Here is a 284,470-nt window from a genome sequence, read left to right as displayed (position 1 = left end):
TGTTCACACAGAGCCTTCCTCAGTCACCACTACCTTGAATAATGTTTATGGTGTAACTTTATGAAAAGTTATTGCCTGAACGTATTTGTTTCATTCCATCCCTGCATTTGTTTAATCTTTGGAAAGCACTTAGGCACTGTTAACGATTAAACTGTTAAAAGTTTAACAGATTTGAACAATGAAGTTAATTAACTGTTGAGAGATTCCAAGTCTGTGGACATATAGTGTAAAATTTAACACAGAATTGTGGAGTAAGGGGATTTTAATTTTGCCCATCATTGCTAGAAAGAAGTTGGCCACACAAAACTTGTCAGCCCAGCCCAACCATACAGCCCAGTGCAACAAGATACATTCTGAATTCAGTTTCTGAACTCAAATTTTCTCCCAAAGACCAATCAACCTCTCTCTCCCCCATATGACCCTAAACCTCAAACAACTGCCTATTCAGAGGGCACTGAGGATTTTTGAGCAGTCCACCCAGATGTGGTAACTCATATCCTCTTGAGGTGCAGGAGTGTACTCTTTTTCACCAAAGCCTTTAAGAGGGATGGCTGCTGAAGCACGGAATTAAGCCAACTCAGCCCCTTACCATCAGCCAAGATGGGTTTGTATCTGCTCCGTGCAAGGCTCCGCAGGTAGCTGCCTCTGCCACTCCAGACTGGGCTTCCATGACGGTGTTTGTAAGGGAGGGACGGTGTGGAGGAAAAGATCAAGATGGGAACTGAAGGGCATGAGAAGGGGGGGTCTGACCAAGGAAAGGCTGTCACTGCTAGGGAGTGATCAGCACCACAGACACATTGCAGCAACAGTTGAAAAATTGCACAGAAATGAAATATTAAAAATTAAAAATAAAAAAATAAAAAAACTGTAGAACTTCCTGGGATGTCCAAACAAGTTCTGGAGAGAAATTGGGTTCCGTTCTTAGCAGCCAGGTGATCAGGGAGGGAGGGAAAAAAAGAGTTAACGTGATCAATCCACTTTTTTTTAAAAAAATGTGTTTTAAAAACCTTGTTGCAGTTTTCCCCCCCAAGGGGTTAAAAACCCAAAGTCAGTTAGGACCACTCAGAAAAACTCCATTTTCATCCGGTTAAAAATCAGCAGTCATTTTTTTTAAATCACCACCATCAGCAACACATCATCATAGTCACAGTCACCACCATCATAGTAGCAATAATATCAATAAGTAACTAGCAACAACGATAAAAAGGAAATCAGTGGAAAGGCAGGAAAAAATTGGAAAAAATGGAATAACTTACTGTAGCTGAAGATCAAAAAAATCTCGCTGTAAAAAAACAAAAATAAAAATAGCCCAGATTAGAAAAACGGGAGGTGTAAAAAGGTCAAAGTCAGTAACGATTTTTTTTCTCTTTCATTTTTCTGTCCTTTTCCCCCCCTCTCATACTCTCATTCTAGCCATGGTTACTGCAGAACCAGGCAGGGAAGAGCTCCTGGAAGGAAACAATCCAAGCCCTTTGAACACCATTTCTAAAAATGCCTGAGAGAGGCGAGCTCATGCGAGGCTGAAAGACTCCTCCTCTAACCCAGCTGCTGCAGGAAAAAAAAAAGATGATTTTTTTTCCAAAATTACATCTTTCAATCCAGCTTTGGCTTGCTTGCAAGGCCAACGCTGGGCCGCCAAGGCACCGTTTTGATAAAACGGCTCGTTCTAAGACATTGGGAGGGGTGTGTGCGTGCAGTGGGGTGGGTAGGGATTTTTTTAAAAAAACAGAACACGAAGCTGAGCTCCAGTGAAGGAAGGGTTGGGGGTTTTCGCCTTGCTGCCCTGTGAAAGGAGAAGGGACAGGATGAGTCAGGGTACCCAAGAAACGTTGCCCACATCTCCCAGTTTCTCCCCCTGTTCAGAGAAAGCCAGCTGCCAGTCCCACGTGGCTACTCCAAGCTCACAGCTGCCTGACAGGCACGATAGAAGATGCCGCCTTTGATCTTGCCATTTCTGCTTGTTGCCAAGGAGGCAAGCTGGATGACGTCAGAGGCACCTGCAAGCTTGTGGTAGGTGGTGGCCTGTGCCGAATCTCATACACAAGATAGCCTGAAACAAAGATGCAGGAGGAAAACTACACACAGACAGAGATTCTGATGTATGGGGCTGTGGGAGAAGTCAGGCTGACAAGCCTCACAAGCAGAGCTTTAAAAGCATGAAGGCACTAAAGCCTGATGCTCTATCCATCACTCCCCTGAAGTGCAAGGTGTGCATACACCCACTTGCTTTTTAGCATCATATTTAAAACTGAAAGTATTCCTAGTCCTAGATACTGGTATGGTACTCATTTTAAGGAGCCATGAATTAAAATTCCAGCCCATATCTCCCTTCCCACCCAGCATTTAAATGCCAGAAAAGTACAGCAGATAAATCAACCAAATTTACATTTTTTTAAATAAATTCCTTCGTTACTTGAGTTTATCAGAAAGGAAAGCATAGCTAGAACACTCCTTATCTCCACTGTGCTATGTTACCCCTGAAAAGATACAGGATAGCTTTAATGTGGTCTGTATAGGCAGGGAAAATAGCAAAGGGCGAGGTGCACGACATTTTGGAATGCCTAGGCACGAACAGCACAATAATATGCAAAACAGACACAAGACTGGCACAAAACACATTTTCACGCCAGCTTCAAGCAAACTGAAATGCCCTTTCAGACCAGGTCTATCAACATTCTTGGACAGAATATGAGTATGGTGTGTGTGTGAGATTTCTACCCAAGTATCATCAACACGGGGGGGGGGGGGAGAGAGGGCCAAGGTATGGTCCATACAGGGCTGTGGAGTCGGTACGCCAGACCTTCGACTCCGACTCCTCTATTTTTCTACTGTCCGACTCCGACATAAATGGCAAATATATATTAACTAGTAATAACAAATTTACTGTATTAATTAAAATGATAGCACAAAGCATTTCATCACCACCACGTGAATCCAGAGCTTGGAAAAGTTACTTTTTTGAACTACAACTCCCAGGGATTGGGCTCGTGGGAGTTGTAGTTCAAAAAAGTAACTTTTCCAAGCTCTGGATTCACGTGGTGGTGATGAAATGCCTTGTGCTACCATTTTACTACAGTAAATTTGTTATTACTAGTTAATATACATTTGCCATTTATGAAAGAGTCCGAGTCGGAATCGGAGTCGGTACATTTCTACCGACTCCAACTCCACCCAAAATTGCTCCCGACTCAGACTCCACAGCCCTGGGTCCATAGCTGAACAATTCCAACATCTTCTCTCTCCCCTTTGTACAAGTTCTCTTTAAATAGAGGAGAGTATATTGAGACAGAGACAGACAAGGCTAATGTAGTCAGAGATTATTCTACCAAGCATGGTCCAGCATGACCACAGGCCTGGAAGACTTGGATTGTCTAGTACAGATCCTGAGGCGTCACCTTACATACCAGCTAATGTATTCTCGCAAGCACATTCGTGGGCTTCAGCTTTCAACAGATGATGTAACCTACAGCCTATGAAGTTCATAGCCTTCAAGGTACCATGGGACCTGTGCCTTTTTTTTCCTCCTGTGGACTAACACTAGTACCATGATGGGATTTTTAAGTAAATTGATTATTTAAAAGCCCAGTGCTACTGGTGCTGTAAGCTAGTGAGTACTGAGGTCCTCAACAGTTCCTATGGGCTTTCGCATTCCAGTTTGAGTTAATTGTTTTGTAATTTATATATTTGGACCTGTGCAATGAGTTATCACTGGTCCTGTTGACAGTGACAGAACCCTGCGCTCATGATTCTCCCATCCTTATATGGCTCATATTTGCACTGTAAAGCATCACAACTTATGGCAAGGCATCAATGCAGGACCCTCTCTCTTGATGCTATCCACCCTCTGCCTTGCACAAGAACACACTGTTCTGCCTTAGAGTAGGACAGTAGCTCCTGAACATGATTGTCATTAATAACCATTGCAGTACAAATTAATTTGAAAATCACAACACAATTAGCAGCCACTTGATTCTGAAGGGTTCCAAATGAAATATAAGATAGCAGGGCCTAGCGGGCCTCCCCAGGAGCAGATCAACTAGGTTTCCGTATATTCTTAACCCAGAGTTGGGGCTAATATTATTTATTATTTATTAAATATGAGCTGAGCCTAACTCTCTTTCCTTACAAATTTATTGTTGTTATAATTAAAAAAGCAAAATCCAAATTCAAAACAGGCAGTGCAACTGTATTAAATCAACTTTAATTGGCAAAGCCAATACATAAAAGCATTCAACTCTGGAACTTTCCCCATTAGGTAGATGCCACATCAAAACTTCTGTATAACTGAGGTTGCAAAGCATGCAAAACTGGCCCGAATAAACAGGTCATTTGAATTTATACATAATCAAGAAAACAGCACGACAACAATCCACGTGAGGCTATGGAACTGGTCATACTTTTTTTTCACACTCACAAAAAAGAGTGGGATGGTCCCTTTCAAGATGAACAAATGAACAGAGCCACAGGCTTTTGTGGGTCATCTTGCTACAATCTTATCCATGCTTACTTGACAGTAGGCCATACTGAGCTCAGTGGCACTTACTTCCAAGTAAACCTGCTAAGGATTGTACTAGTCTGTGAAGGTGCCACCAGACGTTTTGTTTTTGCAAAGTCTATTTATTTAAGGAATTTATACCCTGCTTTTCACTAAGTGCCTTACAGCAACTAAGACGACACTCCCCCAGGAACAGTGTTTTTTTTAAAAGTACATCAGCACCTGTACGATACCAAACTTTTGCAGTGCCCAGCAGCTTTGGACACTTTAACTGCACAAATGCTAGTGAGGACCAGGAGGCCTGAACATAACAACTTTGCTCCAGTCGTCCTGGTTACTAGAGAATCGCCAAGCTCAATTCAATGTGCTGGGGTAAACTTTTAAAACCCTAAATGATTTACAGCATGTTTATCTAAAGCACCATCCTTAACTCTTATAATCTTAGTTTTTGTTTTGCTTTAAGATCAACAACAGAGACCCTACTTGAGTCAGACCCACTGGTCCATCTAAGCTCAGAATTGACCACACTTAACTGGCAAGAGCTCTGCAGGGTTTCAGGCAGACAACCTTTCCCAGCCCAACCTACAGGTCTGAGGATTGAACCTGGGACCTTCTGTATGCAAACCATGTGCTCAACCACTTAACCTCTTTCCCAATTACACTGGAGGGCCTAAATGTGGTGGCCCCAGGGCTATGGAACTCCCTCCCTCCAGAGCTACAGTACAGGCCTTCAAGCGTGTCTTGGGACTGGGCTTGCTACAATCTGCTTCTCTTTTTTACAGTGGTTTATATGCAGCTCATTCCCAAGAGTTGGTGGCTCCTTAGTATTCTTATTTTTAGTTTATTTTTTAAAGCCATTCAAATGCATTTCAGTTGGATCTTCTTCAATTCTGAATTGCCTTGTGAGGTCCAAAGTCTAAGAAACAGACTGTATGGTTTTAAAAGTCTAAAAAACAGGATGGAAATACCTGAGATAGCCATATACATTTTTTAAAAATGTCACCGCCCCATTTCCTCATAAAGCAGTCCCAATGAGCTCAGAGAAGCATGCCTAGGAGCGCGGCCTACATTAGCGCTCGAATCCTGATTAGGCTAGGAGGGGGGGGGGAGAAGAAGTGAGAACGCCTTGCCATCTACCCAGGAAAGAGACACAGGAGCAGGAATGTCACTTCCTCCAAATACAATAGCCTCACGTGTTTTTACATCCAACGGTTCCCCCCCCAACTATCCAACTCTTTTCAAGGGGAAGGAAATTATCTACTTCCCGCCTCCCCTACAACATGGTCTCTCCCACAGAAAGCGAAATGAATTGGTTCGGAATGTACCATTTGGAGTGAGCGGGGGGGAAGAGAGAAAACTCTCGAATCTTCCCATTTTCCTGCAAAGGCCAAGAAAGAAAATACCAACGTGGTAAGGGACGAGAACAGGACAGAAAGGGCAATACCATTATTAACCCTCCCCGCCCCGGCCGAAGCGGGAAAAGGAAAGAAGCGTCGCCGCTCCTTCCTTCGCTAACTCCGGCGTTATTCTCCAGGCAACGAACTCACCACGAGGCCCCAGCTCCGAAATGACGACGTTTTTCTTATCTATTGATTTCCCTCTCTCTCTTTCACAAATATCTTCACCTCATCCACGCTCCAGATTCTCCACAAAATGGCGCCCTCGCCGCCCTCTGTCTGTGCGCCGCGCAACCCAGACCTATTGGGGTACCGCCCCTTTTCACGCCACGCCCCCTCTCATTGGAAGAGGTTTTCCATGTTAGCGCATCTCATTGGCTATAACTTTTGTCGATCAAACGAATGGCCAATACGCTCGCTCCGAGATTGGGAAGGTAAAGACGAAGGAATAATTGAGAGGGACGGGGGGGGGGGACAGATTTGCGACGTAGAAGGCGGGACTAGAATTCCCATAGGCTACATGGCCTGCAGCTCTCAGCGCCTTTGTTCGCTTTGTGATTTGATGACTGAGCCGTCACTTCAACCTTCTTGCAATGATTACCAGCAGTGATTTCGTCCATATGCCGCTCATTTATTCCCCACCCATTTCACAAATATCTATTTTTAATGGTTTCAATCCCTTTCACTCATCTCATTCTGGATTGTGATAGGTCACTATCTCAGAGCTGGAAGCCAATAGTGCCTGAAGGAGGGTTTTAAATAAATAAATAAATTAGGGAGTTTTACGTACATCCGGCTCCCTTGAGGACATGTCTCTATATCGTATAGGTCCTTTTCAAATGACGCAGGCCGAGCTTCGAATAATGATTGGACTGTTCGCTCTGCTAGAGAGAATCAGGAGCCCAATTGGGTCAAGCATAAAAAAATAAGGAGCAACTTCGGCGTTGCTCCACCAATTAGTGTTTGACCTTATGATTGCTGTTCCTGATCTCATATTCTGATTGGATTATTTAAAAATGAACCCTCCGCCAGTTTACACCCCCACTTGCCCTTTTATTTTGTTATTAAAAGAGCAATGTATTATAATAGGAGACTTTGTTGTTATGTGCCTTAAAGTCCACTACAACTTATGGCGACCCTATGAATCAGCGACCTCCAATAGCATCTGTCGTGAACCACCCTATTCAAATTATAAGTTCAGGCCTGTGGCTTCCTTTATGGCATCAATCCATCCCTTGTTTGGCTTTCCTCTTTTTCTACTCCCTTCTGTTTCTCCCAGCATTATTGTCTTTTCTAGTGAATCATGTTGTTAGGTCCAAACCCAACACGCAAGTCGTCCTGTCAACCCCAACTCGCTTATTACACCCGGGAAGAGTGCGGAGTTGAGTGCAAATGAACCCACTATCAGAGATCAAGTAACACAAGACAAAAACCTTTGCAAAGGGGACCCAATACTTACAAGCCGAAGCAGGTCAGCATGGGAACCTCGTCTGTGGGGCAGCGGAACAACTTATAACATTTCTATGCAAGGCACAATAAACAAGGTCATAGGCATGGATGTGATATGAGAAACACATAATAGTGAAGTTTCCAGCTCAAACCGGCTTTTATTATTTGAGCCACTGGAATGTAGGTAAGGGTCAGGTCACCAGGAAATAAACCGACATTTTATATCAAAAGTCAAATAAAGGCCACTTTGGTTCTATTTCCCGTAAAGCCCAAGCTGGTTTAGATAGGACAAGTGAACTGTAGTTTTACAAGCACTGGGGGTTTCAATTTAACAATGTCTTCTCATTATGTGTCCAAAGTATGATAACCTCATTTTCATCACTTTAGCTTCTAGTGATAGTTCTGGTTTAATTGGTTTTAACACCCAATTATTTGTCTTTTTTGCAGTCCATAGTATCCGCAAAGCTTTCCTCCAACACCACATTTCAAATGAATTGATTTTTCTCCTATCTGCCTTTTTCACTGCCCAACTTTGGGGGGGGGAGACTGAGGGGGGGGAATTAAGGCTGTAGTTTCCTGCATATTGAAAAATTAAGAAGAAACAAATAAGAAATTAAGAAGAAACAAGGTTGCTTTAATAGTGAGAAGTGATGTAGCAAAAGTAACTCAAGGTCTGAGCGAGTTATGAGATTAAACAGGAAACCTGTTAACATAACCATTCAAGTTTACGCTCCATGGGCACATGCAGAAGAACTGGAGAGATTTTATGCAGAAGTACAGGAAGAAATTGATGACGCATCAAAACAAGATGTGCTGATAATCATGGGGGACTGGAACACAAAAGTAGGGAACAGAGAAGAACTAGGAATTGTGGGGAAATGGGGCTTAGGAAATGAAGCGGGAGAAAGACTTACAGTATTGAATTCTCAGAATTTGTTTCTTACAAACACATTTTTTGAGCAACCGAAAAGACAACTGTACACGTGGACATCACCAAATGGTCAATACAGGAATCAAATTGATTATATAATTGGTAGCAGAAGATGGAGAAGTTCCATACTTTCTGTGAAAACAAGACCAGGAGCAGACTGTGGTACAGATCATGAACTGGTCATATTGAAAATCAGAGTAAAGCTTGTTGGGTAAGGAAATATTACTGACTTGATATAAGTAGATATCGGTTTATTTCCCGATGACCTGACCCCACACATTCCAGTGGCTAAGCTAATAAAAGCCTGATTGAACTGGAAATGCACTCCCCTCCCATTTCCTTGTGCATATCTATACTCAATGTCTTATATGATGTTACCAACTGTATCACAAAAGAATGCCTATGCTTCATTTACATGGTTGTAGACCTTGACACACATACCCTTACAAATGTAGAAAATGTAACCTGAGTGTATTCTTAGTTTAATGATCCCACTTGTAACCGAACCTCCCCTGCTCCTATCTACCCTTTGTTCCTCTGACTCTGAGTGCTTATCTCAAGGTCATATAAACTATGCAAGCCTATGTCTGAAAGAAGGCAAGATGTTCCTAGCTTTTGTTATCCTAAGCACCCCTTTTTCCATGTCTAAGATGTTACTATGTCTAGCAATGTTTTTCTATTCTTTATGACGTCTGCTCCCCATTTTTGTAACCACTGGGGAATCTATATAATCTACTGTATTTCAATAAACGGGGTTCCCACTTCTGAAAGGCAACTTGCTGGCAGGTCTTGGGACCCCTTTGCAAAGGTAATATTGTGTGTTATTTCCTGGCCTCTGGCAATAGGTTCTTGCTCTCAACTCCGCACCTTCCCGGGTGTATGTGAGCTGAGTAGACAGTGACAGCTTGCGTGTTGGGTTTGGACCTAACAAGCTAAAGAAGAAGAACAAAGCAATCATAATGCTAAAATACAATTTAAATAACATCCCAGACGAATATGACATCCCAGAAGACTATTGCCTTAATATCCCATGCAAGTAAAGTAATGGTCAAGATTCTACAACAAAGGCTCTTACCATATATGGAGCGAGAAATGTCAGGTGTCCAAGCTGGATTTAGAAAGGGAAGAGGTACCAGAGATCATATTGCAAACATATGTTGGGTAATGGAATGGACCAAGGAATTTCAGAAGGAAATCACTCTGTGCTTTATAGATTACAGCAAAGCATTTGTCATGAAAAACTATGGAATGCTTTAAAAGAAATTAGAGTGCCACAGCATCTGATTGTCCTGATGCACAATTTATACCCTGGACAAGAGGCTGCTGTAAGGATAGAATATGGAGAAACCGATTAGTTCCCCATCGGAAATGGTGTGAGACAGGGGTGTATTTTATCACCCTATTTGTTCCATCTACATGCAGAACATATATGAAAGTGGGATTGGACCAAAATGAAGGAGGTGTGAAAACTGGAAGGAGAAATATCAATAATTTAAAATATGCAGACGATATCATACTACCAGCAGAAACCAGTAATGATTTGAAACCAATGCTGATGAAAGTTAAAGAGGAAAGCACAAAAGCAGGACTACAGTTGAATGCCAAGAAGACTAAAGTAAGATTTATGTAACTTTAAAGTTGACAACGAGGACGTTGAACTTGTCAAGGATTATCAATACCTCGGCACAGTCATAAACCAAAATAGAGACAATAGTCAAGAAATCAGAAGAAGGCTAGAACTGGAGAGGTCAGCTATGAGAGAACAGCCAAGGTCCTCAAATGCAAATGTAGGGTACCACAGGGTTCGATCCTGGGCCCAGTTCTCTTCAACATTTTTATTAATGACTTGGATGAGGAGGTACAGAGCATGGTTATCAGATTTGCAGATGATACAAAATTGGGGGGCACAGCTAATACCACAGAAGACAGAAACAAAATTCAAAGGGACCTTGATAGGCTGGAGCATTGGGCTGAAAACAACAGAATGAAATTCAACACGGATAAATGCAAAGTTCTACACTTAGGAAAAAGAAACCAAATGCACAGTTGTAAGATGGGGGATACTTGTTTCAGCAATACAACGTGACAAGAATCTTGGAATTGTCGTTGATCACAAGCTGAATATGAGCCAACAGTGTGATGTGGCTGCAAAAAAGGCGAATGCTATATTAGGCTGCATTAACAGAAGTATAATTTCCAAACCACGTGACGTATTAGTTCCCCCCTATTTGGCAGTGGTTAGGCCTCATCTTGAATACTGCGTCCAGTTCTGGTCTCCGCACTTCAAGAAGGATGCAGACAATCTGGAAGAAGTTCAAAGGAGGGCAACAAGGATGATCAGGGGACTGGAAACAAAGCCCTGTGAGGAGAGACTGAAAGAACTGGGCATGTTTAGCCTGGAGAAGACTGAGGGGAGATATGATAGCACTCTTCAAGTACATGAAAGGTTGTCACACAGAGGAGGGCCAGGATCTCTTCTCGATCGTCCCAGAGTGCAGGACACAGAATAATGGACTCAAGTTGCAGGAAGCCAGATTTCGACTGGACATCAGGAAAAACGTCCTAACTGTTAGAGCCATACGACAATGGAACCAATGACCTAGAGAGGTAGCAGGCTCTCCAATACTGGAAGCATTCAAAGGGCAGCTGGACAGCCATCTGTCATGAATGCTTTGATTTGGATTCCTGCATTGAGCATGGGGTTGGACTTGATGGCCTTATAAGCTCCTTCCAACTCTACTATTCTATGATTCTATGAAAGATGTATTGATGAACACTAAAGTCAGGATCATTCAGACCAGGATATTTCCTCTCTGTATGGATGTGAAAGTTGGACAGTGAAAAAAGTGGATAAAAATCAACTCATCTGAAATGTGGTGTTGGAGGAGAGCTTTATGCATACCATGGACTGCGAAAAAGACAAATACTTTGGTGTTGAAATGGACTGCCTTCAAGTTGATCCCTACTTATGGCAACTCTATGAATAGGGTTTTCATGGTAAGCGATATTCAGGGGTGGTTTAGCATTGCCTTTTTCTGAGGCTGAGAAGCAGTGACTGGCCCAAGGTCACCCAGTGAGCTTCATGGCTGTGGGTGGATTCAAACCCTGGTCTCCCAGATCATATTCCAACATTCTAACCAGTACGCCACACTGGCTCCCATAATTGGGTGTTAGAACAAATTGAACCAGAACTATCACTAGAAGCTTAGATGATGAAACTGAGGTTATCATACTTTGAACATATAATGAGAAGACAGGATTCACTAGATAAGACAATAATGCTGGGAAAAACAGAAGCGAGTAGAAAAAGAGGCAGGGCAAACAAGAGATGGATTGATTCCCTAAAGGAAGCCACAGACCTGAACTTACAAGATCTGAACAGGGTGGTTCATGACAGATGCTATTGGAGGTCACTGATTCATAGGGTCGCCATAAGTCATAATCGACTTGAAGGCGCAAAACAACAACAAAGCCATATTATTTTTAGTGGAAAATACCACACAGGCTAAGGATCCAGAGAACTGCAGGTGCTAATTGTGCGATGGAACATTAGCAGGAGATGCATATTTGCCTTGGCCTTCTACAGCTGAGATGTATATTTCTAGGCTCCATCCTATTTTCTGTGATGGTGTTTAGGTTGTTTTTAACTGTTTTAATTATGTGTTTAAAAATTGTTGCAACCCACCCTGGGACTATGGGTGAAGGGCAGGAAATAATAATAATAGCTAATGGCCAGCAGCACAATCCTATGCATGCATACTTAGAAATAAATCCCATTAAGTTCAATAGGGCTTACTCCCTGGCAGGTATGTATCAGTTTTATTCTCTGCAATAACCAAGTACTAGATAAAACTAGTAATATGAGGGAAGCAACCATTTGTATGTTTTTTCATCCCTACAGTCCAAGGTGCAACCTGAAACCTACACAGCTCCTAGTAGAGGCTCATGTGGTTGTCTGCTACTTTCTCCCATGTTTCATCTTAAAGCTGGCTAAATGCAGACTCCATGGCTTCAACATCAGCCAGCTTTTTCTACTTCTACCAGGGGTGGAGAACCTTTGGCCCTCCAGATGTTGCTGAACTATTACTCTCCTCAGCTCCAGCAAGCATGGCCAATGATCAGGCGTGATGGGAGTTGTAGTCCATCAATATCTGGAGGTCCAAAGGATTCCCACCTGATCTAAGCCAATTAAGAGTTTTAGAGAACTCAGTTTGTTTCGTTTAGTCTAGTACAGTAAAGGTATTGCCCTAATGTGGAATTTTAAATCATGTGTTTTTTTACCTCCAGGTAAATGTCCATAGGACTCCAACTGTACAGTGCTATGCTGTAAATACTAACTTGGAAATAAGTTCTGCTGAAGTCAATGAGAGCGGGTTACTGATGGGGAATTAAACTACTGGGAATCTTAGCCAAAGCACAGGAGTGACATACATAATTTTGCCCCACCAGAGTAGCCAATCCTACTGCAACTTGGTGAACATCAGTTCTTCTAAATTCCTCGTCCTAATGCCGATCACTCTTTATAACCACATCATGGAATATATTTCAGGAAAGGGAGAAGCTCTGGAAGGGGATCTGCTTTCAAAACCCTACTATTTTCCTCTTTTACCATCCCAATGCAAAGTAAGCTTTCTTGCTGCCAGCATACCACAGTATCAAGAAGTGACCTAAATATTTATTACATATCCTTTAATCCTGTTTGAGTGGCTTATAAGCCCCTCTCCCAGATCAAATCCTCACAACAACCCTGTGAGGTAGGTTGGATTGTAAGAATGTGATGTGCCCAAGGTCACCCAGTGAGCTTCATAGATGAATGGAGATTTGAACCTGGGTCTTCCTGCTCTTAGCCTTGACACCTTTCACCAGTTTGATGTCATTATAGCTTGTAGATTGCTGCAGCGAACCTACTTTCAAATGAATCCATGTTCACAGACTGCCAAGCAGTGGCAGGAACAGGATAATAGGTAGCTTACACAACATATCAATGTAATGCAAAGAACAAAATTAAGATACAATTATATGAAACTAAGCAACTTTATTATTATTATTATTTATTAGACTTATATACCGCCCGACTAGCAATAGCTCTCTGGGCGGTGAACACAAAGAATACAATAAAATACACAATATAATACAATAAGAACATATAAAATAAGAACAATCTAAAATCAATACAACAAATATGAAAATCAGGTTAATTTAAATTAAAATGCTTTGGAAAAGAGGAAGGTTTTAACCTGGCGCCGAAAGGATATCAGTGTCGGCGCCAGGCACACCTCCTCGGGGAGACTGTTCCACAGTTCGGGGGCCACCACTGAGAAGGCCCTAGATCTTGTCACCACCCTCCGGGCCTCTTTATGAGTCAGAACCCGGAGGAGGGCCTTCGTAGCAGAACGTAGTGTACGGGCCGGTTCGTATCGGGAGAGGCGTTCCAACAGGTTTATCTGGCGTAGTGCTCTTTCCCTCTTTCATATATGCATTTCAGGTGTTATTAAATACTTTCCTCATCAACATTCTGTAATCACTATTCGTTTGGCATTTTCTACACACCATAAACATTTTTCCATATATTTTATTTAGAACCATTTCTACACCACTTATTATATCTCTAAGTGGTTTACAGAAAACTAACACAAGAATAGACAACTTAAACAAATATGACAAAAATACACAAGGTTACATATACAATTACATGAATACAAATTACTAATAAATATAAACCAATATCAATTCTTTCTCCTTCTGACACCCCTCCCCAGCCTCCTGGCCCTCACCCAAGACTCCATGCATCCACCCTGAGTCTCACCCAGGACCCAAAACCAGCTCACCCCAAAAATTGCACAACAAAGAGGGTACCTGGGAACTATTTTTATGGATAGGCACAAAGGTAGATGGAATTTGCTCAGGCTGCCCACTGCTGTGTCCTATTCAGGAGTCAGTTGCACTGCCCAAACCCAGTTCCAGGCTACAGCAGGTTTCATTTGAAAGAACAAAAATATTTAAGGCTTATTACCACAAAGAACCCCCTCTAGGATGCACACCTAAATGTGGTGAGGGGGTGTGAGGTGGAAGCTGCTCTTAAAATACTTGGAAGAAACAAATCACCAGGGACAGATGGCATACCAATAGAGTTGCTACAAGCTACTGAGACTGAATTGGTCCAAAATTTGACAAAAACAATAAATATGGAAAAGAAAACAACGGCCCACAGACTGGAAGTGTTCAATATACATCCCAATTCCAAAGAAAGAGGATCCCAGGGAATGCAGTAATCATCAATTGCCTTAATATCCCATGCAAGTAAAATAATGCTCAAGATTGTTGATAATGCTCAACAAAGGCTCTTACCATATATGGAACGAAAAGTGCCAGATGTCCAAGCTGGATTTAGAAAGAGAAGAGGTACCAGAGATCATACGTTGGATAATGGAATGGACCAAGGAATTTCAGAAAGGTATCACCCTGTGCTTTATAGATTACAGCAAAGCCTTTGACTGTGTAGATCATGAAAAACTATGGAAAGCTTTAAAAGAAATGGGGGTGCCCAATGGTGGTTCCCCATTGGAAAGGGATGGACCGCGAAAAAGACAAATAACTTACAAGATCTGAACAGGGTGGTTTATAACAGATGCTATTGGTGGTCGCTGATTCATAGGGTCGCCATAAGTCATAATCAACTTGAAGGCACATAACAACAACCACAAAGAAGAAAAACCATTCGTGCAGAAGCAGCCATGCAGCCTACACTCAGGGAGCCATTACTAACTGAGAACAAAGACACAAAGAGAAGGGCAAAGCCTGCAAAAGCAACAAACACTTTAGAGGAGGAATCAGCAGAAGGGAGAATAGATTGCCTTTTTGTCAATTGGCCCCAACTGGTTCAGGTCATAACATGTGTTGGTGCTTTACTCCCAACAACCAGGGGGTCCCAAAGATAACAAATATGACACCTTTCCACTTACAGTTCTTTTTCTGGCCTCTGTATGCCTTGCTCCTCCTCGTCCAGCTGTTAATATGTGTATAATCCCAGTCCAAATTCTTCTCTAGGGAGTGGAGTCACATGTAACCATTGTATGGACAGGGATAACCAACATGGTACCCTCCAAATGTTGCTGGACTACAACTCTCATCATCTCTGTTCATTAGCCACACTGGCAGGGGCTGGTGGGAGATGGAGCTCAACAACATCTGGATGGCCCCAGGTTAGCTACCCCTAGTAAAGGATTTTTGGTATATAGCCCCTAAACCAGATTCAATAACAAATCCCACTGACAGCATAAAATCAGTAGCCAACATCAATGAAATGACAAGTCACGTTGCTGCCAATGGATAACTATTATATTTAGAATTACCCATAACTGAGTTAGGATCCACATTTCTCCAGTTAAGGTCAACACTTTGATCTCAGTTCCAGAGGATCAGAAATCAAAGTAATGTTTTGAAGATCTGGGACAAGAATGCTTTCAGCCATTAGGTTCTGCATGTGGACGTTTAGTGGTTACTTCCTATATCCCATGGGTTCTCAACAAGGGGGGGAATTCCCCCCTGGGGGGAATTTTAGGATTCCAGGGGGGGAATTGGGACCATTATTCAGCAAAGTGTGATGTCCTGTAGATTATGTACAATCTGTAAAATTGTAGTTTGTTTTTAATTTAATCTGCGACATTCAATAAAGTTTATTGAATGTCACAGATTAAAATCAATTCTTGAACATGCAGCATTATTTTCATTTGCAAAATTAAATTATTATTTAAAGACCAGAAAGTGCTCCAAGAAATTCTGTTATAATATAAACTAAGAATTTTTTCTCTCACGAGAAACACCACCGTCACTCGCGAAACGTCAACACGCTATGAGAGACTATCTTGGGAAGGGGGGAATTATATTCTGAACAATGGTGAAAGGGGGGAATGGAGCAAAAAAAGTTGAGAACCACTGCTATATCCCAACCTGGTCTTGTGTCTGGTCACCACCAGTAACACACGGTGGAACCCCTTGCTGTTCTGACTTGTATAAGACTCCTGTCCTGTGAGCCTTGAAGCTGAAGACATGCTTGAACTCTGCCCGGACATCTTTGAGAAGCAGGATGTAAAGGAGAGGGTCAAGGATGTTGCCCAGGGTTGTTAAACACAAAGTTGTGTGTTCATAGATGAAGATGCCCCTTACCATGTCACAGCTTCTGGTTGCATCCCTTCTGAGCCTTGCTTCCATTACATATCTGTAAAATGAAATCACCTGGAAAGGCATGAAGAGGAGGAAGAAAGTGACAATGATGAGGGAGACGAAGCCGTAGATTTGCCTCTTTGCTCTCTGCTCCAGAGAGGCCACCTTCCTCAATTCAAGCAGGACCCTGAAGTAGAAGAACCCCATGAGAAGGCAAGGTATGAAGAAAGACAAGCTTGTGATGGACAATCTAAACTGACTATAGTCATAGTTCACCTCAGAGCCATCTAGGCAGTGCTCCTGCGTCAGCCCTGAACCCTGCATCTGTAAGCCAATGCCAACAGCACAGAGAGTTGCCACAAGGAGCCAACAAGCAATGCTCACCCTGGTGGCACCTTGCATGGTCTGCAGCCTGTGGAATCTGAGAGGATGGACCAGGCCAAAGTAGCGCTCCATGGCAATGAGGCACAGGAAGTTGTTTTTGGCGTAGAAGTTTGTGCGGAAAGCAAAGCCGGCTAGCACACATGCCCCTTTCCCCAGGCCCCATTTGTGATTGTGGTAGCTGTAGTACATCCAGAAAGGGAGGGTCAGGGTCTGCAAGATGTTGGCCAACACCAGGTTCATGATGTAAACAGAGAGGATGATGGATCTCTTCATCTGGTAGATCAAGGCCCAAAGTGCCAGGCTGTTCAGGGGCAGCCCAACTGCCAACACCACAGAATAGACAGGGAGTGTGAAGTACTTGGTGGTGTTAAAAGGCAAAGAGTGGCATATGGTAGCATTCATGACACCAATTGAGTTTTGACACATTTCCTCCCCACAGTGCCCTGTTCTTCCTGAACATCATCTCATGGCTACTGCAAACAGCACATATCTTGCTCGAACTTGGTGAGCTTTTCAAGACCTGAGGGGAAAGATTGCAAAAATAGATCAGGCAGTGCTCAGACTTAGAAATACGCGATATGCTGTGGGTTGTATCCAGCGTTAGTCCCAGGCCCCATCTGCCCTATACATTCAAAGCAGCAGCATACTACTTTAAATAGTAATGGCTTTCTCCAAAGAATCCTGGGAATTGTAGTTTGTAAAAGGTGTTGAGAGTTTTTAGGAGATTCCTATTCCCGTCACAGAGCTACAATTCCCAGAGTTCCCTGGTAGTTAAACTACTCTGAGAATTATAGCTCTGTGAGGGGAACAGTTTAGAGAAGGGCAGAGAGAAAATAAATATTAACTTCTTCTTGAGGGTCCCTCCTTCTAGTCTCATTTCTGACCTTTAGATTTCCCTTCCTGTTTGGCAATCAGTGGAAAACCTTTTAACTGGTTGCTATATAACGGACTAAGTAAGCAATTAGAAACTAATTGTGGAAAGCAATTGGGCTTTTTTTCCCTGGTTGCTGGGTTTGATTTTTCTGCCCAGAAACCTTTAAAAGGCCTCATGCTGAGTAACTATGATTGTATAGTAAGTGCTTTAAAAGAGTAAAGGATAAGTTAAGGTAGATATTGATTTGATTTTTTTTTTTTGTAAATTGTTTTGGGTTTTATTGTATTTTGTATTTGTATTTGTATTTGTGTGTAAGCTGTCTTGGGGGCCTATTTGGCCGAAAGGCGACCTAGAAATAAAACATAACATTTTTTTTTCAGATTACTTTAAGTTACCTCTTTATTTCACCCTTCAGTAATAGGCACCCACTCCTACTCTACTCAACATAATAACTGCAGAATAAACAAACTCTTACTTCTTCTTGCAGACAAACAAACATTGCTGCTTGGATATAGAACACAAATGAAACGGAAACAGAAAAGCAGAGCAAAGGAAAGTCCAAGAAATAGAGTTTAACTTCCCCTTAAGTTCTACTATTTAACTCTTCAAGGGTCATGTTACTACACAGCCTTTTCCCCCCAAGGATCCCTCAAGTTATTGTGGGGGAGGAGGGTTGTGCCTGGTTCACGGATGTCCTGAAATCCATAGAGGTCCATGGACTACAGGTTAAGAACCCCTGCTATAGGGTGATTGTGATAGTGAAACCTAATCCACCTTCAGTCAGGGAAAATCTTGATTGAGCAGACTTTTGGGTAGTCTTCCAGATGTGGGTTTTGTTGTGTACTCACCTTGCCTTATTCACTGAATTTTTCAGAAGGACCTATTCTTAAATTGCTGCTGTTCTTAAAACAAATTGTCCTTTCAATGGAGAGACTGTCATTGTCTGTCATGTCACAAAGTAAAAAGACAATCCCCCCAAAAAATATCCAGAGTGTGTGTGTGTGTGTGTGCGCGCGCGCGCGTAAAAGCATAGCTTTAGGGAGGGGCATTGCACCCATTTGCTTCACCCTGGCAAGGTTCCAAAACGTTTTTCACTATGGACCACTTGAAAATTGCCGAGGGTTCTGGCAGACGATGTTTTTGTGCCTGTAATGCACTGTACTAGATGCTGTATGATTTTCAGCTGTATTTTTACAGACAGTCCATGGACAACCTGAATGAAGCATGTGGACCACCAGTGGTCCACGGATCACAGTGCGAACCTCTGATATAGAAAATTGACAACAGTTGTAATAAAATGAAAAACAACAAGTACACTTCCAGGTTTGACGTAGACTCCGTTAGTGAATATTCATGGATTATTTTTAAGAGGTCTAAACTTGTTGCTGATTCTGGAACTAGGAGAACTGACAGTGTCTGGTGCTTAAAGCTTTCAGTTTCTGATGAAATTTCTGCAGGGTTTAAATCGCTCTCGTACTTTAATGCTAAATGCAATAATCCCACCTATAACATTAGTTATGATTTTGGCATCCCCTTGAATCAGGCACCTGGGCAAAGGGCCTGCTCACCCCATCCCAGCCCTGGCCTGGGAGACCAGGGTTCGAATCCCCACATAGCCATGAAGCTCACTGGGTGACCTTGGGCCAGTCACTGCCTCTCAGCCTCATGAAAACCCTATTCATAGGGTCGCCATAAGTCGGAATCGACTTGAAGGCAGCACATTTACATTTTAGATAGATCATAGGCCTGACTCAGTATAAAAGCAGCTTCCTCTTGTTCCTAAAAGCTGGACATCACCACCTTAACTGCCAAACAAAGGCTATCCCAGGGCAGCTGGTGGCTCGATGTCAGTGGGGCAGTGAAATCAGCTCTGAATTTTAGTCCAAATTGTCAAGAAAGTTCAGACTAAAACTCGGAGCGGATTTCACTGCCCCACTGTCATGGAGCCACTAGCCGCCATTGGGCTGTCCCAAATAGCAGTTGGAAGCTCAGCAGAGCTCCATAGAAGTGGCTGCCCTCACAAAAACTGGCAAGTTCCAGTTTCTGGTCTCTCACCCTTCCTGTGATCTGAGTCTTGATAGGAGAGGTCACCGGTACCTTCATGCTATAAACTTCTAATCTGAATAAGTTCTATGTCGCTTCTTGAAAGCATGCTCTTTGCAGCCTGTACTCGACTTGAAAGCCAGCCTGTGAAAGGGGAATTTCCATGAGATTTCACTGTGGTTGGAACTTTCCTGTGGTGCTGACACACTTTGCATGCCATGTCTGTCAAAATTCTTGTCCTCATCTGTGCCAACGATCAACTAGAAGCCTGTGCTCGCATGCAAGGCACTTTACACATGTTCAGAGGCATCCTCCCCAGTGTGCAGGCGACACCACTTGCAGGTGGGAGGTTCTGGATTTTTAGTTTTCAGGAACAGGTTCTGATATCAGCAGTCTGCAGTTCAACAGGTGGGGTGAGGCAGAAACTGGGGAAGGAGAAGACTCTTTCCAGCCAGTGGAGACCTTTTCCTGCCCTCCCTAAGAGTTGCAGCTTTTCTGGTAGAAGTGAAGACTTTCCAGGCCAAGGGCAGGGAACCAGTGGCTCTACAGATGTTGCTGGACTCCAACTCCCATGAGCCCCAACCAGCATGGCCCATGTTCAACCACATCTGGAGGGCCACAATTTCCGAACTCCTGATCTAGGCAGAACATCAGAGCTCTCTGATTTTTCCATTGCCTTGCTTCCTATGAGCTGCCTATTACCAGCTCAAGAGGTTCTCTGAAGCTGATTCCTGACAGAAGATTGCTACTGTGTGTCAAGTGCTCTTACCTGCAAATGGGTACTTATGCAGTTTGCCACTCCATCAGAGCAGACAGAAACCACAAGATCTAGTTCTTCTCACTGAAGTCCCTGACCTATGTCTCATCTGTACCACATCAGACTGCAGAGTGGGGACTGGCAAGGCTGAAGGCTCTTCCATGCAGTTCTCTGCACAGAGAAAACTAGCTGGGAGGTTCTTGCATAGTCTCTTCCCTGATATGCTAGATTTCTATGTGCAGGAGCCTTTTGTTTTTTGTGGGAGGGCATGTGAGCCTTTTTGGTCTGACCTAGCAAGGCTCTTCATATATTCTTAAAATAAACTGGGGACCCTAAGGCCAGGGGAATATGACCTCTATTTATTTACCAGTTAACATACTGTATTTCATATCATGTCTTTCAGCCTCACCAAGTCAGCTTACAAAACATCAGTTAAAAACCATATACACAATTAATAAAACAAACAATTGTATCCTGCATGTCAGGAATGGACAGAGAAGGGAGGCTGGTATCTACTGGTAGATCTCTGGGAGATTTGCAGTAGATTGACAAGAGTCTCTAACTCCCAATAACAATTGCTAAGAAGTCTACCCCCCCCAAAAAAAACATAGGTTGCTGAAAAAGATAGTGGAGGGAAAACTAGAGACTGTCTAACTCAGTTCTACTCGAAGTAAACCCATCTAAAATTAATGAAGCTATGTTAGTCATGTTCATTAACTTCAATAGGTCTACTCTGAGTAAGACTAGAACTGGATAAACCCTAGGAGTCAATTTTATCCAAACCCACATGTGAGTTTGTTTAGGGTGCTGATCACAAAATTCTGTAGGTCTAGGCATAGACGAATCTGCCCATTTTGTGGTTTCTCATTTTTTGCGTCTTAAATTCTGTTCTCCACACTTCTGGATCAGTTTGCAATTGTTTTATTTTTCTCAAACTCCCCATGAAAATTAATCAGCATGTTCGTCCACAATTCTCCTAACATACACCTTTTTTTGTATGTTTGCCATATGCTCATTTTTGCAAACAATTTCCCTAAAACGTAATACATTTTTCTATGTTATTTTCACTAATATATACATTTTATGCATATTTTTCTCCTAATATACAAATTTGTACGTAGTATTTGGTTGAAGAACTGCATTACAACATTTAGAGAAGTATGACTTTTGGAAGGATAGCTGTGTTTCAGTTGGCATATTTCAGAAAGTGTGAATTAGGTAGGTTTGCGTCAAGATTCTAACTAAACCCACTTTCTTCCCCAGCCATACTGGATGTGTTCACAGAGGCATCCCGTTCCTTAATTCTTAGTGAATGTCCACACAGTTCCCACCAATATTTTTCACCTGGATCTCAGGTGGTGGATCTCAGAGTTCAAGCACGAAACAAAGTAGATCCCACAACCCCTGATGTATGTGGCGGACAGCACAATACTAAACAACTTTACTCAGAAGTAAGTTCCATTGAGTACAATGGGACTTACTCAATGGAGGCTGGTGCCTCCGATATCAGCAGGGAATCTGCTCTGGGTTTTAGTCCGAACTTGATATTGCACCTTAGACAGCTCCCTGAAAGTTTGTACTAAAACCTGCTGTGGATTGACTGCCCCACTGATATTGAAGCCACCAGTCTGCATTGGACTTACTACCTAGTAAGTGTACCCAGGGTTGCAATCAGGATGAATGAGCAGATTCCATCCTGCAATTCTTTGTTAGGCTGCATACACACTATAATTCAAAGCAGATCTTGGGAACTGTAGTTTACTCCTCACAGAGCTATAATTCCCAGCACCTTTAGCAGACTACAGTTCCCAGGATTCTTTGAGGACACAATGTGCTTTAAGTATGCTTTAAATGTGTGGTGTGTACACAGCCTATGTAGTGTAAAAACAGGACTACTGTTATCCAAGAAACGGTACCAGCAAATGTTTGTCATTAGAGCTTTCACAAACCAAACACCTGAGATTGGTCTCTAAGATTAAGATTTATTTTGCAACTTGTAGCCAAAGGCCACAAGAGAAAGAGGTATAATGATATACTTGGAACTAAGAAGAGAGCATCCACATGTGGGCATTAAGAAAAAGAATTATTTTAAAAAACAGTAACAATAAATGAATGACTTACCCCATTGCTGTCTCAAGAGATGATTCTCCCTCCTGCCGGCCTGTGAATGCTTCATTCTTCGGAGTTGCATGCATCTTCCTGTCGTCATTGTAGCAGTGGTTTTTGTGACTCAAATAGCATGCAAACAGCACTAGCCTCAGTTAAGCTATAACTACCAAGCTCTACATCAGAGGAGGCAGCGACCTGGGAGCTCAGTAAAACTGCCTTGGGTTTTACATATCACTATGACTTTGCTGTGTGATCCCTGTTCTTTTTCCTAAAGCTTTGACTGATACAACACCTGCTGCTGTTCCTGGACCAGGAGAGTTTAACCACAGTAGTCCAGGCACCTGTGACTGCAAGTGGATTAGTGTAATACAATCTATGTAGAGCTTCCCTTGTGCTCCGTCCAGAAACTACAGTTACTGCAGAATGCAGCAGCATGATTGCTAACAGGAGTGAAACCCTGTCAGCATATAACATCCCTGCTCCAAGATCTGCACTGGCTGCCAATTTGTTATCGGGCAAGCTCAAAGTATATATGGTCAGTATATAAAGCTCAAATCATTGTTTTAAATCCCTTAACAGCAGAAGGATCACTCTACTCCCTATCTACCCACTTGACCACTTTGATCTGTGGAACAAGCATTTTTACAATTGCGACACAATCTCTGTTCTGCACTTGTAAGGAATCAGTCTTGCAGGGTGGCAGTTCCTATTCTCTGGAATTTAGGGTTGCCAGGTCAGAAGTATCCCAAACCCTGAGATTTCAGGGGTGGGCCCTAGTGATGTCATTAAGCATGATACATTAAGCATCAGCCACACTTGCTTGGAGCATACCACTCAAACAAAAACATTATCTGTTTGGAATAGGGTTGCCAGGTTCAGGGCCTGAGACTGATCCTGTATCTTTAGGAGAAGAGAAAGTCAGCCAAGTGCAGGTGTTCTTGCAACCCTGTAACGGGAAAAACCACAAAGTAGAATTCTCCCTCCCCCCTGCACAACTTTTAAAGATACAGAAGACCTCTTGGTTGCCAGGCCCAGCTGTCTTTTAACATGGCTGCTCCAAACTTCCTTACAAACTTGACGGTTCACTGCAGAGAGAAAAATGAGTAGAAGTTAAAAAGATTCTCTACCCTTTTCTGCCTACCCTATGGGCTACTATATATTCACTGGCAGCCAACCCATTTCCAGTGAGTAATAACTGACAGAGAGAAACCACACATGGTTTGTTCTACCTTCACAGGCAGCAGCTTAAGAACAACAACAATTGCAGTCATAGTTCCCAGTACGTGAATTCTCTTTGGCCACTATTGGGCCTATTGGGCCAGAAACAAACCATCATGCAACCCACAAGGCGCATCATCAGTGGGTGTATGGAGGTTTAGCTGAGTGCATAGAACCACTGTTGTTGCTTCTATGGATGTAAGCGAATGATGTCAGAGGTAAATGAAATGCCAAGAAAAAGACAGCCATTATTGCCTAAATGCAATACCATACCAACCACAACAAGATTCCTATGAGTAAGGCAAAAAACTCAGCATCCCACAACCAGTCAGGTTTCCTAATCAAAACTAAGAACATCCTGGCAGCCAGTCGGCCAAGGTCAGAGAAATCCCCAATACCTCTGCTCTGAAACCTATAGTGGTTGCAGATTTGCTACTAGACCAAGTTCAAGGTGTGGTTTCCATGTTACAGGTTCCACATAGTACTTGTTCTGCTCTTGTAAGAAATCAATCCTTTAGAGTAGCAGCACCTATTCTTTGGAACTCCCTGCCTATTGACATTAGGCAGATGCCTTCATTGTACTTCTTTTGACAGCTGCTAAAAACATTTTTGTTTAGGCAAGCCTACCCAGGCATGAAAAAGCTATTACAGAATCATAGAGTTGGAAGGGGCCTATAAGCCCATCAAGCCCAACCCCCTGCTCAATGCAGGAATCCAACTTAAAGCATACCCGACAGGTGGCTTTCCAGCTGCCTCTTGAATGCTTCCAGTGTTGGACAGCCCACCATCTCCTGAGGTAATTGCTTCCATTGTTGTAGTTTTTCATCTGTTTTTAACTTATTGTTGGTTTTATTATTTTGAATTATTTTAAATATGTCTTTAACTGATTTTGCCAATAATTTCATTGTTTTGATCTCTTCTATAAATCGCTTTGAAGGTTTGTTTTTTTTTACAATAAAGCGGTATATAAATATTGTAAATAAAATACATAAATAAATTTGGAAGTGACTGTGGTCCTTGGGCCTCTTTCCACTTTTAGGAACAAAGGAATCTGCCTTATACTGACTCAGGCCATTTGGTACCATCTAGCTCAGTACTGATGACATGGACTAGCATTGGCTCTCCAGGATTCCAGGCAATAGTCTTTTCCAGATATCAAATCTTGGACCTTTACATGCAAACCATGTGCCCTCCCACTGAGATATAGCCCTTCCCCTGTTTTAAAAAAGTATATTTTAAATTTGTTTTTTTCAATTCACTCTTGAATGCACAGCACACCAAGGGCAGGTCCACACCATTCATTTAAAGTACATGCAACACACAATGGAAGCATACGAATCTCACCACAGAATCATGGGAACTGTTGTAGTATGTTAAGGGTGGTGGAAACTCTGACTATGAAGGGGAAACTACACTTCCCAGGATTCTTTGGGGGAAGTCATGCATTTTAAATGCAAGTTGAACATGCTTTAAATATATTGTGTGGATCTACTTAATAAACTTTGCCTGCATGTAAATCATTGTAATTAATTTTTTAAAATGAAAATCAGCTACAAAGTTTACTTGGTGACCATGGGCCATCTCTCAGCCTAATCTACCCCTCAGAGTGAAAACAACAAAGGGAGTCCGTGACCACCCCAAGGAAGAAGGGCACGTTTAAAATGTAGAGGAAATAATAATGTACAACCATACTGTAAAATCAGATACTTATTGTGAAGTAGTATGAAGAAATATTTATATAAGCACGACTGTCAAAGAAGTTTATTATTTACACAACCTGTAAATATATTTTAGTGAAATCCTATGCATATTTACTCAGAAGCAAGTCCCAATGTATTCAATGGGGCCTACTCAAACAGGGAAATTTGCACAGGACTGCAACCTCAAGTGATAAGGAACTTCTCTCACCCAGCCCAAAATTCAGAATCATGCCACTTTAAGCTGTTTTGCAACTGCTTCATACTTGTTTTATGGATATTGGATTTTAAATGAATTTAGTTCTTGTTGTGAGCTGCCTTGGTTTCCAACCCTACTTCACAGGGTTGTTGGAAAGATTCCATATACACACACACTGGAGATGTAAAAATACATCACTCCATATAATAGTTTATTATCAAAACCAGTTGATTATTGCAGAACATTTAAAAAATAAAATAAAATCAATATTAGTTTCGTACAAAAAAAAGCAGTGACACCTAGGTAAGCCCTGCCTAATTGCTTTAAAAATAGGATTGGAGAGGAAGAGAAGGATTTACAACACAAGCACAATCCTTTGCTATGTTCCCTCAAAAGTTCCATTGATTTTTAGCACAATCCTAACCATGTCTACTCAAAAGTAAGTCCTATTGAATTCAATGGGCGTTTACCCCCAGTGTGTTGGATTAGCTTTGCAGCTTTACTCCCAGAAAAGCAAGGACAGAATTAAAGCTCCATATTGGGAAGGTTTTCAAAGCAGGCTATGAATTAGACAAACTGCCCTCCAACAGCCCAGGAAATTTTAAACAAGTTGGATGCACATTTCTTTTAAATTTCTGTTCAAAAATTATTTGAAATATAAAATTTATAATATGCTATTTTTACAAATAATTTCAGAAACCCTGAGTGTACACTTTTACTATAACTGAAATTGTTTACAGTAAACAATTGCCCACCAAGATCCTGTTGTGATTTTTTTTGTTCTATATCTCCTGACCTGCACACACAGAGAAAGCTATAAACCAGGAAAAGACAACAGTTTTCCGGTCTTGCAATGGGTTCTAGCTGTTGGCTGGAGGTCAACAAATCTCTTGTCAATCACAATCCTGACTTCACTTATTCGCTACAAACATGAAACTGCAGGGTTACAGCAGCCAGTTATGAACTCATTTAACAGAAATTGGGGTGTGTGTGACATTTTGGTGTATACCTCTTGAACCAGCCCACCTAGAAAAAAAAATCTTTTAGTAAATCAAAGCTGAGAGTCCAGAGATTGGGATGACTCACCCGGAGAGGACCCCTAAAATCTGGAGTCTGTGGGTGAAAACCAGAGACCTGGCAACCCACATGTAGACCATTGAAGTTAATGGACATGAATAACTTAGGTTCATTAATGTCAGTGGGTCACTTTGCTACCGCCCTTCCTTGGACTGTGGGGCCTGCTCAGATTTTCCTTTCTCGCCTCTTTGTGCCTTAATGCTGCGCCTGGCTCACTGAAAAAGGGGGTGTTATGGCAGATAGAGGAAGCTGTGACGCAGGCTTCTTTCCCCCTCGCACTCCCTGAGCAACTCTGGTTTCACAGGCCACTTCCCTGGTTGAGGTTTAGACCTCTGGCTCTTTACAGCTGCCTATTGCTCTGTTTTGGGGAAGAGGGAGGGTCAGCTGTACAGGAAGAAAGCAAAATACCAGTCTGTTCAAACCTACAACTCCTCTGAAAGCCTAAAGAAGAGCTAAATATATGAGAAGACCCTGCTTCTCCACATCATTCCATGATACATGTTCAGCTACAGCAGGGGTGGGGAGATACAGGCCTCAGGGTCAAAAGTGGCCTTCTAAGCTTCTGTGTCTGCCTGGTTGGGACTCTCTTTCAGCCACATCCCCTACAGTGTCCCTTAACTTTTTTGTTTAGCTAGAATGCATCCTTGAGCTCTGTCTCTGTCTCTTGGTTACCTGGATGTGTATGTGTGTGTGTGCGTGTGTAAACTAGCCTACTGTACAAAGGGAGAATTTAGATTCATGGTTCCACCCACTGGGCTTGCCCACCACTGGTATGTGACCCTCAGGAGTGTAGTTGTTCAGGGTCTCAGGGGGTCTCAGACCCCTTGCCTTTTTAGGAGGAGAGTCCCAATGTCTCCAGCATCCTACAAGCCAATCAGCATGAAAGGGGAGAGTGTTCGCCACTGAGAAAAGAATGGTTTTAGATGAATTGATGTTATGACTTGTTGATTTGTATATTGATTTATGTACTTTGCATTGTTGTATGTCGCCTAGAGTGTCCGTTAACTTGGACAGATAGGCTACTAACAAATAAAATTTTATTATTATTATTATTTCTAATATGCTTCCTTGTCCTTTCCTGCTTATTGCAGCCTATCAGGGTGAATGGAGGTGAGTCAGCCACTGAGAAGACTCTTCTCAGTAGCTAACACACTTCTCTTTTATGCTCCTTGGCTCCTACGAACATCTGTTGTGGTGGGTGAAGGCATTAACAAGGATCTCATTCTCAGCCCAGCAGCAAAAAAAGAAAGGAGGGGGAGAGGGAGGGCATGGCCATGACTATCATGAAAGGACCCTGCACTTCTGAATCTGCCACTACACTACTGGTGGCCCTTGGAAGTTTGCCCAGAAGGGAAAACGGCCTTCAGACTGAAGCAGAAGCCATGGTAAGTCAGATGACAAATACGGATCACGCAGCTGGGACAAAGGTGGTCAAAGAGTTAGGACAGCAGCAAAAGGAGAAAGTGAGAACAAGATAGGAAATCTAAAGAAAAAGATCAGTTCCTATGACTAGTGAAAAATAGTTTTTCTGTAGAGCTATGTCATGGTCGTTCTAATGCCAAAACAACAACAAAACCCCTTGCCCTGACCTACCAAATGCATGGTAGAGTTGAGGTTCAAACTGGGAACGTCCTGATCTGTAATGTCTGTCTCCCTGACACAACATGGCACGTCAGACCAGGCGACCACCTTGCCGAAGCAAAGCAGGCATGGGTCTAGCAAGCTCCTGGCTGGGAAGCACAGGTGCATCATCCTGGGTTCTGTGATGGGAATACGGTGGGATATACATGCAAGAAAACAGAAATAAATAAAATCATAAATACATAAGCTCTCACTCCCCTTTGGAGATTTTGCTCTGACAGCCCTGATCTCAACGCCTTTACACACTGCCTGACTCTCCATATGGCTGCAAGCGAGGCATTAATTGTTGCCACTTAACTGTCTGCCCATCAGCTTATCCATCCCTCCACCCTTCTGTTGCCCAAGGTAGCCTTCTTTTTTCAGCCGCTAATAAGCTTACACAGGAGAGGATGACAAAAAGGATTTTGTCTTCCAGGCAGTCTCTAACTAATCTGACTCACCGAGGAATCAAAATATGGGACTGTCAAGCCAGCCTGTAAGGGACACGACAAAAAGCAACAGACTCAAGTGAACTGGGTGGAACGTTGGTGGGATTGCACATCGCACAAAGCCTCTTCTCTGTCTTGGCCATATATAAGTGTGAGTTGGAATCCATTTAATTTCAAGTTACTGAGTGAGCTATTGAGATCATAGCGTGATTTGGATGTGGGAGACAGAGGGAGATGACAAGCAACAGAAGAAATTCTGCTCTAAGGAAGGGCCATACCTCAGTGGTAGGGCATCTGCAGAAGGCCCCAGGTTCAATCCCCGGGCTCTCCAAGGTAGGGCTGGAAGAAAACCCTGTCTGAAACCTTGGAGAGCTGCTGCCAGTCAGTGTTGACAATACTGAGCTAGATGGATCAATGGTCTGACTCAGTATAAGGCAGCTTCCTGTACCTTTCAGAAGATACTTCTAAACGGGGTTGGATAGATTTCAATCTTCTGGAATCTTCTTTGATTTTCTTTCCCCCTTCAACAACTCTGAGGTCCGTCAACCAGCGCGAGGTGCAAAACAATGACTCAGCCAGACAGACATATGCTGGGAATTAAGAAACAGGACAACTGCTTTTATTGTGTAATGGACAAAAACTTTATTATTTTGTTCTGCTGATATAGTAAACATGTACCATCTTTTATTTCAGTGGTTCTTAACCTTTTTTGGGTCACAGACACCTTTGAGAATCTAATATGGACCCCCATAAGTAAATAAATACAATTTATTATATTGCATTGGAAATTTATTTCTTAAAAAATGTGCTTGGTTCACAGACCCTCTGTAGGCTATCCATGGACATCCTAGGGCTCACAGGTTAAGAATCCCTGGGGGGTGGATTGTGAGAGGGCTTTTTTTTTAGTTATTGCTATAGTTAGATAGTGGTGTTGGAGGAGAGCTTTGTGCATACCATGGACCGTGAAAAAGACAAATAATTGGGCATTAGAACAAATTAAACCAGAACTATCACTAGAAGCTAAAATGATGAAACTGATGTTATCATACTTTGGACACATCATGAGAAGACATGATTCACTAGAAAAGATAATAATGCTGGGGATAACAGAAGGGAGTAGAAAAAGAGGAAGGCAAAACAAGAGATGGATTGATTCCATAAAGGAAGCCACAGACCTGAACTTACAAGGTCTGAACAGGGTGGTTCATGACAGATGCTCTTGGAGGTCGCTGATTCATAGGGTCGCCATAAGTCGTAATCGACTTGAAGGCACATAACAAACACAAATAGTTAGATAACTGATTTTCTGCATATCACCCAGAGATCTACCAGTAGATCCTGATATATCTTCTGTCCACCCCGTTCTAAAAGATAATTTTTTTGTTCAGGAAACCACATTTTTTGCTCCAAGGCTGACTTCTTGTAAAGTACAGCAAGTGATCCTGTTGTACCTGCATAAGAATTCCCTGCCAGCTCCCCACCTCAAGCTTTGTCGCCCATCTAGTATTGTAGCAGTGTGAGAGGTTTTGCCAGAGAGGACTAGAAACAGAGAACCTGTTCTTGCAATCTCATACGGAATTGCACAAAATCAGGGCCGGTCCTACTATTAGGGAGAGATGAGCAACCTCTTCTTGCAGTCTCATATTGAACTGCACACTGCTGCTTCTCACGGGCTGCAAGGTGGTATGGTTGAAATCCAAAATCAGCAGTTTCTGGGTCATTGCGGTTGCATCAGCCAAATGCTTCAGTGTGTATTCAGTGCTAATCCTACTCAGAGCAGACTCATTGAAGCTAATGGACAGGACTGAATTAGATACATTCATTTCAGTGGGTCTTCTGTGAGTAGGACTTAGATACAACTCTCCATCTTCTTCTCTCTTGCCCCTTGGAAACTAGCTTTGTTATCTAGCTTTGCCAATAGCACATATGAATAATGCAAATACCTTTTGAGTTGTTCAGAGCCCTTTTGTCAGCAATGCAAATATTTTGTGTTGTAACTAAGCTAGCCCTTCCTATATGTAACATTTTGTGTCCTTTCCATTCTTCCTGATGAAGAGTCCTGCAAAAAGTGTGCATAGTATAGTGTCCCTAATGAAAGGGATTGTTTACCTAATTCCACACAGGGGAAGCTACGTTAGTCTGTTGCATCAAAAACAGACGAGAGTCTTGTGTCACACTTTAAAGACTCACAGGGCAATCCTATACACCAGGAATAGTAGGCCTCCTGGTATGGATGGAAAGGTCTGTCAATTTCAGTTCTCTTGTTTTGTCATTTTTCTGATCTTAAATTCAGTTCTCCACATTTCTGCAGCAATTTTTGGATTATTTTGTTTAAATCATCATGAAAATTCATCAGCAATTTGGTGTGAATTTCTCCTAATAAACACATTTTTGCATGCAGTTTTGTTCAGTGTACATATTTTTGCAGGCAATTTTCCCAATTATAAAGCTTTTGATATGCTATTTTCACGAATGTATTAATTTTTATGCACACTTTCCCTTAATAAATGCATTTTTGTAAACACTGATTAGAGAACTGCCTCGCAAAATTTGCAGAAGTGTGAACTTTGAAAGATGGATATGTTTCCATTCTCATATTGTTTCAGAAAGTGTGGATTTGACAGATTCACCTTTAAATGCAAACTGAATCCAATTCTTCCCCCATCCAGTCCTCTCGATTCAACTCTCAGTACTCTCTCCCAGTCACACAACCCTCCCCAGCCAATTCCCCTCATCATTCTGCTCCGCAAGGTCCTTGAGTCCTTTTGCCAGGCTGGGATTTGTGCTTGACCTGCAATGATGCCTTTCCTTTGCCCGGATGGCTAGTGGAGTGATGTGCAGGGGGGTGTAGAAACCTCTACTTTTCACATAGCTGGAATGTAAGGATTGTACATATGTAAAGAGTTGCATTGAGAGCCAATGTGGTTTAGCGGTTAGAGTGTTGGACTAGGAGGACCTGAGAGACCAGGTTCAATCCCCCCTCCCTAAAGCCCTGAAGCTTACTGTGGGACCTTGGGCCTCTATGTCTGAGCCTAGCCTACCTCACAGGGTTGTTGTGCAGATAAAATAGGGAGGGGGAGAATAATGTATGCCAACTTGAGTTCCTTGGAGAAGTGAAATATAAATGTAATAATAAGTCCACTGCACTGCATACTTTTCTATCTATACCCATTCACAGTTTGCCTCCAGCCTGACCCACTTCTGGTATGCCGCCCTCACAAGGTTGCCCTTGAGGGAATGTGGCCCTTGGATTGGAAAATGCTGCCCCTCCCGGCTGTACATGAATTACACCAATCAGGAACTGGCTAAGCAGCAGGAAGCAGAGAGTAGGAATAAATGGACAGTTCTCCCAACGGAGGGATGTAGAAATGGGAGGGCAACAGTGCTCTCCTAGTGACTCTTAACTCCTTTAGCTAACTACAGTTCCCAGGATTCCTTCGGAGCAGCCATGACTGTTGAAGTGGCTTGCTACTCCTTTAAATGCATAGTGCAGATGGGGCCTCTGATAATGTCTCTTGCATCCCCAGATGGAGGATAGAGAAAGGTGTGTGTAGAAACTGGCAGATTGCACAAAGGTAATGTTTGCTTTCATTGCTCCACCCGTTGCTTTTACCTCTCGCCTCAGCTGACTATTGGCATGTGACCTTTGGAACCTTCTCGGGAGAAGGGGTGTGGCTATGTGGAGTGGGCTTGGCCTAGGGACTTCTGATAGGGGCAGGGCTGTAGCTCACGGGCAGAGCATCTGCTTTGCATACAGAAGGTCTCAGGTTCTGGCTCCAGGTAGGGGTGGGAGAGAGCTGCTGCCAGTCAGTGTAGACAATATTGCACTAGATGGACTTCTGGTCTGACTCGGTATAAAGCAGTTTCATATCTTCCTCAAAGTTTCCTTTATTTTATTTATTATTTATTAAATGTATACCCCGCCCTTCCTCTCAGAAGGAGCCAATCAGTGCTGCTGCAGCCCTCCAAAGGCAGGGTTCGGTACCCTGCGATGCCTAGACCAAGTGTGGGGAACCTTTGGCCCTCCAGATGTTGCTGAACCACTAGTGCAGCCTTTCCCAACCAGTGTGCCTCCAGATGTTGTTGGACCACAACTCCCATCAGCCTCAGCCAGCATTGCCAATGGTCAGGAAGATGAGAATTGTGGTCCAACAACATCTGGAGGCACAGTGGTTGGGAAAGGCGGCACTAGCGGCTGGTGCCCATTGACGCTGGTGGGGTGGAAGGCAGTGAGACCAACAGTAGGCAGAGCGGTAGAGCCAAGCAGTGGTGTAGTCGTCCAGGGTCTCAGAGGGCCTTAGACCCCTTACTTTTTTGAGAGCAGGGTCCCAGCAGGGTCCCTATATCTCCAGCGTCCTACGAACCAATCAACATGAAAGGGGAGTGTGTTAGCTACTGAGAAGAGTCTTCTAACATGCTTCCTTGTCCTTTCCTGCTGATTGGAGCCAATCAGAGTGAAAGGTGGTGAGTCAGCTTTTCAGTAGTTAACACTCTCCTCTTTCCTGTTGATTGGTTCGTAGGATGCAAGGGCAACACTGAGAGGGAGTAGAAGGAGGAGAAATCTGGCTGGCAGCACCACCTCCTAGAGAGATAAGTAAGAAGGCAGGCAGGTGCAGGATGGCTGAGGGCAGATGGAAGTTGGTGCGGTGTTGCCCCACTAGCCTCTGCCGTGCTGAGCTACAACTCCCATCAGCCCAATCCAGTGGTCATGCTGGCTGGGACTGATGGGAATTGTAGTTCAAAAAAGTAACTTTGCCAAGCTCTACACCACACCAGGCAGACACACGCCGTTTGCCATGTGGCCCTTTGCCAGTTCCTCATTCCTATGCTGCTGGCCACAAGCAAACATAATAATAATAATAAAATTTTATTTCTAGGCCGCCTATCTGGCCGAATTAACGGCCACTCTAGGCGGCGTACATAGACTAAAATATAACATAGAGTAAAATATAACATATAATACTAAACAACCCCCCCGTAGTCTATAGACATCCCGAGCAGCAGGTTCATGCACACATACACACACACGGTCTCTGGCCCCTTCAGCAGTTGCTGCTTTTGTAGCTGGAGAGAGACAGGGCCCCACCCCTCCAGGCCAGGTGGAAATCAGCCAGAAATGCAGGGAGCAGGTCTTGTAGAAACTCACACAGGTAGATGGTCTCTGGCCTCTTCAGCAGTTGCTGCTTTTGTAGCTGGAGAGAGACAGGGCCCCACTCCTCCAGGCCAGGTGGAAATCAGCCAGAAATGCAGGGAGCAGGTCTTGCAGAAACTCACACAGGTAGATGGTCTCTGGCCCCTTCAGCAGTTGCTGCTTTTGTAGCTGGAGAGAGACAGGGCCCCACCCCTCCAGGCCAGGTGGAAATCAGCCAGAAATGCAGGGAGCAGGTCTTGCAGAAACTCACACAGGTAGATGGTCTCTGGCCTCTTCAGCAGTTGCTGCTTTTGTAGCTGGAGAGAGACAGGGCCCCACCCCTCCAGGCCAGGTGGAAATCAGCCAGAAATGCAGGGAGCAGGTCTTGCAGAAACTCACACAGGTAGATGGTCTCTGGCCCCTTTAGCAGTTGCTGCTTTTGTAGCTGGAGAGAGACAGGGCCCCACCCTTCCAGGCCAGGTGGAAATCAGCCAGAAATGCAGGGAGCAGGTCTTGCAGAAACTCACACAGGTAGATGGTCTCTGGCCTCTTCAGCAGTTGCTGCTTTTGTAGCTGGAGAGAGACAGGGCCCCACTCCTCCAGGCCAGGTGGAAATCAGCCAGAAATGCAGGGAGCAGGTCTTGCAGAAACTCACACAGGTAGATGGTCTCTGGCCCCTTTAGCAGTTGCTGCTTTTGTAGCTGGAGAGAGACAGGGCCCTGCCCTTCCAGGCCAGGTGGAAATCAGCCAGAAATGCAGGGAGCAGGTCTTGCAGAAACTCACACAGGTAGATGGTCTCTGGCCTCTTCAGCAGTTGCTGCTTTTGTAGCTGGAGAGAGACAGGGCCCCACCCCTCCAGGCCAGGTGGAAATCAGCCAGAAATGCAGGGAGCAGGTCTTGCAGAAACTCACACAGGTAGATGGTCTCTGGCCCCTTTAGCAGTTGCTGCTTTTGTAGCTGGAGAGAGACAGGGCCCCACCCCTCCAGGCCAGGTGGAAATCAGCCAGAAATGCAGGGAGCAGGTCTTGCAGAAACTCACACAGGTAGATGGTCTCTGGCCTCTTCAGCAGTTGCTGCTTTTGTAGCTGGAGAGAGACAGGGCCCCACTCCTCCAGGCCAGGTGGAAATCAGCCAGAAATGCAGGGAGCAGGTCTTGCAGAAACTCACACAGGTAGATGGTCTCTGGCCCCTTTAGCAGTTGCTGCTTTTGTAGCTGGAGAGAGACAGGGCCCTGCCCTTCCAGGCCAGGTGGAAATCAGCCAGAAATGCAGGGAGCAGGTCTTGCAGAAACTCACACAGGTAGATGGTCTCTGGCCTCTTCAGCAGTTGCTGCTTTTGTAGCTGGAGAGAGACAGGGCCCCACCCCTCCAGGCCAGGTGGAAATCAGCCAGAAATGCAGGGAGCAGGTCTTGCAGAAACTCACACAGGTAGATGGTCTCTGGCCCCTTTAGCAGTTGCTGCTTTTGTAGCTGGAGAGAGACAGGGCCCCACCCTTCCAGGCCAGGTGGAAATCAGCCAGAAATGCAGGGAGCAGGTCTTGCAGAAACTCACACAGGTAGATGGCCTCTGGCCTCTTCAGCAGTTGCTGCTTTTGCAGCTGGAGAGAGACAGGGCCCCACCCTTCCAGGCCAGGTGGAAATCAGCCAGAAATGCAGGGAGCGGGTCTTGCAGAAACTCACACAGGTAGATGGTCTCTGGCCCCTTCAGCAGTTGCTGCTTTTGTAGCTGGAGAGAGACAGGGCCCCGCCCTTCCAGGCCAGGTGGAAATCAGCCAGAAATGCAGGGAGCGGGTCTTGCAGAAACTCACACAGGTAGATGGTCTCTGGCCCCTTCAGCAGTTGCTGCTTTTGTAGCTGGAGAGAGACAGGGCCCCGCCCTTCCAGGCCAGGTGGAAATCAGCCAGAAATGCAGGGAGCAGGTCTTGCAGAAACTCACACAGGTAGATTACACACAGGTAGATTACTCAGCAGAGTAATAAAAGGAGTGACGAAAACAGGCCATGAAATCAAAACACAGCCAGACAATGAAGGCAGACATGCCCTGAAAGCTACCAGTGTGAACATCCCCCTTGGATGATCATTTCTGACAGATAGTGAGAGATTAGCAAGGAAGAAAATCTGCAGTGGCTCTTGCAGATCTGCGGGGGTGGGTAGATCAAGCGCTCCTCCAGGCCGTGATGGAGGGGGGTGTTGGGGGGGAGAGAGCGAGAGACAGGAAAGGCCAGACGAGGCAGGCGTGGGAGAAATGCAGCAACACAGAGAGTGCTGTGAATTCTGCTGCAAGCAAAAGTGGCTGCAGAGACAGCTTCAAAGCTTGTTGAGATGGAGGGAAGGGGGTGAGAGAGACTTTGATCTTCAGCTTGAGGACTGTCACTATTTGGGGGTGAGATTCAATCAAACAGGCAAATTCAGATTGCACAATTAAAGTTGTTTGGGACTTACAGCTCATGGGTAACAAACACACTTTCCCTCCCCAAATTGGACTTTTTTTGTGATTGGGGGGAAAATGCACAGGAAAGTGTGGGATAACAATTGCTTTTATACAACATCATGTAACCTCCCTGCAAACAGTTCGAGATGTTTTGTTGTTGTTGTTATGTGCCTTCAACTCGATTACGACTTATGGCGACCCTATGAATCGGCGACCCACAATAGCATCTGTCACCAATAGGGTTGCCAGGCTCAGGGCCTGAGAATGATGCTGTATCTTTAAGAGAAGGAAAAGTCAGCCAAGTGCAGGTGTTCTTGCAACACAGTAATGGGAAAAACCACAAGGTGGAATTCTCCCTTCCCCCTGCAGAACTTTTAAAGATACAGAAGATCTCTTGGAGGCCCGGCCTGGCACCCAAGAGGTCTTCTGTATCTTTAAAAGTTTTTCAGGGGGAAGGGAGAATTCCACCTTGTGGTTTTTCCCATTACAGTGTTGCAAGAACATCTGCACTTGGCTGACTTTCTCTTCTCCTAAAGATACAGGATCAGGATCAGGCCATGAACCTGGCAACCCTAGTCATGAACTTCCCTGTTCAGATATTGTAAGTTCAGGCCTGTGGCTTCTTGTATTGAATCAATCCATCTCTTGTTTGGCCTTCCTCTTTTTCTACTCCCTTCTGTTTTTCCCAGCATTATTGTCTTTTCTACTGAGTCATGTCTTCTCATTACGTGTCCAAAGTAAGATAACCATCTCTCTCTCTCTGTCACACAAACCCCAACCACTATCAAAGGTTGTTTCTTTCATTTCCACAGGGAAGGACTGTAGCTCAGTGGCAGAGCATCTGCCTTGCATGCAGAAGATCCCCAGTTCAATCCCTGGTATCTCCAGGTAGGACTGGGAGAGGATCCCTGCCTGAAACCCTGGAGAGCTGCTGCCAGTCAGTGTAGACATTACTGAGCAAGATGGACCAGTGATCTGACACAGTATAAGGCAGTACGTTCCCTTTGTAGTCATGGGGCACCACTCTCCTCTGAAGTATGTATGTATTTATTTACTTTTTAAAAAAATCTATCCTGCCTTGCTGCTGTAAAAGACCCCAAGGTGGCTGACATTATCTGATTTGCACACAGAAGGTCCCAAGATCAGGCCTTGGCATCTCCATGTATGGCTGGGAATGTTCCCTGCTTAAAACCCTGGACAACCGCTGCCAGTCAGTGTAGTCAATACTGAGGTGGGTGGACCAATGGTCTAATGTGGTATAAGGCAGCTTCCTTTGGCTGTGTGTATGCCATGCCTTTAAATCACATTTCTTCACTCACCCCCCCCAAGAATCTTGGGAATTGTAGTTTACTCCTCACAGAGCTACAATTCCCAGCCCCTTTAACAAACCACAGTTCCCAGGATTCTTGGGGGAGGGCGATGTTCCTTAAATGTGCTTTAAAGGGTCGTACGCAACCTAAGTTTCCTAAATGCAGCAGACCGAAAACATGCTGAAATGCAACAAAAACTGCAGGGCTGGTGCAATCAGCCAAACCAACAAAACACATACACATTGGTAGTGGTGAAAAGTTTGGGTGACTCTGTTGACAAGGAAGATGTCAAGTAAGTCATTATCTCTATGGAGGAACCCCAGAGATGGGATGCTATTTTACATAGTGTGGAGAAGGGGACTCCAGAGGCTTTTTTCTTCACTACTGCTAGAACTTGTGGTCATCCCGTGAAACTGATGGGATGGAGATTCAGAATGGACAATGGTTGCTTCCAGACTGTTGCTATTTTCAGATGGGATTGAGTCATACACTAGCAAATTCAGGTCGTGCAGCTACAGTCGATGGGGAGGTCTTGTGCAACAAACCTGCATCCCTAAAAGACTGGACTTTTTGCAGTAACGAAAGTGACAGATAAATGCACTGGGAAGTGTAGGACAACACTTGCTTTGACACAATGTCATCTAACCTCCCCACTAGCAAATCAGACCCTAATTATTTACAGCAGGGGTTCCCAAACTGTGGTCCACAGCACCTCATTCAGGTGGTCTAAAATACAATTAGAAACCATGCCGCATCAAGGACTATGCATTACAGTTGCTACACCAGGGAGAAAAATTAAGTGGGCTGCCAAGACTCTCGGCAGTTTTGAAGTGGTCTGTGGGAGGAAAGGTTGGGGAACCATTGATTTACAGACTGACCATGCAGCTTAGTGGGGCATGAACGAAAGCACACAGGTAATACAGGTACTGCAGAAGTGAAAATTAATTCACTCGCCCCCACCCACCTCCAAATGACTGGTACTCATCATAGGAAAAGCTGTTACAGAATTGAATTCATTGAGTCCCTTCCAGCCTGGTGATATTATAACTGTAAGATCTGAGTCTGCAGAAGAAAAGGATTGCAGAAACTGGTCAGACCAGTTTCTTCGTTAAATATATAGCCCAGCCAGGTCTCTTAAGTATCTGTTTTGTTATGTAAGCTTGGCCCAAATTGTCACCATAGAACACTTGCCATAGCTGAGGACACTTCTGGAAGATGAACTGAAGGGGGTGTTGTGATGTCCCTGTATTTTAATATCTTTAAATATGGCAAGTGCAGGTTTATTAAGCGATATATGGTAAGTGACTGAGTGAAAGGGGGGAATACATGGGCTAGAATGTTGGAGAATGTTGGATGATGATTGGCTGAGTGTTTGAATGGCTGAATGTATAAATGAGAGGATGACAGTTGAGTCGGGGGGGAGTTGTGAGAGTCGTGAGTGGAGAGTTATTTGGATGAGTTGGTTGGCAGAGTTCTGAGGGAGGGTTGGATTATATTTGGCTGGTATTTAGGCAGAATATATAAGACTGGAAACATAAAGAGTGACACTATATGAAACCATACGCTTGTTAAACATTCCTAAAGTAATCTTGTTATTACCTGGTGTTATCAAATAAATACTTTTATTGGTTTACCAAAAGCCTGATCCTTGGCTGGGGATACACAGACCAGAAGGTAGGGCAGGGTAATTACCAAGGCTGGAGGGAAACAGTATCGAATAAATGGTGGCAGCGGTGAAGAGAGATATTGTAACCGTCAAGTATCCAGAGCAACCCAGGATTGTATGCTTTATAGACAAAGATACAAGGGGGTTGTGGACAGCAAGGGCACCCAGACACAAAGTAACAAGCCATAGGGAGACTAAGGCGAAGTCTCTAGCAGTATTATTTACAGGGAGTGACTGGTGGTGACTGGTGGCCGGGACCCCCAGGGGGGCCGCGAAGTAATCCAGAGGGGACCGTGAACAGTAAAGAAATGAATTATTTATTAATGTTTTTAAAAAGTCTTCACTCCCTCTACACTCTGCTTTCCACTGCTGCTGCAGATGACACCTCCCCCTTGCTCCAAACAAGAGGGGAGGCCTTTTCTGAAGCTGCAGAGCGTCTTTCAGGCGCACTAAGGGCAGGCCTATAAAATACATGGCGGATGCCAAAGGAGGCTGAGGGTGGAGCTACCAGGAAGAAGAGGGAATTACTATCACTGATTCCCGTCTCCTTGCACTGCCGCTACTGGCAACACCCTTACTTAGAATGAGAGGAGAGGGCTTTTTGTGAACCAAAAAGAAGCAAGCCTGCAAAGAAAGGCTGCCTTCCCCCTTCCTTCCTGGCAGCCAGCCTGCCTCCTTGGCGGGAGGGGGTCACAATTTTTTTTCAGCTTATAAAGGGGGTCCCGTGCTCATAAAGGTTGGGAACCACTGCTTTAAATCACAGGAACAGCACCTGTCTCCCACGTGACCTTCATTCCAAGGAAACCAAACCCAAGGATCCCTGAAACTTCTCACTGCTTGGAGATTGGGGTGCACATAACAAAGCCACAATGTTCTGCCTGGAGCTCTCTTCTCAACATCTACCTTTATTATTCCAGGTTTGTTCCAGGTCATGTGCCCTCCTTGCTAACCATGTCGCTGCTTGTGTTGGATGAAACAGCCGGAGATCCGCCAGTCCGAGACACCAACCCAAAGCCCTCAGTGACAGCAGCCATACAAGGTCAAGATTCTGGTGGGGAGAGGCAGTTTGAGAGAGTTCAGTATTATAGCCTTCATCCAGACTTGGGAGGGAATCACACTAACAGTTTTTTGGGGTGTATTTTCTATCCCAATGAGATTTCTGATGTATGGTGGACAGATATCTTGGCCCCAGATAACATTTGTGTCTGTGGTGTCAGATGAAGTGTGCTTGACAAAGAGGAAGTGGCTCCTTCTCCTTCAGTCGTCAGCAGAGAAGAGAGAAAGCAGGAAGGTGAGTCAGAGGTGTGAATAGCTCCCTGAGACCTATCGGTTTACACAGAAAGAGGACAGACAGAAGACCACAGGTCAGTGGCCTCCTAGCCACCTGTGAGGACTATCTCTCTATCTCTCTCCCCATGCACAGAGGACCAAATGGGAGTTGCACTTGCCACATTTCTCACATGAATCAGGGCCAGTGGAGGTCCTATTTGGCCCTTAGGCCTAAGGTTCCCCATTCCTGATTTAATCAATATTTTTTCTAAACTAGTCTCTACATATATAAGATAATGTAAGGGCGGGAAACCTTTTTCAGCCCGAGGGCCACATTCCTTTCTAGGAAAGCTTCTGAGGGCCACATGCAAGTGGTGGGCGGGGTCAGTGGCAAAAGTGGGTGGAGCAAGGAATGTAAATATTACCACTGTACAGTAGGCTAGCTTCTACACATGCTCACACACCCCTCCCTGTTGTCCATCCAGACAAGCAAGAGGCCTTGTCAGAGTTCAAGGGCACGTTCCAGCTAGGCAAAAGCACACGGGGGGTGAAGCAGGGCCAGTGAGGGGTGTGGCCTGGGTCAAACCGAGAGGCCTGAAGGGCCACATTTGGCCCCCGGGCTGGAGGTGCATCATGCCTGAGCTAGTGTATAAAAACGTTATGAAAATCGGTGCCCTCTCTTCTTTTGAGGGGGTGGTGATGCATTTTTCCTTTTTTGGTGATGTGTAGCCCCCCCCCTTCGCCTCTTCCTGAAATCTCTTTCAGGTCCCTCAGTCACTGAATCATTATAGCCTTGAGCTACCCCAGGTTCATCTTGCTAGCTGTTTCTCCACACTTTTCAGCCGATTTCTACTGGAAGCCTTCTGGGCGAGAAGGCTTCTGTTTCTATATTATTTAAAAACAGGGCATATGCTTATGGGTATGAAATAGATGGCAGGTGCCGTGATCCTCACAGTCTAAGGCCACATTCACGCTATACATGTAAAGCCCTTTTATACCACTAACAATATTGACTTCCCCCAAAGAATAATGGAAAGTGTCATTTGTGAAAGGCACTGAGAGTTGTTTGGAGACTCCTATTCCCCTCACAGAGAAACAATTCCCAGAATTCCCTGGGGAAAAGGGATCAATTGTTCAACCACTCTGCAAGCGAGTGTGAGGGGAAGAGGGGTCTCCTAGCAACTCTCAGTACCCTTGAGAAACTACAGTTCCCAGGATCCTTTGGGGGAAAGCCATGACTGTTTTAAAGTGGTATAGTAGTGTTTTAAAGGTATAATGCAGATGGGGTCTATGTTTCTGGGTATAATATGACAGAAGAAGGGGAGAGAACTCGCCCATGCTTTTCAAGCAGCAACTTCCTTTTGTGTGTGTGTGATAATTAATTCCACAGCTTCCTGGAGAGAGCAGTAGCAGAACCAGTGAGGAAGATCATTCCCTTTTCTTCCACCCCTAATAATCCAGTACTTTGCTTTCTGTTCCTCCAGGCTTACAACACACAGCTCCTGCAGGTAACTTCCCCCAGTTCTGTTTGAGGATGGTGGTGTAGGGGAAATGGAACTTGGGTCTCCTAGATCACTCAAGGCTCTAGATCTCATGAGCTTTCCCCCCTTTCTTCGCTGCTCCAGAACCAAGAGGTGTTGAAGTCTGCCAGCTGAATGCTCACCTCGGGGAGGAGAGCCAGAAGTTAGCAGTGCTGTAGAGCCAACTGGAAAGCCTTTCTGCATTGCAGGGGATGCTGAAAGAGGTAAGTAGTGTTGGGAATTCTCCAGAAGAATAGGCTTCTCTAAAATCTCTCCCTTTTTCTACACTCACGTCACTTTCTGGGACCACCCCAACTGTTGTCCAAGCCCACCCGAAGCCAGTCCTGCAGTGCATGTTCTGCACTTCCCAAGCTCCCTACATCTTCTCCCTTCAGGAGTTGGAACCGTAGCAAAGGCTTGGTTGGGCTGGAGGCATTAGGCAGAATGCCCTAGTTTATTGCCTTGGCAGAGTCAGAAAGCTGTTTGCCTAGTATTTATACTAGGTCTGGCCAATCCAGAGCCTTCATCCTGCCAGCCAATCACAGAGACAGATATGTGCCTGATGTCATTCCTTTCAGTACCTGCAGAGGGCTCTGACGCTTGAGCCCACATAGCCCCAGATAGCTCACTAAGGCTGCCTGCAGACCATACATTTAAAGCGCATGGCTTCCCCCAAGGAAGTGTTGTTTGTTAAGGCTTTTGGGAATTGTAACTCTTTGAGGGGTAAACTACAGTTCCCAGAATTCTTTAAGGGAAGTCATGCGCTTTAAATGTGCTTTAAGTGTATGGCATGTACACAGCCTGAACTAGGCTTGAGCAAGCTTTGGGTTTGTGAGATGTGTGTGTGTTATTTGTTTGTTTGCTTGCTTGTTTTAGTGGAATCCTGAATGGTGATGGGGGGAGAAAAATCATCTTGGTTCTCATTTTTATCCAGAGTTCCCTAATTTGCACATTCTAAAAATACATGAACCACAATGCAGCTGTCCATTTGGGGAAGGACCATAGCTCAGTGGTAGAGCATCTGCTTTGTATGCAGAAGGTCCCAGGTTGAATGGGAGAGAACCCTGTCTGAAATCCAGGAGAGCTGCCGCCGATCAGTGTAGGTAATACTGAGCTAGATGGATTGATGGTTCAAGTCACCGGAAGGCAACTTCCTATCCTTCAAAATGTGACCCTAGTAAGGATGCGAGAGAAATTGGGTTCAATCTGAATTTTAATTTGAGCCAACCTAATTTGCGCTTCCCAAAATAGTATGGGAACTGAAACACAGCTGTCCTTAGTAATTCACAGTTCTCTGCATTTTGCGATGCAAACAATGTGTTCCAAAGCGTGTATATTTAGGGAAAGTGTGACATAAAAAGGCAGATATTAGTGAATTAAAATACAGGAAAAATTGCTTGAGAAAATTTACATATTAGGGGAAATTGCGTACAAAAATGGGTGTATCGGGAGAAATTCACCCTAAAATGCTGATGAATTTTTATGAGGGCTTTAAAAAGAAAATTGCAGAATTGTGGGAAACTGAACTTCAGATTAGAAAAATGAGAAACCAAAACAGACAGATTGCTCCACCCAGATCTTGGAAAAGTTACTTTTTTGAACTACAGCTCCCATCAGCCCCAGCCAGCATGGCCACTGGATTGGGCTGATGGGAGTTGTAGTTCAAAAAGTAACTTTTCCAAGCTCTGGGTCCACCCCTAACCCTGAAGCCCACTTATTGGAGCCAAAATGGTAGCTCAGGGTGGAGCCTATTACTTACCACACCTCATAAGCCAGAGATAACCTGCATATAGGAGTACAGGTACGTGCATGTTGAGCCTTTTTGTTGTTGCTCTTGTTAAATAATTGGGACTTGCAACCCCTTTTCTGTTCTAATGCAAATCACCCAATGATCTGCCAGTGGCACCTTCTTTCCACAACGAGCTTTTCATCTGTTATGTGCAGTCTGGCCATCAGTATGACGAATTCCTATTACAGCTGCCCCTTCGTGAGAACAGCAGAAGATCCCCGCTGGTTCAGACCAAAGGCCCATCTGGTCCAGCATCCTGTTCTCACAGCAGCCTTTCGTGGGAAGCCCAGAAGCTGGACATGAACACAACAGCACTTTCTTGCTCCTGTTCTCCAGCAACTGGTATTCAGAGACTTGCCACCTCTATTATCACCTATGAATTTGTATAACCCCCCCCCCGCCTTTTAAAGCCATCCAAGCTGTGGACCCTCCTCCCCCAAATAAAAAATGGAATCTTTGATCTACTTGTTTTTCATTCAATCTTCAGGCCAAGCTGGGATGTATTGGGAGTTTGGTATATATTGCAGTGTGCAGAAATAAATAGCCTGGTGAGACTGTTGGCTGAAAGAATAAAGAAACTTAAGTTTTTTTACTACTACTGGGAAATAAAGTCATTCAGAGTCCAGAATACACCATTATTCTGTACGCCATAATACACAATAGAATGGCCATTATAGAGTCATGAGGCATGCACTCAAAGACAGGGCCAGCACCTTAACACTGCAGGCCCCGTGGGCACCAGACTGTCGCAGCCCACCATCTGCATGGTTTAATACACCCAGTTGTGTTGCCTTTTACATTGCCATGTCAGTGTGCATGCCTGCCATCAGCACAGAGGGGTGACAGCAAGCATGCAACAATGCAACAGGGGGTGTGACCAGGTATATTTAAATATGTGCTAGCTACTCGCTAGCTGAAGAAAGTTAAAGAGGAAAGCACAAATGCAAGACTACAGCTGAACGTCAAGAAGACTAAAGTAATGACAACAGAAGATTTATGTAACTTTAAAGTTGACAATGAGAACATTGAACTTGACAAGGATTATCAATACCTCGGAACAGTCAACCAAAACTGAGACAATAGTCAAGAAATCAGAAGAAGGCTAGGACTGGGGAGGGCAGCTGTGAGAGAACTAGAAAAGGTCCTCAAATGCAAAGATGTATCACTGAATACCAAAGTCAGGATCATTCAGACCATGGTATTCTCCATCTCTATGTATGGATGTGAAAGCTGGACAGTGAAAAAAGCAGATAAGAGAAGAATCAACTCATTTGAAATGTTGTGTTGGAGTAGAGCTCTGCAGATACCATGGACCACGAAAAAGACAAATAATTGAGTGTTAGAAAAAATTAAACCAGTCCTGACATTAGAAGCTAAAATGATGAAACTGAGGTTATCATACTTCGGACGTCATACTTTGAAGACATGATTCACTAGAAAAGACAACAATGCTGGGAAAAACAAAAGGGAGTAGAAAAAGAGGAAGGCCAAACAAGAGATGGATTGATTCCATAAAGGAAGCCACAGACCTGAACTTACAAGATCTGAACAGGGTTGTTTACGATAGATGCTACTGGAGCTCACAGATTCATAGGGTCGCCATAAGTTGTAATCAACCTGAATGCACTTAACAACAGCAAAGCTGTGTGCATGCATGTGCACTGGTGGTGTCGCTTGGGAGAGTGGATATCCTGCTCTGTGACCCATGTCACTGTCGGGTCACACCCCACAACCTGATGTTGGATGGAGATTGGAGAGTGGGAGCTCCACAGCGGCCCTCAGTTAGCCACAGGGGCCCTCGGCCAGTGCCCAACCTGGACACCCTCCAGTGCTGGGCCTGCTCACAGATGCTATCTCTGACTTACTTGGAAGGGGGAGGGAGGAAGTAAAGCTTGAGGGGAAAAGAACAAGTAGTTATTTTTTTGTGTTTTTTTTACTAAAGAAAGAATTGGAGAGGGAAGAATAGGTTGCCTTTCTGTCTATCTCTCTTGCCCCCCCCTCCCCTGGCTCAGGTTACTTGTTTCAAGTGTTGGTGGCTTTACTCCCAACAGGATCTTGGACAGAAATAGGATTCCATCTGCATCCTTTTCAGTTTCAGGAGAGAGCCTGGGACCTGGAAAAGGAGCGAGATTTGCTGAAGGCAGATTATGACCAACTGCTGGAGAGGTGAGGATGGGCTGGTGGAAAAGGATAAGCGACTTGTTGGAATTTGTTTCCTCTCAAAGAAAACCAGGGATTGGCAACCTCTGGCCTGGGGGCCAAATGTGGCCTTCCAGGCCTCTCAGCGTAGGCTTCAGGACTCTCTCCTGGCCACACTCCCTCCTCAGCCACCCCCCCTCTCCCCAGGCCATCTCTCCCCCCATCCCTTCTTCATACCCTCTGTGAGTGTTTTTTGTCTGGCTGGAGTGTGTGCTGGAACTCTGATTTGTCTGGATGGAGGCCTGAGGTGCATGTGTAGAAACTAGCTTCCTCTGCAGCAGTAAAATGTACTTGTGTTCCTCTAACCATTTTGCCTCCGGCCCTGCGCGGCACTGGCATTTGGCCCCCAGAAGGCTGCCCGGATGGTAAGGTGCCCCTTGGTCTGAACAAAGGCTCCCCACCCCTGCAATAGTGCCTTAGAATTTCCATAAACACAGAAAAGAATCTTAGGGCGCATTTAAAGGTACGACCAGCAGAGACTTGTGGCTGTGATGTCCGTGGGGCAGCGAATCTGCTCCAGGTTTCAGTCCGAACTTTCAGGACCTTGGACAGCTCCTTGAAAGCCCACACTAAAACCCGGAGCAGTTTTACTGCTTGCTGACATTGGAGCCACCAGTCTCCACTGGGTATGTGTCAGCTCTACACTGCCATCAGCAGTGTCGGGGGGGGGGCTGGAAATTCCTGGGTCTTTGGCAGGGAAGGAAAGTCCTTAGCCAGCAGTCGGGTTGTAAATCTGCCAGGCCTATCCGAAGCGTACTTGCCGAGTCAGAAGTCCAGAAGCGAGGTCAGTGGAGGTCCGGGATCAATTGCCAAGGAGGTCAGTCAAAGAGATGCTGCAGGGAAACTAGGTCTACACAAAGCCACGCCTGATGTTGCAGTCAGCAACAAGCTGCAGCCAAGGTGTGCCTTATAAAGAGCAGGATGGACAGCAGGTGTGAGCCCTCAGCGTTTGGGCCTTAAGGAGACAGGCCTGCCTCTCTTCTGCCTGACCTTCTGCTGTCTACGTTCTGCAGGTGAGGGGGGAGTATCCTGTTCACTGTCTGTGTCTGGCTGCAGGGCCTGTGCTGTCCCTGGGGTGCTCTGCAGCTGAGGGGGAGAAGGAGCTGGATTCTCAGGAGGCTCCTCCGTGTCTCCTGCTGCTCCTGGGTCTGCTGCTGTTACTCCCGAGTTGTCCTCATCTGAGGAGTCCTCTGACGGGGCCATGACAGTATGAGTGATCCTTGTGTCTTTAGCTGCATCAACGCTGCCCAGCAAAACCTGGACTGGGTGCCCCACAGGGACAACACTCCTTCCTTGGAAGAGCAACTCAGCTCAGCCATGGCGGAGGAGCAAAAGCTGGAGGAGGAGCTAGAAAGGGAAACAGGTGAGGGGTCGACTGGAGGCTGGCAGAAGGATGAATGAATGGACTGGGTGAATCGAATAACCTGAACGTCCCCTTGCATCCGAAAGGGAAGCTCGTTCTGGTCCCTAACAATGGGGGAGTGCCACAATCACTGGGAATTCCAGTGTTCTCATGTAAGGTCCTAATTCAGCAGTCGGGAAACCACAATCCCGGGGGCTGAATGCAGCCCTCCAGGCCTTTTGAACTGGCCCTCGGGACTCTTCTGATGCTACACCGCTCCCCAGTCCGTGCTCCCCTATCCGCAGACTGTCCCCCTCAACGGCTTAGCTCTGCTCCCTCCTCGAGTGCTTTTTCCTGGCTGCAATCTGTGACAATACTTCTTGCTTGCCTAGATGGAGGGGTGTGCTTGGGATTGCATATAGAAACCTCTGGCTTTTGTGTAGCTGGACTGCAGCCTACTGTACAACGGTAGGAGTCACATCAGTTGCTGTACCCACTTTTGCCTCTCACTGCACCCATTTTAACTCTGGCCCTGCCAACCACTGGCATGCGCCCACAAAAGGTTGCCTATGAAGGAATGTGGCCCTGAAAAAGCAAGAAACCCTGTTCTTGCTGTTGTAGTTTCATCAGCTTTTTTATATACTTTCCCCACCAAGTGCACACATTTAATGGAACCAATGCCCTAGAGAGGTAGTGGGCTCTCTGACACTGGAGACATTCAAGGGGCAGCTGGACAGCGATCTGTCGGGAATGCTTTGATTTGGATTCCTGTATTGAGCAGGGGGTTGGACTTGATGGCCTTATAAGCCCCATCCAACTCTACAATTCTATGATTCTAAGGTTGGCTGCTATTAGCACTGAGACTGAGGTTAAAAATAATTGTCAAGTCACAGGAAGGGATCTGTCAGGGCCCCTTGAGAACACAGCAGGCAATCTCGTGATCCATCCCAAACCGTTGTCTCTTCCCAAAAGCTCGGAATGAGGAATTGAAGGAGGAAGTGAGCCGACTGCTGCCAGCATGCCCACAGGAAGTCGACTCCTTATGGGAGAAGGTGGCCATCTTGGAAAAGCGGACAAGAGAAGAATCTTTATCAAATCTAGACATACAGGTAAGCCCTGGGTGAAACCACACTTGTTCTGGGAGGTAATATGAACGAAGGGCTGGGCCCGGACTTGAGCGGGTGGAATCGCCACACACCTGACCTTGTATGCAGCACAGGTTATAAGGCAAAGAATATGGGAGCCGGAGAGGGTGAAGGATGGCAAGGAAAATGGAGAAGCAAAATTACGCAATTAATTACCTTATTATTACATTATTTCACACCATTTCAGTGCAAAGGAAACACATTGCAAATGGGGAAAAAAGGAATCAATTATGTATTGTTGGTGGACTGAAAACAACAACAGTGAATACTGATTGAATTCACTGGGTTGATTTCTCTTCTGGATAAACAAACATTAATCATTTCCATGCCTGTTATTGTCAGAATTCTCTAATATCCGTCTCTGTGTGTATTTATTTATTTATGTATTTATTAAATTTATAGCCTACCCTTCCTCCCAGCAGGAGCCCAGGGCAGCAAACAAAACACCAAAAACACTTCAAAACATCTTAAAAACAGACTTTAAAATATATTAAAAGAAAGCATCTTAAAAAACATATTTTAAAAAAAGCTTTAAAAACATCTTAAAAAGCAATTCCAACACAGATGCAGACTGGGATAAGGTCTCTACTAAATCATGACACCTGGGCAGTAGAAATGAGATATAACTGAGAGGTGGAAGATTATTTCTGTCCTTGACCTCACTACCCACGAATAAGCAAAATGAGCTGCCAATTGTATTTATTTAGATTGGAAATTTTCATTCCCTACCTTGCCAAGGGCAGAGACAGCCTTTGCATCTCCATCTTCTTAATGAACATTCACCAATCCTATTTTGCTATGCTTTCCTAATGGCTTTCTTAAGATGACAATAAATCTAATTTAAGAGTTGCGGAAAGGCAGTGTCAGTGAGTAAACATACATGACTATTAGACAAAATTAAATAATTAAAGTTCCAAACAGCAATTTCTTCATCCCTCCATTTCAATCGTATGTTCTAATCCCAATCCACTGCTGTAATCTGAATTGCTATGATCACAGCATTTTGGAAGTATAATTTTATTCCATTAAATGTATTTGGGGGGGGGACTGTGATGTTCCTATATTAATGTATATATGGTAAGTGTTGTTGTTTTAGAAGATACATGGTAAGTGGAGTGAAAGAGGAGGGGGAGTGAATGGGCAGTAGAATGCGAGATGATTGGCTGAGTGTTTAAAATGGCTGAATGTATAAAAGGAAGAGTGAGAGTGGAATCGGGGGGGGGAAAGAGAAAGAGTGGATTGCTTGGTGGGGTTTAGAGAGTTGTTTGCCAGGAGGGAGGTGGAGTTCGGATTAGTATTGAGTAAAACCATATGCTTATGTGCCTTAAGAAGAAATCTTGTTAATCTTGTTAGCTTTGTTATCTTTAATAAATACTTAATTTGGTTTACCAAAGGCCTGATCCTTGGCTGGGGTTTCACAGACCAGAAGGAAGGGTAAGGTAATGACCAAGGCTGAAGGGGAACTGTAACAAATGGTGGCAGTGGTGAAGAGAATAACAATACCAGTATTCAGAGTCTCTGGGAATACTAGTATTAGGACGTGACTGGTGGTTGCCTAGCAGGGGGATCTGTTGAGATCTGTGCTAGAGCGGATAGGTAAACCATAAGAGAGTGCGGTCCGGACTGGTGGAGCCCCTGGTGGTGCCTAGTGACAGGCAGTAGCCACGCGCAGGTAGGAACCTGACAGGGAGAGCCAGGGAAGGACGCATCACATGTGGTGGCAGTAGCGGTGGGATACGAACAACAGCGAATCCAGATACGAACCAAAGAGAGTCCCAAAGACACGTGGTGACAAAGGAGACTACGTCACAGGTGTTGGCTGTAGCAGTGAGATACGAATACTAGACAATCCCTAATAGTTGTGTGGCAAACAGAAATAACAAAACAAGATTACTTGTGAGAGTGACTGGCAAAGAGTGTATGGCAAAGAGTGAGTGAACTCAAACACCATGGCTGAATACATAAAAATGAAAAGAGAGGAGCTGGTGGAGAAGTGCATAACATTCAATTTACCTCATGAGGATAAAGGGGTAGATGAATTGAGGGTAGCACTTATAGGATTTGCAACTGCCCAGCAAAAGCAACCTGTCAGGGAAGAGACCCCAGAAGGATATTTAAGCAATCCTGCTTATATAGAGTACTTGAGAGAGAAGTTAAGATGGGAGGCTGAGGAAAAAGACAAGCAGAGGGAGTTGGAAGCTGAGAGATTGAGGAGGGAGGCTGATGAGAAAGAAAAGCAGCGGGTCTTTGAGGCTGAGGAAAAAGATAAACAGCGGGAGTTGGAAGCTGAGAGATTGAGGATGGAAGGTGCAGAGAAGGAAAAACAGAGGGAGTTGGAAATTGAGAGAATGAGATTGGGGTTTGAGGAGAGGGAGAAGCAACGAGCATTGGATGCTGAATTACAAGTAGAAAAGTTAAAATTTGATAGAGAGAAATTTCACTCTGAGGAGACAAGGAAAGAGAGAGATGGAGCAAAAATAAAAATTACTCCAAAGGACTTTGCTGTCTATGAGCCTGGTCAAGATCCTCAAATTTACCTCAGCATCTTTGAAAAAGCAGCTCAGTTGTGGGGGCTACCTGAAGATAAATACATGCAGTATTTATCAAACCTGATTAAAGGGGAATTGGCTGAGGTATACCAATATTTCCCCTCAGACAGGCCCGTCACCTATGCTGAATTCAAAGAAGCAGTGTTTAAAAGATTCAGACTGGGGCCTGATTATTTTAGAAAGCTTTTCAGAAACTGCCAGATACAGACAGGGAGGTCTTTTGTGGAACTGGGAGCAAAGTTGATGGATATATTTGGAAAGTGGATGAGTAGTGCCAAAGCTCAGTCAGTGGAAGAGGTGAAAAGCCTCATGATACTGGATCAATTATACCATCAGTTACCACCAGAAATAAGGCTCCTGGTCAAAGACCGTTCCCCTACATCTGTGCAGGAGGCCACAGAGATGGCGGATCACTTCGCCTCCAATAGAACTGGCTGGGTGGGGAAAACATCAAGAGAGTTTAAACCCAGACCATATAGTGCTGGCAGAAGGGATGTGGTACCACAGCGAGTGAGTCCTCCATTAAAATCTGAAGGGCACAGGACACCCCAGAGTGGATCTGTGTACCCTAAAAGTGAGGAGAAATTATGCTACAAATGTGGTAGACCGGGGCACCTACGTTTTCAATGTGAGGTTGCCAACCCCAGTAGTAATCCTGCTCAGACAAGGGCAGTGAAAACAGAGCCCAAGGCTTTAGAAACAGCGAAAAAGGTTCAGTTTTGCCAGATAAACTGGACAGAAGTAACAGACCTTGATTCAAGTCTGAGAGAGGAAGTGAGTGTACAAGGGGCAAATTATTGGGCATTGCTTGATACTGGTGCCGCTCAGACATTACTGAGGCCGGATTTAATAAAATCTGAGGTAATATTACCTCAGAAAACTGTGATTATCCAAGGAGTGAGGGGTCAACCAGAAAGTTTGCCTGTGGCCCTGGTAGATATGACTTGGAGAGGCCGAGAGGGCCGATATAAAGTAGGCATTAATGCCCAGCAACAAGAACCAGTAATACTGGGAAGGGATGTAATGGGCGCCCAAGGAAAGATCTATGTAGTGACCAGACAGCAAATTGGCAGAGAAAAAGAAGCCATATTAAGGGGGGCTGAAACAAACAGGGTGGAATCTGTTAGCCAGCCTCAGGTCACCATAGCAACCACTAGCAGGCCTGCTGAAGAAGACAAACTGTATCAAGTGGTCTCTGGGGAAGAAGCAGATCAATTCAGGGAAGAGCTGCATAAAGATATCAGTTTGAATCAAATAAAGGAACAAGCTCTGACCCAACAGATTCCTTTCACTGACAAACTGAGGAATCAAGTTGTGTGTGAGAATGGGATTTTATATAGACTGTGGATGCCTGCTGAGAGAAAGGATGAATGTGAACCAGTGAAGCAATTGACAGTACCTAGCAAATACAGAACCAGATTTAATGGAGTTTTGAAGGGCATGATAAGAAGCTATGTTCAAGATCACCCACAAGACTGGGATGAACGGTTGGGATGCTTCTTATTTGCATACAGAGAAGTCCCTCAGGAGTCAACAGGCTTCTCACCCTTTGAACTAATGTTTACTAGAAAAGTGAGGGGACCTTTGGAACTGCTAAAAAATTCATGGGAAGGAACTCTGGGAGAGTACAAAACTTCTGTAGTAGATTTTGTATTGGAATTCCGCAATAAATTAACATCAATGATGGAAGTAGTGAAAGAGAATTTGAGTCATGCACAGGAGAAGCAAAGTTACTGGTATGACAGAACAGCCAGAGAACGTGTGTATGATGTGGGAGATATGGTTATGTCGTTCATACCCAGGAAACATGACAAATTACAGGCTAACTGGGAAGGACCATATACCATCAGAGAAAGGCTTGACACAGTGACATATGTAATCACCACAGACCAATTAAACAAAAGCAAAGTGGTTCATGTAAATATGTTAAAGCCTTACCATACCAGGGATGCAAAGGTGTTGCAAGTTACCTTATTCCCTGAGGGAAGTGGGCCTGAACTTCCAGATTTGGTACAGGAAAGCAAAGACAAAGGAGGGGTAGATCAAGTGGAATGGTCAGAGGAGGTGAAGGAGGAAGTAAAAGAAGAGATTCTGAGAATTTTGAAAACCTATAGGAATCTCTTTAGCAACAAACCTGGCCGAACCAGTATAGTTATACATTCCATTGATACTGGAGATCATGCCCCAATCAGATCTGTTCCGTACCGTGTGAATGGGAAAGTTTTGAATGAGATCAAAAAGGAGGTGGAAGATATGCTGGAATTAGGAGTGATCAGGGAATCCATCAGTCCCTGGGCCTCAAGTATTGTCCTTGTTCTGAAAAAAGATGGAACGACCAGGTTTTGCATTGATTATCGGCTAATCAATAAAATTACTGTCCCAGATGCGTATCCTATGCCTAGGGTAGATGCTAGAGTTATTGGGGGCAGCAACCATTATCTCTACACTAGATCTCTGTAAAGGATTTTGGCAAATGGAACTAGACGAACAATCCAGAGCCAAAACTGCCTTCAGTACACCAGATGGGTTATATGAGTTTGTGACCTTACCCATGGGACTAAGGAACTCACCAAGTTCAGAGGCTAATCAATACTGTGTTGCGAGGCATGTCAGATTTTGCAGTGGCCTATATCGATGACGTGGCCATTTTTAGCAAGTCGGTGCCTGAGCATGTCCAACACCTGACAACAGTATTGGAGGCCTTAAGAAAAGCAGGCCTCACAATAAAAGCTAAGAAATGCCAGTTTGGACTAAAGGAAGTAATCTATTTAGGACATAAGGTGGGGAGTGGGAAAATCACCCCCTTATGGAGCAAGGTGGAGGCAATACAAGCGTGGCCGATCCCCTTAACCAAAAAACAAGTAAGGGCATTTCTGGGTGTGGCTGGATTTTATAGGAAGTTTGTGAGAAATTTTGGGGAAATAGCAACCCCCTTGCATGAATTAACAAAGAAAAAGTGTTCTGAGCGTGTGGTATGGACGGATGAATGTCAGAAGGCTTTTGATCTACTGAAGCAAGCCTTGTGCCAAGGACCCATATTAATAGCACCAGACTATGAGAAACCATTCATCGTGGCTACAGATGCGTCGGACCTCGCGCTGGGAGTCGTCTTGCTACAGGAGAGAGAAGGCACCAGACATCCAGTGGCGTACCTGAGTCGCAAGCTGACACCGAGGGAGAAAAACTATTCGTCGGTCCAGAAGGAGTGCCTAGCGGTCATGTGGGGACTGAACAAGTTGCGCCCATACGTGTGGGGACGAAGATTCACAGTGACTACGGATCATCGGGCCTTGTTATGGTTGCAGACTATGAAAAATCATAACACTATGCTGCAGAGGTGGTCCTGGGCCCTACAGGACTATCAAGTGGACTTCCAGTTCATCAAAGGCAAGGACAATGTACTGGCCGATGGACTTTCCAGGCAAGTGGCTGGGACAGCAGTGACGTGACCAGACAGAGGAACAAAGAAAGACATTTTCCCCATAGAGACTTTTATTTGTTAACGCGACGTAAAAATCCTGGAACAGGAATAATACTCTGCTGTTGTTTAAGGGGGGGGACTGTGATGTTCCTATATTAATGTATATATGGTAAGTGTTGTTGTTTTAGAAGATACATGGTAAGTGGAGTGAAAGAGGAGGGGGAGTGAATGGGCAGTAGAATGCTAGATGATTGGCTGAGTGTTTAAAATGGCTGAATGTATAAAAGGAAGAGTGAGAGTGGAATCGGGGGGGGGGGAGAAGAGAAAGAGTGGATTGCTTGGTGGGGTTTAGAGAATTGTTTGCCAGGAGGGAGGTGGAGTTCGGATTAGTATTGAGTAAAACCATATGCTTATGTGCCTTAAGAAGAAATCTTGTTAATCTTGTTAGCTTTGTTATCTTTAATAAATACTTAATTTGGTTTACCAAAGGCCTGATCCTTAGCTGGGGTTTCACAGACCAGAAGGGAGGGTAAGGTAATGACCAAGGCTGAAGGGGAACTGTAACAAATGGTGGCAGCGGTGAAGAGAATAACAATACCAGTATTCAGAGTCTCTGGGAATAATAGTATTAGGACGTGACTGGTGGTTGCCTAGCAGGGGGATCTGTTGAGATCTGTGCTAGAGCGGATAGGTAAACCATAAGAGAGTGCGGTCCGGACTGGTGGAGTCCCTGGTGGTGCCTAGTGACAGGCAGTAGCCACGCGCAGGTAGGAACCTGACAGGGAGAGCCAGGGAAGGACGCATCACAGGGACCAGTTAGTAAATTATTTCATACAATAGATAACTGAAAGTGGTTTTCCTGCTTTTTTTATGCACCTTGCTTTGTTGATTTGTACTGTGTAAGATTTCAAACAAACTGCTTGCTATTTCTCCAGTCTTTATCTGTGTAACTAGTGGCAATGTATTTAAGAACAGTTTCTGCGCAGGAAGAGTCCATATTTATCATTTAGAAGTTTTAGGCTGTGGTTTTCTGGTCCTTAATTAAATTGTAAGGAGTCCCAGTCTGAACAAGCAGCTGAGCTCTTGACAGGTTTATCCTTCCTGTGTTAATTGCCAGTCGTGCAGTTTAGGACATTTCAGACAGCCAGAGAAGTAAAAACACACACCTTGGCATTTTAGGGGAAATTGACCTGAGGTAAAGCAGGTACCAGCAGATCAAACTGAAAAGCAAAAGAGTGGATGGCATCAGTAATACTGACATAAGTACCCAGCCTTGAGAGATGGATTTGCTGTACCTCTGTTTGCTGATTTCTTATGATAGTCTGTCGCATGTTGAGCCCCACATGTTTTGCGTCTTCTCTCCCCCTCCCTGTCTTCTTTGCAGTCCCTCTACACAGAAGATCTTCAGAGACAGTCTGAGAAGGAAGAGATGTTTGCCCAAGAGAGTCTAAAGAGAAGGCTCCATGAGACGGAGGCAGCTCACTCTGAGACCGTGCTAGAGCTGGAGAAGACCCGGGACATGCTCATTTTGCAACACCGCATCAACCGGGATTACCAGGTGAACCTTGGAGACTGAGCTGTCCACCTGGGAGATGGAACAAAAGGGTCTTGGAGAATTCTGGTTGTGTACAAACAAGACACTTTTTAAGCAGCAGCCTGCTTTGGAAGCATATTCACTGCTTCCTCTCCTGGGTCAAGCTTGGTGAAAGTCAATTCTATAAGCTTGCATTAAGTTGAACAGCACAGCACTGATTGGCAAGTACCCATGCTGCCATCAAGAAAGCTGTCTTGAAATTTTGCATTTTTAAATTATTTATCTGGAAAGGAATTCAAGAGAACCCAAAGGTGCATGGGAATAATTCACTGGGGGTTCAAGACAAACAGAAGGGAAAGGGAGGAGATGCAGGTTCAAGGTGTACAGAACTCCACTTTTTTGGGCTTAGCATGTTCGAATTATGATCTTCTCCAGGGGCACAACAAACTTCAGTTTTTAATCTCCAGTAACTTCGTTGCTGGAATTCCTTTGCTCACAGAGTTACCTTCCTGCATTTCCTGCTGAGCAAAGAGGAACATAAGCCTGGGACCACCAGACAAGCAAAGTAGGGTTGCCACCTTATTTCCAACCCAGCAAGCCTCCTCTGCCTTTTAACAGCTGCATAGCAGATAGAAATTCAAGAGGTGATACCTTTCCCATCACTCCGTGTTAGGGAAAGCTCCGCCTGCTGGATTTCAGCATGCTATGCGCAGGCAAAGCACAAAAGAGCCCTGCCAACCTAAGAAAGGTGGTGACCCTTGACTGATCCAAGAAAGACACAATGTACATTTGAGAGGCTTTGAGGAGTTACCATTGAGCAACAGCAAGTGGAGGGAACTGAGTCTTGATTATATCTCGCCAAAGTAAGTCTGAGACTGACTATACTACACTCTCGGGGGGGCATATCTGGGTTCAAGGTGGAGCTTGATGGGGTGCTGCTGAGGACTGCAAGACAAAAGCAGGAGGAGGAGCAGATGGCCCGAATTCTGGACCTGCGTGGCGCCCGCATCCGCCAGCTTGAAGGGAGGGGCACAGGTATGGGGAAGCAAAAAACCTGCCATGCAATCTAGGGCCACATCCACATTTGACGCACTCCTATACCACTTTAACAGTCATGGCTTCTCCCCCCCCCAAGAATCCTGGGAACTGAATGATGCTGGGAATTGCACCTCTGTGAGGGGTCTACTGACAGGTCTTAGCAGCCTTAACAAACCACACTTCCTAGGATTCTTTGTAGGAAGGCATGACTTGTTAAAGTGCTATGAGAGAATTTTAACTGCATGCTGTGGATGTGACCTTTGCCTCTTAGATCCCAGCCTGTGGGTCAGGGGTGGGGAACCTGTCACCCTCCAGCTGCTGTTGGACTCCAGTTCCTGTCAGCTGCTGTAGCCAACATGGCCAATGATCAAGGATGATGGGAGTTATAGTCTGGAGGGTCACAGGTTCCCTATCCCTGACTGTAGGTATTCTACACCTTAGGAGGAAATTGCCACATACGAACATGCAGCGTCTCAAGCACAGAATTTGGTGTCCCTGAGGATCACGGCTTTAATTTAAGATGGAAACCAAGTTCCCAGTCCTTATGGAATTAAGAAACCTTTGGAAATGTATTTAGGAAGAGCCCTGTTGGATCAGGCCAATGGCCCATCTAGTCCAGCATTCGCACAGCGGACAACCAGTTGCCTATTATGGGAAGCCCACAAGCAAGACCTGAGTGCAACAGCACTCTTCACTCCTGTGGTTTCCAGCATCTGGTATTCAGAAGCACACTGCTTCCGACCATGGAGGCAGAACATAGCCATTGTGGCTAGTAGCCATTGATAGCCTCATCATCCATGAATCTGTCTAATCCTCTTTTAAAGCCATCCAAGTTGGTGGCCATCATGCCCTCCTGTGGAGGTGCATTTGTGTCTTTCCATATTACCAGGACAGAAATTTCCACCACCAGCGCCTATAATCTTGGGTCAGCTAATTTCTAAAGTGGGAGGTGCCATGGATCAAACCTGCCTGCCAGCTGGGCTTGTTTCAACAACTCTGTGTTGTGTCAGTATGCTGCTGATTTCCTCTCGAGTCAACCTCAGTAGGATCCCATTCACCTATAAGAGGCTTGGTGTAATGCAGGGGTGGGCAGGGGTGTCATCGTCCAGGGTCTTGGGGGGTCTTAGACCCTTTACTTTTTTGGGAGCAGGGTCCCAATGTCTTCAGCATCCTATGAGACAATCAGCATGAAAGGGGAGTGTGCTAGCCACTGAGAAGAGTCTTCTAACATGCTTCCTTGTCCTTTCCTGCTGGTTGGAGCCAATCAGAGTTGAAAGGAGGCGAGTCAGCCATTGAGAAGACTCTTCTCAGCAGCTAACACTCCCCTTTCATGCTTATTGGCTCCTAGGGATATCTGTTGTTGTGAGAGAAGGCGTTAATTAGGAGCTCATTCTCAACCCAGCAGTAAAAAGAAGGGGGAGGGCGTGACTGTGACTAACATAAAGGGACTTCTGAATTTGCCACTATACTACTGGGGGTGGGGAACATATTTTCAGCCTGAGGGCCACTTTCCCTTCTGGACAACCTTCCCGGGGCCACATGTCAGTGGCCTGCGGTGCCGGAGGCAAAACTGGGCAGTGCAACGAATGTGAATGTCACTTTTCTGCATTAAGCTAGTCTCTCTCCTGCATCTCCACAAGCGTAATGTGTGATGAATGAATTCAAAGACACATTCCAGCCTGTAGTAGGCCGGTAGGCAAATGTATAGCTCTTAGGCATGGAGGCCTGCATTATGCCCTCCAGGGCTTTGGTATCCTTTAGCTATTAGTTAGCATCTTGCCGGCAGCTTGCATGATGGGTCAAAGAACGGTCAATGGAAATAGTTAGCTCATAGTGCACCTGGTACCTTATCTAAGGGGCTAACGAGCTTACATTCCAAGGAGCAGTCTGATGCTATGCCAGCAAACTAGCTCTAAGTTGCCAGGACGCTTTGCTTATTAGCAGTATCGATTATTGCTATGCTGTGTCATCCTGAGAAGGTGCCTTATTAATAAGATAATCAATCAAGTGCTATGCTGAGAAAGCAATGACTTCACACTTTGTAGCAATTAATTACTTATATAAGATCATCACTGTGCCTGTAAACAAGTATACTATATAACCCATTCTGGTTGCCCAGTTCAGACTGGTCAACGGTTTGTGCAGGACCTTGCAGTCTGATCCACCTATTGGGTACGCCTGTGTGCTGTAAGTTTACTCAATAAAACTCTCCTTGTAAGCCAACCTGGATCTGGCTTATCGTTTCCTTGGTATCCCTAAAACCTGGAAGCCCACGGCCGGGGCATACACAGCCAGGCAAAAACACTTGGGGAGGGGGCAAGCAGGGCCAGTGGGGAGAGTTCAGAGGGCCAGACAGGGAGGCCTGAAGGGATGCATTTGGGTCTTGGGCCAGAGCATCCCCACCTGTGCTGCAAACCTAGGAACAGAAGAAGACCCCAGCTAGATCAGACCAAAGGCCCCATTGTTGCAAGGAATTCTGAGTGAGAATCATATACTTGAGAATTAGATGTCCAGCGCCAATGTCCTCAATATCTAGGTGTGTCTCAGTGGAGAGGCTCTGGGGAATGGGTCTTTATGGCTCCTCTCTCCTCCCCTTCCGCTCCAGCACAGTTGAAGGACATGGTGTATGGGACAAGGGCACTCCCGCTTCTTCCAAAAGAGGGCGATCCATCCTTGGAAACAGACCCTGACCAGGCCCCTCAGCTGCGGCATGGGGAGAACCTCCTGAGCTGCACACCTCCGGCACAGTGCTGTCAGCTGAGGCGCTGCACCTGCTGGGTGAACGGGAGCCCATCACCTTCTGCATGTACGGCTTCTAATTTTTGGCCTACAATTCTCATTAGCCCCAGCCAGCACAGCTAATGGTCTGGGAAGACCGATCTGTAATATCTGGAGGGCACCACATTGGGGAAGGCTGGTTTACAACTACACCAACCTGTTACGCTTGTTGTTCTAGATTCACAATTTCAAACCAGCCCTAATGGCTGCTATGACCATTCACTTTTGTTGCTTTTTTCCCTCAAATAACAGTGGATTGCACAATATTTAAACCTTTTCAAGTTCCTCTTATAGGTGTGGATGCTAGATCAGTAGTTCCCAAAATCCACCCCCATGGACCACTTGAAACCTGCAGTGTCTTGATGGATCACTTAAGCTGTTGTAATGAAATGTGCTAGATGCTGTATGATTTTTGAGTCAAGATGAAGCTGAATTTTTGCCTCCCGTTCACTTTACTGCTAATCCTCTCCACGCCTTTCAAGTACTGCCTCCTCCTCCCTGCTCACCTTCTAGGCAGACTGCCAGGCTCTAAGGACAGAGCAGCTGCTGCTTCTGCTGTTCTTCACAGACACGGCGTGGACCTACTGAATGAAGCTCGCCCTGGGGACCATAGCTTGGGAACCCTGGTGCTAGAAACCCAGTCCTTGTTAATGAAAACAGAGATTCTCCTGCTTTCTTCAGTACTGCTAGACTCTGTTCCACAGCAAAGTGGCACTGCTAATTTCTAGATCTCTTGCATTCATTCCTAAAGAATGAAAAACTATTAGATTTAAATCTGTCGTTTTAGTTATCAGTTCTTTTGATCCCGACACCAAGATTGGGACGTTGAAAATTTCCACTGAAGCAGCTTTTGCCCTGAGAGCCATTTACTGGGACAGCAAAAGGAAAATCAGCGAGGACAGATAAAGGGGGGGGGGGACCAGAACAAACAGGATTCAATGGCCAAAAAGATGCCTCAGAGTGTTTTGAGGAAAGACAAGGAAGAGGCTGACAAATAAACTTTCCAAATACTTAAAAAAACATTTTTATTGATCAGTTTTTCCAAAGTCAAAAATACAGAGAGTGCTAATGGCTACGGGGTGGAAAAAAGGAGTTTGAGAAAGCCTTTCCCTGCCCTCCCACACCTGGATCAATCACCCCGTTTTCCACACAGGTGGCAAAGGGCAGGCAATATATTCAACCCCAACCCACCCCCTCCCTAAAACATTTGTTTACTGGAGACCAAACTCTGCAACCAGGAAAACAGATAAAAATGGACAGTGCCTGGCAATTTTTCAAAAAAAGAAAAACAGAAAAAAACCCCCAAGAACTCTTTTCTCTCACTTGTGTTCCTCATCCCTGGTCTCCTGTACAAAAACTCTTGCCCACCTCTCTGTCACTGTTCCAAGGTGGGGCTTCCGGTGCTCTGCTTCAAAAAAGAGGAACTCAACCTCCATCTCCCCCAGCCCACCCCCACATCAGCACAAAACGCCAAGAAAGGTAGCACAAGCTTGCTTTGCTGAAGTACATGCTCTTACTCTGGAGTAAATCTCAGGGCAACCTGCACCTCCCTGCCCTCGATCTGTCTGACAATGAAGACTCTGGGAGTCAGGGAGGAGGGACAGCGGAACAGAGCTGAGAGTTAGCATGCCCCACAGGCGGAGAGGGCAGAAAATGGTAGGCGGGAACAGCAGAGAAGCGTATCATTGACACCAGATTCCTGGGCCTTCCCCAAGACAGCAGAATTTGCATCCATGGTTAGCACAACAGCAGGGTCTGGAACTCTCTCACAGCTGATTGGTCCGTACAAATGGTCAGGGAGGGGAAAAGAGACGCAAGGAACAAAAACAAAATACTCCCCAGAGAAAACAGAAAAAAGGGGTGTGGGTTCGTGTGGGAAAGAGGAAAAAGTTTGTGGGGAGGGGTTGGCTGCCCCTCATGCCCTAAATGTTGGCTGCTGGATGAGGCCTCAAAAGCCCCAACCCCCCAAAGACTGGTGGATGGGAAGGGCCGGCATTTGCCGCCTACTTCCTCTTCTTCTTGGGGGGGCCCGAGCTTCGCCCAGGGCTGCGACTGTGAGAGCTGCGATTGTGGGAAGAACTCTGGGATGACGGGCCCTTCCTCTTGCGGCTGATGCTGCGGGTTCGTTCCTCCTCCTCCTCGTATCGGCTCTCACGGTCAGCTACACGGAGAGACAGAGGACATAGGAATCAGTGGAGGAAAAAAGATATCTACACTTCTGCAGTCATCAATGTATCTCACGGCCAGGGTGGTGGTGGCCCTCTGGATGTTGCTGGATTACAACTCCCATCATCGCCGACCATTGGCTGGGGGCTGATATAAGTTTGAGTCGAACATCTGGAGAGCCACAGGTTCCCCATCCATGATATACTGTACCTCCCAAACATTGCCCCTATTTTTTTGAGAACACCAAGAGCAGCCCTGCTGGATCAGGCCAGAAGCCCATCACAGTCCAGCATCCTATTCTCACCATGGCCATCGGAACAGTAGCCTCGCCATTGGTGGATTCCCAGCAACCAGGAACGTATCCTGCCTTCCTTCCTTCCTGAATACATAATGCTTTCCAAGTAGTTAGCCATCCAGGCACTGCGCAGACCTACAGAAGCAGCTCTGCTTAACTACAGGCAGGTGGCAGCCTCATGTGCCTACACACCATATCCTGGGACCTGCTTCTTCTTCCCACGTCTTATGAAAGTACACCTGGAGCAGCAACACAAGCAGCAGCCCAGCAGCTCTTACCTTTCCGTGCTTCTTCCTCCAGCTCATCCCAGTCTTTCCCGCTCTCCTCTTCACTGCCCAGGGATTCCTTGGAATAATCTGCTGAGAGGAAAAAGCTCAGGATTAGTTGGCATGCATGTGAGGAAGTAGAGTGGGACTGGAGACCCTAACAGAAGAGCAATGTGTAGGCCTCCCAAGTTTTGCCAGGCCCTTTTTGGATTTAACATTTCCCCGTGATAAGAGGCTGGATACAGACTAGGTTAGTGGCAATTGGGCAATTAGGTTACCAAACTGGTCATGACTTAAGTTTAGCTAACTTAACAGTACAAGTCTATGCATATTTACACAGAAGTGTTGCTTTGTTCAATGGGATTTGCTCTGTGTATGTGTGGTTAGGTATTTAGCCTTAGAATGGATCCAGCTCTATGAGTCTCCAAGGATTCTGAGAGTGAGCGTACAGTGCACAAGAGGCAAACAGCAGGACTACTATTTTGAGAAGTTTCACAGGGGGAGAACTAAATAACTTTCTCCCATGGGATTTCTCTGGCTGGAACTGCAATAGGTTTCCCTGTTTCAACACATCTCTGATTGAATGTTTTTACACACTGAGGTCAGCTTTATGAGCAACATGCACACTTTTGTGCTGTTGCACCGGCACGAGTGAAGCAGGCAGGGCAGTAGGACTTTTTGTGTGTGTAGCACTAGGTCACAATTCAAGCGGCCTCCTTGAAGTTTCTGTTTGGGTCATGCTGGAAAAAAAACAACAGCACTCCTCGGCCAGATCCCACTAGTTCCCAGGGTCTTAAAAGGAGACAGTCAGGCCACTGTTTTTATAAATATGAAGAAAGCACACAGATGAGAGGCTTCCCTCAGAAAGGCCCACATAACTTGGCTTTGCAGAACAGGCTGCTGAATGCAAGCGGTTGAGCAACACGGGTTTAAACAGTAAGGTGAAGAGTGCAATGCACACAGGCAGGTAAAGGACAGGCATAGAGCCCATGTAGAAAGAAAAGAGTCCAGGAACGTCCCAGGTAGCAGTGGCAGCAGGGACCTTGCTGTCCAGCATGCAGCCTCAGCTCCTGGACTTCTGAGAAGCCAAGCCCCAAGGGAACAGGACCACTCTTCTCAGGGCTCCTGGGCTGGCCTTTTCCCCTCACCAGATTCCTCAGCCTCAGAAGAATAGTCCTCATCACTGTCTTCCTCCTCATCTTCGTACTCTTCCTCGGAAGGGTTGAACGTCTCGTCTTCTATCTCGGATTCAGACTCCCCAGCTTCGGCGTCGCTTCCCTGGAGGGGAAAGAAGAACCATGTTGTGGTAGGGAAGTCTAGACGGACAGGTTCAACTCTCGCCAGACTCTGCAGGACTTGGAACAGGGCAGACATTTTTTTATGTGTTTGAGAACTAAATTACATTACAGCAGAGTGGAACTGCCCAAATTGCTAAAAGAAAGTAAGTTTCCAATAGGAATATAAAAAGTTGCCTTATGCTGAGTCAGACCATTGGTCCATCTAGTTCAGTACACTGACTGGCAGTAAGTAGCTCTCTAGGTTTTCAGGTAGGAGACCTTCCCAGCCCTATCGAAGGGATCAAACCTGGGACCTTCTGCAAGCAAACCAGATGCTCTATTACTGAACGATGACCCCTGCATTAGATTTTTTGGGGGGTGAGGTGGGGAGGCGAGGCAAAATGTGGGTTAATGCAGGTTCTAGATACTTACACCCATTTTCTGGAGGAATGCTACACGAATGTCTGAGTTAGCATTTCCAAAATCCTCCAAAACTGCACAAACATTCCACTCTCTAGAAATGAAGTCATTCAGCCTTTCAACGAAAGGTAACAAGGTAATGGCCAAATGCCAAGTCTTGCTCCCAAATTCCTTCTCACCCTCCCCTGCAGGTGCCTGCTCAACATACCTCTCCCTCAGGCTCAAGGAAAGACCAGCCTCCTTGCTCAAAGAAGCCTTCTGGGTCATCCACAATAGTTTTCATGATTTTGGTCCAGTTGAGGGACTGTACCCCTTCTGTGTACTTAATGTCACAAGAGCTGATGTGGGTGGAGAGGAAAAGAAGAGATGAATGCATAGCACCAACGAGACAGCGGGCTCACAACCACCCTTCAAAATAGCACCAGCTCATTCCCATCGTAGTTTCTGCAGTAAAGTATATCATCACTTCCGTGCAGAATACAAGGCTACTTTGTACGGCTGTGGTGGTGGTGCAGTAAACGTCTACTATTCCCCACAGCTTTTCATTTATGACACAGGGGGAAAATAGTTGCTGTTCCATGTTGCATTGTTTAAAGGGAGGATGTTGCCTTCAAAGAGGACTCCTGACCCAACTACTTTTGCACAGGAGATCAGAAAGTGTCATGTTCTAATCTGCAGCTCCCATCACAGTCTCTTTCAAGCACTGGGGAGGGGGGAGCAGAAATCAATTCCTATAGGGCATTCCAGCAGTAATTTAAACACCCAAACTACCCTGAGTCACAGGAATAGTGCCAATGGCTGCCTGAAAGGTGACTAAGACCATCCCACGCCACTCACTTGAGCCACTCCTTGATGGGGTCAAGTGAGGCCACAGGAATGGCGTTGATCATTGTGACCTTTTTGCTGTAGTCTTTGTAGACGATGACCATGTCGAAGTTCTTCAGGTGGAACTGCACACGTTCAAAATGTATCAGCTCCACCTCATCCAGTGTCACCACGAATGGAGGCTGCAGGTCGGACAGAGAGGAAGAGTGAGCAGTCCGAAATCTCCAAACCGCTTAGGAGTGGGATGAGGTGACTCAATCAGCAACTAGTTCAGATTTTCTTTCCTAAACCTCTGAGTGCTTTTCTGATCTCGGAAAATATTGAAGAACAACAAGGAAGTACTGCTGCGAACAATACGCAAGTACTGATATCAAAAAGAGCACAAAACAGGGCAGCGCAAGAAATGTCTGGGTAGGAGAGGGATTTCTTTGCCCTACTTTAATTAGAAACCAACTTGAACTCTAATGGAGAACAATTCTTCAGGTTCATGGGTAGCACAGGTTTAAGGTTAGGCGTATGTATTGCTTCCCACTACAAAAAAGTTCCAAAGCAATTTACAACCAAAGTAAAAATAAAATAATAGAAATACATAAGCTTGTTAAAAACAGTCAGGATAGAAATGTCCAACTGTTGGCACTGCCCAAATGCCTGAAAAAACAAATCTGTCTTTGCCTGGCACTGAAACAATGACAAAGTTGGGCCCAAGCAGGCCTCCTTGGGAAAAGCATTCCATAGATAGGGAGCTACTACAGAAAAGGCCATTCTCTCACTGCCACCTTCTGGGCCTCTCTTGGGAGGGGCATAGCAAGAAGGGCCTCAAATGGCCATTTCAGGATCTCGGCAGATTCACAGGGAAAACAGTGTTTCAAATATATGGGCCTGAGCCACATTTATTTCTTTCCCAGGATTCGTATGCCACTTAATCATCAAAACTCCTAAATGGTCTACATAAAATATAAATTATGCATTAAAATCAAGTCTTGCTTATTTATTTATTAGATCTATATCCCACCCTTCCTCCCAGTAGGAGCCCAGGGCGGCAAAAAACAGTGTTAAAAAACAGGTTGATCTAATTTTTTCAAGCTATATGTGAAATCAGCAGCTTTTAAAAAAATATACATGATAAAATAAAACAACGTATTAACATACAAGCCTGGGTAGGCTTGCCTAAAGTTTTCAGCAGGTACCAAAAACAGTACAGTGAAGGTGCCTGCCTACTGTCAATGCTAAGCTATACGGTTTTTAAAGGTCGAAACCAATACTTTGAACTGGGCCCAGAAACAAATTGGCAGCTAGCGCAGTCAGGTCCAAAGCAGTACTATATGCTCACACTTTCTTGTTCCAATTAACTACCTAGCCACCTGCATTCTGCACTAGCTGTAGTTTCAAAACAGTGTTTAAAGGCAGCCCCAAGTATTGTGGAACTCCCTACCCTTAAATATAAGACAGGCACCATCTCTGTTTTCTTTTTGGTACCTATTGAAGACCTTCCTCTTTCAACAAGCCTTTTAAGTTGATACCTTATCCTAGTCTGCTTCTGTGTTGGAATTGCTTTTTAATATGCTTGTTAACCTTTTTTAAAAAAAAGTCTTCAAAGCTTTTTAAAAAAAGTTTTTAAAGTTGTTTTGTTTTAGTGTATTTTAATATCTGTTTTTATGATGTTTTAAAGTGTTTTTAGTGCTTTTGTTTGCTGCCCTGGGCTCCTGCTGGAAGGGTGGGATATAAATCAAATAATAAATAAATAAAAATAAATAAACTTGGAAGTTACCAGGGTATAGTCAGCTCAAGTCAGGCTACCCCCATCCAGATAGTGTCATATTTCGGCTATCAGCTATAGCTGTATCATTAAGGCCACTTGTGCTTCCAATGACAGCGCTGGATCCAAGAGTACCCTCAGGCTATGCACCTGCTCCTTCAAGGGGTGTGTAACCTCATCCAGAACAGGATGCACAGAGGAACCACTACCCAACAGTGCCTCAGCCTTCTCTGGATTGAGATTTAATTTGTTAGCTCTCATCCAAGTCCTGAAGGCCAGGCACAGATCCAGCACACCTACTGTCACAGCTGCTTGAGCTATAAAGGAGAAACAGTTGCATGTTGTCAGCATTCTGAGGACAACATACTCCCTAAAGTCTTGGTGATCCCACTCAGTGATTTCATGTACATGTTAAATAGCATGGGGGATAAAATTGAACCATGTGGAACTCCACATTGGAGGCTCTAGGGGCTCAACAACTCATCCCACCTTCTGGAGTTGACCATCCAAGTAAGATCAGAACCATTACAAGACAGTGAGCCCTACTCCAAAGCTGGACATCTTCCTCAGAAGGACACCATGGTTCATGGTACAGAAAGGTACTGAGAGACCAGGGAAAATCAACATGGACACACTCGCTCCATCTCTGTCCCAACATCGGTCTTCATACAGGGTGACCAAGGTAGCTTCAGTACCAAAACTGGGCCTGAAGCCACACTGATTCTCTAGAGTCATTTCAGTCTCATCCAAGAGTACCTTGAATTGGTCAGTGACTAACTTCTTGCCACATTTCTCGTAATTATAGCTTTTTGTTTTGAAAGAAAAAGCAAGTTCCTAGGCTCTGTGGTCAAGGCCCAGGCAAAGCTGAAGATACTCCTTTGCCATATGTTCACTTTAGCTCAACCCAATCCAGTCATGCTTTTATACTCACCCACTCAGTGCAATTCACCAGGGCACTGCTGGTTGGCTGGAGCAGACAGGTGCTTCTGTAGGGGGCGCCATTAAACCTGCCATGATGAAAGGGGGGATGAGAAGAAGAAAGAGGTGAAGCAGTTAGTGTAGGAGAAACAGCTGGTAACTTAGTATGTGCAGCTAAGCCGCCCATCCAAGGAGGAACGGGAAGCTCTCTGAAAAGTCACAGCATCATGCAGATAGCAGGGGTGAAAGCAGACACTATAGCTTGGTGGTAGAGCCTCTGTTCTGCATGCAAAAGGTCCCAGGTTCAATCCCAGCATCTCCAGGTAGGTCTGGGAAAGACTCCTGTCTGAAACCCTGAGAGCCAAAATATGCCCACAGCAGGTGGGCAAAATTAGGGAATTCATAAATGGGGGTTATTTGCTTCTAGTTCCTAATGTCTTCAAAGTTCCATGAGGCCAGGATAGGGTTACTGTGATAAACAGTATCTTGCCTGCACACATTAGTCCATTTATACAAGTTGGTCATTCCAACGGCACAATTCCTTGCCCCCTGTATGATTCACCTCCTGATCCCTATCCTAGAATGTTAGCTCAAATTATCCGCCCTTTATTGGACTACAAAACAGAAGCCACTTTTGTCAGAGGTCCTTACCCCAGTTCCCGGAAGGGCACCTCGAATTCCAGTTCCTCCTTGGTCAGTGACTCTACCTTCTCAATGAAATTCTTGAATGCAGTTTTCAGCTTGTGCCTCATCTCTCGCTCCATCTGTGCAGGACAGGATCAATCCGCTTCAGCAATGCAGTCTGGCATTTGGCCTGCACAAGCTGCGCTGCCTGTGCCCATGCCCTCCTGCTTCCAGGACAGGGCCACAAGTAGACCCTTCTCTCACCTGCTCAGCGTAGAGGTCATCACGGTCATGCATGTGCTGATGCTTGCCCAGGTCGGTGGTGATTTCGCCCACCTCAGTATAAAACTGCACATCTGTGTGTCGCTTCTTGCCAAACATGATGGCATTCTGGAGTTCAGGGATAGAGGACGGGGAGAGGGGAAAAGGGAGTTAAGCATGAGCAGGTGTCTGTGTGTATGCACGACAAGCAAATATCCAGAACGCTGTTCTAGGGCAATCAAAGTTTTGTACCAATTGAAAGCTAAGACCAGCGTAAAATGTCCTTCTGCTTCACTGCCTGGTAAGGGCATTACATACAACAAATGGAACCCGTTAGTTTTGCCAGGCCTGATTACCTGCTTGCGGTAACACCGAGGCAGACTTTTTCAACAGGGGGCACCAGTGTTGTGGAATGCTCTCCCTATTGAAATATGGGGTGCTCCATGTGTATTGGCATTCCACCAGCTTCCCTTGCATTTAAATTTCCAATGTTTCTTTGTTTTTAACTGTTTTTGTTTTTCACCTGGTTTGTTTTGTTGTCAATTTTAACTAAGGAAGTTTTAATATTTAAATTGTAATTTGGTATTTTAATTATGTATGTATTTTGTAATTGATTTTATGCTATAAACCACTTAGAAGCCACTTTGGTATAGAAGCAGTATATAAATCAATCAATAACAATAAAAAAAGTAAAATTACAGTAGGGAAAGTTCACACTTCTGGGATGATTACTTTGCGTGTTTTATTAGGCTTATGCTGGCTAAGGGCAAGGGATCAAAACAGTCCAACAGTAGCTGCCTTCCGCAAGCTTATTTCCAAGCTTCTTTTTACAATGATGCAAGATTTCTAGGGAAAGCTAATTATGCAGCTAGTACCAAATTCCATGCATAGAACACACATAGAGAGCACCCTAGGAGCAAGGAAAGACATCTGCACTTTTACTTCGAGCAAGACAATGAGAGGGGCTATTACTCTGGGGCCACACGACAGTAATGCCTTGCAACTTAATTTTGCTCGATGAAAGTGGATTCCTCCCCTGCCTCCGGTGGTCATAATGCCTTGTAACCAGGGCTGTGGAGTCGGTACGCCAAACCCTCGACTCCGACTCCTCTATTTTTCTACTGTCCGACTCCGACTCCACTCAAAATTGCTTCCAACTCCACAGCCCTGGAAAGCGCTGTAAATGTCTTTCTAAATTGAAAGCTCTCATAGGAGCATTTTTATCGCTGCCTGAATATGCCTGATCTTGGCATCACAGCATTTGTCTTCATGTGGGTCCTGTGTCATACACTGACACACAAAATGGTTTCCATCTTGAGTTATGGTGAAATGCTCAACTACAGCTGACTCCATGGGAAGCTTCTTTGACATTTTGAATTTATATTTCTAAAAAAATGTCAATCAAAATTTATTTTGAAGCCGGAGTCGGTACATTTCTTCCAACTCCAACTCCACAGCCCTGCTTGTAACTCCTCCTAACTCAAGCTGGGCAAGTACCTTGAGGTGAAAGTGTAGTACGATGATCATCTCCCCATCACAGGGCTGGAACACAGCGTGTTTGATGTTGTTGTATAGGATGTCCACTTTGTCTCCCCGCACGGAGGTGAAGCGGAAACCTGTAGAGGAGAAAGCCAGTCAGAAAAGGAAGCTGCCTGCTCCCAGCTGATGACTAGATCTAGAGTTACTGACACGCCAGCAGACTCACACAGCACAAGGAGATGACAAAGAAGCCAATAAAAAGAGCTGGAATAATCCTAGTTACATGATTGTTCAGGAGAGTTTGGCCATTTCCCCAGCAAAAATCCCTTTAAGAGATCCTCTCAATGAACTCCCCCTCAGCCTGAAGAGTAAGAACACTTGTCTGCCCCCAAGAGGCAGCTCTGTGCATCTCGCAGCCCTCTATACCATTGACGTGGGCCTCCAGAGACCCCTGCATCCTTTTCTGGGCAATGTTGGGGCGGATGTAAAGGTCCTTCAGCTTGGGGTTGCTGCGGTTCAAGTTGATCACTAGAGAGTCTTGTTTGACAATTCCCTGGGGAAATGGAAGAGGAACAACCACATTAGGCTGCAAAACATCTGCGATTCCTACGTAAGTGTCGCGTCAATTACCTTTTTCCTAGGCAGGATTCCCAGATTTTGGAATTATCCCAACATACTCCGCCTCCACTCTCCCCAAATGCAAGGGATCAGTCCCATCACTGCGATTTCCCCAGCTGCCCTCTGAGAATGAATACAAGGAAGCTCCTTGGTGTCTCACCTCCTTCTCTTTCTCTTCAGCCTCGCGGGTTTTGTAGCGCTTCTGCACCTCCTTGATGATACGGAAGGCGTTCTGGAGGTTGAGAGCTGGCACTGTCTGCTCCCCAGGCGTTTTTATATTGGATGCCCGATACGTTCTGGAAGGGGGGGAAGGAGAGCAGAGTTGTGTTGGCAGGTGCCTGACAATGCCACCCAAGTCTTGCTCCTTTGGCTACAGAACAAGGGGTGGCTTTTATAGAGCCTGAGAGTGGGATGATGGAAAAGAAGACTGTCTGAAAAACATGAAACTGAACTGGACCCTTTCAAGAACGGACCTATTCTGAGTGAGTCCATCTAGCTCAGTATTGTCTGCACTGACTGGCAGCAGCTCTCCAAGGTTTCAGGCACTGGTCTCTCCTACCTGGAGATGTCAGGGAGTGAATCTTTTGTAGGTTAATAATGTGCTCTACACTGAGCTATGGCCCACTGATCAGACAAAGGGAAAGGAAAAGGAAGCTCATTGACCTCTACCACACAAACAGAGTGAGGCACCAGGCATATTTCAAGACACAAGGAAATAAGGAAGCCCCACAGTAAGGAAAAGACATTAAACACCAAATCTCCAGCTCACAAAAAATGTAAAAGGCGACACAGAGAGGTGTGGGCTCCCCAAGGCAATGAAGCTTCCCGACTACATCCTGTGGCTCAGACTCTGCAAGGGCGACTCACATTTCTTTCACAAAGGTGGCTTCAGGGTTGGGGAAGATGTTGCCTTCGTTGCGGCCCAAAGCACTGCCTGGGCAGTAGAAGTTGATTCTCAGGTAGGTGTAGTCACCTTCCACTGACATACTGATGTTCTGTATGGAAGGAGCAATGGTTTTATTATTTCTTCATTTGTGAATTGCCTTCCACATGTATTTCCAACTTTCACGCAAAGCCCCTTCCTGTTCCTGCCCCAAAGCCCCTTTTCTGCACACAATCAGAGCTATGGCTGCAACTTTGTGAAGAAGAGACTCGTTATCTTGGGGAAGACTTGGCTGACTACTATGGTCAACACCAAGCTAATCGCCGTCCTAAAGCCATTTTTATTACCCAGCTCAAGCACTAAGCCAGCAAGCTACATCTATCCCAAGACCCAAATGGGAACGCCAGCCAGTCTCCGCAGCTGCTCTACCTTGATGGTGGCAATGTGGAAAGGAGTGGCAATGCCAAAGACAGGCATGATGACAGTCTCATACTTCTTGTCGATGTAGATTTTCATCTCCCGGATGTGAGGCTCCTTCGGCATCAGGGATGGATTTTTGTAGGAGACATTTGACTTGCGCGCCCTGCAAGGGACCAGGAAGGTGAGGAAATCCAACTTGAGCAGGGAGCTTCCAGTCAGCTGCTCCAGACCTTGCGAGAAGGCAGCCATCTGGAAGTAACACAAGCCCACCACACTACCTTCTCACGCAGGCCCTTTTCACTCACTTCTGGATCTGCTGCTCCCCCTTTTGTTCTGTTAGACGTCTCCGGGCTTCTTCATTGAGCTGGGTGGCTAGTTCCTTCTGGTGCGCCCGGCGCTTCTCCTCAGCTGTCATTTCGTTCTGGACAAGATGAAGATGGGGAGTCTGCTATTTGCCGACATACCATTGCCAGACACCCTGATTCCTCAAATTGAATCCTGGCAGCTTCCCACATGGAGGCACCCCAAAGGCCTTTTCACAGGCCTTAAATGCTACCCACAACTCTTCCACCCCGATTCCCCAAAGCCTTTTATACCCGAGTTCTTTCTGGTAGCAGGGCTGCCCGGGAACCACGGCCAAGCAGGATTCCCTCAGTATCATCTTCTTCCTCCTCCTCCTCTTCATCTTCTTTCTATGACAGAAAAGCAGAAATCAGAATGTACGCCATGCTCAATTGCTTTGCCTTCCTCAAGCTAAGCTTTGGTTCCCAAGCTTATTCTGCAATAAGAAAAGTCCTTCAAAATGTTTTTTGTAAGCATGTGTCATGTTACAGAATTACAAACTAAAAGAAATTGTAAGAGTGTGGAACCCCCCCCCCCAAATGTAGTCCTAATTGCCTCCTCCTTGGTTCAATGTTTGAAAATGCAACAAAACAAACCATGTCCTCAACAATGAGGGTTAGAACTTATTAGAATCCCAAAATGCTGTAAAGTTATCTATGGGTCACATGTCTGCTCCTGTTCTAACCCCCTTAAGTTTTTCAAAACCACAGCGCTTTTCCTGACCCAACCAAACTACTAGACAAACCTCATGTCAAGCATCTAAGACCCACCACAGGACTTACCTTGAGCAAAATACTGACGTTCTTGACTTTCTTCTTGACAGAAGTCAGGATAGTAGCTGGGCCATCCTGTGGAAGGGAAAAACAAACAAACCCACGCAGTTGTAAAGAAAGGAATGTGCTTAAGACTACACAGACAGCTGGTAAGTTGAATTACAGGTGATACTCAAAGGAAAGTCTTCAAACTTATTGTCCCTTCTGAGGACACCTCTGCCACATCAAGGCATAACACCAGCAGAACAGATTCAAAGAGTTGAAAAAACACTTTGAACCAGAACTGCCAACATAGTAAGGATGGAAAGTCGAGAGGACTAACCAACTAAGCTCTGAAACAGAACAGCAAGAGGATCCTAAGAAGACCAACAAATATTGAATTGCGGGATCCACACAATGTTAACTGAGCTTCACTCCCTGCCAGTCATAAGAACAGGAGAGCAGCCCAAAGGTCCATCTAGTCCGTATCCTAGTTCACAGTGGCCAACCAGATGTCCATTATGGGGTGAGATGTCCCAAGATAAAAATGTCAGTTAGGCCTCCAGAGTACCTTGCTTATTATTAGCTGGTGAAGCTGTGCCCAGTCCCCATGTAACTCCCTTTCCCAGCTAAGTAGGTGTGCAAGGAATTGGCAATGAGCAAAGGCAGGCATAAGAATGAAGGGAGAGGAGATGCTGGCAATTTCCCCCAATACAAGCCTGAGACCAGCAACCGCTCTCTGTCCAAAGGCAGAACCAGAACTGAATGTGGGAGGAGTGTCTTCTCCTTGGAAGGACACAGAAAGCTGCCTTATACCGAGGGAGACCATTAGGCCATCTAGCTTCATATTGTCCATACTGACTGGCAAGATTCTCTACCAGCCCTGTCTGGAGATGCTGGGAACTGAACCCGGGACCTTCTCCATGCAAAGGAGATGCTCTACCAGTGAGCTATGGTTCTTCCCCATCATAGTTTATGAAGTTCTTGCTCCTGCTTCCCATTGTGATCCCCACAATGATTCATGTCCCCCTCTCCACTTCATACCCACCTCTTCTACCAAGACTGTGTCCCCGATGAACAGTGCATACGTTTTCTCCTCTGTTTTCTTTCCCTCTTTGTTGGGCAGGTCTGAGAACCCCACATTGAGGCTGAAAACCATTCCTATGGCAGACAGAACACAACTTCAGAGGGAAGCCAGCCTCCCCAAATCTTTTCGCAAAGGACCCCTGACATGCCCACTTCCAAAACATACATGACCTTTGGACAGAATTTAAGGGTAGACTAAGAACCAGAACATCCTTGCCATTATTATTATTAAGTCAGGAGGGAGGGACGTTCTCACCTTTTTTGAGCCGATACTGGTTTTTGCTATTGATCACGAGTGATCCCTCTCTGAACTCGATGCCCATGGCAAACCTGGGAAAGAGAGTGGGGAAAACACCTGAGTCCTCCCAACTGTGCCATTCACGAGCCTGTAACCTTGCAGGAAAGATGCCTCTGTCCCAACAGGTGAGGATTTTTACCCCAAGTTCTTGGTGGTTTTGCTCAAGAGCTCTGGTTTTTGCTTCTTCACCATATCCATGACAGCAGCGTAGACCTCACACAGCTTTGTACCTAGTACAAAGGGGAGGGAGAAGAGTCAAAGGGGAAAAAAAAGAGTGGAAAAAGGGCTGCTCTTCAACAAGCTCCCTCCCATGTCCCATAGAATGCTGTCCTCCACCCCCCCAAACCAGCCATCACACACAAGTACTCCCCACCACCCCTCACCATGCCGCAGTTCTTTCAGCATCTCCTCCTGCAACTGCAGCAGGAAAGTGTAGTTGTCCTGTGTTTCCTGAGGTGGGTCCACCATGAGCGTGCGCACCAGGTTGGAGCAGTAGGATTTGTAGCGGATGCCCATGGCACAAGTGATAGTCCCAAAATGCATGTAGCTCTTCTCACTGGAGACACAAAGGCAGAGGTGGTAAGAGCTAGTGGCGATACGGTGGGATCGACTGGCAAGGCAAGCTTTGTGCACAGTCTACACAAGAGCTTCAAACAAACAAAACAAACAGGACTCCAGCACAGAGCTGTTGCCTCATATAAATCCCACCCTTCATTTAATTGAGAAAAAGATCCACATACGCTGTCAGATAAAAATGTTATAAATACGTACGGTTAAATAGGAAATCATTAATTTCACAGTTATCTGTTGTCCTGTCTTCTAAGCACACATAATTGCGCAAGGGCAATGCATGACCAGAGATTTTAGGTTACATTCCCACAAGTAGGTTATATGTAATTTAAATATATCTCAATTAGCAGCATGCTCGTTCAGGAGATGCATGAATTATAAACTGGGAAACTTGATTTAAACTTTTTCCCCCCCTCTCGTTGATTTGAAAACAGTTTATCCTATTCCCATGGAGATTTGCCTACCTGACGACACTAAACTTGAGGTTGTAATTTCCCCCGCTCTGGATAATGGGAGGGTAGCACATCTCCACGGTGGAGGGGTCTGCCCCGGACAGGTATTTCTTCTCCTCGATGGCCTTCTCTACAGACTCTGCCAGCTTGCTGTGCCGCACTTTCTGCCATAGGATGGAGAGGATTCAGTGATCAGTAGAGACATGGGGGGGGGAAGGAGGGGAGAGAGGCCCCTCCAGTGCCTAAAGGAGAATTACATCCCCAGAGGTTTTAACACACACATACACAGCCCTAGCAAGACTGAGGCTCTGATTTTCCCAATTCTTTTGCTGCCTGCATCTAGGGTGCTACAGCAATGTGGATTCTGCAGTAGATCTTTCTTCTCCAACCCTTAAAGAAGACTCCACTGCCTGTCAAGACAAAGAGAAGCATGCATACACAGCTCCCATATCTCAGCACTGCCGCTTCTCCCAGGGCACCATAGCTATCCTAGTAATGAGCGCCGGCATTAACAGACCAGGACAGACAGGGATAATATGCTGGAGTGATACGCTGCCCAGCGCCTGGTGGGGGAAAGCTGCAAAAAGACCTACTAGCCAATGGCCAAACTAACTGAAAAGCCACCAGAGCTAAAGGCAGATCCATGACAGAAGATGGGCTTAAGACAAGGATGGGGAACCTGTGGCCCTTCAGAAGTTATTGAAGTATAGCTCCCATCATCTTGACCAGGCTGGCTGTGGGCTGATGGGAGCTGGAGTCCAACAACCCCTTGAGAGCTACAGGTTCTCCATCCCCATGCTAGGCAATAGTCCACTGGCCCCATTTTACTCAAGGCCTATATATAATTCCCATCCGAGAGCATTCTCCTTACATCCCAGCAGATTTCAACCCCGCAGCCAGGTTCCCTCCTCACCTCGTCAGCATCTACTATCTCCATGACACGCTCCTTCAAGAACTTGGTGAAAACCTCCGAAGTGACGGTGGCCGCTTTACGCATCAGGGCGAGCTCCCCATCCTCTTTTACGGCAATGGTGTAGGCCACCACAGCACCGATGTCCACCTGGCACCAGGGTTAGAGGAAGGTGAGCCAGAGCAGCACTCATCCTGCCCCCCCCACTCCCATGCACTGGAGCCGGTTCCCCCCACCTTCTCAAAGCCTTCTTTGTTGAGAGCATCATTCCAGCTGTTCATGAACTCCCCAGGAAACTTGTCCTTGCTGAAGACCCCAATGCGTTTGCCATTCTTGCTAATTTTTAGGGCTTCGATCATCTTGTCAAAGTTTCCCTTATTGCTTTCATTCTGGAGTAGGGAAGGAGGAAGAGGAAAATGTGTGTGTGTTCGTAGTTTCTATACATGTCCGCAAATGGTCTGCCTTCCGTTTTACAAGCACTTCTGGACAGAGCTAAACACACCCACCTTCTCCCGTACAAGCAGCGTGATAGCCGGCACCCCATTGGTGCTCTCATTGTTTTTGCTGTTTGCAATCTGCTTCAGGAACTCCACCTTCTTTTTGCTAGCCATGAAGAGGATCTTGTCCTCACAGAAAACCATGATGGTGTCTGTGAGTTCGTAGCCAAACAGCCATGTCTGCAAAGGGAAGAGAATTCTGTGAGGAGCAAAGAGGCTTTTTTACCTTTCTGCCCAATAATTACATCATTTTCTATACGAGCCCTACAGTACGACTGAGGCAAAAGCATGCCTTCACCCACCACTCACCTGCAGGGCTGTGGACTTGGCATAGACAGTCTCTTCGTCGACTCCAACTGAAACCACGATAGCATCAATGGTGGCATATTCATCTTCTCCTTTCTGCAAGAGAACAAAACTCCATATAGTGTAGTGCATGAGAAAGTGCATTAAACCCTAAGGCAAGTAAATTTTGCCTCTCAGCAGTTGTTACATGATCTGGATCTGATACTCAACGAACAATCTCCTCATCCCCTGCCCCCCCACCAGTTTCTAGCCCTTGTCGATTACCAAAACAAAAAAGGGGGGGAAAATGGGGAACAGGAGGCCATTGTCTTCTGACAATGAAGCAGTTTCTAATGGCCATGGGGTCAAGCTTCAGTGCCTTGCTATTTCCCCAGATCCTTCTAATACTCAAACTCCTTGACCCACACAACCCCACCCCCATCCACACTGTCTTTTCTACCCCCACAGCTATTCTGGGGAAAACATCACCAATATATCTCCTTTTACCATTTTCTTATGTATGTGCGTCCCTAAATACAAAGTTATGCAAGCTAAAATGCATGCTTTATAGCTACAAAAACAAAGCTTCCGAAAGGAAATGATTTGAAATCAACAAATTATTATTATTATTATTATTATTAATTTATACCCTGCCCTTCCTCCTAAAGGAGCCCTGGACGGCAAATAGGACCTGCAGCAAAACGTTGGTGGAATGCTGCTGTCCAGGGTTCCAGCCACTCTGTTCCCTCCTCCTATCCCTGTTTCCCCCCCCTTTTTGATTCCCCCCCCATACTTGTGAAAACGTTATGGTTCCCCCAAGCCAGTGGACACCCCCCCCCCAGTCCTGGACATTGATAGTCCTTTTCTGGTATCCTGCACATATTATTGATTGCAACATCCACTGAGCCTCCATTCTGTCCAGAGAAAACCTCCTCCAGCATAATGAGGTGTCAAAGAACAACGGATTTAATTTGTGGTAGATTTCCATCCAGCATCTCCTAACTATCACGGAGCAATCCGGGAGAGCTACCCATTGCTAGCAAACTCTGAACTTCTTGCTAGAGCCATCAACAAGTTTCCTATTGTAGCATTTCGCCAGCCTCCTAATTTACGCAGACTGTTAGTGAATGCTGTACTGAAGCCACTTATCAGCAGTTCTGGGTCTCATCCTTGTCACGCCAAACGCTGTATCACCTGTGTGTATCTCAGGGAGACAGCTACTTTCAAAAGCACTAGGACAGGGAGAACATATTACATCAAACAGAACATCACCTGCAGGTCACACAATATAATTTATGTCATCAAATGCGAAAGACCAGGATGTTATATCCAGTACATAGGAAAAACTACAACTGTCCTACACACGTGTTTCAGAAACCATGAATTAGCAATCTTGACAAAAAAAGTGGAGCAACCAGTTGCAAAACATTTCAATACTGAGGGCCACAGTCTGTTGGACTTTTTTATAACAGCGATAGAGATGCCAACAGATCCAGCAGCATTGACTAAAAGGGAGAACTTTTGGATATACTTTCTGGACACATTGGCACCACATGGCCTGAACCTGGAGGACGGTACCAGCATCGCTTAGCTTCTGCAAAGGAGGCCCCTCTGAGCATTCCATCCTCAAAGCTCTAGAACTGCCACCTTGTAACAGCATTTGTATGTTAGCAGCTGATGAAGGCGGAAGCCGAAACGTTTTGGAAGAACAATAAAAACCTCTGTTTTGTTAATCAGTTACATACATATATTTTTAGGTGATTAACAGAATCCTTATAGGGATCCAGAGCAAGCTTGTGTGAAGTTCTGTTTGTTGCTTTCAAAACTGTCTTTCTCTCTCTATTATAGAGCAAGGTTCCCAACCTGTTGCTCTCCAGATATTCTGGACTACAAATCCCATCAGCCCCAGCCAGCATGGCCAAACCATGGGGGGGGAGGGCACTAGGCTCTGGAAGGCTGTTACTGTATAAGGAACAACAACATTTTGCTGTACTTCTGTTTGGGTCCTGAATGTACTTCTGGGAAAGGTAAGAAAATGCATTATGGACCAAGTTTCCTTGTTCCAGCTCCAAAAGGAGTAGTTTCAGAAGCTAGGAACACTGTCTTAGGAAGACCCTGGCACACTGAGTACAGTCAGAGGTGAGTGGTGGGAAATTCCTCTACCAAGATAGGACTCAGCATCCAAGAGAGAGGTAAAGGCAGGTGGTGAGTGAAGAAAGCTGTTAACAGTTTTCTTCCAAAAGCTTTGCAAGGAATCTGTCTATCAGATATATATCTCTGGAAGCAATTTACAATTTAAAGCTGGAGCATCCAACTCCTCCCAGGTCTCAAAGGAATTCCATGTTAACAGGCAAGCATGGAGTAGTGCTTTATGTCTAGGCTTTCTTCCCTCAGCTGGAAGGATTCCAACACTTTCTATAATTTGGCATCATACCAGGGCTAGTCCAACAAACTAAGCAGAAGAGCTGCATATAAAGATCTTCATACAGCTAAAAGCTACATCCAATGTCTGATCTGTTTCTTACACACATTCTTTCAGCAGTTTCTGCTTTCCCCCCCAAATGTCTCCTATGGTTGCTGACTAACCATCCCTACTTTGGGTCCTAAGTTTGATCTCTTCTACCTCAGTTGTCCCAATAGCAGCCTGAGAGGGCCAGCTCCTCCTCCCTTGAACCTCTTGGGCACCACAGTGGCTCACAATTCAGCTTTAGCCACCCTTATACTTCATGTGAACTTGCAAGGTATTTCTCCTGTGAAGTTTCTAATCTACTGTGTTTCAGTTCAGTGTCTCCGTCTGTACAAAGCAATACAAGGGGTGTGCCCAATGTACTATTATAAAGATGAAAAGCACAAAAAGAAGAGAAAGACAAAACTAACAAATAATGCACATACACAGTCTTTTCAAATGTTCAATAAAACATTTCATTTGTTGCTATCCTTACAATAACCTCATAAGGCAGATCATCATTATTATCCCCCCCCTACTGTTAGGACACTGAGGCTTAAAACAACCCTACTGAGAGTTCAGAGCAGAGGCGAGATTTGAACCACATGGGCACTGTGTTACAGCAGCTGAACTACCCCATATCTTTTAAAAATACTTAAATTCAGTTGTTAGTACTCAATGCTAGTCATACTCAGGCCCGTTGAAGGTAACAGCTATGACTAAGTTACGTTCATTAATTTTAACGGGTCTAATCTAAGTAGGCTTTAGTTGAATACCACCCATTATCAGTGACTCCCCACCAAAAAAAAGAAAAAACCCGCTAGGGAGACAATATTAAAGAGAAATGGAATTTGACAAGTCATAGCGAGGGAGAGGGGATGATGAGATGTCAACGAAGGAAGGGAACGGAAAAACAAAAATGCGTGTTTTAGAGTTTTCTTGATTGCGTTTTTGTGTGCGTATTAAAAAAACTTTACGTATTGAATTTCTTTATATTTAACAGGTACCTTGAAGATTTTTTTGGAAGAGTGGGGTACAAATGTTTTACTATTTTTTTCTTTAAAGGGTGTGTTACATAGAAATTAATCTCCCTTGTTTCCGGGGGGCAGGATCCCCCCCAATTTTCTCCCACCCACATCCCGCGCGACCGAGGAGCCGAGAAGGAACGCTGGGTCCCTCCCTCCCGCCCGCAGCGTCTGCCGCCTTCACCTGCCAGTTGCTGTAGAGACGCTTGACGCGGCGGTAGTAGGCCTCGCGGTCCAGACTCAGCGCCATAGAAGCGGCTCCTCGGCTCCCTCCGTTGCGCCGCAAGCGCCGCCTCCTCTCCCGCCTCGCACGCTCGCGCCGCAGCGACCTCCTCGACCCCGGAAGTGAAGATCTCCCTTGACCAACCGCCTCTCTCTCCTCCTCCTCCCTGTCCTCCTCGCGGGTCTTCCACTCTGAACGCAACTTCCTGTTGTTTCTATCTTATTTATTAATTAAAAAATAACTTATTTATTCATTTAAGGCGAGGCCTTTGAACGGCAAGCGCACGCCGTGAATAAATGTTAAGTGCTGTTTATCAAAAATATTAATTTGTTAATCGAAATATCAACTTGTTATCATTAATAATAATGATTACAATGATATATATAAATTTCCTAATATTTTGTTTATTACTCAGGCTTTTTTTTCAGCCTTCAAAAAAAAGTGAGGTATCCGCGCATGCGCTTCGCTTAACCCCATACTTTTCAGCCAACATCGCGCGCCTGTCGTATAAAACTGCGCGAGCTTAAGGGTCACGTGATCTCAACGGGGCATTTCTCCAGCTTTCGCGCCGTCCTGCCAAGCAGGCACGTGACCCATGAAGCAAGAACCTGTCGTCACTCTTGCGTAGAGACAGAGTCTGCACGAGCCACCCATGCCTCTCGTCTAGGATTCATAGAGCTAGATGATAGAGTGAAACACGGCGTAAGCTTCCGGTGGTAGTACGCCTCCCCCTTTATCCCTTCCAAGAAAGGCGCTTCTAGTTTTTTCAAGTCGACTCTTCCCCCCGCCCCGTATAATTCATATATGTAATTTTTAAAACAGTTCTTGAGGTTAAATGGAACTCAAAAGTTCCTACATTCGACTGAAGTGCTGGAGTTGAGGTCTGTTTAAACTAGATCGGTGTTTGGCTGCAATGTGAGGGATGTTAACGGGAAATATTTTGGCTAGAAATCCAAACCCGACCCACCTCGTCTGCAAGTATTAAAAATGGACTACAGCGTAGGGCTGCCGTATGCAAGCCGCTGCCAGTCAGTGTAGGCGGATCAAATGGGTCTGACTCGATATAAGGTACCTTGGTCTCCAACCACCACTACGGTTAAGTTCTGAATTTCTCCATCGATTCCTATAAGCGGGTACCACTTCCTCCCGTGGGGTGTGATTTAAAAATGGCTTTTTCAATGTAACCCCGAAAGTTGTATATCCCGACCATGAGATGTCTTTTTACATAGTTCTACAGCTTTCTTCACCTAATCAAATCAGCGCGCGGGTTTCCGCTACCTCCAGCTGGCCGTTTGGCCGAAGAAGCGCATGCGCTCAGCGCTCAGGTTTACTGACGATATTTGACCGGTTAACCCTGCTGTCCAGTGACGTCATCACCGCCTTCCTTATATTGTTACTCCATTGCAGCTACAGTACTTCCAAGAGCAAAGCAGAATAAGCGAGAAATTTGAATCGCTAAGGCCCCACAAAAACCCTTTGCAAGGGAACTACATCCAATAAGTACAAGCCATCGCAACTAGTTTGAGAAGTGAAGGCGATGGGAGATGAATAGTCTACCCACCCCCTCAACTATTCCCAAGGGAAATCTGGGCCAGAGTCTTCAATTTCCACCCTTGAATACTTTATCCTAAAATTTATCTTCAAGAAAAATATCTTCAAAAAGTAGGCAGGCCTAGCCCAGGTAAACCTCAGGCAGCTGGCCTAAAACAACAACTCAGGAGAGTTCTTCAAAACTGATTGTTCATAGTAGGCTGAAGAAAATAATATGCTGCAGTCTTGACAAAAACAAGGACACACATGATAAAAACAAGAGTAAACCTAAGGAAGAAGGTGGCTGTGTTGACATCTCAGTGGAAGACAACCAGGCCCTTTGCAAACAATCTGTTGTATCCAGTTTTGTCTAGGCCAATGATTCTCAAACAGTGCGCCTAGGCACACTGGTGCGCCCTAACAGGTGGCTAGGTGTGCCTCAAATATTATGAAAGTATATTTTAAAAATGAGAAGAAACCCATTTGTATAAGGTAAGTAATAGTTTTCTATAGTTTATTTTTATTCGTAGTTTAAAATATATTAATATATTTTTAATTTTGTACACGAAGTGCGCCAGAATTTTTTTATATGTTTTACAGTGTGCCACGAACCAAAAAAGTTTGAGAACCACTGGTCTAGGCTAAGGGAACAGAAAGACCAAAGACAGTAAAAAAAATACATAAACAAAAGGATTTGATATTTGAACAATGAAAGGCCACTGGGCTCTAACTCATTCTGTTAACTGAGACCTAGCAGACAACTGTTTAAGGGTAGGGCAGGGTTACAGGAAAAGAAAAATTACAAAGCACATACCTACATGCATTAGTAAGGCAGCTCCTCAGTACTGTCTGCACTGACTGGCAGCAGCTCTTCAGGAATTCACATGGAGTCTTTCTGTGTGCAACCAGGAGATGCCAGGGATTGAATTTGGGACCTTTTCATGCAAAGCATGTGGTCTTGGACTAACCTATGGGCCTTAATTTCTCACTCAATAACCAATTATATTTATTAATGGTAAGGATCAGTACCTAAATTAAGGCTTTAAGAAATCCCTAAGCACAGGGGTGGCAATGGCCACTTAATTCAGTCTTTAAAGAATAAGATGGGTAACAGCTATATATCAATGGCTGTCAGCCATGGACCTAAAATTTAACCTACAATATTTGGAGTCTGCATACCAGTTTCTACGGTCAAATTAGTTGTGCACAACCACCAACCTCTAGAACCGGCTTACTAAGACACGATTGGCTACTGGAGACAGCACAGCATTGGAACAGAAAGAGATTCAGTTTGAGCAAGGCAAACCTCATCCTTTCCTCAAATCACACAGTTCTCAAGCAATTTCCTAACAGGATCCTATTCCTCTGTTAATAGCCTATGGGACAGACATGCAACCTTGCTCTTGCATAAAGAACCACAACTGTACACAACACTCCCTTTGTGTCTGCCTCCATATCCCTCGCTGGCCTAGCAGCTCTCAGAAGTCTGTTGTCAGGCTATAGTTTGCAGTGCCATCTGTTACCTTTTTATTATATAGTAAGGGGAAAAAGTGGTTATGAACATAAGCTGCTTTATAAAAATCAGACCACTGGGATGTCTAGCTCTGTATTATACACTGACTGGCACAGCTCCCAAGTTTCAAACAGGACCTTTTCCCAGAGCTTGGAAAAGTTACTTTTTTGAACTACAACTCCCATCAGCCCCAGCCAGCGCTGGCTGGGGCTGATGGGAGTTGTAGTTCAAAAAAGTAACTTTTCCAAGCTCTGCCTTTTCCCAGCCTGGACTTGGGAGCTTCCATCCACAAAGCATGAACTCTGCTTTGGCCCTTCCACTCATATACAGGTATAAGATGTTGCATAAAAGCATGATAGTTCTCAGGAATGATGAAATCCTAAATATTTACATGGGCATTTTGCAACTCAGTTTGTTGGGATCAACAAAACTCAAGGACAAGTACTTCAGTTTCCCACTCCTGCTCCCATAAGAGAGAGAGAGAGACACACACACACTGGACACATATGCACGCCACACTTCTCGGGAAGATTTTTATGCAATTGATACAACAGCATGAAGGAGCAGGATTGGGGGGGATTTTTTTTGTGCATTTTGTTCCTTTTATTAAAAAAGAAAAAAAGGAGAATCCAGCTACAGGAAGCTCTACCTTCTCTTCCCCCACAGCCCCCTGCCACCCTCCCCCCCCAAAAAACCCCACCCTCTGCGACTTGACTCCCCAACAAATTCATTCCCACAGCCTCGGCCATATTACACAAGACATATTACATATTTATAAATATAAACCCCACCCACATGGAGACAGGGGGACGGAGAGAAAGGGAAGGCTCACCCCACACCCTCTCTTTTTGCACTTATGTTACAGCACATGAACCTAGGATGGGGGTGATGGTGAATGGAGTGGGGTGAGGTTGGGGAGAGAAACGGAACAGACTGTGGGGGAGAGCCAAAAGAGGAGCTGCTGACTATACCCAGATCGTCTCGGCTAAACGGGACACCTGTTGTGGTCTTGCTGCCCACAGAGCTCAAGTAGACAGCCATCCCTAGGACAGTTCCCAATTGATAATACCAAGTGCCAGGAGGAGAGGCAGGACTCGCCAACCAAACCAACAGCCATTTAAAGGAAAAAAATACCCAGTAAGCCACACAAGGACAGCAGTTGTCTAATCGACCCTCACTGGGGTGGAAGGATTCCCATTTTGTCCTCCCTGCAAGCCCCGCGTTGGAACGAGGAGAACCAGCCCAGCCCAAGCGGGCACCGAGTCTCTGGCCTGTCCAATTCAACATCAAGGAGATGGCGAGTCCCAGCAAGCTGGACCCTGTTTGCGTCCTTCCCGGTTCCCGGGACCAAAGCTCAGTCGTCCTCCTGCTCATCCCCTTCATCGCTGGAATCAGAGTTAGCCGGCATCATCGGGTCGTCGTCGAGCAAGGAGAAGTCCCGCTCCGAGCTGGCGTAGCCCTGAGACAAGTCATCCATCTCGTCTTCCTCCTCGTCCTCATCAACAGGCTGTGGGTGGCCCAGGTGCAAGGCACCGGTGGCATAGCCGGCGTGGCCGAGCCCGGGGTGGAGCAGGGTGCCGGAGGACGAGGCGGCGGCGGCGGCAGTGGCGGCAGCTGCAGTAGGAAAGGGCATGTATTGTAAAGGAGCGCCGTGGGCTGGGCTGGCTTGGAAGTGGGTGTGGTGCAAGGAGAGGGGGCCTGTGGCTCCCAGTTGGACCCGGCCAGCGCCCATCAGAGCCATCATGTTGGAAAACTCCATGGGGGTCTGGCGGCCTCGTTTCTGGGCATTCTCGGCCCCAACTGGTCCTGGGAGGAGACGGTTCATGGTGGGGTCTGGCAGAAAGCCCTATGGGAAAGAAAGATAACATCTGGAGTAAGGGACGAGAAAGAACAAGTGAAGGAAATCTAGCACAATATTCCCTTCTACCCCTTCTTTACTGCCTGGTGCAAACTGTCTTCATAATTGCAGCTTGTATGCTCCCATGTACAGATCACCACTGGCCTTCCCCTACAGGGGCAGAATGGAGCCTTCCTCTGAGCCCCCTCCTATGTCTATGGAACGCACCAAAATTTTTGTAACAGCATACATGAAAAAGGATGATGAGTGTGGTTTAATATTGGTCATTTTTAATAGTAATTTTTTTAAAAAATCAAGAGTCTCAGCTTGGAACTGGTTAAGCATGCAGAATGTTGAGTTTAAGTGACCATCAAGTTTCATGCTATCAGTCGTTATCTGTTGGGACTGTATGTTGGTCTAAAAAGCTCCTCACTGCTACTCTGTTAACTGCCCCGACTTAGATATTTTTTGTTTTTGGATTTTACACGCAAGTAAAAAACGTAATGCATCAACAACTTGTTTGTTCGCTTTACAAGCTAGCTGGGTGTTGTGAAGACTGAGAGGGAGGGTTTCTGTTGTGTAGTCACCTTCTTGCCGTTAGCAGAGATGCTGGCTGCCTGCATCCGCTCCAGCCCCATTAGGCAGCTCGGCTCTATGGGGACTGGCTTGGGAAACCGGGGCCACCGGTGCTTCCGGCGCTCCTCCATGTACTGGTGAAAGATGAAAAGGCACAAGAGTTAGTTGCTGTCCAGTGACAGGAAGATGGGCCATGTGCCTATTTGAATCCAAGGATTATTTCAGACGCTTATTCATGCTCTGTTCTAAAAAATGTTGAAAATTGTTCATGCCAACATAATTGGTACGAGGATCATTTATGCTGACTGGCAGGTAGAGAGAGCGAGAGCCTGGATGACTGGGAAGACGCGAATTCAAACTCTTGTTTAATAAATGGCCTTGGGACAGTCATAATAGCTCAACCTACCTAAAAAGGTTGGTGTGAGGAAAAAACGGGAGGGGGAGGAAAGAGCCATCTGCCACCCTGAGATTATTAGAGGATATAAATGTTAAGAAGCAGGTAAATATCCTAGTCAAGGCCACCAGAAATGGACAAGCCAGAGGGTGGAACAAAAAAAGGTTCATCAGTGTTGGCTGAGAGGGTTAAAACCCAAGGAGGCCCACTTAGAGGGCTTCAGTACTATCATTTAGACACCACATAAAAACTGTTTCCTGAGACTTTTAAGAACTGCTAGCATAAATATTCTTAAAACATGTAACCCGCCCTGGACCTCAGGGTGAAGGAAGGGTAATCAACAACAACAACGACGTCTGAAAAATCCAGAGGTAGGGTAGGAAGTGGGGGTCAAAAACACTCACGGCCAGGAAGCGAGGGTCCACAGCATACTCTGGGTGGGCCTGCAGCCAGACCTCGAGGTCAGCCCGCCGGGGAGCTGCATCCCCCACCAGCAACGTTCCGTCCGTCTTGTTCACCACCGGGATACGGGCCTCAAGGTCGATATCGGGGCCTCTCAGCGCCTCCAGGCACTGTAGCTCCAGCTGGGACCCAAGAGAGAGAGAAGGGCTAAGACAAAACAGAACAAAAGCCGAGAGGACCCCACCCAAACATGTGCCCCTCCCCCCCACTTGCAGCTCTGAGCTCTGCAGATACTCCTCTCCTTCCCCGTCTCTCACCTCCACCATCTTCTTGCTGCTCTTCTTCTGAGTGACAGCCGGGCGATCCCGCATGGTGCCATTCGGGACCAGTTTGTGCTTCTGGAAGGTCAGCTTGATTCCCTCTTCCTAGGAACAGCACGAGAGGTTAGGGCAGGGATGGGAACCTTGTCCAACCCCAGGGCCACATGCCCTTCCGGACAACCTTCCAAGGGCCACATCCCAGTGGTGGGCGGGGCCAGCAACAAAAGCAGAGAAAGCAACCAATGCGAATTATACCTTTGTAACCCTAAACTAGTTCTACACACACATCCCTCTCTCTGTCCTCCACCCAGGCAAGCAAGAGGCATCGTCGAGAGTTTAAAGACACATTTCAGCCAGGCAAAAACACTTGGGGCCAGTGAGGCCTGGGGAAACTTCTAAGGGTCAGACAGAGACGAGGGGAGGCTCTTTCCACCGGCCTTGCCCCACCCTCCAGCCCTGGAGGCCTTCAAACGCAGCTTTTTTCTAAGGGCTTTCTGGCCCTTTGGGTTGGGCTGTGGGGGTTTGGGGAGATTTTTGTATCAGCTTGGGGGTTAGTTTTCAAATATTTTTGCTTTGGCTTTGTTGTTGAGCTTTATGCTCATTTATGTTTTGATGTACTGTATATATGTGTATATATATATATATATATATATATATATATATATATTCTTTAGTGATTATACTCTTTATTATGTGTTGTGCTATTACATTTGGATTATTTGTGTGAACCGCTTTGAGCACATGTATATTTGTGGAAAATGCGGTACATAAATAAACTTTAACAACAACAACAATAATAATGTCTGGAGGTCACATTCAACCCCACACCTGAGGTTCCTTACCCCTTGGCTAGGAACTCACACTTGCAAAGGGGGGGGGGGAGATGGAATTACATCTGCTTTAAGGACAGAGCTTGGAAAAGTTACTTTTTTGAACCAGAACTCCCATCAGCCCAATCCAGTGGCAATGCTGGCTGCGGCTGATGGGAGTTGTAGTTTTAAAAAGTAACTTTTCCAAGCTCTGTTTAAGAAGGTAGGCAGGCAAAGATGACCTGAGTCTGCCCCTAGATGGACCGTCTCCCCCAGTCCCAAGGCCAATTGAGGGAAGACTATTGAAGCTTGTTACTTTTTGCTACTACGATTATGTGAATGTGTTTTGATTTTACCGGTAAGCCACCTTGGAAGGATTTGCATCCTGAAAAGCAGGATATAAAAAAGGACTATAATACGTAAACACTTTCCCCTCTAAATCCTATCTATGCTAAGCCTCAGTGCAAAGCTATTGTCCGCAGCATTCTCCACTAATGTTTCCCTAAAATGGAATCCTTTTGAGCATTATATGAGAGGTAATTGACAGACCTTCCAAAAACATTAAGAAAATGTTTGAACAAAAACAGCCACATATGTTATGTCAGCAACCAGAGATATCCTCATGAATTTGCTATATCTGGTATTCCCGATCTCTATGTATGGATGTGAAAGTTGGACAGTGAAAAAAGCGGATAAGAGAAAAATAAACTCATTTGAAATGTGATGTTGGAGGAGAGCGTTGCACATACCATGGACTGTGAAAAAGACAAATAATTGGGTGTTAGAACAAATTAAACCAGAACTATCACTAAAAGCTAAAATGATGAAACTGAAGTTATCAAACTTTGACACATCATGAGAAGACATGATTCACTAGAAAAGACAATAATGCTGGGAAAAACAGAAGGGAGTAGAAAAAGAGGAAGGCCAAACAAGAGACGAATGACTCCATAAAGGAAGCCATAGACCTGAACTTATAAGATGTGAACAGGGTGATTCATGACAGATGCTCTTGGAGGTCACTGATTCATAGAGTCGCCATAAGTGGGAATCGACTTGAAGGCATATAACAACAACGGCCTGTCACGGAGGATTTGGGTACATTTTGTGTCTCAACCTTGCACAATCTTTGGCAGAGATTGATCACCCTACTATTTCAAATTGTAAACTCAGGCTGAGAGAGGAACAGGTGCAAGGCAAAGACCAGAACAATCGCAAGGCCTGGTGCTCCCCCCTCGCAAAGATGTTCTTGGACTCCAACTCCCATCAGACCCAGCCACCAAGGCTCCTGAACAGGGATGACAGGTGTTGCAGCAGAGCAACATCTGCAGAGCACTAGTTGGGGGAAAGAGGTTTGCTGGAGAGTATTCTAGTTTCTTGTAATTTAAAAAAAAATCTGCTTTCAAGATTTCACTTCTCTTTAATTTGTTTTGTAATTGCAAAACTTAATTGTAATTGCATTGAGCCTTACCGACGGAGCTGGCTAACAGTTTTAAAATAACGCAGGTGCAGTGGAGGTGCCTCAGTGCAAGAAGCGAGATCGCTTCATCAAGCCCCAGCTTGCAGGCCTTGGCACTGCTTGGGGATCCGGAATTAGAATGGCAAATCGTCAAGGGCAACCCTCCCTGGCACACAAAACTGTCCCAACCATCAGCAGGCAGGCACTGACTGCTCTGCAACCCTTGCTCCGGCCTGCCACTCACATCTTTGATCTGCACGGTGAACTCCTTGTCTTGGCCGCCGTGCCGGAGGCGGGTGAAGGAGGTCACTCCTTCCTCCTGCGACGCCAGGGGGCAGATGTGGGGGATGGGAGAGCTGGTGTACTCCCCGTGCAAGCGGGGGAGGGCTTCCCCCTGGCCCCCGCAGGGCCCCAACTGGCCCTGCTGCGCTGTCGGCCACTTCCCAGAGAGCACGGCTTGACACACCAAGTCGATGCGGTTGATGAGCACTCGGTCCTGGCGGAAGGAAGAGAACAAGACGCGGTCAATACTGCCCACAGAGACCCAACTATGTGGAGCACATGCTCACGTTCACATAGGCATGTTCCCCTCTTGGAACTGGGTCTGTCCCGCACAGCGCTGCCCCGTATTCCTTACCTCTCATCTCCCCTTCTATGCAGAGAAATCAGTTTCTTATTACCGTACCTTATTTTCCTATCACACCTTATTACTGATCTTTGCAAGCTACTCTGGGACCAGGGCAAGAATCCTTCAGATAAACGCTTCTTTATTCGTTTCTTTTGCATTCTTAGAGCAGCTTCTGGATAATGGCAGGTTATTGGGAACTGGTGGACTCTTAGAGGGGTGGGTAGAAGCTGTCCCAAAAGGAACCCAAATCTGCCCACCCGTACTGCATATTTGCTTATTTTTCTGCCGTTTGTTTTATTTTTTAGTTTATCTGATATACCAAAGCGTCCTCCTTCAATATGAATTATTCCCAGGGCAGCTAAGAAAGAATAAAATACCACCACCTAATAGGGGAGAGAATTCTGGAACTTGGGGTGCCACCACTAAGGGGGCTCCCTCTCCTGTAACCAGTTGCCTTGTCTCAATCAGACGACGAGTGTGGTGCACGGGCAGGCTGTGGTGGAGGCACGTCTTCCTTCAAGTACCCTGACCCCAAGCTGTGGAAAGGGCTATATCTCAGTGGTAGAGCATCTGTCTTGCAAGCAGAAGGTCCCTGCATCTCCCACCTGAAACCCTGGAGAGCCGCTGCCTGTCTGTGTAGATAATACTGAGCTAGATGGATGACTGGTCTGACTTGGTATGAGACAACTTCCTATGTTCCTAGGGTTTTAAAAAGGCAAGTGCCGCAGCGTGGAATTGTATGTGGAAATGGATCAGTAATGAGTGAAGAAAATGGTTAAGCATTAAGTTAGATAATCTGTTAAATTAGATAATCAGGTCTACTTCCAACCAGTAGTGTAGTGGCAAATTCAGAAGTGCAGGGTCCCTTCATGATGGTAACAACTGCACCCCCTCTCCCTTTTTTTGTTCCTGGGCTGAGATCTTTGTTAATGCCTTCTCCCACAACAACAGAGGTCTCTAGGAGCCAATAAGTATGCAAAGGGAGAGTGTTCGCTACTGAAAAGAGTCTTCTCAGTGGGTGACTCGTCTCCTTTCACTCTGGTTGGCTTCGAACAGCACAAAAGGAAACATGTGAGTAGACTCTTCTCAATGGCTAACATATTCCTCTTTCATGGTTTATAGGATACTGGAGACATTGGGACTCTGCTGGGACCCTGCTCCCAAAAAAGTAAGGCGTCTGAGACCCCCTGAGACCTTGGACGACTACACCCCTGCTTCCAACAGCTGTGGGAAGAGCTACAGTACAATACAGGGATACTGACACTGTAGATCAGGGATGGCGAACCATTTTCAGCCAGAGGGTCACATTCCCTTCTGAGCAACCTGTGGGGGCCACAAGCCAGGAGTGAGCAGGGCCAGAGGCAAAAATGGGCAGAGAAGGAAATGTGAATTTGATCTTTGGTACAGCAGGCTATTTTCGACACAGCCCGCTGTATCCTCCGTCCAGGTAAGCAAAAGGTGTTATCGGAATTCAAGGACACATTCCAGACAGATGAAAGCACTCAAGGAGGGTGTGTGAACTCGGAAGAGACCCCAAGGACCAGATAAGAGAGATCTGGAGGGCCACATTTGGCCCCTGATCCTGAGAATTCCCCATCCATGCCCTAGACCACCTGTGGGGAACTGCTGGCCCTCCAGATGTTGCTGAATTACAACTCCCATCAGCCCCACCAAGCATGGCCAATGGGGAGGGAGTTCAGCAACATCTGGAGGGCCAAAGGTTCCCCCCATTTTCCCTAGACCACCGACAATCCTGTTTGGGATTCCGAGCTATGCAGCGATGACAGCAGATCCCTCCAGCGCCAACTTGTAGAGCCATGATCACGACCCTCCCTTCCTCCCCAAGCGATGTTACCTTTGGCCACTCGTGGGCACGCTGGCGCTCCTGCAACAGCAGGTCCGAGGCGCTGGGCTGTGGGGAGCTGCCCTCGTGGGAGGTGGGCAGGGATAAAAGCGATGACTCCTCTTCCTCAAACAGCTTCCCACCACAAGCAGCCTCTTCGCCTGGCAGGGAAAAGAAGGGGGGGAGAATGAGAGGGGGCTGCCACGGAGAAGCACATAGGAAAAAAGGGACACGAAAGTTTTCCTAAGCAAAGCCTGGATTTAAAAAACAGGGAGGGGAGAAAACGCCAGATCAGACAAGCTCTTTTTTGTTTCCTAAGCAAAGCCTGACCAACGGGCCTTTTCTCGTGCCGCTTGGAAGATGGAGCAGTCTTCAGGCGGAGAAATAGCAGGAGTGAAAATGCCTGGGGATTTTTTTTTTTTTTCAAGGCAGGCCTGCACACCCTAGAAAGGGCAAATCCATTTTCCCACAGGGGAGATTGTTGCATCCGCTGGTCCCTGGAAGGGCACGACCTGAACAAAAGCAATACAGCCACCTTGCTGAAGCTTAAATAGCTCTGGGTCAGCGCTTCAACAGGAGACCACCGAGGAACCTTCCGTAATACCATCTTGACTTCCATGATGGAAGAACAGGAGGCATATAGAACATGCTGTCAGGGGCGGGGAACATGTGACCTTTCAGATGCTGCTGCACGCCTAACTCCCATAATTCCTGGCCACTGGCCATCCTGGCTGGGGCTGATGGGAGCTGTGGTGCCTCTGCTTTGGGCACTGAAGGTCTCAGGCTCAAGTCCTGGCATCTCCAGGTAGGAGAGACTCCGTCTGAAATCCCGGACAGCCACTGCCGACTCCCTGGAGACAAGACCGAGCTCGATGGACCATTCGGTCTGACTCAGTATGAGGCAGTTCCCTATGTAAGATCCTACGGTCCAGAGAATGCTAGCATGCACAATTTACGGGGAAGGGGCCACAGCTCAGTGGCAGAACATCTGCTTCGCATGCAAAATTTCCCAGATTTACTCCCTGGCATCTCCAGGAAGGGCTTGGAGAGAACCCCTGCCTGAAACCCTGGAGAGCTGCTGCCAGCCAGTGTAGACAACACTGAGCTAGATGGAACAATGGTCTGACTCATTATATGGCAGGTTTCTGTGCTCGTAACATCAGAAAGGCTATAGGTTCCCTATTCCTATCCTAAATAAACACCTAGAAAAAGAGGCAAGCTCCGGTGCTATTTTTTGGCTGTCTGCACTTCAGAGATAACTTCTCCTTCTGTGGAGCCGTTTCATCTCTTAACTCTGCCAAATTCCAAAGCAGAGCAAAAAATATAAACAATCTTTTACCAAAGCACCACACAACACTTTTCTCAGGGTGTGAAACACTCACTCAGAGTAGAAAACGAGAGTTTCACACCTTGAGAATAGGGTTGTGTGGTGCTTCGATAAAAATTGCTTATTTTTATTTTTTTGGAATTTGGCAGAGTTAATCACCAGAGCTGCTTCTTCCCCCCCCCCCATCAGCTATCATTCAGTGCTTCCCCTCCCTTTGTTCCCGTGTAACTCTAATTGTAAGGTAAGCACTACAATTTTTAAAATAAATAAATAGCATAATTTAAAAAAATACTAGGGAATGGGCTTTCTTCTTTCAAGGTTGCAAGCTATTCTACTAAGTTTGCTCAGTATCTCAAGGAGCCACGTTTGGTAATATAGAGAGCTAGTGTGGCATAGTCAGAAGGTCTGGCTAGGACCAGAAAGACTTGGGTTCTAATCCCCACTCACCCATGAAGCTTATTGGGTGATCTTAGCTAGCTAGGTCAATCTCTCTCAGCCGAGCCCACCTCGCAGGGTTGCTATGAGGATAACAGTGAGGCTGGGAGAGAAGAACCTTGTGCTTGCTGCCCTGAACACCTAGGAGGGAGGGATTTAAATGTAACTAAATATAATTGTAAAAATAATTTAAATAAACAGGTTAAAAAAAAGACAAATCAGCAACTGACTAAATAAAAAATCATTTCGGCACCTGGCACCCGTTTTTTAAAAGAGGCAGGCAATGCATGTGCCTTATGAGCCAGCATTTTTATTTTCCAAGCACATTTAGGAGTCTGCTAGTTTGTGCTTATTAGTTCAACTGTGGAATTTGCCCCCGCAAGACGTAGCGTTGTCCACCGACTTGGACAGCTTGAAAAGAGGATTAGACGACTTTACGGAGGACAAGGCTATCCATGGCTACAAGTCAGGACACCTGTGTTCTACCTGCCTCTGAATGCCAGTTGTTAGGAATTACAAGTGGGGAGAACGCTACTGCACTTGGATCCTGCGCTTGAGGGCTTCCCACAGGCACTCGGAGGGCCACTGTGAAAACAGGATGCTGGCCTGTGATGTGCTTTTCTTGCATTCTTACGTTTTGGATCTTCCAATAAAGAGGTCTGAAGAGAGGTGGGAAGAGCGCGAGAGAGAAGAGATCCCTGGAAGTGGGGGAAGAAAAGCCCCTCGAAGGGCAGCTCACCCTCGCTATCGTCAGAGCAGCCTGAGGAGGAAGAGCAAGACGAGGAAGCAGAGATCTTGCTGAGGTCCAGCTCCGAGTCAGAGTCATCGGCCGATTCAGGTTTAACAGGGTGTGCCGGGAGCTGTGGCGGAACGGGGAGCTCATGCAAGGGTGGGGGGAGGAGCAGGGGGGCGGGAGCAGCAGCCACACTGGCCCCAGGAAGAGGAAGCCCCGAAGGCTGTGTCGGCGGGGGAAGCGGAGGCGTCCCCGTGCTCCCCGCCCGACTGTGCATGTGGTTGAGTCGAGCGGCTAGGAAGGAGAAGTCCGGGTCCTGCATGATGGTGGTGTCAGTCTGGCTGAGGCCGTGGCGTGCGACACCCCGCAGCAGCTCTCCGTCGTGGCGGCCACACTGCCACCAGGGTGGCATCTCGGGGCCCGGCGGCTGGCACAGGGCAAGACGCTCTTCCAAGAGGGGGTGGCACAGGACTTGTTCCCGCAGGCGCCGCAGGAGGTCAACGCGGTAGAGGGTGCGCGAGGCCCGCTCCTCTGTGATGGGCTCGATGAACAGCGTGGGGTCTGGAGACTCTGCGAGGGGGAACAGGGAAAGGGGGAGGGGCATGTTACTGGCGGCTTTATTTATTAATTTTTATTTATTTATTAGATGTATATACCACCTCATAGCCGAAGCGCTCTGGGCAGTTTACAGCAATTAAAAACATTAAAAACAAATATACAAATCTTAAAACACAAAAAACAATTTAAAAACACATGCTCAAATGCCTGGGAGAAGAGGAAAGTCTTGACCTGGCACTGAAAGGATAACAGTGTTGGCGCCAGGCGCACCTCGTCACAAAGATCATTCCATAACTTGGAACGTGGCTTCATTTGTATTTCTTGTTTGTGTGCATATACACACACCCCTGTTCCTGAGTTTTCCAAGTCACCTTGAGCTCCATATCGGAAGAAGGACAGGATATAAAAATCTAACTACTGAAAAAATATAAATATATGCTTCTGTGTTGCCTTCTACCATTCCTGCCCGGACAGGAAGGAGCAATACTGCACAAACAGGAACATACACAAAAGAAGAGATCTTTGGTGCGTGCGCGTAGCAAGCACACCCACACACCCACTTCTTTGTCTAATGAGCTGGAGGGCAGATGAGAAAAGACACACCAAGGAAAAAATTGAAGGCAGAAAAAATCTTTAGGTGAGGGAAGAAGCGTGAGCTGAAGTGAAGAACCTACTATCCCCGCAGAGGAAGGCAAAGGACCCGGGGGATGGACCTGCCTTTCCTTTCCTTGGTTATACAACTGGTCTGTCCCTGGCGGTGGGGACTAAACCCATCATTGTCCTGAAGTCCTCCCACATACGATCCAGAGATACAAAAGTACATTCCGTGTGCCCAAGAAACGTCAAGGAATGCAGTCCTTATGTGCCACCTCCAATGGGATCAGTCATTCTACAGTCTACATGCCAACCAGATATTGTTGGACTCCATCTCCCATCAGTCCCCAGCCAACATGGCCAATGGTCAGGGATGATGGGAGTTTTAGTCTAGCAGCTTCCAGACGGCACGCAGCTGGGGAAGACTAGACTCTCCCTGACCCACCTGGAGCCCAGTACTAACCATCGCTTGCGGCAGGAGGCAGCCGGCACACTTGCCGACACATGGCCACGAACCCATGGAAATACTTGGCGAGGCTCTCATCCGTCTTCTTCTCCAGCCGGGCCATGGCCCGGAAGCGGCCCCAGTGGAAGCGCATGGTGTCCGGGTCATACTCCACCCCAAACGTGGAGACCACACGATAGAAGTCAGATTGCTCTCGACGTGTCCACCTTTGGAAGCGAGACAAGAGATGAGGCCCACCCCACGGGAAACAGTCAAGCCCTAAGACGTTTCAGTGGAAGAATCAACAGCCTAGCTGATCCCAAGTTCCTCTCTGCAGCCTCCTATGTTTGCTGAGAGAGCCATTCTGTAGTGACCAACGGCTGGCTATTGTAGGGGGAGGGCTACGCAACTACTCTCTGGCTGGCAGGTATCAGGGACAGATTGTCTCCCCCCCCCAACTTTCAGTGGTAGTCCCCCTTTTGTGCAACTCTCTCCCATGGCAGCTCCATTCTGTTCTCCTTCCGTCCCCATTTTTAAAAAAGGCACTGAAGATTCTGCCTCCCCCCCCCCGTATTTCACTGAATAGTTTTTTTTGTGAATAATTAAAATGAATAATAATGAACAATCCATAGTCTTTTATGAATGTTTAATCCTGGTGTACGTGTAGGGTATTTAAAAAAACAAACGGTTGGAGGATTTTGAATTGTTTTAACTGCATTTGTCATTGTTTTATGTTTTGTTAGCTTGGAAGAATCTGTATCCTGAAGGTGGGATAGAAAATTATGGATTGTATGCCATGTTAGTAATTGAAACGAATGGACGTGGCTAACTTAGGGGCGCATTAAATTCAACAGGTCTACTCTGAGTAAAACTTACTTGGATACAACCTGATGAAAATTAATGAAATGGCAGTTTTGCCCTTAGAAGGCTGTCTATAACTATTAAATAAAAATTAAAGTAAATAAACAAGGAACTAATAAATGAAACAGGATTACAAGCAAAATACAATTCATATAAACAGCCCAAGAAAAGAATTGCAGGAAACACATTCTTGAAGATGGTATCTTAAAATCAGCGGCTTTCTTCTTTATTGGCAGAACAAAATGGCATGGAAATGAAACACTACCAAATCCCACAGAAGAACGTACCAGTTCCCATAAACCTCTTTTAAAAGCAGAAGTTATGCTCAAGTGCAAAGTTCCAAGAAAGAACCTTTCCTAGCACTATTTGGTTCTAATGCGCGTTAGTCGTGTGTGGGTTTTTAGTGTGACGCTTTTAACAGTGATTCTATAACAGGGGTGGGGAACAGGATCCAGCCGGTGGGCCAAAACCTGAGCTTCCCCACCTTCCTTGGGCCTCTCTGATAGGTGGACAGGGCCACACACCTGTCGAACACCTGGCAGCACCAGAGGTTGTTGCTGACTTGCTGACTGAGGCTGATGGGAGTTGTAGTCCACATCATCTGGAGAATTCCAGTTTGGGAAGGGCTGAATTAGATTAACAGATTTGGGAAATTGTTTATAAAAGTTGCCCTAATTAATCAGGAAGCTTAAAGAAGTTCTTCAATGGAAGTACTTAGAAGAAGCTTTATTTAAAGACATCTCTACAACATCCATGCACATCACCTAATAATGATGGTTGCATGCAGTGTTAATCCTACACAGACTAGACCAACTGAAATTAATAGAAATTACTATTTAGTGTGACCTTTACTGTTGTAACACCAACACTTTGGAATTCCGTCCCCTTAAATCTCTGTCCTTTCCAGCTAATACTTAAGACCTTCCTCTTTCAACAAGCCTTTTAAGTAGAGACCATATCCCACTCTGAATCTGCTTTGGAATTGCTTTTTAAGATGTTTTTAAAGCTGCTTAAAAGAAAGATATTTTTTAGAGATGTTTTGTTTTAATATTTTTGGAGTGTTTTTAGTGTTTTTGTTTGCTGCCCTGCGCTCCTTTTAGAAGGAAGGGCAGGATATAAATTTAATAAATAAATAAATAATTTAAGCCCATTAATTTTAATGCGTCTACTCTGAGCAGAACTTAGTTGGATACACCCTAAAGTAAGTTTCTTAATTCAGACTATTTTTTAGTTATATGTAAATCCATCCAGTCAATCAACTGAATAACAGGGTAATCCACCGAACTCCATGGAACTTACTTCCTAGTATACGTGTGCTTAGTGTTGAACCTTAGGTTTCATTTAACTGGGTAGTAGTCCTAATGAACAGCATTTCTTCCAACATCTCAATAAAGTAGCAGCACACTTGATTTGTATATGCCAGGCTAGAGGCCCTGGGCATTGTGGCCCCAGAATTTGGAATCTCCAGAGCCCAGACTACCGGGGAGAATGCAAAGATGTGCCTGTCTTGGGCCTCACAGCCAGACCAGAGCATTACCTCTGCTGTTTCTCCCGCCGCACCATCTCTTTCAGCTTGAAGGCGGCCTCACAACGCCGGCGACGCCGGTCCCCTCGTTCCGCAGCCTCCATCTTGAGCTGCTCACGCTTGTAGCTCCGCTGGAAGGCGGTGATTAGTCTCCGCAAACGTGCTGTGAGGGCCGAGGCTGGGGGCCAGAACAGGTTCCCTGGCTGACCTGCAGGAAAAGTGCAAGCGGTGTCACTATCATTTCTGTTCCCCTTGCACCACCATCATCACACAGCTTCCCCATGAGCACCACCACCCCGGGAAGAAAAAGACAAGGTTTTCACCACCTCTTTCGTCAAACACTTTCAATCAGCAAGTATTTACCTTCCTCACCATCCACCACAGATATTTCTTCATCCATCATTATCAATGGGTCACCCTGCAACAGTGAGATTCGTTTCAGGAATAAGGTGATATGAAACTGCTTTAAATCACTAGCTACTCTGACTAGCTACTCCAGCCACAGAGTGGTTTGGATTAACACTAGGGCCATTTCTGGAACATACCACCTAATACTAATAACAGTATGAAAAAGAAACGCAAAGACCCCCTTCATTCTGGCTCTTAGTATACCATTTTGGTGGCCTTCCACCAACAGGCAAGCCCTTTTTAAAAATGTCAATGGGCATTTGGCCTACTGTTTCGTTTTCCTCTGCTGCATTTTGATCAGTATTTCCAATTAAATTATGTTTTAACTAGTTGTCCGTTTTATCTGCTCCTACCTGGATTTAATTGTAATATCACTTTCTTGTTTGAGTAGTTTTTTATTACTCTCAATCTGGATTTTACTGTTGCTAGCTGTCTAGAGCATTTTTAATGGAATGCTGAGGTACAAAATGTGGCCAATATACAAATCTCGACAAAGGGCAAACATGAGAAAAATTTAATTTCTTTCCCCCCCTTTTTGCTCCTGAATTCTTAAGCAGCAAAAGAAAATGCTATGACCTGTATAAGCCCCCATCTGCACTATACATTTAAAGCAGCTTCATATCACTTTAAACAGTCAAGGCCTCCCCCAAAGAATCCTGGGAACTGTAGGCTGTTAAGGGTGCTGAGAGTTGTTAGGAAGCCCCTATTCCCCTCACACTCGCTCACAGAGTGGTTTAGCAGTCGATCCCTCTTCCCAGGGAACTCTGAGAATTGTAACTCTGTGAGTGAATTGTAGCTCTGTTAAAAACCTTCAGCATATTTAAATTACAGTTCCCAGACTCTTTGTGAGAAGCCATGAATATTTAAAGTGGTATAATACTGCTTTAAATGTATACCGCAGATGGGGCCTCAGTTATGGCAAGGTCATGAACCTGCAGGCATGTTTGGATTTTTGAGCACTGCTGCCTTTGATCATTCCCTCCCTGCCCCCACTCCCATGAGACAAAAAGAGAGAAAGCGACTCCATGTTGGCGACTCCTTCGTTATGCGATTGATTCAGGACCTCACCTCATCATCTGGCTCCTTGGTGGGGCCTCCCACTGGTTTGTATTCCGGGTCCTCGCAGTCCTTGTCAAAATCCACCCTGTCAGCAAAGGGTTGGGAGGAGGCAAGAAGAAAACAACTGGTTAGTTATCTCTGCTTTAATCTCTACTTATTCCCTCCCCCTCCATACAAACACACCTCAGGACTTCCCGTGAGAAGCAAGCTTAACTCACTGACACCCGGGTTCAGAGCCAACGGCTCCACTCCGTGCCTCGGTATTAGCATGGCAAGTCATCATGGGTGCATGGGTTCACCTCCCCCCCACTTTAATTTCCCTTCCTCTAGCAACTCCCCTACCTCTCCCATCCCTGGAACCCTCAGAAACAGCCCAGCCCGGCATCAGCCGCTCACCCTTCTCCCACATCCAGGCGGTGCTCGGCGGCAATGGCCTTGTCGTCTGGGCGGCCGGCCTTCTCCAGGAAGCAGAGCGCAGGGTCCGCTCGCATGGTGTTGTACTTTTCGTAGCCTGTAGGGGGTGCAAATGGATGTAAGTCCACCGATTCCAATGGATAGTCCCCCGAGCGTGACTCAGTTGGGTATCATCCATATATTTCAAGCCTAGCCAGCTCCTCAGCTCTCAGTTAATGCAGAATTTTCACCACACACCACCCTTCCAAGGGAAGGCCACTACCAAACGCATTGCATTTTACTGGCAGAGAGGAAAAAACACTGACAGGAGTAATTAACCTGCCATCAGGCCACCAAGCATGCGTCCATGGCTCAGGCAAGAATTTGCCTATTACCCCCTACCAAAAAAACACAACAACTTAGGCCAATCAACAGCACAGCTCGTAATGGGATAATCGCGAGTCCCTTCCCCAGAACAGTACTTCAGCACCACCTACCGTGTTTGAAGACGCCAAGGAGCAAGGACTTGTCAGCGTCCGTATCCCACCAGGCTGTGGGGACCTCTGCTTGATCCACCAGTGGGAACCAGATGTCAATTTCACTGCAGGAAGGAGCGAGAGTCGGAAAGGGAGAGAAAGGAATGAGGGAGCAGGAAAAAAGAACAGAAAAAAGAAGAAGTGTCAGCCGAGGGCAGGTGAGGTCGCTCGGAAGCGTGGCATCCTACAGAAATTCTCAGCCTAGTCACAAACCTCAGGAAAGGATGGCACACACATGTAGAAATCCACATGAAAACCGGAAGTGGGGTAGGTAAGACCTGTTTTCTGTCCCTGAAGTGCAAACTTAGGATCAGCTTTGGGAAAGAAATGACAACTTATGTCTTGAATAGACCAATTAATGGAGGTTATGGCTCTCAAAGCCTACTAGCCGCAATGGCTACGTTCTACCGCCACTGTTGGAGGCAGAGTGCCTCTGAATGCCAGCTGATGGGAATTGCAAGAGGGGAGAGCGCTCAGGTCCAGCCTGTGGGCTTCCCATAGGCATCTGGATGGTCACTGTAAGAACAGGATGCTGGACTAGGTGGTCCCATGGCTTGACCCTGCAAGTCTCTTTTTATGTTCTTACACGCACAGTCTCTCTCACACACATTTGATGCTCTTAATCAAGGAAAAAGTTTGAGTCATGAAACTCACAAGGGACCATTTCTCAGCCTGACCTACCTCATAGGGTTGCTGTGTGAGGGTTAAGTGGAAGTGGGAAGACACACACGTGCCACTTTTTAGGAGGAAAGGCAGGATAAAAACACAACAAATTTATAAATGAGTAAATAAAACATTACCTGGAAGCGGCTCCTGCCAAAACTTTCTCGGCTTGGTCCCCAATCACCTCCTGGCGCAGGTAATAGAGCATGCGCACCCGTAGGAGCACCCTAGGGAGAGAAGAATGGCTTTTCAGCTGGGAGAGGACGGGGAAGAGGGCAGTGCACCCTTTGCTTATCTACACTTGACAGCCCCCCAAGTCTGTGCCCGTATCATTCCCCCCCCCCCCAAGCAGTCTGGACATACATGGATTGCGGACTGGCAAAATGCATATGCTAAAGAAAGGAGAAATGATCAGCTGCCGTATTTGACATTTTCGTTTGCTGTGGTCAGCAAAACAGCAATGTGGGTGGCACTCTTTGTTACGTTCCACAAAAGTCTCAAAAATAATTTACACATTCATAAAAATGCACAGAATGTGCAAACGTTTAAAAACAAACAAAATAAATGAACAGAATGATTTACTAAAAGTGCTTATCCAACAATACTATCAAGAAAATGAACACTGCAAACAGGCCAGAAATCATGCTGCACTAGGATCCCAATTAACCACCCGAAACTTGAGTAAAAAGGAATGCCTTAGGCTGACACCTAAAAGCTGACAGCAATGGCAGCAGGGGTATATCCGCTGGCGGAAGCATTCCTCAAACAGCGCGTTATGGCTGAGAAAGCTTGTTCTTGCATTGCCATTCTCTGCACTTCTATAAATCTATCCACTTGTTTGATGGACTGCAGCTTGCCCCTAAATGAGAAAACCAAGCAATTCACGAGGCTATAACTTTTGAGATAGCAGCCACGTACCATCACAGTGCCGCTATGATGGGGAAGAGCCATAGCCCAGTGGTAGTGCATCACCTTTGCATGGAAAAGGCCCCAGGTTCAATCCCTGACATCTCCAGGTAGGGATGGGAGTATCCCTTGCCTGAAACTATGGAGAGCTGCTGCCAGCCAGATGCAAAGATATATCACTGGACACTAAACTCAGGATCATTCAGACCATAGTATTCCCTATTTCTATGTATGGATGTGAAAGTTGGACAGTGAAAAAAGCGGATAAGAGAAAAATCAACTCCTTTGAAATGTGGTGTTGGAGGAGAGCTTTGCGCATAGCATGGACTGTGAAAAGGACAAATAATTGGGTGTTAGAACAAATTAATCCACAACTGTCACTAGAAGCTAAAATGATGAAACTGAGATTATCATACTTTGGATACATAATGAGAAGACATGATTCACTAGAAAAGACAATAATGCTGGGAAAAACAGAAGGGAGTAGAAAAAGAGGAAGGCCAAACAAGAGATGGATTGATTCCATAAAGGAAGCCAGAGACCTGAACTTACAATATCTGAACAGGGAGGTTCATGACAGATGCTCTTGGAGGTCACTGATTCATACGGTCGCCACAAGTCATAATCGACTTGGAAGCACGTAACAACAAAACCTATGGGGCTTCTCTCTATTCCAAATGCACGGCTTTAATGGGGTCGGGACTGAAGAAGGAAGGGGGACCTGCCCTCGCTAGCCACACCGGTGTCTTGAACCGGGTTCCCTTTGCATCCCTTACTTGTTGCATTGGTGCTTGAGATGTTTCTTGTAGCCCTCATCCTGGAAGAGGGTGTCCGGGTTGTACTTGCGGATCCACTCGGCTTTCTGGACGTCAAAAGTGGTCTGGGACTTGACTTTCTTCCCCTTGCGGCCCCGCGGGACTGGGATGGACAGGCCTGTCCGAGGAACAGGAAGTGAGCTCAGAGCAGGGGCATGGCTCTCTAGGTATAACATGGAACCAGTGCAATAGGGATTAGGGTTACCCCAGGTTTTTTCCATCGCATCTCGAGCTCAGACATATAAAAAACAACAACACACATGCTGTCACCCGAGCAGGAGTTTAGGAGGCTGCAAAAACGGAACGAGGTGCCTCTTTCAGCCATCAGTGAAACTATCCATATCTCATTTCCCCAAGAGTTCCACCACCCTGAATTTCTCGCCATTGTGAATTTGCCCCCACCCCCCCAAAAAAAACCCCCAATCTGCGCTATGTAATATCCCAAGACACCAGCATCCCAAACAGGTCACCACAAAAGGGCAGCTCAAATTTGGCCAAGGCCTTCACAACTGTGAGAGGAAGGGCTCAGGGATATGGCATTATCCCAAACGGACAGCAATAAGGAGAAAAAATAATGGAGCTGCCCACTGCCCCTGCCCCTTACCAGAGTGGTTTTGAAGTTCTTTGGCTTTGCCGTTCTCAACTGGGCTGATGAGATCCCAGATGAACCCTTTGATGTTCTCATCGCCCCGGTAATGCATCAGGCAGTACACCAAGATGGCGCGGCAAATGGTCTCCACGTCCCGCTCTGACATCCGCCGCTTGAATCGTCCGTGCGACAGGATCTCTCGCCAGCGACCCCACCTGCCAGGCAAACCAGCAAGTCAGAGCTGTCAATTGGTGGGCGCAGGAAGAGACAGGGATCTCTTCCTCAGCCGTGACGGCAACCCTATGCACACTTAAATGGGAATAAGTCTTGTCGGAACACAGTGGGACTTACTTCTGAGTAAGCATGGAGAGGGTGGCCCTGCACTGCAGCTAAACTGAACGTTCCTTAAAATAAAAAAATCCACCCATTCCCCCCAAGTACATTGTTTACACGCTGGCAAGATTTCACACATGACCAGCAAATGAAGAAATCCCTTTTCAGGTTGTCCTTCCTTCCGCATCCCCAGATGACTTGTCCATTAGCCCCCCTGGGTGTGTTACTGTAACTGAGAAATCTCTCCCGTTCACAGGCTTGAATCGGTGAAGGGGCGTAGCTCAGGGGAAAGGCCATTTCCAAAGGACAGAGAATCTGCTTTGCATGCAGAAGGTCCCAGGTTCAACCCCTGGAGAGGTGCTGGCAGTCAGTGCAGACAGTATTGGGCTAAATGGGCCAATGGTATGACTCAGTAAAAAGCAGCTTCTGGTGTTGACCAATTAAGATATGAACAAGGGCTGCAACCTCCAATCCAGTAGGTCAATTAAAACTCCTCCGCAACAGGCTAAAAAGGCACCCCTGAATAATTGAAACCACCTTGGTTTTTCTTCTTGCAGGCAAAATATTGTTTCAGTTGCATGCAAATTCATGCAGATTTCATTTGTTTATACTTTAATTTGATTATTTATTTAGGTTTTTAAAATATATATATATATATACCGCATCCAGGGCCAAACAGCCCTTGCCAATGCACTTCACAATTAAAAACAGAACAATTTTGAACACAAAAACAGCTGCTATCCAACATAATACATAATAAAAACTGTGGCAGTTAAAATGATAAAAATCAGCAACCGTAACCACTTGAAAGCCGTTCGGAAGAGGCAAGTCTTTTAAGTCCATTTACAAGCAGCCAGAGGAAGCCAGAGGCAGGGAGGGAATTCCACAGAGAGTGGGGCTGCCACTGAAAAGCCCGCATTTCTTGTGCCAGCCAACCTGATATTAATAGCAGCGCTGGAAGCTTGGTCTCTGTGGCCGCTCTTAGAGCAGTGGTAGTTTTCTATGGGTATAGCAGCTGTACACTTATTAAGATCTCTTTATTGAATAAGAGTCCTATTAACAATGGCTTTCCCTCCAAGCAACTAGTAGTAGCTTTAGTTTAGTAAGTTGTAAATTCCCTCCCACTTCCTGAGGCTACACATATATGCGTAAATATTTAAAAAGGTACCCTTCCTGACATATTGCCGTCAGTAGAAAGATAATTGGTGGATTGATCCAGTGGCTTCTTCCCCTAATGGCATGTCTGACAAGGAACCTCTGAACGTCTGCCATGGAGTGCCTGGGTGCTGCAGAGGTTTCTGGGAAGTGTTTGAAGGAATGTAGCCAACTCGCCCCAAGCACTGGCCAAGGCCACTGGGCAGCACTTGTTGTCCTTCATGAACTCAGGGGTTGCTGTAGAATACATACCCACTTGCCCACTGGTAGTGGTGGGAAACCTGTCCTTCATTAGTCATCTTGGCCTCAGGGAGTTCCTGCTAAGCATCCAAGGATTCCCCCGTTGTAAAAACTCTGGATTAAATCTAAACGGAGATGGGTCCATCCCTCCCCCAACCACATTACTGTCCTTTCCCCACCAGCCCTCACACTGCCTGCCCCCAAGCACACCAAATACCCATAGACTAGCAGTTGCTTCTCCACTTGGAAGCAGTCCGTGCGCCCGTACGAGTGGTGGAGAGGATGATGGTGGTGGCGGTCATGGCGCCGGGAGCGCGGCCGGTCGTCATCATCGCTCTCCAAGTCGGAGAACTCCACCAGGTCGTCGTCCTTCAGGGTGCTGAAGTGGCGCGTCTGCTTGCGCACCCGGGGCGTGTCAATCACCAGGTTGTTCTGCAGGGAGGGGGGAGAGAGAGAGAGGCCCTTGTCGGACCCCTTCTATCAAAATGGCAACCCTTCCCGCAGGCACTTCTCAAATGGAAAATTCTCCCCTGCCTTTGTAAACTGCGGCAGATTCAAGAGCTGTGAAGCATGCCCCACCTCTTTGTCACAGAGGAGGCAGGAAGTATTCATTTGGGACTGGGGTGGATGTGTTGGAAACCACAACCCACAAGAAAAAGGATGTCATGAACCAGGATATTGGGATTACTGTGAAGTCTTCTGCTCTCTGATGTTACTAATGCGGCCAATCAAACATTGAATTAAGCATGTGGGGCACACACACCCTAATTCACCCCCTCCCCCCAAGCACACCTTGCTGTTGAGCATATCCAGGTCCAAGTCTGCCTTCTTGGCCCACTTTTGCCAGAAATTGGGATCATCCAAGGCAATGTCGGTCCTGTTCTCGGAGGCCACAAAGCTTGCCTGGGGGAGAGGAAGAGGCAGGGGGGAAAGGACTGATGGGGCAGGGTAGACGAATCCACGATAATGTCACACACACTCTTAGCTATTGTTCTGTAGAGTACACAACATAGCATCCTCGATAGAGAACACAGGAGACCATTTTAAAACAAAGCAAGCAAGTTTCTGGGCCTCATGGCTCTCTCTCTCTCCTTAGTCTTCTCAGAACAGGCACTGCATTGCTTCTGCATCCTATGTACCTATGTGGGAGTTCCGGATTGCCAAACCTAGAAAGGCCATAGCTCAGTGGTGGAACATCTGCTCTGCATGCAGAAGGTCCCAAGGATCAATCACTGGCATCTCCAGGGAGGGCTAGAAAAGAGCTCTCCCTAAAATCCTAGAGAGCTGCTGCCAGTCAGTGTAGACAATATTGAGCTAGATGGATAAACGGTCTTCCTGCATTCCTAAATTTGGAATTGACTGGCCACAGGCTTGGCAAAAAAGAAGAGGGGAAATAAGGTGGCTACCACTGGCCTAATCTTAGCCCACTTGCAACAGCGTTAAAGAGAACTGCTGGGGGATGAGCACTGCCAAGCGGCTCAAGGTTCAACGGCCTTCCCATCCCTAAACAAAAAAGTAAGGGACAGCGAAAGGGCAAGTGGGATACCTTGGCAAAGGTGGACCCCTTCCCCTCACTCTCAATGGTGATGGTGGTGGTGCGCCGAAGGAGAATCTGGTCAATATCCTCCTCGCAGAACTTGGAGCCCTCGTCGTCCTCTTCCATGATGGCAGCGTAGGCCCCCTTACGCAGCAGGTCTTCAATCTCCTTCTTTGAAAACTGCTGGATCTGAGAAGAAAACACAGTGACAACGGAGAGGGAACAATAAGAAGACCACCTTCTCCAATTTGTTTTGGGCTGGAATGGAAGCAGGGTCCGTTCTAACCAACTCTGCTGAAAAGGTCAGCTCCCTCAGGAGCCTCCTGCCCCCAAAATGTTTCCCTTCCAGCTGGTCATCATTAAGAGCTATAACGTAACTTTAAGAACTTTAAGTTTGCTTCCCCCCCCGCCGCCGCCTTTTCCCTCCCTGTCCCCTTTTCCTTGTATGTCATGTCTTTTTTATAGTAAGCTAGTAGACAGGGAGCGTCTGGCTTTATTTGATTGCATGTAAGCTGCTCTGAGAGCCTTTTTGGCTGAAGGGCAGAATACAAATGCTCTTAAAAAATACATGCTATTACGCCAAATCACCGGACCAGAAGAGTGGCAGTTTTGAAACTCTATTCTCTCTCTCATTCACGCACACACACACACAACTGTCCAATCTTTTTATAAGGTAGACTGAAATGCTTGGGGGGAGAGGGCAAGGTGGAGAATTTTAAAAAGCACCCCATAAAAGCATTGGGGACACCAGTCTCTAGCACTAGAGGACCTAGCAGAACACATTTGCAAGCCAGATGAATTCACAGACAGTTGCTTTTTCCCTCCCCACTGCCTCCACCCACAGCATCTGCCCACTGCCACCAATGCTTACCCCGGCAATGCTGCCTTCTCGCCCACTCATAGACTGCAGAACAGCCTTGTCCAGGCCCAGCTTGAGGCTGGCTTTGTCAAACATCTCACGCTCGTAAGAGTTGCGGGTGATGAGACGGTAGACCTTTACTGCCTTGCTCTGCCCGATACGGTGGCAGCGAGCCTGTGCCTGGGAGGAGGGCGAGAGAGAAACAAGTAGGAAAAACAGGAGCGTGCACGGGCGGCGGGGCCCACACAATTCAACATAAGAGGAGCCACTGCTCAGTCTGCCCTTGGATATAGAAACTGAGGTCTTCTTTTTTTAAAAAAGCTCCTCTTTAGTGGTCAGAGATGGGAGAAAGAAGAGTTAACTTTGGATCATAGGGAGGCAGTATGTAGGGGAAAGGCCTGGAAGAGAGACACCATGGGACTGACCCCTCCATTCATCCAGTAACAGAATGTGTGTCCTTTTACCTCTAAAATTAAGATGGGAGACAGCTGGGAACACTGCTATTACGCAATGCTCAGAAAAAGGGGAAGATCAATTCTTACACAAGAGGAGGCTGGGATTGGGGAGGAAAAAGGGGGAGGGAGATCAGTCCACCACATTTTAAGTCTACTCCCAAGGAAACAGTAGAATATGCAATAAGGACCCCTACGCGCCCAATGCAATAAGCACTGCAAATGATTAGTTACACAGGGGTTATAACCACATCAAGAATTGGTTGTATTCAATTAAGTCCTACCCGAGTAGGCCCACCGAAATGAATGAACCTAAGTTACTCATATCCCTTAACTTCAATAGGTCTATTCTAATGAGGACTAGCATTGAATACCACCCTATAAAGTTAAGATCTATGGAATCTATTGCTTGTTCTTGACTTTTCCTAGGAAGAAAGGGTGAACAATCAGTTTTTGTAAAATAATAACAAAAAATCCTGTCTGCATGTCAGGTAAGTGCTTTCGTGAATTTTGGAGAATAATACATAACACAAAATTAAGTTTTGAGAGAACAACCTCTCAACAAAAAGGCTTCTTATCGGCTGCTGATGCACAAGAGGAATCACGCGGACACATTCCCCAAATGAGATTGTTTAGAAAAACCTTTCCCAAGGACTTGGGACTAATTGGGACATAAGTGAAAAAGACTTAATTGTCAAAACAGATCTATAACCGGTTGTTCTGTGGCATTATTGCTCATTAACCTTTTGTATAATATGTTTGTTCTTTGGAGCACATTATTCCAGGGAAGTTAGGATCATATACAGGGTTATCCCATTTGATTCCCACAACAACCCTGTGAGGAAGGTTAGGTCGAGAGAGAAAGATACAGGCCCAAAGTTACTCAGTGGCCCTTAATGGGCAAAAGGAAGAATCCAAACGTGTGTTTTCATCCAGCAAACTCCAATGCTTTTTCCATGGGCAACACAAAGACTCCTAGTGGCAGAAGAGTGGCTCGCCCCCACTGAAGGCATGCCTGCTAGCCATACCTGCAGGTCATTCTGGGGATTCCAGTCCGAGTCAAAGATGATGCAAGTGTCGGCGGCCGTCAGATTGATCCCCAGCCCACCCGCCCGTGTGCAGAGCAGAAAGACAAAGCGGTCGGAGTCAGGCTTGCTGAAGCGATCGATGGCTGCCTGCCGCAGGTTCCCCCGCACTCTCCCGTCAATGCGTTCGTAAAGATACCTGTGTGGAAAACAGGAGGGCAAGGCAATTAGAGAACACAGAAACTGAACCAGGGATGGCCAACCTCACATGGGTGCACAAAGTATGAGGAACACCCTGGCAGGGAGAGGAGAGGCCAGCGGACCTGGCTACGGAATATCATAGGGCCAGGCTGGCACACCTGCCTCCCCTTCCTATCCACTGTAATTCTTGTTTGAAGGATACTGTCTAATGATTGGTCTACAAGGGCCAAAGAATGAAGTGGAAGAGTCCTGGGGTGGTAGATTGGACTATACCAATTCGGACGGAAGATGGGAGAAAAACCAATTTTGAACATTTCCATTCCATTGTGAACTCCCTGCAAGTAGACAGCTAGCACACCAAAGAGCAGGCTGAACTCAACATTCCCCCACCTCCCTCGGGAAGTGCTCACTGCTTAACTTTTCCAGAAAAGTTCTTCTTTTATTACATAGGGGCATTCAAAGCAGGCCATCTCTGAATGATAGTCACCTCTACTATCCTGGGAATCTATCTATTCACTCTATTGCATGGGTACAACAGTCTGGGGGGAAAAACAGACTCTAATCTGAAACCTTGGAGAACCACTACAAGTCAGTGGAGACAGTACTGAGCTAGGTGGATTAATGGTCCAATCCGGTATAAGGCAGCTTCCTAAGTTCCTAACTTTGGAATTGACTTGCCACTAGACTGGCCAAAATAGAAAAGCTACAACCTTATCTTAGCTTTCTCACAACAGTGTTAAACAGAACTGGGGGATGAGGAAGACGGCCAGCTGCTGGTGGATGAATGCCGCCAGGCAGCTGAAGGTTCAGCAGCCCTTCCCATCCCTCCCAACCATACGATTCTACTGATGATAAAGAAGCAGGGCATGAGAGAACTGGGATTAACAGTATTTCACTATTATTTGTATTTTGGACGTTGTTTGGTTCTTTTATTGTTTGTTTGTTTTTGTTTCTTGATTTATTGTATTTATTGTATTTATACACTGTGCTTGTTTTATCTTTTTGTACACTGCCCAGAGAGCCTTCGGGCTTAGGGCGGTATATAAATAAAATAAAATAAAAAAATAAATAAATAAAGGCTTCCAGGTCCAGGGCTAGTGCTATTAGAAGCCAGCCTTCCACGTAACCTATGGTAGGTCAGCACCGCTGTCAGTAAGCCAAGGCTTGCTTTAAAAAGTCATGATTCCTTCCAACACAGAATGGACACTCTGGTATGAATTGAGACTATATATACTACAATATATAGGGGAAGAAACGGTAGCTCAGCGATACAGCATCTGCTCTGCATGAAGAAGGTCCCAAGTTCAATCCTCAGCATCTCCAGGTAGGGCTGGAGAGACTCCCTGCCTGAAATCCTGGAGAGCTGCTGCCAGTCAGTGTAGACAACACTGAGCTTGATGGACCATTGATGGACTCAGTATAAGGCAGTTCCCTATGTTTCTATACTGAATTTTTGCATAAAATTGTTCTCATTTGCTTAACTTTGGATATCTCAAAAGTGAATATGCCGAATCTGGCTCTCAGAGGCCGCACAGTAACATTCTGGGTTCAAGGCAAGGAAGCTTTCACCTCTTCTGGATGAGGTAGTCCTCCAGGATGTCAAGGCAACGGACCATTTGGGAAAAGATCAGCACCTTGTGCCCGCCGGCCTTCAGCTTGGGGAGCAGCTTATCAATCAGCACCAGCTTCCCAGAGGAACGCACCATGGCCTGCAAGGGGAAGTCGTGGGGCACACGTTGATGGCACGAGTCCCGAAACTCAGTCAGGATCTTCTCCTCTGCACCTGATTTTGGGGAGGGGAGAAAGAGCATGTGAGAACAGACCCTAAAGCCAAAAGTTAGAAACTTGAGAAGTTTGAATGTTTTGAAGGATGCAGCCGCCACCACAATCATGAGAACTAGAAACCTGCTTTTTAAAACACCTTGCCCCCTAATTCTATATATCAGAAGTTCCATCTCTGAGCTGAGCTTCCTCAGGGCATATGAGACATCAAGATTTTTTTTTTTTTTTAAAGGACAGAGAATTTGCTGTAAGTATTTAAAAATGGACATCAGTCCTAAAGTTGGTTATATCCTCTGGAGCATAAACCGCATTTACACAGAAGTTGCTGGGAGATGGGAGTATATTTTTTTCAACCACTGTCGTGGGGGGGGGGGCTGCTTCACACATCTCCCCACCTTGGCAGACCATCTCCTCTAAGCCCTGCACCTTTAAAACAAACAGCACCTGACACCTTCTCTCCCACCCCTTGCCTGCAATTAACTGGGTTACTCTCCGGCTAACTTGCCATTGATGAGGTAGGGGTGGTTGCAGCACTTGCGCAGCTCCATCATGGTGTTGAGGAGGTTGGGCATGTTGCTATGCCCTGCCCCTTTGGACAGGAAGTTGAAGTTCTTCTCCAGGATGGCCCGGTAGTACTTCTTCTGGATGTTGGTGAGCTCCACCTCAATGATGGTTTCCTGCTTGGGGGCCAAGTTCTTCTCCACGTCCTCCTTCAGCCGGCGAAGCATCATAGGCTTCAGGATGGCCTGCAGTTTCTGCACCTGGGTGGTGGGTGGAGCAGAGAATTTTAAAAGCCTGGATCTGATCGGGGCGGGGGGAGGGCCAAGGTGGAATCCCCAGGCCAGCAGCTGAGAAGGATATAAGAGCATTCTTCGGTTGTTAGTTAGTTTTAGTTAGTTAGTTTTACTTAGTTAGTTATACCCCGCCTTTCTTTTCTTGACAGAAACCCAAGGCGGCTTACATATGGTTCCCAGGCGGTCTCCCATCCAGGCACTGACCAGATCTGATCCTGCTTAGTTTCAGCAGGGTGCTGGCCTCATGTGCCTTCAGACCATAGCCTGGTGTGTATATATATATATATGTGTGTGTGTGTATATATGTCACACATGCATACACACACACACACACTCTCTCTCTTAATTAGGGGGAGCAGCGCTGGCTGAAACCAAGTTGCGTTTATTGGGGCACAGCTAAGAAAGGCTGGTGAGATGATTAGGCCACTGGAATCAGGATTCCTGGGTTCTACTTCCACTGGGAAATGGGCAGGGAGATCCAAGGCATTGCAGAGAAAGGGAGGACCCCAACCTTGCAGAGGGGATTACAAAAAAAGGGGTGGACACAGCATGGTCAAGTGGGAGGGGAAAGCTTGAAAAACAAATGAAGGAAGGCACTAAGTTGGGATCAGTCTCAGTTGCGGCAGCCTGATGATGTGGACAGGACAGTCATGGCGGTGAGGCCGACTAGGGGCCCTCTCGATCCTTGCCCATCGTGGCTGATGAAAATCTAGCATTAGGGAATTGTGCGGATCAGTCCAGGGAGCGGCCAGCACCTCATTACGGGAGAAAGCTACGCACACTGCCCTGAAAGAGCTGGTGGCAAGGCCCCTCTTGAAGAGGTCCTCCCTGGACCCAGAGGTTTTAGAAAAACTATTGCCCAGTCTCTAATCTTCCACTGTTGGGCAAGCTCACTTGGTTACCTTTGGCCAGCCATGCTCTCCCAGCCTAACCTACCTCCCAGGGCTGCTGCACAGATAAAACAGAGAGGGCGAGGTGAGAAAAGGGGCGTATGTGAGAAAGATGCTGTGGAGTGAAGAGGGCAAGACACATGGGGTGGACGTGAGAAGGACAGTGAGGGGAGAGAAGAGGGGGAAGGCCAAGGGCTGAGCGTCACTGCCTACCTGCTCCTCAGTTTTGAGGTCACCAAAGTCCTTGAGGAACTCCGATTCTGAGGGGAACTGGGAGGGCTCGAGGAAATGCAGAAGGCTGAAGAGTTCTTCCACTGTGTTCTGGAGGGGGGTGCCAGTCAGTAACACTTTGTGCTCCTAAAAGAAGAGGGAGGGGGGAAGGTGAACTAAGACGCCAAGACAGATAGGCTCAGGCCAAGTCTCCGCGGCATTGCACAATACAAGGTGCTGTGTGCACACGTCAGCAATACATGAAAATCTGGCCTTCCAACAACCCCCCCTCCGGGTTTTAGCCAAGTGGAGCATGGAGAGGAACTAGCAGCAATGGCAAGGGGAAGGCCGAAACTCCATCTGCTCTGCATGTAGAAGGCTGAGGACAAATCCCCAGTATCTATAGGTAGGACTGGGAAGGGCTCCTTGTATAAAACCCTGGAGAGCAGCTGCCAGCCAGTGTAGACCATGTTAAGCTAAATGGGCCAATGGTCTGACTCAGTATAAGGCGGCTTCCTAGGTTCTTATGACTCATTAGCAGGCCAGTCTGACGGTGGATGAGGAGGCTGTGCCTGGCTTCCCAACCCCACCAAGTGGCAAATCAAGCAACTGTGCGCACATGCTCTAAAAAGGTTGTACATAATTTATTCTGCTAAGACACAGGGAGGAGGAGGGAAAGGCAAAGCTATATAGGGCTATACTAAAGCCTTTGAGACTGAAGGCATTGACTACGCGCTTCCAAGTCTCTCCTTACAGCAGAGGTGGGGAACCTCCAGCCCGCAGACCAATCCTGGCCCGCCACAGGCGGTTGTGTGTCAAACTTGGCCAATGAGGCCATTTCCCTCCAAACCACTTCTTTGTTTTAGCAGGGGTCTCCATGCAAACCCTTTCTTGATTGTCTGCTCTGAAGGACTTGAAAGCACTTTGCTGCTGGCGTCACTGTGAATACCAGGTGACTGACAGGTGGTTGGCCCTATCCACCTGCCAAATTTGGCCTGTGGAACCAAAGGTTTCCCCACTCCTGCTTTACGGCCTTAAGAGCTAGAAACTTATCCCAAAGTTGTGTACTTCATCCAATCCTTACATCAAGATTTGACCTGACCCTCCAGGGGAGGGAGGGAGGGAGGGGAAAAAGAGAGGCTCCCTCTCCTACCAGGTCCATGTGCTTAAGACTGTCCAGCAGTTTGCAATTGCGGTTCTTAAGGCGATGAGCTTCGTCAATTATGACACAACGCCACTCTATCTCCCTCAGCTCAGGGCAGTCTGACAGGATCATCTCAAAGGTGGTGATGAGGGCATCAAACTTGTATGCACCTGGGATCAGGCGGCCCTGTTGGGGACAGAAGAGGAAATGTATCCAGACAGTATATGAGCATTAAGCCATGCATTGTTCTGCTTTCTCTCCCCAGTATATGGACTTCTGTTTGTTAAGCTGCTAGTCCCTTTGGTTGTTAAAAGAGAGAGAGACACAAAGAGAAATCCAACTGCAAATTGTACAAAAGCTGTGAAGGGCAAGGTGGGATAGTGAAGTTGCAATCAAATCTCCCCTCCATCCCTCCAAACGTAGTGTGAGAACTGTAGTTTTGCCGTCAGAATGATGGGTTTATTCCCTAAGGTTGCACCGTAGAGAACTACAATTCCAAGAGATCTTTGGGGTGGGGATGACTGTGCATTTGGCACTCAGGTACAAAATTCTCCATCTCAAGATGAGCTCAAAAAAATGGTAAAGGTGTCACCGTGCTTATAGTGCGAGTCATTTCCGAATCTTAGGGTGACGTCTTGCGACGTTTACTAGGCAGACCGTGTATATGGGGTGGGATTGCCAGTTCTTTCCCCGGCCTTTCTTTACCCCCCAGCATATGCCGGGTACTCATTTTACCGACCACGGATGGATGGAAGGCTGAGTGGACCTCGACCCCTTTTACCGGAGATTCGACTTCCTCCTTCCGTTGGAATTGAACTCCGGCCGTGAGCACAGCTTCGGCTGCGTTACCGCCACATACCACTGTGCGCCACGGAGGATCTTTAAGATGAGCTAAAGCCCACTTTTATAACAACATTCTTCCCCAAACCTGCAAGAGGTACCAGTTAAACCTGCTTCCTCTGATAAAAGTGTCACAGCCCATTGCCAGTAACGCACATCCTATGGTGATTGTACAACAGGAAGGTGGGAACAAATGCCCCACCTAAATAAAAAGAAAGAATCCTTTCTCCCCCATCTTTGCATCACTGCAGAGCACCAAATTCCCACCAGAGGTTGTGCTTGAAAGACAGAACTTGCCCAATTAAAGCCTACTTGCCCAATCAAGACCTACTTTGCAGACATCTTGGTACGGACAAATATGGGACCACCTGGTCATGGACAAATTGAGATATCAAATGAGAGTACCCAGGATCACAGAGAAGCCAGTACCTCCACTGTCAGACCACCATGCTTCTGAATACCAGTTGCTGGGAATCCTAAATTGGGAGAGTGCTGTTGCACTCACATCTTGTGTGCGAGCTTCCCATAATGTGCATTTAGTTGGCCACTGTGAAAACATAATGCTGACGGGCATTTGGCCTCATCCAGCAGGACTTAGGTTCTCTTCTTGATAGCTGGCACATTCCTCTGGCTCATAAGCTCAAAGCCATCCCACGCAAGCATGAAATAGTTTTCAGTGAACAACCTAAGAGCAGCCCTGCTGAATCAGACCAGAAGGTCCATCTAATCCAGGTGTGTGGGGAAACTTTGGCCTTCCAGAAGTTGCTGAACTCCAACTCCCATCACCCCTGGCCACCAGCCGTGCTTGCTGGGGCTGATGGACGTTATCTGGAGGGCCAAAGGTTCCCCTACACCTGATCTAATCCAATCCAGAGTCCCATTTCCAGCAGTTCACAAGGGGAGCACGAAGGCAACAGCCCTCTCCACCCTGCACGTATGAGGCAGAAGCCTCCCTTGCCAGGGGTCAGAAAAACAGCGAGATCAACAAATGCTGAACAATTAAAAAAAAAAGATGGTGGTGATGGTCACACAGCCAAACTCTGCAGGAAAAGTCCTGTTGCCTTGAAGCAGGCAGGGTTGCAAGTGAGGAAGGCTCCTCCCACTGAAGGGTCAGAACAAGAGGCCAGTTGCATAGTCCTGTCTCTGAAGAAAGAGGAAGTGACCCACTCTTGGATAACCTGCACGCACTGAAGGGGAATGTACGGCAGGGGTTGGAAACCAGGTGACTATGTCTAATCCTACTTTGTAAAAGCCATCTAAGCCGGTGCCTGTCACCACATCTTGCAGGAAGGGCTATAGCTCAGTGAAAAAGAGTAAATGAACTGCATGCAAAAGATCTCAGGTTCAATCTCCGTGATGCCCAGGTAGGAGTAGGAGAGACTCCCTGCCTGAAACACTGGAGAGCCGCTGTCAAGTCAGTGTTGACAATACTGAGTTAGACGGGCCAATGGTCTGACTCAGGATAAGACACCTTCCTATGTTTCTATAATTTGGGTTATGCCAATCACCTTGCCATCTCCTGGAGAATAAAGGCAAATCCTACCGGCTTTTCGCAAGAGCTGACATTTTTTCATGTTTTTGTAGACAGCTTTTGGGAAGAATCATAGAACAGTAGAGTTGGAAGGGGCCTATAAGGCCATCGAGTCCAACCCCCTGCTCAATGCAGGAATCCAAATTAAAGCATTCCCGACAGATGGCTGTCCAGCTGCCTCTTGAAGGCCTCCAGTGTTGGGGAGCCCACCACCTCCCTAAGTCATTGGTTCCATTGTCGTATGGGTCTAACAGTTAGGAAGTTTTTCCTGATGTCCAGTCGAAATCTGGCTTCCTGCAACTTGAGCCCATTATTCTGTGTCCTGTGCTCTGGGACAATCGAGAAGAGATCCCGGCCCTTCTCTGTGTGACAATCTTTCAAGTACTTGAACAGTGCTATCATATTTTTTCTTCTCAAGGCTAAATTTGCCCAGTTCTTTCAGAAAACGGCAATGAACGTTGAGTGTTGTTTTTCTTTTTTAATTATGGTTCTCCTCCTCCCTCCATCCCAAACCTCCTTTCCTGGCATTGCCGCTACGACCCGACACTCTCCCGTACCCGAGAATCCTTGCAGTACATCTCATACTGTTGGATCATCTGGCGGGAGGCAAGGCTGCCATGGTAGACAATGGTGTTCATCTCGGTCCAGGTGTTAAACTCCCGCTCCCAGTTGGTGATGGTGGAGAGAGGGGCAATGACCAAGAAGGGCCCCCGGATCCCCACATTGTAAACCTCTTGCAGGAAGGCAATCGACTGGATGGTTTTACCCAGGCCCATTTCGTCTGCCAGGATGCAATTTTGCCTGAGTAGGAAGAACAGAAGGGCAGATCAGCAGCAATTCTTTGAAGGTTAATGGAGTTGGCCAGTCTATGAGAGTAGAGATATTAATGATATAAGGCTGCAATCTTAAACACATTTATTTAGTTAGTTTATATTTGTACTCCACCTTTCCTCCAAAGAGCTCAAGGTGGCATAAAATACAGTCCTTCCCCTCCCAATTGTATCCTCACAACCACCCTGCGAGGTAAGTTAGGCTGGGAGACAGTGATTGGCCCAATGTCACCCAGGGAGCTTCCTGCCCATGTAATAGAGAATAGAAGCCAACAAATAGCAGTGGGGTTTGCTTGCGAGTCAAATTGGATATGAGTGCCCTGTTAACAACAACTGTGGGCACTGTATCCTTGAAATGCAGCATTTGGTACTGGGCGCACAATTCACCGACCAAAGGATTTCAGGCTTTTTCTTGTTTTCGTTTTAAAGATCCTAGCCATCAAGGGTATGAAGAGACACTTGGAAGGCTGTGAAGAGACTCCCCCCGGGGGTGGGGGTAATGCCTGCTAAATTCTTAAAGGGAACTGCTAACAATGCCCAAATTGGGGGTGGGGAGGGGGCTTCACTGCTCTATCCAGCTCTATGACCCTGTATATAAACAGATGGGAACATCCACATAATTTTTAATTCCCTGAGTTAGCACCCAGGACACGAAGCCATGCCAATACCGATGACTGCATACCATTCTTCTCTCCTCCCCACCCCCAGGCTCACCTGTTGTACCAGTTGAATAACAACCAATTCACACCCTCCAGCTGATATTCTCGCAGCTGGTTTCCATTCTTGTATTCATGGGACAGCTCTAATTTCTTCCAGGAACCTGCCTGAGGACGGGCCTGAAAAGTTCAAAGAGAAGAGAGTCCTGCAACACAAGGTGCTCTGCATGCTCAGGAATAGGAAACCTGTTGCGCTCCAGGTGCTGTTGGACTCCAACTCCCTTCAGCCCTAGCCTGCATGGACAATGCACAGGAGTGACAGGAGTTGTAATCCAACAGTACCAGGAGGGCCAACAGTTCCCCATCCTTGCTGTCACCGGACAGAACAGTGTTTGAATATTTCCAGCTAAACTATTAGGATTGGACTTTTTTTTAATTAGGAATATTTTCATCTCGCCTTCCTTTCAAAAAAGAAATCAAAGGAGGTTAAGAAAAATTTTAATGAGCAGGAATACACAATGATAATTAAAACAACAAATTAAAACCAAATCGGAACCACGACCACTAACAAGAAGAAAAAAGCGCCCAAACCCTCAAGTAGCAGAGAAGGGACAAAAGGAAAGGCCCACTGAAATTGCCAAAAGGCCTTTCTTAAAAGAAAAAAAAACAGAGAAAGAGGAAAAGAGAAGAAGGTACATTAATGGATGTTCAAAGTTTAAAAGATTTTAAAAAATACTGCCTTGACTATAGGACATAACAAAAAAATCATATACCATAGAGGGAAAAGTCAGAGGGGTATAATGATTAAGAGTGGTTGGACTTAGCAGCTGCGGGATTCAGGTGTAAAACCTCAGACTGATGGCAAGCATCCTTGTTTGCCAATTTAGAAAGTGCCTGATTAATTTAACAAAAATTAAAAGGGGGTGGGGAAAACAAAAAATATTAACAAAATATACAAAAACAAAAAATATTATTTATTAGATTTATATCCCACTTTCCCCCCAAGCAGTCCAAGGTAGCATACAAGGTTCTGTCCCCCTCCTTACAACCCTATAAGGTACGTTAAAAGCAATGTTGGGGGAGATGTCTCCTGGGGCAAAGGAGATGTCCCAACATGACCTGGCACTAAAATTACAACACACACACACACGGAAGGCAATCAGCCTAGCACAGAAGTCCATGGATCAAGAATTCTGGGATAGAGGGAAACGTTGAGCTGTCACTCACCACCCGTTTGAGCTCAGGATGTCTCGACTGGATGCGTTTGAACTCCCGGACCTTCCCTTCATCCACGTCCTCTTTGAGTTCCCACGTGCTGTCCTCATAGGGGAGCGAACACCACTTCACCAGGTAATAGATCACCGGCTGCAGAGCATTCAAGAGACAAGCTTACTGCCACGTTTGTAAGGTACATACTCTTTTGATTTATTGAATAGATCTTCCTCCTGCTAATCTGTAAGACCATATTCAGAGCTGCTTACAAGAAAAGAGCAAACTTTTTTAAAAAGATGGCGTCACATCGAAACAAAAGGCTACAAAAACAGAAAATGCATCAGAGTAAACTGGGGGAAGGGGGTCATTTCAAAACAAGCAGCACAACATACTTCAGGATCACCAGCAGTCATCATTCAAAGGCCCGGCTAAACAGGTTAAGTCTTTTAATGCCTGGATAGGTATGGGATGGGAACTGGCTGTCCTTAAAGTATCCATAAGTTTCCCACAAGGGACCTAGTTACAATCCCCTCCAATAACAAAAATCAATGCCCTCCAAGACATCAGCACACCTCCCCATTGTCCTTGTCAATGCTGTGTGACTCATCTAGGATGCGGTCAACCTCCACGTAGTCTGGGTTGAAGGGCTCCTCATCCTATGGAGACAGAATACAGGAGGTGTGAGCATATATTCCATGTACCCCATGGAAGGAATCTGGGATCAAACATGGCACTGGGCTTGGTGAGGGCCCCTGCTCTCTCTCCCTTTTTTTTTTTTTTAAGTTTCTAGTCCCTCTGGTACCTCATGAAAGAAGTGCCTCATCTGAGCCATTTTGGTCTTAAAGCGTTTGAGTTTCTGGTGAATTCTCTTGTCCTTCTCCAGCTGAGCAATGGTGGCCCATTCGCAGTGCAAGTAAGAGCTTGGGAAGAAAAGAGAGAGAGAGAGTATATTAAAGAGTCCTCAGGATGACCAACAATAAGGTGAAATACTCTCAGTGTGGCACAAATGATCTACCAACGTCATCATCAAGGGCTGTATCCCCTTGTAGGCAACCTTCTAGGGGCTGCGTGGCAGTGGGTGGAGCCAGAAGCAGATGTGGGCAGAGCAATGGATATGATGCTTAACTTTGCACAGTAGGCTATGTCCCAGCCTACTCTACAAAAGCGAGAGGTTTCCACACACATCTGTCTCCAATCCAGGCCAGTAAGCGGCATCATCACAGTTCAAGGTCACATTAGTCAGGCAAAAACATCTGAGGGCATCTGAAAGGCACCCCCGGTTAGCACTATGTGCACAAGCCGGAAGGAGCCTGAGCAAAGCCCACCTCCAACTTCCTCCCACGCAGCTGGATTAAGGACTTGCCCACAGCTGAGCTTCACTTTCCACTAATCCCGGCTTCATATGTGAACTGGAGATCATGGTTTAAAACAACCTCTGCCCAGTTTCAGAGCAAGCAACAAGAATGGGTTATGAAGCCGGCTTGTGTGACCACCATGACCTCTGGTTCATGTATGAAGCCAGGATTAGTGGAAAGTGAAACTAAACCCTGGTCAAGTCAGAGCCTTCTCCCCTCTCTCGTAATAGAAGAACCTGGAAGCTGAAGATTGGAAGAATCAGGACAGACAAAAAAGAAAGCACTTCTTCCACACAGCACATAGGGAGAAACTATGGGATTTGCTCCCATAGAGATGTAGTGCTGGCCCCTAACTTACATGGCTTTAAAAGAGGATTAGACAAATTCAGGGAGGATAAGGCCATCAATGGCTACTAGCCATGATGGCTATGTTCTACCATCACTGTGGAAGGCAGTATTCCTCTGAACACCAGTTGATGATGATGATGGACTTCATGGCCCTTTGGCCTGATCCAGCACGGCTGTGCTTACTTTCAAGCGTTTCTCTTGGCTGTGCAGGAGGAAGTGAGGCTCACACAAACCTGTTGCTTTGCTCCGGTTCCTTCCAGCCAAACCATAGTTTAGTGTTACGTGACTGGCCTTAAGGTCACCCAGTGAGGTGAGTTCCATGGCTGAGTAGGGATCTGAACCTGAATCTGGCCAATTGCAACTGAACTGTTATAACCACTATACAATGCTGGCGCTTACTTTTCTGAGTTTAATTATAAAGCCATCCTGGGAGGCAATCTTGGGTTGAAAAAGCAGGGCATAAACATCATGAAAAATAATTCATTCTCAGCCTCCATTAGGAAGGAGAGCTATGGGTGTATTCATTTATTTATTCTTTAAATTTATATTCCAGCTTTCTTCCAAGGAAGGGAGAAACACTTCTCTCCACTTTATCCTCACAACAACCCTGTGAGGTAGGTTAGGCTGAGAGACAGTGGCTGGCCCAAAGTCACCCAGCAAGCTTCATGGCTGAGCGGGGGTTTGAGCTCTGGTGTCCCAGGTCCCAGTCCAGCACTCTAACCACTACACCACACTGGCTGTAACAGAAAGCCAAGTCATACTCACTAGTTCTTGTACTTCACAAAGAATTCTTCTGCCTCTGTGAACTGCCCATTGGGAAGCTGTAGATGGGAGAGAACAAAAAGTGGAATCAGAGAAAATGGCAAGCAGAGAAGATGTGCTGGTGGATGGGAGGAAATGTGCACTGAATGGACGTGTATCAAAGTGTTCCTTCTGGGCCTGAGCCTCTTATGCATCTGCAGTCACAAAGAACTGCAAAATGGTTGTTTAAAAATAAATGCAAAATTCTCTTCCCCTGCCACCCCAAGCTTTTGTCACCCGTGGAGATCAGGAGCATCATCATCATTATTATTTACTGAATTTATATCCCGCCTTTCCCCCCGAAGCAGCACAGGGCAGCAAACACCAAGGAAAGAATCAAACAAGACAAAGAAAAGCATTCTAAAAACAGTTAAAAACATTCTTTCATCAGTGATCTTTGGGTTGCCAGAAACAGTCCCCTTCAGCCATCAAATGCCTGAGTAAACAGGAAGGTATTCCAATTCCTCCTGAAAGTCATTAGTGATGGAGACACACACACCTCACTGGGAGGGCATTCCACAAGCAGGGAGCCACCAAGCAAAAGGCTCTGTCACGGGTCAGTGCCAACAGGGCAGCTCTCAGTGGAAGCAACACCAACACGGAACCACAAGCATGGAAGCCGTTTCAGCGCTCTTCCCCACCCCAACTGCTGTTCTTTAACACTAAATAGCTCCCTCTCGAAGAAGTGGCTTAGCTATTCACCAGGGATGAGCAAACCGCCACCCCTCTCCATGCTCACGGTCCCTAAATTTAGCCTGTGAGGCCATTTTCTCCCAGCCACACCTGCCTGCCCAACACCTGATGTCACAGGACATCAGATGAGAGGTAAGTTAAATTCTGGCTGCAAAGGAACAGTTGGGAGCCTTAAAAGTGCGCTCCCTATTGCTTCACGGCACACAAGCCTTGCACTTGTTGCATTTTAAATCTGGTGCCAAATGCAAGCCCTGCTGGGATCAGCTCTACTCAGGAGTTCCTGATTGGCACTCCCGAGTGGAATTGATCCCTGCAGAAAGGACTGACTCAACCAACTGCAAGCCCTGCTTTTGGCAGGAATCTTTAAGGCTATGGTTTGAATTCAAGACACGGCTGCAAAGGAAGAAGAGAAGAATTGGGAGGGCACTAAAGTGTGTGCTCCTGATTCTTCTTTTGAAATCTGAACCACCGGACCTCAAGCGTCAGGATGCCCTAGGGAGGGTGGCCAGATCCAGGTCCCCACCCCTGTTATAAAACAAACAGGATATAGATAAATAGCATTGGAGTACCCATTGGAGTATGCGATTATGCAGTTCATCTTCAAGGTGCATGGCAAATATGTTTCGAAAAGCTGTCAAAAGGTGGAGCTGTTACCTTCACTAGCTGTGTCATGTGCATGGCAGAAAAGCAAGTGCTCTCCTGTTCCCCCAGTATCAGATAAAAAATTCTCACCTCCTTCTTCACCACCCGCATGGATAGCACTTTGTCTACTATAGCAGCATCCTCCTCGCTGGGGTTTTCCTTTGGAGCAGGAAGGAGAAAGAGAGAATTAAGACAGGAGAAAGGGAGCTCATAGAGCCACCTTCCTGGATCAGACCAGAGGGCCATCCAGTCCACCATGTTATTCCTAATGGTGGCTAACCAGATGGCTCCAGGAAGTACACAGGCAAAGTAGGAACAACCCTCCCCCATTAACTTGCATGAATGCGAATTAGACTTTTGTAAAGTAGGCCAGTTTCTACACACTCCCTCTCTGTCCTCCATCTGGGTAAGCAAGAGGCATGATCAGAATCCAAGGACACATTCCAGCCAGGCAAGGTGTGTGCAGCAGAGCCGGTAAAGGTTGTGGCTGGTAAAAGGGTGTGACCCGGAGAGAGTCCCAAGGGCCAGACAGAAAAGCTTGGAGGGCCATATTTGACTTTCAGCCTGGAGGTCCCTAGCCTCTGCTTTAAATGGGGGGGGGAGGAACGGACCCAACCTGGAACATTGCAGAGATTTTGAGAGCTGGAGTCCAACACAGTGCTAGTAAGCCACTGTCAAGAATAGCTAACTTTGGTCAAGCTGAAATGGGCCACCAGAGAGGATTCTGGGAGCCCATGATTACCTAGGACTCCCCACGGGGGGGGGGGGGAGAGAGAGATCCGCAGCTCAGGGTTAGACAAGCAATTTGCAACCTGGGCAAGGGGATGTAACTGATCCCTAGCTATTATTCCTTATCAGCTTCCTGGGATTAGAAGTCAGGAAGAAGGGGTGTGTAGATCGGAACCCCTGGGGGGGCTGACTAGTTCCCTTATCTTCAGACGCTTCAAAGGAGTAGACCCCTGTGGAGGTGGGAGATGACTGTTTGCTTCCCCCCCCCTTTGGTGACTGTTAAACTCCATAAAAAAGGAAGGATAAACTTCCAAGAGAGCTCCCTAGTTTTCATCTACTGGACCTGCCTGAAATGCGACAGAGAATGCCGCTTGGGAACCCAGCTGTTCTACTGGAGGAATAGGGTCTACTCTATTGCAAGTATAGGATCTTAGCATAGAAAGACTTTTGTTGTATTCCTTTGTCTGTATTGAACCTCTCTCCTTTTGTCATGCCGTCTGCGGGTGATTATCTTTAAGAAAACAAACCTCTGCTCTCTTTTGTAAATACCAACTCATTTACATTTAAATAAAATATCCTTTTATAAACGGTGTGTATTGGATTGGAACTGAGGGTTAGGGTGACTCTGAGGTCCCTTCCCTCAGAGAAAGGAACCGGGAGAAGGGTGGTGGCAGTACTATCATGAGTAGTTACTCCTGAAAGAGGGTTTGCCTGGGAAGCAGCGGCCCAAAGGAGTGGGACTGTTCTCAGAAGCAAAAAACTAAGGACAAGGGACCCCAGGGGGACAAGTCTTTGACAGCCACCCTGAGAGAGACCGGTCTGGGAAGGAGGAGCACCCACAGGGAGGCCTTACCACAAAGAACTGCATGGAAGGGAGAGTCTCCCCCTCAGGGATCGGCTCTGGAGCAGGCGGCTCGGGGGCTGGCAACTGTTCAGCCTTGACGGGCCCTGTCACATCCAGCTCCTCGTCTTCCTCATCGTCTGTGATCTTGATGTCCAGATCCTCCGTGTATTTCTTCCGCTTCACCTGACGGTTCGAGCGCCGCTTCTGCAGGGGAGAAGAGGACAGATGGAGGATGAAGAAGGTTCAGTTTGCGCCACAGCGTTGCAGGTGGATGTGAAGGGCTAGGGCAAACAGGAAGGAAGGACCGGTAACCTCATTCCTACAAAAGGTGGAATTGACTTTAGGAATGTGAGAAAGATCAGTGCTGAGTATCCTTTTCACTATGAAAAATGAGGAGGCTGCCCTGAACTGACAAGGTGCTCAGTGCCGCCACCCTCCTGGTTGAGGTGACAGCCATCAGGAAAGCTGCCTTGAGAGCCAGGAGTCTTGGGGAGACTGAGGCCAGAGGCTGAAATGGGGCTGCAAGTAAGGGCACCTTCTGAAGGTTCCATAAAGAAAACCTGTAAATTTCAAGCAGAGAAAGCAATGCTGCCCCTTTAAAAAGCACTTAATATGAGTGCACAGCATGGCCTGTCCTCAGAGTTTGGAAAAGTTACTTTTCTGAACTACAACTCGCTTCATCCCAGCCAACATGGCCACTGGATTGGGCTGATGGGAGTTGTAGTTCAAAAAAGTAACTTTTCCAAGCTCTGCCTGTCCTGACCTGGAATCAGGGCTGGCACCACACTGTAGAAGGCCTTTGGGCACTAGACGGCAGTGGGCCCTCCGCAGCGGAGGCACAGCACACTGGCACACTAATACAGCAACACAGGAAGTGGTGTGCCAGGCCTATTTTAAGCCCATGCTGGCGAGGGAAGGGGGTTGCCTGGGAGGTGGCTCTCATTCCACAATCCATGCCAGCATCATATTGCGGGGTGCACTGTCCATGACCTGATGCTAGCAGGGATCGTGGAGCGGGAGCTACGTCTACCCATCCCCAGCAGCAGGGGCCCCTCTAAGCCACAGGGGCCCTTGGCCAGTGCCCAACCTGGCCGCCCTCTGGCGCCAGGCCTGCCTGGAATAGACTGAAGAAAGAGCCATGAGTTGGCACTTCCAGGTATTGGGTTTAAGACCTTGGTCCGAGCCATCCTGTAAAAAATGTAAAATATAAAAAAGCTGAAGGAAAAAACTATAGCAAGCAACAAAAGCCGGAGAAGGAACAAAGACATCTGCATCGGCTGGCAGGAAGTCGAAACTGAAACAAAGGAGATGCTGAGACGGAAAGGAGGAGGAGCACTCAAACTGACCATACAGACTTCCTGCCTGAGCTGCTAGAGCCTGATAACCCAACGTGGGGCTATGTGGATGAGTCCGCCAGGAAAAGTAAGCCTTCCCGTGACCCAACGCAAGCAGCGTCGGAGACTAAGAACTTGACCCAGGAAGACTCTCTGTTTGCAATTTGGGAACAATAACGCCAATCTACCTTGCAGGAGAGTTGTACGGATTACCAAACAGTAAAAAACAAAAAACGAAAACCACCACATAATAAGAACGCTGAGCTGTATTACCGCCAATTCTCAACAAACCAGAGTGCTTCAGCTGGTTTCTCATACATACACACGCATCACACAACACCCTTTCAAAACACGCTGTCCCTCCGGCCTCACCTGAACGCTGCTTTCCTCCTCCTCGCGTGGGGACTGTGCCGGCATTACCTCGGCATCCGAGTTGTCCGAGGAGGCGTTGCGTTTTCGCTTTTTCCCCACGACTGGCGTGATGGTGCTGGGAGGAAGGTGAGAGGGAGAGAAAATGAATGAGAAACAGATCCCCCTCTCAAGAGGGTTAGATGGGAATCCTGCCCTGTTGCCTCTCACCTGGGCTTCCCTCTTCCTTTACTCTTGCCGGACCCCCCTTGGCCCCTGCCCTTGCGTGGCCGCTCCTCCTTGGGGATGCGCTCGCCCCCGCCCTTCCGGCGCCGCTTGCGCTCCCCTGTCTCCTCGGGGCGCACGCTGGGCAGCTCGTCCTCGTTCAGCACGCGGGGGATGTTCTGCTCGCCCCGTGCTCGGGCACGAGCGATGGCTTCCGCCACAATCCGGTTGGCCTTCTCTTGCTTCTTCTGGTGCTCCAGCTTGCGGGATTCGTCCGAGCTGCTCCGCGTAGCCCCACTAGAGGAGGGAAGGGCTGCCACTTCGCTGCTGCTCAGCACCTTCACAACCGAGAGCCCCGAGGAGCTGCCTTGCGACGAGCTGGCCTGTGGGAGGGTTACAGAAACAGATGCGCTGCGTCAGACGACAAGGTCCTGGTCTGGTCGGGAGGTCATGCCGACATTTTAGAAAGCTAGCAAGGCGTACCAACACAGGACCAATGTGTCTTGCAACCAGGGCTGTGGAGTCGGAAGAAATGTACTGACTCCGGCTTCAAAATAAATTTTGATTGACAATTTTTTTAAAATATAAATTCACAATGTCAAAGAAGCTTCCCATGAAGTCAGCTGTAGTTGAGCATTTCACCATAACTCAAGATGGAAAACATTTTGTGTGTCAGTGTATGACACAGGACCCAGATGAAGACAAACGCTATGATGCCAAGATCAGCACATATTCAGGCAGCGATAAAAATGCTCCTACGAGAGCTTCCAATTTAAAAAGACATTTACAGCCCTTTCCAGGGCTGTGGAGTCGGAAGCAATTTTGGGTGGAGTCGGAGTCGGACAGTAGAAAAATAGAGGAGTCGGAGTCGACGGTTTGGCGTACCGACTCCACAGCCCTGCTTGCAACAAGGATGGGGAATGTGTAACCCTCCAGATATTATTGGCTTACAAGTCCCATCATTCTTGAGCATTGGCTATGCTGACTGGGGTTGATGCGAATCCAACAATATCTGGAGCATCACAGGTTCCCCACCCATCCTAAGACCATCGACAGCCACCGAAGTATATTCTGAGAACATCTGGAGCACCACAGGTCCCCCATGCCTGTCCTAACAGAATCAATAGTTGCTGAAGTGTTTTCCAAAGGTCCTTGACCCGAACCAAGGAGTTACTGGTTCCACTTTGCTTACAAGTCTCTCTCCTGTCATCCTTTGCCCTATGAACACCCACTGGCACGTCCCGTTAAAAAGCCCACCTGGCCCACAGAGTAAAGCCGGGGTAGACCAAAAACAAATGGAACGGAATGAACAAGGCAGCGTTCAGGAGCTGAAAGGGGACAGGTACGTACTCAAGAGGCGGGCCACTCTTCACAGCCACACACCGCAACCAGACCTAAGTTCTTTCGGTGGAATTCCCTGCTGTGTGATGTGCTGAAGGCCCACAGCTCTGATTCCGCAAAGGGCAGGGAGACAGGTTCCACGGAAAACAGGCCTAGCAGCCACCATAGCTAATAAATAGTGTCTCCATGCTCAGTGATAATGTACCTAATTTTTTAAAAATAATCTGTATCCCACCTTTCCTTGGCAAAGAGCATTGGGGCTTAACAATGAAAAAAAATCCAGCACAATAAAAAAAAAAATTAGAATAAAAGTGGCTAACAAAAAACAATTTCATTCACACATCTTCCAGGACATTGAAAATGACTCATGTATAAAGCTCAAAGGCTTTGGGGGGCATGTAGCAGGTTTGGTATGTGCTTCAGGATATGATTTCAGATTTCCTCAATAAAGTGGTTGATATCAGAAAAAGCTTCAGGAGTAAATGCTATCTACTGTTACCTTCCCGCTTCTGTAGCTTCCAAGATTTGTTATTCGCTAATAGGCAAAAAACCTTGACATTTACAACATACTTACAGCTAACAGATATTTCTATCAAACTTTAAAAAGAAGGGAAATTGGGCAGCTACAGTGAATGCACCAGGGGAGCAGGAGACCTGACCTCCTCTCTGAGATATTATCAAATTCTTCCAAGCTACACAGGAAGTGGATTAGACTGTGAAAGACCAACCCAAATTGTGTTTGACTTTTTACAAATTTGTAGGGCAGTCCAATATCTCAGAGAGGAGGTCAGGTCTCCTGCTCCCCTGCTGCATTCACTATAGCTGCCCCATTTCCATGCTTTTCAGTTTGATAGAAGTATCTGTTGGCTATAGGCACGTTCCTAAATTGCAAGGTTTTTTGCCTGTTAGTGAATTTCTCTGCTTTTTAATCTGGGAGGTAAGAAATGGCATCCTGTGCAAGTTTGCTAAGAATGGATTGATCATCTGCATGCTTACTGAGTTCAGTGGGATTTACTCTCCTGTAATCATGCTTATGATAGGTGAAACTGACCACAAGGGATGGCAAGGGGAGGAGGACAGGCAGAGGGGAGGAGGGGAGAAGGCGGGCAGTTTTGATCATTTACATGCTTATTGAGTTCAGTGGGATTTACTCCCGTGCAATCATGCTTAGGATAGGTAAAACTGAACATGGGGAGGGAGGAGGAGAAGAGGGAAGGAGAACTGGAATGGGCAGGGGAAGAAGAAGGAAGACAGGAGGGGAGGAAGAAGGGAGGAAGGAAGAGGAGAAAGGCAGGTCTGATCATTTGCATACTTACTGAGTTCAATGGGATTTACTCCCGTGCAATCATGCTTAGGATAGGTAAAACTGACCATGGGGGAAGGGGAGGCGAAGAGGAAAGGAGGGAGGGGAGTGGAAGGAGGGAGGGGGGGAGGAGGGGATTGGAAGGGGAAGGGGAGGGGCAAAGGAAGGGGGAGGGCAGGGGCAAAAGGGAGGTGATGGGAGGGAGAAGGAGGGGAGGGCGGTTTGATCATTTGCATGCTTATTGAGTTCAGTGGGATTTACTCCTGTGCAATCATGTTTAGGATAGGTAAAACTGACTGGGGGAGGAGTAGGGAGGGGAGGGAAAAGGGGGAAGGGAGGACATTGGGTGGGTGGGCACTGGGCAGAGGGGAACCCCCTTTCCTTGACAAAACATTGTAAACAGTATCATTGCTTTTCAGCATTTCCCCACCTTTTTATTCTACAGGAGGCACATGGAGCCTCCCACCCAAATTTAAACCAAAGCTGTCCCTTGCCACATCCACACCAGATTGTTATTTCACTTTATTTATTTATTGCATTTATATACCGCCCCATAGCCGAATCTCTCTGGGCAGTTTACAGCAATTAAAAACATTAAAAACAAATATACAAATTTTAAAACATGTTGTTTTTAAAAAAACAATTTAAAAAACAATTTAAAAACACATGCTAAAATGCCTAGGAGAAGGCAGTCATGGCTTCTCCCAAAGAATCCTGGGAAGTGTAGTTAGTGAAGGGTGTTGAGAGTTGCTAGGAGATGCCCTGTTCCCCTCACAGAGCTACAATCAGAGCAGCTGACTGTTAAATCCCTCTGGCCACTGGAGCTCTCTCAGGGGAATAGGAGTCTCCTCTCAGCACCCTTTACAAACTACACTTCCCAGGATTCTGTGGGGGAAGCCATGACTGCCTCAAGTGAAATCAAGGTCTGGTGTGGGTGTGGCCCCTATTAGCCAAGCCCAGCAGCTGTGAGTCTGGCTTTTAGAACACTGACAGTTGGTTCTTACTGAGCATGCCTGACATTATCATTCAGTTCAATGCTAAATTTCTTAAATTAATTTAAAATCAACCAGGCATTAAAAAAAAAAAAAAAAACTGCAGAAGATGAAGGTCAAAGTATGGGACAAGGTCAGCAATAGGATTACAGGTATTCTGTGAACATGGCTGATTTTTAATTAATGTCAACGAATTATGAGAACTCTGACAGAAAAAAGTCTGCGTTTTTTCTCTTTTTACACTTTGATCTCGATTCTCTCTGTTTTGTGTATCACCATGAAAATGTAGAGGGTTGTTAAGCAAGCATTTCTGAGTTCAGGACTATATGTTTTGTAAGGTTTTGTTTTGTAATGAGTTTATGGGAAGCATCAGAACGGCATGGGGGGTATTTTCAATTTAACATTGTGGAATGCGAACAATCCACGCTGACTACAGAATACAGCCACTTTTGTGGCTGTATAATTTATGTTGTCCCATGCTAAACCAACCAGTATGTGCAGCTAAATCACCTAGGTGGTGTCGACAGTACTGTGCTAGACGGACCAAAGGTCTGACGTCCTAAGTTGACTAAAGCAGCTTCCTAGGTTCCTAACTACAATCTGGCAGGCAGGCAATCCAAATTCCATACAAAGAAAACAAAGGCAGGTATATGAATGACAAAAAATGGAAGAGACATGCATCATTTCCCCTGTGTATTCTGGTTTTGCCATTCATGGGAATGGAAGCAAAGCACTTCCCGGCACCCAGACACTTCTATTCAGTTACCTCTCTGGCTGTGGGGACATCACTATCAGCACACTTCCAAAATTAAGCTTCACAGCCATGAGAACTAGAGCCTTGCTTTTTCTTTTCAAACAGAAGTGGAGATTCCCAGGAAGTTGAACTGGATGCCTACTAACATATCCTGTGCCTTTTTTTCCAGTGCTCCCAAGGAAATCGAAGCCCCCGCAGCCCTGATCATGATCTTCACTCTGCGCTCCAAAGCTGCTGCGCCCCAAGATGCCCCAAAGCTGACCTGAGCGTGGCAGACAATGCCGTCCTTACCTGTGGTTGCAGCACTACCTTGAGGGGAACCGTCACTCTCTGTCCCGAGCTGCCCACCACCTGGGCCTGCTGTACCGAGGAGATGCTCAATGGGCCTTGCTGACCGGAGGCGCTGGCTGGGGGCTGCTGCAAGAGTTGGATCTTCTGGGTTCCTGGATGGCCCCCAGGTTGCTGCTGCTGGCCGGGCTGCTGGACCTGGAGTTGGATAGTGACTACCTTGGCCGGCTGCCCTGGTGTGCCCTTGGCCTGGCTCAGGGCAGCCAGTTGGTTCCCCTGGAGCACAATCTTGCCCGGCAGGCTGCCCAAAACTACATGGCGCTGCCCTGGTGCGCCGCCACCCGCCGGGGGCTGCTGGAGGACCAAGGTGATGCGTTTTGACTCTCCCTAGAGAGAGAAAGAGAAGGAAAGGGGATTTAAGGTCAGCCCCGAAAAACCTCCATGCCCAATCAATGAAGAAGCTGCTGTTTCCAAACTTTCCTGGATAGTAGACAAATCGAAAACAGAGCAACTTAACACTCTCGGGCTGACACTGAGCTATGCATCTGACAGTGAGTTCAGTGCTGGGGGGGGGGGGGGAGAGGGAAGACAAAGATGTCCTGCTACTAGTGACATGCTTTTTAAAAAAAGATACCATCTCAGCCCTACCAATGCAAACCAATTTGGTAGCCCTCTTGGTTGTAAATAAAAGAAGCAATCAAAAGGCTTCATGAAGCAAATGTTTAGGCCGAGCTGTCAAATGAAGATGCTGTGAAAGTGTTGCTCTGTCAAGATTCCTGCCACCGCACCCCTCCCCCCGTGAGCTTCTCTCCGCTACAGATGCACTCTGACATGAATTGAGGCTTTGGAAATACAATACTGTAAAAAGCCCTCCTAGGACTGGACCAATTTAAAATGCAGGGATATATATGTATGCCTGGGGGTGTGTTGCATGTCTGAATGTTTCCTACTGTAAAAAAAACCAACTGCCCATGAAAACCTAACAAGCTAGAAAGAAGAGAGAGAGCTGATCCTTCTCAACAGGCTAGTTTTCTAAATGCAGCACTTTAAACAAAATATTTATTTATTTATTAGATTTATATCCTGCCCTTCCTCCCAGTAGGAGCTCAGGGTAGCATTGCTGTTGTTATGAGCTTTCAAGTCGATTACGACTTATGGCGACCCTAAAGAAGTATTTGAACATCCAGAATCTTGTCTCGTACCTGTGGTACGAAGTGATACAATCCTAACAGGCAGATAGGGAAAAAGACTCCCCCCACCCCCTCCAAACCTGCATACAGAAGACTGCAAGGCCGCAATCCTACACACACTTACTCTAGAAGAACTCCCACTGAACTATTAACTTAGCACTTAATTCTAGACATGCATAGGATTGTACTGCAAGGAACCCAAAGGTAACCAAACTCAAACCAGCATCCAGGGCCGGTGTCTGCACTTGGTAACCTTGGGCAGCTGCCAGGGCCTGTGGGGCATCAGGCAACTGGAGCCAGCCAGCATTCAATTTCTCCCCCAAATGCCTAACTTAGCGTTGTTCTGGTGCAATTCGGCAGCTGCAAATGGCATCTAGACCAGCGTTGCCATCATAGCCAGGGAAACCCACCCAGACCCGTCAACAAGGCAGGGGTCACCCCCCCTGCATTTTGCCTAACGCAGGTATGGGTAGCCTTTGGCCCTCCAGAACTACAACTCCCAACAAGCATGGGCAACAGCAAGGGATGGTGGGAGGTAGCTCAGCAATAGCCACAGCTCAGTGGTAGAGCATCTGCCTCATGTGCAGAAGGTCCTAGGTTCAACCCCCGGCATCTCCTACCAGAGCTGAGAAAAAGTCCCTGGTCAGCCCCTGCCAGTCAGTGTAGACTATACTGGGCTAGACGGACCCACTGATTCTCAATAAGGCAGACTCCTATTGTACCCACGCCCGGCCTAGAGCCTCCTGAAACCCTGGAGATGGTCCCGCACATCCATCGGTATAAGCAATTGTGATTCAGAAAATGGAAAACAGAGGAGCCACTGCTGCAGGGATGGGACTGCTGGGACCATCGAGGGGCAAGTTTTCCCACCTGCCTTGCCCCACCCCTCTGCCTGGACCATGTCAGGAGGAGCTACAGACAGAGGTACTGCTGCTGGGGTGAGACTGTGCTGGGACCATCAAGGGGGATGCATTTCCACCTGCTTTGCCCCCTCACCCCTGCACTTTACCAGGAAGAGCAATGCTTTTGGATAGCTGTTGATGCTTTTTAGAAATGCTGTAATTTTGTTAGCTTGATTTTTTGTCAATTGTATTGTTTTTATTTGTGTTTTTTATTTGTGTGTAAGCCGCCTTGGGGCCCTTTTCGGCTAAAAGGCAGCCTAGAAATAAAACATAACATAACATATTGAGTCCCAGCATTGACTTATCTTCGTCTGGTGCTGTTTAATCCAACCAGCCACAGCTCTCTCTCTAGAGATCTCTTTTTTTAAGAGGAGATTCCAGGGACTGAACCTGCACCCTTGCCCATGAGCTCCACTGGGCAGCTGTATCCCACCCAACTCATCCGGCCACACACCCCGTCGTGCCACACGCTCACCTGTGCCGGAGTGGAAGTCAGAGTCACAGCTGGTTTCAGCGGCGTGGCCCCTGTGCTGCCCCCTGGTTGGCTCTTGATGGGCTGAAGCACGAGCTGCTTGACAGGCCGACCAGGCTGCACAAGACGGTGGAGTGTCGCAGGGCCCCCGGCTCCGGGAGACACTTTGGTGGCCAGCACCGCGTTGCCTGAGACAATGGAAACCCCCGGCCGCAATGGGGTGCCCGTCAGCACCTTGGCGAAGGTCACTTTGCCCCCATTGGCGGCCCCTATGGGCTGGGCTTGGATCTGGGCGACGTGGGCCCCCGTCACTGAGCCACCCACCGGCGCCTTCAAGATGACAATCTTTGGGGCTGGAGGAGGGGCCGCAGCTTGCTGCCCTCCGGCGGAGGAAGAGGGTGCTGCAGCCGGTGTGGTGGCCGCAGAGGATACGCCCATGAATGGGTTCCCCTGGCTGAGAACGTCTTGGTCCTGTGGGGCCTGCAGGAGTCCGGGCTGATCCTGCTGCGGCACTTCGGGCACAGCCTCTGGCTGCGCGTCTGGAAGGGGCAGGGTCTGTGGCTGGGAAGGCTCTGGCTGCGGGGGGGCCTGCTGTTCTTTGGAGCCCCCCGCCAGAGAGTCCAAGGCCCCGCCCGGCAGCCCCAGCGCCTCCTCAATGGGATCCGGGGGGCCCTGGTTGAAGCTCTCGTCTGTCAACGAGTCCAAGCCGAAGAGATTCGGATCGTCAAAGAGGTCCATTATGGGGTCAGCCATGGCAGAAGGCAGAGGTTTTGCTCCTCAACTTCAGTCGTCCAAGGGTCACAGTCAGGTGGGGTTGAGCCTCATGAAGCAAGAAGCAAGCTGCCCAGAGCTGGCTGGAAAGGAGGAAAATGCAGGACATTGTGTGAGAACCAATACAGCAGATCTTTAACATCCTAGAATACCCAGCCAGGTTTTACACCCATTCAAATCAGGGTGCCTTCTCTGCGTCTGGTCCCACCCATTATTAAAAACAGACAGCAGGTCTATTTTCTGGCATTTCAGCAGTGGTCATAAGGCAAACGTGCTTTCCCTATGTTCCACCCTAATTCTCTTTCCATTATATATACATTCACAAGAACTGGATGCAGCTGGTGCACTCCTTTGGAAAGGAGCAAAACACTAAATTCTTAAAGCCACCAGCTGCGCAAATGGAAGAATTAAGCTACGTGTTTCAAATGTCTAGGAGCGAAACACAAATTCCTAGGTCTCTCTGACCCACAGCGGTTCAAGCGGTTTTACTCCCTGGCTAAAACCCTGGAGAACTGCTACCAGTCAGTGTTAACAGTGGCCTGATTCAGTACATGGCAGCTGCCTACATTCAGTTTCCCACCAAACGTTTAGTCTTTTGCACAGCCACAGGCCACCCAGAGCAACGTCTTCCTTGTGAGCACCCTGTGCAACAGACAGTGGCCTTCTAGAATCCAAGGGCCGCAGCTCAATGGCAGGGCATCAGTTTTGTATGCAGAAGGTCCTAGGGTTAATCCCCAGCATCTCCAGGTAAGGCTGCAAAAAGTCCCCTGCTTGAAACTCTGCAGAGGCGCTGTCAGTCAGTGTAGGCAACACTGGGCTAGGTGGCTCAGGTGCCTGACGCAGTATAAGGCAGCTTCCTAGGTTCCCATTTACCTGGGACTCCCTTTTTTAAGAATGTGTGTTGATAATTTCACACAGTGTATGACGGCTGGTATAGCACAGTGGGGAGGAGAGCCTGGCTGTGAGTCCAGAGTCTGTGAGTCCAAATCCCCGCTCGTGTCTCCTGGGCGTCAAGGGCCAGCTAAAGACCACCCCCTCAGTGAGTGGCTCAGGGGTTACGTGCCCTGACACCTGTGCAGCCGTGGGCAAGCTGCATAGTCCCAAGGAGCCCAGTTGTCCCCCAGCTGGCAGTTACGGACAAGGAAGGGGCTGGCTTGTGCAGTCGTGGCAAGCTGAGCAGGCGCTAGCCAGCTGGGGAGGACTAGCCTCAGAGGGAGGCAATGGTCAACCCCCTCTGAATACCGCTTACCATGAAAACCCTATGAATACAACCAAAACAAGAATTCATAGGGTTGCCATAAGTCAGAATCAACCTGAAGGCATATGACAATAACAAATAGCAAACAGGAGAGTGGGGGTCTTTTCGTTTCAAAGAATAGCCCCCAGAAGTGCAGCTACTGAATCTGTACTGCCTGATATGCACGTTAGCCTCTCTTGGCCGTTGACACCCTTAAAACCATTCCATTACTGACAGTTAATTTTTGCTAGAGCACTTTCGAGTTCTTATGAGGTCTGTTTACATGTGAGGATGGGCTTACAGTTTTCAACAAGCCGGTTCCCACCTTCAGAGCAAGCGGTATACTCACAAGATAAGAACAGGCCTGCTGGATCAGGCCAAACACCCATCATGTCCAACACTCTGTTCACCCAGTGGCCAACCAGGCACCTACGGATACCCACAAGCAGAACATGAGCACAATAGCTCTCTCCGACTCATATTCTCAAGCCAATGGCATTCAGCAACTTGCTGTCTCTGATCCTGGAGATAGCCTACGGCCATCATGACTGCTAGCCATCAATCTGAATCACCATGCATTTAAGTCAGCTTAGACTGGCCAGAAACAGGAAATACTGTCACCTCTACTTTCAACTTCTAATGGGATGGTTTGTACGTCTCATTAAATAAATAAGAGTGGAAATGGACTGCCTTCAAGTCGATCCCGACTTATGGTGACCCTTGAATAGTGTTTCCATGGTAAGCAGTATTCAGAAGTGGTTTCCCATTGCCTTCCTCTGAGGCTGAGAGGCAGTGACTGGCCCAAGGTCACCCAGTGAGCTTCATGGCTGTGTGGGGATTCGAACCCTGCTCTCCCAGGTCATAGTCCAGCACCTTAACCACTACACCGCACTGGGTCTCAAATAAGAGTAAGACTGCATAATGTATGACCCACCATGCAATCCCCCTCCCCCAAACCACACATGGTGGCCCATCTGGGAGCTCAGTAGTCCTTCTGTTTTTGTTGCCTGCCTGGATATTTGAAATAATTTGCAAGGCACAACATATGCCTTGTGGGCTATTTAACGTTGTCGGTCACAGGCTGTCAACAGGGTAGCTCTGGTGTGCATGTGAGTGCTAGTTATTCTCTTGTGAAAGCAACTGTGATTTTGCACACCACCCAACCTTGTTGGACTGTTGTGTGAATTAATGAGATCGGAGGAGGGAATACCTTTACACATTAGATTACTACAGTAAGTTTCACATTGGTTTAAAACGGTTATGGTTAGCAAAACCATGGCTTAGCATTATGTACGAGCCCTGCTGGGCAGCTTAGCTGTGGTTTGTTTACAGCGAATAAACCATGGTCCATAGTTTTTGTTGTTGCTCTTTTTTGCTGGCTTACAAACCCTGGAGAAACAAGCCATGGTTTGTTTGATCTGATTTGTTTGATCACTTGTAGGACAAGTCGTGGTTAACATGTCATTTGTTAAACAAACCATGCCGTAGCGTTAGTTGAGAGCCAGACCATTGTTCTTCATCAGAAATCCAGGCAACCTGGATGTATTGTTGTACAGAATTCTTCAAAGAGAACTAAAGATCGCCATGTGAAGGTCTCTTACCTGAACACAGACAGACTTTTGGTCCATTGAGCCCAGTTTTAGAAGAGACTCTCTAGTGCAGCCTTCCCTGAATTGGTGCCCTCCGGAGGTTCTGGACTGCAACCTATCAGTCCCAGGCAGCTGATGGGAGCTGTAGCGGAAAAACTCCGGGTGGGGGGGCTCAAGTTGGCAAAGGCTGCACTAGGGTCTCCAATCAAATAATACAGTTGAACCTGCTACCGTATTTGCCTGGATATGCCAGGAGGCTGAACCTGGGAACTTCTGCATTCAAAGCACACATTCTGCCACTGAGCTACAATGTCCAGATTCCTTAACCAGAGGAGTGGCAGAGTTACTCATGCAATGGCTTCTCATTCACGATAGTTAAGCACAGAAAGGCGTGCAATTCTACCACAGACTCCACTATATAGCAATTGCAAATAGGCTTTCAGGTCCACAAGTCGACACATCCTCCCGACTGTAGCTTTGTTCATCATGCAGAACTGTTGCCTGCTAAATTCCCACTTAGAATATGCCATAAATGAACAAACCCAGATCAGGAATGAAGCGCGCGTGTTGAGCACCCAGGGCATTAACAGAGAAAACACAGACCGTGAGGGGCTCCAGAACAACTGTGTGCTGTGAGGACGGGCCAAAGCTTAGCGATCGAGCATCTGCTTTGCGTACAGAGGGTCCCAGGTTCAATCTCCAGCATCTCCGGGTAGGGCTGCGGAAAGACTCCCTGTCTGAAACCATGGAGAGCTGTGTTGACAATACTTAGCTAGATGGGCAGACAGTTTGACTCTGTATAAGGCAGCTTCCTATGTTTTCACAGCAAGTGGAACAGGCCTGCAAGCGGCAATTACCACCCCCCCCCCCAAGTGTGCACCGGAAGCAAACAAGGAGGAGGTGAACATGTCCAAAGCACAACCAAACTTTATCCTTCATTAAGTCCAGGATCCCAGAAATGTCTAACTTGGGTTGTTTACAGCGCACGCATCACTCCTGTGCTGTTCTCACACAACAAGAAGTGACGCACGGAAAAGCCAGCAAGTCCAGGAGAAAAAGGTGACATGGTCTCGCCAATGTGCTTATCTTTCCACAAGCAGAGTACTGTTTTACATGGAAGGGCATTGTTAAATGCAAGCCCGCCCCCATCCCCTCATGGTCTAAAATGCACATTCCAGCAATTCCCCACCCCTGTGCACACATATACAATATAATTTCTAACATTTGAATGGGACCTGGGATAAAAGATTATGTGAGGAAGGACAAGAGCAGGGTCTTCTCTTAAAATTATTATGGTTATTTGCAAAGAATAAGAGTGCTCTCTCTATTCCCAAACAGTTAGTTCAGGAGAAATTGACCTACCTAGGGCTGTCTACCCCTTCCCTTGCCAAAATACCCCCCTGTCCCACAGAAAGGGGAAAACAAAGAACTCTGGGGCAAGTCCAGACTGCCCGCCTTGTGGGGAAAAGGTACTCCAACTTCTTGGAACACGTAGAAATGTCACTACTTCTATGGAAATATTATCTACATATTTTTTATCTATTTAAAAGTATTTCTAAACTGCTTCACATTCAGAAATCTGTAAGTGGTATACGAAAATACAACATGAAAAAGCCACAATAAGACAGTATTGTAAAACACAGAGATGCAACATACAAACAGCATTATAATAATAATACTAAAAAATTGAGTGATGGCAGGATCCACTCTTTACGGGCCAAGGAAAGCCTAGGCAAAAAGATCCGTCATTACAAGACGTCTAAAGCAACAGATGGATAATGCTTCACACAAGGCCGATTTAGATTTTGTCGTCGTTCATGCAGACACAGTCAAAAGGTTGTAGAAGCATCTGTGCGTCCACACAACAGATCATTTCAAGGTTAAAAAGTAATCCAGGATGTGTTACCATTTATCCAGGCTTTGACAAGGAGGTTTATTTTTCTCTTAGCCACAGCCCATTAGTTGGTCCATCGGATCGATGCCAATTTGGAATCTTTTCACTTTATTCCTTAATTCTATGGCTGTGAGAGTTGATTGTTCTGGCAAGGGAAAAGTCACGAGTGACACACCACATCAACTATGTAGCCCCTAAACCGGGATGCTTAACCTACAGCTCTGTGGGTGTGGCTGGCCTACAACTCCCATAATTCCTGAGCATTGGCTGGGGCAGATGCGAGTTGGAGTCCAACCACATCTGGAGAGCCACAGGTGAGTCACTCTGCCCTAAAAGACGTCTCAGTCTAACCTACCTTACAGGGTTGTTGCAAGGATAAAATTGGGACAAGGAGAACCATGTTTGTATGCCACCTTGGAGGAAAGGTGGGATATCAAAATAAAAATAAAATAGAATATTGACTGATCCACTAAAAATGGTACATCTTCTGGCTTTTAACTGACCACGGGGCTCATAAAACTCAAATTTATTACTAAACACTATTAGAGGTCTTGGAGTGGAGAGATACAAGAAGGAAGTGCTAGAATGTACAACCTTGAAAAGTGAGCAACTCATTTTCAGAAGGAAGTCCTGTTTCCAGCGTTCTCTCTTCAATGCCCTGCGCCAGGTGTAGCTCACCCGTGGCCCTACGGATGCTGCAGGGCTCCAGCTCCCATCGTCCCCGACTTTTGGCTGTGCTGGCAGAGGCTGATCAGCGCCGTGCTGCAGCAACCCCTGGAGGGCTACAGGTTCCCCACCCCAGCCCTAGGCACTCAAGACAGCCGGAACAAAAACAGCCTCAAACAGCCTCGATGGAACAGAAAATGGGTCTTTAACTCTCAGTGCAAATTCTGAACACCTCCCCCCCGCCCCCCTTTCACTGACCAATCCACTGATTTAATCAATCCTAATAGATACAGCTGATCCCCTTCACCCCTTTTCCCCCTTGGGATGTGCATCCTTGCCACCCACCTCCCATCTTCCTCCTGCCCCTCCAATTATTTCCAGTGCTTTCTCCCCACTCCTATCGCTTACCACCTGCACACAAATTCAATTTCCCTTTTGGATCCGAGCCTTCAACCCACCCATTCACCCTGGCCACATCCCTACGGAAACCCTCTGGATCTCCTTGCTGCTGCTGCCCCTACAACCACCCTCTTTCCCTTGGCCTGCTTATCCCAACTCCAGAGCCCCTTCCCCCCCTCTCTTTCCACCCCCCTGCAAGAAAACATCCTCCACATCCTGGCCTGGGCTCCTTGGTCTTCCCACCCCCTTCCCCTCTTGCCCTCTGTGGTTCCCTGAGGACCCTGCACCTGCCTATAGACCTCTGTCTCCCCAGCCCCCTTAATGCACCCCCTTTCTCCCCCTGCACACTGCCGCCCATTCCCCCTCGCTGCCTTTCCCATCCTCCCCCTATGCAAGCCCCACACTCGGCTCCTACAAAGCCTTCCTGCCTCCTTCATCTCAAAACCCAATTCCCGGTGAACCCCAGCACCTCTTGAACTCATTCCGTCTTTTCTGCAGCCCTGGCACTTCTCCCACCCATCCCCTGTCAAGACGCCCCCGCTGCAAGCCCCACATCTTGCCCCCACTTTATACCCCCCAGCCCAATCCTCTGGCATCTCCAGCCCCCTCCTTGCACCTTCACCCCCAACCCTGCAAGCCCCAGCCCTTCCCAGCCCCGCCTCCCTGTCGCCTCCGATTTCCATCATCCAACCCCCCCCTTGCCTCCTGCCACCCATAACCCGCCTCCTCCTAGCTGGAAGCTGCTTCTCCCCACCCCAAGATCTCCCCATTCGATCCCGGATCCTACCCAGAGCCGACAGCAGACGCAGCAGCTCCTCCTCCTCCTCCTCCAAACCTCCGGCGTCTCCTTCCGCACAAGGAGGGAGGGAAGGAAAGAGGCGGAGCCGGGCCGGGCCCGCGCTCTCCCTCTCCCCCCCCCAGCTAGTCAGACAGAGTGCGAAGCAGCCAGCCAGCTAGCTAGCCTTACTGCAGAGAGAAAGAGGGGCTGCCCCCCCCAGCCACCGCTATTGCATCCCTTGATCTCGTTACATTGGGGGGATTAAAACCCGTTGGCTCAGTGGAGCATTAAAATATACACAAGTGGATGGCATAAAATGACATCTCACCTATATATATTTGTGTGTGTGTCCACGCGAGTCTCTACCTGCCACTGTTTCTCTCTCTCATACACACACAGAGAGAGAAAGAGAGAGAGAGACAGACAGACAGACACTTACTTGCCGGCAGCTTCCCTTCCCACCAAAAACTGCTGGGGTATCAATTCTAGAAGGTGAGAGCCCCCCCCCCCGTGGTTATTTGTGTACCTTGATTATTCCGTTGCATGGAACTTTTTTTTTACAAAATTCCCCATCAGTTTGGCTTGTTGCACGAATGATCCATGCCTTGTCCCATAACAAAGGGCGGAGGTGGGGGGGGAAGGAACCTACTGGGGCACTTGTCACAGAACCACATTTGTATATCTTTGCACGACTGCATGCAATTTTTTCCCCTTTTACAAACGTCGTAATATTAACACCAGCAACAACGGTTTGGTTTTTCTTGAAAGTTCCGATTTGGCTCATTGGAGATGTGAAGATTTTTAAAATATAAATAAATAGGGGTGTTCCTCACCGTCCCACCAGCAAAGAAACCTCCTGCATAATGGAAGCTTCACAACTGACACTACACAAAGCCTATTCAAGCCCTCACTTGTCCATGTGAATATTCCCTATATGCAAGCATCATCCAAACAGCATCTCTTCAAAGAGAGGGAACTTCCTAACCACCTTGTCAATGCAATAATCTAAACACGCAAAACATAACAGATTGATTTCTGGAGCCTACTTTTCTGATCATGTCACCCCAAAATTGTTTCATCACCACTGGCTTCCAATTAATTTCCAGACACAATTCAACCTACAAAGCCTTAAACCAGGGGTAGGAAACCTGTGGCCCTCCAGTTGTTGCTGGACTACAACTCCCATCATCCCTGACTACTGGCTATGGTTGCTGGGGCTGATAAGAATCCTGGGAACTGTAGTTTGTGGGGGGTGCTGGGAATTGTAGCTCTGAGAAGGATTGTTTGAAAGGAAGCCATGACTGTTAAAGTGGCTTTCTTTCTTAAATTTATATCCTGCCCTTCCTCCCAGTAGGAGCTCAGGCAGCAAACAAAAACTAAAAACACTCTAAAACAGACTTTTAAGTATATTAAAACAAAAATATTTAAAAACATATTAAAACAAAACATATTTAAAGACATCTTTTTTTAAAAGTTTAAAAACAAAAAGCAATTCCAACACAGACTGGGATAAGATCTCTACTTAAAAGGCTTGTTGAAAAGGGAAGGTTTTCAGTAGGCACTGAAAAGATAACAGAGATGGTGCCTATCTAGTATTTAAGGGGAGGGAATTTCAAAGGGTAGGTGCCACTATATTAAAGGTCCACTTCCTATGTTGTGTGGAACGGACCTCCTGATGAGATGGTATCTGCAGGAAGCCCTCACCTACAGGGCATAGTGATCAACTGGGTATATAAGAGGTAAGATGATCTTTCAGGTATCCTGGTCCCAAGTCACACAGGGCTTTGTACACAACCAGAACCTTGAATGTGGCCCAGTAACAGATGGGCAGCCAGTGCAATTCTTTCAGCAGTGGGGTGACATACTGGTAATATCCTGCCCCAGTGAACAGTCGCGTTGCCGCATTTTGCACCAGCTTCAGCTTCCGACCAAACTCAAGGGCAGCTCCACATACAGTGCATTACAGCAACCCAGCCTGGAAGTTACCAGTATGGACAACAATGGTCAGGCTATCCCAGTCCAGAAACGGTTGCAACTGTCTTACCAGCTGAAGCTAGTAAAAGGCACTCCTAGCCACTGAGGTCACCTGGGCCTCTAGCAACAAAGATGGATTCAGGAGCACCCCCAGACTATGGGTCTGCTCTTCCAGAGGGAGTACAACCCCATCCAAAGCAGGCAACTAACCAATTATCCAAACTTGGGAACCACCAACCCACAGTGCCTCCATCTTGCTAGGATTCAGACTCAGTTTACTGGCCGTCATCCAGCCCACCATGGAATCCAGGCACTGGTCCAGAGCGTGCATGGCCTCTCCCGATCCAGATGTTACAGTGAAACAGAGCTGGGTAATCATCAGCGTACTGCTAGCACCGTGCCCCAAATCTCCTGATGACCGCTCCCAAGGGCTTTATATAGATGTTAAACTGCATGGGGGACAAGATGGTACCCTGCAGCACCCCACAGCACAACTGCCAAAGGGCCAAAAGACAATCACCCAATGCAATTCTCTGAAAACAACCCTGGAGGTAGGATTGAAACCACTGTAAGACAGTTCCTTCAGTGCCCATCACACAAAGTCGGCCCAGAAGGATACCATGGTCAACAGTATCAAAAGCTGCTGAGAGATCAAGTAAGAATAACAGGGTCACACTCCCCGTCCTTCTCCTGACAAAGGTCATCCATCAGGGTGACCAAGGCTGATTCAGTCCCATAACCAGGCCTGAACCCAATATTTATTTACAGTAGGGCCCCGCTTATACGGCGGGTTCCGTTCCGGACCCCCGCCGTAAAGCGGAACCCCATTGACTTTAATGGGCCACGTCGCACGAAAATGATGCGAAAACGGTGCAAAACGTCGCAAAAGGGGGAAAAACCCTTTCAAATGGAAAATGAAAGACGCCGTATCAGCGGAACGCCTTAAAGAAGAACGCTGTAAAGCGGGGCCCTACTGTATTGTTTGATTTATATCCTGCCCTTCCTCCCAACAGGAGCCCAAGGCGGCAAACAAAAGCAATATGAGAGTGCTTTAAACGTATAGTGTGGATGTGACCATTGTTGGACTCTTAATTCCTATCAGCCCCAGTCAGCATAGCCAATGGTCAGGGATGCTGTATTCCAGGAGAATCTGGCGAGTTGCTCCTGGCCTAACTAAGATCAAGATCATAGAATAGTAGAGTTGGAAGGGGCCTATAAGGCCATCAGGTTCAACCTGTTGCACTCAGGTCCTGCAGGTCTGGTTGGCTATTGTACAAGATGTCAGAAGGACTGCCCCAGATACAGTTGTGCCCACTGTTAAAGACCTCACCCTGGAAGACAATCTTACTCGGCCACGAGCGATCGCCAATGACCGGCCCATCCACTGCACTCAACATCTGAGGCTTTGCTCTATGTTCCAAATTCTACAGAGATGTGTCTGTTTTGGACACAACACAGGGCCTTTTCTAGTGTTGCACCTAGTTTGTGGAACACCTCCTCTAGAGAGATTTGGTTGGCTCCTTCCCTTTAAAGTGTGCTGTTAAGATTGTCATCACCATTTTTTGAGGGGTGTGTGTGTCTAACTTTCTGTCTATAACTCTTGTTTCCTCCATGCTGATCTGCTTCTCTGTTTAATTGTGCTCTTGGTCTTAATATATTTTACCTGGAGTATAACATTATGCATAGTGTGGAGAAAATGGACGAAGAGAGAAAAAATTCTCCCTCTCTCATAAGAGTAGAACCCAGAGCCATCCAACGAATGTTGGGAGGATTCAGGATAGACAAAATAATGTACTTCATCAGACAGCGCATAGTTAAACTATGGAATTTGCTCCCACAAGAGGCAGTGACAGCCACCAACTTGGACAGCTTGAAAAAGAAGATTAGACAAATTCGCAGAGGATAAAGACTATTAGTGGCTACTAGGCACAATAATTATGTATTGTCAGAGGCAGTAATCTCTGAATAACACTTGGTGGGATCACAAGTTGGGGGAAGAATGCTGTTGCACTCAGGTCCCGCAGGTCTGGCTGGCTATTGTACAAGATGGGCCTGTGGTCTAATCCAGCAGGGCCCGTCTTCTTACATTTTCATGGTTTTTATTGTTCGTTGTTGTTTTTAGTGAGCTGCTTTGGGACACCCTTTTTAGGGATGAAAAGTAGCTTATAAATAACAAACAACACACACAGAGGTTTAAGTTACACCTAAACAGTCAGGAAACACCCTAGGCATCTTGAATTTAGCAGTTAAGAGTCGGCTGGAAGTAACTGTCTAGCATTGCTTTAATCACCCTGTGGTTGATGCCATTAGGTTTATGGCCCACAAAAGTGCTGAATGTTTTCATTTTTTTAAAAGAGACCTATTTCAAATTTAGAGCACCAATAATGAACAGCATGAGCCAAGGAATCCCAAGTTCAAGTCTCACCTCAGCCACAAATTCATCAGGCCTTGTGCTGGTATTCTCTTAGCTTCATCACTTTCCTCTGCAGCATGCAAATACGACAGCCTACTTTGCAGGGATGTTGTCAGGATCACTGAGATAAGAACTATGAAGTGCTTTGAACACTTTAAAATGTCTTCGATGGAGGTGGCTGTGAGCCCCGGCATGGCCAATGGACCGGGGCTGATGGGAGTTGTAGTTGATCACCATCTGGAGGGCCACAGGTCAGTCACTCCTGTCCTAGATGAATGCTCAGTATTATTCTCGTTCATCCCAATGGGAGAAGGGTTCATTGACAGTGCAAAGATTTGGCAAAAAGAGGCAGCGAAGGGCTTACCCAAAGCTGTCTAGTGAACCCTACAACACAGTTACACCACTAGCCACAAGCCAATGAAATCTCCATCGGACCTTAGGGGCTCAGTGGAGGGGTAAAAAGGGAAGGCACCAAATGCAGGACTGAAGGATGAAGAACGAGGAGATCTCAAAAAGTGTACAGAACACAATTTATCATTCAACATATTTTGTGAATTACAACTGTTTCCATGAGGAAAGGCGGGCTCGTTTTCTCTTTCAGAATAAAGATCCAGAGTTGCCCTGGCAGAAGGTCTTTTGAAAACTCTTAATGCAATGGACACATAGTTTCCAGTAAACCTTTTGAGTTCTTCTACCCATTGCAACTGAGGGGCTTCAGATAAGATTTCAGACATGCTACTTGATGCATGCTGAAGGAGACATGCTGCTCTAGTGCGGCAGCACCTGATCTCTGGAAATCCCTGCCTATTGCTGTTAGGCAGGTGCCTTGGCTCCACTGTTTGATGCCTGCTAAAACGGATTTTTCTTTCATTTCCCTGCACTGCCATTCCCTGAAGCTCCTGCCAGGAAATGAAGAGGGAATTTGTGTTTTGCACTCCCCCCCCCTTAAAAAAAAACCACCCACAAAAGATGCAGAGATATAAACCAATGCTGGTGCACATAGGAAAGTTTTTTTAAAAAATTGTCAAAGTATTAGTGAAACTGACATGGATTCTATGATTCTTCTCATTCTGCTAGTTTCGATAGAGGAAAAGAGGTTTGAGATGGTGAAGGAAATGGTAGTTAAGGAAGGCTAGAAAGATACCTGTGGGATGCAGCCACGTTTAGCCACAGGGCAGCATGAGCTAAAAGGATCTGGTACGTGTGTGCTTTCTCTCTCACTACTTGGAGAGGGTTTGGTTAAATTTTCTGATGAAAGCATAACTTGTGGACAGTGATAATACGCAATAACTCCACCAGCAAGTAAGGTTCCCATAATTAAAGTACTTTAAAATGCATCTGTGATTTCAGACTAAGTGACTTATTGCAGCATGAGCTTTCGCAGGGAAGGTCCTAATTTATTGTAGATCTCTCCCACTGAAATCAATGGTACTCAAAGCGGGCTTAACTTGAATTGGACTGCACCTATTTCCCTTAAGCCAGAGAGCTCTCTGCCTTGCAATGGACTTGTCCTCTGGAATCTAGCCTACTAGCCATGATAACCATTAAAATGTACATGTTTGGGAAGCTCCGATCACCAGATGCTGAGGATTAATGAGGGGATGGATATTCCCATCATACCCTGCTCCTGAACCTCCCTGAGGCATCTGGCTGGCCACTGCCAGGAGGCAAGGATGCCAAGTTAGATGGACCAGCAGTTTGAACACGCATGACCATTTTTATGTTATTGGCCAAACTGAACTCAAAGCTCAGCTTCTTTGCACTCAGCTGTCACTAGAGCTGTTTAGGTCACAAGACAGAAATTCTTCAACATGTGGCTAAAAACACTGGAACTTAACTGAATTAAGATAGGCAATGCAGATTAATTCTAGAATCTGAAGAGAGGGAAGAATTGTGCTCTATGCACGCACACATATACTATGTACATACAGATCGTGAACAATTTCCTAATCCATTTTAACCAACTTTCAGAACAAACTCTTAACACGGGGTGGGCAAGTGCGCGATTCTAAGCCGCAGTACAATAAGAAAAGACCAGACACAAGAAGAGCGAGCGAGCAGTGGGTGTGCTTCATTCCATCTTAATCTGAAAAGGGGGGGCAGAATTAGGTGACCTTGAAAACAATCTTCGGGTTACAGGACAGAACTGCTGAGGAGAGGATATAAATGAGGATTCTAATCCCTGGTGGAAATTCTGCAGAACCAGGCGTGGTGCTTATGCCAGACTGCGATCTTACACAGAAAGCATATCACTTCTCTTAAAGGGGGGGGAGGATTTGCTCTGCAGACTGCAGAGCAAAGACTGTAACTTGGAATAAAACACACACATGCACCTTATTCAGTTTCTTTTTAACTTCTGCTTATTCCTTTCATTACTACCACCACTGCCCCAAAACACGCTGCCAGTAGCATCCCCCCCCCCCAAATTCATGCTACACGGCTACATCAGCAGCTTTTCCTATGAATCTAAAGAGGGAGCCTGGCTGGCCTCATTTCTTGTCCCCTGCTTTAGAGAAGCAAGAGGCACAAACAACTCGAGTCCAATACTTACCCAAGATCAAACCCACTTGAAGATTAACCTAAAATCTGAAGATGTGTGCATTTTCCCTTCTCACTCCGCCACCAACATTTTAAACCACTACTTCATTTTTTGGGGATGCAATCCCAGGGTTATTTGATAGAGATCGATACTGCTAGTATTAGTGCAAGGGGCTGCATAGAAGCGCCACCCTTGTGTGCCATCTAAACTACTTTATTTCCTTCCACCATTATAACAAGACCCACCCACTCCCTCTAGCACTCCTATATATCCATTTATTGCTACCAATCTGAAAAGGATTCCCAGGATAAATCTGGCAGTTTACCAAACACATGGCAAAATAAGGTCTTTGTAGGATGAGGTGGGGCACAGTTTTTAACATTCCAAGTTCAAACCAGGTCTTCTTTCTGGTCAGAAATCATTGTTCATACTTTGGTTTGGAAAAATCCTTGATATTTGCAAATGTTTGCACACACTGAAATGATATTCCTGTGGTGTGGGGATTAACAGATGGACAACGAAAGTGGATCCTGCAGGCCCTTATGGTTGCAAAGAGACTTATACTTCCAGGCAGTGATAGCTGGTGGCTCCATGTTAGTGAGGCAGTGGAATCCACTTTGGATTTCAGAACCTTGGACAGCTCCTCGAAAGTTCATACTAAAACCCAGAACGGATTTCACTGCCCACTGACATAAAGCCATCGGCTGTCACTGCTTCCAAGCTGGAAGGATAAAACATTCACCATCCTCTACCCACTGCCCTTTCTACATCTCAATGTTTATCTTATACATATACAACTTGTTTGGCTATGGATTGGGACATATAGACCAGTTATATTAATATATTTAAGTCAGGAAAAGGTGTGTATGTGTATGTATATTTACAGTATATATATATATATATATATGTGTGTGTGTGTATATATCTTTATTGATATATACATATGCCAATTCTGCAATTCTGCAAATTCACTCTCACCAGTGTGACACAAAATGACATCTATTTAGCAACATTGCTTCCTTGGTTTGAAGGAAGTGTAGTTTACTACACTATGGCCCTGTGAACTTGCTGAAAAGCCACTGGGAAGAGAGGCAGGAAGCTAGCTCAGTGGCCCTCCCGCAAAACTATGATTTGGCACAAAGCAGCTCATCAGTGCCTCTGTCTAAAATCAGTACAGGAGCAAACCCTTTCACACGTTCTTCTCAGCAAATCACAGACCGGGCTGCTTTTATCCTCTGGTCACACTTCGCATTCATACAAACTGACAGCAGGTAGGCCAGGCGAGTAGTTTATCTGCAAGACTGGATTAAGATACGATCCATTTCCCCTCTCAGCAAACCAAGACAGTGAGAAGATGCCTTTTAGCTTCCGTGAAGTTTGGGAAAAGGCAGAAAGGGCCATCCGTTCCAGCCTCCTACCTCCAAGACAGGAGCAACTTTTGCCACTTGTCAGTCAACTGTCCACCACTTGGCAATGCGGAGCACAGCACACCGTAACGGGAATACAACCTGCGTCTCCCCTCCCCGCCTGCCTCTTTTCCGGTCTCAAGAGCAGCAGCCTTTCAAGAGAGCACGAAACAGACCGCATACATACAGCTCATTCTATGTATCTAGTTTTTATATTTCGTACATCACCTTGAGATGTATGCAAAAAGCAGTTAACCGGCACTCCACGATCAATTGTACACACAGCCATGCCTGCCCTCCCTGGGCAGAGAGGCACACAGCAAGACATCAGGGCAACTGCTTGCTTTGCCAAGATGACCGTAGGAGGCTGCCTGATACCGAGTCAGACCACTGGTGCATTTAGCTCAATACTGTCAACACGGACTGGGAGCAGCTCTCCGGGGTTCAGGCAGGGGACACGTCCAGCCCTACCTGGAGATGCCAGGGACTGAACCTGGGACCTTCTGCATGCAACGCTTGTGCTCTACCACCATGCTGCATCCCCACCCTTCCAGATCCCCAGCAGGGGACAACAGATGCCTGTGTTTTGACTCTCCGTTCAAGGAGAAAGCAAAATCAGAAAAGTCACAGCTGCACAGCAAGGACTGGCTGTTACATTCCACTCCTTCTTTTAAACCTTATTGGCACAGTTGGAATCAGGGCTGGCATCGTCAGGCACCTGCAACGGGTGACAGCTGGACTCCTACAGCCTCTTGCTCCTGCTCCTCCATGCTCCCACTGTCTATTCACCTGACCTCTCCAAGCACGCGAACAATGGCCCGGAGTCCTCCTCCCTCTCGCTTTGCACTCTCCCTTCTGAGTGGTTGTGCAGACAGGGCCCAGAGGCAGAGGACAAGCAAAAATGGGCAGCGGCCACAGCGGCAAGGAGGAGGTGTGCCCACTAAAGATCGAGAGCGTCTCGCCTGAGGGTCCACCAAAACATGGAGCTGGCATTAGCCGGGATGTCCTATCCCCAAATCAGGAAAGGGGAACATGTGCTCCAGCTGGAGAGCCACACAACTCCCATCAATCCTGGCCATTGGCCAGGCTGGAAGTCACAGCCCAGCAACATCTAGAGGAGTACAAGTTCCCCTCTTCTGCGCTAGGCCCATGGGAGCTCAAAATGGTGTATCTGTGGGAAACACACTAGGATAGTCCTCACTCAGAGTTTGATGGATCCTTGTTGGGCTTCTGGAGGTTTTGAGGGAATTTCCTGCTGGCATGACTGGTGGATATTTTGAAGTCGTGGGTAACTTCTGCAGTGGATAAATGCCCCAGGTGCTTGATGCCCTCTCCTGCTTGCAAGAGCTCAGTGGGCCCCCTGGCCTATCAGGGAGCTGGAAGGGACAAAACAGCAGAGATAGCGAGGGCACAAGTGGAAAAGCCTCATGAGGAATCTGATCAATGGTAGGCTAAATCTCATTTCAGAACAGAAACATGTAGCCCTCCACATGGCCGATGGTCAGGGAGGATAGGAGTTGCTATCCAGCAACATTTGTAGGTCCAAAGGTGACTCATCCCTGACCTAAACCACCCATGACAGATACATGTCCAATTGTTGCAAACTAATAGCACTCTCCAATTTCTCCATTACATAGAATCCAACATCATCCACAGTCCAACTCATTCCACAAGGTAGGAGTGCCGTTACCAGCAATTTGATACAGACAGAAAATAAAGATTTTTTAAAAACTAGAAACCTTCAGCCCAAAGGGTGGCTGAGGAAGGCAATTTGCACTGTGGGGTGCTCAGGATTGACTTCTGGTGAGTCTCTAGAGCAGCCTTTCCCAACCAGTGTGCCTCCAGATGTTGTTGGACCACAATTCCCATCTTTCCTGGCCATTGGCAATGCTGGCTGAGGCTGATGGGTGTTGTGGTCCAACAACATCTGGAGACACACTGGTTGGGAAAGGCTGCTCTAGACCTACCTGTGACAAGAACCCTCCCCATTTCCCTTTTCCCCAAAACTACAAAACACACAAATGCCAAGTGCACACTTCCTCCATCCCAGCAGCTGCCATCTTGAGATAGTATGATATATTCCACACCCATATATCTCTAGTTAATTATTCTATAACTACCACTCCCTGGCTCCATAACAACAAAAGCAGATTATAATCCTTATTTCACCATATTCATTAAAATTGGGGGGATACATCCATTTACCACTTTCTTAACCATGCTAATTATCAGTACACAAGAGTGACAGTCAAAAGGTAACACGCTGGTATTAAGCAATGGAGTATGCATCCATAGATATATCAGAAAAAGTCCAATAAGGATGCAACCTTATATCCATTTACTTGGGAACAGGCCTCAGTGAACTCAAAAGGATGTGCTTTTCAGGATGCATGTGTAGGATTGCACTGAAAGCGGTTATCAAAATTCTTGAAACGAAGAAAAACATCCTCTGCCGAAAGAATTTTTGAGATCCACTGACTGATTCCTACCACCCCGACCATCTTCGACAATGCAGGCTGATAATTTTTAGCTTAACTCTCAAATCCACACAAAAACTTGAAGGGTTCATGCCCTTTCCCCAAAGTACATTTCCTTCCACCCCAATAATAAACGACACTTACCCAAGAATAAATCCAACAGAATTTGCTTCCAAGTAAATAGCGTAGGTTTGCAGCTGAAGGGGGAGAAAAAGAAAAGGGGAAAAAAAGGATGAATAACACACTACAGAGAGACAGCAGGTTCTCAGCTGCTTGTGTGCCTACAAATCAAATTCTGATTGCCCCTATTGCCCTTAAGGAGAGCCAGAGAACCCTCTGCCTTGCAACAGACTTGTCTTCTAGAATCCAGCCTGCTAGCCATGATAACCATTAAAATATATGGGCAGCTATGATCACCAGATGCTGAGGATTAATAAGAGGGGATGGATATCCCCATCATACCCTGCTCCTGAACCTCCCTGAGACATCTGGCTGGCCACTGCCAGGAGGCAAGGATGCCAATCTAGATAGACCAGCGGTTCGGACACACATGACTATTTTTATGTTATTAGCCAAACTGAACTCAAAGCTCAGCTTCTTTGACCCTCAGCTGTCGCTAGAGCTGTTTAGGTCAAAGACAGAAATTCAAATGCTGATTTTCAGGTACCTGTAATATGCTTCAAAGTCTCCACATGGCAAGAGCCTGATACATTTGATGGAAACTTCTGAGAATCTTCACTCCCACACTTGCCCGTCAGAACTGTGGTCAATACATCAGAACCTTTTCCTAAACAATATTTGAACTACAGATCTCACCTCTACCCACCCAATACCACTGGTCCGAGCAAAATAGATATATAAATCCCACTTTCATATATGAACACACGTTCCTCCTTCACCCCCCTCTCCAAGAACAGAGAATGCTAGGATCACCATTCTACCCCAGGTAGCCCACCCCTCGGCCATTTCTTTCCCAGTCCCCACTTCTGTTCTCCAGTTAAACCAGAATTTTAGGGGAAAAGCCTTTTTCAAGGACCAGACTAGCAATTGTGAATAAACACTGAAGCAATAAGGAAAAAGGGTGGATGGGCATATGTGGAAACCAAATAAGGCTCCCCTCTGACCTTGTCAGTATCACTAGGGAATAGAGAAGGCAGATAGCAACAGGACAACTACACTGGTAAAACTAGGAAGATTTTCCTCTTACGCTTTTGTGCTAAAACATAAGACACACATTCCCAGATGTGTAGAAAGGAGAAAAAGACACTGGGTAAAGGACTAAAATTTCTATCTGAGAGAACACATCTACTCCTAAGTCTCTCTCACACACACAAAACTGCTGGAAAATTGACAAGCAGTTGAAGATCCACCTTCTCACCTGGCCATCCATCAATTTCAAAACCCAACACAAGGTGCATTCAAAACTACACTTCTGCCTTTCCTACAAGCAAGAGATACAAGGTCTAAAAGCACTGGTCTTCAACTAGTGGGTCGGGACCCACTACTGGGTCACAGCCTGATCTAAGATGGGCAGCACTACCGCTATACAAATTATAGGGTTAAAATGAGGACACAATGGGTCCCCACATGCATATCTGGGTTAAAGGTGGGTCCAGATTTGAAAATGTTGAAGACTACAGTTTTAAAGCACTTTGGGAGCAGCATATATGGCTCCCACTGTAGAATTATCCCACCCATGTGAAAACATGGGACTCACCACAGACCTCGAGGTACGTACACACCTGCCCTCTTCACACACCCTGCACAGATCAACCTGACAGCCTCCCCACCTCCCAATATCAATGCAATGCAGAAGAGCCATCCTTCTCTGCACACATCTTACTCCCACTGCAACACAACCATCGTCTACACTTCCTTTCCGGCTCCAACATCCATCCAGGCTTCTGTCTCCTTTCTCTCCTGTCCCCCCAACCAGCTTCCCTCTTTTCTTCCCCAACAACCTCAGAAGGCGGATCAATCCATCTCTTTCCCTTTCCTTCTCAAAGGCGGGCCTCTGCAAAATGCACGTATCAACAGAGAAATGGTAACACGGGGACAATTCTTCCACCTTCACGATAACACCCTCCTATGTGGGAGAATGGAATGCTAAACAGACAAAATTAAAAGCCAATTAACTACAGGACAGAGGAATACATAAAATAAGACTCTCTCTCTCTCTCTTTATATATATATATTTTGGGGGGGTGTTTAGAAGAAAATATATGGTCCGTCCAGCAACCTTTTCCCTCCTCTTCAAAAGGCCAGCACGATATGGATTTATTTCAACCTCCCATTAAAAAAAGGGGGTGGGGAAATCTAGAGAATAGAAAGCAAAGGTGTATTATTAACCCCTTCCTTTTAAAAATGGTCCCTCTCTCTCCCCGTAGGAAGGGGAGGGGGGAGGGGAAATATCCCTGCATCGGGCCTGCATCGTGAGAAGGCGACGGGCCATCCCATAATAATCCGCCGTCTGTATATATGAGAGGAGAAAGGGGGGAATGTGTTGTCTTTTTTAAAAAACAAACAAAACAACAACCCGGTGTCTTACCTGGGGGTCTCCACACCCCCGACTCACCCTTTAAGGAGCCACTTCTCCCGCCCCCCTCCCCTCTCCTAGGGAGAGAGAAGAGAGAACAAGGCAGCCGAGCATGGACGGTGCAACCGAACTTCTCTCGGGGCCCTCCAAGCCACGCCCACTGCTCCTTGCCAGGCCTACGGCCGTCGCTGAACGACCTGTAAGGCCAGGAGGCGGGGCCAGGCAGCAGGTTCGGTTGAGAGAACCTTCCAGGAAGTCTCTCTCTGCAGAGTGGAGCGGGGAGGGGGAGAAGGGAAGCGAGAGGGGGCCTCGCCTTATTAGGGCTGTCTAAGCAGCCGCCTGTGTTATTTTCAAGCCAATGCAAATAAAAGTAAATAATAATGAAAGCTTTTTAATGATGAAGCGCGTGGCCTATGTCGACGTGTTGTATTATTTTATCGCGCCCTAGATCCCGGCAGACAGGCAATGGGTTAGTGACCTATATGAGGAAGCCATGTTGGACTAATAGGCTATTATATTGGGAGAAGTGAGTTACTGGTAAAGGGGAAGGCCAACTATGAACTGTGTTGTAAAAGCAGTATTACTTGTTATATATAGATAAACATAGGTCAATTTACAGCCTATAGCGTTTATTTATTTGCCTTTGCAGCAGTCCTGCAAGGCAAGCCACTGTAGTTCCCATTTTACAGATGAGGAAAATTACCTGAGTAGAGTTTGGGGACGCCGACAGCTTAATGCCAACCGGATCCGTATTCTGTCGTAGCTTGGTCACCTACATGTTGATCCATCTAATAAAAAAGCTAGAAAAGTCTATTTTTGAATTCAAGTAGTGAAAGAGTATGGTATTTCACACTGCATCAAAGGTTTTTTTTGACTTGCAGACTCTGCTCTGAATCCACATTGGACAACTGACACAATGATATGTCCCCACAACCACAGGTTCACAGAATAGATTTTTGAAGACATTTGTACCATAAGACTTATTTAGTGTAAGTAATAATAGTTCAAGAGTTTAGTGGCAGGATTTATAACTAGGATAGAACAGAGTGGGTGCATTCCATTTTTCCAACATGAGGTTAAGGGGGGGGGAGAACTTGGCCTGTGGTGAGGAGGTGGAGATTTCTCACAATCTTTAATCCGTCAATACACAAATAAGTGGTATATATGCTCCTTTATTGTCATAATGGAGAATACTTTCTTTGCCAACAGCAATTTATTGAGCTACGTCATAAGAAAAATTAAAATCTCACCTCTACTAAGTTATTATTATTATTTATTAAATTTTTATACCGCCCCATAGCCGAAGCTCTCTGGGCTGTTCACAACATCAAAATATCAACATACAATTTAAAACCACACATTAATCAATTTAAAACATAACTCATTAAATTTCCAAATAAACCTATACTAAACTAAAATACTAAAATACTAAAAATACTAAATGCTACAATACTGAAATGCTAAAATGCCTGGGAGAAGAGGTAGGTCTTAACCTGGCGCCGAAAAGACAACAATGTTGGCGCCAGGCGTACCTCATCAGGGAGATTGTTCCATAATTCAGGGGCCACCACTGAGAAGGCCCTTTTTCTTGTTACCATCCTCCGGGCTTCCCTCTGCATAGGCACCCGGAGAAGGGCCTTCGATGTTGAGCGCAGTGTACGGGTAGGTTCATATCGGGAGAGGCGTTCCATCAAGTATCGTGGTCCCAAGCCGTGTAAGGCTTTATAGGTTAAAACCAGCACCTTGAATCGAACCCGGAAACATATAGGCAGCCAAAGCAAGCGGGCCAGAACTGGTGTTATATGTTCGGACCGCCTGGTCCGTGTTAACAATCTGGCCGCTGCATTTTGCACAAGCTGCAGTTTCCGAACCGTCTTCAAAGGCAGCCCCACGTAGAGCGCATTGCAGTAATCTAATCTAGAAGTTCTCAATTCTCATCTTTTCACACTGTATTGACAGTTTCTGGTGCATTGCCGTTTTTTACTTAGAGTTGCAATCCAAAGCATGCTTACACATCCAATACATTTGATTTGCCGAATACCAGTTTGGGCAAATTTGCTCATATAAGCTGATCATTTTAAAAAGGAAACAGAAAATTAAATTTATTTGTGGTGTCCATTGGAAATGTGTATGGCTTTAAAATGGCAGAGAAACAGGCATGTTGCTATATTGTCTTAGGTGCCTGCTTAAAACATTTTCATTCAGGCAAGCGAGCCTATCGAAACAAGATGTTGATATTTTTTAATCTCTTTACTGCTGTTTTGTCTTTTAAATGTTTTTACTTACTTGTTTTTAACTGTTATTGATAATTTCAATGTTTTTTGTAAACCACATAGATGGTTTTTTTTTACAATCAAGCAGCATATAAACTTTGTTAAACAAATAAATATGAGCTGTTGTCCAAAACCTTTTTGATAGATTAGAAAGGTGACATAGTTAAATTGGGCAGCTGGGCTTTTTTTTTTTTAAGCCAAAATATATTTTATAGAAACATTTAACAAAAAAGCAAACAGGAGCAACCACCATTTTAGAATCTCCTTTCTGTTATGCAAGAAGGAATGCCCTTTCAAAAATGTTGCCTGCTGTGACCATCATCAATAAACCAGGTAGGCCTGCTACTTTGCTTTCAGAACTAGTGTTGCTGTTCATATGCAAATATATGCATATCCTTTTTAGAAAAGGTGGCATGCAGTGCAATCCTGTATATGTATACTCAGAAATAAATCCCACGGTGTTCAGTGTGGATTCCTTCCAGGTAAGCATGCATAAAATTGTAACCTGTGATCTCTTTAATCTTGACCCTTGTCTTTTTTGCATTCTGCAGACTGTCACTCCTGACCCTCTGCAAGACATCATTCTTCCATCAAAGAAACAGATCATCCCTGCATATTATTTATTTATTTATTTATTTATTTACTGTATTTATATACCGCCCCATAGCCGAAGCTCTCTGGGCGGTTTACAGTCACTAAAAACATTAAAAACAAATAATAATAACCTGCAGATCTCCCACTGGTTGATGCACCCCTTGCACTTTCAATTTAATAATGGAAAAACAGGCTCACTCCACCATAGCTCAGCGGTGGAGCACTTGCTTTGCATGTAGAGGGCTGCTGCATTCAATTCCTGGCATCACGAGTTAAAAAGAATCAATAGCAGGCAAACATAAGAGCCCTCTTGAATCGGACCAAAGACCCATTTGGTCTAGCATCCTGCGCTCAAAGTGGCCAATCAGATGCCTATGGGAAGCCTGCAAGAAGGACCTGAGCGCAACGGCGCTCTCCCAGCTTGCGTTTTCCAACAGCTCGTGTTCAGAGGCACGCTGCTTCTATGGTGTAGGTCGGATCTCTGCCCAAGACTGACCTGGTACAAAGCAGTTTCCTTTGTTTATTCCAGCTGCCAGAGATACCATCTCTTGCCCTCAAAGGAGGATCTTACTGCAAGCAGGACAAGTGGTTTCTGCACTTGTTGGTCGCTTCTGGTAAGGACCTGCTGTGGCAGAATGTGAAAGAACTGAACAGAAGTGACAGAAAATATTATATACCTCAGAACTGAGTCCTTTCCCATATCTTTTCTCTTCCTTTGCCCAGTATATAAAGACACGGCAAAGATTGTCGAACGCGGAAACATTTAATACCAAGATAAAACAACAGTACAGTATAGCTTAAAATCTAAGATCAGGCAGAGTGGCCTGGATGACACACACACACTGGGGGTCTGTGAATCCAAAGCTGGGGGAGTGGAAATCTTCAACAGTGGGAGAGGAAACTGCTGATGGTGGGGGGGAGGGAAGGCAGATTAAGGGGCGAGGAGGGAACCTGGAAGCACCCTTCCCCTATAAGGAGGTGAAGAGAGATCCCCAAATTGGAGGCATTCAAAAGAGTTGCTAGTACCTCCTCCCCTCCTGGCCAGAAACAACTCTAAGTCCAGGATGACCCCAATCTCCACATTAGGAGAGAAGAGGTAGGCTGTTATGGGGTTGAGAGAAGGTTGGCTTGGAAGATCCTCTTCTCCAGCATGATGCCTGAAATTGAAAAAAAGAGAGAGCAAGGAGGCATCTTCCCATGTGTTCCCAAGCCTCAATGGGCCTAGCTGGATTTCAAGGGAAACTCAGCAGCAGCATGACCGGTCTCCAGAGCCTTGAGGACCCTGGCAGACAGGGGATCCGGAGTATGCACCTGATGGTTGCTGGGGGCCGATCCTGATGCCGTTTCCCTGCAGGGGGAGGAATAAAGGGGATCACATGACAAACATCCAAAGGAAAACCAGAACTGCTTTGACCACCTTCACGTCACCATCTGTGACTCCAAACCCATTCTGGGAAGCTGCGGAAAGAGATTGTCTCTCTAGGCAAGGGGTAGCCAGCCTAGTGCTCTTCCTGATGTTGCTAAGCTACAGCTCACATCAGCCTCAGCCAGCATGGCCAGATGGTCAAGGATGATGGGTATAACTCCTTAGCCCTGATGAGAGTTCTAGTTCAGCAGCACCTGGAGGGCAAAAGTTCCCCACTCTTGGTCTAGGGGAGTGGCTGTTTCCTCCAAGAAAATCCTTCAAACAGAGCCTTTAAAAAGTTTGAGCGTTTGAAGGGTGAACGAGAGAAATCACGTTATGTATACTGGCTTGACTAGGAGTCAGGTTGGAACTGGGTAATTTTAATTCAATCACATGTGAATGAATCTTTATTGTTCAGAGCCACAGGCCACCACAATTAAATACATTTATGAGGAAAATACAAAAAACATATTAAAATACAAATCATATTACAGTAAAACGCAGTTCAACAACATAGAGTAGAAAAATATAAATACATATCAAATAAAATTTCCACTCCTGAGCGGTAGATACCCTGACCCACCTCAGGTCTTAATGTATAGATGCTACGGTCAGGATAACACTGGGGCATCCACCAGGTGATTTTGGTTTCTAAGTCTTACTTTTCCTGCAGCTAGAGCAAATTTTGGCACCTGAGTGGTTATAAATATGTCATTGCCTGCTAGCAATCATGTACTTGATTACTTGTTGTCAGAAAGATCTTGATCTTAATTTATCTTGTTAGAAAAATTATCCGCCACCTTTATCCTTTGGGACAGGATATACTAGGCATTTAACAACAAAAAACCCACAAATTGCACACACTGGAGAATTATGGGCAGGCAAAAAGAAGGCAAATTATTGAGCTCAAAAGGACATATCTGTTTGTTACGCTTATAGGCTCACCTTTCCTGCAAGGAGCTCAGGCAGTGCACACAGTCTGACCCTTTTTTTTAATCCTCACAACAACCCTATGAGGTCAGTCAGGTGGAGAGATAGGAGAAGGTCCAACTTCATCTACCTAGAGTGCTTCATGACCAAGTGGGGATTTGAACTAGGACCTCCCCCATTGTAGTCCAATACTATAACCACTACACCACACCGTCTCAGTTTATGACAAGCCTGCCACGGGGGATTGACAACCCCCCTTGTTTTTTCAGTCCCAGACTGGTCAACAGAAATAAGAGGTTTATTAAGCTCTTTGCTGGGTTTAATGCAAAGAAAAAGGGGGAGGAACTATGCCCTAACCAGCAATCAGAACAAAATTATACAGAGAAATTAGGATTTTTTTAAAAGACCTCTAGTGCTCAAAACTATGAGGGGGAAGAATGAGCAGCCCTTAATGAAGTCCACAGCTCCCTTCCCGAGTTACTCCAATTGTAGCCTTCTAAAAACAGGAGCTAGAAGAGGCATGCCCCTACCTCTGTAATTTAAGCTCAGAAGAAGGACCACCAGCAGCAGCTCTTCATAAACATACAAAATGTATAACAGCACTTCTGCTATGACCTCAAAAGGGTTTTCAGTACAATACAAATGTGTATTAGCGGACGTATCACTTCCAAAGAAAGATAATGCTCATGATGGATGATGCCGACAAGGTTCTATCCAACATAAATTAAAAGCCAAATGGATTGAGGCCCTCTTCAGCTTGGCCCTCTCCATCTGAATCTGAAAGAGTGAGATTGCGTTTTTAAGCCGGGGTGGGGGAAATGGATACAGTCAGGGGCTGGATCCTTTTCTCCCACCTCTCCTCCGCACAGGCTAGGTTTGACAGGTGGGTGGCACTGCCCACCTGCCAATCATCTGATATCACAAGCGACCTGATTTTGTGCTTGGGCTGTTTGAAATCAAAAAGTGTGGGCAAAGGCACAGCCCTGCTGTCATGGCTGTGGTGGAGACTGCTTGGCAGGGTTAGGGGGGATAGAGAGGGATTAACCAATGTTGAGGAAGGGAATGAAGAAATCACGGAGCAAATGGTTCCAGAAGCCTCTGGGCCTGTGAATGGAATTGCAGAGAAAGGCACTGAGGCACCTCCACATCTATATCAGTCAGTGAAGAGTCTTTCCTGGCATCCGGTAATGAGCCGGCCCAGACTGATAAGGCAGGTTTCCTCAGAAGGAGAGCTGACAATCTCCAAGGTCACTTAGAAAAGCCCAAAAAACAACTACAGTAAGAGAAATTCTCCTCTGCTCCTAGAAAGAGCCTCAGCCTTGTAATATAGATTGGAACATGCTAGAGTTAGCCAGTGCAAGTAGTGTGCCCACCCCCTCTCTTTTATAAGGATTTTTTTTTTAGGGGGGGGGAAGAATCTTTGTTGCAACAACCCTCTACTGTTGCAGCCATGCCTACTTCCATATCCTGATTCATGCCTAGAATGTCTAATGCTGTGGTCCTGTACTGACTTCTGGAATAAAACTTTTTGCACAACCCAGTCTTCGAGTCCTGAGTCTTTTCTGGTTGGGAGTCAGGACACCTGCACTTTGGCAGTGCCAAAACAATCAGCCCACTGGGCCTAATTAGGCCTGCAGGCAGGAGTTCCCCCACTGCTGTTTTAATGAATAGACCCGAAGGTTCAGTCCCCAGAATCTCCAGTTTAAAGAATCAGGTACAGATCAATAAGTAGTCTGTGTTAGGTTATCATGCTAAACAACCATGGTTTAGCGCCATGTGAATGAGTCTCACCTTCTCCCAGGCTTGTGTACTCCCCGCTCTCCCTCTCACCACAAGCAGGAGGAGCATGGAAACTTTTACTTTTTCTTAAATGCAGCTTCTTTTCCTCTCAACAGACTAACTATGGTTAGTTTCAACAAGCCATCTTCATAGCCCCTAGTTTGAAGTTGCCTTTTTGGAAACTAACCATAGTTAGTGTTAAACCATGATGATCTCGGTTTGGATGAATCAACAAGCTGCATTTCAGGGAAAGCAAAAGCTGTCAAATTCCTTCTCCTGGCCATATGAGAGGAGATGGGAGTGTGCGAGCTCAGGAGGAGACTAGGCTTGTTCACATAGCACTAAACCATGGTTTACCATTACATTCTAATGTGACCATATAAGGCAGTTCTCCACATTCACTAGAACCTTAGATTTTAATTTGTAAAAGTTTTATTTCATTGTTATTGAATACAAATCACTTTGCAAATTTTAAAGCTACCTGTACTAACACACACACACACTATCACCACCTATCACTCCTGTCCCCCAATCACAAAATTCTGGCTATAGGTTCAATGGCATTCCAGACAGGCTTTTAGGTCTGACTCACCTCATTGGCAATGTCAAACTGACCCTGCTGTATCTTGCTATAGATGGTTTTAGCTGTGTTGAGAAAGGCCTGGAAGAAATAGATAAAAGGGGAAATGTTTTTTAAAAACAAACAGCAAGATGGGTAAATGATATAGCCATAAAGGTAAATTTCTATTCTGGACACCCAATTTTCTGTGCCCCATATTGGGAGAAGAGAGTCTGCAACTGGCAGAGAGGGGCGGATGTCTGCCCTCTTCTAAGCCAATCTGTCCCATTCCCTCTACTCACCCTGGTTTTCTGTTTCTCTTTATCCATTCCCAGTCTCCACTCTGTCACTGTTGAGCATGCTCAGTCCTCACTGGCCGGTTTTTGCAGAGGTTGCCCACTTGGGTTTTTCTCTTCCTAAAGATATCTTTAGAGTTCTTCGGCAAACTAAGAGGTTTTCCTGAGCCTGGTGATCACCTCCCTCTTCTATGCGGACGGTGTGGTTTTGGCTACAAAAAGATGGGCACTCAGGCCCTTGAACATTGCCAACAGAGGCAATGATGCGGGCCCATGATATATGCAGACAAACCAGTCTAACGAAGACTGTACCCTCCTAGCTGTTGGGTGTCACAGGTAGCTGCTTGCTAGCCATGGCAGGAAGAAGGACCTGAGTACCAAAGCATCCACACTTCTCTAAGCACTGAGTTAAAAAATCAGGCTCAGGAACATAGCAAGCTGCCTTACACCGAGTCAGACCGTTGGCTCATCTTGCTCAGTGTTGCTTACACTGACTGGCAGCAGCTGTCCAGGGTTTCAGGCAGGGAACATTCCCAGCCCTACCTGGAGAGGCTGAGGATTGAACCTGGGCCCTTCTGCATGCAAAGCAGATGCTCTGCCCCTGAGCTGTGGTCCTTCCCTAAGGCTTGTTGGTAAACAGCCAGTTCCTGAGTCACCCAACAAGAACGACCTTCAGGCAACCAGGCAGAGAAGAGGGAGAGAAGTGGGTTCTTTTTCCCTCCTCTCTCATCCTGACCACATCCTACAAATGACCAGCTATATACGGCGTGGTAAGGCGGGCTAGCAATGCCGCCCCTCTCCCATTGGCCGCTGGACTTTTTTCCCCCCAGCTGGACTGAAAAACTGTACACATAAATGGACCTGGGAAAGTTGGGTGCAGTCCAGGAATAAGCATGTCTCCAATGCCAGTCACACAGGCCTAAAATGCAGACTTGGCACTGGTGTGGAAGTCAGAATTCTCCGCTTCCGTTTAGAGTTTCTGGCCTTCGTGGTTGTTAAGATAGCCTCAAAACTGCATGGGCGATGGGTGGCAAAATCTCAAAAATCAGGGCTGAGCAGGACTTCCAAGGACTTCGGAGCCTGCCCCGAAGAGCTGCAACTCGGTAGTGGCGGAGCATCTAACTTGTATGCGGGAGGTCCCTGCAATCCCTGGCATCTCCAGGTACGGCTGGGAGAGAACCCCGTCGGAAGTCCTGAACAGCCACTGGTCAATCAGTGTAGAGAATTTTGTTGTTGCTATGTGCCTCCAAGTCGATTTTGACTTATGGCAACCCTATGAATCAGCGACCTCCAGTAACATCTGTTATAAACCACCCTGTTCAGATCTTGTAAGTTCAGGTCTGTGGCGTCCTTTATGGAGTCAATTCATCTCTTCTCTGGTCTTCCTCTTTTTCTACTCCCTTCTGTTTTTCCCAGCATTATTGTCTTTTTCTAGTGAATCTTGTCTTCTCATGTGTCCAAAGTATGATAAGCTCAGTTTCATCAATTTAGCTTCTAATGTTCTGGATTAATTTGTTCTAACACCCAATTATTTGTCTTTTTCGCAGTCCATGGTATGCACAAAGCTCTCCTCCAACACTACATTTCAATTACTGAGTTAGGAAGACAAGTAGTCTGGCTCAGTGTGGCTTGTGTCCAATGTTAATCCTACTCAAGAGTAAACCCTCTGAAATGGAATGTTTCCATTTCTTCATTTATTTGCAAGACGCTTAGGAAAACAGATCCCGTTAGATAAGGGGAAGGGACATGGCTAATTGGTAAAGAAGGATCCTAATCCAGTTCCTAGCATCTCCAGGTGGGGATGGGAATATCACCTGTCTGAAATCCCAGAGAGCTGCTTCCAGTCAGTGTAGACAATACTGAACTAGATGGATCAGCGGCAAAGGTGGTGGAGAAGATGATTGTAAAACAATTGCAGGTATTGCTGGATGAGACTGATTATCTAGATCTATCACAACCTGGATTCAGACCTGGTTTCGGAACAGAATCAGCCTTGGTCACCCTGATGGATGACCTTTATCGTGACAGAGACAGGGAGAGTGCGACCCTGTTACTTCTGCTCGATCTCTCAGCAGCATTTGATACCATTGACATGGTATCCTCTTGGACCACCTCGGTGTGATGGGCACTGAAGGCACTGCCTTTTGATGGTTCTGCTCTTACCTTCAGGGTCATGTCCAGAGGGTAACTCTGGGTGAATGTTCCTCGGCCCCCTGGCATTTGTGCTATGGGTTTCCGTAGGGTACTATTCTCTCCCCAGTGCTATTCAAAATCTATATGAAGCTGTTGGGAGTGGTCATTAGGAGTTTTGGAGCAAGGTGTCAGCAATATGCTGATGACACGCAGCTCTGTTTCTCCATAACATCTGAATCAGAAGAGGCTGTGATCGTTCTGGATCGGTGTCTGAATGCTGTAGTGGACTGGATAAGGGCCAATAAACTGTACTTGAATCCTGGGAAGATGGAGGCTCTTTGAGTAGGTGGTTCCCATGTCCAGGAGATAGTCAGGTTACCTGTTCTGGATGGGGTCCATAGCCTTGGGGTACTACTGGATTCATCTTTGTCGCTAGAGGCCCAAGTATCATCTGGGGCTATGAGTGCCTTTTACCAGCTTTGTCTGGTTCGTCAGCTACAGCCATTCCTGGACAGGGACAGCCTGACCTCTGTAGTCCATGCATCGGTAACCTCCAGGCTGGATTACTGCAATGTGCTCTATGTGGGCTGCCCTTGGCCTTGGTTCAGAAGCTCCAGCTGGTGCAAAATTCAGCGGCCAGATTGCTGATGGGAGCATATGGCTGACATGTGACACCACTTTTAAAGCATGTGCACTGGCTGCCCATCTGCTACCAAGCCAGGTTCAAGGTCCTTGTATTTACTTACAACCCCCTAATCAACGTAGGTCCAGCGTATCTTAGGGACCGCCTGAACCCTTATATCCCAGCTCGATCACTGAGATCTTCTGCAGGAGCTGCTCTGGTTGTCCCCTGGGTTGGTGAGGCTCATTTAACATCGACACAAAATCGAACCTTCAGTGTCATTGGTCCAGTTCTTTGGGATGCTCTGCCAACAGAGATTAAGCAGGCGCCTTCTGTTTGAACTTTTAAGCGTCTGCTGAAAACCTTTCTGTTTCACCAGGCTTATGCAGGCAATTAAGGACATGTTCTTTTTTACATCAATTGACCTTTGTTTTAATTGTATTCTTAATGTTTATATATAGATATATATACACACATATAAATATATACATACACACACACACATATACATACTGTATAGAGTATATATATACATACACACACACACACATATACATACTGTATAGAGTATATATATATATATATATATATATATATATATATATATATATATATATTCTATGGTGGTGGTTGTTTTAAACATGTTGTAAACCGCTTTGATGTTTTTAACTAAATAGCGGTTTACAAATTTTTTATAAATAAATAAATTAGGTGTCTCCTTATGCTCCCTTGCATACGGCTGGCAGGAGCAGAATAATTGTTATACAAATGCTTTCCCTGCCCAAAAGGAGACGGGTCTAGGGACAGGCAAGTACCCAGAACACCTTTCTTCACCTCTTCTACGTTGGCTGCCGTCTTTGCAGATGTCTCCATGAAAACCATGCCGTGTTCCCGGGCAAAAGCCTCCCCTTCTTCCTTCTGTACAGCTCGTTGGTTCTCCAAGTCACTGCAAGTAGAGAGAGGCTATTTATTTTTCCTAATATCGTTTATGAATCCTCTTCCATCTGAAGTATCTTGGAGCAATTTCACAATAAAAAACATTATATAAAAACAACTGCATACATATAAAAAGAGTTAAAACAGTTTCAAAGCCAATACAGATGCCAGCTGGGATAAAAACCTTCACTTAGAAGGCTTGTTGAAAGAGGGAAGTCTTCAAGGGTAGGACATTTAGGAGGAGGCCAAAGCACAAGAGAGAAACATGCACGCACATGCATCTTTGCCCCAATTATAAAAGCATAAAAAGGATCTGAAAGTCATCTCATCCACCTGTCTGCACTGAGCCCTCTTGGATGCACCCCAGGGAGAAAAAAGAAAGAAAGAAAAAGTTAACAATGCTTGAGATGTATCAGTCAAATTAAGGGAATACTGTATGTATATATGGCACCAGCATGCTGCAATGAAAAAAAATAAGGAGTTGGTTATGGGTGCTGGAGATGAACATTCAAGATTTCTTATCAGACACAAACATCACTGTGTCTTGGGCAAAGCCCATTGTGACAGTTTTTCTTGTACTTTCACATTTATTTTCATTCCTGTAACCTGAGAGCTGGCAAGCGTCAGCCACCCAGCTCCTGCCAAGAGGAAATCTAATGATTGACACAAAACAGCCACCAGCACCCAAACCTAAGACAGACGTTCAACAGCCTGCACCTCGTTCCTAAACAATTATTCCAAAACCATGTGCGTGGTTCAAATGCCAGCTGACCTGCAAAGATGTTTCTGATTTTTTCTCCCTGCTTCAAACAGACCCTGTAGCTCAGTGGCACAACAAAAGCTATTGGTTCAGTCCCTGGCACCTCCAGATAGATATGATTTATTATTGTTGTTATTATTGTTGTTATTATTTCACTCAATGTACTACCTGCCCTTTGTCAATAGGTGCCAGGGCAGGTTACAACTATTAAAATCCAATAATAAAAGAGTTAAAACACATTATAGACATAGGGTGGTCCTGAAAACACATATTTCAGGTGTCAAAGGCCAGAGCATCGGTTATGGTTATTATACAATATCATATAATACTGGGGTAGGTAGCCCAATGGTCTGACTTCATAAAGCAGAGGTAGGGAGTCCCTTTTCAGCCCGAGGGCCACATTCCCTTCTGGGCAGCCTTCTGGGGACAGTGATGGGTGGGGCAATAGGCAAAAGCGGGTGGATCAATGAACATGGATTTTACCTTTGTACGGTAGGCTAGTTTCTACACACACACTCCTCTCTATCCTCTGTCAGGCAAGCAAGGAGCATTAACGACACGTTCCGGACCAGCAAAAAACGCTCAAGGGGTGTGTGTAGGAAGGCCAATGAGGGGTGTGGCCTGAGGGTGAGTCCCAAGGGCCAGACTGAGATGCCTAGAGGGCCGTATTTGGCCCTGAGCTTGAGGTTTCCTGCCTCCTGTGTCATGCGGGCGCTCCATAGGGTGTGAGCACAGAAGACGGTAAAAACACAGATGTAAAAGATCAAACCTTGCCGCCCTGGGCTCCTGCTGGGAGGAAGGGTGGGATGTAAACCAAATAATAAATAAATAAACGAACTGGAAATCACATCATCAGCTAGCCAGCTACTATACAGCTATGAGGAAGAAAGGGAAGAGACAGCAAGATTCCGAAGACTGACTGTTGAGACTCACGACCAACCAATCAGCCCCTCCTAAATTCCATGAATGAAGAGCCACCCTCATATTGGAAGGAGGAAAGGGAGACACAGCAAGGCCCATTCTGCTGGACAACTCTTAAGATGTACAACATCCAGCCAATTGCGAGTTATTTATTTATTTATTACATTTACATACCGCCCCATAGCCGAAGCTCTCTGGGCGGTTTACAGCAATTAAAAACAAATACACAGATTTTAAAACACAAAAAACAATTTAAAAACACAATTTAATTTTTTTTAAAAAACAATTTAAAAACACATGCTAAAACGCCTGGGAGAAGAGGGAAGTCTTGACCTGAAGCCAAAAAGATAACAGTGTTGGCGCCAGGCACACCTCGTCAGGGAGATCGTTCCATAATTTGGGGGCCACCACCGAGAAGGCCCTCTCCCTCATTGCCATCCTCCGAGCTTCCCTCGGAGTAGGCACCCAGAGGAGGGCCTTCGATGTTGAGCGTAGTGTACGGATGGGTTCATGTCGGGAGAGGAGTTCCGTTAGGTATTGTGGTCCTAAGCCGTGTAAGGCTTTATAGGTTAAAACCAGCACCTTGAATCGAGCTCAGAAACATATAGGCAGCCAATGCAAGTGGGCCAGAATTGGTTTAGTTACATGCCTCGATTCCCCCTCCCTCCTCTGTTTGAAAAGAAAAGGCAAGCTGTAAATACACATGTACTTAGAAAATTAGATTGATTAAAGAGAAGTTTTGTCAAACTGTACAGGTACGGGTTAAACTGCAGATTAAGAACAAAAAAAGAGGCCCAGTGGATCAGACCAAAGGCCTATTGAGTACAACATCCTGTTTCATGCAATAGCCCCCCCAAGCTGTTGCCCCCCACCCAAACAACGGTCGTCCAGTGGCACGCTGCCTCTGAAAACGGGGGCTCTGCTTTGAGATCCATCTGTGGCTAGTTAATTCTGCCCTGAGTCAAGATTTGACCCTCAGGACTCTGTTCATAGGAACGTAGGAAGCCGCCTTATTCTGAGCCAGACCCATTGCTTCGTCTACTGTAGGTCACCATTGTCTGCGCCAGGTGTGGGGAACCTTTGGCCCTCCAGACGTTGCTGAACGACAACTCCCATCCTCCCAGGCATTGACCGTGCTTGCTGGGGCTGATGGGAGTTGGAGTCCAGCAACATGGGGAGGGCCAAAGGTTCCCCGGTCTTGGGTGTACACTGACTGTCAGAGGCTTTCCAGGGTTTCAGGCAAGGAAACCTTCCCAGCCCTACCTGGAGATGCTGGGGACTGAACCCGGATCCTTCTGCATGCAAGCGCAAGGCAAGTGCTCTACCACTGAGTTACAGCTCTTCCCTATTCTTCACAACGAGGCTGTTGAGGGGATGAACCAAGGGCATGGGACAACTCACACCAATGATGACACGGGGCGACAGCGGAGTGCCGCCAAAACGCGGCAGAGCTCTAATTGAGGCAGCCTAATCCGCCGCCATCACTAAACCTACCTTTGGCCTAGGCAGAGCTTGGAAAAGTTACTTTTTTGAACTACAACTCCCATCAGCCCCAGCCAGCATGGCCACTGGATTGGGCTGATGGGAGTTGTAGTTCAAAAAAGTAACTTTTCCAAGCTCTGGGCCTAGGGTGGGAAAGGGGTTGGGTGGGGAAGCAGCACTAGGGAAACACATGGATACCCTTTATTGCCGATAAGCATGATCACCATGGGGGAGCTGGCATGCTGCCGGGCATTTTCTAGCCAGGAGTACAAGTGGTTAAAGGTCTCTCGCCTGCAGAGAGTAAGAAATAAAAGGTCAAAGGTGTTGAGGGCAGACAGTGAGAGCAAGCCCCACTGCTTGACCCGAGCTCATTTGAGCCAGGGACCCTTACAGCTGTCGGGAGTAAAGCAGCAACAGTGATCTGAATCACTAGGGGGTATAGACAGAAAGGCAACCTAGTCTTCCCTTGCTGATTCCTTCCTTAGTAACGACTTATGTGCTTGTTTCTTTCTCAGGCTTTGCTTCCTTCCTTCCCTTCCTTTCTAGTCAGTCAGAGATCGTGTTTGTGAGTGCGAGCCCCATTTTATTTATTTATTAATAAATATACTTGTATACCGCTATTTCATTAAAAAACTTCAAAGCAGTTTACAAGTTCAAAACAAAACCCCGTACAGTAAAAATATTAAAAATACAATAAAAACAAAGGTCAGCTATTGCAAAAAGATGGCTCATGATGTATGGCTCTACAATGGCCAACATGCATGTCTGTAGTCAAGAATGACTTTGTTTCCCAGTAGTAATAAACCTTAAGTTTCTTTATACTTTAAACCAACACTTACTGTACTCCGCTGCAACATATATCAAACTCCAATAATGGGTTACCATGGAAATCCGCAGTGCAAAAATTAAGAATGGGCAGCTCTTAGTATGTCAGGGTGCTCTTCAATTTCTACCAAGTAACCACAAATACCTCCTTCGTATTTTGAGTCCAGGGGAGGGTGTGTGTCTTACAATTCAGGCCAACCTGAGCCCTGTTCACTCTCATTTTTTGATCTCCAAATCTGACCACAGCTATTAAACATCTGCATATACCACTGTTGTCCTTCATATGTTTGGGACTACAAATCCCATCATGCCTCACCATTGGCCATACTGGCTGGGGCTGATGGGAGTCGGAGTCCAGTAACATCTGGAGGGCCGTAGATGTCCCCCTCCCATCCCTGATGCATGCAGTTGCCTCTTTTCTTTCTTGATAAGGGTAGAAGGAGGGAAAAGGCAGAGCACAGAAGGGAAATAAGGAGCAGAGTTTCCAGAAAACAGAAGAGTGGAGAGTAGCACACTTAAGCCCTGGAAGCTCTCACCACCCTTTGTGACTTTAGTGTAGCACATCCCAACTGTGTTTTAACTCCTGTACTTGGGCTGGTGCCCCAAGTCACAGCTGCTGTGCTCTCCCGAAATCGTTCCATGGGACTGACATTTCAGTGCAGAGGCATCTTGAATGCAGAGGATCAGGTAAGACATGTTCCAGTTTAGTAAGATGCTAAGCCTTTGTACAACAATGTTTATATGTCCGCTCCACAGTATCTCTGCAAGGGAGGAGGATGGGCAGATGACCAGAACAATTAGGCTCCGCCTCTGTGACCATGGCTCCACCTTCACTTAGCTGCCCAGCCACCCCACCAGGTGTAGCCGTCACTGTCCACCACTGTGCCACCCAGTGCATGTGTAATGGACCGGGAGGGGAGGAGGTGTGCAATCCACAAGCCTCTCGCCCCTGGTTTTAGCTGACTGATGCCCTCTTCCTGTAGCTTTCTAAAATAAATAAATAAATACAATAACAAAGGGGGTCAAGATCCCCAAAGATCTTAATCAAGAGTCTGAAGGCTCTCTGGCTGTGCTGGGGCTTGAGCATTGACACCACTGCAAGCCTCATTTTTTGGCTTGGAGAAAAATGTGCCAGTCTGTGCAGAGAGCCAGTGCACCCAGTTTGCTGTGCACTTAATTTTAAAAAACACGTGTTGTTAGATTTAAAAATAAATAAATATACAATCTTTAACCAATGCATTAAGCACATCTCAAAGCTGTTTGTACTAATATTATATAAAGATTAAATGCATCTGAAGAGAAGTGTGTTTTGCCCTGCCGGTACACTGAGAAATCTTCCCTATGAAAGACTGATTAAATGTGTTACAATGATGTCTTCCATACATTTTAGTTATTGTTAAAGAATTATTCCCTTCAAATACATGTATCTTGATATTAGATCAATAGCAAAAGAAAAGCAACACTTGTCTTCCACCTTTGGCACTTACACAAGTTGTTAGTTTGGACAGAGGAATACCTTTCCCCAGTTCGGGAATGCATAACATGTTCCACAGTTTAGGGCAAAAGATTCTTGAGGCTGTAAACATAAAGGATTCCAACTTCCAGTACTGTAATACCTCAGTTAACAAAGTAGATGCGTTCCTAGATATTAATTTAACAGAAATCTTGGTATCAGAGGTAGGAACAACATGGAAAGAATAGGAGTAGGTTCCTACACCTGCTCCAAGATGGTGGGGGCAGCTTCAACGGGGGCTTTAAAGGGTGCCTACCTGGCACCCACCCACTCCCACTGCCCTCTGTCCCCTCCTCTGAATGTATTAGATCCTTCCCCCCCCCCACCAGCCCTGGGAGAAAGCAAGAAGAACAACAGTAATAATAATAATAATGCTTCTAAGTAGTTTACAAGTTTGACATTTCCAGCAGGTTGCACCATATGTGCTTGTGATGTTCCTATATTAATGTATATATGGTAAGTGTTGGTTGTTTAGAAGATACATGGTAAGTGGAGTGAAAGAGGAGGGGGAGTGAATGGGCAGTAGAATGCGAGATGATTGGCTGAGTGTTTAAAATGGCTGACCGTATAAAAGGAAGAGAGAGTGGAATCTGGAAGGTGGTGGTGGTGGTGGATGATGTGAATGGAGTGGGTTGGTTAGTGGGGTTTAGAGAGTTGTTTGCCAGGAGAGAGTGGAGAAGGAGGGGGGTGGAATTCGGATTAGTATTGAGTAAAACCATATGCTTATGTGCCTTAAGAAGAAATCTTGTTAATCTTGTTAGCTTTGTTACCTTTAATAAATACTTAATTTGGTTTACCAAAGGCCTGATCCTTGGCTGGGGTTTCACAGACCAGAAGGGAGGGTAAGGTAATGACCAAGGCTGAAGGGGAACTGTAACAAATGGTGGCAGCGGTGAAGAGAATAACAATACCAGTATTCAGAGTCTCTGGGAATACTAGTATTAGGACGTGACTGGTGGTTGCCTAGCAGGGGGATCTGTTGAGATCTGTGCTAGAGCAGGGACAGAAACCATAAGAGAGAGCGGTCCGGACTGGTGGAGTCCCTGGTGGTGCCTAGTGACAGGCAGTAACCACGAGCAGGTAGGAACCTGACAGGGAGAGCCAGGGAAGGACGCCTCACAGTGCTCAATATTTTTAAGAAGAATTCTTTATATTTGATGCTTTTCTGGAGCTCAAAGCAGTGAGCAGAACACAAAAACCCTTCCCCTAAGTTGAACTCTGCACGGCACATTCTTGGCCGCGCTGATTCATAGACCCATGGTGAGGGCTCACCTGGTGATGTCGTAGACCAGCAGTGCACCGGCTGCGCCCCTGTAGAACTGGCGGGTGATGGGGCGGAAGGCTTCCTGTCCATCCTTTGGAGTGGGAAAGAACCAATCAGCGAACACACAGACAAACAGAGCTACCCCCTTAAGCTTAAACTGTCAGCTAACCATGCCATACGTGTGGCATGCCATCCTCTTCTTCAACATTGGTGATAGATCACTTGGGGCCAGTGTCAGCATCGTTGAGCACCTGCCAGGGCTCATGTCCCAGGGGGGACACTATTATTATTTATTTATTTATTTTATTAAATTTATATACCGCCCCATAGCCAAAGCTCTCTGGGGTCGGTCTCTCTCTCTATCAATCCTTGGAGCCTCTGGGCACAGCTGTTCCTCCTCCTGCTTGCTCACCTGCCCTCTACGAGCAAGCAAGCAAAGAAAGGAGTAAGCAGTAACTTCTGCACACCTGTGTTCTCCCTCTGGGAGATAGGGCGGACTGGGGCCAGGGGGAGAGGCGAGAAGGAAGCATGCGCACTCTGGGATGGGGGCAACTACAGGCATCTTGTCCAAGCACCCCCTCAGCTTAACCAATGGGGGTTCATTTCCTATAATTTCAGAGCCTCACTGATTCTGCACCCCACCCCCCACTGCTGCCATGAGAACTGGAACCTTAAACAGACATTAGCTGATGTCCTCAGGGTTACACGTTTGTGCAGCGGAACCTCCTGCAGCACGGAAGAGATGCAGTATTGATGGCAATGGAGCAGCAGCTAGATTACAAGAAAGGCATCTGCGCACCACATGTGCTTACTGACCTTTCCCCGTCCGCGCACTCACCATCTCTGCCTGAAACACCAGCTCTCCACCCCAGGCCTTCATATACTAGAGTCCCAGAGCCACATTCGTGCCATGCCCTTAAAGCAGGATCATACCGCTTTAAGATTCATGGCTTCCCCAGAAAATCCTGGGAACCGTCATTGTTAAAGGTGCTGAGAGTAGTTAGGAGACCTCCTCACAGAGCTATAGCTCCCAAGAGTGGTTTAACAATCAACCCTTCTTCCTAAGGAACTCTGGGGATTATAGCTCTGTGAGGAGAACAGGGGTCTCTCCTCTTGGCACCCTTAACAAACTACAGTTTTCAGAATGCTTTAGGGGAAGCCATGACTGTTTAAAGTGGTATAAGAGTCCTTTAAATGTATGGTCTGGATGTGGTCCTGGTCTCCTAGCCCAGCCTTCCAGCTCGCATTCCAAAATCAGGACCCCCAACCCCATCCTCCTGAAATTCCAGCCTCTCTCTTCTTCCAGTTCATTCCCTTCTTCCTTCCAACTCCACAGCCCTGGCACTGTCAGCCAAGCAAGTATTTCCTGATTGGCAAAGAGGAACCTGGGGGGGAATGTGACCTGAGAGCAGATGCCTGGTAGCAAATGGCTGCCCATTTGCTACCGGGCCAAGTTCAAAATTCTACTCTTGGTGTACAAAGCTCTATACGGCTTGGGCCCAGGATACCTGAAAGACCATCTTATCCCTTATATACCCAGTCGATCACTGTGCTCTGCAGGTGAGGGCTTCCTGCAGATACCATCTTATCAGGAGGTCAGCTCTGCACAACATAGGAAACGGAGCTTTAGTGTGGCGGCACCTACCCTGTGGAATTCCCTCCCCTTAAATAGTAGACAGGTTCCATCTCTGTTATCTTTTCAGCGCCTATTGAAGACCTTCCACTTTCAACAAGCTTTTTAAGTTGAGACCTTATCCCAGTCTGTGTCTGTGTTGGAACTGCTTTTTAATATGTTTTAAAACTTTTTTTTTCTTTTAAAACCAGTATGTTTTTAAACTTTTTTTAAAAAAAAGATGTCTTGGAAGCTTTAAAAAAAATGTTTTTAAAGATGTTTTGTTTTAATGTATTTTAAAGTCTGTTTTATGATGTTTTAAAGTGTTTTTAGTGCTTTTGTTTGCCACCCTGGGCTCCTGCTGGGAGGAAGGGTGGGATATAAATAAAATAATAAATAAATAAAATAATAAAAAGAAACCAAAAAGGAGGACCCAAATGGAATACCCTCCAGTCCCCACCATCGCTATGGGACCCTCCAGTCCCCACCATCCCTATGGGACCCTACAGTCCCCACCATCGCTCTTCCACATACACAAGGGATCGAGGACCAAAGGCTTCTAGGCATGCTCACCGAGTCCCATATCTGCAGCTTGATCTTTTTGTTGTCAATGGTGACCATCCGTGCCCCAAACTCCACACCTGGTGAGAAAATGGAAGAACAGGAGAAAGCTCCAGGGGGACAAGCCAAGCAGGGCATGGCTAAGTTTCCCATCCCCTGACCCTGCCTTGGTAATATTGCCAACGATCTTCAGCCTATATTGGGAGGGGAAAGTGAAGGACAGGCAGAAATCTAGAGAAAGAGAGAGAAAATACAGGAAGGAACAGATGGAAGGATTGGATGTGGGCAGAGGAAAAAGGCCTGTATGAGAATGCCCGGAGGGTTAAATGAATCTAGAGAGTGATATCTAGAGGAGAGATGGGGAACCCAGTGGAGGCTGGTGGATCCGATGTCAGTGGGGCAGTGAATCCGCTCCAGGTTTTACTCCGAACTTTCAAGGAGCTGTCCAAGGTGCTCAGTTTGAAAGTTTGGATTAAAACCCAGAGTGGATTCACTTCCTCACTGACATTGGAGCCACCAGCCACCATTGGGGGAACCTTTTCCAGCCTGAGGGCCACATTTCCTTCTGGGGGCCACATGCCAGCAATGGGAGGGGCACAGGCAAATGTGGGTGGAGCAACAAATGCAAATGCTACCTCTGTACAGTGGGATGGTTTCTACACACACACTCCTCTCTGTCCTCCATCCAGGCAAGTAAGAAACAAGATCAGAGTTCGAGGACACATTCGAGCCAGGCAGAAATGCTCACGGAAGGTGAACTTGCGGGCCAGTGAGAAGTGAGGCCTCGAGAGAGCGGGTGGTGTGGGGAGATTCCTGAGGGCCAAGTAGAGGAACTTGGAAGGCCACGTTTGGACCCCAGGTCTGAGGTTTCCAAACCCTAGCCTAGAGAGGAGAGAGTGCAGTTGCAGTATCTCTGCATGATCAGAAGCACAGGGAGGACAGAAATATGGGGGCAGGGATAGGTGTGTGTGTGTTTGGAGGGCCAGCTTGAAAAAGGTTCAGTCCTGTCATCTTCAGGGGAAGTAAAGCCTTCCCAAGCGTTGCTAGAAGATCTCTACTTGCAGCAGATGTAGAGAACCTTTGGCCCTCCAGATGCTGTTGCATGACAACTCCCATCAGCCTCAGCAAGCATGGCCAATGGCCCAGGATGGTGGGAGTGGCAGTTGAGGAATATCTGGAGGGTCAAAGGTCCCTCATATCTGAACTACAATGACCGCTGGTGGTTTGCATTTAACATGTCACCATTCCAACAGATGCACACACATATAGATTGCATTTATCGTGCTTCCAGGATTCTGCCCTGCATCCTTAACAGCCCAATCCTTTGTAGAAATCAATGGCATTTGGTGCATCTAAGGCAGGGCAGGGGGCACCAAAGTGGCACCTGGACTTCTAAGCAGAGCTTGGGAAATTCACTTTTTTGAACGACAACTCCCATCAGCCCAATCCAGTGGCCATGCTGGCTGGGGCTGATGGGAGTTGTAGTTCAAAAAAATAACTTTCCCAAGCTCTGCTCCTAAGGCTACAGAGGCCTTCCCTGGCGTCTGCAGGGTTCCCTCCCCCACAGAAACTAGGCTTGAAAGAAGCATTCTGCTATAGCTGATAGACTAGGTGACACTGCATGTTTGGAGGTGGTGGGGATGGTGCTCACAACAGTTTATTCTGTCTGCAAATATGGGGCCAATTTTTTTGGTGACGCCTGATCTAAGGGTCACAGTGGATTAAGATCAAATCTTGCCACACTTGACACTAAGCCATGGTTTGTTTAGCCCAAGTGTGGTTTGTTTGGCCATCCGAACCCAGTCCAGAAGATTAACCATGCTTTGTTTCCTGGTAACACATCACAATGGTGAGCTCTTTCCCTGCTCAGATGGTGGATGCTTATCCTGTTCTAGATGGGGTTACACTCCCCTTGAAGGAACAGGTTCGTAGTTTGGGGGTCCTTTTTGACCCTTCCTTGTCGCTCGAGGCTCAAGTGGCCTCGGTGGCACGGAATGCATTTTACCATCTCCGCTTAGTAGCCCAACTACGCCCCTATCTGGACAGTGATGATCTCGCCTCGGTTGTTCACGCTCTGGTAACTTCTAGACTGGATTACTGTAACGCGCTCTACGTAGGGCTGCCCTTGAAGACTGTTCGGAAACTTCAGCTAGTGCAAAATGCGGCAGCCAGGCTGTTGACAAGGACCAATCAGTCTGCGCATATAACACCTGTCCTGGCTCGCTTGCACTGGCTACCTATTTGTTTCCAAGCTAGATTCAAGGTGCTGGTGTTGACCTATAAAGCCTTACACGGTGTGGGACCGCAATACCTTGTGGAACGCCTCTCCCGCTATGAACCTACCCGTTCACTTCGTTCAGTATCTAAGGCCCTCCTCCTGGTACCAACTCACCAGGATGCCCGGAGGACTGTTACTAGATCTAGGGCCTCTTCTGTGGTGGCCCCCGAATTATGGAACAGCTTACCGGAGGAAATATGCCTGGCGCCTACAGTTCTTTCTTTTAGGCGCCAGGTTAAGACCTGGCTATACTCCCAGGCATTTTAATGTTTAATGCTTTATGTTTAATGTTTTTAGTTTAATGTGTTCCTTTGTTACTGATTTTATTCTATATTTTATTTTAATCTCGTTTTGTACACCGCCCAGAGAGCTATTAGCTATGGGCGGTCTAGAAATGAAAATAAATAAATAAATAAATAATGTGAACTATAGGTTGTTTTAACTGTGGTTTGGCATTATCTCCAAACCCAACAGGCTTGCTTAACTATGGCTTGTTTGACTCCCATCCCACCCCAGCGCTCAACAAGCTACAGCAGGATGAGCTGGAAAACAAACGCCTGATATATAACGGATGGTGCTGTTATAACGTTTCTGTACACTCTCTACACTCCCATGATCCCTCCCCACCACCCAACTGTGGCTCATCCTGTCCCCCCCCCGTTTTGTTTCTCTGCTCCCATTACATGCACCAGAAACTCCTCCCCCTCCTCTAGAACACTGCGTAAGAAACACCTTGGACCCACATGGCTCTTACCTATGGTCATGTCATGTGTAGCTGCGAACCGTTTGTCTGTGAACTGTAACAAGAGGCATGATTTCCCAACAGCTTTTAGGGGGAAAAAGATAAAAATACAATCAGAATGTTGTTGGGGAAAACCAAAGCAACCTATGACTGACATACAAGTTACATGGAAGCCTCTGCCAGGACTCCTCCAGATGTGCTTCTGATTGTGCATTCATGATGATTTGTGTTCAAGGTGATATCACGGTGATTATGTGCAATCCCACTTTCAATACTGTTTGCACCTGCAAAAGCTTTGAGGCAGACATACTGCTTTGTTTCCAAACAGCGCATGTCCTGTAACTTCCTGCTGAAATCCTGGAACTTTTTATATCATAAATGCCCGTTTATTTTTTGGTCCCACATTTGCTGTGCTACGATGCAAGAATGCCCCACCAGATGACAATAATGCCCTAACATTGAAGATGCATCACAGAACTAATAAAATGGAACTGTGTGTGGATAGTCCATCACTAATGCACTATTATCGCATAAATGACATGTTGCAGAATACCCCCGCAGCTTCTCCACTTTCTCTTAGAAGTTTATTTGTTTTAGTACTCTTTGGGACAAATAGTTCCTGCTGTATGCCACTGTCATGCAGATTTTACGCTGATGTTATGCTGGCTGTATCGATATTGTTTTAAATGTGTTTTGCTAACAGGGAGAAAAGGCAACTAGATCATCCCAAATGCCTGGCAGAACAAGAATGTATTTTCTATTCACCAAAAGGCAAATGAGCTTCCTATGGTATAAGCCCAGTGCTGCTACTGAAAAGGCCCTATCTTGCATCCCTCCCCTTAACTGAACCTCAAAGAGATACACAGCAAGACCTCCAATGATGGACGCTGGGGCCAGGCAGGTTCATAAGGGAGAAGACTGTCCTTCAGATAGCCTGGTGCCACATCATTTAAGGCAGAAGTGAAGAACCTGTGACCTTTCAGGTATGGCTGGACTCCATCTCCCATCAGCCCTAGCAACCAGCATGGTCAACATTCAGGGACGATGGAAACTCCAAAAAACATCTGGAGGGTCAGTAATTGCCTGTATAATCTGGAGCTGGAAAGACAAAGAGAGCCTTTATTTGTTTCACTTCCCCACTTTGGTCAGCAGAAGAGAAACCACTTCCCTCTCTTCAGTGCTAGAACACACATCTGTGCCAGGGGTGATCAGCAGCACAACTGAGCAGGTTTTTTTCTCTTCCTCTCTCTTCTATACTGGCATTGGATTCTGAGTGCTGTAGGACTCGCAAGAGGATTAAATAAATGAAATAATGTGGGTCGTGTGCATGCACTTTTCAGGATCTTGGCCTCAGAGATTAGACCATATCACCTCAGCCTTGTGCATGGGAAGACTTTGTAACAGGAAGAATTGTGTGTGTGGGGTAGACACTGTATAATCGATAACATTAGTGCCGTTTATCCTACTTGGAAGATCCACATTAGAAGTCTGAGGAGAGCCAGTTGAGGCAAGCCATCAATCAACATAGACCTTTTCAGTTATGGTCAATCAAACAAGCCATTGGCCTGATCCAGCAGGTTCTTCTTATGCTCATATGTGTTACTTGACCTCTGTAATTCCCTCTCCATGTCTACTTGCCAGGAGCTCAAAATCCTTCTTCCTACCTAACTTTAGTTTTTAACAAGGGTTACTGTTACTACTGTTGCAACAAAATGCAACAATACTACTGAATTATAAATTGTCACCATGGGTTTTATTTGTTTAAATGTGTGCTGACCTTTTACAGCAGTGATTTTATACCTTTGCATTATTAACTACATCCAAAATCCATGTGATTTAGAAGTGAGGGAGGAGGGATTTCCCCCCCCCCAAATACACAAAACAGACAGATCCAAGCCTTTCCCTATTATGGGCTCCCACACCAACCGCCCAGTCTTATGCATGTTTACTCAGAAGTAGGTCCACAGAGTTCAATGATGCTTAGTTCCAAGCTGTTGTGCGGCTGCTGTTTAAACTGTTGAGGAAACCTAGTGCGTGTTTTTATATGATGTAAGCTGCCTCAGATGGGCTGTATCCATAAAGGCAGCCTAGAAATAATTTCAAAAATGAAACAAATAAAAGTGCATAAGATTTGTAGCTTCAGCGTCCCAGGGCAAGAAAGTGTTTCTTTTACACAGCTCCAGAAGTTTCATATCTGTAAAATGGGATCAACGGTGTTTCTCCTCACAATATTGTTGTAAGATCACACACTTTGTATAACACAGTTAAAGTGTCAATCACATTAAATAACACATTACTATAACCAACAATATAACCCCCACGTAAGGCTTGACCCCCTGGCCAAAAAGGGTGACAGCCCCTCACTGCCCCCCTCCCATACCGCTGTCCCCGATGATGATGTATTTGAAGATGTAGGCACAGGACATGGCGCCGAAGCCTCACTTAAACCCCAGCCCCGACCTGGGAGAGTCCTCCAAAAACCGCTCTAGCTCTCTCTACAGTAGCCATCTCTACTGCTCTTGCGCCTCCCTCTTGCTTGACCTTCTGACGCTCTGGTTTTCCTTTTCCGGCACCTTCTTAATTATGCCGGTAGCCCCTGGACCCATGAAGTATCAGTCCCTTCCGTGGTCGTTCTGGCCGGTCCCTCGTTGGCTGAGGCCGCATTTCCTGTGTTGCTCTAGGCACCCTGGAAGTATAACTCCATAGTCCTCCTTTCCCAGCAAAAAACAAACAAACAACCCAAACCGTTAGGCTTCTGCCAAACCGTCTCTTTTACGTCACATCCGGAGAAGACACCGAAGCTGGTCTAGAACTCTAGTTCCCTTTCCTTACGCTAGCGTACGGACGCTCTATCATGGCGTCGAACTCCACTTGCCGCTGCTCCGCGCTACTCAATAGTCTTTCTCGACTCCACACTCGTTCGCTTTAAAAGGTTCAGGCGAGTGCGGGGAGAGATCGAGATCCCGCCACTGCCGCCTGCTGGGGGGGAGAAACTATCGCGTTATTCTCCCTCCTTCGGTTTCACCTCAAGTCAGGAAAGAGTTAACTTTACTAGTTTAGGAATCAAGCCGAACGCCGGGCGGAAGTGACGCGTGTTACCAGCCCTAGGTTGGGTGGGCGAAAGTAGTTTCCGGTTCCGGTAAAGAAGCTGGGGAAGAAAGAAGGGGGGAGGGGGAGAGTGCGGTGGGGTCTCCCCCTCTCTTCGGCGAGGTTCTCGCGCCGTGGCCATGGAGGTAAGAGGGCAAAGGGGGGGGTAGGAGCAGGGGGTGGTGTGTGGGTGCGTTAAAAGGGAAGGAGAGGGGTGAGGTCCCAATAGAGTGGCTCTGCTGAGAAAAGGCATAACGGGGGTCGAGGAAGAGGATGTGGTCGGGCTTTGGGCGTGTTCCCCTCAGACTGCGGGGAAGGGTCAGAGCATCGGCTTCGCATCCAGAAGGTCCCGGCTTCAATCCCCCGATGGCATCTCCAGGTAGAGCTCGGAGAAACCCCCTTCTGGAAACTCCCGAAGAGCCGCTGACAGTCAGTGTAGACAGTTCTGAGCCGGATGAACCAATTGCATAAGGCAGCTCCCCGTGTTGCTATCGGGTGCCTTTCGTTCCCTTGCTCCCTTGTGGGCCACTTAAAAGAAAAGAAGTATGGAAGGGGGTGGGGGAAAGTCAGTCAAGAAATCAGTAGTAGGTTAGGACTGGGGAGGGCAGTTATGAGAGAACTGGAAAAGGTCCTCAAATGCAAAGATGTATCACTGAACGCTAAAATCAGGATCATTCAGACCATGGTATTCCCGATCTCTATGTATGGATGTGAAAGTTGGACAGTGAAAAAAGTGGGTAAGAGAAAAATGAACTCATTTGAAATGTGGTGTTGGAGAAGAGCATTGTGCATACCATGGACTGTGAAAAAGACAAATAATTGGGTGTTAGAACAAATTAAACCAGAACTGTCACTAGAAGCTAAAATGATGAAACTGAGATGATCATACTTTGGACGCTTAATGAGAAGACCTGATTCACTAGAAAAGACAATAATGCTGGGGAAAACAGAAGGGAGTAGAAAAAGAAGAAGGCCAAACAAGAGATGGATTGACTCCATAAAGGAAGCCACAGACCTGAACTTACAAGATCTGAACAGTGTGGTTCATGACAGATGCTCTTGGAGGTCACTGATTCATAGGGTCACCATAAGTTGTAATTGACCTGAAGGCACATAACAGCAACAACAATATTGCTACCCCACTCTTCCATTGCCAGCGGCTCTGGTTTCCTTCACCTCCTTCCTCAGTTGCTATTCCTATGAGACTAGTTAGAGAGAGCATAAGGCGAGCTGGATCAGGTCAGCTGGACCATCTTTTAATTCCTTAACCTGTTTCTGGTAATGGCTAGCCAGTTGTCTTGTGGGAAGCCCACAGGCAGAATTTGGAAGCATACTGCCTTTTAGTGCAGAGTTCCCCATTAGCTTCTAAGGCTAATAGCTATGAGTAGCCCCATTCTTAATGAATTTAACCCAGATCAGGGATATAAATTAATGGGGATAATTGAGGAAGGTTATACACGGAGTTGGGGGGGGGAGGAGGTTTGGAAGAGTGAAAGAAAGGGAGTTGCGTGGAGAGGACATGTTCAGTGCAGTAAGGCATATGCTTGTTGGAGGGAGTTGGAAATGCAGGGAAGTGGTTCATGGTTACAGCTAAGAGGCACAGAATAGGGGTGCATGTGAAGAAGATCCTGATGGAATGGCGATAACAAAGATCCAATTGGACAAGGTTTTGGGAAGGGCACGGTGAATGAGAAAAATGTCCTTAGGGGGAAAGGGGTTGGGAGAGAATCTATATAGTGTGGGGATGAGAGTTCCATCATGAAGCAGGTTAATACTTATGGAGTTCATTTGGGTGCATGAAGGTGAAATTTAAATCTTTAGTTGGATTGTTCTCAGGTAGGCAGAGGCTTATCCTTGTAATGGAAAAAGTCTGGCTGATAGCTTTTATTCATGTCAACTGTTTATTTTCTGTTGTGGGCACTTTCTTCCTAGCAGTGCCAATAACTTGGGTGAGATTGCTCTTGGGGAGACCTGTTTGAAAATGAACCTACCCGACTCATGCACGGAAATGGAATTTGTCTTCTAAAAGCTCCCTTCTGTCTATTTTGACTCTCTTTTCCCCCTATTTGAGATAAAATGTTGAGTAGCGTATACTTGTGCCCATTAAAGCTTCCGGGTGGTGTGGTGTAGGGGGAAATCTGTTGAATTCCATTTGTTTAGACTTGATTCTCCGGAGGCTGAGAAAGAAATTTCACCCATCTCAGGATGGATTGCGTAGGAACTAATTTTGTGTGTACCTGTGTTCTCTTCAGCTCAGTTTGTGTGAGCTATCTGTATTCCTCTGTGACCACATTGTAGTTGCACACTTCTGCTCACTTGTGTGTCATCCTTTTGTCATGTTTTGGTATGGTTTTTTTACACACGAAGGGCTTGATGTGTGTGTTGAGAGGGGGAGGGAGAGAGGGAGAGGGAGGTCTTGGCTGGGACAGGCAGTTTGGTCTCATGATCCTCGGGCTCTTCTGAAGCTATTATCCCATTGGAAGTTGTGTATCAACTTTAGCCTTGCACATGCCTTGGCCATCCTGGTGCCTCCAGAGGTTTTGGACTACAACTCCCACTAGCCTCAGTCTGAAACATCTAGAGGGCACCAGGTTAGCAAAGGCTGCCATGAACCTTGTTGTATCCAGTGCTGCTTATGTTATCTTGAGATACAGTTGAGCTGCATGTTAATTGTGGGTTATTCCTCTCACAAAACTGCCTTTTAAAAGCAACATTACAAAACCGTATGAGGCAGTGAGGTCACTGTTCATCAGCTTGGGCAGGGCAGCTTGGGACAACCTGCATCCAAGAAGTACCCTGGAGCATGTGTTTGGGTTGAGGTCAACGCTCCACCCATTCAGTTCGCTTATTGCAAGGTCCCTAAGTGTAAAATGCTTTCCTGACGGTTAAAATGGACTACAGGCAGTTCTACATTGTGTATCCCCCTTTTTCTTTCTTTGCAACAGACTCTCTGCATGTATTGGCCTGTGTGCAGGGGGCTACCTTGTGTAATTCTGGCACTGTAAAGTGTCAGGAAGTTCTGAAATCATCTTTGTCCTTGGCTCTGTGTGCGTGGGTGAACAGGAACCCCGACGTATGTTCTTGCCTTCCATTTGTAAGTCTGTGCCCTGTTGGGATGTATATTGAGTCAGACCATTTGCTCCATCTTGCTTAGTATTGTCTAGAACTAGGTGTGGAGTGCCTTGGGCCCTCCAGATGCTGCTGAACTGCAACTCCCATCAGCCCTAGCAAGTGTGGTCAATGGCCAGGAACCTGCACGCTGTGCTCTTGCCATGAGACAGAGTTGGGCATCTCCTTGTGTAAGGTTGCAAGACAACTGCAGCATGCTTTCTCCCACATTGGCTACTCAGCATCTGGGGCATCAGGGTAGGAATGTTCAGGAACGAGACATGAGACCCGAGCGCACAAACTCCAGTCTGAGACTCTGCGCAGATACAGTGCTGTTCAACGGGAAAGGCTGGACCTTCGATTGAATCCCTTTCTCAGGAGCAGGGACGGTGTCTTCCCCGCTCATCTATTTGGTCTGAGGAACATGAACATACAATACTGTCTTTGACTTAGTCAAACAATAGGTCCATCTAGCCCAGTATTTTCTACTCTGACTGGCAGCAGGTCTCCAGGGTCTCAGACAGATGAACTGTGGCCCCTTCCCTAAAATTTTGGTCTGTGTTTTTCCACCTTGTGCATGAAACTCCCAGTGAAATTAGCTGTATCCCTTGAGCTTCATCCAGGGGCAATTACTGGCCACATGAGGAAAAAATATGTATTTTTCAGGCTGTAGAGTCAGGAACTTGGTCTGCATGATGGTTGCACCTTCATCACCTCCGTGTGTCTTTATTCCCTATGCCAAGCTTCATCCTCGCTGTCCTGTAGCATGTGAACCTGCCCTTACGTCACAAGATGTGAACTGAGGGATGCCTTTTAGAAGAAAAGAATGCCCTGGCCCCTTTACATTAACTGTGACTTCTTTGTGAAGCGTTTTGAGGATGAAATTGCTTGCATCCAACAGGACCTCGAGTGGGCTATTATAGCAGGTGAATCTGAAGAGGTATCCAGAGCACGGTCTTGTCCTCTTTCATTGGATGAGCTTCAGTTGGTATGGCTCAAGGATGTGGACAAGGTGCTTGGATCAGTGCAGGCCGCCGTGTGTGTTGTCAAACCTTGCCCTTCATGGCTGATAAAACCCAGTAAAGGGAGGGTGGCTGGTTGGTCCAGGCAGGCAATTAGTGCATCTTTACAAGAGAGAGTGGTCCCTGCTTGCCTAAAGGAAGCAGTGATAAGACCACTCCTTAAGAAGCCTTCCCTAGATCCAGTAACTTAAAGTATTACCTACCAATCGCTAATGTCCCCTTCTTTCTTTGATCTGCCCTTTGAGTCTGGAAACAAATTAAGGATTGGCGTAATCCCCAGTTTGATGTAGTTTTTTTTAAAAATTACCTCTATCTCACTCCTGCGCATGGTTGCTGACGTAAGAGGGTTTTATGTGCGAATGTAGTCAATTGTAAAGATGGGTTGCTCGGAGTGTGGTCTGGAATATGCCTCCAAATAATCTGTTCTCGTACATGAAGATGGAGCAGATCGGCCCCAGAGAGCAGGATTAGAACCAGTGGGTGGAAACTGCAGGGAAGCATATTTTGGCTCAGTATTGGGAGATACTTCCTTAATCATCAGAGCTGTGGCCAGTGGCAGAGACCTCTTGAGGCGGTGGTGGGCTTGGCTTCCCTGCTGAAGGCATTCCACCTGAGGCTGGACAGCCAGCTGTCAAGGACACTGGAGTTTCATCCTGTATTGCAGATCTTGAATTGAGCTAGGTGAGGAATGGGGTACGAATGTGGCCCTCCAGGATCTCTGCTTGGCCCTCAGGCCACACACTTAAGAACATAAGGGTGCTGTGGGATCCGGCCAAAGGGAGCCCATCTAGTTCAGTGTAGTCTCACAATGGATAACCAGATGCCCATTATGGGAAGTTCGCAGGCAGGACCCGAGTGCAACAGCACTCCCTCAACGTATGATTCCTGGCAACTGGTATTCAGAAGCCTGCGACGGTGGAGGCAATGCATAACCATCATGGCTAATAGCCTTATCCCTCCAATTCAGAGCCCAGCAGTGTATACATGCCCTGCATCTTTGTATCTATGAAAACAGATACAAAGAATTCATTCAGCTTCTCTGAGTCCTTTGTCACCTAAAGGTCCAGCCACCTCCCTAGCTAGTCTCCTGCTAGCAATATATTTAAAAATAAATATTTTTGTTCCCTTTTTGTTTTCAGCGGTGTGCTTCTCTGATTCTCTTTCAGCATCCCTTGTTGTCTGCTGGAGTTTCTTTTGCCAAAATTTGTCATTTCTTTCTGTTCTCCTTATTTGGACAAGACTTTCAGTTTCTAAAGGAAGCCTTCTTGCTTCTGGTACCTTCTTTGCCTTTGCTCATTAACCACACCGACAACCACTCCTCCCTGGTGGCATGGAGTTTCCAGAAAGTTTTCTGTTTACATTGCATTTTCTGATGCAGGGGTAGCGAACTTGGTGCTCTCTAGATGTTGTCGACTACAATTCCCATCCATCTCAGCCATCGTGACCAGGGAGGATGGGTCTGGTAGTCCAAAACATCTCAAGGGCACCACATTAGCTGCCTCTGCCTTAGAGAATGTGTGTTTGTAGCATGTGTATTGATAAACAAAGCTAAAAACTTTGAAAGTGTCAAACTTGCCTAGTATTGGCATCCATTCATTGTTCCTGATGAACTTACAAAACAGCAGACAGTGGAGAGAAAAAAAAGCACTGGAACATCTTCTGCCTTACATTGCTGCTCCTCACTGGCCCTGCTTTGTGTGACCCTCAAATCATTTTGCCTGACTAGAATATGCCCTTGAACTGAAATAATGCCTCTCTCTTGCCTGGATGGAGAGATGTATACGGATAAGAGAAAATTCAACTCATTTGAAATGTGGTGTTGGAGGAGAGCTTTGCGGATACCATGGACTACAAAAAAGACAAATAATTGGGTGTTAGGACAAATTAAACCAGAACTATCGCTAGAAGCTAAAATGATGAAACTGAAGTTATCATACTTTGGACACATACTGAGAAGACATGATTCACTAGAAAAGACAATAATGCTGGGAAAAACAGAAGGGAGTAGAAAAAGAGGAAGGTCAAACAAGAGATGGATTGATTCGATAAAGAAAGCCACAGACCTGAACTTACAAGATCTAAACAGGGTGGTTCACGACAGATGCTCTTGGAGGTCGCTGATTCATAGGGTCGCCATAAGTCGTAGTCGACTTGGAGGCACATAACAGCAACAGAAGCTCTTGCATGGCTGGAATGTATCCGACATCCGGCGTCGGGCGTTCCTGTGATGTTCCTATATATTAGTGTATATATGGTAAGTGCTGGTTGTTTAGAGTATACATGGTAAGTAGTGAAAGAGGAGGGGGAGTGAATGGGCAATAGAATGCTTGATGATTGGCTGAATGTTTAAAATGGCTGACAGTATAAATGAAAGGATGACAGGTAAATCTGGAGGAATGTGAGGTGGTGAATTGTGGAATCTGGGGGGAGAAGAGAAAGAGTGGATTGCTTGGTGGGGTTTAGAGAGTTGTTTACCAGGAGGGAGGTGGAGTTCGGATTAGTATTGAGTAAAACCATATGCTTATGTGCCTTAAGAAGAAATCTTGTTAATCTTGTTAGCTTTGTTATCTGTAATAAATACTTAATTTGGTTTACCAAAGGCCTGATCCTTGGCTGGGGTTTCACAGACCAGAAGGGAGGGTAAGGTAATGACCAAGGCTGAAGGGGAACTGTAACAAATGGTGGCAGCGGTGAAGAGAATAACAATACCAGTATTCAGAGTCTCTGGGAATACTAGTATTGGGACGTTACTGGTGGTTGCCTAGCAGGGGGATCTGTTGAGATCTGTGCTAGAGCGGGGAGAGAAATCATAAGAGAGAGCGGTCCGGACTGGTGGAGTCCCTGGTGGTGCCTAGAGACAGGCAGTAACCACGAGCAGGTAGGAACCTGACAGGGAGAGCCAGGGAAGGACGCCTCACATGTGGTGGCAGTAGCGGTGGGATACGAACAAAGGAAGCATCACATGTGTTTGTCAGTAGCGGTGGGATACGAACAACAGAGAATCCAGATACGAACCAAAGAGAGTCCCAAAGACACGTGGTGACAAAGGAGACTACATCACAGGTGTTGGCTGTAGCAGTGAGATACGAATACTAGACAATCCCTAATAGTTCTGTGGCAAACAGAAATAACAAAACAAGATTTCTTGTGAGAGTGACTGGCAAAGAGTGTGGCAAAGAGTGAGTGAACTCAAACACCATGGCTGAATACATAAAAATGAAAAGAGAGGAGCTGGTGGAGAAGTGCATAACATTCAATTTACCTCATGAGGGTAAAGGGGTAGATGAATTGAGGGTAGCACTTATAGGATTTGCAACTGCCCAGCAAAAACAACCTGTCAGAGAAGAGACCCCAGAAGGATATTTAAGCAATCCCGCTTATATAGAGTACTTGAGAGAGAAGTTGAGGATGGAAGGTGCAGAGAAGGAAAAACAGAGAGAGTTGGAAGCTGAGAGATTGAGGATGGAGGCTGAGGAAAAAGACAAGCAGAGAGAGTTGGAAGCTGAGAGATTGAGGATGGAGGCTGAGGAAAAAGATAAACAGCGGGAGTTGGAAGCTGAGAGATTGAGGATGGAAGGTGCAGAGAAGGAAAAACAGAGGGAGTTGGAAATTGAGAGAATGAGATTGGGGTTTGAGGAGAGGGAGAAGCAATGAGCATTGGATGCTGAATTACAAGTAGAAAAGTTAAAATTTGATAGAGAGAAATTTCACTCTGAGGAGACAAGGAAAGAGAGAGATGGAGCAAAAATAAAAATTACTCCAAAGGACTTTGCTGTCTATGAGCCTGGTCAAGATCCTCAAATTTACCTCAGCACCTTTGAAAAAGCAGCTCAGTTGTGGGGGCTACCTGAAGATAAATACATGCAGTATTTATCAAACCTGATTAAAGGGGAATTGGCTGAGGTATACCAATATTTCCCCTCAGACAAGCCCGTCACCTATGCTGAATTCAAAGAAGCAGTGTTTAAAAGATTCAGACTGGGGCCTGATTATTTTAGAAAGCTTTTCAGAAACTGCCAGATACAGACAGGGAGGTCTTTTGTGGAACTGGGAGCAAAGTTGATGGATATATTTGGAAAGTGGATGAGTAGTGCCAAAGCTCAGTCAGTGGAAGAGGTGAAAAGCCTCATGATACTGGATCAATTATACCATCAGTTACCACCAGAAATAAGGCTCCTGGTCAAAGACCGTTCCCCTACATCTGTGCAGGAGGCCGCAGAGATGGCGGATCACTTCGCCTCCAATAGAACTGGCTGGGTGGGGAAAACATCAAGAGAGTTTAAACCCAGACCATATAGTGCTGGCAGAAGGGATGTGGTACCACAGCGAGTGAGTCCTCCATTAAAATCTGAAGGGCACAGGACACCCCAGAGTGGATCTGTGTACCCTAAAAGTGAGGAGAAATTATGCTACAAATGTGGTAGACCAGGGCACCTACGTTTTCAATGTGAGGTTGCCAACCCCAGTAGTAATCCTGCTCAGACAAGGACAGTGAAAACAGAGCCCAAGGCTTTAGAAACAGCGAAAAAGGTTCAGTTTTGCCAGATAAACTGGACAGAAGTAACAGACCTTGATTCAAGTCTAAGAGAGGAAGTGAGTGTACAAGGGGCAAATTATTGGGCATTGCTTGATACTGGTGCCGCTCAGACATTACTGAGGCCAGATTTAATAAAATCTGAGGTAATATTACCTCAGGAAACTGTGACTATCCAAGGAGTGAGGGGTCAACCAGAAAGTTTGCCTGTGGCCCTGGTGGAAATGACTTGGAGAGGCCGAGAGGGCCGATATAAAGTAGGCATTAATGCCCAGCAACAAGAACCAGTAATACTGGGAAGGGATGTAATGGGCGCCCAAGGAAAGATCTATGTAGTGACCAGACAGCAAATTGGCAGAGAAAAAGAAGCCATATTAAGGGGGGCTGAAACAAACAGGGTGGAATCTGTTAACCAGCCTCAGGTCACCATAGCAACCACTAGCAGGCCTGCTGAAGGAGACAAACTGTATCAAGTGGTCTCTGGGGAAGAGGCAGAGCAATTCAGGGAAGAGCTGCATAAAGATATAAGTCTGAAGCAGATAAAGGAACAAGCGCTGACCCAACAGATTCCTTTCACTGACAAACTGAGGAATCAAGTTGTGTGTGAGAATGGGATTTTATATAGACTGTGGATGCCTGCTGAGAGAAAGGATGAATGTGAACCAGTGAAGCAATTGATAGTACCTAGCAAATACAGAACCAGATAGCTAGAGGTAGCCCACGATGTCCCATGTGCAGGACATCTGGGAATAAAAAAGACCAAGAGGAGATTGGCTGCACATTATTATTGGTCAAATATCTCCAAGGATGTAAAACAACATTGTCTATCTTGTGGAATATGCCAAAAGGTGGGAAAGAGTGGAGTAAAGACCAAGGCACCCTTAAAGCCCCTTCCTATAATTGGACAACCCTTTTATAGAGTGGGAATAGATTTGGTGGGCCCTTTTTCCAAACCCACAAGGCATGGCAAGAAATATCTAGTGGTGGTGGTGGTGGATTTTGCCACCAGGTACCCAGACGCAGAAGCACTGAGATCTGTAGAAGCCCCTGTAGTGGCAGAGGCTTTATTAAAAATCTTTATGAGGCTGGGTTTCCCTCATGAAGTGCTGACAGATCAAGGCAGTGTATTCATGGGAGAAGTGATGCAATGTATATGGAAATGTTGTGGTCTAAAACATCTAAAGACCACTACTTACCATCCCGCCACTAATGGGCTAACGGAGAGATTCAATGGAGTTTTGAAGGGCATGATAAGAAGCTATGTTCAAGATCACCCACAAGACTGGGATGAACGTTTGGGATGCTTCTTATTTGCATACAGAGAAGTCCCTCAGGAGTCAACAGGCTTCTCACCCTTTGAACTAATGTTTACTAGAAAAGTGAGGGGACCTTTGGAACTGCTAAAAAATTCATGGGAAGGAACTCTGGGAGAGTACAAAACTTCTGTAGTAGATTTTGTATTGGAATTCCGCAATAAATTAACATCAGTGATGGAAGTAGTGAAAGAGAATTTGAGTCATGCACAGGAGAAGCAAAGTTACTGGTATGACAGAACAGCCAGAGAATGTGTGTATGATGTGGGAGATATGGTTATGGCGTTCATACCCAGGAAACATGACAAATTACAGGCTAACTGGGAAGGACCATATACCATCAGAGAAAGGCTTGACACAGTGACGTATGTAATCACCACAGACCAATTAAACAAAAGCAAAGTGGTTCATGTAAATATGTTAAAGCCTTACCATACCAGGGATGCAAAGGTGTTGCAAGTTACCGTATTCCCTGAGGGAAGTGGGCCTGAACTTCCAGATTTGGTACAGGAAAGCAAAGACAAAGGAGGGGTAGATCAAGTGGAATGGTCAGAGGAGGTGAAGGAGGAAGTAAAAGAAGAGATTCTGAGAATTTTGAAAACCTATAGGAATCTCTTTAGCAACAAACCTGGCCGAACCAGTATAGTTATACATTCCATTGATACTGGAGATCATGCCCCAATCAGATCTGTTCCGTACCGTGTGAATGGGAAAGTTTTGAATGAGATCAAAAAGGAGGTGGAAGAGATGCTGGAATTAGGAGTGATCAGGGAATCCATCAGTCCCTGGGCCTCAAGTATTGTCCGGGTTCCGAAAAAAGATGGAACGACAAGGTTTTGCATTGATTATCAGCTAATCAATAAAATTACTGTCCCAGATGCGTATCCTATGCCTAGGGTAGACGCAATGTTAGAGTTATTGGGGGCAGCAACCATTATCTCTACACTAGATCTCTGTAAAGGATTTTGGCAAATGGAACTAGACGAGCAATCCCGAGCCAAAACTGCCTTCAGTACACCAGATGGGTTATATGAGTTTGTGACCTTACCCATGGGACTAAGGAACTCACCAAGTTCATTTCAGAGGCTAATCAATACTGTGTTGCGAGGCATGTCAGATTCTGCAGTGGCCTATATCGATGACGTGGCCATTTTTAGCAAGTCGGTGCCTGAGCATGTCCAACACCTGACAACAGTATTGGAGGCCTTAAGAAAAGCAGGCCTCACAATAAAAGCTAAGAAATGCCAGTTTGGACTAAAGGAAGTAATCTATTTAGGACATAAGGTGGGGAGTGGGAAAATCACCCCCTTATGGAGCAAGGTGGAGGCAATACAAGCGTGGCCGATCCCCTTAACCAAAAAACAAGTAATGGCATTTCTGGGTGTGGCTGGATTTTATAGGAAGTTTGTGAGAAATTTTGGGGAAATAGCAACCCCCTTGCATGAATTAATAAAGAAGAAGTGTTCTGAGCGTGTGGTATGGACGGATGAATGTCAGAAGGCTTTTGATCTACTGAAGCAAGCCTTGTGCCAAGGACCCATATTAATAGCACCAGACTATGACAAACCATTCATCGTGGCTACAGATGCGTCGGACCTGGTGCTGGGAGTCGTCTTGCTACAAGAGAGAGAAGGCACCAGACATCCAGTGGTGTACCTGAGTCGCAAGCTGACGCCGAGGGAGAAAAACTATTCGTCAGTCCAGAAGGAGTGCCTAGCGGTCGTGTGGGGACTGAACAAGTTGCGCCCATACGTGTGGGGACGAAGATTCACAGTGACTACGGATCATCGGGCCTTGTTATGGTTGCAGACTATGAAAAACCATAACACTATGCTGCAGAGGTGGTCCTGGGCCCTACAGGACTATCAAGTGGACTTCCAGTTCATCAAAGGCAAGGACAATGTACTGGCCGATGGACTTTCCAGGCAAGTGGCTGGGACTGCAGTGACGTGACCAGACAGAGGAACAAAGAAAGACATTTTCCCCATAGAGACTTTTATTTGTTAACGCGACGTATAAATCCTGGAACAGGAATAATACTCTGCCGTTGTTTAAGGGGGGGGGGAAATGTGATGTTCCTATATATTAGTGTATATATGGTAAGTGCTGGTTGTTTAGAGTAAGTAGTGAAAGAGGAGGGGGAGTGAATGGGCAATAGAATGCTTGATGATTGGCTGAATGTTTAAAATGGCTGACAGTATAAATGAAAGGATGACAGGTAAATCTGGGGGAATGTGAGGTGGTGAATTGTGGAATCTGGGGGGAGAAGAGAAAGAGTGGATTGCTTGGTGGGGTTTAGAGAGTTGTTTACCAGGAGGGAGGTGGAGTTCGGATTAGTATTGAGTAAAACCATATGCTTATGTGCCTTAAGAAGAAATCTTGTTAATCTTGTTAGCTTTGTTATCTGTAATAAATACTTAATTTGGTTTACCAAAGGCCTGATCCTTGGCTGGGGTTTCACAGACCAGAAGGGAGGGTAAGGTAATGACCAAGGCTGAAGGGGAACTGTAACAAATGGTGGCAGCGGTGAAGAGAATAACAATACCAGTATTCAGAGTCTCTGGGAATACTAGTATTGGGACGTTACTGTTGGTTGCCTAGCAGGGGGATCTGTTGAGATCTGTGCTAGAGCGGGGAGAGAAATCATAAGAGAGAGCAGTCCGGACTGGTGGAGTCCCTGGTGGTGCCTAGAGACAGGCAGTAACCACGAGCAGGTAGGAACCTGACAGGGAGAGCCAGGGAAGAACGCCTCACAGTTCCCCCCGCGGCGCTCTCACCGCTGCGGAGTCGATGTTCGCGGCTGCACTCGGCGTCGGGCGTTCCCCTGCGGCGCTCTCACCATTGCTTCCACCCACTTTTGCCTGTGGTCCTGCCACAGCGGTTGGCATGGGCCTCCAAAAAGTGAGGGGATCTGTCCTAGATCTCCAAGGCTCCTTCCAATCCTGCGATGTTAATGTACCTCCCAGCCCTGCTTGTAGGAACATAGGAAGCCGCCTTAGACTGAGTCGGACCATCTAGCTCAATATCAATCACTGACTGGCTGCCGCTCTTCAGGGTTTTAAACAAGGAACCAGGGACCTTCTGTAAGCGAATCAGGTGCTCTACCACAGAGTAAAGATGTGAAAGCCCCGCGGGGGAAATGGAATATTTTCATGGGGGGCATGCTTCCCCCCAATTTTTCCAGGAAAAAAGCCAGGTCCTTCTGTCTCCCACCCCAATTTTTCTGTCCCCCCCAGGCCTTCACATCTTTACCACTGAACTGCAGCCCTTCCCCCCCATGGGCTAATAATTGCGGATAAGTCCAAGGGATCGATGAGATCCGCACCTCCTTCACTTCAGCCAGCATTGGTGCAGAATCAGAGGCTCCCAATCTGTTCATTGGGCCCAGCTGAAGCAACGTAAAGAGAACGGCACAGGACCTGCAGTTCAGAGAGTAACAATCTGATAGGGGTGATGGATTGGGTCGTTAAGCTTCTTCTGCATTGCTAAGATTACCAGCCTCTGCTCAGTCTGCAGGTGTTAGGAGGAGAAAATGCTGGCCTCTGCGCCGTGAAAAGCTTTGAGTGCTGAATCCTGTTCAAGGCTCGACAGCAGTTTGATTTTCTCCCCTCTTCTTCTTCTTGTGGGTTGGTGACCCTTAGCTTTGGACCTTTGGGGTCTGAGTTATCATAACTGGAACAGCCATATCCGGTTCCTTCCCACTGATAACCAGGGAAACTTGGCTTTGTGGGGAAAGCAGACAGAAAACGTCTGTAGAAGTGAAATCTCTTTTAGTCGTCATCCCATTTGCTTCCAAAGCATTTCTGTGCCATGAAACAGCTACCTACTTGGCCAGGTTCTTTGGGCCAGACAATGTTGCACAAGGGTCTGTGATAGGAGGCTGGTTTGGTGACACGGTAGCCAGCTGCCTGATGTGGATGGTCTGTAGCCATCCTTTCCATGCCAACTGGTGGGATCCTAGGGGCAGATTTGGCACCACTGATAGCATTTGCATTCCCTCCTCCCCACCTTTGCTGAATTGCACTGAGCTGTCGACTTACAAGGCAGCGTTATTCTCAGGGTGGTAGAGTGGCTAGGGTCGGAAACTGAGGAGACCCAGGTCGAAGTTCATTCGCCTGCTTGCTCACAGATTCTGAATCATGAGCTTTTAAGGCTGCAGAAGTGGTGGCCATAAGTGATGGTTTGATGTGCTCTTGATGTGTGACTGGGGCTACACTGCGGATTTGTCTGGCTATAGTTGACTGGTCACGAGGCGGTCGTGGTGGTGGGTGTATAGTCAAGAAATTGTGATGGATTGCTAATGTTTTCCCTTCTCTCCTAAGTTCCCTGGAGGAAATGAGAATTACCTGGCTATCACCGGGACAACGCACCCCTTTTTGTCAGGGGCCGAGGTGAGATTGGCTGCCTGCAGAGGCTGAGGGAGGGGTGGGGGTGGTAGCGGTGCCGAATATGACGAATGTGTGCTGAATGCCAGGAATCAAGGGAGATTCATAGCTCACAGCAGACCACATGCGGTGCACGTTGAAGGTGCCTGGTTCAGTCCCTAGTACCTCCAGTTAAAAGATTGCAGGTGATAAGGAGGGCCTCTGTCTGAGCTCAGGGGTGGGGAAATTTGTTATCTCCCTGACCCCTGGCGGGCCAAACTTGGTAGGAAAGGGTGGTATGAATTAGAAGGCAAGATCGTGTCGATTTAAGGAGCCCAAGTGATGAGAGGGGCACAGATAAAGGAGCTGCCCCTAACAGAGGGGCTGCCCACCTGTCAATCACCTGACCTCATAGTGATGTCAAGTAATGCTGCACTTTTAAGCCTTGATTGTCTGGACTTCAAAGTACAGCTGTTTGAAAGCACTTTGCAAGGCTGTTTTTTGGAGGTTTTGAGGAGCAGCGTGAAGCTGCTTCAAACAGCGGCCCACTTTAAGCTCCTGATTGTTCCTTTGAAGCTCCGTCCTTACCCACCCTACACCTTATGTCATGTATGATTGTCATGTGTAGGGCTTGTGGGTGTGGCTTCCCCAAAATGGCCTCATGCGCCAAAAGTTGGGCCTGCGGGGCACAGGTTCCCCACTCCAGGAGGAGAACAGTCTCCAGTGCTTACTAGTGCAAGACTTGAATTATAGTTGTTTTGGAGTGAAATATCTTCAGGAGCTTTAAAAGCTTGCAAATTCTTTCAGTTCAGAAACACTTTGTTCTGAAAATATGAACTTAAGAACCACCTTTGAACCACAATTTCATTCTCTCTCCATCTCTGCCACAGAGTCTGCAGAGCTTCTTCACTCAGAAAAGTACTGGGCGTAAGGGGTGACATCTGACCTAGCTTAGGGTGCATTTCCTAAATTTGTCTGTCTGTATTAAAGTATCTCTGTCTTGTTCAGACTTTCCACACGCCAAGCCTTGGGGACGAAGAGTTCGAGATCCCACCCATAGCGCTGGACGCCGATCCCTCCCTGGCTGTTTCTGATGTGGTTGGGCATTTTGAGGACCTGGGCGATCCTGTGACCGCCCCAGACACCACCTTCTCCGCCCAGTATGGGGTGCAGGCACTTGACATACCCGTGGGCATTAGCCATGGCCTTATGGAGCAAGGGGGTGGGCTTCTGAGTGGCAGCTTGGCTATGGTGAGTACTGCGTTCTGTGTTGCTTTGGGAGGCAGAGTTGGCAGTGCGGTGGGGGGGGGACGCTCTGGGAATAGACTGATTTTGCAATAATTGGACTATGCCACTGATTGACAGTGCAATGCCTTTGGGGACTAAATCAGGTTGTAGGTGACTGTATGTTGGCTTTCTATTCACCCGTACTCTTCAAGGAGTTCTTCCAGCCCAAGGCAAACTGGTTCTATTCTTAGGTGATAATCAACCTCCTCAGAGCTGGCTTCAGAAGCGTAGAGGAAAATGTCAGGAACACCAAAGCTGTTCCACCCAATGTGATTCCAGACATCGTTGTGCTGCTCTGGCAGTTAAAAGTAAACATTTGCATGAATGGGGTGGGATAGCTTCTCAGCGCTGTGATGGGCCCCAACTAGTTGCCAGTCTCTGAATTTTGTGGTCAGTGTTTAGCAGTAGTTATATAATTTAATTCCATTTATTAATCACTTCTCATAAAATATTTCAGAGTGATTTCTCAATAAAAACGTCAGCAATAAAAACAATTACACAAATTCATATATAAAAACAATGATAACAATTAAAAATAAAATAAACTCTTTCATATGTAAAAGCATCTTAAATCCAATACAGATACAGCCTGGGTTAAAGACCTCCACTTAAAGAGCATGTTGAAAAAGGAAGATCATCAATAGGTGCCGAAAAAACAATAGAGACAGACAATAGCAGCAGTAGTATTTACAAATGAGATCTGCAACAAAATGTTGCAGTGTATTCTCCTTATGGGAATGCTCCTGTTCAAGATTCCAGCGAGCCGCTCCCTCCAAGCAGGGCATTCTACTCTTCTCTCTCTGTCTGTCTCTCCCCTCCCCTCCCTCCCCAGAACGTAGGAAACTGCCTTATATTGCTTCAGACCATAAGTTCACCTAACTCAGTATTGTCTACACTGACTGGCAGCAGCTCTTCAGGTTTTTAGGCAGGAAGCCTTTCCCAGCCCTTCCTAGAGATGCCGGGGATTGAACCTGGAACCCTCAGCATATAAAGCAGATGATCTATCACTGAGCTATAGCCCTTCCCAGTTTTCCTTTCCAACAGGCACACAATACTCTGTCGCTACTGAGTAATGTGCTAAGCCCTCCTTGAGCTGTTATTTTTTGGGGGGGGTGGGGTGGGGGTTGCCACCTTGCTTGTGTGGTCAAGATTTTTTTGTGCTTCTGTCAGCCTTGGGACACCCCGAACAGAGTATCCTTGTAGAGGGCACAGTAGCCTGAAATCCTGAACAGGAGCACTTCCTGTTGCTGAACAGGAGTGTCTCTCATTGCTGAACACATGTTACTTGCAGCTATTCCATCTAATTTTGGCCAGCTTCCTTGTGCAGTTAGACATTCTCTTAAGATCCTTCTCTCTCTCTTTTTTAAAGTAAATTGTTATGATCAGTTAATAAACAGTTTCGGCCAGTGCTGGTCAAGTTCATAGCTGCCGTTCCACAAGCTTATTCACTTGTGCCGCAGGAAATAGTGTGCTGTTTTTGTGTCTCCAAACCTCGGTGTGAGGGAGATAAGATCTTGCTTTCCCCCCAAGACCTCTGGCACATGCTTTGGCTGAGAGGTGCGGTCTTTTCTGAACCTCATTCCAAGTGAAATAAGAGAAGATACAATTTCAAGAGACTACTGATGGGAGGAAGGGTGTATATATATATATTTAATTGGTGTAAACCGCCCAGAGAGCTTTGGCTATGGGGCAGTATATAAATGTAATAAAAATATATTTTCCAAAGCGGAGGGGACTGGAGCTTTTGGACATCTTTCTCAACAGAGGACCTGGCTGGAACAGAGATTCCTGAATGTTTGCCTTTCTGCAACTGTCTACATCACTCTGACTGTGTGTCCTCTCTCTCCCTCTTCACTTATCCCCACCTGCAGGATTTGGATCACCCCATGGGGACTCAGTACAGCGCCAACCCACCCGTCACCATCGACGTGCCTATGACGGACATCAGCGCTGGCTTAATGGGGCACGGCCAGCTGACCACCATCGACCAGTCAGAGCTCAGTTCTCAGCTGGGTCTCAGCCTGGGGGGCAGTGCCATCCTGCCCCCCACAGCCCAGTTGCCGGAGGAGCGGCTCTCGCCCACCCCGTCGCCCACCAGTTCTATGCACGAGGAAGAAACGGAAGAGATCAGGCGGGTGGGTCTTGGCTCACTGGCCTTGAGGGGGGTTCTGTGAAGCTACTATTGACATCTAGAGTCAGTGTGTGTGACTCTGTATACATGCGCACGCATGCAGACGCATGCGGCTGCCTTTGGGTCAGTACATTGGTCCAGCTTGTCCTCTGCTTCCTGCTCTGACTTGCAGCTGCTGGGGTGCCTGACAGAGGCTTTTCGTAGCTTTGCTAGCTGAAATGGGAATGTAGAAAGCATTTCACCAGGTCAAACTCTCAGTCTGTCTAACCTAGTCCTGACTGCAGCAAGTCTTCAGGGTCTCAGGCAAAGGGTCCTTCCTATCACCTGCTGCCTGAAACACTTTTAAATGGAGATGGCAGGGACAACTTGCAGCTTCTTGCATGCAAAACATGCTCTGTGCTACTTAGCTGTGGCCGTTCATCACCTATGGAACTGGAGGAGGAGGGAGCTGATCTTGGGATCTTATACATGCAAAGCATCTGCCGTGGCTCCTCTGAGTCCACCAAAGTGATGATCTCTTTGAAGGGCTGGATAAATATTTTATCGATAAATAAAGTCTTCCCCTCTTGCATCCCTTCATGGTTTGATTTGGCTTATTCCCCGGAGGTCCCATGCTGCTCTGTGTGTTTTTTTAGTACCGTATACTTTCCCCACTAATTTAGTTGCAGTTCTCTCCAGCAAGTTGTATCCATGGAGGAAATGCGGGTGACATCCTATGCTTATAGAATCATAGAATAGTAGAGTTGGACGGGGCCTATGGGGCCATCGAGTCCAACCCCCTGCTCAATGCAGGAATCCAAATCAAAGCATTCCTGACAGATAGCTGTCCAGTTGCCTCTTGAATGCCTCCAGTGTTGGAGCCCCCCCCCCCCATGTCATTGGTTCCATTGGCATGCCGCTCTAACAGTTAGGAAGTTTTCCTGATATTCAGTTGAAATCTGGCTTCGTGCAACTTAAGCCCATTATTCTGTATCCTGCACTCTGGGACAGTCAAGAAGAGATCCTGACCTTCCTCTGTGTGGCAACCTTTCAAGTACTTGAAGAGTGTTATCATATCTCTCCTCAGTCTTCTCTTCTCAGGGTTAAACATGCCCAGTTCTTTCAATCTCTCTTCATAAGGCTTTGTTTCCAGTCCCCTGATCATCCTTGTTGCCCTCCTCTGAACCTGATCCAGTTTGTCTGCATCCTTCTTAAAGTGCAGTGTCCAGAATTGGACACAGCACTCAAGATGAGGCCTAACCAGTGCCAAATAGAGGGGAACCAATACTTCACGCGATTTGGAAACAATATTTCTGTTGATGCAACCTAAATAGCATTTGGCTTTTTTTGCAGCCATAGCATGCTGTTGGCTCATATTCAGCTTGTGATCAACAATAATCCCAAGATCCTTCTTGCATGTAGTATTGCTGAGCCAAGTCTTGTAACTGTGCATTTGGTTTCTTTTTCCTAGATATAGAACTTTGCACTTATCCCTGTTAAATTTCATCCTGTTGTTTTCAGCCCAGTGCTTCAACCTATCAAGATCCTTTGAATTTTGTTTCTGTCTTCCAGGGTATTAGCTACCAATTTTGTATCATCTGCAGATTTAATAAGCATTCTCTGCACCTCCTCATCCAAGTCATCAATAAAAATGTTGAAGTTCACTGGGCCCAGGACTGAGCCCTGTGGTACCCTGTTCGTTACTTTCCCCCAGTTTGAGAAGGAACTATTGATAAGCACTCTTTGAGTATGATTTTGTAGTCAACTGTTCCATCCAGCCTGCATTTAGCTAGCTTGCTAATCAGAATATCGTGGGGCACTTTGTCAGAAGCTTTGCTGAAGTCGAGATATATTATGTCCACAGAATTCCCACAGTCTATGAGGGAGGCTACCCGATCAAAAATGAGATAAGATTAGTCTGGCAGGATTTGTTCTTGTTAAATCCATGTTGGCTTCTAGTAATCACTGCATTGTTTTCAAGGTGCTTACAGGTTGACTGCTTTATAATCTGCTCCAGAATTTCCCCAGGGATTGATGCCAGGATTGTTGGTCTGTAGTTTCCTCCTTTTTGCCCTTTTTGAAGATAGGGACAATATTAGTCCTCCTCCAGTCATCCAGCACTTCACCCATCCTCCATGATTTCGCAAAGATAATAGACAATGGTTCAGAGAGTTCTTCAGCCAGCGCCTTCAATACTGTAGGATGCAGTTCATTCGGCCCTGCAGATTTGAACTTGTCCAAAGTGATTAGGTATTTCTTGACCGTTTGTCTATCAATTTCAAGTTGCAGTCCTGCCCCTTCAACATCATGTTTCCCAAGAAGGTATTAGGCTCTCTGGGAGAAGGCTGAACCAAAACAGGAATTGAGCACTTCTGCCTTTTCTTTGTCATCTGTTACCATTTTGCCATCCTCATTGAGTATCTGTGCCACCATTCCTTTTCTCTGTCTTTTATTATGGATGAACCTGAAGAAATCTTTTTTGTTGCTTTTGGCATCTCTCGCTAATTTAAGCTCATTCTCAGCTTCAGCCTTCCTGACACCATCCCTGCAATTCCGTGCTACCTGTCTATGCTCTTCCTTTCTGGCCCAGCCTTCCTTCCACTTCCTGTGTATGTCCTTTTTGTTTTCGGGTCATCTCTAAGCTTTGTGTGAAGCCACATTGGCTTCTTCTACCTCTCCCTAACCCATCCCTATGATGCTAGGGACCTAGTGAAACGACGTTGCTTAATGTTGCCCCAGAATTCAAAGGCTGAGATCTTTGCTACCACCATAAACTTTTTGGCAAGCTGCCATCTCTCAGCCCACCATCTCTTTAAAAAGGGGATTAAAGATAACTATTTTACAGGGCTGGACTCAGAATTACTGGGAATGTAAAAGTACCAGTGTGGAGAGTGGCTAGAGTGGAGTGGGGGAGTGGGGAACCTCATTGGGGGCCAAATGTGGCATTCTAGGCCTCTCTGGCCCTCAGGACTCTCTCCAGGTCAGGGTTTATAATCCATCAGTATCTGAGGACCAAGGTTAGGGAAGGCTGATCTACGTGCAGCAGCAGAGGGTTATTTTCGGTTGCATTCTTTTTAGAACACAAACGCTTTACATATGCACAGCCCGCTGCTTGCATATTGTGACTGTCCTGTGTTGGGTGGGCCCTTAGTGAATTTTATCCATTTTGGGGAATATTTCCCAGGACGTTTGCTTTTAACCTGTGACCTTCCAGATGTTGCTGGACTCCAGCTCCCATCGGCCCCAGCCTGCATGGCCAGCGGAGAGAGATGGTGGGAGGAGTGGCTCCACGGCATCTGGAGGGCCCCCTCAGTTCTATTTTCCTTTTCAGTTATCGTGGTTTCATATGAAAACTGCCTGCTGTTGTGCTGTGGTTAGGCCATTTCCTGTCAGTTGCTTTTTAATGCTGCCAGCCCAACCTAGCTGTCTTTTCTCTCTCTATACCCATTGCTAGACAGCATGGGAATCTGCAGCGAGCCAAGCGAAATCTGTTCCTTTGTGGCCTCGGGCAAAGGCACCGCGGTCTTGCCATGGCCTCTGCTCTACGGAGCCATTTCCAACCTTCTCCCTCTGTCTCCCGCAGCAAGTTTCCATTGCCAAACCGACGGTGATGACTCTGGCAGCGCCGACGCCGGTCGCGGTGCCCCCGGTGGTGCTGGAGACGGGGAAGAAGCAGAAGCCCCCCAAGAAACAGAAGAAGAAGAAGGACCCCAATGAGCCCCAGAAGCCCGTCTCGGCCTACGCCCTCTTCTTCCGCGACACGCAGGCGGCGATCAAGGGGCAGAACCCCAAAGCCACCTTCGGCGAGGTCTCCAAGATCGTCGCCTCCATGTGGGACAGCTTGGGGGAGGAGCAGAAACAAGTGTGTGTCTAAAGGGTTTGGGCAGGGACGGGCTGAGTCGGGCGGGGAGGGAGCAGAACTGGAGGTTGGCAAAGAGGAAACATTTGGCAGGTTGTGAATGTGTGATGTTGAGCTTCTGCAGCTGGGGGGATCTGCATCTTTTAAAAGCCTGCCAAGTAATTGGGGGAACTTTGTTTGGCGGATTGCAAGCTCTTTTCTAACTGAGCAGATGAACCGGGTCCTCTCTGCAGCCCTGCCCCTGGGCCTCGCGTCCTTGTGGCGTTCGGTAGTTCTGCTGCCTTTGATCCAAGGCTGGGAGACCTTTGGCCTTGCCGATGTAGTTGGACTCCAGCTCTCATCAGCCCCCACCAGCACGGCCAAGGGTCGGGGACGATGGGAGTTGTAGTCCAGCACCATCCGGAGGGCGAAAGGTTCGCCAGCCCCAGCCTTAATTATTTTGGGAGGTGGGGTGGGCAAAACTGCTGCGGAGGGGTGCGGGAAAAGTGGCATGCTTTGAATGGGGGAGTCTGAGGGCCTCTGCCACAGCCTGCCTGCCTTCCCCTTTGCCAGGTATACAAGCGGAAAACGGAGGCGGCAAAGAAGGAATATCTGAAAGCGTTGGCGGCCTATCGTGACAACCAGGAGTGTCAGGTAAGAGGGAGGGCCCTTCCTGCCTTAGCTGCCCTTACTCTGTCTCTTGGGAGCTCCTGCGTGATGCTGTCCTGCAACCCGCTCTCCTGCCTGGCTTGGGGAGGAAAGAAAAGAAGCCACTGCTCTTATTCCAGGTAGACCAGTCCCTCGCCAGCCTGGCACCTTCCAGCCGCTTTGGACTGCAACTCCCATCAGCCTCAGCCAGCACAGCAGGAGCTGAGGTCCAAAGCAGGTAGAAGGCGCCGGGTTGAGAGAATCCTTTTCCCCATCTGGCCCTGAACTGACCTGCAGCAACTCTCCATGGTGCAAAAAAAATTAAATTAAAATACAAACAAAAAAGGCTCTTCTGTCCCATCACTTGAAGGGCCATAGCTCAGGGCCAGAGCGTATGCTTTGCATGCAGAAGGTCCCAGGTTCATTCCCCAGTGGCATCCCCAAATAGAGCTAGGAGAAACTCCCGTCTGAAATCCTGCAGAGCCTCTGCCAGTCAGTGTAGACACTACTGAGCTAGATGGACCCAAGGGTCTGATTTGGGATCAGGCAGCTTCCCGTCACCTTTGAGCTGGAGATGCCAAGCTGTGAAGGTGGAACCTTCTGTGTGTTCTCTGCTGCTGGTCTGCACCCCCTCTTGGATGGCCCAGTCTGTGGTCTGTGTGATGAACGGGCCTGACCAGGGACCACTTCTCAATGGTCTGCAGGTGCCCGGTGGAGGAGAAACGAATCACGTAGCTTCTCCTATTTCAGGCTCCTGCCCACCCTTCTCTTATGTGGCTTGGGAAGGGAACCGTTATTTTGTTCCTTCCTGGGGAGGAGAGCTTTGATGCAGAGAGATGGGGAGGTAGAAGGTCAGCCCACGCCAAAACTGACAGAGTCTTCGATTAAAGACTCTTGCGTGTCTTCAACTTTTCCTTACTGCCTAGTTTTTTTCTGTTCTTTTTAAAGCTCGACAAATCTCCACCTGCCAGCCTACGTCCCTGAGCGTCAAATGAAAAGGGATGGTGGGTAGGAAGCCACCCTGGCTTGTTTTTTCTCTAGTTCCTAACCCCCCCGCCGCCCATTTTTCTCTCTGCAGACGGTCGTAGAAACAGTGGAACTGGATCCCATCTCCTCACCGTCTGAGCAGCCAGCCCCTGCCGTGGAGTCGGCTTCCCCGCCAGCCCCAACACTGCCCACCCCGCCAGCGCTCGAGAGCCCCCCGCCTCCTCCAACCATCGTCTCGACACAGCCCACCGTGGTAGTGACCTCGGGGGGCGGGCCCCAGGCGGGGGGCCAGACCAGCATCACCAAGATCATCATCCCCAAGCAGATGCTGCCCTCCTCCTTGGCCGTTACTTCACAAGGGGGCGTGGTGACGGTCATCCCTGCTACAATGGTGACCTCGCGGGGGATCCAGCTGGGACAGGGGACCACCCAGATCGTCACCCGCTCGGTCCTGGCGGCGGCGGCAGCGGCAGCAACTTCCATGCACTTGCCGCGGCTCCAGCCCCCGCCCCTTCAGCAGATGCCTCAGCAGCCCCCAGCCCAGCCGGTCACCATTCTGCAGCAGCCGCCTCCTCTCCAGGCCATGCAGCAGCCGCCCCTGCAGCAGAAGGTGCGCCTGAACCTCCAGCAGCCGCCACCCCCCTTGCAGATCAAGATCTTGCCCCCGCCCGCCTTGCAGATCCAGCCTATTGCCCTGCGGACAGAAGAAGGCAGCCCCGAGAGGCCCAGCGCTGAGATCCAAGCTTCCCCAGAGCCCGTTGACGTGGTGCCAGAGGTAAGGGGCAGTTTGAACAGTCCGTGCGTGCGTGTGTGTGTGCATAGAAATGCTCTCCCTCAGGGAGACACACCTGGCACCATCCTTGTCATAGCATCATAGAATAGTAGAGTTGGAAGGGGCCTATAAGGCCATCAAGTCCAACCCTCTGCTCAATGCAGGAATCCAAATCAAAGCATTCCCGACAGATGCTGTCCAGCTGCCTCTTGGAGGCCTCGAGTGTCGGAGAGCCCACCACCTTTCTAGGTCATTGGTTCCATTGTCGTATGGCTGTAACAGTTAAGAAACTTTTCCTGACGTCCAGTTGAAATCTGGCTTCCTGCAACTTGAGCCCATTATTCCATGTCCTGCACTCTGGGACGATCGCGATGAGATCCCGGCTCTCCTCTATGTGACAACCTGGTCAGTTTTAGGCCTTTTTGTTTACCCAGGCCTTTGGTTAATTAATGCTGCCTCTTACGGTCATACTCGTCTTTTAGTGGGGTGGGTAGGATTTGTCCTTGTTAATATGTTGCTGGATTAGCATTTTATGTATTTTGTATCGTTTATTGTTTTAAGGCAGTGGCAGGGAGCCTGTGATCCTCCAGTTGTGGCTGGGCTGTGACTCACATTATCCCTGTGGTTGGCATTGCTTGCTGGGGCTGACAACATCTGGAGGGCCACAGTTTTTCCCATCACTGCCTTAAGTTTTGAGGGCACATGAGGCCACCACCTTGCTGAAGCTAAGCAGGTCTGGGCCTGGTCGGTGCCTGGATGGGAGACTGCCTGAGAATCACAGGTATGCCACCTTGGGTTCTATGATGAAAGAAAGGCAGGGTATAAATGTAGTAATGACGATAGAAGAATCCCTGAAGTGCCTCTTAAGATATGCATAGACATCATGCACCTGCACGTCAGAATCTCCCTGGAAGTGGAAATCTTGCATGGGGAAAAAGTCTTAGCCCTGGTTTGCAGGAGGGCTATGCCACATGCTTCCTTTTGTATTTTTCTGTCGGTCGGCAAGAGCTTACTTTTGGCTAGCATTGGGTGTGAGAGCTTGATCCAACGGGTTGCAAATAAATGCACAAAGCTTATTGTCCAACCCTTTACATATGAACATAAGGCAGAGTCTCACTTCTGGATCAGGCCAAAAGCTCACCTAGTCAAGCATCCTGTTCTCACAGTGGCCAACCAGATGCCTGTGGGAAGCCCACAGGTAGGCAGGACCTGAGAGCAACAGCACCCTCCCTACCTGAGATTCTCAGCAGCTGGCATTCAGAAGCATACTGCCTCCAACAGAAGAGGTACAACATGACCTAACTGGTGATGTGACAGGAGAAGGAAAAGGAAATTATTTTCTCCCTTACGCAGTCTCCCTCAATATAGGTCACTTGGAGGAAATTTTTACTCGCCCTAGATGCAAGCCTGGATAAATCCAACAAGGCACACGTTTATTTTACTTCTGTCTTCTCACTCCCAGGTGGAGTCTCCAACGCCGATGCACGTGGAGCTAGTCTCTGGATCACCGGTGGCCTTGTCTCCCCGACCTCGCTGCGTCCGGGCAGGCTGTGACAACCCACCCGTGGCCAACAACGACTGGGATAACGAATATTGCAGCAATGAGTGTGTGGTGAAACATTGCAGGTGTGTGAGTGGGGACTGCTGCTCTGTCTGATGCTGTGCGCTGGCTGCCTTTTCTAGCCAACCGCATAGCCCTGAGGGTGAGAAGCATTCAAAGAGCTGATGCAGAAGAGGTATATGAGCTGCATTTGTTGGCACGTCTAAAGAAGTCTGGATTTGGGGGGAGGTGCGTATTAGAAAGCAGCCCAGATTTTTATTTTACAACCCTGTCTGCCATTAGAAGCCAGAAAAGATTTTATTTTACTTAAAAAAAAAAAAAAACTTTAAAAAAGCACAGTATTGTTGTACGGGTAAAACAATATTTGGCTTTGTTTCCAGCAAAACAGAAATGCCATTCTGTCCAGGAGAGCCCACAGTGGATGCTTCTGTACTGTCAGACATAAAGCTGGTGGGTTAGGAGGTCTTATTCTGGGGTAGGGTGGTGGTAAGGACCAGGGCCCTGACATTGAACTTAGAAATTGCTTGGAGTGCAATCCTAGCTCTTAAAGAAACACCTCTTGATTTACAAGTCTGACAGTGGAAGGTGTGCAGCTTACCTTCTTCCCCCATCATCAACAGTGAGGACTAGACACACAGCAGACAGATCAGGGAGGGACATGAGCCTTCACACTAGGGTTGCCAGGCTCAGGGTCTGAGACTGATCCTGTATCTTTAGGAGAAGAGAAAGTCAGTCAAGTGCAGGTGTTCTTGCAACACTGTAATGGGAAAAACCACAAGGTGGAATTCTCCCTTCCCCCTGCACAACTTTTAAAGATACAAAAGACCTCTTGGTTGCCAGGCCCAGCCTCCAAGAGGTCTTCTGTATCTTTAACAGTTGTGCAGGGGGAAGGTACAATTCCACCTGGTGGTTTTTCCCATGGCAGTGTTGCAAGAACACCAGCATTTGGCTGACTTTACCTTCTCCTAAAGATACAGGATCAGTCTCAGGCCCTGAACCTGGCAACCCTACTTCACACACACACAACAGGCCCTACTTGAATATATCTAGCAGAGCTAATAGCGTCAGCTGCCTTAGCAAACACAAGCCAAACCACATGGTTTGAGACCAGGCTAAAGAAAATGCACCAGCCAGTCGGGTTAGAGAGAAGCTTTTAATAGCCCAACTAGCGCTGGCTTCACTTTGTCGCGATCTCGGGGGCTTGATGCTGGAGGGCCACAGGTTTGCAATCCCTGCTGCGTTAAGCTTTTGGCGTTAGTATCTGCGTGTAGTTACCTGTAGTATGTCTGGTGATTTATATTAGGAAGCCTCTGACTTACCTCCCTTCCTCCGTCTCTCTTTTTCACAGGGATGTGTTTCTAGCTTGGCTGGCCTCCCGCAATTCCAACAACAACGTTGTCTTTGTGAAATAGCCCCCACCCTTTTGGGGCAGGAATTGGGGGGTGGGGTGGAGAAAAACGAGTTTTGTGTTCCTACGTACTTTTTTTCCAAGGACGACCAAAAGAATAAAATAAAAACAAATCGCCATGCTACTGTGGGATGGGGTGGGCAGGCAGGATTGGTTCATTGGCTGGAGCCCATCTACAAGCGAAGACATGGTCCTGTTTGGTGCTGCACACTCTGCCCACCTTATTTTTCTTTTTCTATACGCCATCTGTTGGTATGTTTCTGTTGATGGAGCTAATTAAAGCTGGAAGAGGGATATTGGCCAGGGCTTGCTACGTGCTGTTTTTGGGGCAGGGCTGGTGGACAGAAAAGGGAAGAATCCTTCAGCTCTGGTGAATTTTGTGGATGAGTGAATTTGGGAACGGGGAGGGAGGGAAGAGATGCAATTCTCAGCAAGGCTGCCAAAAGGTTACCGTGAAGCTACGTGCAGATTCTCCAAAGCCAGGGTAAAAGAGGGTTGGTAGGCAGCGGCAAGAGGGGTTGAAGCTTCTTTCTTGGCAGCCAGGCCTGGCAACCAAGAGGTCTTCTGCATCTTTAAAAGTTGTGGAGGGGGAAGGGAGAATTCCACCTTGTGGTTTTTCCCATTACAGTGTTGCAAGAACACCTGCACTTGGCTGACTTTCTCTTCTAAAGATACAGGATCAGGCCATGGACCTGGCAACCCTAGTCACAGGTTACCTGCCTGGATCCTTCCCCCTTCCAATATCACCATTTAGGGAATACAAGCATTATCTCGTTCACTTCCTCCTGGCACTGAGATGCAGAGAGGGAGAAACGATCCCTTCCTCCCGAATGGGACAGAGGATCTGGGCATTTTGTTTTGGCTCTGCATTTGGCCAGTCCGAGCGTAGAACTCTAGCAGCCCTCTGCCCCCCATCTCCGGCACCCGCATGGGGCCTCCCTCTGTGCCTGATGGCCGTTGCAACCCCAGACTGCTGATTAGGCAGATTGTAAGGTCAGGCTTCTCTTGTCTCCAGCCCCACACTAGGGGGCAGAAGCAGAGGCATGGAGGGGTAGTCTCTGTAGCAGCTGGGCTCTCTTGAGTCCCCAACCCAGATGCTGGCTATGGAGGCAAACAGGTCCTCCACTGCAGTTTGCCCTGTGGCGACAGGCACCCGGCAGAGCAGAACCAAAGCAAAACTGTCCAACTTCAAAGGATATGGACAGGAGAAGCAAGGAATTATCTTCACTTTGCATCGATCTCCCCCTGTCCCGGCTCCACCTTTGAAAAGGGAGCGAGGGGAGCAAGATGTAGCTGCTGATCCTATGTGCCTTTCAGTGGGATAACCCAAAGTCCAGGGACAAGACCTTGCCTGTCCCCTCCCTGCTGCCCTTGCGCGCCCCAGAAACTGCTCCTGATCCTGTTCCCCTTGCAGGTGAAGGATATACCTACTTCCAAGGTTGCTGTTTGGTCTCTTACAGCAGTAGGGGCACAGCCATACTACCCTGAACATGCCCGATCTCATCTGATCTGGGAAGCTAAGCAGGGTCAGGCCTGGTTAGTACTTGGATGGGAGACTGCCTGGGAATACAGGGTGCTGTAGGCTCAGAGGAAGGCAATGGTAAACCACCTCGGAATACCTCTTGCTGTGAAAACCCTATGAATATATCCAAAAAAAGATTCAAAGGGTCGCCATAAGTCGTAATCAAATTGAAGGCATATAACAACAAATGCACACTAGGATCAATGGCGCTGCAGCCCCACAGTGTTCACCTATCAAGCAACAACGGCCTATAGAGCAGGGAAGCAGCAACTTCCCACGGGAACTGGTGCCTTGCTCCTGTTTTTCTCCCACATTCTTAAGTCCTGGCTTTGGAAAAGGAACCCTTTTTGTTTTATTTACAAAACTATAAGATTAGAATACAATCCATTCCTTGCTCCTCCCCCCAAAAAACAAGCCTTGGTCCACTGCAGTGGGGTCTTACCCATGCTGCCTTCTCCCCCCCCCCCTTTTCTACATGTTCTTGGGCTTAGAGATGATTCCATCCGGGTAACGTTGTTTGAACTGAGCCACCACATCTGGGTCCAGCAAGTGGATTCCATCCAGCTGGTTACCGAGGGTGATCCTAGGAAAGAATCAAAAGGTAATTGTCATCAAAGATGAGCTAGGACTGGGATCTACAACCTGCATAGTGGCCCTGCTGTAACGCTGGACGGAGGTAACACTGTTGGAGGCAGTAAGGCCCTGAATACCAGCTGCTGGGAATTGCTGTTGCACTCAGGACCTGCTGGTGGGCTTACCAGAGGCATCTGGCTGGGCACTGTGTTGGATGCTGCAGAGGATGTTCTTGCGACACACGCTCTCCCCCCATCCTCAAAAGCCAGGTAGTCATGCTCCTAGCAAGGCGAGCCCGGAAGGCCCTGCCCCAGATGAATGCAGATGCCACGCAGGGGTTGCAACTTTCATGTTCCCAGCAGCTGAAGTTCTTTTTTTCAAGGGGGATGCACGATCAAACTACAATCCCCAACATTCCTTGGGGGGGGGAAGGCCACGACGGCGTGACTTAAGGGAGAACTAAATTAGCAGGGATAAGGTAGAGATGCGGTGTTCGGTTTGGGAGAGGGAGGATGTGTACAGCATGGTCGGGAATCTGGCCTGCCAGATGTTGCTGGATGCCAGCGTGGCCCCTGGGCAGCGACGATGGGAGCTGTAGTCAGCAACATCTGAAGGACCACAGGCTAGCCACCCTGATGCATATAGCTAAGCAGGGAGCTAATGCAGAGGGTCACAGCTGGCACACATCTGCCTCTGAGACAGATGTGGAAGGATGCAGCTTTGGCTATTGGGATGGGGAAGAGGGATTTTAAAAAAAGTATGCTGCAGGGATTTGCACATCAAATAGGGAGCTCTCCTTGCTTTCCCCCCATTCCCCCAAAATAATGACATGTGAGCCCTAGCCAATCCTACCTCTGGCATTTTAGATGCCCTATGATGGGAACAGGGGTGTAGTTGTCCAGGATCAGGGGTGTGTGTCTTAGACCCCTTATTTTTTTCAAAGCAGGGTCCCTATGTCTCCAACATCCTATGAGACAGTCAGCATGAAAGGGGAGTGTGTTAGCCACTGAGAAGAGTCTTCTAGCATGCTTCCTTGTCCTTACGTGCTGATTGGAGCCAACCGGCGTAAAAGGTGAGTCAGCCACTGAGGAGACTCTTCTAAGCAGCTAACATTCTCCCCTTTTGTGCTTACTGACTCCTAGGGATATTTGTTGTTGTGGGAGACGGTTTAAAAGGATCTCATTCTTAACCCAGCAGCAAAAAAAGGGGGCATGGCTGTGACTAAGATGAAGTTAGCCTGCACTTCTGAATTTGCCACTACACTACTGCAGGAGAAGCCAACATGGTGCCCTCCAGATGTTGCTGGACTACAACTCCCATTATCCCCAGCCATTGGCCATGCTGACTGGGGCTGATGGGAGTTTGAGTCCCAATCAAGAACCTTTCCCTAGGCTACAGCTGGTTGGGTTTTTTTAACAACATAGGTTGATTTTTTAAATCAACAGTAGGAGGAGCTCAATTACAAGCCTGATGTACTTTCAGCCACGCTGGTGTAGCAGTAACCTTTTTAAAAAAATCATATCCTAAAACTTACCTTGAGATTTGAAAATCTGCCATGCAATCTGGACAAAAGATTCGGGAGATTTGGGGTTTTGGAAAGGGCATAAAAACCTTTCCTTCTCTTGCATGGCTTGGGCTGGTGTAGGAACAGAAGATGCCTCATACGTAGCCAGACCATTTGTCCATCTAGCTCAATATGGTCAACACTGACTGGCAGCCGCTCTCCAGGGTTTCTCGCAGGGCTGGGAACACACTCGACCACTGAGCTGGGGGAAACCAGCATTTCTAAATTCTGGCAAAGCAATATTGCTCATCTACAGGTGAAAAAAGGAGGATGGGCAGTGCTGCAGATTCCAAATGTTTCCTTAAGAGAGTTTGGAGAAGTTGTTCAGTGGTTCAGGGCAAAGGGGAGTGGGGGGGGGCACTCACCAGTTGGGCTGGACATTATGGGGTCGTCCAAAGAGCTCGATCTTGCGGGTCCCAGGTGAGAGCCGCTCAATCATACCATAGATCTCATCTGGTTTGTGGCTGGTGGAGCGAACCTGTGGGACAAGGAGAGCTGCGATTTCACAGGCAGTAAATAATGTGTGTGTGTGTGTGTTTCTGTTGCCTCTGGGTCTAAAGTTGGGCTGATCCAATGCTCTGTCTTACCTCTGCCACGATGACGTCACAGTCGAGACCTCGGTTGAAGCCCTGCGGGTTTCCTTTCACCCCGACCTGCCCGTAATAATAATAAAAAATGACCGAGAATCGGGCTTCACCTTGAGTAAACTGTGCCAACTAACATGCAGTTTGCTTTCTTTTGCATCCACCATAGTAGTGTCCTTCAAAAGGAGTGGGGGAAAACATCACCTTCCTCTCCAAAGCAAAGCTGTTGCAAGAAGCTATCACGGGCAGCCAACATCCCCTCCAGATATTGTTGGGACTACAGCTCCCATCATCCCTGATCATCGGTGGTGCTGACTGAGGCTGATGGGAGGTGGAATCTAACAAAATCTGGAAGGCACCATGTTGGCTACTCCTAACCTGTCACTCGCAGTGAATTGCCACCGCTGCTCAGCTGCTGTGTTCAGTTACAATATTGCATAGACACAGTGTCCTAACGAAATAGGGCATTCGGGAAGGGTTGTCTGACAATCTCCCCCCCCCAAGCAAGGCAGAGAGATATGGGCCAAAGTGCAGCCCACAAAAACAACAACAACAATGGGCCAGGATTTATTCCCCACTCCCCACCCTGCTAGCATTCTCAATTATTTTGGGGTTTGGAGGCCAAGAGGATAGAAAAGGCATAGGGCATCTCCAATGTTGTTTCAAGAACCATAAGGACTAGTAGCTTGCACATTAAAAAATGTTTAAAAAATCCACAGCATGCTATTTTCTTCACTTGAATGTTTGTTGACGGGCCAACATGCTGAATACGCACTGCCTATGCCCCCCCCTGCAGCTCCTAGATGCTTCCAGTTTCCTTAGAACTCTTAACCCAACTGCCCCCAACTCCTGCCGAGTTACCAAGCAGTGCTCTTTGCCGTGGTTGAGCCAGTGGCCTGTGCGCCCTGTCCGGATAATCCGCTGGAGCTGGTTCGTTTTCACCCAGATTATCTCATCTACCCGCTCGTACCTGGAAGGGCAGGGGGGGGGGAGGAAAAATGGGGAATCAGCATGAGCAGGAAAAAGAGGGATAACATAAGAGAGATGGGAGATGACAACCCACATAAAAGTTGGTACTTACCCCCAGAGATTGAGGCACTCTCGGCCCAGTTCCATGGCCCTGTGAAATGATGGGGAGAAGAAAAGCGGTATGAATGGTTCCTTCCTCAAGAAAGAAAAAAAAGCCCCTTGCCCTCCTGATTAAATATCAGCACGTTTACAGGAGAGGGGGCTATTACTCTCCGCCCCTCCCGCAATGAGTCTGGTCTATCGGGTTGGGAAGATCAGGAGCCAAATGCGGCCCTCCAGATCTCTCTGTCTGGCCCTCGGGACTTCCCCTGGCCACACCCTCTCCTCAGTCCACACTGCACACCAGCCCAGCTTCACTCTCTCCTTGAGTGTTTCTGCCTTGCTTTGATCATGCCTCTTGCTTGCCTCTATGGAGAGACAGAAAGGGGTGTGTGCAAGCCTATCTAGAAACTAGAATCCTGTACAAAGGGAAAATTTACATGTGTTGCTCCACCCACAGATGGTGGCGCTCTGGCATCAGAAGGCACCGACTTCTCCAGCAGGACCCATCTGGACATTAATGGCCTCAAGCCAGCTTGGCATATTGCAGCAATGGGGAGCGTCTGTGGCCCTTGCAGGATTCCAACTCCCATCAGCCCCAGCCAGTGCAGCTCAGTGAAATGGAAGTTATAGTACAACAACATCTGGAAGGCCTCTCCCCATCCCTGGAGAACCCGTGGCCTGTCAGGCATTGCTAGACCATAGTTCTCCTCATCCGTGGCCATGAGGCCATGCTGACTGGGGCTGACGAGTTCAGAGTGCAAACACATTGGGAGGGGCACAAGTTCCTCCCCCCTAGTGTACTGGGTAGAGGGCCTGCCGAGGACTTGGGAGACCAGGGTTCAAATCCCCTCTCAGCCAGGACTGGAGGATTTGGGGGCAGTTCCTATCCCTCAACCTAACCTACCTCCCAAGGTTGTTGTGAGGATAAAGAGGGAGGGGAGATGCTTGGAGGGAGGGCAGGTTGGCCTGGGTTGCTCGTTATGTGCCGTACCGGCCAGTGACCCATAGAAAGAGGAACCCATCATCCTGTAAGATGGGGATGTTGAGGCGCCTCATCTCGTCGTCCGTGAGCGTCCCGTACGGAAGTTCCATATGGATGTCCCAGGGCGGATCTGCCATCACCACGGCAAACTTGCCCAAGATGCTGACGTCCAGGTAGCGAATGTCGCAACAGATCCACTGCCGGCGGAGAGAGAAACAGGAAATTTATTTATTTATTAATTATTTTATTTGGTTTATATCCCTGCCACTGAGCGACGGCCCTTCTAAAATTTACCAACTAGCAAAATCCCGAAGAAATTATCTGCTATTTTACATGCAATATTTATACGGGACCCAACAACACAAAAGGTCCGTCAATAGTTAAACCATAAAATGCAACATGAAAGCAAATCTAAAAAAACAAAAAGAGAATAACGCTGACCACAGAAATGTACTGGGGGGAAAATTATGATCAAAAAGTCTGGCAAAATAAAAGAGATCTGTCCTTCCTTGGCAGAAGCCAATTACTTTTTATTGGGCGGTAGCAGGCCAGCGAATAAATAACTAGTAATTTTTCTTCTTTGCAAGGCTAGCCTTAGCTCAGTATTGTCCCAGCATCGTTCACAGCCTTGGATTTCCAGATATTGCTGGACTTACATGATGATGCTGGCTGGGGATGATGGGAATTGTAGTCCGACATCACCTGGGAGCCCAAAGTTGAAGTACACTGGTATACTACGGAAAGGGAACTGTGGCCGTCCAGATGTTGCTGGACTACAACTCCCATCATCCTTGACCGTGTCGGCCATGCTGGCTGGGACGGATGGGAGTTGGAGTCCAACAGTATCTGCAGGACCACAGATTCAGTAACTGGCAGCATCTCTCCCGGGTTTCAGACAGGCGTCTTTTCCCAGCCCTACCTGGAAATGGATCAAACCTGCAACTTTTCACAGGCAAAGCCAGAACTACCATAAAGCCACGGCCAACCCTGACCGTAGAAAGCTGCTCTTTCTAGATCTTCCAACGAACGTGTTAAGTCAGCAGAGAGGAGGGGCAGGCACTGCGGCGACAAGGCTACGCAGTGCAAAGTCATTTTATGGCATGCGGGTGCAGCTATCAGGTTAAAATAATGCTAAATATGCAAATCAAACAAAGCAGGATTATTTGAATCACACTTAAAACAAGAACTGTAGAATTCATCTTGTTTAGGACTGCCCCCCTGCGACAAGCCTGTACCAGCACAAGCGGTAATCGTGTGCTCTGCACCCCTCGGATATTTGCTGCTACCAGCCCCAGGTACCTGTGGGGGGAAGAGGCGGTCGACGCTGGAGTCTCTCCCCACCGCCTGGGGTAGTGACAGCTCTTGGCCTGAGTTGAGCTCCCGCCCACAGGGGGCGTCCAGGTCGGCGCAGCCGTCGATCTCGTAATGCACGTATTTGCAGGTGTCCATGTGGAAGCAAGTATTGAGGAAGGAGCAGTCCCCCAGCGACTCATCCGTGTGCTTGTTAATGATGCGGCTGGAAGAAGAAGAGGCAGGCACCTTCTTCAGATGTCGCCTCGCTTACTTCCTGCCCAAAACCTTTCCCCGTAAAGCCCTTGAATCAACTCCCTAGTTCCCATCCCCAGATGCTAGCCGCTACCGAAGCGGTGGGAAAACTTTTGTAGCCGGAGGGCCACATTTCCTTCTGGGAAACCTTCTGAGGGCCACATGCCAGCGGTGGGTGTGGTCGGAGGCAAAAGTGGAATGAATGTCACTCTCACCTTCACTCACGCTAGTTTGTAGGCACTCACACACCCCTCTCCGTCCTCCACCCAGATAAGCAAAAGGCAGGATCAGAGTTCAATCTCCGTGTTCCAACGCTTGGAATATGCAGGCAGGCCAGGGAGGGGTGTGGATTGGAAAGAGTTCTGAGGGCCAGACAGAGAGGCCTGGAGGGCCGCGTTTGGTCCCTGAGCAGGAAGTCCCCCAACAGTACCAGATCTGAAGTAATTTTTTTTTACTGACTGCTTGATTGGCCTTGATTTTAACTGGATGTGTTTATTCCTGTATTGTGCTTTGTGAAAGTGCCATACACTGCCTTGAAACGCCTGCGTTAACAGGCAGTCTATAAATATCTTAATAATAAATAATAAAAGAGGTTTAGAAAAACTCATGGAAGAGGAGGATAGGCCTGTCAATGGCAGTTTGCTCCCATGCTTAAAGGCGGCTGAATAGCAGCTGCGGGATAGTAACTTAAAAACACAGGAAGTTGCTTTGCCCCGAGTCAGACCACTGGTCCATTTGGCTAAGTATTGTCTACTCTGACTGGTAGCGGCTCTCCAGGGTTTGGAGTCTTCCCCCAGCCCTACCTGGAGATGCCATTGGGGATTGAACCTGGGACCTCCTGCGTGGGAAGCAGACGCTCTAACCACTGAGCCATGGCCCTTCCCCAAGCAGCCGCAGCAGGGGGTGAAGGGGGAAAGAGGGGCTACTGTCTTCACACCCTGCTTAGGGAGGGCTCATCCATGCTTCCTTTTAATCTGCAAAGTAAGTCCCTAGTGTCTCCATTAATCCTCCCTCTTCCACAAGGCGTTGGCCTCCAATCACTGCCTTCCCACACTTTCCCCTCCTTTCATCCGCAGTTTCTCATACCAGCTATACTGCGAAAAGGAGAGAAAAGGCGGTTGCAGAGGGAGTTGTGGATGCTTTGCCTCCAACTATACTATGTGGTTGGTTCTAACTACACCTCCTTCCACACCTCCTGCTTCTGTTGGGTTCCCATTGGCTCTCCCTCATCCCTCTTCTTTCTGATCTGAGCCAATCAGCAGCATCCCCTGTGCTGTGAGGGGAGGAGGGGATTTTTAATATGGTCTGAATGAGTTCCAAGAATCATCCGGTTGGCCGCACTCAAAAGCAGGGGGCTTAACAATCTGGATCTTTGGTCTGATCCATCAGGGGCAGTCTTATTAAAGCATGGCCAAGACACCCTTTTGTTGTTGTTGTGAGCACGGCAAAAGGCCCCAGCACTCAACCACAGAGGCAAGGTTCCCAAATCCTACAAGTCCTGCTTCCAAAGCCACCCTCTCCCAGGCTCACCGGAAGTGGAGCTTTCGGCATGGCCGGTCGGCGTCGTTGGCCTTCATGCACTCCTCCTTGGTTCCGTAGTCACAGAACTCTTGCACTTGTGCCCGGCCTCGGGAGCGGAACTTCTCCACGATGGACTGCTCCTTTGCCGTCGTCGTATTCAGCAGCTCCAGAATCTCCTGACTCACCTGGAGACGGAAGAGGACCAAGCCCAGCTCAGTGGTAACAGAAACATCACAAATTGCTCAGGCTTTTGAAAATAATTATAATCCAAGTTTCTAGCCCTCATGGTTACAGCTGAACCTTATATTTTCGTCCCCATCCTTATTGATTGGTGAAAGGGCAGGACTTTCTGGGTGGTGTTTTTTTTTGGAGGTGGGGAGGGGGTATGTGTATGTTTGGTCATGATCAGGAGCTCACAAATGTAGCAGGTCCCTCCTGAAAGTGGGGCTTGCCGTCAGTGCTAAATGACTGCAAGCCCCGCTTTCAGCAAGAACCTTCGTTTGTAACCTAGCTTGACTGTGAGCTGGGTTGCAAAGGAAATATGTTCCTTTGCAGACACAGTTTGAAGTCACAGCTGCAAAAGGAAGAAAAGAAAGAATCTAGGATTCTTTCTTTTAGGCCACTTGACATTAGGGTGATATCAAATCACTGACACATGTGCGGCCCCATCTACCTGTCAAAGTGGAGGTAGGGGGAGCTCAGGATCCAGCCCATTGGCCAGATCCTGTTCTTCACTCCTAGGGCAGAGCATCCAACTGACCACCAGTGGATACAGCATGCTGGAGAGATGGACTGTTGTACAACTCGGGTCCCAAACCTCTGAAGGGGCGCCTCTTCCCATGTAGGCTTGCCTGCGTGTTCAGTTATGGAGAGGAAGCCCAGCTGGCAGCTACACTGCCTTGTGAAAGGTCATGGGGCAGTGGTGAGCAAGAGAGCCTTCTCTGTGGTGGGCCCCAGGCTGTGAAATGCCCTCTTCCACGGTGCATCCAGCCTCACCATTTGAGCATTATGTCAAGACTTGTTTTGTCTTTTTTGTAACAGGCCTTTGGGGTGGAGGATCCTCTCATTGAAATATTTTATGTATTACATGGCTTACCTGTATTGAGTGGAATGTAACCCGCCCTGGGATTGCACAGTGGAGATCAGGGTCTTAATGTCTATTGGTAAAATAAAATAAATCCTTTAGATTCAGTGGCGGCTGGTGCCCACTGGGATTGGCAGGGCGCAAGACAGGGAGCCCAACAGAAGGTGGAGCCAGAGACGATGACAGGCAGAGCCAACTAATTCTAGTTTTGGCCCCATCCTCCTCCCTCCTGAGTTCTACAAGGGGCAACACTGAGACTGAGAAGAGGCTGACAGGCTGGACCACCCCGCGGACTGGTTGTAAGTAAGATAGCGGGCAGGTGCAGACTGGCTGAGATTGGTGGGGCGCGGTCCCATCTGCCCTAATGTACCAGATTCTATTGACCACATCCACTGTGGGATTCAGCCACCGGCTTCCCCACCTTCTTGCTCTGCTGCTCCTTCGTAGACTGCTGGCTCAGCAGGCTTTCGATCTCAAGGTCCAGGTCCGAGGCCTGCTTGCGAGACTTCTTGGGGGGCTCTTTGAGCAGCTCCGAAGACGCCGAGGCAGAGGGAACAGCCCCGGACACAGAGGCGGGGATCCCGGCGTCCTGGTCCCCTGCTCTCCTCTTCGCCCCTCCGGCCCCAACCCCTTCTCCGGACTCCTTCTTCTCGGCCTCGGCGCCCATCATGGCGGACAGCTTGGAGTGGTCGGCGTAGGTGACCAACATGGGCTGGTCATCGTCCTGGAGGAGCCCCCGCTTCACCTCAATGAGCTCCTGAGCTGCAAACTTCTGCAGGAGGCTTTCCACACTCCGCTGAGTGGCCGGGGCTTCAGGCTGCAAGACAAAGAATGAACCAATCAGAGGTGGTTTGCGGGGCGGGGGTGGAATTGCACCATCAGCCAACAGGCGAGATGAAGGGATGTCGCTCAGTGACACTGCTTTGCATGCAAAAGGTCCCACATTCAATCCCTGGCATCTCCAGTTATGGCTGGGAGTGCACCTGTCTGAAAATCCTGGACAGTCTGCTAGTCTGTGTAGTAGACCATACTGAGCTAGGTGGACCAACGGTCTGACCTCGTACGAGGAAGCTTCCCTATGTTTCTATGAGGTCAGCCCGTCTCTGCAATGGGAGGGGAGTAAGAGCAAACTGTGCTTGCTGCATAGGTGAGGAGTGGGTAATATTTTTCAGCTTGAGGGCTGCATTCCCTCATTGGCAACTTTCCAGGGGCCGTGTGGCAGTGCAAGGAGGGACTATGAAGAAGCATGAATACAGGGCAAAAGGGACAAATGAGCTAAGCAGAAGGCACGTCAAGCAAATCCTCATCGTGACCATCTTCCATCTGGCAACCTATGTCCTCACTGTGGGAGGCTGTGTGGATCCAGAATTGGCCTCCACAGTCACTTACAGACCCACCGTTAAAGACCTTACCCTGAAAGACAATCTTACTCGGCCACGAATGATTGCCAATGAATGAATGAATGAATGAATGAAGAGGCAAAACTGGGTGCAACAGCTGTAGACTCTTACCTTAGGACAGTAAAAGTTAAGAGCTTTCTGCGTACAAGCTGAACAGGCAACAGTGAGTTAGATGTTTGGTATAAGGAGCCTTCCTACGTATTGAGTTCCGCACGGTTACGATAGACCACCCTTGCCCAGCTTGATCACAGGAGTACAGGGCACAGCACCGTAGGGGCCCTCTTGCAAGGGAGTATGCGTGGAACCAGTGGTTCATATGCAACAGCAGAATTCGAACAATTCGCAATGGAAAACACTCAGGCCCAAAAATAAATTTCAAAACCCTCTAACCAAATAGCAGCACAAATCAAAACAGCAACAGGCTAAGTGAAACGGCGATAAACAAGTGGCTCCCCTTCACTGAGTTGAAACGGAACATGTAAGTTCTTGCACTGGAAGTAGTAGCAAGAGGGGAAATTGTGCCTGCCAAATCTTTCCATCAGGGTTCAGCAGGGGGAGGTAAGGGAAAAAGGATTATTCCATCGGCTCTGCTAAGAGACCAGCCATCTTTGGCTTTTCTTCCTCTGTCACCTGCAAATGGCCATTCCATCAAACTGAACTGTTTCCATCCCAGCTGGTCCTTAGAAGAGCTGTAATTTCAAGAACTGGTGCGTGAGTAACTTTTTCCTCCTCCCCCGCCTCCTTTTTTCCTTTTGTGTTGTGTCTGTTAGATTATAAGTGTATGGGCACAAGCTACCCGGGTGGAGGTGTTTTGTTTATTATTGATCTGTAAGCCCCTCTGACAGCCTTTTCAGCTGAAGACTGGGATCAAAATGCTTTCAATAAACATATATTTTTCTTTGCAACAAAACAAAGTCTTGTTCATTTTTTAAAAAAAAAAACCATAAAAATGACTTCAAGCAGGGCTTGCTGTCTTGCTGCTCACCGTGGAAATGGCATGGCAGATGGACAAGGCATCCGTGGGTAGCGCCAGCCCAAGGTCGGAGAGGTGATGCAGGAGTTTCTTCTCAAGCTCAGGGTCAGTCACTAGATCCCCTGGCTCAGTGGCAGTGCTGGGTGTAACGGACGAAGGCACCGGGCTGTCGCTTCGGAAGGGAGGGCTGAGAGCCAGGTCTGAATTCCTCAGGTCTGACGTAATGAGAGAGGACAACACATATGAAGATTAGCTACCAGGCTAGGTTCAAGGTGCTGGTACTGGTGTACAAAGCCCCACACAGCTTGGGACCAGGATACCTAAAAGATTGTCTCATCCTCTACAGAACCAAGTGATCGCAACATGCTACAGATATCACCCTATCAGGAGGTAAATTCTGCACGATGTCAAAATCAGGCCTTTAGTGTGGTGGCACCTTCCCTTTGAAACTCTCTCCCATTGCATACCAGACAGGTACCTTCACTGTTCTCCTTTTGGCATCTGCTAAAGACATTACTCTTTTAACAAACCTTCTAAAATGTCTTTCCCAGTTGGTATTTGTCTTGGATTTGATTTTATGTATGTGCTGCTGTTTTAAACTCGGGAAGGACCATAGCTCAGGGACAGAGCATCTGCCTTGCGTGCAGAACGTCCCAGGTTCAATCCCTGGCATCTCCAAGCAGGGCTGGGGAACGCCTCTGCCTGAAACCCTGGAGAGCCGCTGCCAGTCAGTGCAGACAATACTGAGCTAGATGGACCAATGGTCTGACTCAGTATAAGGCTTCTCCCTATTTTTTATATGTATTTTTAATTTTTAGAAAACAAATGGGTTTAATATATCCAACTGTTTTAACTGTTTCTATATATACAACTGTTTTATATATGTTGTTATACTATAAATTTTTTTAATTTTTTTTTTTAATTGTGTTCTTAAATTGTTTTTGTGTTTTAAAATTTGTATATTTGTTTTTATTGTTTTTAATTGCTGTGAACCGCCCAGAGAGCTTTGGCTATGGGGGGGTATATAAATGTAATAAAATAAATAAATAAATAAATAAATTGCTTTGGGGTGCCTCAGGGAAAGTGATTTATAAATGAAATAAATAATTCATCTCCCCAAGGCAGAACATAAGAACCGGTGGGATCAGAGGCTACAGCAAGAGCCCATCCAGTCCTACACTCTGTTCCCACAGGGGCCAACCAGACACCCATTACAGGAACCCAGAAAGCAGAACCTGAGTGCAACAGCACTCTCCCCGCCTGTGAACACCGGTATTCAAAGGCACGCTGCCTCCAACAGGGGAGGCAGAAGATGGCTGCTGTGCAATAGCAAAGTCCACTTGAAAAAAGTGTATGTTCCATTTCTCCTCTCCACTCCTCTGCCCCCAATCCCATTTCTTTGGCCCTCAACCCAATCCTGCAGCCAGCCTTTGACAACAACAGCCTGGCCAGATCAGACAAAGGTCAAAGAATCATAAGGGTTTGGTAGGTGTTTCAGAGGTCATCTAGTCCACCCCCTCATCAAATGCAGGACGTCACTACAGCTGACAGATGGCTGCCCAGCTTCTGTTTAAATACTGCAGCAAAGGAGAACCTAAACCACTTCCCTAGGCAGGGACTCTACTCTCAGATGTGCCTTTTTCAGCAGAAGTACTGCACTGCCGACTCATGCTCATGTCCATCTAGTCCAACGGGTAGCAGAAGTGGCTGGCATCCAAAGGAACGAGAGTGAGGGAAGGGAGGGGGGAAGCCCTAAGATGCCGGAAGGAGAAGAACGCAGGTGATAAAATTCCAATTGAATTTATTGGGGGGAAAATAAGCCCAACATGTTTTGGCCACACAAAACTCGACCTTCGTCAGGGGCTAAAACGACTAAACATAAAGATCTGATCAGTAATAAATCCATATCAAATTGCTGTATACAATGTAGCCAGAGAACTTATGGAGACTTTTTACGAGCGTATATAACCCTGTGTTTTCCACTACAGCAGTTACTTGATTCATTTCATTGTGCAGAATTAAGCTTATTTGCAGTATTTGTACATCTTGATTATGAAGACGAATTTGTATACAGATTCCACGTTTGGTATGTGAGTATCCAGTTTGTTCCTTTTCCCGTTTATGGTTTGGTTGTACGTAGCAATTTGATATGGATTTATTACTGATCAGAACTTTATGTTTATTCATTTTAGCCCCTGATGAAGGCCGAGTTTTGTGTGGCCGAAACGTGTTGGGCTCATTATTTTTTCAATAAATTCAATTGGAATTTTATCATCTGTGTTCCTCTCCTTCCAGCATCTTGGGGCTTCCCCCGTCCCTTCCCTCACCCCCATCTAGTCCAACGCCCTGTTTCCAACAGTGATGAGAGAGATGCTTCTTGGGAGCCAACAAGTAGAGCATGAATGTTCCTCCCGTGTTGTTTTCTCCCACCCTCTGGTATTTCAGAGGTATACTGCATCTGTATATGGAGGTTCTACTTAGATAACATAGCCCATATCAAGATGCTGAGAGGTCTCCCTAAATGCAATGCTTCACCTGCAACTCAGTCGTCCTGGCTGATCTCAGTGGAATTGGTCATAAGAGCCCGGCTGGATTAGGCCCGAAATTCATCTTCTCCAGCATGCTGGCCCCACAGCGGCCAACCAGATGCCATTATGGGAAGCCAGCAAGAAGGACCTGAGCAAAACAGCGCTCCCCCCACTTGTGATTCCCAGCAATCTGAAAGCTATGGCTATGGAGGCAGAGCATAACCATCATGGCTAGTAGCTGCTGATATCCTTCTCCTCCAGAAATGTGTCTAATCCTCTTTTAAAGCATCCATGTTAACGGGCATCACTGCCTCTTATGGGAGTGAATTCCATAGTTTAACTATGCGCAGTGTGAAGAAGGACTTTCTATTGCATCTCCTGGGAGTTCTAACGTTCAGCTTCACTGGATGGGCCTGAGTTCTCAGTCATGGCACCTCCATGTTCAAAGGCAGGGAGGCTCCAAAAACCAGAAATTGGGGGAAATCAAAGGGAGTGCTGATGCCTCCGTGCTCTGCTTGTAAGCTTCCTAGCTGGCCACTTTTGCAAACAAGATACTAGATCTTTTTTTTCTTTTAATTGATTTTTAATTGCAAAGTTAACAAAGGAAGAAGAAAAGCAAAGGGGGAAAAGGATTAAAACAACAACCATCAGCTCACATTAAAAATACAATAACCATCAGCTCATCCATCTTAAGTTAAACATACACATGAATACATGCCATCAAGTTTCCAAAGACGAATCCACACGGAGTTGATGCTTATAAGAAATGTGTTCAAAGGTGGCAAGGATGCTGGATCTGGCACACGAGGGCTCTTTTTATGTTCTATCCCACCATCCTAGGATGTATCCAAGTAAGTCAGACCTAGAGTCGACCCATTTGACATCAGTGGACTTAAGTTACTCGTGCCTAACTTAAGTACCGTTGATTTCAATGGGTCTACTCGGAGTATGACTTACTGGGGTGTAATTCCGTCCCTCTTGCACTCCCTGATGCTTTCTGAACGCCCTTCCCTTTCACAGCCCTTTGACCTCCTCCCATCCAACCCCCCCGTCCACTTTCTTCATCTGCTTTCCTTACCCAGGGGGTCCTGCTTGCGCCTCCGCTGGAGCCGCTCGCGCAGCGAGTCCAGCTGCTTCTTATGAGCCTGGATCGAGCTCCATGTGTCTGACATAGCCACCGTCAACCGGGCAGCAGCGCTCCTTACAGAGAAGACCAGAAAGAGCACCGGAAGTGTCTCATGGGGGAATGGCGAGAAACGAGCACACTTCCGCTGCGTGCCCATACTTTGAAGCTGAAGCGGCCATCTTTGCTTAAATGGTGAAGCTCAGGTAGCCATTTTTGTAATGGGTTCGAGTTCTCTTTCCGCCCTCTTTCTTCTCGACCCTTTTCTCTTTATGCATTACAGACGCAGTTAGGACGACAGTTCTCTCGTCTACAAGTCCAATGCAAAGTAAGGTTTTGGATCCTCGGGTGTCTGTTACATGATGTGGGGCACTTTTGGCCTGCCAGATATTGATGAACTACAACGCCCATCATCCCCTGTCATTGACCACGCTTGCTGGGGCTGATGGGAGTTGTAGTTCAACAACTTCTGGTGCGCCGACGGTTCCTCACATCTGCTAGGCTATAACCTGCTGCTGGACTACAACTCCTATCATCCTCTAACAATTGGTCGTGCTGTCCAAGGCTAATGGGAGTTGAAGTCCAACAACACCTGGAAAAATCACAGGTTTCTGACCCTTGGTTTATTTATGCCATAATAAATTTCTGTGTCTTTAAGGTACTGCAGGACTCTTTGTCGTTTTAAACTCTAACTCTGACTGAGGGTAATTTACAACCCTTCAGTGTAGTCCACTGTTGTTACACCCGTTTTGTAAAGTGGCAGGATAGATTTGAGTGTTTTACGATAATCCTGTGAGTTAGCTCAATATCCTGATATATCTGCATAGTCAGATCAAAGGAGAGATCCTTGAATTCCAGACCTTTTGAAGATTGATCATCAACTTTACTACTGTTCTGCCAATGGGGAGATCAAGGTTAGAGAAAGATACACAATTCAGGGCTATAGTATCCTTAACAGAGGTCTGTTCAGCCTCTGCTTGAAGACTTCCAGACTTCCAGTGAGAGAGACCTCCACCACCCCCACCTTTTTTTTTTTTTTTGCCACCATGGACTTTGTCCTTATGTTCAGCCAAACCTTCTTGTAACTTCAACCCATTAGATCCGGTCCTGCACTCTGATGCAACAGAGAACAAAGCAACATCCATACATTTAAAGCTTTCTTATATCACTTTAATCATGGCTTCCCCCAAAGAATCTTGGGAATTATAGTTTGTGAAGGGTGCTGAGAATTGTTAGGAGACCCCTATTCCTCTCAAGTCTCAGAGTGGTCTGACAATCAATCCCTCTTCCCAGGGAACTCTGAAAATTGTAGTTCTGTGAGGGGAATAGGGGTCTCCTAATGACTCTCAGCACCCTTCACAAACTACACTTCCCAGGATTCGTTGGGGGAAAGGCACGACTGTATAAAGTGGAATAATAATGGAATAAATATATGGTGTGAATGTGGCCTTATACTGCGAGGTTGGAAAGATAAACTTCTGCCATAAGTGGTCTGAAGATCTGACTGGCCTTTCCTCATTTGAAAGTAGAGGTGATCATTTGTCAATGCCATTTAGTCACCTATTTGGAGATATGGACTGCCTATATTAATGCATACATTTAAATCAGGATCAATGGGATGATTTTATTGTAATGTCAGCTGATAATGTTTCTCCCCTCCCCCCCGTTATACTTGCAAAAAATAAAAATATATGTTTTTTTAAAAAATGAATGGAAAGTCTGAAAGGACTCCATATGGTGAGAAAGTGACATACAGTCTTGTGGCACCATAAAGGCTAACACGTTTGTTATGGCATTAACTCCTGGTTGCCTGAAGCCCACCTTTGTCAGATGCATAGAGTGGTATCCTGAGTTATAGGTACATGGTTTGCGGGGAGGGCAATGTGAAACTGCTAAATTGCAATGCATCAAGAAATTCAATGCTATCACTTACGGGCTGAATGAAGACAAAGGATTTAAAGTACATTATATGTATTAATTGGCTTACCAATGCCTGGATGACTGTGTTATCAACAACTGTCGTGAAAGAAGGCATTGAATCCAGCAAGCTCAAAACCCCAAAAGAGGCAGACTCTGTGATGCGTCCTTCCCTGGCTTTCCCTGTCAGGTTCCTACCTGCTCGTGGTTACTGCCTGTCTCTAGGCACCACCAGGGACTCCACCAGTCCGGACCGCACTCTCTTATGATTTACCTATCCGCTCTAGCACAGATCTCAACAGATCCCCCTGCTAGGCAACCACCAGTAACGTCCCAATACTAGTATTCCCAGAGACTCTGAATACTGGTATTGTTATTCTCTTCACCACTGCCACCATTTGTTACAGTTCCCCTTCAGCCTTGGTCATTACCTTACCCTCCCTTCTGGTCTGTGAAACCCCAGCCAAGGATCAGGCCTTTGGTAAACCAAATTAAGTATTTATTACAGATAACAAAGCTAACAAGATTAACAAGATTTCTTCTTAAGGCACATAAGCATATGGTTTTACTCAATACTAATCCGAACTCCACCTCCCTCCTCGCAAACAATTCTCTAAACCCCACCAAGCAATCCACTCTTTCTCTTCTCCCCCCCCCCGATTCCACTCTCTCTTCCTTTTATACATTCAGCCATTTTAAACACTCAGCCAATCATCTCGCATTCTACTGCCCATTCACTCCCCCTCCTCTTTCACTCCATTTACCATGTATCTTCTAAAACAACAACACTTACCATATATACATTAATATAGGAACATCACAGTCCCCCCCCTTAAACAACAGCAGAGTATTATTCCTGTTCCAGGATTTTTACGTCGCGTTAACAAATAAAAGTCTCTATGGGGAAAATGTCTTTCTTTGTTCCTCTGTCTGGTCACGTCACTGCAGTCCCGGCCACTTGCCTGGAAAGTCCATCGGCCAGTACATTGTCCTTGCCTTTGATGAACTGGAAGTCCACTTGATAGTCCTGTAGGGCCCAGGACCACCTCTGCAGCATAGTGTTGTCGTTTTTCATAGTCTGCAACCATAACAAGGCCCGATGATCCGTAGTCACTGTGAATCTTCGTCCCCACACGTATGGGCGCAACTTGTTCAGTCCCCACACGACCGCTAGGCACTCCTTCTGGACCGACGAATAGTTTTTCTCCCTCGGCGTCAGCTTGTGACTCAGGTACGCCACTGGATGTCTGGTGCCTTCTGTCTCCTGTAGCAAGACGACTCCCAGCGCCAGGTCCGACGCATCTGTAGCCACGATGAATGGTTTCTCATAGTCTGGTGCTATTAATATGGGTCCTTGGCACAAGGCTTGCTTCAGTAGATCAAAAGCCTTCTGACATTCATCCGTCCATACCACACGCTCAGAACACTTTTTCTTTGTTAATTCATGCAAGGGGGTTGCTATTTCCCCAAAATTTCTCACAAACTTCCTATAGAATCCAGCCACACCCAGAAATGCCATTACTTGTTTTTTGGTTAAGGGGATCAGCCACGCTTGTATTGCCTCCACCTTGCTCCATAAGGGGGTAATTTTCCCACTCCCCACCTTATGTGCTAAATAGATTACTTCCTTTAGTCCAAACTGGCATTTCTTAGCTTTTATTGTGAGGCCTGCTTTTCTTAAGGCCTCCAATACTGTTGTCAGGTGTTGGACATGCTCAGGCACCGACTTGCTAAAAATGGCCACGTCATCGATATAGGCCACTGCAAAATCTGACATGCCTCGCAACACAGTATTGATTAGCCTCTGAAATGAACTTGGTGAGTTCCTTAGTCCCATGGGTAAGGTCACAAACTCATATAACCCATCTGGTGTACTGAAGGCAGTTTTGGCTCGGGATTGCTCGTCTAGTTCCATTTGCCAAAATCCTTTACAGAGATCTAGTGTAGAGATAATGGTTGCTGCCCCCAATAACTCTAACATTGCGTCTACCCTAGGCATAGGATACGCATCTGGGACAGTAATTTTATTGATTAGCCGATAATCAATGCAAAACCTTGTCGTTCCATCTTTTTTCGGAACCAGGACAATACTTGAGGCCCAGGGACTGATGGATTCCCTGATCACTCCTAATTCCAGCATCTCTTCCACCTCCTTTTTGATCTCATTCAAAACTTTCCCATTCACACGGTACGGAACAGATCTGATTGGGGCATGATCTCCAGTATCAATGGAATGTATAACTATACTGGTTCGGCCAGGTTTGTTGCTAAAGAGATTCCTATAGGTTTTCAAAACTCTCAGAATCTCCTCTTTTACTTCCACCTTCACCTCCTCTGACCATTCCACTTGATCTACCCCTCCTTTGTCTTTGCTTTCCTGTACCAAATCTGGAAGTTCAGGCCCACTTCCCTCAGGGAATAAGGTAACTTGCAACACCTGTGCATCCCTGGTATGGTAAGGCTTTAACATATTTACATGAACCACTTTGTTTTTGTTTAATTGGTCTGTGGTGATTACATATGTCACTGTGTCAAGCCTTTCTCTGATGGTATATGGTCCTTCCCAGTTAGCCTGTAATTTGTCATGTTTCCTGGGTATGAACGACATAACCATATCTCCAACATCATACACACGTTCCCTGGCTGTTCTGTCATACCAGTAACTTTGCTTCTCCTGTGCATGACTCAAATTCTCTTTCACTACTTCCATCATTGATGTTAATTTATTGCGGAATTCCAATACAAAATCTACTACAGAAGTTTTGTACTCTCCCAGAGTTCCTTCCCATGAATTTTTTAGCAGTTCCAAAGGTCCCCTCACTTTTCTAGTAAACATTAGTTCAAAGGGTGAGACGACTGTTGACTCCTGAGGGACTTCTCTGTATGCAAATAAGAAGCATCCCAAACATTCATCCCCGTCTTGTGGGTGATCTTGAACATAGCTTCTTATCATGCCCTTCAAAACTACATTGAATCTCTCTGTTAGCCCATTAGTGGCGGGATGGTAAGTAGTGGTCTTTAGATGTTTTAGACCACAACATTTCCACATACATTGCATCACTTCTCCCATGAATACACTGCCTTGATCTGTCAGCACTTCATGAGGGAAACCCAGCCTCATAAAGATTTTTAATAAAGCCTCTGCCACTACAGGGGCTTCTACAGATCTCAGTGCTTCTGCGTCTGGGTACCTGGTGGCAAAATCCACCACCACCACTAGATATTTCTTGCCCTGCCTTGTTGGTTTGGAAAAAGGGCCCACCAAATCTATTCCCACTCTATAAAAGGGTTGTCCAATTATAGGAAGGGGCTTTAAGGGTGCCTTAGTCTTTACTCCACTTTTTCCCACCTTTTGGCATATTCCACAAGATAGACAATGTTGTTTTACATCCTTGGAGATATTTGGCCAATAATAATGTGCAGCCAATCTCCTCTTGGTCTTTTTTATTCCCAGATGTCCTGCACATGGGACATCGTGGGCTACCTCTAGCAATCTGGTTCTGTATTTGCTAGGTACTATCAATTGCTTCACTGGTTCACATTCATCCTTTCTCTCAGCAGGCATCCACAGTCTATATAAAATCCCATTCTCACACACAACTTGATTCCTCAGTTTGTCAGTGAAAGGAATCTGTTGGGTCAGCGCTTGTTCCTTTATCTGCTTCAAACTTATATCTTTATGCAGCTCTTCCCTGAATTGATCTGCTTCTTCCCCAGAGACCACTTGATACATTTTGTCTCCTTCAGCAGGCCTGCTAGTGGTTGCTATGGTGACCTGAGGCTGGTTAACAGATTCCACCCTGTTTGTTTCAGCCCCCCTTAATATGGCTTCTTTTTCTCTGCCAATTTGCTGTCTGGTCACTACATAGATCTTTCCTTGGGCGCCCATTACATCCCTTCCCAGTATTACTGGTTCTTGTTGCTGGGCATTAATGCCTACTTTATATCGGCCCTCTCGGCCTCTCCAAGTCATATCCACCAGGGCCACAGGCAAACTTTCTGGTTGACCTCTCACTCCTTGGATAGTCACAGTTTCCTGAGGTAATATTACCTCAGATTTTATTAAATCTGGCCTCAGTAATGTCTGAGTGGCACCAGTGTCAAGCAATGCCCAATAATTTGCCCCTTGTACACTCACTTCCTCTCTCAGACTTGAATCAAGGTCTGTTACTTCTGTCCAGTTTATCTGGCAAAACTGAACCTTTTTCGCTGTTTCTAAAGCCTTGGGCTCTGTTTTCACTGTCCTTGTCTGAGCAGGATTACTACTGGGGTTGGCAACCTCACATTGAAAACGTAGGTGCCCTGGTCTACCACATTTGTAGCATAATTTCTCCTCACTTTTAGGGTACACAGATCCACTCTGGGGTGTCCTGTGCCCTTCAGATTTTAATGGAGGACTCACTCGCTGTGGTACCACATCCCTTCTTCCAGCACTATATGGTCTGGGTTTAAACTCTCTTGATGTTTTCCCCACCCAGCCAGTTCTATTGGAGGCGAAGTGATCCGCCATCTCTGCGGCCTCCTGCACAGATGTAGGGGAACGGTCTTTGACCAGGAGCCTTATTTCTGGTGGTAACTGATGGTATAATTGATCCAGTATCATGAGGCTTTTCACCTCTTCCACTGACTGAGCTTTGGCACTACTCATCCACTTTCCAAATATATCCATCAACTTTGCTCCCAGTTCCACAAAAGACCTCCCTGTCTGTATCTGGCAATTTCTGAAAAGCTTTCTAAAATAATCAGGCCCCAGTCTGAATCTTTTAAACACTGCTTCTTTGAATTCAGCATAGGTGACGGGCCTGTCTGAGGGGAAATATTGGTATACCTCAGCCAATTCCCCTTTAATCAGGTTTGATAAATACTGCATGTATTTACCTTCAGGTAGCCCCCACAACTGAGCTGCTTTTTCAAAGGTGCTGAGGTAAATTTGAGGATCTTGACCAGGCTCATAGACAGCAAAGTCCTTTGGAGTAATTTTTATTTTTGCTCCATCTCTGTCCTTTCTTGTTTCATCAGAATGAAACTTCTCTCTTTCAAATTTTAACTTTTCTACCTGTAATTCAGCATCCACTGCTCGTTGCTTCTCCCTCTCCTCAAACCCCATTCTCATTCTCTCAGTTTCCATCTTCAACTTCTCAGCTTCCATCCTCAATCTCTCAGCTTCCAACTCCCTCTGCTTGTCTTTTTCCTCAGCCTCCCATCTTAACTTCTCTCTCAAGTACTCTATATAAGCGGGATTGCTTAAATATCCTTCTGGGGTCTCTTCTCTGACAGGTTGTTTTTGCTGGGCAGTTGCAAATCCTATAAGTGCTACCCTCAATTCATCTACCCCTTTACCCTCGTGAGGTAAATTGAATGTTATGCACTTCTCCACCAGCTCCTCTCTTTTCATTTTTATGTATTCAGCCATGGTGTTTGAGTTCACTCACTCTTTGCCACACACTCTTTGCCAGTCACTCTCACAAGAAATCTTGTTTTGTTATTTCTGTTTGCCACATCACTGTATCTGGATTCTCTGTTGTTCGTATCCCACCGCTACTGACACCACGTGTGATGCGTCCTTCCCTGGCTCTCTCTGTCAGGTTCCTACCTGCTCGTGGTTACTGCCTGTCTCTAGGCACCACCAGGGACTCCACCAGTCCGGACCGCACTCTCTTATGATTTACCTATCCGCTCTAGCACAGATCTCAACAGATCCCCCTGCTAGGCAACCACCAGTAACGTCCCAATACTAGTATTCCCAGAGACTCTGAATACTGGTATTGTTATTCTCTTCACCGCTGCCACCATTTGTTACAGTTCCCCTTCAGCCTTGGTCATTACCTTACCCTCCCTTCTGGTCTGTGAAACCCCAGCCAAGGATCAGGCCTTTGGTAAACCAAATTAAGTATTTATTACAGATAACAAAGCTAACAAGATTAACAAGATTTCTTCTTAAGGCACATAAGCATATGGTTTTACTCAATACTAATCCGAACTCCACCTCCCTCCTGGCAAACAACTCTCTAAACCCCACCAAGCAATCCACTCTTTCTCTTCTCCCCCCCAGATTCCACTCTCATTCTTCCTTTTATACATTCAGCCATTTTAAACACTCAGCCAATCATCTCGCATTCTACTGCCCATTCACTCCCCCTCCTCTTTCACTCCACTTACCATGTATCTTCTAAAACAACAACACTTATCATATATACATTAATATAGGAACATCACAGACTCCTCCACAGAATCGTTGTGGGTGGTGATACCATGCCCCAGGAGGGACTTAATACTGGGAACGATCTATCGTCCCCCTGATCAAAATGCTCAGGGAGACCTTGAGATGAGATGTGAAATTGAGGAAGCATCCACACTAGGAAATGTGGTAGTAATGGGTGACTTCAACTACCCGGACATAGACTGGCCGCATATGTGTTCCAGTCATGACAAAGAAGCAAAGTTTCTAGATATTCTAAATGACTATTCCCTAGACCAGTTGGTCATGGAACCGACCAGAGGGACGGCAACCCTGGGCTTAATCCTCAGTGGGGACCGGGACCTGGTGCGAGATGTAAATGTTGTTGAACCGACTGGGAGCAGTGACCACAGTGCTATTAAATTAAACATACATGTAAATGGCCAATTGCCAAGAAAATCCAACACGGTCACATTTGACTTCAAAAGAGGAAACTTCACAAAAATGAGGGGATTGGTAAAAAGAAAGCTGAAAAATTCTTTGCATCTGTCTTCACAGTGGAAGATATAGGGCAGATCCCTGAACCTGAACTAACATTTGCAGGAAGGGATTCTGAGGAACTGAGACAAATAGTGGTAACGAGAGAGGAAGTTCTAGGCTTAATGGACAATATAAAAACTGACAAATCACCGGGCCCGGATGGCATCCACCCGAGAGTTCTCAAAGAACTCAAATGTGAAATTGCTGATCTGCTAACTAAAATATGTAACTTGTCCCTTGGGTCCTCCTCCGTGCCTGAGGACTGGAAAGTGGCAAATGTAACACCAATATTCAAAAAGGGATCCAGAGGGGATCCCGGAAATTACAGGCCAGTTAGCTTAACTTCTGTCCCTGGAAAACTGGTAGAAAGTATGATTAAAGCTAGATTAACTAAGCACATAGAAGAACAAGCCTTGCTGAAGCAGAGCCAGCATGGCTTCTGCAAGGGAAAGTCCTGTCTCAGTAACCTACTAGAATTCTTTGAGAGTGTCAACAAGCATATAGATAGAGGTGATCCAGTGGACATAGTGTACTTAGACTTTCAAAAAGCGTTTGACAAGGTACCTCACCAAAGACTTCTGAGGAAGCTTAGCAGTCATGGAATAAGAGGAGAGGTCCTCTTGTGGATAAGGAATTGGTTAAGAAGCAGAAAGCAGAGAGTAGGAATAAATGGACAGTTCTCCCAATGGAGGGCTGTAGAAAGTGGAGTCCCTCAAGGATCGGTAGTGGGACCTGTACTTTTCAACTTGTTCATTAATGACCTAGAATTAGGAGTGAGCAGTGAAGTGGCCAAGTTTGCTGACGACACTAAATTGTTCAGGGTTGTTAAAACAAAAAAGGATTGTGAAGAGCTCCAAAAAGATCTCTCCAAACTGAGTGAATGGGCGGAAAAATGGCAAATGCAATTCAGTATAAACAAGTGTAAAATTATGCATATTGGAGCAAAAAATCTTCATTTCACATATACGCTCATGGGGTCTGAACTGGCGGTGACTGACCAGGAGAGAGACCTCGGGGTTGTAGTGGACAGCACAATGAAAATGTCGACCCAGTGTGCGGCAGCTGTGAAAAAGGCAAATTCCATGCTAGCGATAATTAGGAAAGGTATTGAAAATAAAACAGCCGATATCATAATGCCGTTGTATAAATCTATGGTGCGGCCGCATTTGGAATACTGTGTACAGTTCTGGTCGCCTCATCTCAAAAAGGATATTATAGAGTTGGAAAAGGTTCAGAAGAGGGCAACCAGAATGATCAAGGGGATGGAGCGACTCCCTTATGAGGAAAGGTTGCAGCATTTGGGGCTTTTTAGTTTAGAGAAAAGGCGGGTCAGAGGAGACATGATAGAAGTGTGTAAAATTATGCATGGCATTGAGAAAGTGGATAGAGAAAAGTTCTTCTCCCTCTCTCATAATACTAGAACTCGTGGACATTCAAAGAAGCTGAATGTTGGAAGATTCAGGACAGACAAAAGGAAGTACTTCTTTACTCAGCGCATAGTTAAACTATGGAATTTGCTCCCACAAGATGCAGTAATGGCCACCAGCTTGGACGGCTTTAAAAGAAGATTAACAAATTCATGGAGGACAGGGCTATCAATGGCTACTAGCCGTGATGGCTGTGCTGTGCCACCCTAGGCAGAGGCAGCATGCTTCTGAAAACCAGTTGCCGGAAGCCTCAGGAGGGGAGAGTGTTCTTGCACTCGGGTCCTGCTTGCGGGCTTCCCCCAGGCACCTGGCTGGCCACTGTGAGAACAGGATGCTGGACTAGATGGGCCACTGGCCTGATCCAGCAGGCTCTTCTTATGTTCTTATGTTATGTTCTTAGCTGTCTTGTCAGTTAATTACCCCGGTTAATTAGGTACTTATCACCCTCTGGACTTTTATGCATTTCATTTTCTTCTGACCTTGCTGTCTGCACTGTCCGATCCTGCTCCCCAGCCCAACCATACAATCTATTGTAACGCAGCCTAACACTTCATGCATCTGATGGCGTTGAAATCCACCACAGCTTATGCCATCACAAATTTACTAGTTCTTCAAGTGGCAACAATGACTTGTCTCGTGGTAGCTGAAAGACTAAACACAGCCCCCACCCCCCGGAATCTGGAGGATGAATAATAGCAAAGATGAGGATGGTAAACAGGGAGTCAGGATTAGTTCTGAGAAGAAAGTGCTCCCCCCCTTTGGAGGGCTGCCAGGCTGAAACTGTGACAACGGAAGGGCCTGATCTCATAAGCCGCTAAATGGCATTATCCGTAACTGATGGGAGGGGCAGAAATTGGATGCCACAAGGCAATTCCTCCAAGACTTTCCTCTTTCAACAAGCCTTTTGAGACCTATCCCAGTCTGCGTCTGTGTTGGAATTGCTTTTTAATATGTTCTTAAACCTTCTTTTTTAAAATGTTTTTAATCTTAGAAGAAGTTTTGAAAGCTTTTTTTAAGTAATGCTTTTGAAGATGTTTTGTTTTGATGTGTTTTAAAGTTTATTTTTATGATGTTTTAATGTTTTTAGTGCTTTCGTTTGCCGCCCTGGGCTCCTGCTGGGAGGAAGGGCGGGATATAAATATAATAATAATAATAATAATAATAATTCCTTGACCCCAGAAAAGAGGTTTTTAAATATGGCACAAAGGTACTTTTTTAGCGTGGCAGATTATATATTTTTTCAAATGTCACCCAAATGCGGATGTAAAGGCACAGTTTCTTAATAATAATAATAATAAATTGTGGTTGTTTTTGTTATTAATAAAAATGATGATGTTATTGAATCAACTTTTACATATATGTCTCAATGTGATTTAGTCATATCATAAAAACAGCCAAAGTAGTTTTTAAACCAGTACAACTCCCCCCCTTGCCAAAATAGGTTTTAAAAACAACACAAAACGAACACTTAAAGCAGAGAGACCTTTTCATCCAGCTGGAAAAAGGCCTTGAAACAAAAATATCTTCACTTGTTTCCAGAAAGTACAGAGACTGTGGGCGTCTGCTACATTTGGATGCGGTTCCGCAGAGCAGGGGCAGCCACACTGAAAGCCCTGCTCTGAGTTGCTGTGGAGTGGGCATCTGATATTCCTGGGACTTGAAGGAGAAAATCTCCTGGGGATGCAGTGACCTACCTAGTATTTAAGGGGTAAGATGGTATCAGTTAGGAAGCGATGATACGGGGAGTAAAAGGGGAGGTCATTATTTTGCTCCTCCTTGCCCCTTCATGATTCAGAAAGGCTCATTAGAGTGGGTGGCCACCTCTTCCTGCCTGCCTCTTTCTTCCTGAGAGGAGTTGGAAAGTCAATCAAATGAGTTCTTGTTGCTGGAGCAACTCACTTGAGGCCAGCATGGCAGACGTTTCACAGGACTGAACATCAGGAAACACTTCCTGTTACAGCCATACGGCAATAGAACCAATTACCTAGAGAGGTGGTGGGCTCTCCGACACCGGAGGCATTCAAGAGGCAGCTGGACAGCTACCTGTCAGGTATGCTTTAAATTGGATTCCTGCATTGAGCAAGGGGTAGGACTTGATGGCCTTATAGTCCCCTTCCAACTCTACTATTCTATGATTCTATGACCCTGCTTGAGAAAGAGACCTGTGAACCACCAAAGCTTGCAGGCTTCTACTCCAACAATGCATCATTCATCTTTTTCACCTCATTATTCCCCAGCCTTTCGAGCCTAATCTCACCCCACCAACAGCACTCACCCAAACATAGGGAAATGCTTGAGATTAGCCTTGATTCATAGAGGCAGGTGATCCAGGCAATCACCTGGTTCATGAGGACACCCTGTCGTAAGCTATCTACTGAACTCCTGGGACAAGAAGTTCATTTGCATTTGGAGAGCTGGCTCCGCTGACTTGCATGACCAAAATTGTATTAACATTTGCTTTTATTTCAGTTCATGGGAAATTTGCACTGGTGACTGTAGTGTGCTGATCAGAGTAGGGTTGCCAGGCTCAGGGCCTGAGACTGATCCTGTATCTTTAGGAGAAGAGAAAGTCAGCCAAGTGCAGGTGTTCTTGCAACACTGTAATGGGAAAAACCACAAGGTGGAATTCTCCCTTCCCCCTGCACAACTTTTAATTATGTGTCTAAAGTATGATAACCTCAGTTTCATCCTTTTAGCTTCTAGTGAAATTCTGGTTTAATTTGTTCTAACACCCAATTATTTGTCCTTTTCACAGTCCATGGTATGTGCAACGCTCTCCTCCAACACCACATTTCAAATGAGTTGATATTTCTCTTATCTGCTTTTTTCACTGTCCAACTTTCACATCCATACATAGAGATTGGGAATACCATGGTCTGAATGATCCTGACTTTAGTGTTCAGTGATACATCTTTGCATTTGATTAATCAAGGTAATCAAAAACCTTGTGATCAACTAAAAAGGGGCTTTACCATTTAATCAGTTCTTTTTTTTTTAAAGTTGATTATTTGTAATACCAGAACACATAAAAACTGGCAGCTCAGGAGAGGCCTTCCATCCTGGTTAAGAGGGGATGTCTTTTCTAAAACAGAGAGTGCATCATTTAAGAACACAGAGTTCTCAGAGCAGCGGACGCTGTCTAAGTTAGTAATGTCCATTCATTTCAGTGGGTCTACTCTGAATAGGACTTGCATTGGATATTACCTCAAAAGCTATTGTGTTTATTCATATGCAACTATGTGCAATCAACTCATTTGAAATGTGGTGTTGGAGGAGAGCTTTCCGTATACCATGGACTGCGAAAAAGACAAATAATTGGGTGTTAGAACAAATTAAACCAGAACTGTCACTAGAAGGTAAAATGATGAAACTGAGATTATCATACTTTGGACACATAATGAGAAGACATGATTCACTAGAAAAGATAATAATGCTGGGAAAAACAGAAGGGAGTAGAAAAAGAGAAAGGCCAAACAAGCAATGGATTGATTCCAGAAAGGAAGCCACAGACCTGAACTTACACGCTGAACAGTGGTTCATGACAGATGCTCTTGGAGGTCACTGATTCATAGGGTCACCATAAGTCCAAATCGACTTGAAGGCACATAACAACAACAACTATATGCACGTTTAAAGGATTAAAACTCATGAACATATAATTTAAGGCTTCATCAATCAGGTGACATCCCTTATTCAGAGACTGCAGCGAGGGAAGAAACTGCTTTCATGGCTATGCCCAGATTCACCTTCCCTCTTGATTACTCTGTACTCAGAGCTGCCCCCTTCTGGACAGAGTGCTGCATATCCAAAGTGTACATGAAGATGAATCCTCTTAACCCGCAGATTCACCCCTTGGGCTTGCATCAGGAGGCTAATCCAGTCACCCCTCCACCCCTTGCCAGGGGGAAAAAAAAAGACCCAAAGACCCGATAGTTCTGTCAAACTGCTTTTATTGGGGAATTCAAGATGTCCTTCCCTTTGCTTGAATGGACCGTCTGCCATCCTGCTCTAAACTAAAAATGATCCACTTTTTCTTTTTTGCCCCAGGGTACAGGGCGGTTTCCGTGCTCCCCTGTACTGCATCAGGATCTTGACTTCTGGCAGACGGATGTCCAAGCTACATTTTAAAAATAAAAGACTAAAATGTTGCTAAAATTAGACTGGAGCCTCTTCTCCTTGCAGGGCTGTGCTTGGGGAGGGAGGGGACTGGGATTTCCCCGCCAGCCTGGGTACCGCTAGAACAATTACCCCTGGAACAGAAGGGAAAGAAAAAAAGTTAGAGACAAAGAAAAAATTAAAGACAACCCCTATTCACACCCATCTGCCTTTGCCACTCACAAATCACTACTTTGACTCCCCCTCTCCCACAAATGTTGACTGCTTTGATCACATAAAACTTCCTGAAAAGCAGATCCGGAAGACAATGGCCAGCCTTTCAAAAATCTAGCCATCATGAGAATGTTGTAACTTTTAAGAACAGGTGCCTGCGCTTGCTCATTCTCCTCTTTCCTTCTCATCCCTTTTTCCTTTTGTGTCATGTCTTTTAGAGTGTAAGCCTGCAGGCAGGGCCTGTTTTGTTATTGCTATCTGTTAGCCACTCAAGGAGCCTTTTTTGGCTGAAGAGCAGTCTAAATATCCCTCAAGTAAACAGGAAACACCAAAAATGGGGTCTTCTGCGCCTCTCCGAGAGGCTTCCTGGAGGTATTCAATGAGCCACTGTGGCTCATTGAACAGGAGGCTAGGCAGCGTTCGAAGGACAGCCATTCCCAGGCTGGTGGCAATGAGTTATGCTTCCTTCTTTCCTTCACTAAACTCAAAAACACCCAATAATTTACCCTCACTTCCACTCTGGAGTTGCTAACTCTAGGGTATGGAAGTTTCTCGTCATGAGGGCCAAACAATGTAGTGAAAACCCCCTTTGTGTCGGGAATGTACAAACCATGCACGCAGTGCCTGCCGCTTTAACATTTCCCTACCTAGCCCTAAACATAGGAAGCTGCCTTATCCTGAGTCAGACCACTAGCTCATCCAGCTCAGTACTGCCAACACTGACTGGCAGCGGCTCTCCAGGATTTCAAGTGGGGTTCTCTCCCAGCCCACCCTGGAGATGCCAAAAAGTGAACCTGGGACCTTCTCACGCAACGTGGATGCTCTAACACCCAGCTATGGCTCTTCCTAAAGGCCGAGTCCTCCCCAGGCATGTCCTGAGCATCATCTTGCATGCCTAAGAAGGGAAGAAGAACATTCACTCTGGTTTGCACTTTTTAAAGTGACTTCCGGGGGTTAAACCAGGACTAGGGAACTTGGGGCCCTCCTGATAGTGCTGGGTTGCCAATTCCCATCAGCCCTAGACAGCATGGCCAATGGCCAGGGATGATGGGAGGTGTAGTCTAGTAGCATCTGGAGGAACACAGGTTCCCTACCCTTGGGCTAGTCAATGTGCCATAGTGTTGACAAGAAGGAGGGTTTTCTATTATGCCTGTCTCCAAATGCCTCCAACTGAACAGTAACATGGCAATCTGCACAATTAAATTGCACAGGCCGCACAATTAAATTTCCCAGCGTCACCGTGATGGTGAAGGAGAAATCTGCTTTCTGCTTCCCCTCCCCTGGTATCTGATTGATTTTTCTCCCTGTACCCTTCCTCCTTTTAAAAGGTAATAAAAATCTCTCCGACTTATATCTTTGGATGTCTCTCTCTCAAAGACCCAACGAGCAATCTCTTCATGTGTCAGACTGCCAGGGTCAAATTTGGTACACTCTTGTTCAAGGATGCGTGCGGTGGGGGAAAATAGGGGAGTGCAGGCTGCAGAATCTTGTTCAGGTTGGGGGGGTCTGTGGGGTTGCAGCAAAATATCCATTCCCAGTTTAAAACGCACACCTTCAGAGTGCTTCCTGCTCAAGAGGAACCGAGGAAAGGCAAGTGGCGGTGGCGGCACCGGCAACATGGATGAGCATGTGTGAAATCTGTTGCTTAGGGTTGGCATTCAGCAGGGATGTGGACCCTGTGGCCCTCCAGAGACTGTGGGACTCCATCTCCCATCAGCCCCTGCCAGTTTGGCCAATGGTCAGGGATGTTGGGAGTTGGGAGCCCAGGCACAGCTGGAGAGCCACAGGTTCCCAACCTATGATGTGCATAGTCTCAGTTCATCAAGCTGGCTTTCAGCAGCTGATACATTGTGAATGGGGCCTTAGAAACCAGAGATGGTGAACTGGGCAGACAGCAGGGGGGTGGAATTCCTCAGTACGGTAACGGTACAGAGGAACTCAGGTTGCTGTTCATCACAGCCTCCATCCCCCCGCTCCGCTCCTACATGTGATGTCAGCACCCTACGAATCCAAGCCTCCTGCGGCTACGAACAGAACCGTAAACCCGACAGCCAGTCAAATTCCACATGGAAAAAATAATGCAAATGTGCACCCCGCATTCAAGAATTCAGAAAAATACGAATTCTACCGCCAGTCAAATTTTGCATTGCAAACGTGCACCCAGTTTGCAAGTGTTTATTCCAATCGTGTAATTTGGGCGAAGCTTCAAAAATGCCTCAGTCAATCATTCAGTCGCCTTCCACATATGTATGTCAAGCCGACGTACAAAAGAAAAGCAACTAAAAACAGTTAAAAGCGCGCGCGCTGCGCGCACGCACACACAGAGCGCCTATACGAGCCTGCCCGGGCCCTGAGATCTTCAGGAGAGGCCCTTCTCTCAGTCCCAACACCCTCGCAAGTGCGATTGGTGGGGACGCGAGATAGGGCCTTCTCGGTGGCTGCTCCTAGGTTCTGGAACTCCCTTCCTAGGGAAGCACGAATATCCCCCTCCTTGCCATCCTTCCGTCGGCAAGTAAAGGCTTTTTTATTCCGACAGGCTTTTGGGATAGAAGGTGTTTAGGATTGGGCTTTACAAGGCTTGTTTTATTGTTTTATATTATTATTTGTATTATTTTAAATTGTTTTTAGATTTTTAAGTGCCTTTTAAGGTTTTAAGGTTGTGCATAGTTTAATTGTATTTTAATTGTATGTTTTTCTATGTTTTTAACTACATGTAGTTCTATTTGTAAGCTGCCCTGAGTTCCAGTTTGGAAAAAGGGTGGGGTAAAAATAAAGTTTCAATCAATCCTTGCAAAAGTACTCAGACCCGACCAATGCTCTCATATTACTGAATTGCAAACGGTACATTGTAATTGCATTCTGTATGATATTTTATTTATTGTAAGGTGACACTCGTATTTTGGGAAATGTACAATGCACCACTTGTAATTCAAATGGCAACATTGGTCAGTGGTCTATGTACTTTTGCAAGGCACTGCACACACACGCAGGCACACACATCCATGGCAGAGACCACCTAGTCATCCAGCCAAGAACTCTTGCAAGAGCTGCAGCCCTGGTGGCCTCCTCTGTGCTCCCTTACCTCATGGGGGCTCCGCCAAGACTGAGTTACTTTTCCCCCTTTCCTTGGCTCTCGGGGGCAACCTCTGGAGCCGGGGTTGGTGGCGGCAGCGGTGGCAGCAGCAGCAGAGATCCCACTGGTGGCTTCTCCTTGGCTTCAGCGGAGGCCACCTTAGCAGGTGCAATACTAGATCCCAAGAGGCCGTGTGTGGCCACGCTGGACGCCGAGGAAGAGGAGGAGGAAGAAGAAGAGGCTGCCCCATGAGCTGGTTTGGTCGGCAGGCCTCCGGAGAGGAAGGCCGTGTACTGGTTCCAGAAGGAGAGGGGCCCCACCCCCACGAGCTGGGCTGGTATGTCTCGTCCCAGGAAATCCTGAAGCTTGACCTGGCCTCCCGTCAGCACAGGCATGGGGCCTTCTAAAGGCAAGCGCCGTCCACGTCGGGCCTGGGTGCTGCTCCAGACGTGGCCGCCAAGATTAACCTTTCGGAGAGAGAGAGGCGTTAGATGGACACTTCACACAGACATCATACGGGGCTGTCACTCCCCCCCCCCCAAAAGGGGACACAGTGTTGACAGGAACATAGGAACCTGCCTTGTAGAGTCAGGCCATTTGTCGACACTGAGGAACGGAGGCTCTCCAGAGGTCCAGGCACGATACCTTTTTTGCACTATACATTTAAAGCAGCATCACACCACTTTAACAGCCAGGGCACTGGAGTTTGTTAAGAGTGCTGGGAGTTGTTAGGAAGTTCCCGGAGCGGCTTAACAACCAATCCCTCTTCCCAGGGAACTGTGGGAATTGTAGCTCCGCAAGGGGAACAGGGGTCTCCAAACAACTCTCAGCACCCTTCACAAACTGCAGCTCCCACAATTCTTTGGAGGAGAAGCCACGGCTGTTTCAAGTGGTATAATGCACAGTGCAGATGGGGACTCAGACAGGGAGTGCCTGCTGGCCCCACCTTGAGAAGCTGGGGATTGAACTTGGGGCGTTCTCCATGCCGAGGAGATGCTCTACTCTGAACTACAGCCATTTCCCAAATAGATAGATAGAACCTGACAGAGCATAGGAATCTGGCTCCTACGAGTCACACCATTTGTCCAACTGGCGCAGTACTGTCTATACAGGGGTTGAGGAACCTCCGCCTCTGGGCCTTAGGCCAGGCCAGGGGTCCCAATTCGGCTCACAAGCCTTTTCCTCCAAACCCACCCGTCATATGCAACACGCAGCGTCAAGCTGCCGTCACTTTGAAGTCTGTTTGCAAGGGTTCTGCATTAAAACCACTTGCAAAGGGACCTTTGAAGCGATGCTTCTGAAGTCCCTTTGCAAGAGGTTTCAATCATGGCGCCCACCTGTCAAAGTCGGCCCGCAGGGATGGCAGCCGGATCCAATGCCCCGCCACTGGGAGTGGCAGTGGCTCACCAGGAGTTCAGGCAGGGCATGTTTCCAGGCCTACCTGAAGATGCCTGGGACTGAATCAAGGAGCTTCTGCATGCAAAGCAGGTGGTCTGCCACTGAGCTATGGCCCTTCCGTAATGTGACAACACTTAACATTTGATCCCAAGTGGCAAACTGTAAAAAAGCTGTTCTGAAGCACCACAGTTTCCCTTCTGGAAATTATGCATCGTGTGTGGGTCTGCCAAAGGTTTCAGCATTCCTAAAAAAAACCCCTACAATTCCCAGTTATACTTGAAGGCAGACACTTTATTCACCAGAGCTTATTGTGTTAAAACTTGAGAGGTCCTGTGTGTCGGGCAACAAATCAACATATTTGAATCCCTAGGGATTACGGGATGGATTCAACTAAGCTAAATTTGGAGTAGACCCACTGAACAATGGACCTAAGTTAGCCATGCCTGGTAATTTGGATACTACCCACAGTATCAAGGATACAGTAATAACTCTCTTCAAGAAGCCTTGGGTGTTGTTGTTTTGGGACAGTGCGTTAGAAATATAACCCCCAGATTTCCTCATGCCAGTTAATTTGAGTTAACTGTGCAGTGCAAACACGCAGAGTTGTGGTTCTCTCGTGGCCTGAGGAGCCCTGAACATCTGGGTGGCACCTTGAGGCAGCCATGATTTTCTGTTGCCTAGCAGCCACTTCTGAAGTACCACTTCTGGGCCTAACACAATAACCACAAGGGACAGTGACCACTAGAGTGAGACAAAGCACAGTTTCTGTGGCACAAAAGCTATCTAGAGAAGAGAGTGTCCCCACGGCCTAGGGATAGCAGCACAGGCCTTCGGCTGAGACCCCTTTTGAGGAAGGGCCATAGCTCAGGGGTAGTGCATCTGCTTTGCATGCAGAAGGTCCCAGGTTCAATCCCTGGCATCTCCAGGTAGGTTTGGGAGGAACCCATCTGAAACCTTGGAGAGCTGCTGCCAGTCAAAGTCGACAATACTGAGAAAGGTGGGCCAATGGTCTTGATTCAGTATGAAGTAGGTTCCTCTGCTCCCCACAGCCTGGTAATAGTGACATAGGTCTTCAGCTGAAAAAAACTGGATAGGGCTGATGGGAATTGTAGTCCAAAAAAGTAACTTTTCCAAGCTCTGCTTTGGGAGACACTAAGAGCAGAAGTCTCTCGCTCTTACCTGGTGGTGGGCAGTCAGCGCATGTTTACGCAACGTGGCCCTGTCAGGGAAGCCTTGCTTGCAAATCCCACAAACCAGCGTTGGCCCGTCTTTTGCTTGACTGCCTTCTTGCTTCTCCGACGGGCCTTCCCCACCCATTCCCTTCTCCTTTTCCTGCAGCTCCTCCTCCTCTTGTAGCGTTCCTCCTTCCCCTTTCTCCATTTCTGCTTTCTCTTCCCCTTCCTGCATGGGCCGTTGAGGGCTTCCGGGCCCCGATGGCAAGGCAGCGCTGGTGCCTCCCTCTTCCACCTGCACCACTTCCTCCCCTTCCTTGGCGAGAGGTGGAGCTTCCTGTTCGGGGCTGGAGGGTCCCTCGACTTTCTCCCCGCCACTTTCCAAGGAGTCTTCATCAGTGGGTTCTTCCTCTTCCTCCTCCTCCGACAGTTCCTCATCCTGTGGAGGGGCCTGCTGTTGTGGTTGGTGCTGCGGTTGTGGCTTCTCTCCTTCCCCCAGGGTGGCCCCTTCAGATGCAGGGGCCTCGGGGAGGAGCGCCCCGTTGGGGATCTGCCCGCCGAGGTGCATGCGGACGTGTTGCTGGAGGCTAACGGCATTGGTGAACTTCTTCTGGCAGATGGGGCAAGAGTTCTGGGCCCGGGCAGCCGAGCTGGTTTTGTGGCCCACAAAGTGCGCCCGCAGGTTTCCCCGGGTGGAAAAGGCCCGCCCGCACACCTTGCACTTGAAAGGCCTCTCCCCTCCATGCTGCCCATAGTGGAGCTGCAGAGCCCGAGGGCAACTCAGGACCCGCAAACAGATAACACACTGGTTGGGCCCCGAGGAAGTGGGCAGGGAAGAAGACGAGGAGGAGGAGCCAGCCACAGCTTGGGCGGCAGTGACAGGGGCAAAGCAGGGGGACGACGACGGAGAGCCCTGGCGGTCAATCTTCTCCACCAACTGCTGGAGCTTGGAGGTCTCCGAGGGCGACGCCTCCAGCACGTAGGGGAAAGGCCCCACAGCGGCGCCTGCCTTGAAGTGGTTGGCCAACAAGGCCCAACTGGGCAGAGACCCCACCAACTTCCCCAGCTGAAGCCGGGCACTTTCCGTCTCCCTTTCCGGCGGGGTGTTCTCATCCCCCTTCCCTTTAGCTTCCACTGCCTTCATCAGAACCAACTTGTTGAAGCTAGGCAAAGCCTGGGCCGCTGCCGATGGGGAGGCCCCGGAGAGTAAAGTCAGACTCTCGGTGGCACTGAGGGCCTTGCGTTCGGCAGCGGGCGGAGGAGTGGTCTCTTCTCCGGGCTCAGGTTTCTCGGGCGGCACCGACATGCCGTAGGGCAACCCCGAGGTGGTGAGGACATAGTCCAGATGCTCGGGGACTGGGTGGGGATTCATCTGGACGTGGGGGTATTTCTCCCGGTGGCGGTGGAAGTGCACCTTAAGGTTGCCGCGAGTGGTGAAGCGGTTGCCACAGATGTTGCACTTGTAAGGGCGCTCGCCTGTGTGCGAACGCAGGTGGATCTGGAGGGCGCTGTCGCTGCCAAAGACTTTGCCGCAGAACCGGCACTTGTGGCGCCCCCCCGGCTTCTCTTCCAAGCTGCTCTCCCCTCCTCCCCCGTTCTTCTGGCGTAGGAGCCCCGGCGATGTCGCCTGCTCTAGACCCCGGGCGGCGCCTAAGCACTGAGCCGCCAGGATGCCTGTAGCAGCGGGGAAGGCTGGCGCCAAGAGCTGCTCGGCCTTGGGGACTCTAGCGCCGCCGGGAAAAGGATGGTAGAGGTGGAAGAAAGCAGGTTTGGGGACCTCAGGGGAGCTGGAGGCTTGGGTCCTCCCCGGCTCTGTCTTGATGGAAAAGACTGGCAAGGGGGGCTTGGGAGGGAGAGGCACTCCTGGGGCTGGCTCTGCTGAAGGCGCTGGGGAGCCCACCTGCCCCAGAGACCCCAAGAGCAACACCTGGCGGCAGATCTGTTCCGTCATCTGCATCTGGTGCAGCTGGCGTTGTTGCAAGACGCGGAGCTCCTCCAGGATGAGGGGGATGTTGAGGTGTCCTGCGGGGACGGATGCAGCGGTGGGAGGCAGCGTGGGGGGAGGTGGGGGAGGAGGCCGGGGAAGGGCTGCTTCTTGGGCTGGGTCTGCCAGCAGCGGCCCAGACTCGACGTCCATGCTCTGAGGACTCTCGGGACGGACTTCTACAGAGGAAGAGGAAGAGGAGGAGGAGATGCTGCAGTGGTCTTGGCCAGCAATGGCTGGAGCGGCTGCCACCACCGCAGCGGCTGAGCAGGTGGGCTGTTCCGGGCAGCAGGAATCCACGTGAGCCGACAACTCAGACGGATCCTTGAAGTTGCTACGGCAGGCAGGGCAGGACAGTGGGGCTGACTCGTCCCCAGTATCTCCTGCAGACAGGTAGAGAGAGAGAGAGAGAGACAGAAAAGGGATGCGGTTATTTCAGATCAATAACTAGCTCAACCAATGGCACTGGAAGGATGCAGCTCAGATACAAATCAGTTACAACACACACACATTTTACTCAGCAGAAATATATAGGCTCTCCAATGAAAGGCATTAAGAGAAATCCTACTGGATCGGACTGGAGGGTCATCTACTCCTGAATCCTATTTCCAACAGTGTCCAGCCAGGGTAACTTTGAGAAGCCTACAAGCAAGGCAGGAAGACAACAGCCCTCTTCCTCTGCTTGCCCCACAGCAACTGGCATCCAGAGATATGCCAGACATATCCAGAGGTATAGTGTAGCTCAGCGGTACAGCACCCGCTTTGCACGCAGAAGGTCCCAGGTTCAATCCCCAGCATCTCCAGGTAAGAGACTCTCTGTCTGAAATCTTGGACAGCCACTGCCAGTCAGTGTAGGCCAGCCTTTCCCAACCAGTGTGCCTCCAGATGTTGTTGGACCACAACTCCCATCAGCCTCAACCAGCATTGCCAATGGCTGAGGCTGATGGGAGTTGTGGTCCAACAACATCTGGAGGCACACTGGTTGGGAAAGGCTGGTGTAGGCAATGCTGAGCCAGATGGACCAAGAGTCTGATATAGTATATGGCAGCTGATCCATTTAACCATTGAGGCCAACAGTCATTCATTGATATCTCCTCCAAATTATGTTATGACCCTCTTCCTGCTCGAGGTCTACCAAAGGGTGCAATCTTTAGATGTGAACATATACGAAGGTATGAGCCCACCTTATCCTGAAATTATATAATGCAACCCTGAGCCCCCAGATGTTGATGCACTATAACTCCCATAATCCCCAGGGAGCTTCGCCAATGCTCAGAGCATGCTTGGCAGTGGCATTTCAGAGCTGCATATGCACTATACATTTAAAGCATGTTACATCGCCCAAAGAATCCTGGGAGCTGTAGTTTGTTGATGGTGCTTGGAATTGCTGCTCTTTGCAGGGTAAACTACAGTTCCCAGGATTCTTGGGGGAAGGCACGTGTTTCAAATGTATGGCATGTGCACAGCCTGGGATTCCAGACAAGAGATCTTTGTAGTCCCGCTACTGGAGGTTATTTAGACTGGAGATGTCTCAGATTGAACACAGGACTTTCTCCATGCAAAACAAGTATCCTGCCACAGAGTCTCCTCTAACGCATTACCACCCACACCCCAGCTGACTGCCATGCAAGACAGACAAACACAAAACCCCAGCACAAGAACCTGGTTTGGCAAATACTCACTTTAAAAAGAAAAAGACCAAGAACATAGAAAGAGCCCTGCTGGGTCAGACCAGTGGCCTATCCAGACCACATTCACAGCATACGTTTATTCCACTATTATCATTTGTTGAAGGGTGCCGAGAAACCCCTATTCACAGAGCTACAAATTGGCAAAGTGGTTGAACAGTCAGGCCCTCTTCCCAGAGAACTCTGGGAACTGTAGTTTCATGAGGGGAAAAGGGGTCACTCTCAGCACCGCTCACAAACTACACTTCCCAGGATTCTTTGGGAGAAACCATAGCTGTTTGAAGAAGAGTAATAGTGGAATAAATGTAAGGTGCGAATGTGGCTCCTGCCCAGCACCCCATCCTCACAATGGCCAACCAAATGCCTTTGGGAAACCCACAAGCAGGACCTGAGCGCAGGAGCACTCCTCCTGTAGTTTCCAGCAGCTGGTATTCAGAACCATACTGCCTCCGACTGTGGAGGCTGCACATAGCCATTGTGGCTAGTAGCCATCAATGGCCAATCAAAATTCTCCACAAATTTGTCTAATCCTCTTTCAAAGCAGTTCAGGTTTGGGAAAAGGGCTGTAGCTCAGTGGCAGAGCATCTTCCTTGTACGCAGAAGGTTGCAGGTTCAATCTCCGGCATCCCCAGATAGGGCTGGGAGAACAGCCAGCCTAAAACCCTGCAGAGATGCTGCCAGCCAGTGTTGGCCAGAGGTTCCCAAGTTGTCCATGGCCCTGTGAGCGTCATTCAAGCAGTCTGCGGCACGTCCACATTAAATAGTCATATTTATTTTTACTGCTTGTTTTACTTCTAATATTGTATGTTATTGTACTACCATTTGAACTCAAGCACAACACATTATGATGGTTACAACAGGCAGAAAACTCATGAACTGCTTCCTATGTGCTTATGTATGTTGGTGGCCATCGCTGCTTCCCATGGGAGCAAATTCTATCATTTAACTACATGCTGCATGAGGAAATGCTTCCCTTTTCTTTTGTCTGCCCTGAACCTTCCAGAATTCAGCTCACTGGATGTCCCAGAGTTCTGGTGTTAACCACAAAGGGAGAAAAACTTTTATTTATCCTCTTCCTCCACACTGGTAAAGCAAGCAATGCTTCTAGTTCTCATTGCCATCATTTTAAAACAAACCTGCATTCTTGAAAACCTGCAAATATGGCCAAGGCTTAACAATGGAAGGAATCAAAAACAGAAGACAGGCAAATAGCACACACGTGCTTTCAAGAAAGAGAAAGGTGTCAATCTCCATGAAACTTTTAAAAATTATTTTTAGAAATCAGTATCGAAAAGCCCAACCCACCTCCCTCCAACTAGTTTAATTGTAAAACTCCTTATTCGACAACCCACCTTTGCAAGGGTCTGCCCATTCATACATCCTTCTCTCTAAAACGAAAAAGAAGAGAAAGGAGGAATCATCTCAAAATGATCGGCGACCTTCCTAGAGACCAGCTCGCGGGGGTGCTCCTCTCGGGGATGGTAAAAGGCAGGAGAGAGAAGAGACAATGGGCATGGAAAGACACAAACACGCCGTGGCACAGAAAGGGGAGACTGACTGGCTGCTTGGTGAATCAAGGGCCAGGATAAACAACAAACTGAAGCGGGCAGGGCGAGGATGGTTGGATGAGATGGGCGGAACGCAGGAGGGAGCGCACGAGAGGTGGATGGATCAAGGGAAAGACTCTGGGCCCCGCTGTTTACCCTCCACCCCGGCTACTAGGAGGCCCTTCTGTCGTCCCTGAAGGAGTGGGGCGAGGAGGAGATCGCCCCCCCCTCTCCCCTCCACAGCCTGCTGGGCCAGCATCAGGGCGAGGCGCCCACCTGCAGGCTCTCCCATCATGATGTCGCCGCCGACGGCGGCTCCGTCCTCCTCCGTCGCCGTCGCCGCCGCCTCCTGCTGCTCTCCGCGCCCTCGGGAGGTGCTCATCTCGGCCCGCCCGGCCGCCTCCGATCCCGGAGGACGGAGGAAGAAGAGGAGGAAGGAGGAGCGGCAAGACGAGCGATCGGCTGCCGAGAGCGTCTCCCACCCGGCCGCAGCAGGGACCTCTGGTGTCTGGAGGGCGCCGAGGAAAGGGGGACGCTGCGCCCCCGTGCGCCCTGGCCGCGGAGCGCACCTGGAGATGGAAGCGGGCGCGGGGAGACCGAGAAAGGAAGCTGCGGGCGTGAATGGGGTGGGGAGCTGCGAAATGAGAGGCGAAAAATTCCTGCTTTTTAGGATCCCTAAAAACTGGCCCGTTTTTTCTGGTTTTGTAAACAGCCGTATTTCAGCTATATATATTTTTATTGTTGCATTGACGTCCCACCTTTCCTCCAAAGGCACATGGTTCTCCTCCCTCTCCATTTTATCCTCACAACAACCCTGTGTGGTAGGTTAGACCAGAGATACTGACTGCATACAAGCCATGTGCTTCTCCCCTACAGCTTCCAGGATTCTTTGGGAGAAGTCATGTGCACTAAATGTACACAGTCAGAGATGGCCCCAAAATCACCCAGTGGGTGTGCGGGTGGAATTTGAACATGGCTTCCCAGGTCCTAGGCCAGCACTCTAACCACTACACCATACTGGCTTTTCCTGAAAGGCAGGTTAGAAATCTTTAACAATCCATTTTGAAGGAGTGGAGCTCCCATTAGATCCATTTCCATCACTCCAAACAGGGTAGCACATCCACCTGTTACTTTTCTGTGCGTGATGATGGCACACAGAAGATGTTTTATATGCACACTCGAAACAGTTGGAACAAACTTAAGAAGTTGACTTATACTGGGACAGACCATTGGGTCATCTAGCCCAGTATTGTCTACACTAACTGGCAGTAGCTCTTCTGGTTTGCAGGCAGGGAGCCTTTCCCAGCCCTATCTGGAGACACCAGCGATCGCACCTGGGACCTTTTGCATGCACAGTAGATGCTCAACCACTGAGCTGTGTTCCGTAAACACATCTAGGGATAGAACTGTGGCTGCAAACATGTATGCCATGCACACAGCAGAGCCTGAGGGCCGCAACGTCGAATCACACCTTGCATGTGTGAATGGACCTTCAGAGATTCAGACGCTAAAGAGAGAACTTCCACGGAATCTCTGACCATCTTAAACAATGCACTATAGCGGGGCAAGTTCACAACTTATTGTGAAATAAATAACACATTCAGGAGTTGCAGGGACACAGGAAAGTGCCTCTGGTCCATCTAGATCAGTATTGCCTACACTGACTGGCAGCAGCTGTCAGGATTTCAGTCAGGATGATCTCCCAGCCCTATCTGGAGATGCTGGGGATTGAACCCAGGACCTTCTGCATGCAAGGCAGATGCTCTACCCCACTGATACCCCATTGGATAGAGAGAGATCAAGAGTCACTCATGCTTGTATGAACTAGGCCATGCTTATTAAGAGAGCCAAGGTCAACTGGGTCACCTTTTTAAGTCTTTTGACCACTGTGTAATATGTGGAAGAGCACCCACTGTCAACATGAACACAGCCTCCTGAGAAATCAGGGACAGACCGCTAGTAAAAAAATGAAAATACTTCATGGAACAGACCTCTGCAAAGGTCCGCACTGAACAAACCCATTCCTAACCCCACAGAACAGACACGGTCCCAGAGTGCCAGGTAGAACTGGCATTCTCAAGCTCACAAACCGCAGATCTCTCTCTCTCTCTCTCTCTCTCTCTCTCTCTCTCTCTCTCTCTCTGAATAAACAACCACCACCTTGGCTCCCTTTCATTTGAGTGGCTTTGCTCGCTAGAAACAGCTCTGTTCTGCAGGCCGATGGAGGAAGCAAAAAGGGATGAAGGTGAAGGCAGAGTTTCATAGGAACGTGGAGTCAGACCATTGGTCCACCTAGATCAACATTGCCTACACTGACTTGGCAGCAGCTCTCTAGGGTTTCAGACGGGTCTCTCCCAGCCCTACGTAGATTCTGGAGATGCCGGGAATTGAACTTGGGACCTTCTTCATGCAAGGTAGATGCTCTGCTACTGAATTACAGCCCTCATCACCATCATGATGCACTTGCAGGACCACGGCTGAAGCCAGCTCCCAGCTGCCAGTTCTTTACTTGACACAGAATTGCCAAGTCCGTCTGAAATAAGTAACTGAAGTTTATTTAAAGTTTACATTTATATCCCACCTTTCCTCCAAGGAGTGCAAGGGGGTGTCCCTCCCTCATTTTATCCTCTCAGTAACCATGTGAGGTAGACTAGGCTGAGAGGCAGTGACTGGCCCAAAGTCCACCTAGAGAGCTTCATGGCTGAGTCGGGATTTGAACCCTGGTCTCCTAGGTCCTAGTCCAACACTCTAACCGTTCTACTACACAGTGCAGTATTGTTAATTATTCTTACGCCCCAACCTTCTTGCAAGAGCCCAGGGTGCCTTACAACAATAAAAAATCCCAGTACTAAAAACAAAAGTAAAAGCACACTGAATAATAAAACAGATTCACCAAAACAGCCAATACTGACTTGTACAAATATGACCAGTTACAATACACCCCAAAGGCCTGGAAAAAGAGGTAAGATTTCATCCATCATCTAAAAGCAAACGAAGTGGATAAGCAGATCTCAACAGGGAGGAAGTTCCATAGTTGGGGTGCCACCATGCACAAGGCCCTGCTTCATGTAGTAGCCCCATGGACTGTGCTCCCTGCAGGTCCCACAAGCCAAGTCCCTCCTGAAGATTTCAACACGTAGGAACATTGGAAGGTGTCCTATTCTGAGCTAGACCATTGGCCCATATAGCTTAGTATTGCCTACACTGACTGGCAGTGGCTCTCCAAGGTTGATGCTGGGGATTGAACTTGGGACCTTCTGATATTCTGTCACTGAGTTACAGCCAACACCCAGGTTGGCCGACATTGGGCAAGACACGCCTTCAGATACTTGGGGAATGTGGACTCCGCATAGCATATTCAGAAAAGGGCAACCGGAATGATCAAGAGGATGGAACGACTCCCCTATGAGGAAAGGCTGCAGCTTTGGGGGCTTTTTAGAAGTATGTGAAATTATGCATGGCATGGAGAAAGGGGATACAGAAAAGTTTTTCTCCCTCTCGCATCACACTAGAACTCGGGGAAATCCAGTGAAGCTGAATGCTGGAAGACTCAGGACAGACAAAAAAAAGCACGCAGCTTTCACGCAGCGCATAGTTAAAGTATGGAAATTCACTCCCACAGGAGGCAGTGATGGCCACCAACTTGGATGGCTTTAAAAGGGGATTAGTCAGCTACCCATGTGCTAAGGCAATAAATGGCCACTAGCCACGATGGCTATGCTCTACTCCACGGCCAGAGACAGTATGATTCCAAATCCCAGCGGCTGGAAACCACAGGAGGGGAGAGTGCTCTTGCGCTTAGGTCCTGCTTGTGTGCATCCCACAGGCATCTGGTTCACTGTCTGAACAGGGTGCTGGACTAGATGGGCCACTGGCCTGAACAACAGGGCTCTTCTTACATTTTTATGTTCAAATATAGCTCAATGAGCAATCCATTTTCTATCCATTTTCTCCACACCGTACATAATTTTACAAGCCTGTGTTATCATGTATCTCCATTACATCTCCATCCCACGCATATTGACTTGGAGAAAAAGTCTCTTGCCTTCAAGATAGCTTCTATCCCAGGTAAGCATGCACAGGGCCCCAGCTCATGTCATCTCCTGGTGGTAGGGTTGCTAAGTTCAGGGCCTGAGACTGATCCTGTATCTTTAGGAGAAGAGAAAGTCAGCCAAGTGCAGGTGTTCTTGCAACCCTGTAATGGGAACCACAAGGTAGAATTCTCCCTTCCCCCTGCACAACTTTTAAAGATACAGAAGACCTCTTGGAGGCCGGGCCTGGCAACCAAGAGGTCTTCTGTATCTTTAAAAGTTTTTCAGGGGGGAGGGAGAATTCCACCTTGTGTTTTTTCCCATTACAGTGTTGCAAGAACACCTGCACTTGGCTGACTCTCTCTTCTCCTAAAGATACAGGATCAGTCTCAGGCCCTGAACCTGGCAACCCTACCTGGTGGCGATGGTGCGGCAGTGAGGTTAATGAAGAGGCGGGGAGCTTTTGTCAGCTGGAGGGCCACATTCCATTCTGTGCAACTTTCCGGAGGCCAAACACCAGTGGTGGGCAAGGCCAGAGGTAAAAGTGGGTGGAGCACTGAATGTACATTTCACCTTTGAACAGTAGGGCAATTTAGGGACACAGGAATCTGCCTTACACCAAGTCAGAATATTGGTTCATCTTGCTCAGTACTGCCTACACTGACTGGCAGCAGTTCTCCAAGGATCTAGACGGGTTTTTATTCCCAGGCCTGCCCACTGATGCCAGGGACTGAAACTGGGGCTTTCTGCATGCAAAGCAAAGGCTCTGCCAATGGATTGCGGCCTCTCCCCATTTCTACATGTTAGGATCTATGGAGGACAGAACAGTCTAGGAATTTAGGAGGACTTCTCTCTAGTGCTCTACTTCCCATGTAGCATGCAAACCAGGGCCAGTGAGGAGCATGGACTGGGGAGAAGAGAGGCGGTGTTGGGAGTCCCCAGGGCCAGATGGAGAGGCCCTGGATGGGCTTTGCGACTGAGCTGTGGCCCTTGCCACAGAACTTTGGGCAGTCCTCATGTTGTAGACTTGCGTCACACCCTGACCCAGGGCCAGCTCCAGGAATGCCGCAGCCCTTGGGCATCAGCTTGCCCTGGGCCCCAGTGTGTGTGTTTGTGTGTGTGTGTGCGTGCGTGGCCCCCCATGCCCCCACCTAATAATAATAATAATAATATTTAATTTGTGTGTCGCCTATTTGGCAGATAGCCACTCTAGGCGACGTACATTAAAATGGGATAAAATACAATAGTATCAAATGCAGTCACATTAATCTCAATAAATAAAATACTGGACAGTCATCAGTACATTTATAAAAACATTTACATATACAGCATATAATAGATGACAAAATCATGAAGATTAACTCATCCCAAAGATCCCAAAGTCCTGTCTGCTTCTACTATTACCCTTAACGAAGATGGCGGCTGCGGTTTCCCTAAGGGGATGACGCCTCCGCCGCCATCTTTGTTGATGCCATCAACTAAGAAGGCAGCAGGGACTTCACTACCTTAGGGAAACCACAGCTGCCATCTTCGTAAAGGGCAATGGTAAAAGACAGCAGACAGGTAGGTGGGGTGGCGTGGGGGTGGTGTGGATCGTGGAAGGGGAGCGGAGGGGTGGCTGAGGGGTCCCCTGTAGCTCCAGGGGCCGTTGGACCAGTGCCCCACATGGCCACCCTTTAGAACCGGCCCTGCCCTCACCATACTTTCAAAGCGCTCTTACACCACTGTAAACAGTCATGGCTACCCCAAGGAATCCTGGGAGCTGTCATTTGTTGCAGGTGCTGGGAGTTGTTCGGAGACCCCTCGCAGAACCACATTTCCCAGCACTCTTAACAAATGACAGTGCCCAGGATTCCTTGGGGAATGCCACACCTGTTTAAAGTGGTATAAGAGTGCTTTAAATGTACTGTGCGGATGTAACCTAGATGACTGCCACAGCTGGTGGTTTCTGTGGCATGAATTAAGATGGTATCTCCTGTTTTTAGGGTGTGCTCCATCTTTCAGTCTCACCATGTAAAACTCATTTTCCACACACGCAACTCCAGAATCCACACCCTTGGACCCATGAGTGACACTGTGACATACTGCTTAAAAAGCCTCAGCAGAGGATTGGGTAGACCCAGGTTCATAGTCCCCACATGATGGGTGACTTTTGGTCAGTCTCCATCTCTCAGCGTCATAGGGTTGTTGTGAGGATAAAATAGGAGACCGGGGAGAAGGAGTTAGGCCACTGTGAGTTCCTATGCACATTTATTTGGAAGCAAACCTTCAAAGTAAACATGCTTAGGATTGGGCTGCACATCACTACACACACACATGCACGCACGCACGCACACAGAGGAAATGTACTGCCTTACGGTTTTTCATGGTAAGCAGTATCCAGAGGGGGTTTACCATTGCCTTCCTCTGAGGCTGAGAGGCAGTGACTGGCCCAAGGTCACCCAGTGAGCTTCATGGCTGTGTGGGGATTCGAACCCTGGTCTCCCAGGTCGTAGTCCAACACTCTAACTGCTACCCCACATTGGCTCTCTCTACACACACACACACACACACACACACACACACACACACACACACACACACACACACACATACACACATCTGATGAAGTTTGCTTAAGAAAGCTCATGCGTCATAAACCTGTTGGTCTTCAGCTGCAGCTGAAATTTATTCTTTCCTTTGGAGAGGAGCAAAAGGACACATCTCATCAGCTCCTTTCCATCCACACGTATGCCCCCTCCTCATTTCTCTATTCAGCACAGACTCTTAGAGGAAGCTGGACTCTAGTCAAGCCAGTCCAGTCACCACAAGCAAAGGACTGAAAAGGGAAAAAAAAAAAACACAGGGTGGGGGAAAAGAGATCTCACTTAACACAAGAGAGAGACTATCTAGGACTCAGGGAGTTACTTAGCAACAGCACAAAAAGCAAAGAGGGAGAGAGAGAGAGAAAGAGAAAAGAAGCAGTGTGTGGCAAAAATATGTGCGTGAGGAAGTGTGACAGAATGCACATGTGCGTGACCGTCTTCCTCGCCCTTGGGAGCCACACATGAAATGGCGCATAAGCAGGGGAGAAAATAGTGGTGGCAGAGTGCGCAGGAGGGCACATAACCTAGTTGTGTGTAACAGAGTGTGAGAGACCCCGTGTGATTGCACTAGAACATGAATCCGAGAGCATGAAGGCGTGGTGGGATGCATGTGAGAGCATGTGGCAGGTTTGTGGGAGACAGTGGGGGGGGCAGGACCACTGGGCATCTGTGGAAGAGGTGCAGTAGTGGGTGCAACAGATTGGCTGTGCATGAACGAGGGAGTATACAACAGGCAGCAGAATTCTTGTGTGTGCGCCTTATTTAAAATCAATGCATTAGCTCCATCCTAAGCTAATTTTACTTGGAAGAAAGTTATGCTGTGGTCAGTGGGGCTTTTCTCCCAAGTAAATGTGCACAGGGTTGTAGCCTTGGAGTGCATGGGGAACTAGAATGTGTGCAACCAAATGGTGTTGGTCAGAGTGTGCAAGGCTGCAATCCTCAAGACTTGGTAGTAAGTCCCATTGCACACAATGGGACTTGTGTCTCAGAAAATGTGCCTAGGATTTGGCTTTAAGGCTGCGTACACACTACACATTTAAAGCATATGACTTCCCCCAAAGAAAGATGGGAAGTGTAGCTTTTTTTTTTAAGGGTGCTGGGAATTGTAGCTCTGTGAGGGGTAAAATTCTGTTCTCAGGATTATTTGTGCTTTAGAAGAAAATATCTTGGGTGAGGTCAGGCTGAATGTTCCACTTAGGACAGACTGAGTGGAGATACCTCCTTCTTGTTCCATGATCCTGTATAATGCAGCTTGGCTCACTTTTTTTGAGTCATCTGAAGTTGTTAAGCTCTGCTGTTACCTTTTTACAAGGCACCTGTTCTCTGCTTGTAACAAAATGAGCTCTGGTTCTGCATAGGTCGACGGGTGTGTATATCTGTGGGTCATTTGGTGCTAAAGGATTGATGGCTATGGGACTCAGAGGTGGGGTAAAGTACTAGCTTGGAACGTGCGCTGGAAAGGCCTTCAGCCACCAACCTGTTAGGTGGCCTTAGGTGAAGCGCTTTTTTCGTGCCCTCAGCTCTGTCCACCCAAGCTGGAAAATGAGCATCATGCGGATACTGTTGTACCTTACAGGGTTGTTGGAAGGCTTATGGTAGTTTTATTTATATCAAACCACTTGTATACATGACCATTTTTTTTGAAGAATAAGATAGGCCTCCGCCTTCAAGGACCTTACAGTGTAAACATCACCACACGGGCGATGACCAGGATAATATTTGTTCCACACTTTTCAACACGCTAAAGTAAATGTAAGCATCATTGAGTTGGTCTTGAGGGCCTTGAAAACCCAGGGACCCTTGCTGGCGACCGTGTTGATTTTTTCCCTTTTAAATCTGATCATCACTCATGCTTCCTAGAGAAGCCATTAGGGTAACGAGTGCTTAAAGAGATTTGGATGGGGTCTGCCTTGGTCTCTGATAGGTATGTGTGTGTAAGTGTGTGTAGGTAAGATAAAGTTCTTATACGACTGTGCGCAAGTGAGACAGACCCATTGTATTAGCACGGCACATTTGCAAGGTGATCAGAACTAATGTGCCTAGAGAGATGTGCTTGAGAGTGTCAGTGTGCTGCAGAGAGGTCTAAGCGCCCCCCCCCGCCCCAACCAGCATACTTTCTGAGTTTCTTAACAACTTCCTTCCAGTGTGGAAACAAAACTCTCCCTCTCGCCTCCTTCCTAACCCTTCCCTGCCACCCAGATCTTGACATGGCCTCCCCAAAAAGCACACTTTCCCACGCTACTGCCGCCCCCCAAACCTAAGGCACCTGCCAGAACTTTTCAAGATAACCCCCCCAAAAAACTCCCTCCCCTCCGGGAACCCACCGTTCTCAGAGGCCGTGGAGCCTTCGCAGTCGGAGATGAGCTGTTGGGGGTTCCGTTGTTTTCTCCGAGACATCCCTGCGGGGTGGGGGGTGGGGAGGGGACCCCAAGTCTCTCTCTTTGGTGGGGAGCCAGTGGGCACCTGATCCCTCTCTCTCCGGAATGGGATCCCTCCTGCAACCCCCCCCCCTCCTCCTCCTCTTTCACACTCACATAGTCAAGGGACACGCCTTCCTCCTTTGTGGACCTCATTGTAAAAGCAAAACTCTTAATCTTTCTGAACACTCTTTTTCTTTTGTACTAGCAGGGATTGAAAGGGGGGGGGGAGAGACAGAGAGACAAGGCAGATTTAACTCCTTCATTCCCTGGAGCGATCCCATCTCCATCGGTGGGAAATGCAGCTGCTTCTGGGGTGGAAGGACGCAAGGTGAGATTCTCTGCTAGAGATCAAATTAATGTGTCGATGCTCGAAAGAAACTCTGCAAGTTCACAAGCGGCGGCAAGCCTTCGGATTGATGCCCACTAATATCATGCCTCCAGCTCGCTAAGATTCCCACGTTTGGACGGTTGTTCGGGATTATATGTATGTGTGTGTGTGTTAAACTAAAACTTTAGAATTTGGAAAGGTGATCCTTAACATTCTTGCTTTGAAAATGCATCAACAAGAGGCATGCTGTATGTCTGGGTTGTTTTTTTTTTAACTCTTTAAAGTTAGATCTGAAAATGTGCAAGATTCTAAAAGTTAAATTCATGTGCTGAAATGTTAAATTCATTCTCTCTGGCTCTAGGCTCCGTAGGGGAATATCCACAGAGATCTCTCACTTCATTGTGAGCGGTTAGGTGAGCTATAAGGGCGTCTGAATCAGGCCAAAGAGGAAGAACATATGGCTGGGGTTTGGACCTTTAAGAGACATTTGGTCATGTGGCTGATGCTGCTGGGACTTGGAGTGTTCACTACCTCACATCAACTCCATGGAAACTGTGGTCTTCTTCCATCTTTCTTAGGCAAGTTGGTATCTGAACCGTTTCCCCCATGTGTGAAATGGAAACAACAGCAATAATGAGTACATGTTAAGGAAAGGTATTTTTTTTAGCCACCTTTGTACCTTGCCAGAGCAAGCTAAGGAGAAAATCCCAGAACATTTAAGTAGTGTAGGGTCTTAAGTTTAGTAGTCATTTCCCAATTAAATTTCTATTGTGTTGGCTGGTCTATAAAATATGGACTGGAGCAGGGTTGAATGGTTGGACCTATGATCATCAGTGCTCCATTTCTGACCTGGAATGAGCAGAATAACCTGGGATTGATTGATTATTCATTCTTCCATTCATTCCATTTATATTTCACCTTTCCTCCAAGGAGCTCAAGGTGGCATGCATGGGTCTCCCCCATGATATCCTCCCAACAACCCTAAGAGGTAGGCTAGGCTTAGGGAAGGTGACTGGCCTGAGGTCCACTAATCAGCTTCAGGGCTGAGTGAGGATTTGAACCCTGGTCTCCCAGGTCCTAATCCAATGCCGTAACCTCTATACCACCCCTGGTTCTCAGACTGGGATTAATAAGAAGGTAATCGAGATCATTGACTATGCTCTTTAAAGCTCATGAAATGGAAAACAGCAAGGAAACTGGAGGGCCCTTTTCAAGGCATCTGATATTCATCCCTTTCTTGAGTCACTCTGGTAGACATTGACTGATGGGGAGAATCACCTGAGCAATGTAATGTGCTTCATGAACACAAGGGCAGGGGTTCCCAAACTGTGGTTCACGAACCACCAGAGGCCCACAAGCTTCATTCACGGGGTCTCTGGCATGTCCACATTAAAGAGTCAAGTTGATTTTTAATTGTATTTGTGTTGCTTCTTTTATTGCTTATGTTTTATTTTCTTGCATTTTAATTTGCATCCCATGGAATTCAGACTGTAACACAACAGAGTACAATATCAGAAATGAAAGAAGCATTTGATTGTGTTGCCGTTCGAATTCACAGAATCATAAAATAGGAGAGTTGGAAGGGTCCAGTAAGGCCATCTAGTCCAGCCCCCTGCTCGATGCAGGAATCCAACGTAAAGCACACCCGACAGGTGGCTGTGGAATGCAAATTGTAATGCAATAAAATGCCACACGATATCAGAAATGAAAGAAGCAATGCAAATATAATTTAAAAACATACAGCATCTAGCACGGCACATTACAATTGTGGCAGAACAATTATCAAGTGGTCGGCCAACACCCTCAGTAATTTTCAAATGGTCCATGGGGATGGAGGGAAGTCTGGGAACTACTGATCTAGGGGTTAGATCTAACTAAATCAGTCCATGCATGGAACAATTTCTTACTTATTATTTATTTATTTATTGGATTTATAGCCCACCCTTCCTCCCAGTAGGAGCCCAGGGCGACTTCTGCAAACCTCCGCAACAGAACTTCCTCCCCTCTCCTTGCCTGTCCCCAAATCTGCTCTGGGGATTCCCCCAACCCTCCAGAGCCCATCTGGGAACACAGCCCAGGGGTGGGAGAGGGGGAATTCCATTGCGATTGCACAAATTGTATTGTGAGTGCAATTATTCGATTAGAGACAACCCTAGGAATCTTTGTGAGGATGGAGTTTGTCACCTTGCCATTTTATTTTGTCGATGATCGATTATACTTACTCATTTTTTTCTCCCACAAAAAGATGTCCCAAAGCTTTAAAAGATGGATTATTAGACAAATTTGTGGAGCATAAGGATATATCAGTGGCTGGCTGCTAACCACGATGGCTATGCTTTGGAGGAAGTATGCTTCTGAATACCACTTGCTGGGAATCAGATGTTGGGAGAGTGCTATTGTGCTCAGACTCTGCTGGTGGGCATAATGGGCATCTGGCTGACTGCTGCGAGAGCCTGATGTTGGACTAGATGGGCCTGTGGCCTGATCCCACAGCGCTCTTCTTATGTTCTTAAAGCTTAAATCAAAAAGAGCTTAATGAGTATTGAAAACCAGGTATGCAGAAAAAGTCTATTAGGTCACATCCACATACTACATTTAAATCACATGGCTTTCCCCCAAAGAATCCTGGGGACTGTAGTTTGTTAAGGGTAGCTCTGTGAGGGGTAAACTACAGTTCCCAGGATTCTTTGGGGGAAGCCATGAGCCTTAAATGTATCATGTGGACATGCCCTTTGTCTGGTGCCTAAAAGCTGACAATGCCCTTGGATCCTGCTCTGATCCGCCTTCCATCCTTCCATGCGTCCCTCCATCTGTCCTATTTGATATCGGTGACTCGTTTTACCTGTGGCAAAGGTTGCCAACCTAGTTGGGGCCTGTGGGCACCTTTAGAAATCCGGGAAACTGTTATGGGTGCCACACAATTCCCATTTCACAAAAGAAAACCTTTCATCAATTTTATTTCCTTTCCTTCCTTCACTTATATTTCTGTGCCTATCTTCTTTCCTTCCTGACAGCATCTTCCTTTCTTTTTCCCTTCCACACACATACACATTCCACCTCACCACCCTCTCTCCATCTGTCCTACACATCTCATTCATTCTCCATCTCTGTTTCCCATCCCCCTTGGAAAGCCAACATCTTTGGCTCTCTCCCCACTCCTCCCCACCCCTCCTCCGGTTTCTCTCTCTCTTGCACCATACCATGCCTGCCTCCTTTTTACCTCTTCCCTGTGGCCTTTTGACCTCCCCCCAGAGCTACAAAAGTAAAATCCTCGGAGAAGCTCGCTAGGGGAATGTTAATGAATCCACAGCACAAAGGCGTAAAGACTTTTACTTCAGTGGTTCGGGGGGGGGGGTGAGGGTAAAAACAGGCCCCTTTGAGGCGATATTTCTGTGTGTGGTGGAGTGGAGAGGATTTTGAGAGGGGGATGCAGATGGGATCTCTGCGGTGTCTCCAAAAGAGCCAAGAAAATTAGGAAGAGCAGAGAGAGTTCATTTCTTTCTTTCTTTCTTTCTTTCTTTCTTTCTTTCTTTCTTTCTTTCTTTCTTTCTTTCTTTCTTTCTTCCTTTCTCTCCTTCCTTTTCCACCATCCTCTTTTCCCCTTCTTGTGTCAGTTGGTAACTCAGTCCCCTGAATCTCCAAAGGTCAGAGAACTAAATGTAAGGAGAGACTCACCCTTTGTCTTTTCAAAGAGGAATACAGGAAAACTCCAATTTCCCAGCCTTTTCTTTTGCACCTCTGGATCTAGAGACGATCAACATTTGGGGAGGATCAAGTATAAATTCCACAAAACCCTGCCAGCATTATTGACCCCCCTCCCTAAAAGAGGACAAATAATTCTTCCATTTGTACACTCACTATGCAGTTCTGAGCATATCTTACTTGGAAAGAAATTCCATCAGGTTCAACAGGTAAGTTAGCCTTAAGTTAACAAACGAATTAATTGACCAATACTTATGACCACCTCGTCAGCTGTAAAAGGGTTTCGACTGACAATTAAAACTGACAATTTGACCGTCATGTTAAAAATACAAAACGAACAGGATATCAGTAACAGTGGCCAATGTTAAAACCATTTTAAAGCCTCCCCCACCCGCAACCAGAAGGATGAAACATGTCAGCATAACTAAAAAAAGGATTTAAAAAAAAATATATTTGCCTGGTACAAAAAAAAAGGTAATAATATGGATACCAGAAGAGTCTCTCTGAATTCCAAGGGCACCACCACCAAGAAGACCATATCTCAGTCACTTCCTGCCTCACCTTAGATGGGGTGAAACCCGCAATAGCACTGCATGTAGTAGGGTGGGGCTGCCCTCCCGACACTGGCATCACTGCTGCTTACCTAGATAGGGCTAGGACAGGGTGGTGGTTGCACCGACAGAAGCTCTGAACCCGCGTGTGGGTTTCTGAAAACAATCACATAGGGTCTGGACAGATTCATGGGGGGACATGCATTCATGCGATGCAACACTTCTGCTTCACAGATGTTATCTCAAAAAATCCTTGCGAGAAGCTGATCATTTCGTGCATTCCAGCGCCCATGATTTATAGTTTGTTGCTATGAAATGCTGGAGATTACTTAATTAATTAATTAATGCTGGAGAGTACTTAATGAATGAATGAATGAATTAAATTTATATCCTGCCCTTCCTCCCAAAGGGAGCCCAGGGCAGCAAACATAGATTGTTGTCACCAAATTGCAGCTATGAGAGGAGTGAAGCAAACGCAGAAATATAGGAAGCTGGCTTATAGTGATTCAGACTACTGGTCCTTTTGGCTCTGCATTGTCTACACTGACTGGCAGCAGCTCTCCCAGGTTTCAGGCAGGGGTCACTCCCAGCCCTACCTGGAGATGCCAGGGATTGAACCTGGGACCTTCTGCCTGCAAAGCAAATGCTCTACCACTGAGCTACTCCTTGGGTAAGGAGTTTGTGAGTTCATGGCAGGGGATTTCCCCCCAGGTATTTGTTGCCGGTAGCACTGTTTCTGTTCTGCTGCAGTTTGTCTTCTGTCTCATTGCCTGCTGTGGCAAAATTATGTGACTCATGTAATTTATGTAATTACTTAACGTATGTTACAGTTGTCTGGTTATTCCACTCCATTCATTCCCATGACAAGAAAATGCAATGTTTGGGGGTGGGGGGAGATAGAGAGACACAATCAATTATGTTTCATTTGCACAGTGAAAGCAACAACAGCAGTGAATACCGGTCATATTTGTTGAATTGATTTCCGTTCTGGACATGGCAAAAATAAGCAAACACCAGCAATTTCCACTCCCGTTTTTGTTGGCATTCTCTTATCGCTAGCCCTGGCCCAACCCAAGATATTTTTGCTGCTGGAGGCCGAGCAGCAAATCCCTCCTCTCCCTCCCCCCCCCAAAGAATCAAGGCGCATAGTAGCCAAGGCCTGTATGTTTGGTATCTTACCTGAGGCTATAATCTATCTGTCTATCTATCTATCTTCCACAAGCACCTCTCCTGTTCCCTGGCAGCAAGAATGCAATCACCATAAATTGAAGAACTAAGGGTTGCATTCAGCTTAATCCTATTCAGAGTAGGCCTGTTGAAATGAATGGACCTAAGTGAGCCATGTCTATTAACTTCAATGGGTCTTCTCCAGCTAGGACTGGCACTGAACACCACCCTAACATTTTGCTGCCCTTTTCATGGCATCTGAAATCTGCAGTCACCTCACCCTGCCTAAAGGTAGGGCTGGCCCTGATATAAAAACATACGAACACCCCTGCTGGATCAGACCAAAGGTCCATCTAGTTCAGCATCCCCTTCCCACTGTGGCCAACTAGATACCTCAAAGCAGGACCTGAGCACAGCAGCACTCTCCACACTTGTGATTCCCAGCAAGTCGTATTCAGAGGGATATTGCCTCCGACAGTAGAAGCAGATCACGGTCATAGTGGCTAGGAACCATGGTTAGGGTTATCCTGCATGAATTTGTCTTAGGGTTGCCAGGCTCAGGGCCTGAGACTGATCCTGTATCTTTAGGAGAAGGGAAAGTCAGCCAAGTGCAGGTGTTCTTGCAACTCTGTAATGGGAAAAACCACAAGGTGGAATTCTCTCTTCCCCTGCACAACTTTTAAAGATACAGAACACATCTTAGAGGCTGGGCCTGGCAACCAAGAGGTCTTCTGTATCTTTAAAAGTTGTGCAAGGGGAAGGGAGAATTCCACCTTGTGGTTTTTCCCATTACAGTGTTGCCAGAACACCTACACTTGGCTGACTTTCTCTTCTCCTAAAGATACAGGATCAGTCTCAGGCCTGGAGCCTGGCAACCCTAATTTGTCTAATCCTTTTTTAAAGCTGTCCAAGTTGGTGGCCATCACTATCTCTTGCAGGCAATTTATTTTTATTATTTATTTTACATTTATTTTATTTATAGCATTTGTATGCAGCCGAAAACCATAAAGTTCTCTGGGCATCTTACAATGAATAAGCACAAAAGCAATTTAAATGCAAAATAAAGGGGGGGGGGAATAAAATCAAAAGCAACACAAATAGAACAAACGCAAAATTCCTCCTCCTCTTCCTCCCTAAATGAAGTCAGACCCAGACCACTTCCCTGGACAGATCAAGAGGTATAGATCAGAAGCTAAGAAAAGGTGGCTGAGTTTCATGTCAACGAAAGAGGCCCTTTGGTCTCCTAGAGATGCAACGGTCACCTGTAAAATTATTGCAATGTGGAATACTGGATATCTTTGCTCATGTCCCCTTACATCCAAATTGCGAGCACTTCCAGGCTGTTGCTATATCTGGGTGGAGTCAATTGCACATCGGCAAACTCAGGTTGTACCATTATAGTGGATTGAGAGGTCTTGCACAACAAACCCGTTTCCTCAAAATATCAGGCTCTTACCGATAAGAAAGGTGAAGAGGGAATGCACTGGAATGTGTGGGACAACTCTTGCTTTGATGCAACACCATCTAACCTCCCCAGAAGCACATCAGGACAGAAGCTCATTAAATAGCCTACATCGTTTAATCTCCCCGCAGACAAATCGGGATGGATGCTCAATAAGCAAGTCACCTGAAAGCACCCAGAGTTTCATTTTGAAAAGTGGTGAAAGTTTGAACTTTGCAGAGCAATGAATGTGTGTCACATGTGTGTGCATGCAGTGGGGAGGGAATGGCTCACTCTCCAATCTGTGTAATGGCCTAACTCAACTGAAGCTCTGTTCCCGCCTCTTCCTTTTCCTCCTCCTCCACTATTATCACAACTACTACAACAATTACTACTCTCTCTTTCTCTCTCTCTCCTTTCCTCACTCTTGCTCTGGAGCTGACCCATCCCTTTAGCAACCGCAGGTTTCCTGGGGCCATACAAATTGGCCATATCCATCTTCGCCGCATGCGACTGAAGTTGGCAAGAGATGTGAACCAAAAAGCCACCCTTGACTCTCCCCCTCTGCCCCCTCCCACCTGCTTTGGCTGGAGTCTCTCTCCCCCCGCTTTTCCCTCTCTCCTCCCCGTCACCACCTCCCCATCCTCTTCCCGTCTCCATCTCCCCAGGGCATTGTCTCCTACACAAGCTCCTTTTCTTCCCATGTTGCACAGGATTCTGACATGGAGGAGCTGAAAAGGGGACAGGAGATGGCTGCGCGGGAGGTGAATGAGTGTGGCGGATAAAAGCATTGACTCTTTTTACATGCTGGGGGTGGCGGTGGAGGAGGAGGAGGAGGAGGAGGAGGAGAAGGGTGGGGAGAGGAAACAGGGAAGCAAGCCCACAGCTGGGACATCAACATGGGGGTAGATCACGTGTGTGTGTGTGTGTGTGAACGAGAGAGAGAGAGAGAAAATTGTGGCAGCAAGTCTTGACTTCAGTAGTGTTTTTTTTTTTTAACTTGGTGACTTTGCAAACCCATAAAGAAAAGCCAGCAATGTTGCATTTGGGATCCTTCTTCCTTTAGTTGGTTATTTATATTGCTTGTTGTGATTGTATTGGTGGCTGTTTTGTGTTCATGTTGTAAGCTGCTCTGAGTATGAACGTCGAAGATCTGGAATCAAATGATGGTGATGATATTGCAGAGAACGGGTAAGAGGCTGTGCATTTTCACAAGCTGATCTGAACAGCGCTTCCGATTTCTCTCGTGTTTGAAAATCAGTCGGTCAAACAAAAATGATAAAAGGCCACTCGGGCTGATAATCAGGAATGTAGGCAGCTACCATAGGTCAGACCATTGGTCCATCTAGCCCAGTGTTGTCTACTCTGACTTGCAGCTGCTCTTCAGGGTTTCAAGAAGGATTCTCCCCCAGCCCTACTTGGAGATGCCAGGGATTGAACCGGGGCTTTCAGCATGCAAGGCAGATGCTCTAGCACTGAGCGACGGCCCTAAAAATGGAAGAAAGGAAAAGTCAGACCTGTAAGAGTTCAAGCATAGATTCCAGCCGGGCAGACACATGCAAGGAGGGTAGCAGGGGAAGAGAGGGGTGTGGTTGAGGAGAGTTCCAAGGGCCACATAGAGCGGTTTGGAGGGCTGCATTTTGCTCCTGGGCCTGAGGTTTCCCAACCCCTTTATTGACCCAGTAAGGTAGGTAGGAAGAGAGGACTAAGTAAGCTGTGTGGCTGAGCAGGCATTGAATGGCGGTCTCCTAAGGCAAGGAAGCACATTTCAGCTAAATCTTAGGAGAAGCTTCCTAACAGCAGGAGTTGCTCAGCTGTGGAACAACCTGGGCTGCTTTCCGACATGGGGCTGATTATGCCAGTTTAACGGATTAAAAGGGTAGCGCTTCTGTACTGATTTCTAAAATCCCTTTCACGTTGCCGTACCTGTTGCGTAAAGGAACTACAGCTTCTTCAGCTGATATACCAGCATTTTGCACACCTGTCTTTCACATAGCTGCAATGACCAACATCTTGTTTTGATCCCTTACCCGTTATACACTTGCGCACTGTAGTTCCCCACTGTGTACAAGGTCTGAGATCTTGTCCCGTCACCATGTAACCCCTCTCCCTTTAGCATCTGACATATTATTATTATTATTATTATTATTATTATTATTATTATTATTATTATTATTATTATTATTATTATTATTAATAATAATAATAATAATAATAATTAATTAATTAATTAATTAATTAATTAATTTGTATCCCACCGTTCCTCCCAGCAGAAGCCCAGACACAAGAGTATGTGTGGGAAATGGTGCTGCCACCTGCGACTATGCTGGAATACTGGTACAGTTTTCATCAGGAAAAAAACAAAACCGTGCGCCTAAAGGGAGGGAGCGCACTGCATGCTGGGATGCCTGCCATGTGAGCAGCTGCAGGTAGCACGAAACTCCTGCAATCGTCCAGGTTCCCAGCCTTGCAAATGGATTATTTCTAGTATGATTGATTATGAAAATTAGCGCTAAATTTGCACTATATTTCACCAGAATTGTGGAACTAGCTTATACATCGTGTGAAAGGTCAAATATAATGCACAAATTACCAGGTAAGAAATTATCAGAATGACAGAATAAAGTGCAGTGTGAAAGCAGCCCTTTTCTCCTGGCCCTTTGCTAGCAGTGCTTGTTTTCAACCCTCTTAACACAGGTGAGCATTCAAAAATGTGGCCACCTACCTGCGCTGAAATGATAACGCCTGCCTTCTTCCCCCTTATTCTGCGTACATCTGGTCTAGTGCCCAAGATTCTAACCACTACACCAGATGACCTCTCGGTGATCTCAAGCACACTGTCCCAGGTGCACACTTTCTAGCTTGCTCCTCATGAGGGATGGGGGAAGAGATCAGATTCAGTTCGCATTTAAAGGTGAACTTCCCTAATTCGCAGTTTTTGAAATGACACGCAAGCCAAATTGCAGCCATCCTTCAAAAGTTGCAGTTCTCCGAATGTTGAAATGCAGTTCCCCAGCCAAGTATAATGTGTAAAAAAATGCATGCGCCCGGTTAAAGTCTGCATATAATGCACTTATTAATGGAAATAACATAGAAAAATGCATCATATTAGGAAAAATGCTTTAAAAATGTGTATGTTAGGAGGAATGTGCCCTAAAATGCTGATGAATTTTCATGAAGGTTTTTTTAAAAATTGCAAACTGTTTGAGAACTGTGAAGAACTGACCTTCAGACTGGGAAAGTGAGCAACTGAGTGATTTGCCCATCCCTACTCCTTACGGAGGATGCAGTCCTGCTGCAATTGGGAACCTATTCACACGTGTGGCATGTGCATATATGTCCATTGCTTAATTCCTCACAACTGTGGCAGAGCATCTGCTTTGCGTGCAGAAGGTCCCAGGTTCAATCCCCCCCATCTCCAGGTAGGTCAGGGAATGTCTCCTGTCTGAAACCCTGACAGCCGCTGCCAGTCAGTGTAGATAGTATTGAGCAAGATGGACCACTGGTTTGACTCAATATAAGGGAGATTCCTATGATTATTCTTCAGTTGACGATTCACAGCTCAATGTGCAGATCGGCTCCATCAGAAAGCATGGTTCTCGAGGAGACATGAACTCTCTATCTCTGGAGGTTAGATCTGCCATGGCCTCAGGGCCAGCACCAAAGGACAGCACAGTTGGGCACCTGCCAAAGGACCACACCCCAGCAGAGGGGCCCCAGTGACAAAAGCCTTCTCGGCCACTTCCTCCTCTTCATCATTGCATTCTGTTTCCTCACTTGCCTGCCACTCTGGCCCAGAGGGGATGAGCAAGCAAACACCACTCTGTTGGGTGAAGAGTTGCCAACGCCTGACATGAGGAGGCACAGGAGCAGCAACAGCAGCAGCAGCTTGCAACAGTGGCAGTGAGGAGGTAGAAGGAGGGAGGGCCCCCCATTGATGGTATCAACCAAACCCAGCACTGGGTGGCCTTTTCACATATTCAAGTCACCACTGCACCAGGCTGCTGTTATTATGTGATGCATATACATGTGCTACCAGTAGCTCTTAAGAGACACCAAATGTGGTTTTGGACTGGGGCTTATTGTATTATTTGAAAATTCCATGGAGAATTTCATGGAGGATAAGGCTGTCGGTGGCAACTGGCCACGAGGACTAGCTTGATCTTCGCTGCCGCAGGCAGCGTATCTCTACATACCAGTTACATCGGAAGATTGGAGGCTGCCTTATGCAGAGTCAGACCATTGGTCCACCTAGCTCAATATTGTCTACACTGAGTGGCAGCAGCTCTCCAGGGTTCCAGCCCTACCTGGAGATGTCGGCAATTGTACATGGGGCCTTCTGCGTGCAAGGAAGATGCTCTGCCACCTAGCTACGGCCCTTCCCACTTGCTGGGAATCACAAGTGGGAAGTACGCTATTGTGCTCAGGTCCTTCTTGTGGGTTTCCCATAGGAATCTGGTTGGTCTCTGAGAACATGATGCTGCACTCGGTGGTCTTGATCCAGGAGAGCTTAGGTTCTTATGTCCTTGGGGTCCTCCAGACAACCCATTTATTAAGAACATGGGAACATAAGGAGAGCCTGCTGGATCAGGCCAGTGGCCCATCTAGTCCAACCTCCTATTATCACAGTGGCCAACCAGATGTCCATGAAAAGCCCACAAGTAGGACTCGAGTGCAAGAGCACTCTCGCCTCCTGCGGCTACTGGCACCTGGTTTTCAGAAGCATGCTGCCTCTGACCATTGTGGCAGAGCACAGCCATCATGGCCAGTAGCCACTGGTAGCTTTATCCTCCATGAATTTGTCTAATCTTATTTTAAAGGCTTCTGAGTTGGTGGCCATCACTGCCTCCTGTGGGAGTGAATCCCATAGTCTGACTACGTGCCGCATGAAGAAGTTCTTTCTTTTGTCTGTCCTGAATCTTCCAACATTCAGCTTCATTGGATGTCCACGAGTTCTAGTGTCATGAGAGAGGGAGAAAAACTTTTCTCTGTCTACTTTTTGCATGCCATGCATAGTTTTATTTATTTATTTATTTATTTTATTGCACTTGTATACCGTGGTTTACAGCAATCAAAAACATTAAAACAAATGTACAATTTAAAACACATAGTTTAAAAACAATTTAAAACACAATTTTAAAATTTAAAACAGTATAAAAACAATTTAAAACACATGCTAAAACGCCTGGGGGAAGAGGAAAGTCTTGACCTGGCGCCGAAAAGATAACAGTGTTGGCGCCAGGCGCACCTCGTCAGGCAGATCATTCCATAATTTGGGGGGCCACCACAGAGAAGGCCCTCTCCCTTGTTGCCACCCTCCGAGCTCCCCTTGGAGTAGGCACCCGGAGGAGGACCTTTGATCTTGAACGTAGTGTACGGGTGGGTTAGTATCAGGAGAAGCGTTCCATCAGGTATTGTGGTCCCAAGCCGTGTAAGTTTTATACACTTCTATCATGTCACCTCTGATTCCCCTTTCTCAGTATTCATCCTGATTTGCTTGCACAAAGCTGGCATGGTGGCTAAACTATATCTGGTCTTTATTGAGCATTTGTTCTCATTTCGTCGCAGGATGGTTATATGATGATGACCATTCGTCCTGATTTGCTTGCTGGGTCCTTCCTGTTAGCCATTTGTTAAAGTGGTTTGATTGTACTAGGGTGACAAAGCCCTTTAATACACAAACCTAACGTTCCAGTATGCACTTGAATGCCTCCAGCAAAATACTGTCAAATCTGGAGGCACCCCTTGTGTTGCCCGCAATGCTTCATATTTCCGTGGCAACATGTGCCAAACTGTTGTGCTCAAAATCATCCACTAGAGGGCCACCAGTGTTCTTGAAACACAATTTCAACCATGGTAGTATTTCCCTCTCTATCCCTCCCTTGAGTTTTGGGCTTATCCCTTGGGGGGGGGAAGAAGAGAACCAGATTTATAAGTTCAGCAATATGAATAGGAAAAAACAGGATGGAAGGCAACCCCCAAGAATTTGCATGTTATGAAAGATCCCCTGCCTAAAAACCTGGCGAGCCACTGCCACTCAGTGTAGACAATACCGAGCTAGATAGACTAATGGTCTGAGTTAAGATAAGGCAGTTTTTTATGTTCTCCTTTTTGGGGAAGGACTATAGCTCAGTGGTAGAGCATCTGCTTTGCATGCAGAAGGTCCCAGGTTCAATTCCTGGCATCTGCAGGTAGGGCTGTGAGAGATTCCCATCTGAAGCCCTGGAGAAGCGCTGCACTGCTCTTTCAGAGACAGCATGATGATTTGGCTTTCACCTGGCACAAAAAGATCTTCCTGCAGCTTTTCCCACTGCAATGGGTTGGCCTATGGGCTTCCCAAGAATCTTCTGCAATGGGGTAGCAAATGAACCAGTTCTGTTCCAAAGGACAATTTTGACCGTTGCCAGACCCGTTTATTGAACGTTCATCCTGATTTGTTAGCACAAAGTGTGCAAGGAGGTTAGACAACATTGGCTCTTTGCTGAGCATTCATTCTGGTTTCTTTGCCGGGAGGTTATACACCATCGCGTCAAGCAAGTGTGATCCCACACTTTCCAGTGCACTTTCTCATCGGTGCAGGAAATATAGCATAGTGCAGATGGGAGCTTGTTGACGTTCCTCTTGTTTTGTGGCTTTGCTTTGGGTCTATGATTTCAAGAGAAGCAAGCAAGAAAAGCAAGATAATAAACAAATAATGCCCACTTTTTACTTCTGTCTTCTCTCCTTCCTTTAGTACAGGGATGGGGAACCAGATGCCCTCTAGATGTTGTTGGACTCCAACCCCCATCATCCCTGACTAAGGATGGGGGTGAAATTTGATTCGGATCACTTTTGAAGCTGGATTTATAGAATCCACACTTTCTGAAACCATATGAGAACCCAAACACAGCCATTCTTTGGAATTCATGCTTCTCTGAATTTTGCAATGCAGTTCGCCAACCAAGCAACTTTTTTTAAAAAAAAATGCAGATATTGAGGGAAAGTGTGCATAAACATGAATATGTGAGTGAAAATAACATGCAAGAATGCATTCTATTAGGAGCACTTGCTTGCAAAAAGGTGTACATTCGTCAAAACTGTCTACAAAAATGTGTTTATAAAGAGAAATTCACAGTTATATGCTGAAGAATTTTCATGAAGAATTTTTTTTAAAAAAAGAAAACACAAATTGCTGCAGAAATGTGGAGAACTGAATTTAAGATTGGAAAAATGAGAAACCCAGTTCTCTTGATTTCTTATTTTTCCAATCTTAAATTCAGTTCTCCACATTTCTGCAGAATCGACAGATCCTTCCATCCCTGCTTTATTCTGTTTTATTAGATGTTACACAATGCTGCCACATTATTTCTGTCTGGAGGGGCTATAGAATAACAAAAGTGGGACAATCCCACCCCTGCAACATTTCTAGTATGAAAAGTTATGGGATTTTAGCAGGAAGGTTACAGAATATGCACTGATTGGAAATAATTTTATTTGTTTGTTTCTTCTTCTTCTTCTTAATAACAACAACAACAACAATAATAACAATAACAATAATAATAATAATATCCCGCCCTTCCTTCCAGAAGGAGCCCAGGGTGGCACACAAATGACAAACACTAGAAACGTCTATAAAACAAATATTAAAAACAAAACATTTTAAAAATCATAAAAAAACATTTTTTTAAAAAAACCTTAGAAACAAAATATCTTAAAAATACCCTTTTAAAAAAATTTTTAATTGACAATACTGTTTCCTGACTCCTAACTGAGCAGAGCAGAGGGAGCTGCCTCGGCTGGTCCAGAGGATATACAAGTGAGCCAGCTCTCAGAGAGCAAGTGAACAGGGAGAGCTAACAGGTGTTTAGCAGAGGAGTTTGGCAGGGGAGGTGTGTGCTGTCCCTGTATTTTAATATCTGTAAATATGGTAAGTGCGGGTTTATTAAGTGATATATGGTAAGTGACTGAGTAAGAGGGCGGAGTACATGGGCTAGAATGCTGGAGAATGTTGGATGATGATTGGCTGAGTGTTTGAATGGCTGAAGGTATAAATGAGAGGATGACAGTTGAGTTGGGGGGGAGTTGTTGGCGATTGGTTGTGGAGTGTGGATTGGAGTTGGTTGTGGGTTGGATTATATTTGGCTGGTATTTAGGCAGAATATATAAAACTGGAAACATAAAGAGTGACACTAAATGAAACCATATGCTTGTTAAACATTCCTAAAGTAATCTTGTTATTTCCTAGTGCTATCAAATAAATACTTTTATTGGTTTACCTAAAGCCTGATCCTTGGCTGGGGATACACAGACCAGAAGGGAGGGCAAGGTAATTACCAACGCTGGAGGGAAACAGTATCGAATAAATGGTGGCAGCAGTGAAGAGAGATATTGTAACATCGTCCAGTATCCAGAGCAACCCAGGATTGCATGCTTTATAGACAAAGATACAAGGGGGTTGTGGACAGCAAGGGCACCCAGACACAAAGTAACAAGCCATAGGGAGACTAAGGCAAAGTCTCTAGCAGTATTGTTTACAGGGAGTGACTGGTGGTGCTGCCTAGCAGTGGGATCTTGTGAGATCTGTGCTAGAGCGTGTGAGAGAACAAATAAAAAATGAGATTCTGACAGGTGGTGGCCCTGGTGGGAGTATCACAGGTAAAGCCAGCTGGTGGGATCGTCACAAGGTGCCTAACAAGAACAACAAAATATTGTGGTGTGCATCATATACCAGTAGGACTCTCCTCTTAACCTTCAAGTAGGACAGGACAAAGCACAGGCCATTCAAATGCAAGCAGAAAGAAAGAAACAAATGGGAATAGAGACTATGGATGGAAAGGACACTCCATTGGTGATGACCTGCAGGTTGTGTGCAATGTTTGTTTTCTTGTCTGAGAACAACATGGCGCACATGTGCAACAAGTGAAAGCTGGTTGTGCTGTTGGAAGAAAAAGTGTCAGGTCTGGAGTGGCGGGTGGCCACACTTAAGAGTATAAGAGAAGACAATTCAAAATTGGGAGAGATAGCAAATACTCTGGAGGACAGAAACAAAACTGAAAGTGATCTTGATAGGGTGGAGCATTGGGCTGAAAACAACAGAATGAAATTGAACAGAGATAAATTCAAAGTTCTACACCTAGGAAAAAGAAACAGGTGTAACCAGCATTGGAAGCAGAATGACGTATGATCTCCCCCAACAGCATCACGGATTAATTTAATAATCATGAATGCACAATAAAAGGGATGCATGGAGGGGATCTACAGTATATTTACCAAAGCTTCCCTGGACTCTGATTCCTAAACCTTGTTTTTCTTTTTGTGTGCCGCTTAACTGTATCTATGGTATATATATTTACATTCACGCACCCCCAATTGTATCTCTCTCTACAGGTGCTCAGACATGCTTCTTCTCCCAAGTCCTCCAGCCTTCACAGCTTGCCTTTGTGGAAAGACAGAAGTGCCTCATCTTCCATCACCAGAACATCACATCTCATCACATCTCATCAGACAATGTCTTCATATAAACAGGTGTTGGAAGATCGAGGAGCTGTGGCCACTCTATGGTCTGGCTGTAAGGGCTCAAATCCAATTGGAGAGTTCCATATGGACGTGGACCTGGCCTCCTGCTCAACCAGTCTGACCAAGGAGAGGGACCAGTAGTGTAGTGACAAATTCAGAAGTGCAGAGTCCCTTCATGATAGTCACGCCATGCCCCCTCACAACCATGCGCCCTCACTGGCTTGCTTGCTCTCCATCATCATCTCTACACCCCTCAGTCCTTCCAGTGTGCAGTGTGCACCTTCTCCCACAACAACAGATGTCCCTAGGAGCCAATCAGCATGAAAGGAGAATGTGTTAGCTTCTGAGAGGAGTCTTCTCAGTGGCTGACTCATCTCCTTTCACTCTGATTGGCTCCAATCAGTAGGAAAGAACCATGATATATGATTCTTCTCAGTGGCTAACACACTCCACTTTCATGCTGATTGGATTGTAGGACACTGGAGACATAGCCACCCAGCTGGGGCCCTGCTCACAAAAATGTAAGGGGTCTAAGATCCCCTGAGACTCCGGATGATTACACCCCTGTGAGGGACTCAGTGAGAGGAAGATGGGAGGTGGCTGCACAGAAAACCACCAACTGAATGTCCTGCTGCTGTGGCTTCAATCCGCATGTTGCTGGCTTTACTTTGCTGTTGCTGTTGTTGGGTGGCATTCAGTCGCTGCCCGCATTCTGTAGAACTGCATTCCTGTTGAGATCAGGCACCCTCTACCTGTACTTTCTGGAAACAACTGGAGATATTTTATTCTGACAGGCTTTTAAAAAAACCCTGCTGTTTTTGTGTTGTTTTTAACTGGTTTTAGCTGTTTTATTGTACATCGCCTTGAGGCATGTATGTGGAAGACAATAAATGGATAAATAATCACATGTGTTCTATTCGCAGGGTAGATATTCCTGTTCCAGGGTGGCTGGAATTCATTGGTTAGAGGCAGTTATATGTTACTCCAGGTCAGACAAACAAGAGCACCAAAAGATAAACATCTTATAGCATTTATTGCTGCGTATACACATATAAACAAGCATAACATATCTCATGTTCCTTGACTGCATGTCTGGGAGATCCCCTGGGGGCAACTGGTTCCCATTGTGTCATTCCCAGCCTGGATGGATTTTTAATTGTGTAGGGTGATGTTTCTCCCCTTCTCTCTGGCCTCTGCAACTGACTTCTCTTTCTGCTGTTCCCTGCGCCGTCTGAAAGAGTGGCCTAATATAGTCTTATGTCCCCCCTTTTATAGTAGAATGAGTTGTGCATCATGGAGATGTTTTCCTTCCAGCAAATCTTGTGCCGCTCATATTCTAATAGGGATACTATGCTGACCTGCTGTGAAAGAGTTCACAGTTTTCTCTTGCTCTTATCAGTGAGGTGACTTAATACATTTCTACACAGTCTGCTTAACAGCCTAAGTCCATCCACTACATGACAAACTTTGATAATAATCCTATGCAAGATTCCACAGAGACCTTAAATATGGCATTTGAAAGCTAATTTGTGAATGTCACCTACACCTCCCTGTCTGTACAATCTTGCTCATATCCTACAATTCAACATGCCAGCAAATTCAGGTTGTACAGTTTAAGTTGATTTGTCACTATTGTGCAACAAACCCACTTCTTCCTCCCAAACTCAGACTTCTGAGATACTGAAATAATAATAAATAATAAATTTAATTTATGTGTCGCCTATCTGGCCAATGGCCACTCTAGGCGACGTACATACAATAAATATGGCAGAATACAATATAAAAATACAGTGAAATATATAAATTATAAGAGCAAACAATACATAATAGGAGGCATTTAAAACAGAAGAATATTAAGCCTCCCCAGAAGTCCCGAAAGCCTGCTGAAAAAGCCAGGTCTTTAAGGCCTTGCGGAACATATTCAGGGAAGAGATGTGCCGAAGATCTTGTGGGAGGGAGTTCCAGAGGGTGGGGGCCGCCACTGAAAAGGCCTTCTCTCTAGTGCCCGCCAACCTAGCTGCTTTGGTTGGCGGGACTGAGAGAAGGCCTTGTGTGGCCGATCTTGTCAGGCGGCATGATTGGTGGCGTTGTAGGCGCTCCTTTAGATAAACTGGGCCGAGACCGTGAAGGGATTTAAAGGTTAAAACCAACACCTTGAATTGGGCCCGGAAAACAACTGGAAGCCAGTGTAGATCGAACAACACTGGCGTGATGTGGTCCCGGCGACGACTATTTGTGAGTAATCGAGCCGCCGCATTTTGAATAAGTTGTAGTTTCCGGACCATTTTCAAGGGTAACCCCACGTAGAGCGCATTACAGTAATCTAATCGAGAGGTGACCAGGGCATGTACTACCAGTGGGAGCTGATGAACAGGAAGGTAGGGTTGCAGCCTACGTATAAGGTGTAGCTGGTACCAAGCTGCCCGGCTCACAGCCGAAATCTGAGCCTCCATGGACAGCTTGGAATCAAGTACAACCCCGAGGCTGCGGACCTGGTCCTTTAGGGGTAAACTCATCCCATTGAACTTCAGGTCAACGGTTCCCAACCTTCTCTTGTCCCCCACGAGCAGTACCTCGGTCTTGTCGGGGTTCAGTGATGGGGACATACTTTGGAAAGTGTGAGATAACCCCTGCTTGATGCAATGCCTTCTAACTCCGCTGCAAACAAAGCAGAGAGATAGCTCAATAAACAGGCCATTTGCAGGTTTGGCCATTTACTCTTTGATGGTTGACCAAAGTATTTTGTGTTCATTTAAAATTCTGCAGTGTCTACCTATCAGCTGCTAAGTCCGGGTCAAGGTGTTCATATTGCCATTTAAAGCCCTAAAACAGCTTGGGACCAAGATGCCTAGCAGACCTCCTCCCTTAGGACAGGACAGGTTGATCTTTAAGATGGGGAATAGTTGTAGCTCAGTGTCAGAGTAACTGCTTTGCGTGCAGAAGGTCCCAGGCTCAGCCCCCAGCATCTCCAGGTCGAGTCCCATGTGGGAGTGGGGGTGGGAGTGTCTCCTGCTTGAAACCCTGGAGAGCCACTGCCGGTCAGTGTAGACAGTACTGAGCTAGATGGACCAGTGGTCTGACTCAGTATAAGGCAGCTTCCCATGTTCCTATCTTGCAGGTAGATCCTGCTGGTCATTCCATGGCCAACGGATGGTGACTTGGTGACAACACAGAAATGGGTTCTCTCACTGGTGACACTGCTCACTTTTATCTATGGTATACATTTTTTTTTATTATTCAGCCTTATTTGATTGCTGCATTTTTAGATGAGTTGATATGTTTTTTTCCATATTATGTTTTCTTCAGAGATTTCTCTGTCAATTAAGTGGTATATGAAATAAATAAATAAATAAATATGCTCTTTGGAATATTCATAAGCACATAAGAAAAAAAACAGCTGGTGGATCAGGCCAAAGGCAACTGGTAGTATTATTATTATTTAAGCTATTTCTACTGTTGTTGTTGTTATGTGCCTCCAAGTCGACTACGACTTATGGTGACCCTATGAATCAGTGACCTCCAAGAGCATCTGTCATGAACCACCCTGTTGAGATCTTGTAAGTTCAGGTCTGTGGCTTCCTTTATGGAATCAATCCATCTCTTGCTTGGCCTTCCTCTTTTTCTACTCCCTTCTGTTTTTCCCAGCATGATTGTCTTTTCTAATGAATCATGTCTTCTCATTATGTGTCCAAAGTATGATAACCTCAGTTTCATCATCTAAGCTTCTAGTGATAGCTATTTCTGTACCGCTTAATATATATACAAATCTCTAAGCAGTGTACAGAAGATAAAACAACAGCAAATGTTATAAAAATATACAATAAAACCACAATACAAATGCATACATAATACAAATTAACAAATAAATATTAAGACAATTGCCTTGCACTTCTCCACTCAACATCTCTCAACCTCCTGGCTCTCACCCACGGTCCTGTTATGTAAATTTGTATAAATGAGCAGAGATTGTCAACTGTCTGAGATGCATGTGTGCCAGTTAGGGTTGCCAGGTCAGAAGCATCCCAAAACCTGAGATTTTAGGGGCGGGCCCGAGTGATGTCACAGGCCGGGCCCGAGTGATGTCACGGGGCAGGCCCAAGTGATGTCATTAAGCATGATACATTAAGCATCAATCACAGTTGCTTGGAGCGTACAATTAAAAAAAATCTGACTGGAAATTAAGCTAGACATCTTAGCTAAAAGATGGAGCCTGGTTAGGGAACATTTAATCTAGCCTACTTGCTTTCAGTAAGAAGGGTTTAAATGCCGCCAGGCCAGGCCAGTCACCAGAAGGCCACTGTAGGAAGAAAGGAGCCTAGTGTTGTGGAGATGTTAGATGGGAGCATTCGGGAGTAAAGATGCCCCTGAAGGCTGCAATTCTAAACACACATACTAAGGGACTAAGCCCCCATAGAACTCAACAGGACTTACTTCTGAGTATATACAGTTTGGATTGTGCTGTTGGTAAAGCTTGACTAGGTATCGTCTGCAAAGACATCCATATCCAAGCAGGGTTGGCAACCCCCTGCCTGGAATGCCCTGCCCTTATCTTTTAACGTGGCTGCTCCAAACGTCTTTACAGATTTGACCCTTCACTTCAGAAAGAGGTCTGAGAAATGAGTAAGAGTAAGAAGAATCTCAACCCTTTCTGTCTGCATAGATGCCCTCATCCTTCCCCTGCGCCCAGCAGAAGCTCTGGGCCAGGCGGCACACAGTGGCATCTCATAGAGGACATGCTCCCCTTTCCTGGGGTATATGATTTGTCCTGGCCCAGAGCAGAGTTTGGGGTGGGCACCCCCAGTTACTTATTTTTTATAATTTTATGACATCATTATGTATTTATGATAATATCAGAAGCCTGATGATTTTGATTGCATAAATGTATTGTTATTCTTGACGGGGAGAATGCCCCGATCACAGCGATATATCATACAGGGTACCCCAACATATATTTTGGGCTTCAGAGACATGTTAAGTTTGGTTTGAAGTTGCTGTAGTTGTCAACTTTTCTTTTTTAGTGTTTTGAACTTTCAAGCAAATAAGGAACTGGGAACTAGGAACCAACTTCAGCGTCGTATCAGTTAAATAGATTAAACAGTTGTGGGGGCGGCGGCTGACGTTTTGGTGTATATCTCAGGAAGCAGACCACCTAGAAACTTTTTTTTAAAAATTGAAGCTGAGAGTCCAGAGATTAAGGGGTGCTAGCCAAAGAGCTGGAGGGCCCCCTAAAAACCAGAGACTCCGGCCGAAAACCAGAGACCTGTTAACTCTAGTGCCAGTGTGTGCGTTTACCTAAGTGGCAGGCTTTTACCCTGCATTAGGATCACTGAGACGTTAGTAAAATAAAAGCTACTTTATTTATAGAAACACATAGCAGATAGGAAAGGCATACCTAGTTGTTCCAACTAACTAAGTTGGAGGTGCAATGCCCAGATGTGGGTATTGCCCTCATGACTCAGGAGAAAGAGCAAAGGCAAAGGTGTCTCCTCTCTCTCGGACAGTCGAAGAAGAGAAGAAGGGAAAGGGAGGAAGGAGGAGGGGCAGATAAGCTTCCCTAAGCATATCAGTCAGCGATGGAAGGAAGTCAGTCAGAGCATCACAGGTAAAGGTAGTCAAGCCTATCCATCTGGAGGACCCGAACTCTATCTCCCTTCTGGAACATAAACAAAAGAACAGAACAGGAATTGCTCTTGCCCCTCTTCCAACAGGTCCGACACACACAAATCTCCCCCAAAGTCTCAGAAGCTTCCCAGGGGATCCCAAAGATGGTGAACAGAAGGATGCGGTGGCAGCTGGAGGCCCAGGCCGCCCCTGCATTGGAAGGTGCCATTAATGAAGACGCCATTCTTGCCAAGGCAACGTAGGTAGCTAGGCATACTGCCTCTGACAGTGCAAGCAGAGCCTAGCCATCGTGACAACAGTCAGATTGTAAATACAAGGAGCATAAGAAGAGCCCTGCTAGATTAGGCCAGGGGCCCACCTAGTCCAGCATCCTGTTCTCACAGTGTCCCAGCAGATGCCTATGGGAAGCCACAAGCAGGACCTGAGTGCAACAGTAATCTCACAACATCTGTTTCCTAGCAATTGGTATTCAGGCACGTACGGCCTCTGACAGTGGAGGGAGAACATAGCTATCATGCCCAGTAGCCATTGATAGTTTTATCCTCTGCGCATTTATCTGTTGCTGCTGTTATGTGCCTTCAAGTCGATCATGACTTATGGCAACCCTATGAATCAGTGACCTCCAAGAGCATCTGTCATGAACCCACCCTGTTCAGATCTTGTAAGTTTCTAATCCCTCTAAAAACAATCCATCCAAGTTGGCAGTGATTTCTATGGTTTAACTCTGCACCCTGTGAAGAAGCAGAGCTTGGAAAAGTAACTTTTTTGAACTACATCATGATGGGAGTTGAAGTTCAAAAAAGTAACTTTTCCAAGCTCTGTGAAGAAGTAATTCAAACCTCAGTCCATAGCTGTGAACAACCGACAGACAGCTGGCCAGCCAACAGGTTTTGGTTTATCACCTAAAACAGGCAAGGAGACCTTTTAGCCCTTCAGATGTTCCTGAGCAATGGCTCTCCTCATCATTCCTGGGTACTGGCTGGGGCTGATGGAGTTGTAGGACAGCTACATCTGGAAGACCAAAGGTTCCTCACACCTGAACTAGAAAGAAAACAATGTGAGGAAAGAAACCCAGTTTTTAACAAGGAAACTCTTAGTTGACTAACTTGCTTTGCTCCAGAAGCCAATGGACAGAAAGCTATTGTAGAGTAAATGAATGCTTACAGGTAGGGTTGCCAACTTTTCAACTGACCTCTCTGCCTTTTAACAGCAGTGCAATGACCAGCACAACAGCAAAGGCTGGTAAAAAAAAATGGCAGTCTTAAGTGCTATAGGCAGAGAAGGGCTCGCCAGAGTTTGTAATAATGGAATGGTCAGGGTTGGCTAAGTCATCGTTGGTGGGCAAATATTATACAAGAGTGTTCCTATATTCACTTCTGAATTATTGAAAGGAAAAGAAGGGCAGAAAGAAAGAAAGCCTTTGAGCACATTCAGAGCTACTTTTTTTTACCACTAAGTTTTATGTCTGCTGTTAGGGTCATGGATATTCGTTTCAGAAGGTGCAATGGAAAGTAAATAGGATAAAATGTAACCATCAAATATCATTATTTGATTTATTTTCTGCATTTATATCCCACCTTTTCACCAGGAAGCTCAAGGTGGTGTCTGTTATGGGTCTATAGCTTCTGAAAACGATATATTTTATTTATCAGATCGCTACCAAAGTCTGTCCAGAACTTTTTGTACACATGGAAACCTTCAAATACCCAGGCCCCTCTGTGAATTAATTAGTGTGAGGAGCTTAGATCTCCCAAGATCTTCCTCCTTTTCCTTCATTGTCTCCTAAGAGGTCATACTGAGCTCTTGCATGTTTAAAAAAACAAACATCAGCCTACCTATAAGTGGAAGAAGGATAATCTCAGAGGGGGACCCAAAAGGACACTGACTGAGCAAAGAGCCTGAAGGAGAGATCAAAGAGGTAGGTTCAAGTTATGAAGAAGCTGGCATGACTGCTTTCTTTCTAGACCTTGGCCAGCAAATATGCTACCTTTCCAAGGACAGAATAGGAATACAGTGAATCTGAAATGCCTACATTTTTGTACTAGGAGAGCTCAAGATTTGCTGCCTCATGTTCATTTGTACCCAGGCTAGGGGCAGAAGGATCTCTCAGTCTTGCTTCTCTCTGTTTCTCCTTTCTCTAATCCTAAATTCAGTTCTCCACATTTCTGCAGCAATCTGTGAATTTCTTATTTTTTTAAAAAAAGATCCTCATGGAAATTTGTCAGCATTTTAGTGCAGATTTCTCTTAATAAACACATTTTTGCATGCCGTTTTGAATAATGCATTTTTTTTTTTGCAAGCAGTTTCCTCCAGCAGAAAAGTGGATCCCAACGTTCCTCCCCCATGGACCATTTGAACATCGCTGAGGATCTTGGTGGACATTTAAATATTTTTTCCCCCTGCCTGTTGTAGCAGTTGCAATGCATTTTGTTGGGTATTGTGAGATTTTTAATTGTTATTTTTATTGCCTCCTTTAGTTCTTACATTTTGTATTATATTGTATTACAATTTGAATTTTGTAGAATTCCATCATGTTCAAATAGTAAGTGTCCTTCACAGACATGCTGCAGGTCACCTGAACAAAGTCTGCGGAGCACAGTTTGGGAACTCCTGATACAGGACACTTTTTAAAATGTTGTTTTCATGAATGTATTTGTTTTTGTGCACACTTTCCCCTAATATATTTTATTTATTTATTTATTTATTATTTGATTT

The 284,470-nt window shown here is 46.7% G+C and overlaps 9 protein-coding genes, 1 non-coding gene and 1 pseudogene across 30 annotated transcripts in view; 3 read left to right on the top strand and 8 right to left on the bottom strand.

Annotated features, from left to right (window-relative positions):
• The window catches only part of HNRNPC (heterogeneous nuclear ribonucleoprotein C), an 18,485-nt gene extending 12,236 nt beyond the window's left edge, over positions 1–6,249 (bottom strand). For 2 of the 9 annotated variants that reach the window (XM_061588187.1, XM_061588185.1), the window contains exons 1-2: positions 6,043–6,241; positions 1,257–1,282 (exon numbers count right to left, since the gene is read on the bottom strand). The gene's annotated coding sequence lies outside the window, so the exon portion shown is untranslated. The other 7 variants (XM_061588184.1, XM_061588190.1, XM_061588181.1 and 4 more) reach the window with 6 other exon arrangements.
• Positions 6,250–16,210: 9,961 nt separating this feature from the next.
• On the bottom strand, positions 16,211–28,429 carry LOC133366958 (G-protein coupled receptor 4-like). Its single transcript, XM_061590515.1, has 4 exons — positions 28,387–28,429; positions 23,611–23,687; positions 22,615–22,744; positions 16,211–17,339 (listed from the first exon to the last, which is right to left on the bottom strand). Exon 4 carries the CDS (start codon positions 17,243–17,245, stop codon positions 16,211–16,213), a length of 1,035 nt encoding a protein of 344 aa, XP_061446499.1. The 5' UTR covers positions 17,246–17,339; positions 22,615–22,744; positions 23,611–23,687; positions 28,387–28,429.
• An 18,956-nt stretch (positions 28,430–47,385) lies between these two features.
• On the top strand, positions 47,386–56,239 carry RPGRIP1 (RPGR interacting protein 1). Its single transcript, XM_061590514.1, has 3 exons — positions 47,386–47,539; positions 48,491–48,627; positions 56,018–56,239. The coding sequence occupies exons 1-3, from the start codon at positions 47,386–47,388 to the stop codon at positions 56,207–56,209; spliced, it is 483 nt and encodes a 160-aa protein (XP_061446498.1). The 3' UTR covers positions 56,210–56,239.
• A 4,752-nt stretch (positions 56,240–60,991) lies between these two features.
• SUPT16H (SPT16 homolog, facilitates chromatin remodeling subunit) lies at positions 60,992–81,522 on the bottom strand. Of its 2 annotated transcripts, none has more exons than XM_061589247.1 (26): positions 81,039–81,522; positions 77,408–77,500; positions 77,108–77,278; positions 76,838–76,990; positions 76,605–76,751; positions 75,704–75,855; positions 75,053–75,225; positions 74,809–74,899; positions 74,628–74,701; positions 74,334–74,446; positions 73,316–73,381; positions 72,788–72,883; positions 72,497–72,612; positions 72,201–72,354; positions 71,756–71,883; positions 71,049–71,184; positions 70,697–70,823; positions 70,289–70,407; positions 68,795–68,920; positions 68,558–68,670; positions 67,920–67,995; positions 65,245–65,414; positions 64,616–64,745; positions 63,859–63,988; positions 62,723–62,803; positions 60,992–62,144 (listed from the first exon to the last, which is right to left on the bottom strand). In XM_061589247.1, the coding sequence occupies exons 1-26, from the start codon at positions 81,102–81,104 to the stop codon at positions 61,987–61,989; spliced, it is 3,159 nt and encodes a 1,052-aa protein (XP_061445231.1). In that variant the 5' UTR covers positions 81,105–81,522; the 3' UTR covers positions 60,992–61,986. The 2 variants fall into 2 exon arrangements, with proteins under 2 accessions (XP_061445231.1, XP_061445232.1); XM_061589248.1 differs by having other exon boundaries at positions 62,723–62,800.
• A 3,473-nt stretch (positions 81,523–84,995) lies between these two features.
• CHD8 (chromodomain helicase DNA binding protein 8) lies at positions 84,996–155,369 on the bottom strand. 9 transcript variants are annotated; one of them, XM_061591212.1, is made up of 40 exons: positions 155,206–155,368; positions 152,775–152,827; positions 151,355–151,529; positions 134,491–135,341; positions 131,927–132,310; positions 127,252–127,628; positions 127,045–127,159; positions 125,348–125,542; positions 123,856–123,924; positions 122,395–122,450; positions 120,729–120,846; positions 120,499–120,582; positions 119,942–120,079; positions 118,773–118,894; positions 117,786–118,029; positions 114,867–115,043; positions 113,717–113,860; positions 112,325–112,580; positions 111,607–111,820; positions 109,840–110,035; positions 108,372–108,539; positions 107,510–107,689; positions 106,756–106,866; positions 106,181–106,395; positions 104,251–104,450; positions 103,608–103,809; positions 102,063–102,152; positions 101,224–101,327; positions 100,730–100,844; positions 100,343–100,418; positions 99,230–99,284; positions 98,879–99,074; positions 96,499–96,707; positions 94,890–95,453; positions 92,401–92,549; positions 90,162–90,413; positions 87,647–87,754; positions 87,332–87,511; positions 86,545–86,667; positions 84,996–85,966 (listed from the first exon to the last, which is right to left on the bottom strand). In XM_061591212.1, exons 4-40 carry the CDS (start codon positions 135,238–135,240, stop codon positions 85,475–85,477), a joined length of 7,428 nt encoding a protein of 2,475 aa, XP_061447196.1. In that variant the 5' UTR covers positions 135,241–135,341; positions 151,355–151,529; positions 152,775–152,827; positions 155,206–155,368; the 3' UTR covers positions 84,996–85,474. The 9 variants fall into 9 exon arrangements, with proteins under 9 accessions (XP_061447196.1, XP_061447200.1, XP_061447192.1 ...); XM_061591216.1 differs by lacking the exon at positions 151,355–151,529 and having other exon boundaries at positions 106,232–106,395; positions 155,206–155,369; XM_061591208.1 differs by lacking the exon at positions 151,355–151,529 and having other exon boundaries at positions 155,179–155,368.
• Positions 100,513–100,621, bottom strand: LOC133368131 (small nucleolar RNA U6-53/MBII-28). The gene has a single exon (XR_009758595.1). It is a non-coding gene; the product is annotated as a small nucleolar RNA U6-53/MBII-28 (small nucleolar RNA).
• A 3,408-nt stretch (positions 155,370–158,777) lies between the features above and the next one.
• On the bottom strand, positions 158,778–181,705 carry RAB2B (RAB2B, member RAS oncogene family). Of its 2 annotated transcripts, XM_061588141.1 has the most exons (9): positions 181,032–181,705; positions 178,664–178,735; positions 175,644–175,711; positions 173,467–173,549; positions 170,055–170,147; positions 166,592–166,703; positions 162,740–162,808; positions 159,345–159,381; positions 158,778–159,190 (listed from the first exon to the last, which is right to left on the bottom strand). In XM_061588141.1, the coding sequence occupies exons 1-9, from the start codon at positions 181,075–181,077 to the stop codon at positions 159,138–159,140; spliced, it is 633 nt and encodes a 210-aa protein (XP_061444125.1). In that variant the 5' UTR covers positions 181,078–181,705; the 3' UTR covers positions 158,778–159,137. The 2 variants fall into 2 exon arrangements, with proteins under 2 accessions (XP_061444125.1, XP_061444127.1); XM_061588143.1 differs by lacking the exon at positions 170,055–170,147 and having other exon boundaries at positions 158,778–159,381.
• On the top strand, positions 181,408–208,989 carry TOX4 (TOX high mobility group box family member 4). The gene is made up of 9 exons (XM_061588139.1): positions 181,408–181,884; positions 196,038–196,106; positions 197,088–197,330; positions 199,238–199,501; positions 203,060–203,338; positions 203,888–203,968; positions 205,041–205,724; positions 207,184–207,347; positions 208,631–208,989. Exons 1-9 carry the CDS (start codon positions 181,879–181,881, stop codon positions 208,692–208,694), a joined length of 1,854 nt encoding a protein of 617 aa, XP_061444123.1. The 5' UTR covers positions 181,408–181,878; the 3' UTR covers positions 208,695–208,989.
• METTL3 (methyltransferase 3, N6-adenosine-methyltransferase complex catalytic subunit) lies at positions 208,247–225,273 on the bottom strand. The gene is made up of 11 exons (XM_061588140.1): positions 225,116–225,273; positions 221,522–221,724; positions 219,558–219,953; positions 218,062–218,237; positions 216,286–216,502; positions 214,996–215,183; positions 214,015–214,053; positions 213,795–213,903; positions 212,937–213,002; positions 212,715–212,827; positions 208,247–210,795 (listed from the first exon to the last, which is right to left on the bottom strand). Exons 1-11 carry the CDS (start codon positions 225,207–225,209, stop codon positions 210,684–210,686), a joined length of 1,713 nt encoding a protein of 570 aa, XP_061444124.1. The 5' UTR covers positions 225,210–225,273; the 3' UTR covers positions 208,247–210,683.
• LOC133368167 (5S ribosomal RNA) lies at positions 210,157–210,275 on the top strand (annotated as a pseudogene).
• Positions 225,274–239,155: 13,882 nt separating the features above from the next.
• Positions 239,156–259,539, bottom strand: SALL2 (spalt like transcription factor 2). 3 transcript variants are annotated; one of them, XM_061589923.1, is made up of 5 exons: positions 250,690–250,970; positions 250,219–250,254; positions 245,202–247,561; positions 242,634–243,091; positions 239,156–239,472 (listed from the first exon to the last, which is right to left on the bottom strand). In XM_061589923.1, exons 1-4 carry the CDS (start codon positions 250,793–250,795, stop codon positions 242,660–242,662), a joined length of 2,934 nt encoding a protein of 977 aa, XP_061445907.1. In that variant the 5' UTR covers positions 250,796–250,970; the 3' UTR covers positions 239,156–239,472; positions 242,634–242,659. The 3 variants fall into 3 exon arrangements, with proteins under 3 accessions (XP_061445907.1, XP_061445909.1, XP_061445908.1); XM_061589925.1 differs by lacking the exons at positions 250,219–250,254; positions 250,690–250,970 and adding an exon at positions 259,354–259,539; XM_061589924.1 differs by lacking the exon at positions 250,219–250,254.
• Positions 259,540–284,470: the final 24,931 nt, after the last annotated feature.

This window comes from Rhineura floridana, chromosome 11, assembly GCF_030035675.1.
Source record: "Rhineura floridana isolate rRhiFlo1 chromosome 11, rRhiFlo1.hap2, whole genome shotgun sequence".
Lineage (NCBI taxonomy): Eukaryota > Metazoa > Chordata > Lepidosauria > Squamata > Rhineuridae > Rhineura > Rhineura floridana.
Note: the sequence above shows the minus strand (reverse complement) of the source record. Positions and strands in the feature narration are given on the sequence as shown.

What these genes read in the sequence shown, in the direction of transcription:
- TOX4 (XM_061588139.1), top strand. An exon ending in CCTTTTTGTCAGGGGCCGAG is followed by an intron (nt 196,107 to 197,087) that starts GTGAGATTGGCT and finishes TGTCTTGTTCAG; the next exon opens with ACTTTCCACACGCCAAGCCT. An exon ending in TGGGGGAGGAGCAGAAACAA is followed by an intron (nt 203,339 to 203,887) that starts GTGTGTGTCTAA and finishes CCCCTTTGCCAG; the next exon opens with GTATACAAGCGGAAAACGGA.
- RAB2B (XM_061588141.1), bottom strand. Translation starts at nt 181,077, where the DNA reads ATGTCCTGTGCCTACATCTTCAAATACATCATCATCGGGGACAGCG. An exon ending in CGGCAGCCAACGTAGAAGAG is followed by an intron (nt 162,809 to 166,591) that starts GTGAAGAAAGGT and finishes TATTTCTTCCAG; the next exon opens with GCCTTTCTCAACACAGCTAA. An exon ending in CGGCCCCCAGCAACCATCAG is followed by an intron (nt 159,191 to 159,344) that starts GTGCATACTCCG and finishes TTTCAATTTCAG; the next exon opens with GCATCATGCTGGAGAAGAGG.
- LOC133366958 (XM_061590515.1), bottom strand. Translation starts at nt 17,245, where the DNA reads ATGTGTCAAAACTCAATTGGTGTCATGAATGCTACCATATGCCACTCT.
- SALL2 (XM_061589923.1), bottom strand. Translation starts at nt 250,795, where the DNA reads ATGAGCACCTCCCGAGGGCGCGGAGAGCAGCAGGAGGCGGCGGCGACG. An exon ending in CATGATGGGAGAGCCTGCAG is followed by an intron (nt 250,255 to 250,689) that starts GTGGGCGCCTCG and finishes TTTTCGTTTTAG; the next exon opens with AGAGAAGGATGTATGAATGG. An exon ending in CGCTGACTGCCCACCACCAG is followed by an intron (nt 243,092 to 245,201) that starts GTAAGAGCGAGA and finishes TCTCTCCGAAAG; the next exon opens with GTTAATCTTGGCGGCCACGT.
- SUPT16H (XM_061589247.1), bottom strand. Translation starts at nt 81,104, where the DNA reads ATGGCGCTGAGTCTGGACCGCGAGGCCTACTACCGCCGCGTCAAGCGT. An exon ending in AAAACCACCAAGAACTTGGG is followed by an intron (nt 74,702 to 74,808) that starts GTAAAAATCCTC and finishes TCTCTTTCCCAG; the next exon opens with GTTTGCCATGGGCATCGAGT. An exon ending in TGCTACCAGAAAGAACTCGG is followed by an intron (nt 72,613 to 72,787) that starts GTATAAAAGGCT and finishes CATCTTGTCCAG; the next exon opens with AACGAAATGACAGCTGAGGA.
- METTL3 (XM_061588140.1), bottom strand. Translation starts at nt 225,209, where the DNA reads ATGTCAGACACATGGAGCTCGATCCAGGCTCATAAGAAGCAGCTGGAC. An exon ending in GCGCAAGCAGGACCCCCTGG is followed by an intron (nt 221,725 to 225,115) that starts GTAAGGAAAGCA and finishes TCATTACGTCAG; the next exon opens with ACCTGAGGAATTCAGACCTG. An exon ending in ACGGCAAAGAGCACTGCTTG is followed by an intron (nt 213,003 to 213,794) that starts GTAACTCGGCAG and finishes TATTACGGGCAG; the next exon opens with GTCGGGGTGAAAGGAAACCC.
- RPGRIP1 (XM_061590514.1), top strand. Translation starts at nt 47,386, where the DNA reads ATGAGTGATCCTTGTGTCTTTAGCTGCATCAACGCTGCCCAGCAAAAC. An exon ending in GGAGCTAGAAAGGGAAACAG is followed by an intron (nt 47,540 to 48,490) that starts GTGAGGGGTCGA and finishes TCTTCCCAAAAG; the next exon opens with CTCGGAATGAGGAATTGAAG. An exon ending in TATCAAATCTAGACATACAG is followed by an intron (nt 48,628 to 56,017) that starts GTAAGCCCTGGG and finishes TCTTCTTTGCAG; the next exon opens with TCCCTCTACACAGAAGATCT.
- CHD8 (XM_061591208.1), bottom strand. Translation starts at nt 135,240, where the DNA reads ATGGCTGACCCCATAATGGACCTCTTTGACGATCCGAATCTCTTCGGC. An exon ending in AGGTAGTGCTGCAACCACAG is followed by an intron (nt 127,629 to 131,926) that starts GTAAGGACGGCA and finishes ACCCTCCCACAG; the next exon opens with GCCAGCTCGTCGCAAGGCAG. An exon ending in CCAAGGAGCCAGATGATGAG is followed by an intron (nt 99,285 to 100,342) that starts GTGAGGTCCTGA and finishes TCACTGTTGCAG; the next exon opens with GGTGACCCATTGATAATGAT.